At 39.7% G+C, this 235,295-nt stretch overlaps 4 protein-coding genes across 15 annotated transcripts; 2 read left to right on the top strand and 2 right to left on the bottom strand.

Moving 5' to 3' along the window:
• Positions 1–39,481: 39,481 nt before the first annotated feature.
• On the bottom strand, positions 39,482–166,597 carry rapgef2 (Rap guanine nucleotide exchange factor (GEF) 2). 12 transcript variants are annotated; one of them, XM_038300839.1, is made up of 31 exons: positions 165,860–166,597; positions 128,917–128,987; positions 125,005–125,061; positions 112,983–113,066; positions 98,609–98,684; positions 95,356–95,523; positions 87,817–87,834; positions 73,458–73,589; positions 70,006–70,183; positions 68,800–68,936; positions 67,269–67,427; positions 65,588–65,740; positions 65,340–65,504; positions 64,821–64,928; positions 64,511–64,714; positions 62,320–62,428; positions 61,952–62,228; positions 61,595–61,752; positions 60,086–60,100; positions 59,574–59,814; positions 58,886–59,269; positions 58,510–58,721; positions 51,508–51,631; positions 51,038–51,061; positions 49,034–49,257; positions 47,836–48,003; positions 47,329–47,478; positions 45,937–46,138; positions 45,359–45,855; positions 43,505–43,904; positions 39,482–41,829 (listed from the first exon to the last, which is right to left on the bottom strand). In XM_038300839.1, the coding sequence occupies exons 1-30, from the start codon at positions 165,926–165,928 to the stop codon at positions 43,546–43,548; spliced, it is 4,923 nt and encodes a 1,640-aa protein (XP_038156767.1). In that variant the 5' UTR covers positions 165,929–166,597; the 3' UTR covers positions 39,482–41,829; positions 43,505–43,545. The 12 variants fall into 12 exon arrangements, with proteins under 12 accessions (XP_038156767.1, XP_038156775.1, XP_038156770.1 ...); XM_038300847.1 differs by having other exon boundaries at positions 43,623–43,904; positions 165,860–165,928; XM_038300842.1 differs by having other exon boundaries at positions 45,374–45,855; positions 165,860–165,928.
• A 1,927-nt stretch (positions 166,598–168,524) lies between these two features.
• LOC119793633 (uncharacterized protein C4orf45) lies at positions 168,525–173,658 on the top strand. The gene is made up of 3 exons (XM_038300852.1): positions 168,525–168,666; positions 172,693–172,922; positions 173,161–173,658. Exons 1-3 carry the CDS (start codon positions 168,603–168,605, stop codon positions 173,221–173,223), a joined length of 357 nt encoding a protein of 118 aa, XP_038156780.1. The 5' UTR covers positions 168,525–168,602; the 3' UTR covers positions 173,224–173,658.
• Positions 173,659–182,011: 8,353 nt separating this feature from the next.
• On the top strand, positions 182,012–195,967 carry ppid (peptidylprolyl isomerase D). The gene is made up of 10 exons (XM_038300836.1): positions 182,012–182,181; positions 184,344–184,484; positions 187,414–187,520; positions 187,682–187,870; positions 188,102–188,224; positions 188,882–188,988; positions 190,476–190,620; positions 191,846–191,932; positions 195,166–195,208; positions 195,611–195,967. Exons 1-10 carry the CDS (start codon positions 182,097–182,099, stop codon positions 195,697–195,699), a joined length of 1,116 nt encoding a protein of 371 aa, XP_038156764.1. The 5' UTR covers positions 182,012–182,096; the 3' UTR covers positions 195,700–195,967.
• Positions 195,898–221,949, bottom strand: etfdh (electron transfer flavoprotein dehydrogenase). Its single transcript, XM_038300835.1, has 13 exons — positions 221,727–221,949; positions 220,977–221,135; positions 210,005–210,234; positions 208,785–208,866; positions 206,797–206,915; positions 204,604–204,681; positions 203,035–203,181; positions 202,609–202,749; positions 202,118–202,261; positions 200,588–200,756; positions 199,223–199,405; positions 197,667–197,888; positions 195,898–196,505 (listed from the first exon to the last, which is right to left on the bottom strand). The coding sequence occupies exons 1-13, from the start codon at positions 221,755–221,757 to the stop codon at positions 196,342–196,344; spliced, it is 1,869 nt and encodes a 622-aa protein (XP_038156763.1). The 5' UTR covers positions 221,758–221,949; the 3' UTR covers positions 195,898–196,341.
• Between the last annotated feature and the right edge of the window lie 13,346 nt (positions 221,950–235,295).

Here is a 235,295-nt window from a genome sequence, read left to right as displayed (position 1 = left end):
TGTATCGCTGGTATGTGGGGGTCTGAGCGCCTCCGACAGAAATAGATAATCTGGATGAACTGACTGCAATTATGAAGTTTTCAGGTGGACTTTCTCACTTAAAAACATATTAAAACTACTTTATTCCCACTGATCACAGCAAATATAGCTGCAAGATTTAGATTATTTAGATGAAATACACCTGCCAGTCGCCGCGGTGAAGAGGAGGAGACCCGCCCAGAGGCTGCTGTTGAATTAAGTTTTCAGGTAGAAAAATAGAGCGGGAGCAAAACTGAGTATGTTTGTGCTTTATTCATGTATTTATTACAAAGTATTAATCAAACCCATCAAAGTCATCATCCTCTGTTTCTGAATTAAACAGCTGCGCTGAATCAGAAATGCCAATTTCCCCTTCTTCGCTGTCAGAGTCACTTTCCGTGCAGCGCGGCTCCTCAGAAATAATGCCGGCTTTTGCGAAAGCTTGAACAACAGTGCTAGAGATGTCCCGATCCAGGTTTTTGCACTTCCGATCCGATACCGATATTGTTTTTGGACTTCCGATCCGATACCGATACTGGCCGATACCAGCCTATCCGAGCATGTATTTAAGTTTAAGTTAAAGTATTTAGCCTTAGTTGTAAGACTCATGTTGAAAAGGGTTTTAGTACTCTTGATAACATCTAGCCAGCTAAATTAGGTGAGATTGAATAAAACACAATGCTTGGTAACAACAAACGTATCTGTTTATTAAGAGATAAACACAAACTGGACAAAATTATGAATAGCAATCTGAAATTGCACAGTGAACAGTAAAACCGTAAACAGTTAAAGGTGCAAGTATTACTGTAAGTTTTAATAAAAATGCAAAACAGGGGAACACTGGCACAAAATAGTGGAATGGATCGTTTGAATCGGCGAAACTGGAAAATACGGACCAGATTTTTTTTTAAAACTGGATCCGCAGTGTGGATCGGCATTTTACATGCTTTGCCGATACGCATTTTTTTGCCAATATCGGCGTCCCGATCCGATCCACGTATCGGATCGGGACAAGCCTAAACAGTGCCAGCAGACACGTTAGTCCAATCATCAACAATCCATCCGCAAACGGTGGCGTAATTTGCCCGGCGCTGACTTCCACTTATCGTGAAACTGTGGTCTCCGTCGGTCATCCATCGCTCCCACGCCGCTCGCAGCCTTACTTTGAACGGCCGGTGTATACCGATGTTGAGCGGTTGAAGTTCCTTTGTCAGACCCCCAAGATAACGGCGAGCACAGCGTTTATTTTTTTTCACCATGTTTTTCACATCAGCTGTGAGATGGGCACGCATGGAGTCACATAATAAAAGCGATGGTGATGCGTGGAAAAAACCACCTGGTCTCCTCACATACACCTGCCTCAGCCACGCTTTCATCATCTCCTCATCCATCCAGCCCTTTCATTTGCTTTAATATCATATGTCATCAGAGCGATGTGTCTGTCTCGCTGTCAGCTCCCAGATCAGCTTCTCTGATTCGTTGATGCGGCGCTTCCAGCAGCAAAACTTCAATTTTTCCATCTCGAGCAGCAGCAGCGCGTTGGCGGCGCGCTCCCGACGCGCTGCGCCTGCTGCTCAAAACGAGTCCTTTTGCTGCGTCTATACGCTCGTCAACCGTTGACTTTGCATGTAAACTCGCTGCTTCTGCTGCACCTGCTGGGTCCGGTTCACAGCGAGCACAGCATTAATTTGTTTCACCATGTTTTTCACATCAGCTGTGAGATGGGCACGCATGGAGTCAGATTAACAGCGATGGTGTGGTGATGAGTGGAAAAAAACCCACCTGGTCTCCTTACATTCATCTCCCTCAGCCACTCTTTCATCATCTCCTCAATGAGGTGGTCTCAAAAGTCGCAGTTGCAACACCCATAGGGCGCACTGCACCAAAGGGCGCACCGCACATTTTGAGGGAAAAAGAAGACGTTTATGTGCGCCTTATAGTCATGAAAATACGGTAATAAAAACAGGATTAGATTATTTCACCTAAATAACCCATTAAGTGACAATGGTATTAATTGTAAAATATAACATTAAAAAAGAGGTGCAAAGGCAGTTCTAGCTAGTTCCACCAAGTAAGAAAAAAATTCAAGGAAAAGAACAAACAGCAGGGGAGGAGCTAGGTGGGGGGCCAGGGGTGGCCATGGTCACCCTTAGCCAATCATTGGCCACCTCTGTGGCCACTGCTACCATTTTATTCCCTCTAATACAGTAGGCAGCAGTAATACTCTCAAGTGGAATATTCAAAACATTTCAATTTTTTCTGTTTTTATTATGCACATCAATATACTAACATTAAAGATAAGTACAGAAATCTTGTTCTTTTCAGAACTACATTTTGTGTTATATGGGGTAAAAAAATGAATGATGTCTCTGTAAGTAATTTAGGAGTTTTCAGTTAAATCATAGATACATAACTATAATGAACATATGTAGGTATAAGTACTTGTAAATATCAATTTTATGCAGAATGATTATAGATAAAAGTAGGTAAGAAATGACAATGGAAAAGATGTTTCCCCCTAAAATCTAACCTGAAAGAATTGTGTCCAATATACCTTTTATCTAGAACGCATGGATATATGTCTCTATTTGTTAGCAAAAGCTGCAGGAAAGTATAGTTTGTCTCTATTTTGAAAATACTGATTTTTTTGCTCATTAGTACTCTGTTGGAGTAGTGTAGATTGACCGTGAGGTTCTGTTGCCTATCCACTTTCCTCCACCCCCCAGTGTACATTGGTTACCGCCTGGGCACCCTTATAAAAATGTTCTGGCTGCGCCTCTGACAAACGTCCCAGGGATATGGTAAAAAGTCAGATGTCAGATGTAAAAACGGGAACAAAACATAAAATATTCCATTTTCTTTCTACTATGCAGCTTAAATAATTCTGAAGGCATTTCTTTGTTGTTGTTTTTTTTTTTTTTTTATTCTCCATCCAAACTCAGTGGGATTATGACAGAAGGGAAGTTAAGGGAAAAGGAACTCAATCATATTTGTATGTTTGTTATTCTGAGGGTAGGTTGCAGGATTATGAACTTCCTTATAAACATCTAACTTAAAGAAGTAGTATGAATCTGAATGCTTTAACTTTATTCTGAATGTACGGAAAACACTTTGTAGGTTGAGCTGCAGGGAACCAACCAACCCCGCTTACAGTAGCTGTGGTTGCATGACCATTATTCTCCCTTCACAGCATCCTGCTCACTATGTCCAGAGTTTATTAGTGTGTTCAAATGATTTCTTATCTATTAGATACACAAGCTGCTGTGTTGACATGAGAAGCTTGCTCCTGCATTGAGTTACTGTTGTGTATCCGTTCTGTTTCCCATAAATAAACAAGTGAAGTCGTTTGCTTTACTGAAAAGCATATATAACATTGCACAGCTTGTGTCTTTGGTGTCTCATCCTCAGGGTCGTCCAGTTTGGTTGGAAAAATAGAGTTCCTTAGTTTATTAAGATGTTGTTGTTGTTTTTTTTTTGTTTTTTTTTGGGGGGGGGGGGGGGGGGGTATTTTACAAACCCTTCGAACACATACAGGTTACAGTAATACTGTGGAATCTTTTCTTCTACTTTCTGATGGAGGAGCTTTTGTTTTTAACAGATATATTGCTGAATTTATAAGGGCCCTGTTGGATTATCTGCTATTGACTTTTAAGCTGTGTCTGTATGGGTATGTGTAGTTTAAAGTAAAAATTCAAGCTGAGTTCTTTTTTTTCCCCTTTTTTTCAGTGTTTGGCCCTGCAAGGCTGGTTGTTTTCTCTCAGTGCCTTTCCTTCTGAGAACTCATGCAACCAACCATGTTCTTTCCATTAAACTCTTAAAATGTATTGACTTATCTGAAACTGTGTGTGTGTCAACACTGCACCCCAGTATACTTAGAAACTCAGATTTTTAGACCGCCTATAACGTCCAAACACACTGCATATCAAGCAGATGGTTTTGCAAAGCATGGTACTAATTTTAACCAATGATGTGCCTGACAGATCTGTCATAGGCCCATTGCTGATTGACTTGTATTTCAGCAATGTTAACATGAACATAAGTTATACAAATTTTCATTTTCATATTAACACAACTAGAATAGCAAAATAATACCCGAAAGCTCCTAGACTTCTGTTAGTCCATTTGTGCAAACAAACAAGCAGCTATGCTTCAACTGTGATTATAATGTGCTTTTATTTCTTCAGTGCATTTAACACGGTTCGGCCTGACTTCCTTTGTGAGAAACTTCAGAAGACTCAGGTGGAGGCATCAACAATCGCCTGGATCAAAGACTAATTCACAAACAGACAAAAATTTGTTAGACTGAAAGGTCAAACGTCTTATCAAGCAGTCAGGAGCATCACGGGGAACGGTACCCTCACCAATCTTTTTTAATCTGTACATTTCTGACTTCTAGGAACTGACAGTCTCCTGTTAACTGCAGAAATACTCAGATGACTGCAGTCATTCGGTGTAAAAAAATTGACAAGAAAGAGAGCTGGTGAAGCACTTTGTGGAATAATGTGGAAGTGATCATCTGATCCTGAAAGTAAACAAAACAAGGGAGATTATTTTTGTTTTATTTAGAAACTGGAAAAAGTAGAATCTTGTTAATATTAAGCTTAGGTGATGGAGGAGAATTAAAACATCTGTGTTCATCGGGACTACGGGAGTGACTGGAAACTCAACTTTGAATTCCTCTGTAGAGCAGACTGTACTTCCTAATGAAACTCCTTCGATGTTTTCAACAAGATGCAGCATATTTTCTACCAGTCTGTTGTGGAGATTGCGATCTCTTCTGCTATCATCTGATTGGGTAGCACCATCAGAGAAAATGACTAAAAAAGTTTAAAAAGCTGACAAAGAAGGCTGTTTCTGGTCTAGGACCTCCTCTCGATGCTCTGAAGAATATTAGTTTAAAAGAAAATTTCTTCATAAAACAAAGAGCTTTATGGACAACTTTGAGCATCATCTTCATCAGTGTCCAACAAAAACAGAGTTAATCGCTGTAAGACGGATCACAAGACAGGATCCTTCCTGCTTACAGCTAACAACATCAACAACTCGATCGACAAACTGATAAGTTATGATATAATTTAATCTTGCTTTGGACTATTCTTTTGTGAAGAACAAATTGCAAAAAAAAGCTAACGTGATCCTCTCTTCATCAGAACATGTTCAAAAAAATTAATGATCTTTTTTGCCTTCAGGACACCTCTATGTAATGCCTCACTGTAAAACATATCACTATGCTAATTATTTTACACCAACAGCCATTCAGCAAGAAGGTTCTGGGTTTGCATGCGTGGGTTCTCTCCGGGTACTCCAGCTTCCTCCCACAGTCCAAAAACATGTTAGGTTGGCTTCTCTAAAGTCCCCTTAAGTGTGAGTGTGTGCATGAATAGTTGTGTGTCACTGTGTTGCCATGCGATGGACTGGCGACCTGTCCAGGGTGTACAGGGGTACCATACCTCTCGCCCGTAGACAGCAGGAGAGAGGTCCCTCTTGGGATTAAAGGAGAAGTTCGGTTTTTAACACTTTTAGCCCATTTTCTGTAGTGTCCAGGATGAAATTGAATGATCGACACCAAAATTTTGACAATTGGTCCTGTCTCTGCTTTTTGGCTCATGCAGAATCACCCCCTGGCTGCTTCAGAATGGCTTTCATAGTGCATGTCCGATAATGTCCTTAAAACAACCTTAAACGTTCTTTTTTTTAAATATGCTACTCACCAGGTCGTCAGCGCTGTTCAATGACGTTCCAAAAAAAGTTTCGTAAAGAAAAAACGTTCCTGTAGTGTTTTATTTAGCATTTTGTAAATCCCATTGAGTTCTGTAGGAATAGTCAATATTCCGCTGCCACCGGAAACGGAAATGGGGCCTGTTTACACAGTTGTAGTCTTTTCGCTTCACTCTGTGTACTCCGACGTCGAGAATCAAGAATCCACCTTTCGTATTCCATTTTCAGAGTTTTTTAAAGTGTTTAACAGAGACGTTAGCCTCAGTCGATTTTCCTACGGTCCCTGAACTGATCACTCAGTCGATTTTCCTACGGTCCCTGAACTGATCACTGTGACATCTCCGTCAGACTTTCCGGTTCCAGCTCCTACTTCTGTGTTTCATCAACATTCAATAAACCTGTTAAACTTTTTCCCTTGGTCTCTGAGTGGTTCTCTGCATGCGGGTCAGATCGCTTAAACCAATTATGACATCCAGCAGTCTGTCACTGCCCACTGCCCAGCATTGGTGCTTTCTGCGTGGGTAGATTTACAAAGAAGTTCTGCCGAATCTGACTGTCATTCAGATGAAGCTATAGATGAACCAAATTGGGCTCTTCTTTCAGTGATTCCTGGGCTTTTCCAGAAATTGATGGTAGGCTTACTCCCAAGCCAATTCAAAAGTTGTGCACAGAATACAATTTAGCAGCAGTCTGTGATGTTAAGTTTCGCCTGTCAATCATTTCACCCATTAAATAAGGTAAACAGGCCCCTGTCATATTCAATACCCGCACAGGAATGACATGTTATGTCATGCAATAACTTTATATACTGAAACAGCAGCACTATTGTCTTCTAGGATAGGAACGTCATGGGCCAAAATTATAAATGATTCTAAAATTCAAATTGTATTGTAACTCAGTTTTTCACGTGGGTGAGTTTTCAGCTTAACGCACCTAAGCTCCTCCAATTTGATGACTGTTCATCTGAAATGCAAAGCAGTGAACTCCCCTGTAGTGATGACGGAAATCCCTGTCGACACTGCGTTTGGTCTGAATGCAGCTTTAGAGATATGTCAAATGGGCTTGCAGCTGTAGACGCTGGAGAAATTGTATTCCACAAAGCACTGACCCTGGAAGGTTGAATGGAAATTGTAGACATGTCATCTTTTTTCTTCCTCTTTAGAATAAAATCAATACTTTTATTGGTTTCTTGTAATACCAATAAAGCATATACAGGTAGAAGTTTATGGAGAAGTGAGGAAATGTGAAAAGTTTTAAAAGATTAAACACTTTAGCGTGCCACTGTAAGCAAAATAATTGTAAGATCAGCCTTCAGAGGTTCAGAACTGAAATTACAAACCTAAAAAAAAGGTTTGAGCCAAAACAAAGTGGGCAAAGAGAAAAAGGTCTAATTATGAAGGATTTAACTAGTCGCACAATAAGAGACTCAACCAGAGCTTTATTATTCAACTGAAATCTATACAGCAGAATATACCAAGAACAAGGGAACACGACCTTCCGAACCTGCTCTTTAAATTTACAGAATGACATACTTGAATTGAACTGAGAGCCTCTATATTCTCTATTATATAATAAAAATGTATTCTAGATTTAAATAAAAGGTTTTCATTATTAGCGAAACAGGGCACAGAATAAGGACCCTGCTGCTTGGTAGTTTGAAAATGCAGGCTGCTTTAGGGTTTAATTACTGCGGCATGCTGCTTGCCTGACTAATGGCTTTTAGGTGGCAGGAAGTGGAATCGTCATTTCAAAACTTTGAGTATTGACACAAAGAGATATTCACACTGTGCAATGAAAGAGAATTTTATGATACAGCCAAGGAGTTCTGCACTTCAAATACTTAATGCTTTAATGAATTGCAGCTAGCTCTCAAACTGCACACAGTATCTTTTTGAATGGTGGGGGGGTCTTCATAAAGGGTAAAATTAATACACTCAATAGAAGCAAAAATGTATTTATTTCATAGGATGTTATCTGTGCATTTTTTTTATTGTCAATTTATTTAAGTTGAGTAATATTAGGTCAATCATCTGAATTTAAACATTAAATACCGTGGATCAGTGAGTAAAGCTTGAGCTTCCTGCATTCTGAAGGTCTGAAGATGTAAAGAGAAAGTAGAATGGGAAAAAAGAAGAATAAATTTTCTTTCTGATGCATTTCCATGACCCTTTTGCAGCTCCTTTTCACTAAATAAAAGCTGCACCTTTAAAATGTCAGCTCCGTAATTATATGGCCTTTATATATATTCAGCTGGTTTATAATTAAAGACCAGCAGAACAAGGGGTTGTCTTTTTTATAACAAGAATGCAGTATTCTATATTTGGAAAAGAAGGATGACGACCAGAAAGTCTTTAACTGAGCATCATCAGTAAGTTTGCAGCAAAACTCGCAATTAAATATAGGACACCAGGTTTTGTGGTTATTAATGGTGCAATATATTTAGGCTTTGGGTAATTCATTTAGAAAATAATGGCATTTGTTATAGTTATATTTCTCTCTGTTTTCCATTACATATACTGAAATTGTATTTCCATACAAATGACAACCTGCAGAATGGTCACAGTTCAGACAGGTCTTATGAGCCTCCAGTGTACATCTGATTACTCCAATGTCTTGCAATGTTTTCTACAGTATTTCATAAGATGTATGTTAACAGAGATGCAGGAGAGTTATAACCCAAAGCGGAATTTGATTCTCATCCTCTGAACTTCATCTCTGTGGATCTGAACTGCCTGAGCAGATTATGTTGAGATGAAGCCTCTTATGTCCAAATCAGACTAAGTCGCACTGAGTTTGATTTAGCAAGCTGAAAGGTGAAGAAGATGTGACTAAAATGCAATCATTATTTCTGGTATTGTTTACTGTTTCATAATTAAGTGCCCAATGTGAGGTATTAGAACTAAAAAGCTTCAGCAGCTATGGGAGTAAGCAATAAACATTAGAAAGTGGAACTTTGCTGTTTTCTTTAAGATTTAAGGAAAGTAATAATAACTCATTGATTGCATAATTACTTGAAATGTATAACATTATTTTTTTCCAGTTTATTATAGGTGAAAACCATGCTTTTTTAAAGTAAAATCATAACCCTTTGTTTCTTTTACAATCCAGCTGTCTTCTTAAAAGATGTTCAAACATGTATAAAATCTGCCTTCGACAGACTTTGTCTTGGCAGATATCTGTCTAATGAAAGTTCACAAATACACAAGACTGCCAACATTTTTCTTTCTTTACTCTGAGGAATTATCAGCTAACTCAGGGTCATTTGTTTGATATATTAGTGATTTAGAAACATGATCAGCGTTCATTTCAGGCAGTAGATCCGTAAACATGTATTGCCATGTGCAATAATGTTTTCCTCAGAATGCTCAGAGCTGCAAGTCTTTTTACTTATATTTAATTTTGAAAATTCTCCACCAGAGGACAGTGGAAGAAGTCTCACTGCAGAATTACCTTTTATTGGTTTTGATGAACTCAGCACTATGTGCTCCATACTGTATTTTGCCAGAGGGATGTACAGTACTCTAAAGAAAGATTCTTTCTCCTCTACTATAGCAAGCATTTAGATGTTGTTGGTTTTTTTTTTATAAATGAGCAGTATAGAATCAAAATCGTAGTGGCTGCCTCCAGACAAAGATTTTTTCATATCAAATTAGAAATAAATGAAAAACTGATATACGTGTCATTTTTTCTTAATGTGGTTTAATGTGTAAATTAGCTGGAAATTTGTTACAAAATTGAAAAACTGTGAAACATTTATGCTGACTCTGAAATTTGATGGATACAACATGGAAAAACAAAGGCGACAGACAGGATCCACAAGGGTATTTTTCAACGGAAGGTTTCGAAGAATGGTGACATTTCTTTATGTCAAAACTGCAATTTACTGATCAGATTTACTTCTACAGGTCAAAATAAAAATGCATCTACTACATGATGAACTGAACCTGATGAAGGAAAAGGTATATTCTTTTAAATGTTTGATTTCTAACATTTTTTTGTATCCGTTTGGGGCAGGAAGTTGAACCAATTAGGCAAACAGTGTCATAATTGAAGGTGACTCTGGACGAGAGCAACTACAGAGGCAGGAGAAGGTTTAAGAGGTTTTATTGAAAAAAACAAGATAGTGGACATGAACTGGAAGCAGTTTGGTCTGGTCAGGTTCTTCTGGGCTTCTGCAGAGAAGATGAGACTGCTGAATGAGAGGAAACTGTGCTGGAGGATTTAGGTGGGGCTGTCACTCACAGTAGAGAGGCTGTGGTCCGGTCTTGGGGGGGGAAGTGTCCCCGGTGGTCCGTGTGCTGACCAGTACTCTCTCCCTGGTTGGAGGTTCGAGGGTGGACAGGCAGGTGATCGCAGGTAGGAGGGCTGAACGGTGGTTAACCCGAGATCCTTCTCAGGTTCCTGGTTGTTTCTCAGGCGGAGGGTCCAAGGTCTACGGTTCACGGCTGTGTCCTCGGGTCAGAAACAAGGGTTCTGCAGAAAAAGGATCAGAACTGGATTTAGACTAGGGTTTTACTTTCACTAGGACTAGGCTAGGGTTTGGTCTGTTACCAACGCTGTGGCGTTAACGAACTGACGCCCTCCTCCTGGTTCCAGCTCCTTAAGAAGGGTGGTGATCACCTCAGATGTAGTGCACCTGCCCGTCCATCCCTGCAGAGGAGAGAGAGAGAAAACCTGGCCTGCACCGGATAGAACCCGGAGTGTGACAAACAGGGTCCACCCAAAGTTTAACGGGGCCTCGAGTCATAGTTGATTTGTGGCCCCTCTTCAGGCTAAAAACATTACCAACACTAAGAACATAATAATTGGCATGGCTGTTGATTAACACCAGTTGGTTTCTCCTGGTTCCTGCAGCTATTTATGTTGTTTGCCTGCCAACCATCAGCGGCAGAGTGTTCAAGCTCTTTCTGTGAGAAAGTGTTTGAGATTCTGATTCTGACCTGCTTTCTGCCTCTGGATATTCTTGTTTTTGCCTTGTCCCTGTCTGTTCTGTCAGTTTGGTTTTTGCACTGACTTCCTTTATTCTCCTGGTTACCGATCTTGGACTTTGTTACTGACCTCGGCTTGGATTCTCCTTCTGTACCTCTTCGGCTCTCTGATCTCCTGGTTTGTCAACCTGGTTTGGATTGCACTTTGGCTGGTGATAATCCCTCATGGACACTGTTGCCTCCTCAGTGTCGGCTGGCGCCAGCTCCTCATCACCCTAAGCTCTGAAGCGGTTTCGGCCGCAAGCAGTGCGGAGTCCTCCTCTCCCTCAACCAGGTCAGTCACTTTTGCTCCTAGTCGTGATCAGCTCGACGTTATAGTCACTGACCTGAGTTTTTTGTCTCTGCAGAGAATCTGGTTATCCACCCTGCTTACATCCAGCCACTCGCTTAAGTAATAAATAAAGCTTTTCTGGAAACCATACCAATCTGTCTGCTTGAATATTGGGTCCAAGGTTCTGAGGTCATTACATTAAAAGCAACCGCATATAGTTGGTTATTTATCAAAAACAAACAGAGCTGAAAGCACAAAGAAAATATACCGTTCAAAAAGAAAGGGAACACGCAAAAAACACCATATAACTTTAATCTAATCAAACAGTGAACTCAAACTGTCCACTTAGGAAGCAACAGTAATTGCCAATCAATTTCACAAGCTGTTGTGCAAATAGGATAAACAACAGCTGAAAATCCTTGGCAATTAGAATGACACACTTAATAAAGGAGTGGTTCTGCAGGTGGGGACCACAGACCACTTCTCAGTACAAATTGTTACTGGCTGATATTTTGGTCACTTTTGAATGTTGGTGGTGCTTTCACACTCATGGTAGCATGAGACGGACTCTACAACCCGTACACGTGGCTCAGGTAGTGTAGCTCATCCAGGATGGCACATCAATGCAAGCTGTTGCAAGAAGGTTTACTGTGTCTATCAGTGTAGTGTCCAGAGGCTATTGCATTAATGCATTATTGTACCATGAGACAGGGCTGTTTACCAGGAGACATGGAGGAGGCCGTAGGAGGGCAACAACCCAGCAGCAGGACCGCTATATCCAAATTTGTGCAAGGAGGAACAGGAGAATTAATGCCAGAGCCCTACAAAATGACCTCCAGCAGGGCACAAATATGCATGTTTTTGCACAAATGACTATAAACCAACTTCATGAGGATGGTATGCGGGCCCGACATCTACAGATGGGGGTTGTGCTCACAGCCCAACATCATGCAGGACGCTTAGCATTAGCTTAGAAAATTCACCACTGGCTCCCTGTGCTCTTCACAGATGACAGCAGGTTCAGACTGAGCTTAAGTGACTAACAGACGTGAAAGAGCTTGGAGACACTGTGGAGAGCGATCTGTTGCCTGCAACATCCTTCAGCCTGACCAGTTTGGCAATGGGTCAGTAATGATGTGGAGTGGCATTCCTTTGGAGGGACGTACTGCCCTCCATGTGCTTGCAAGAGGTTGCATAACTGTCATTAGCTACCAAGATGAGATCCTCAGACCCCTTCTGAGACCATGAGACAATATGTTGGTGCAGTGGGCCCTGGGTTCCTTCTAATGCGGGGCAATGCTATACCTGATGTGGCTGGAGTGTGTCTGCAGGTCTTGCAAGATCAAGGCATTGAAGCAAGGGACTGGCCCGCCCATTACCCAAAGCGGAATCTGATTGAGTCACTCTGGAACATCCTATCTCAATCCATCCACTGAAGTCTCATTGCATCATATACTGTCCAGGAGTAGGTGGATGCTTATTTTCAGGTCTGGGAGTAAACCCCTCAGGAGACCATCAGCAGCATGCCCAGTCATTGTAGGGAGGTCATACAGGCACTTGGAGGCCACATCCAATACTAAGCCTCATTTTGACCTGTTTTAAGGACATTACATCAAAGTTGGATCAGACTGTAGTGTGTTTTTTCCACTTTGTATGTGACACAAAGTCCAGTCCTCCATTGGTTAATAAATTTGATTTCCGTTGATGATCTTTGTGTGATTTGTGTTGTCAGGACATTCAACTTTGTACAGAATAAAGTATTCAATAAGCTCATTTCCTTCATTCAGATCTAGGATGTGTTATTTAAGTGTTCGCTTTTTTAGCATTGTACATAACTTGTACTAAAAGATTCATGTAACATTTTTTCTCATTTGCTCATAACATTTTGATAACCAAATTATGACCAGAAGTAATTTAATGTGAATCCTCATGCCCGCTAGCAACTAGTTTAATTAAAGGTTATTGGTTTCTTATTAAGCAAATCGTTTAATGAAACATTATTTGTAAAAAATAATGTTTTATTCACCTTATGGCTTTACATTTTGAAATTGTTTGAAAATATTCCAATCGCTCGAGATGAATTAAAAGCTAATTTGATCACAATTCATATTCTTCAAGATGAACTTTGGTTCGCAAACACAAAATCCATGCTAAACTGTGATATCACTGCATCATCAGTTCATTATTTTTAACTATGGTTTCCTTCTTTGTATACATATTAGTTAATTCAGTTTCACTGGCTTAGTGAAAAGATTTTAACTGAAAGATGTTTCACTTGGAGCGAAATTATTATTTAACAGTTTGAACGGGAGTTGTGGTGAATTTATTCCATATAGTATGTGTAGAATTATCTGTTTGACCATTATTTGAGCTCGATTCACACTTTAATTTGTTGTTCTAACACACAGTCAGTAGGGCTGGTGTTCATGAACAATATATGACAGTCCGTATAATATCTGATTATATAACATACTTAATACCACCCTTATCAGGGAGCGCAATAAATTCTGTATAATAAAGTTGCACAACATACATTTATTTTTTCAAAATTAATAATTTATGGATCTGAATACTATACACATAAAATGGGTGGAATCGTTGTTCTTTACAACTTTCCCTTCTCCCCTTAATATACAAAAACAGCTTTACATTTTCTTTACATTTTCTTTAATATTTGTACATTGATCTAAATAATTCATTTTATTTTCCCTGTTATAGTTAATATATTAGCAATTAAAAGGTTAAATTAGTTAGGAAATTCCACTTGAGAGCATCACTACTGCCATGCTCTGGTTTGGCTGAAGGGCTAGCCAATGATTGGTGCCTGACCATCCCTTATCTCCGTTCAATAAAACAACTATTGTAAGCACAGAGGCACAAAGGCTTGGTTGAACACTGTTACATTGTAATTTGATATACAAAAATATATAAATAAATAATAAAAAAAATAGGATATGATGCCTTTGCTGAAGCTCCCCAATGTGCAGTGGGGCTTTTCGCTCCATCAGGTCAAGAATCCTGATGCACAGCAGGGAAGTTCATATTGGAGCATTTAATCTACTCCAAGATGCCACCGACCCCATACTGTACCGCCTAATCACGAGGACAGTCAACAGCACCTACACATTGCAAAATCTAACAATAAAAATTGAAAACTTGCCTGTAATTACATGGCAATAAAAAAAGATTTAAAACATGACGTATACACAGAATTTCTTTTTCATGCCATTTTTTTTGTCGTTTATTGCATTATGTTTCCATTTCTTATTGCATTACTCTTCTTTTCTGTTGCAGATTTTACACACCTGTTCCATCCATTCCCTTTCAGTTTGCCTATTTGACTTTTGTTAAAATTATCCTTTGTCTGTAATTGTAATAGTAGAATTTAAAAAAAGGACATGGCATAAAGGTTGTTGACAGACGGGGTGAAAATGTTTCCCATTTTAAACAAGATTTTCCTCCTGTGATGGTGCTTTTATATACCCAGGTGTAAAATGCACTGTAATGTTGGCGTCTTCAGCGCTTCCTAATGAGAATGCGAATGAAACTGGCTGACTTATGGAAAATATGTAGCACAAAGCTGATTCTGTACATATCAGCAAGACTCGACTGGCAAGGCCTTCTAAAATTCTCCTGCAGCAAGGAATTAGTGACACTTCATTGTGTGCAGGAATTGAGAAACTGGCAGAACATGGACAAACAACAGAGAGAATTTTTTTAATTTAAGCATGTGTCTGATTTAAGAATTTACTTTAAATTTCATCCTCCTTCATGAGATTTGGTCCAAAGAATGGTTTATAAAAAGAACAACAAAAGGAATAGCTTCATTTCTGAAAGATATAACTAAAAAATGAATGACTCTAATTAAGATTGAACCATAACGAGGCCTTTTTATGTTACATATTTTCACAAAAAGCCATTTTAATGTGTTTTTCCTTCTTTGTTAAAATGAAAACAACACATCTAAATAAAAAGAATCGTACAAAGAACCACATATAGTCTGCATATACAGAAGATTTACCTCTAAGCCCTACAATTCTATAAACTATTCTCTCAGTGAGAGGTCTTTGGTTCGATTGTAAAGGCAGATAGTTCTGACAGCATACTCTGATCAAAGAGAATGGCTCAAAGTTTCATCAGACTGGGAGGAAATATGCAGGCTCACCGGGAAGCAAGGAACAGTAGAGATTACCAACAAGACAGCACTGAATGGAACTAAAGTAGCCAAGTTAAAATTAGAGAAACTTTGCTGCATGGAACATTTTGGGGTCAAATATACCCTATAGTCTGGTTTCTGATTTTTTATTTTGGAAGTATGTATGGAAAAGGGTGTTGTGTTGATTGGCTGGAAGTGTTATGTTCATCCTCTGACATGGGAGCTGGCTTGGAGCTGGTTGGCTGTGTGTTTGGAGCTGGGTTGATAGATGTTGGAGATCTGCCTCTTTTTCAGTGTAGTCCTGTTTCTATGACTGTGACTGGCTGGATGTACTCTCTGACATGGGAGCTGGCTCAGAGCTCGTCTGCCTGGCTGTGTGTTTCCTGGACGGGGCCGCCTTTTACAGCTGCCTTTTGTATCCCTGCTTCTTTCTGTATGCCTGCTTCTGTCTCCTTGAACCCCAGTCGGCCTCAGCAGATGGCCGCTCACACTGAGCCTGGTTCTGCTGGAGGTTTCTTCCTGTTCAAAGGGAGTTTTTCTTCTCTACTGTTGCTACAAGCATGCTTGGTGTGAGGGATTGCCTTGAGTCAATGAGTCAATGCCAGCAAGTGGTTTTCTTTGGATAGAAAACTATGAATCAATTTGACTGTATGATCTGGTTGAATTGTCTCTGTAAAGTGCATTGAGATGACATGGGATGTGAATTGCTGCTGTATAAATAAACTGAATTTAATTTAATTTAATTTCAGCTGTCTGGACTGTTTGACACTCCTGGCTAGAGTCAGGAACTTAGCAGATTTTGCACATTAATAACTTCATAGATCAGTTTGAAAAAGTTTTGTCCTGTAAAATTTGGAAAATGTTGGACATTTGAGGACTAGAGTAACTTAGTAGATATCCAACTTTTATATCTTTTATATCTCAACTTTTGTTGAAATACAATTCAGCTATTTAAACAAAACAAAAAAAGGATTATATTAAAGCTGCACATCCTACACAACCAACAAAAATAGCAGCTTAACCTACTGCAGCCTAGAACAATAACAATTGTTTCTAGCAGTCCTGTAAGCAAGAAACACAACACCCCACATAATTATTGAACTTTTTCCAGGAAAATAATACAAAAAAAAGAAAGAAAGAAAGAAAGAAAGAAAGAAAGAAAGAAAGAAAGAAAGAAAGAAAGAAAGAAAGAAAGAAAGAAAGAAAGAAAGAAAGAAAGAAAGAAAGAAAGAAAGAAAGAAAGAAAGAAAGAAAGAAAGAAAGAAAGAAAGAACACAGCTCACGTAAATTTTGCACAAGATTACAGAAAGATATTCAACACAATATGGTAGATTATGTTTCTAAGCAAAAAAGCTGTGAGGAATTATCATCATTTTTCTATTTCAGATTTAATTAAGATATGCAGAATGGTACAGCAAGTTGTCATATTGCTGGTATTCTAACTGTAATATAAGCTGGGTAGTGAAAATATGAACATGAACACCAATGCTGTGCATGACAGAGGGCAGCAAGGGATTTCAAGAAATGTAATATCTCAAAAGTAACAAATGCTAATGCTTTTTCTTTGTGCAGGAGCGAATGCATGTTTACATCCAATATATGCCAATATACAGCACAATAATAACCTGAGAGAGATCTAAACTTAGAATGAAACCAATCCAACAAACTGGTTGCTTTAATTTCAGAGAAGATTGCAAAGGCAGAAATACTCATAGCCCTTTTATTCCTGTTTCTTCTCCCATAAGCAAAAAGAGCCTTAGGATATACCTGAAAAACACGAATAGGCAGTCTCAATGTATATCCATACATAATAAATGCTGATATCAAAACAAAAAAATCAGCAGCACCCAAACAGAATTCAGTCCAGAAGACAAACAGCATCTCTGTAACAATCAGCAAAATGACAGCAGGGTACTAACAAATATAAAAATTAACTTTTAAATGAAAGATTATCTGGCTTTTCAGAGGGAAGACTGTGTCTCTGGATGGAGGTTGGTGCAGACTGAAGAGCAGATTCTGTGTGTTTTGGAAAGGTGAGCTGGTCAGACCCTGCAGCTCCAGGTGCTGCTTATTAAAATCAGCAAAAAGGAACAAAATCTTCCATAAAGTAGCCAAGAATTGGCTTAAGGTGGAATTTGAAAAACGTTTTTAGGATGATCTTCAAGAAAATGTGTCATTATTAGCTTAAAATAAAAAAAATATGTAAAAAATCTACAAAGTAATATTTGCCAACATAAAAAACCTGAGGTAATAGTTTACATGAAAATGTATTACTATTTTCTGCTTCAGTTCATGTCACTAAAAGCTGCACACTACTTGGATTTTACATGATACACAACAAATGCAAATGTATTCATGTTTGAGTGAGTTTCCACACTCTGGTTTTCTCAAAAAAATGAATTTGCTCCTTTTCTTAATGAGCTCTACAACAAAGACTCAGAATAAACTTAGAGGCTTTGTTTTGGGTTTGGTTTTCTATTGTAATATGATATGTTGATGAAGACAAAAAGTAGTGCTTATTTTATTCATCTTAACATCCAGTCATTATCCATACATTTGTCAGGAATAGTTATAATAAAAACATATACATATTTGCATTCTAGTGTAAAAACCAGGTTTTAGTGTTAAAGAGGTACACTGATGATTGGCTCCAGAGACACTGTGGCAGCAAACAATCAAGCTGAGGTGTTTTATTTTGGGGGAGACTAAAGGTCTTTCATTTTTCTTCTTTATTTTTTCCTCTGATTTTGATTTGATTCTATTACTGCATGTTTGACTAAATCTACACATATTTTATTTTTTATTCGAGTCTACATTAGCTCCCATGAGTGGTTGCCAGTCTTCCCGGGGTCCATGAAAAGACTAGCATCTTTATTTTCCTTGTTTTGTTGATCATAATACATTTGCTTGTTGTTTTGTTTGTTCACATGCTGAGTTTAGAATTTTGGTATGAATGTCCTCTGGTGATATAGCAGCTATAACAAATTGAGCATATATAGCTTTTTGGGTTCTCATGAAGCTTTTCCTTTCTTCAGGCAGTGCATAAAAGGCAAGGTGCACCTCTGGACAGTCTGCCACACCCAAAGCCAAATTTAGAATCTCCAATTAAAATCCCGGCCAGAATCTTTTCTGTTTAGTGATTGCACTCTCCACATGTAACCATGCCATGTTCGATAAACCTTGTTGGGCTGAGAGTGTGGGTAAAAGGCGGTTGAGTGTTGGCATGGTGATAAACCTGCAGTCTGTCTGTCCCACTGCTGCTTATCATCTGTCAACAAAGCTCTGGATCAAAAAGGAGATGTAAAACATTGTGGCTCAAAAGAGAATGAGTTCAGCGTTACACAACGTGAACTCCAGCCCGCTGCCCTGTGATGCTGCAGCAGAGGCTGCAGATGGTCTGCAGCTCTCAGCCCACCACAGAGGAGGTGGGACATGTTGCCTAAGATGTCTATTCCTCATCCTCCTTTCTGTTAATGCCTCCAGGCCGTCCAGAGCTTGTTGTTGATCAATCCTACCACCCCCGCTGCGCTGCTGCCTCCCCAGCACAGCGCTGTACACAACAGCGGCTGATCCTTTACTTGCAAAGCAGCGGTTGAGAACACCAATCAAGATAAATGCTTTTCCCTGCAATTTTTTTTTATGGAAAACATCCACATACATTCAAATAGCTAAGAAAAAAAAGGCTTTTGTTGGAATCTGAGTCAGTAGAATTTGATTACAGCAAAGATCTGAGTATCGATGAACTGAAGCTCAGGTTATTGACTTGTTAAGCTGCCAGTAGAAAGAGTGAGATGCTCAGCAAACCGCACTCTCAGATTTACAGGTATATTACTTCATTTACAGTCTCACAGCTTTTGGCTCACAGAGTGTGTCAAAACACCCGCACACCTCTGACCTTTTGTTCGTCCAAAGCACAATGAGTCATCACCTTCCCTTCGCTTTATAGAAATGTAAAACCTGTCTGATATTCAGAGTGCTCTGTCAGCACTTTGCTGGAAATGATGAAATATTGAACTTCAATAAAAGAGCCTTCTGAAGTATGAAATCTTTGAATAATGACAATTAGGTCTGAGGAATAAGGTCTCCTTATCACCTAATGGTTCTTGTTGAGTATTGATTATGCAAAGTCTTTAAAATGACGTATGTGATTAAATCAACTTTGCAAGAAAATTAAAATTTAACCTTGGCTCCGTTCCGCTTCAGTCACTGACAGAGAGATCATCTGCAGAGAAGAGCTAAGGGGAGGACAGTGGTTTCCATGAGTCAGATGTGTTTAGGAAGCAGAATTTTCTACGGCTAGTTTATTTTCAGCATGCAAAGGGATTCATAATTTTACTCATTAGTTAGAACATCTGTTTGTCCCCAGACCACTACTTTCCTCCTCAAAGGACCACTCAGTTAATAAGCCTGTAATTAAACCTGGCTGCAGTCATTTTTGGTTTTCATGGAAGGAAACAGAAACAGTAGCAGAACTAATGCTTTATGTTGTGCAGAATGAGCCTTGGATTAATGCGGTCGGTCTTGCTAAGAAGCAGCGACAGCCGAGCTTCTGTGACGTCCCTAAGCGCGGACCGAACTTCTCTTCTCAGCAGGCGAAGACATAAAAGAGCCGTCTGATGTTCTGACCTGCGAGTTTACCTTCTGCTCAGTCTGAACCAAGTGCTCGTGTGCATCAAGTCCCACATTTTAGACACAGGCTTTCAGTGAATTGGACCATGAAAACACTGGTGTACTCCACCTCCATCAGCACCCATCTTGTGTTTGATTTTCTCCAGCTTTGATGCATCTCTGACCTTTACTCACTGTGAAGCAGGGAGAAAAGAAAACTTGTTTAGAGTGAATTTGACTTGACAGCAACGGTATCTAACTAATATCGCCACGGACCCACAGCAAACACAGTGCATTGGAACAAACACTCATACCTCATCCCCTTTTCGCTTTAAGCTGAAACAAAAAAAAACTTTTTTCTTCTTCATGGCCACAAACATCACAGTTTGATGTTGAATTCCCATGTGATAGATTGAGACAAATTATAAAATGGATTGCTGAATGGATTGCTGAAATTAAATTATAAACATGGATTGCTCATGCAGCAATGGGACCTCTGAGAACCCAGGATTCAGCCAGATAGAGCTCATTTTAAAGGTTTATTGAAAACAGTTTGTAATGAATGTTCATGAATGCAGCTAGGCAGACTGGCAGCAAGCTTAGAATGGCAGACACTGACTGAACCAGTTGGTGAGAGGAAGAACAGACAGGTAACAGATTTTAGGAAGCAGATAAAGGCAGGACTAGCTGGTGACAGGCTGAAATGGCTGATTACAGACATAAGAAAAGGGACAATAACCAAACAGACTGGATGCAGGTGGATGCAGCGTCAGAAACCTTTGGTCAGTCCAGGCCAAGCACAGGAAGGCTTTCAGTGCACACCAACACTGGGGTGATCATCAACAAGCAAGGAGGAGACATTCTGGTAGGGAATAACTGAGAGATGCATATATAAATAGATAGAATAACAGCTGTGAGGAATAAAGGTGATTAGGAGAGAGGCAGGTGTATCTGCTCACTCTGATTAACAGAGCAGGTAGAGGCAAACAGCCAGCCAGCCCAAAAACAAACAAAACTTCGGGAAGGCTTTTAATGTCCTGCAGCGCAGCACCACTACAGCACTTTTAATTGTATCTCTATGTTTTATATGTGTTATGTATTGTTTTATGGCTTTGTTGTAAAGCACTTTGGGTACCATTTGGCTATTGTAAAGGGCTATACAAATAAATTTGATTTGATTTGATTTGATAAAACAAACAAAAGTCATGATAGCATGAAGAGCTTTGGAAGAAACTAAATGGAGGAAACGTATCAAATATAGAACAACAATGACCTGAAACCCTGAATAAGTCAAGATCAAAAAGACAAAGTAGATCCAAAGTGACAATTAAAACTCCAGAGCAGCGGGATCGTGACAGCTGAGTGTGGCTGTCCTCCAGGAAGGTGGACCTCTGTTGACTATTGAGCAGCAGTACTCTCATCAGTCTCTGCACAAGTCTTTTGCAGCCTCCAGGAGGTTTTCGTCCTGGACTTTTCTGTTTTTATACCCATACATCTTGCTATGTACTTTCACTAAAACCCTTTAAGCTTTGCATCCCTACAGCACGTCTTCTTCTAAAGCCGTTTGATCTCTGATGTTCTTTCTCAAACCTCTGAGACCATGATAGAAAACCCGCATTTATGCTACTATTAAATAAATTTATTATTGGGTGGTTTATGAATACAAGTCATTGGACTTCATTTTATTTTAAGATTTTCAGAAAGAGGGATGAACACATTAACCCAACTATTATAAGATTACTCTGCATGAAAGCTTTCAGAACACAATTATTTTCAACTTTTTCATGTTGGACCATCAGTTTTCTAAAAGAATAAGTTTAAGCTTGTGTTTTTAAGTCTGATTTGTGGTGAAATTTTAAAAACTTTAAGGGGAAAGAAGCTTTAGCTAAGCTATATTGTTAAATTGCTAGTGGAAGTATTATTGTTAATGTTTTTATAATAAGAGCCCAACATCAAAGGAAAAGAATCATTATCTTCATTTATTCTGACGCTGAGCACATTAAGCTCCCCACCTGGAGAGGTTTAGCTTGAAAATACACAGAACAACAACAAAAAAAGCATTAGACAATTTGTTTGTTTTTCTTACATTTTTTGTTGTCAGGTAAGCAATGAATCAAAGAGATCATACAGCGGCAGATACACAGAAAAAGGTAAACACACCCAGGATTTGACAGGTTTTCCCCACTTACCATCCAATTATTCCTCAGCATGAGTGAAGCAGCCAGGGAGTGTGACGAAGAGCAGAGCTATCTGAGGTCGGCTGGGATGTGATAGGATGAACCCTCGGCGGCCCTTCAAACCCTGTTAGGCCTAATGGCCAATTAGAGAGGGGAATGTCAGCTCATTGTCTCCAGCATTGTCACAGCATCTGGAAAATACAGCACCTTTACAATAAGTAGAAATTTGGATTTCCTGGATAGGCGTCCACTGGTGTCCTGGATGTTTTGATGAAGCAAACCCTTCTAGGTATTGATTTTTAATGGATTATAATTAACTTTTTTAAGGAAAGTATTGTTATTACAGGAGAGAGGGAAATAATGATCCTAATTGAATTAATGTTATAAAGGCCATAGAAGTCTTTTTAAAGTTCTGATTTTATTCATGTTGAACCAGCTTCTGATTTTATTGCATGGTTTTATCCCATAAGTTTAATTCCCTGTCTTTTTATAATAGACTTTTATTAGAAACTTTGGTTTCACATGGCAAAATGTTGCCTTTTGTATGTAATGTAATAATTATACGTTTTATGTTACTTTTGATTTAAAACAATTCACAGACAAAGCCCTGGAAAAATCACTATGTTGCTAAGTAATATGTATTTATGCTGATTAAATCTCAGTATAAAGGCTTCTTTTCCAGGAAGGCTTCAAATGTTAATAGAGAAAATCTGAGGACAGTCAGTAAAGGGCAAGGAGAGCTTTAAAAAGATGCAGTGTATGTTAACCTTGGAGGAGCTCCAGAGCTGCATCTCTGGTAGGATATTCTGTCTTTATCATTCCTTGTTTGCTGTTTGCATTGATGTTTTGATTTCATGCTGGCCTTACAGGGAAATTTGGGTGTCCATAAAGATATGGTTTTTGTTTGTGATATTTTTTTATCTGGGGGAAATTGCTCAGAAGTATTAAAGAGGCTAATGTCATCAGAGCTCCACAGCTGCACGCAATGCAACCAAAGGGAAAAATTTAACTTTTTTTGGTTTTGATACTCTTCGTGGGCTTGTATGAACAGAGGTGTTACTGCCTTAAAACACTTGAGCTGCAGGTTTCACTGCTTCTATTTTTTTTTACCAACTAGGATTTATTGAACTTGTCAAAAAACACAAAAAGCTGGATATTTGTTGATGCATCATACATTTTTTATTTTTCCTTTTTATCAGGTCAGTAATACATTCATATTCCCACTCTATTGCACATCTTATTCTGGCAGAATTATATCAAAAAGAATTAAACTTTAGAAATAAATACATTTTTTTTTTTTTTGCTGTCACTCAGATTAAAAAAACTTTTCCCACTAACAGACGCACTTCTGCAGAGCAGCAGAGCGGCTTATTTCAGTGCAGTTAAGTCCTCTTCATTTCCTCCTCCAACCTTTCCTTGACCTTGTGACATTTCACATTTAGGGCAAGAAAACAGCTCATCAAAGGACAGGGCAGGAAATTCTTCAGACTGGGTAAACAGAAGAGGCAGTAATCTTGTGGAGGTACATTGACTTTGGTGACATGTCATTTTGAGAGGATCTGTGAGTTAAAGGCATGTCTGCAGAGATTTTTCAGGGAGTTCAACACCGTGGATGACTTTTGAGCCGCTTCCACCAGAACAGAATGTTTTTTTTTTAAATGAGCACCTTGAATCCTAGTCTGAATGTGTTGTTGGAGCCTCGAGCGAAGACCTGACACCAATTATACACCTGATCCTACAGAGCTGTAGGACTGGGAGTACGATTGGTGAGATACTGTTTCTTATACTGCTGCTGAGAATATCTGACCAATCATTCAGCTCTGAGCCACAGTGACCCTATAGATTTCATTTCATTCATATTTGTCTGTTCCCATAGATACTAAGAGATGATCAATAATTTAGGATGTCATAGAAAAACTGTTTTAGCTCAGAAGCTCAAAAACATCTCCTCACATTACTGTTACTGACTTAGACCATTTATTTCTGCTCATTTAAGCTCACTCTTAAGAGAACCCCAAAGCTTCTTTTTTTTTTCAGGGAATATTCTTAATGCTTAATGACAAGAATGCCCATCTGTACAGTAGTACAAAATATGGAATAAATAACTTTTTAGGCCCACCTCCCTACATGGATTAGCCTGTGGTGTTCGGTGTTCAAGGAACCCTAATTGCTTTCCTTGCTGCATTCAGCTCTCCACCATTGTTAGATCTAGTCTGTCTTGTTCCCCCTTTAAATATCAGACTTGATTGATTGAGTGATTTATTTATCTTTTTCCAGAGTTTTAGGTCAGGGTTTTAGGCCCTAAGTCTTTTCACCATTCTAGTTTTGGCAGTATGGACCAGAACTAAGTCCTTCTGGAAAATGAAATCAGCATCTCCATTGAAGGAAGAATGAAACAGCTAAAGTTTCTGATAAAACACAGTGGAGCAACACCAGCTGATGACATGGAAAATAATAACCGATTATGGAAATTTTATTCCGGACCTCAAACAACTTTTATTCTGTGTGTCTCCACTTCTTCTCCTGAAAGTTTTGTTATTTATTTAATTAAAAAATAGGCTTTTTGGAACAATGAGCTACATCCCAGCCCCTTTCTGCCAAATAGGACTCTGCATGTTTTTTTTCTTACAACCTTTTAATTGAGCTTTGTTTGTTTTTTTCCGTCAAAACTGCTAATTCTGTTGGTTTTGTACACTTTCTGCCCAACTTTTTCCTTCCTCTAAACTTTGCAATGATATTCTTAGGCAATGTGGATAACCACTTTTTAAACAGCCATGCCTAATATTTTAGTATTCCATTCCTTTTTGCCTTTTTTATATTTTGTGGATATGGAAAGAGACACATTTAATCATCATAATCAACGGAAATAAAGGCTTTCAATGTTTCCCTCCATGTGTATCCAGGCTACGAGTTTCACTTTTTTTTATTTAATAACTAAAATACCATATCATTTCCATGCTATTCTGAGACACTTATATCAACTTGTAATCTTGAATTATTAAACAAACACTTTAACACAGTGTTTATTTTGCATTTTTCTTTCAGTTTGACATTACACTGAATCGTTCTGAAACGCTCCCTCAGCTAAATTAAACAGGAACGAATTCGACATGACATTTTTTCAGCTCTTCAGAAGATTATCATGAGGTTAAATCAGCTCAAAATTCTGCTAACTTTTCTCTCTCTGCCACCATCTGTAAGACAGGCGCCTAGCTGTAAATGTCACGCCGGATTATCTTTCAGGTTATTAATAAATTACGAATCTTTGCTTACGCTGCAGCAACATCGAAAGGGAAGATTAATGGGAGTTTAATGATCCCTATGGAGAAATTGGATATCCCGGCATTAACAGTTTCACTTTTGACATTTTCAGCAACAGTCCCTGGACGGCACTGTATTATTCATACAAAACACATTTAAAATTCCAATAAATCAGCAGGCTGCGTGTGCGGTCGTAAATCAAGGCGTGTCACCTGTTAATGGGCCTATTACACTATATTTCTGTTGTTAAAAAATGCCCTCTCTGTGGGCTGAAACCTTTTAATAAAACTCAGCCTATTCAGAACATTGAAATGGAGGGCCAGCCACCTCGCTCTGCATGCCAACGAGCTGATTGTAGGTCAGGGTTTGTAAGTGAATCCATGGGTGGTTGTTCCTCTAAAAGAGCCATTTGAATTCAGAGCATCTCAAAGCGTGGCCCTCAGCTATATTTACAGCTTGGATAGCAATCAAACGGTTCCTTTGGGGTTGATGAAAACAAGGGGAATGCAGCGAGTGAGAACACATAAGGAAGCAAGACACTTATTGACTTTCATGCATCCTACACATGGTCCATTACAGAGAATGTAATGAAATGTGTTTACAGGTAAAAAGTCTTTAAGCAGGGTGTAAGGCTTTATGCTGATATGGGAAATGTTTACTGACTGCAGAACCACTTGGTGATTCGGGAAGGAAATAGATGAAGGTTAACTGATAAGAAATGCATCATGTGGTTCTGATCCCCATGTTCTTCATTTTTAGATCAAATCCAGTCACTCACACTGAGGCTTTCTTCACCACCCAACCACACAGGGAGCCACATTTCCTTCCTGTATGCAAATCTTTCAGCTGCAGGTGAGGCAGTTTTAGGCGCTCTCATTATCTCATCAATGTAACCATAATATTGAGGTTTTAAAAACATTTTAAGTGTTTTCCGATTAGAGTTAACTGATCATGCAACTTCAGTTATTTTAAACAAATCTTTGGGGAACACTTTTGAATATTATGTGGATTTTCTCTGATCAACCCAGAATCAAAACTCTACTTCCACCTTCCTTTGAATGCCCCTGACCAAAGGGCCAGGGAAACCATATGTTTTGATAGCAATCAAAGAGATTCTAGGATTGATTTCTGATTTATATTTAAAACTTAACTTATCGAGCTCATTTCAAACCAGTTGGTCTCCAAGTCTTTAAATATTGTGCATTCTTTTCCAAATGGCTGTGAGTAGAAACCATTCCGGGAGCCTGATGTCAGTGATATCAGAAACTTTGATTGGACGTACATTTTGGATGACTGTCCATTTAAAACACCACCTTGAGCCCAATTTTTTAACATCTACATGGCAATTTGAGGTGGAGTTGCAGTTTAGGAGGATGTCTATTATTATTCTATCCAGACAGTTTAATATATAAATATCACCAGGAAAACAAACCCCCACTGTGATTACCTTCACCACTTTTACATTTTTAAAGTCATCCAAGGTTTGAATGTCATACCAAATAGTTCTCATCATAGTGGCAAAGAACCTCAGTCTCAATCTTTATGAGAATTATATGAGTTGTTTATACAGACCAGTGTAAAACTAAAACTTAGAAACAAATGGGTGCTGTACAAAGAAAATTATTTTGAATACAAACCAAAAAAAATTATTTTTATTTTATAAGGCAAAATATCCCTTTGAAATAAAAATCCCTTTCAAAAAATCCCCTCTGAAAGCTACAAATGAAGCACTGAAAATTGAGCCGCTTCACCTAAAAGGCAAATTTGTACAAAACTTTTTTTTTTTAATAGACTATCAGCAATGCCGTTATGTGTCTAAGAAAATAAAAAGCAATTTATTGGTTGCAAAAAAAAAAAACAGTTTTATTTAATATTTTGAGCCTTTAAGTTTATTTCTACACTGTTTGAATAGGAAAAAAAATTACAATAGAACAACATTTGTGCACCCAGTTCTTATCTTCTAAATTACATTGCAGTGGTTTGTTTTGCGATATTTCCATCCTTGAAAAAAAAATAAATATATATTGACATTACAGACATTAATCCCTTTTCAGCAGCACAGCAGGTTTATCATAACATGCATTTCATTTTTAGTTTACTTTAATTTTAATAACTACTACATTCTCAGATAGCCTCTCCCTCATGTGTTTCACAATTTGCATTTTTTGAAGCAAGCAGAATATCCACATTAGCTGCATTTCAATTACAAATGTGCGCAAAACTACTGCTAATTTCGAAAATGCACATTTTGGGAATAGCAGAATTTCCATTAAACAAGAAATACAGCTGGGAGGCTAGAAAGTCAGTAATGAGAGGTAAAATAATCTCATTCTCATCACATAAGAAGAATGTTAATCACTAGAGGAAACAATTAACTCATTAAGAGCCCCTCTGGAAGAAGAAGCAATAAGTAAAATTTCTAAAATAAAAGTAGAATTAAGTATTAAAAAAAACATTAAAAAACTTAATATTGAAAACTTTGCTCTGAGCAATAAACCAGGAAGCTTTTTACCTAACCAGCTTAAATAAAGAACGAGAAAATAATATTGGTCGTGGCTTGGCTCAGGATTCTGGCTCTACAGCCTTTTTCCCCAAAAACAGCCTCATAGGCTTAAACATTTTGTTAAAAAAAAAATAAAGTTTTCTTTAGCACTTTTTCAATTTAGCAAATTGATTTCTGTAATTACAATTTGCACGAGTTGACGGTTAATGAAAACTCTTCTATCTGTTACCCCTGTTTAAACATTTTCTTCTTCAATCAGAGATTTTGGTAATTAGCAGAAAAAAATCGCCCATGTTCTCTTCTAAACAAGTTTCCATTCCTGACTTTGTTCTTATGAATCCTTTGCGTTGTTTCTCAGTGATGCCTGTAAGTACTTTATCTTTATTTTAATCGTGCTGCTCTGCTATGGTTTTAGCATATTGGTCCACAAACCTACCCCCTGACAAGATGTTTAGGATAGAATAAAACTCTAACAGGGATTAAGGGACAAACTGGGATTATGTAACCAATTTAGAAATTATGTCGGAAAAAAGTAAAAGTACTGAGGGGTGTTTAGGTATTGTTTTGAGCAAAACATGAACACATTGACCTCCAGTTTCTCTTTTTTCAAAAAGCTCAATACATCTACTGGCAACATCCCATACTTATTGAAATAAACCCATCTGAGTCAGCGGCAGTTTTCATAGTTAATGAATGTGTACATTCTTTGGATGCATTCCACAAAACAAGCTGAGGAGAACATGAACAACATAACAAGGTAAAAGCTGAGCAAATACTGTTAATGGTCATTTAGATCTCAGTAGGTAAGAGGCGCTCAAATTGCTGTTTTCTTCTGTTGATAAACTTATGCAATCTTAATTGAGTGCATAAGGGTCAGGCCATCTGCATGTCATATTGTTCGATATTTCTTAAAAGTTTATAAGATTATGTGAACATAACTGTTGTACAGTTCTAAAAAAGCACAGAATTCCAGAAACTGCCCCCCCCCCCCCAAAAAAATAAAAAAAAATTAAAAAGTAACATAAGAAACCATAGGCCTGTACCATGAAGCGAATTCAAAAGATTACTTCCAGCCTATCTAGTTTAACCAATCCACAACAATGGCAATCAGGATCAGCTGTACCACGAAGCTGGTTATCAACTCTCTGGCTGAATCCCAAACCACCTTCTATCCATTACCCCTTGACTATCAAGTGTCACTCCCAATGAAGTCACACTCACAGCTGCGGAGGGTGCCTTGATTGAAGGTGGGATGGGATAGTATAAACAAGAATGGGATGGCCTCTTCCCTCCGAAGGAAAAGCAGTAGTTTCTATGACAACACCGTGACGCCCCATGTGCATGGCTGTAGCTCTGTGGCGCAGGTTGACATGACAGCAAACATTTGCTCCTTTCTTTTAAAAAAAGTGCCTACATTTAAATAAAGCTACTTCAAAGAGGACCTTCCCTTTTGGAATTAATGATACGTTTTATCTTATATCTAACTTGTGATTTTCTGTCAGTGTGACGAAGATACAGCAAGCCAGCAGAACATACATTTGGATGCACGTATTTCCTCCGCCATTACACCATTTCCTTCGTTGTTACACCAGCTGCCCAATTCCAGCGAGCCTGTACTGATGCAGACTCTAGCCGTCTCTCAATAGGTTTTCATATACTCATGAAACGTCATCAGCCTCAGCCCCAGTACTGTTCCAGTTCACAAGAACAAAATGTCAAGAACGGACAACATCCCTGGATGTTGTTCTTGCCCCTCCCTCTTTACTGAGCATGCATCAGAGCAGACTTCTGTGTTCTTCAGACGGACAGCTGCCCCAGCATGCACTGCAGCAGCAGCAGCTTCCTGTGGCGCACTAACAGAGCTCTTGTTAAGTATTAAGTTCACTTTTCAGTTCCAGTCGTTTTACAAAGATACGTTTTAAGATGATTTGAGGCGAGAATATTATACCTTTTAAGCTTCACTATATGGCCCATAGTGCGTCATTAAAAAAAAGTTCCGATGTTGAGAGTTTGTGACAACCAGTGGAGCTCCGAGGCTAATCTCAGCCAGGGCTAAGATTAACCCGTCTGCAGCAACGCTCTCTCAGCATAGGTTTGTGTGAAGTCCCGCTGGCTCTGATGGATTTTGTAAAATTTGGCAAAACATTTCTTTGACTTGTGTTTATCTGATGGTGTTAATCATCATTCCTCCACTAAATGAAAAAAGTTATATATTATTATCTAAAGACTACTAATAACAGGAGGTAAAATGCAGGTCTAGACAAGCCGTCCTTAATGGCGCAGCCTTACCTGGAATGCGAAACCAAAGAGTTACTGCTTAGGGTTAGTGTTTAGGGGTTGCTTTTTGCTTTAGCCGCTAACTCAATTGAGTGTAAACTGATCATGAATCTGTGAACATGCATGTTCATGGTAGCAGACAAATCACAATCATGTGTGTAGAAGGGAGAGTGATATATTTATCCAGTGCCAGTGAGGAAGAACATGTCATTTTACAGAAATAGTCTCAATGAAAAGTCAAACTCTGTAGCAGCAGGAAAGAGATGCCAGATGACGTGGCAAAGGATTGCTGACTTTGCAATGAGCAGTTTACACAAAAAGGGACATGTTACACACATATGCATCCATGCATCGCTGTACTGTATCTTAATTGTGTGCTCCTCGGGAGGGAGGAGGACTTTGGAGCACATAAAAATAAAACACAAAGAAAATTATTTCTTCTGGTTAGTTGGGATTTTTAATTCAATAATGTTTGTGCTGCAATACAGCTGGAAGCCGATGCAATGATTGAATCATATTAATACAAGAAATGATCAGTCTGAGTGAAATCATCCTGAATTCTGAGGTGTGTCAGAACTCAGCAGGACACACTGCTCTGCTTTGAAAATGAACTGAACTGAACTGAATTGAAAATGTCTTCAAATGCAGCCCTACATGCACAGAAATACCTTAATGTATTTTCTACTTAAATTAAACTTCGTAGCATTTCTGTTTCAGTTTCAAAAACCCCTTTCCCACTGGCCGAAAAATCCGCATTAAAATTGCCTTGGCTCTGATTTACATGCTCTGGGAACACCAAACCCGGGTTGAACCACTATTTTACATGGTGCCATACATACGGACGTTAACACACCGCACCATCCACATCTGATCTAACAAGCCAAAACAACTCGACTGCATTTATATTCGATAAACATGGCACAGTGCGGGTGAGAGGGATTCGAACTGATAAAAGAGCGAAACAATAAAGCACACTTATTACACCCTGGCTTCCTTCCATGTTGCTCTCCATTGCCAATTGTTAGCAGGTTGGCCCAATTTTGAATAACAAGTGTTAATTTTGTGTTTTCAGTGGGAAGCCGCTATAGAGACTCTCTCCTTTACATGATCAATGGTCCATTTCACAGTAACATTACACTGTTCATCTTAGTTTTTATTTTTTTTACCTGCCGTCACCATTAACCCCCAATCACTGCAGCTTCAGTTTTGCCTTCACATTTATATATATATATATATATATATACCAACTTATAATTTCACAGAAGTCCAGGTACTTACTCTTCAGTACGGTGTACAGCCAAGTGGACTCCTGCATGTTGCGCAGCCAACATACTGTTCTAGGAACTGGCATATATGCCAGTCTGGCCCACTGGCTGCTGGGTGGAGCGTTTTCCAGGATTCTGAGCAATTCTGAAAGCTAACCTGCCCTGGAGCAGATTAGTGATTTAGAATATGTCACCATGGTGACTAGCCTCGCTAAGAATGAATCGCTCTTTGTGGTCTCATGAAGTCTGGGTTGAACCTTAAATTGTCTCGCTAATCCACTATCCTGCTTTGTGGTGAAGGACTTAGCAGTAAACAGGGAAAACCTGGGGAGCTTATATACAGAGGAGATGTGGTCAATGAGATGGAAACCAGGTGAACCTAATCAGGGGAATGAATGCTGGACAGCTGTGAGTACAGAGGAAATAAGACTGATGAAGAGGAAACTTCACAAAAAAAGATCAACAGTAAATACTGTCTTAAGAGAAAACACTGAATGTACAAACAAAACATTAAAAATCAATGAGAGGCCACACACTGAGGAATATACTAAAATAATAGGACCTAAACAAAAGATGAAGACAGAAATGAAGTGCATCTGGAAAGCCCTAAACAATAAATAAAAATAAAAGGTGTTAAAAAGGAAAAACAACTAAGGTAGTGCCACTGGTAAAGATGTGTAAGAAGCTGTTAATTACATTACCTGTTTATTGTAGTAGTGTGACCACAGCTGGAGGAATTTAGAGAAGACAAAGCTTTTTTTGTGATTGGAAAATGTTTTGCAACCTTAAATTGTGATTGGCACTCATAAGTTAAACTTGCTTTTACATTTCATATTTGTGCTCATAATCTTTATTTTGTAGTTTAAACTGTTATTTGTCGTAATAAATTTATGATTTGTCCTAGTTTATTTGTGAAACATGTGCAGGATGGGACTGTTTGTATCACCACTGCCTTTCAGCAAGAAGTTCTGGGTTTGATTCCTGGGTTGGAGTCTTTCTGCTTTGAGTTTCATGCTCTCCCCATGCACATACTGTATGGGTTCTCTCTGGGTACTCTGGCTTCCTTCAATAGTTAATTGATTAATTGGCATCTCTAAATTGTCCTGCGATAGACTGACTACCTGTCCCGGGTTTACCCCGCTTCCCGCCCATATAATGCTATATAATGATAGGCACCCACAGTGACCCTGATGGAATAAGTGGGAGAGGATGGATGGATTTATTTGTATTGTTGTCAAGCTGTAACTTTATAACTTGTATTAATAACTTGTAAACATATATTGCCAGATGAAACATCTGTTGTCACATGGGTTGACAACAACGAAAGAATATATATTTAAAATATATACAAGTTAATTGACTTACATTAACAGACCTGAACACACAAGCATGTTTTATTGACACTTATCTCATACCCTAACTAATATATTTTCCTTCAGTCTGGGGACGGTGAACGTCATAGACAGAGGTTACATTTAATTATGTTCTAATTAGGCCAAATGTTTTGGATCATTTTTTTTCCAAATGAGTCTAAATGTAAACCTTTGTTTTTGTTTACAAGTAAAAGCCAAAAGACTTAAATATATATGTGTATATATATATATATATATATATATATATATATATATATATATATATATATATATATATATATATATATATATATATATATATATATATATATATATATAATGGGTATTTGAAAGATACAAGTTAAATTTGGAAGAAAAACAACTCACTGCCGCACAGATCTTCCACCATACTTAAAATTGGACATAGGGTGTATTTAACGTCAGACCCATGGAGCCCCATTGACCCTAATACACGACTCTTGTTGGCAGTTCTTTTGCAGAGAGCCGTTGTTACTGTGTTCCTCGTTGTCTGGGTTGACAACATAAGTATGGATCACTGTTCATCCAAATGGCAGATCTCAGGGTCTCATTACCTCAGGGAAACAAAAGTCATGGAGTACTAATACAATGTTTCTAAAAACTGATCCATTTGAATGCAAATTACTATAAAAAATGCTTAAGTTACACATAAAATGAATGGTATAGTTTGACTTATTAATAACTGAGCCAATGTGGATTAAAAGAAAACTTTCTTTCACACAGTTTAAAACAGTGACAAAGTCTCAAAATGTTTCATTGCTCGTCTTCAACTCTGTGCAAAGTCGGTGTTGCTGAACATTCAAGCCTCGGTTGTGAGCGCTCTCCTCTGTAATTCCAGACCTTTATTCCATTCCACGGCACATAGTGAGAGGATGTTTTCCTCTCCAGTGGTTTTCTTCTGCAAGCACCATGAATGATAAGAGAAACAGTTCTGCATGGGGGGACAGGTACCACTGAATCGTTTAGAGGGAACACGGAGAGTGAACATAGATATTCATTCAAAAGTATAGATAGATAGATAGATAGATAGATAGATAGATAGATAGTTAGTCACCTCCCTGTTTGTAGGATCCTCCCTCTTGCAGCTGCTCTGTTGGAAGCAGATCTCACTATCTTCTCATCTACCATAAAAGGGGGATTCAACAAGCAAAGATGCAGAACTGATGAAATGTAACTGAACTTTGATAAGAAAACACTCACCAGCTTTGCACCTGATTATCTGAAAATACTATTTAGGCTCTAGGTTTTTGTTTCTCCATTATGTAATGCAAATGCAAATAGCGCAAATTGGTGTGAAGTTGAAGGCCGCACTTTTCATGTTGCTGGAAAATTTATCCGCATAGAGAGCTTTGGACTAACAGCATGTTTCTATATAATCTGAAATTAAAAATCAGAGTAAACACCTAAGGTAATTAGAGCTACTTCACGCTGATATTAAATAACACTCTCTGTAGCCGTGAGGTTGAGAATGATAAAAACAGCATGGATACCTGTATGAACCAAGTGAAACGTGAACATTATTTTAATCTGAATAACATTTTAAAAAGAGCGAATGTGTTTTTTCCTCCTCATTGCCTCCCATTAAGTCTTCCTCGGGATTTTATTACAATGAATCGCTCAGGAAAGTATCTAGGCAGAGGACCACATGCTGCTTTTATTAATCTTCCTTTTTCTCAGTTGTTTGACTCTGACAGCCTTAAACTGAATTGTCTTGTAGGTTCTGTGCAGGCCTGCTGAGTCCAGACATAGCTCAGTGAAAGCTGTGACATCTCCACTCCCCTCGGCCTCGCTGCAACTGCCTTCATCCAATTTACCATGAAAGGAGTCCAGACAACCTCATAATATGACCCGCAGCCGCTTCGATTGAACATGGTCGACAACTCTGGGACCAGGCTTTACACAAATAACCAGCTGGCTATCTACAGAGGCCATTTGGCTGCCTGCTACCCATTGATAACATCCAGTGCCCAAGGAAAGAGTGGACAGTTCCCCCTGGCAGCATTTTGTAGTAAACAGTGCCCCCTGGTGCCATTAAGAACAAAGCACACTTCTTGGGTCAAAGGAATGATAAACATCTGAGCTCTGACTTCAGTCAGGCTGTGGCTGAAGTGTTGGACACAGATTGCAGCAATGCTTCCTTTTAAATCTCACGTATTTTCTGTTGTTGTGGTTCCACATGGAGTCTCACGTCAGTCACAGTTATCTTTCTACCACAGCTGTGGTGAGTGTATTTTTTCCCCCCCTTCTGATACTTTATCAGAGCGAAAGCATGGCTTGTTAAAGCCGTGGATGTGTTTGTTTGGAGAAAGAAAGGAAAGAAATTAAGCTATTTATTGTTTGGGATCCGTAATTTTTTAAGCTTCTCAGGCGTTCCTTGTCTTTCTAGGAAAACACAATTCAGATGTAAAAACATCAATTTTTTTATACTTAAAGACTGGAAATGACCAACCTGTAAGTGGGCTTAGAAGGAGGGGGGAAAAAATTACAAAAAATACTTTAGAACATTTTAAATCCATCTTTTCTATGAGATCTATTTAATGGGATTGTTTCATTTAATTTGATAGAAAAACCAGACTAAGTCCTAATAGTGAAATTCATGGAACACACATAAATATCATCATGGGCTGCACAGTGATGCAGTGGGTACTTGCACTGCTGATTTACAGCAGGAAGGTTCTGGGTTTGACTCCCAGCCCGGGGTCTTTCTGCATGGAGTTTGCATGTTCTTCCTGTGCATGTGTGGCTTCCCTCTGGGTACTCTGGCTTCCTCCCACAGTCCAAAAACATGACTGGTAGGTTATCTGACTTCACTAAATGCTCCTGTGTGTGTCAAGGGTTGTTTGTCCTGTTTGTCACTGTGTTGCCGATGGACTGGCGATCTGTCCCGGTTGCACCCTGCCTCTCGCCCATTTCCTTGGAGATAGGCACCAACAACCCCTCAGACCCCAGCAGGGATAAGTGTGACTGAATATGGATGGATGAAACACACATGGTTTAATATATAAATTAGCATTTAAGAGGGTGCATCATACATTTCCCCCCTTCGAGAGTTAAACTTTGTGCTTGAACACCAGCAGATACATTTTTAAGGGTTATGACTCCTGGTTTTCCTTTGAGCTGGACCTCAGTCTGATTGTCTTAAATGTGTCTGTGGATTTCAGTTTTAATACGTTGCCATAGATCCCAGATTTTCCAAATACCTGAGTTTTGATAGAGACACTTTAACACATGAACATGCTGTGATCTATTACATTCAGCCGAACCTGCAGTTTCTCCAGGATTTAGATCCATTCATCTTCCCATTAGCTTCGATCAGCTTCCTCCTCAGGTTACTCAGACATCGATTGCTTTTTATGTTTGCAGTTCTGATGTAGTGTTTCCTTTGCTTGGATGACAGATTGAACGAAGCCTTGTGAGATGCTAATGGTATACATGTTGTTCATAACCCAACCCCTAAAGAAAAAACGTAAGGTCCTCAGAGATCAGGTGGATTATAAAAAATGATATTACTCACAGGGGGAGTCTATACAAGTGATTTCTGAAGCCCAGGAGATGTCTGAATACATATGCAGCGCTTTGTTTAACTGGCTCTAGAAAGCAGATTAAAACTCTAAATAGTGCATATCTGTAAAATATTAATTGAAATTTTGCCCTGAAATATTCAGTTAAGTTGATATTTTACCCTTATTTAAAAGGTTGAGCTATTTTTTTCATATTTCACAGCTGGGATGTGTTCTACTTTATTCATTTATTTATTCTTTTTTTGGAGAGTGTGACAAATTGGGGCCCTAGGCTCAGTGTTACCAGGAAGCGACATGGTGTTGCATTATTCGTGAGGACTGGAAATGTCGAGCCGTGATGCGTCGTCGACCAGCTGCAGTCAGAATGTCAAACCGTTGGAGAGCAGGACATCTCCCTCATCTAAGCCTGCACCTGTGAACAACAGGCTGAGGCACCATGTCTACAGCAGAGGTGATGTCAACAGTGCTGATAGGGGGGCTGCTTCTGGGAGATGCACATTTTCCAAGAATAAAATGAAGGGCTCATGAGGATTACCATCAGATGTATCCATGCAACTGAATTAATCAAATATTGTGCACACCTTGCACATTTTGGAATAAAATATGAAATACGAGTAAACGGAGACCTCTGGTGGTCAAACCAGCAATACAGATAGTTTAAATTGAAAAAAAAATATATCTGAATAAAGGAAAGCCATGTTTGCTTTGCTCAATTTTAGAAGCTATAAGACAATGTTTCTATGATTTAAAAACTATTTTGGAGTAGCACTAATCTCTGTTTAAGGGTTTTGTTTGGTTTAAAATGTACTGGAACAAAAAAAAAGACCCTTAAACAGAGAGTAGTGCATCCAAAGATAAAACCCTCAGACAAAATAAGGGTGGAGTGGTATATGTAGTTTAATGCAGTGAGGAATGCTCTGATCTTTGCATCAGAGAAACCAAATAACCTCTCCACAGACGCATGGCCCAACACAGAAGAGAGACCTCCTCAGGACAAGACTCTTCAGTACATCTACACCTTATGGGCAAAGGACATTTCTTTTGAGGACCTAAATGTTCACATTTTGGACAAAGAAGATATGTGGTATGAGGAGTGTGAAGGAAGCCATCTATGTTTGAAAAAAACAACAACCTTAAACAGAGGTTGATGATCTCAGGTTACGGCTTTCAAATACCTACAATTCAGCGATAGAGTTAGCCCCTTCCAGTTATCATCGCAACCCCCACCCCCACAAAGGGGACCAATATCTCGCCATCTTCAGCCAGGCCAATATTTCCCCTAATGACCCCCCTTTCAGAGATATAGTCCACTATCGGGTATTGCAGGCAAACAAAGAACCCAAACGAATCCCCATTTCCAAGGGGCGTGCCCGATCGGCCGGTTTAACTTGCATGTTTTTTAAGGTTTTTAAGTCCACTCTATAAAAGCTCGAACTCAACGCTATTTCTGACATTTTGAATTGAAAAAGCTTCCTGGATGGGAAGCGAAACGTCTTCAAACTTGGAAACAAAGTCCAGTGGATTTTTTTTTAAACCATTTTGGAATGACTATGACTTGGATGATTGAAAATCTTCACCAGCAACCCAATTAATAAAATTAACCTGAAATGTCTCTGACTTTTATTAATTTCTCTGATTTTAGAGAATTTCTTAAAATTCTCTAAAATCTTTTGGCGAATCAAAACTATTTTCTTCATATTAACCAAACTAAAATAAGTATTTTTTTCATCTAGGAAAGTTTGAAAAACAGAATGCGTCTTTTTATCCAATATAGACAAAATCAACTACTTAACTTTTCTTTTAAAGGAAGGTAACAAGGAGCTTTAAAGCAGTTTTTATCAGGTCGATCTTTAAGTTGTAAACCTTAAAAGAGCTATAAACAAAATTCCACCACTTGGAGGGGATGTTAAGCTTTTGCAGACCAAAACAAGATGTGTAACAAGCGATGTCTATCAACACCCTTTTTCTTAACCGTTTCCTTGTTTACTGATATTTGCAAAAGATAAAAACACAAGAAAACCATCACCTATCAAAGGAGAAAAGGTAAGTTACTCATAACTTGATAATGCTGAAAGCAACAATCCTCCATTTTGGCAAAGGATCATCTTCTGGTGAACATTTCAGTTCACTCCCCACCATTCAGCTCCTACACTATGCTGCCCTCTATGGGCCGGGAGGCGCTAAGCCATAAATGGAAGATATTCACAGATATGTATATCTTATGCATGCACACACAACCGCATATCTCTATTTATTGGATTGCTGATAGGCTGTTGGTAGTACACATTACTGTGAAGTCACAAACTGCCATATTGGTACTCCCTAGTTAGACCGGTAAGAATGTAAACAATATGTGCGCTACAGCATCAGACAACAATGATTTTCTCATTTTCAGGACTTCAGAGTTTTAAAACAAAGATAAAGTCATCACTTTGACTAACACTTGCTGTTTCATAGCATCTGTAGATTACTCTAACTTATGGTAAAAACTTCGCACATCACATTGCTTATTCATACTGAATAAGCAATGTGATAAGTGTTTAAAGGGAGAACAATAATACTATACTTGGATATTAAGAATATAACACGTGCAAACACACACACCATCTACTGATTAGGCAAAAAATGCTAAATTGATGATGTATATGTAATATACATTGTTATGGTAATTACATTACAGGCATTTTTATTGCACCACTCCATGAGAGTGGGGAGTACCAAGATGGCGACAGGTGACTTCAGTTTTTTTGGCCTATCAGCAATAAAGTGAATAAATAGAGATCCGTGCACACACCCAGTTCAGCTAGTTAACATAAGCTTAGAGAACAACACAGAGATGGTGCGTGGCGACACACCGTATTCCATCTAAAAGGACACCTTTAGTTCCACACACTGATTTTTAGTTCTGTATAGAAATTTTTTTTATTGCTCCTTTAAAAGAAAAATACATCTAAGGCAATGGTTAAAATAAAGGGCTAAACAAGTGAAGGATTCTAGTATCAGGAGAAATAATAAATGACATGGATGTCTAAAAAGCTGCCCGGAAGTAATGAGTGTAGTGCTGCAATGGTTCCACGCTACTCAGTTTTATTTAATAAAGAAAATAGAGGGTGGCAATTAAAAATTCTAAACTAAAAAAAATGTGATTTGCGGCTCATAAAATCCAAGAAGACAAAACAATGCCTAAGTAAATGAAAGCAGAAGAACCCATTCTATTAAATCTGGCACAGTTTGGACAGAGAGAAAATTAGGAGCATCAAATTTCATCAGAGGAAAAACCTTTTTTTTCCCCAAAGTGTAAAAAGAAAAGAACAGGTGATTTTAAACCTGGGTCTTTATGCAGTATTTATTGATTCCCAGCTTCATATAAACTGGATGTTGAGGCATAAACATTTTACATTTGAACAAAAATATAACCAATATTTACAATTATTGTATTAAAAATACAAAAAACAACCGATACATACTCCACCAATTGTCTTTTTAAAAGACATACAGGTTAAAGTAGTACAAGAAAGAATGAAGAAACGAAGGTCGTCACCAGCTAAATGTACACATCTCACTGACATCACACACCGAACGCAGTAGCAGTTCTACCTACTACACATCTTTACGCTTGTACATTTTTGTGCAACTTTTTGTTTTTCAATTTTACGACTCCACCTGCTAATATGCACATTATCTTCAGAGTTGAATGAAAGTAAATGATGCATGTCACAACGGTATCACAATTATTAACAATCTATCTGCAGCCATTACAAAAAGAAACGACAAAAGAAAAACGGTTTAGTGTGTAGTCACAGAACACAGTGAAAAACACTGCAGTCATTCATCTTTTTTACTCAGTCTGTAAGCTTCCAGGGCTGATCAATGTGATCAGTGTGATGCTGTGATAGAAGGAAACACAACGTTATTTTTCTTTTCACAATAAGATCTTTTGAAGTTAGATGATTGGCAGCTTAGAAAGACAAAATTATAATTCTACTTCATTTTTCACCTTCCTCACCGGAGTCAAAGATAAAGCAAACAAACCAAAAAATAAAAAATCCATATGTTCAGTCATTTCCACAGATACAGAGAAAAATGTTGATATACCCAGATGATGTTTGTAACAGACAAGAAATGTTTCTGAGAATCAATCAAGCAAGCACAACAGCAAAGATGGAAACAGGGTGTCCGTGTGGACATCATCTACTACACCTTAACACACCGTCGGCTGCAGCCAAATGCTGATTTCTGAAGCCACAAACCAACTAGAAATAAAAAAATAAAGAAAAAAATACAGAAAAAAAAAAAAATAAACCTTGACTTTTTCAGTCTGGTTGTATCCTTTAAAAAAAGGAGCCTGTGAAAGCATCATAAATAAGGCATTTCATCTCAGAACAGTTTGATTTGCATTGTGAATGACCGTGTAAAGACATGTTTGCAACCATGGCATCGTAAGGCGCTCGGACATTCACAGGAAGATGTTCAGCTCAAATACAAATTACTGGATGCTTTTACTATGAAGGAAATAAATACGCTCAAATGGAGTAGAAATTTAAGCAATGATGCCTTCTGAAATGTGCACCAATACCCTTGATCTTCTGTGACCTTTCATTAATTTAAAAAAAAAAACAAGCAAAAGAAAGCTGAATGTGTTTGCGGTCGTCACTTTGAACGATGAGACAAAGTCCAGGCTTTGCTTTCATTTTGGGAGACGATTGACGGAATCGTACATGGTTTCATCGAGTGTGCTTTTCACGATCTCCCAAAGGTCCAAACGTGTTGGAGCATAGAGGAGCTCAGACATAAACTATATTCTCATACCCTGGTATTCAAGCCAAACATCAAGGATTGTGCTCAAAGTGCTAGAATGAAACTTGATCAACGTTTGTACTGATAGATAAAACTTGTTTTGTTGTGTTTGTCAGTATACTGCATGATGATTCAAACGTTTTCCCTCCAAGCTTCTTGTAAATTCAAACAGAAAAGTGATAAGCATTCACGAGTGAACATGAGATAATACTGGATTCAAAGTTCAAACACTCAACAACGGGCGGGTTGTTTCAGTCCAGACTCAGAAATGTTGGGCTGACCTGGTTTCGGTTTATTCAGCCTCTAGAGTGCAATAATTTCAATAAAACTAAAGAAAATGACAAGAAAGAAAAACATAAACGGGAAGAAATCTAAAGGGAGATTAACGATGATGAAGTCAACTGCTTTTACCTTTAATAATAGTCTTATTGTTCTGAATTGTTCAGGTTTTCCTTTTTGAAAGAAGAAAACGGGAAAGTGCAGATGGAGCTGATTCTGCTGCGTTAACAGGAGGGTTTGGGGGCGTTGTCTCCCAGTTTATGCTTCTGTAGTGTTTTTTTTTTTTCTTCTTTGAAATCTGTCCAAAGTGCCAGGCATTTCGTCATTGTCTTTGACTTTCTCTCCATCTCTTCTTCACAGTATTTTTTGCATGCAGGGTCATCAAACCCCCCATGATGCTTTAAGGCAGGGGAGGGAGACGAGGAGCGAGGAGTCCACCGGTTGAGAGGGGGAGCCGACTGGAGGAGGCAGGCTACGTAACTGTTGACCAGTCTGTAGGTCTGCCTCTTTAATTCAGTCGAAGGTGGAGGGGGAGGTGGGCGGGGGGCTTCCTAGGAAACCATCCACTGCTGCTCCTCAGACTGCTGACACCTGCTCATCTGCAGAGAGGAAGACACAGAGAGGCACAGGCGGTAAATTAAAAGCAGAAGGATTTGAAAACAGGAAACAAGGTTCTGCATCAGTTGGGCTAAATTCTGCTCTGTGTTTAATCCCCTCAAAATATAGACATATAAGCATTCTACAAGGAAGGAGACACTAATATTCCCATATTTGTCAGGCTAACAGTTTTACATACAACTATTTTGTGCTTTAAAAAAAACATAATTTATATAATACTATAGCCTACACGGGGTAGGCTAATAAATAGAAGAATCAAATAGAAAAAATTGGTCTGCAGATATAAATCTATCTATTTAAATCAGCTTTTCTAAAACTGAATTTTGCATTTCTTTATATATTTGAAGGGTTTATCAGTGGTATGAAGTTCTATCATCTTTGTCCTCAAATCTCAACATTCTCTGATTTAATATCAGTTGCCTCTTTAGCAAAAAAGGTCAAAATAAAGTTAAGGATAAAGTATCACCTGCATACTGCTAAGGGTCAAGCAACATCAGAAAGCCTAAGGCTCTCACAGTGTACCCAAGTCTAAGGTTACACTTCTTTATTATTAGTATTGCACACATTTATATAATAAATAAATCCAGAGATTAAAACCAGGAACAAACACTGCTCTATAGGACGGATCGTTCTGTTTTATCTATGCAGGTTCCAGGTAGAACTTGATCTAAAAAACTTTACTTTATCGATCCTAATATGTTTAAACTGCATTTTAAAGAAAAATACTTTTTGTTTTTGTAGTTTTGATCTAATTCCTGGCTGCTCTTTCATCAAGTTACCTGTTTTTGATTCTGTATATTTCACTTTATGAATATTTAATCACTTTTACTTTAAATGTGAAAATTCTGCCTAATATATACCAGTGCGCATTTTGAATTGCCTTATGTAATATTTTCAATCCTGTTATCATGAAGACGGCCTCCTGGGCTCTCTAAGTTATTCATATTTTTTATGACCTGACCAGTTGTTTTCTGAACGATTTCCTAAGTATGTAAAGATTTGTCTTTGTGTTTTTGTTAAATCGAAAGCTTTAACAGTTATTCCATTTTTACATTAAAAACTTATAAATCTGTTAATTTTTTCCTATGGAATGAAAAATGTTAAAGTGATAAAGCTTCGTTAAGAAGCCTGGTTCTCTAACAGTTTCAGATCTGCAGGGTCAACATCGGCTTTTTAAGCCAACCGCCTGCAGCTTAACACAAGAAAAAAGGAGGCTGTTGTTTTAGTGCCACCAAGTGGAAGCAGGAAGGTACAACAGGTACCTTTTAATAAAATTTTTACTGCATAAACTCACAGCCTCTCTGTAACGTTTAACCAAATGACACATATTTTGAAATATACATAAAAAATGAAAACAAACTTTGTTAACGCTGGGACAAGAGAGAGGAGGTGAAGGTTTCTGCAGTTGTTTGAAAGGTGTAAAGAACTGACTGCTATCAAACTGTTGTTGGAGTGAGAAGAGAGTGAGAAGAGGAGGGAGCTGCTGCAGGGAAGCAGTGAGGAACCAGGCGGTCAGCAGGAATCATGCAGGAAGTCGTGTTGTGACGTTTAGATCTTGCAGTGGGACGAGGAGGGAGGGGGTCACTGTGTGGTCAGTTTCAGTCCTGGTGTTTGTATTTGTTCACATGCAGGTTTCACTGAGGATAAAGTTGTTACCTGCCTGGTGGGGGGTGGGGGCCTGTTAACCCCACACACTCTCACCGTCTGGGAGGCTCAGGTGTATGCTGTGCCAATGGTTTCCTCAGAGCCACTAGTTTTGGAGACAAGGACTCACCCTCCTCTTCATCCTCTGGCTCCTGCTCGTCCGCTGAGGAGCGGGTGCGGCGGAGGCTTCCCCCCCGACGCTTTGCGGCCTGATGGGCCTGATGAGAGTCAGGCGACTGGGTGACCATGCGTGAGCGCTGCAGCGCCGTGGTGTAGTCTGGTGGTCGGCGGCTCGCTGCGGACGTGGGGGCAGGCGGCGCCGGGTGCTGGCCCTCGGCCAGGTCAGAAATGGTGAGAGCGGTGTAGCCAGGAGGAGTCGGCGGAGGCTCGCGGTAACGGCCCTCCTTTCGAGCTGCACACAAGAGAGCATTGATACCTGTTAGTACGAGCTGTAGATGTATACTTTTAGAGTATTAGTGAGTATCACATAAATCACACATAGATCTACAGACAGACTTATTTTGGATTTCTCTATATTTAAATGCCTAGTGAGTGGTTTGACAGGTGCAGCCCAGTCTATGAGTTTATTATTTATTCCAGCCAATTAGATACCAACACACAGAGGTTCATTGCAGACACAGCAAAAAGCAGCAGCCTTTTCAGTTAAAGGCAGATCCCCCGGGAGACGGAGCTCCTCCCTGCCTACAGCTCTCAACATCTACAACCAGTTAAAAAAAAAACAAAAAGAAAAAAAACCCTTTACTTCCCTTTGGGATAATTTTTTTTTTTTATGAATTGCTGCATTTATTTATGCTCATTTGAACAATTACTGTAAAACATCACATCGTTATGAAGGTAGGTGTTAGAACTGTAGTTGTATTTGACATGCAGATTTAACCTGGACCTACTAATTCCATCCACACAAAGGATAAGCCGCTAAAGATCATTGTTAAAAAAGTGGCACATTAACAGAAAGTTTGATGAAAGGAAAAAAACATGTGGTAAACTTTGGCTATGCAAACTGGGATAATGAGTCTTGAAGCGATTTTTATGTGAAGAAAACTTTGTATCAATTTGACGGTATGATCTGGTTGAACTGTAAAGTACCTTGAGATGACATGTGTTGTGAATTTGGCGCTATATAAATTAACTGAATTGAATTGAATAGATGGCTGCTGTTCTTTCTCCTTTCTTTGTACGCTGTGGAAAGGAAGCTTCAGGGATGGTTTTAACTGAGTACAACTGAACCCAGGCTTTATTTTGGTTTGCTGGATTCCAGCTGTATTATTATACAGTTCTGCTGTATTTTCAGGGGTGCAGGGCCAAGCACCACTACATTTGTACATCCCACTACGATACATTTTGTCCCTTATACTGACATTATGATCTCTTTTTATTTTTGAATGCTAGTAAATGTACGGACCTATTCTGAGAGGATCTATAAATAAAAGCATGCAGGCTGTGGAGGTGGGAGAAGAATTGGCTGGCTTTCCCGGCATCCTATTTGTTAAAGATCAGCTTAGCAGTCAAACAGCGACTAACAAATATAAACACATCCTACACTCTTTACCTCCACAGTTCTTGTTGTGATCTTAAACTCAGGACTAAATAGTTTTGAATTCAACTTTGGTTTATTTTTCTCTACACTTGCTTGATTTCTCTCACTTTTAATTCTTTATAGTTCTCTCATCAATCAATGGATGTGTTTTGCTATGTTCCCCTGTCTGTTTCCTTGATTTGATGTGTGTCCCAGGTGGCTAAATGTGTTTTGTGTTGTTTTTATGCTCTGGAAGCATTTGTTACCTGACTGTATAAAAAGTTCTCTACAAACAAAGTTTGACAGACAGGACAAGAAACAACACTCACAAATAAAGCCTTTACCCCCTGTTGGGATGGGTGATGGAGACGGCCGGCCGAGCTGCTTGGCCTCCTCTGACCCGGTGGATGTGATGCTACTTGTCTCTGGGTCAGCATTTACATCCTTTCCTCCTCTCCTCTTAATCGTTCCGGTGTCTCCCTCTGATTCTTCCCCCCAGTATGCGGCCGAGGATGAAGAGGAGCTGGCTGATGCCCAGCTTCCCCTGGTCTGCGCTGCCCACAGAGCAGCAGGACCCCCTAATAAGGCCTCTGATGCTGAAGACAGCCCTCCAATGCCAATCTCCCAGCTACGTCCCTGCTGCATGTTCTGAATGTTGTCATGGGAACCAGAGGAACAGGAAGTCCAGGAGCCTCGCCCGCTGTCTGCAGCATCCAGGGACACGCGATCTCCCTGATCCTGAGTCAGTTCCTCGGAGCTGGGCGAGGAGAGTACGGTGGTGCAGCCGCCATAAATACCTCGACAGTCTTGCATCGAGGAATACGACCTGTGATAAAAACGAAAAGAGACATTTTAAAAACTATACATTTAAGAACTTTGCTTATATTTCTAGGTTTCTCTATCCTACCCCAGACTGTACTGGTCAGGGTCGGTTGTAGCCCTTCTTTCCAGCCGAGCCCCACCTATGTGGGATTCACCAACTCCTCCAGAGTGACGCAGTCTCCTCTCCTCCTGGGCCATGTCGAAAGACGAGTTACTGACGAGACTGGAGCGAGACGAGATCTCGCTGTGACCAGAGTCTGAGTAGGCGTCGCCCATCCTACCGTAACCTGGAAGAAGGACACAGACAGGCTAAAATTTGGCTCATTTGAATCTTTACTTTTACAGACAGATCTCTAAACCTGTGTGACTATCAGCTTAGATAGATTAGCTATATCTTATGTTTTAGATGTGAAATATCCAATGAGAATATTCTAATACATTGTAAGGAAAGTGTATTTGTGAACCAAAACACATTTTTTCTATCTTTTAATGGAGGACTGAAGCAAACCTAAAGTTTTTAGGCAGAGTTGGGGTGCAGTACTGTTAAATGTAATAGTTATTTAGTGTGGTATGATGCTAAAAAATGTAGGTCTGCCTTTATCTGATAACATGGAGGATTTTCTGTGATAGGGGAGATAGAGCTGTAATATGTTCTGATTTTGAGAAATATTTGTTCTACTGTAGTACATATTTTATTCCAAAGAAGTTTTGGTTAATTTATCCTCAGCATCTGATCCTCAGCATCTGATCGATGCTGCTGCTGCTGTAGAAGCACATCAACTAAGACACGTGTCTCTGATGTAGTAAAAATGATCCAGTTTATTCCTTCAGTGTCACAAACATTTTAGTTTAAGTAACTTTGCAGGAAGACATCTTAACATAAAAGACACTGTAAGAAAACAGTGTGGCTCCACAGCCAATGTAACATCCATCTCCAGTCAACGGACACCTGGTTATCCTTTCATCTGTGTTAAATATTAAACTCAACCGACACATATGAAACTAAAATGTCCAAGATAAATAATTATTTACTTTCTAATATAATAAGAATCAAGACAAAGACACATTTTAAGATAGTGCAAAACATGAAAATAAATACTGAATGACTTTGCCTTATACAGGTGCGTCTCTAATTAAACAACGAAAAAGGTTTTATGATCCAAGCTATTCTTAAGCCAAAAGCTTAAGAATAGCTTTACGTTTTTCTATCTGTATTATCTGAAATATTGGCATATGACATTTTAAAAGACTAACTGACTAAAGGAAAACTGTCTAAACTTAAAAAGGATATATGTGAAGAAATTAAGTTGAGTTGTTTTTATTTTTTAAAACCTTTTTTGTTAAATTTCTGGTAAACCAAAATAAAGGGATCAGAAATAACTACCGCTATAAATCATTACAGTTGGTGGCCACCAGGTGGCATAAGCAGCACTCAGTGACAGAGAAAGAGCTCTAAGCGGGAGGATTACTGGCTTACCCTTCTTGGGTGAGCTCTGAGGGGAAGTGGGAGGAGAGGAGAGGTGGGAGGAGGCGTTGGACATGGTGTCCTCTGGCTGCCTCCGGTGCCTTTCGTTCCCCTCCTCAGACAGAGACAGGATCTTCTTCAGAGACTGGGGCGAACTGGTGCCTGTAGACATTTCCAGCAAAACAAGCATAATTAGCTCGAGGAACGCTACAGTCTCCCATGTGGGGGGTGGATGCCAGGCTGCATTGTCTGGATGTTCTACTTTTTCTTTATTTGGCTGCAGCCTCTAGGTGGCAGCATTGCTACAGAGAAGAAACTGCTCCTTGAAGTTTGTAAACAGCTCAAGGAAGAAAAACAAAACAATGCAGAAGTAGCTTAAAGAGACTGAAAGGAAATAAGCACTTAAAAAAATAATAACTTCCTAATAAATAAAATTGATTTTTTTTCCATACTGCAGCTACATTTCTATTAACATATCCTACAACCAAACTGAGAGATTTTTATCCATAAGTTTCTAACCAAAAGGTGGCAGATCCTTGACCGGCACCCTCTTCCGGGACGGGTAGAGGGCCACACTGGGGACTTGCAGGGCTTGGTTTCCTTTGGCCAATTGGCCCCGTTGCTGACTGGCTGCTCTGGATACGACTGGAGAAGTGTCTGGTCGTTTCCCACCAGCAGTCTTGGGTACTACGAAAAATGTACAAACAGGAGTTAATAAAAAAAAAAAAAAAATCTGAATTGGGCAAAAGTTTAAGAAAACAACTATTGATGACAACCAGAGTCATTTTATCCCGGCATCAACAGCAACAAAAGTAAACTGAGCAAATTAACTAATAGTGTTAATTTCTGGGTCAGCCTTTGTGATGTAAATTGTCTAGATAGGTCTAAGTTTTTCATTGCTATTGCTATGTTTGAGCTCTAAAATCTATAAAACTTGAACATAATTTCATCATAATCTGCCTTCCTTTACCTGAATACATTAACCTACAAATGTTCACATTTCACAAAAAAATCATAAGGTCCTGCAAAAAGAAGAATTTAGCAAACATAAAAATTCTACAAAATGCTTAAATTACAAGAAAATCGAGAGCAACAATGTGGAAACATGATGCAAATAAAAAAGAAAAACATAAAACACACCTAAACAGAGGCATGCTGGAAATAAGAACAACAGCAATTTAAGAAAAGCTGCAATAACAGAGTTCTTCCAGACCACTAGGGGGAAACAATCATCAGCTCATATGGGACCAGATCATAGACATTACCATAAATAATCATCTATGGTGCAGACCCTTGGCAAAAACATAACTTCATAACTTGAAGGCCATGCTGAGGACATTTGCAGCAGGTTTTCACTTTGCTGCTCTGTATTTTTTTGTAACTGCAGCTTTTTTTCGTTGCTCCAGGACCTTTTCAGGACCTTTATGCTGTGATGTTGTGAAATCATATAAATATGGCCATCATCATCATCTGATCTTTCAAAAATTCGGGTCATACTCTCAGCAGCCATTGAGTCACTTCTCTAAATTTATTTTTAATTTTAACATATTTCATACTTTAAAAAAATATATGTACAACGATCTACAAGCCAGATCAGAACTGAAATCCAAAAAGTAGTAAATGCAACTGTATAAGGGTTTAAATTTACAATAATAGCTAAACATGCCTGAGCATAGAGAAAGTTTTGATGCCATATTTAGAGAGTAGCTGCACTCACATGTGCTGATTGAGGGTTCACACTGTAGTGAGAACGTTTGAAGGCTCTCCTCGTTCGTCTCAAGGCTCAGGTTGGAAAGGTACTGCTTGACCTTTCTGGCCATCTGGGCGTCCTCATAGAGCTTTTTGGCGTTCAGGAAGGAGCTACGTCGAACCCGCTTCTTGTGCCCGCCTGTCTGGCTTACGTCGAGCACGGCTGCATTGGCGCTGCCCTGACTCAAAGACCTGGTCAGGTACGCATAAGTGTAAACACAACAAAAATCAGAAAGGGAAAGTGAATTCAGGCTATAGATAGAAATCTACAGAAATGACCAATAAAATTCCTTAAAATAGCCGATTAGACTGTTAAAGTCTAGGGGGTTATACAGGGAGCATGGTGTTTAAACTGAAACATGCAGAAAGCAGCTTTAGGTTTTTTTCTCTACTTGAAAACATTCCAGTCATTCCAGGAAGAGTGGGGGAGGTGAGAGCTGACAGCTGGAGTTAAACAACGCTGGAACAGAGAGGGCGACTACTGTAGCAAAGTCATAGTTTACATTTCTGTGGTTTGAGTCAGAGCTCGTAGTAAATCGTAGTAAGAGCTTTTGCTTGTGGTCTCTGACAAAAAAACTCCTGACAACTGCTTGTGGTCTTAACCTAAAGCCACATTTGGTCCTGTTAGCGGACAAAAAATGAAACAAGTTGCACTCAAACATTTTAAATCAACTATTTGCTTTCTCTAAAATTCCTTTTTCTTTTCAGAGGATTTTATCATTGGAAAAAAAATGCTTATAATTAACATATAAAAAGTGTCTTTTACAAAACATGGATGACTAAATGTGCTGCAATATGTTACAGATTACTTGTTCTGTAATGCACCTGTCACACCTTGATGATTTAGACTAGCATATGCCTGATGTATGGAAAATCTTGCAAAAACGCTAGCATACGTTGGATAAGTGCGTATGTTTTGTATAAGTTCTAAGCACGCTGAAACACGCTGGCATACATCGACATACGACATACTCGGCGTACATCAACGTGTGGTATAAGCTACAGGTAAGTTGTGACCGTTAACATACGTAAATGTAAGTTACTCATAAGTCATGGTGTCTAGCTTATCCAAAACCTATGCGTAACTTATCAAGAAACCGTCAGTACTCCTCCAGACTTCATTCCATCATAGGGTGAGCCTGAAGGTGAGTGTGATGGATCCTACCTGCGTTCACGCCCACGACCAACAAACTTCCTAGCAGACATGACAATGAATCTGCTGCGACTGCAAACCTTGTTTCTTTTTCTTTATTTCTTCTCTTTTTTTTTTGGCGGGCGGTACAGAGCAGCTAGGTTAATACTGTGATCAAAGAAATCTTTTTATGTAGGCTGGGCATATCGCAGCCCCCTTCAGGACACTGGCTTGTGCATCATTTCATGGGCATTATGCTGCTGTGCGTTAAGCATAAGTTAGGCTGTCGTTGGACATATGCTCTGGAATCGTTATAATCTATGTATACGCCCAAAATAAAATAAAAAATACATAGAAAGTTCAGCGTATGCCAGTGTTTTAGAAGATTCTGGGACGTCAGGCATACGCTGGCTAAATCAGCAAGGTGTGACAGGGCCCTAAGTACTAAAATGTGTGATTTGACCACAAGAATGCAAAGAATTAAAACAATATATGAATACATATCTATACTGAAAATTCGTTAAGGGCAATTCTGATAGATGAAAAAAAAAATTCCAAAACTGGGACTGCATGCAGTTTGTTGAAAACAACATAAAACTGAAGGTGACATTTGCTAATGAAAGCCCAGCAGTGACCAGAGTGACCTTTACTTGGCAAATGTGGCCTTTGTTACAGTCAGTACATTCAGTATCCTGAGGTTAGTGTCAAGCAGATTTAGTGAGAGGAACTCAAGGTGGTTAGAAAAGGAAGGTTTAAGAAAAGAGGCAAAGCAGAACAAACGTTGGCAGATAGACATGGCCACAGTGCAGAGAGGGATAAAGATTTGGTCGCCAAACTTACCCTAAACTTCTCCATTTCTTCTTCCTAGAGGACGGGGTGCCACAAACAAGAGAAGCATGGATGGGGAGGGGGGGCAAAGGGTATATGAGCAAAGAGAAAGACAGGAGACAAAGCTTAGGACAGGAAAGACCACCAAGATCACCAAAGAGAAGCGATTACACCACACCCACATGAAAGTCAGCAGACAGGATATCGAGTGGCAACGCTTTAGAGGACATCATTAAACAAAGGCTTGGTTTCACTGAGCAATTTTTAACGCCAACAGTGTGTTTAAAGAAACAGTTGCTTGAAAAAAACAATTGCCAAAAAAGAACAGCTGCTGGAGAAGCGTGATGCAGAAACTTGACTGAATCTAAATGGACTGGCTGACCCCACAGAACAGGTTAGTCAGTGGAGTGCTGGCTGCCCCTAAAGGGGAGGGGAGGGCTTCTGGATTATTCCTACATCGGATCTTCTATATGTATCCTTACCTGGTTCGAAACATGAGGGCTGGATCCATATTGACGGAAGCCATGCGTCCAACGTGTCGGATTTCTTTGGCAATCATCCTAAGCTTCTCGAAGTTCACCAGGCCGTCCACTTTGGAGTCATTGCCTGTAAATTTAGAGCATTAAATGTATTTCAACTCTTAAAGAATAAAAAGTGAAACATTCCTCTAGAGAGAAAGAAACTAAAGCTAAGGTTAGCAACTGCTGTTAGCTTAAAAAAAATAAGTTTCCTTTTTTTATTTTAGTTTTGTAAATGTAAACTCATTTCTAATTCAACTGTACTACAGTAGAAGTTAACTGCTTAATAAGAAAAACGAAACAAGAAAATATTAAGTTTAATATAAATTTTATTAAAATTTGAGTTAAATTAGAGATGAATGTATTTTCTTATGCTGTTTTGAAAAGATAAAAATGACAAAGTTGTGTTTCATTTTAACAGAAAATCTGTCTTTATAATTATATTTAAAATGTCTTTAAAATTATATAATTATAAAATAGATAATAAAAATTGTATTTAAAACGAAAGTTACGTATGTAACTACGGTTCTATGAATCCCGGATGACCGCCAGAGGGCGGTGCTGAAAGCACTGAATGTTCCCTTCGGGCATGCGCAGTTCGAGTAATTATACCAACAGAGTCACACCTGTGACACCGGATGACCACTCAGAAGCTATATAGCCTGGTGTCATCCTTTGCTCTGCTCCTACAGAATCTTCTCGCAAAAGCAAGGATTCTGAGTGACAGAGAAGCTCTGGCGGTCATCCGGGATTCATAGAACCGTAGTTACATACGTAACTTTCGTTCTATTTCATCCCTACTGACCGCCAGAGGGCGGTGCTGAAAGCACTGAATGACTAATGCCAACAATGTCACAAGGAATCCTGAGCACATACCTCACAGAGGAGGCCCAGCAGAACCTTGTAAAAGGACCTGACCCAGGGGATGAGGGGCAGCCACATTGACACTGTAGAACCTGGTGAAGGTGGTTGGGGAAGCCCATGAAGCAGCAGCACATATAGCTTCCAGCGGAACCCCTCTCAAAGCAGCCCAGGAAGCGGTGACGCTCCTGGTGGAATGTGCTCTCACACCGACTGGCAGGGAGCAGTGACCTGCAGCGTAGGCGTGGCAGATGACACTCACAATCCAATGGGACAGACGCTGTTTAGAAAGAGGACAGCCTAACCTTGGACCCCCATAGCATAGGAAAAGCTGGTCCGAGCGTCTCAGATTGGCGGTGGCTGCAATGTATGCCTCCAACGCTCTTACTGGGCACAACAACTCAGACTCATTCTCAGTTGTACCAGATTGAGGCTGAAACCGAGCGAGCCGCAATGGCTGGTTACGGTGAAAAGGAGACAACACCTTAGGCACAAACGCAGTATTAGGCCACAGGGTAACACCAGAGCCATCTGGATTCCACCTGATACACCTAGGGCTGACAGAAAGAGCATGTAGCTCGCTGACCCTCTTAGCTGAGACGATAGCCATCAGGAAAGCAGTCTTGCAGGAAAGCCACTTGAGTTCTGCTTGTGCCAAAGGCTCGAATGGAGGGTGGCACAGAGCTGTGAGAACCAATGGCAGATCCCAATCTGGGGCTCGTGGGGCTGGCCGCTGGCACAACCTACGAGCACCACGCAGAAAAAGTGAAACCAGTTCATGGCGCCCCACTGTACGGTTGTCAACAGTTCGGTGAAGACATGAAATTGCTGCAACATACACTTTAAGGGTCGAAGGAGAGCGGCCCTTATCAAGGAGAGACTGGAGGAACTCCAAAATAGTGGGCACCGAGCAGGAAAGCGGGTTCTCATTGTGGGCAGAGCACCACTGAGAAAAGAGGCGCCATCTGTTAGCATACTGCAGCCGAGTGGAGGAAGCCCTAGCACTCAATACGGTGTGTCTCACGGTGTCTGAACACCCAGTCAGCCTCCCAGGGGCCATGCCCACAGCTGGAGACGTTGAGGGTTGGGGTGCCATATCTGTCCCCCCAACTGAGACAGCAGATCCCTCCTTGCTGGAAGACGCCATGGAGTACCGTGACACAGACTCCAAAGCAGCGGGAACCACGGCCGCGCTGGCCAGAACGGAGCTACCAGCAACACTCTGTGGCCCTGCTCGAGAACCCTCCGTAGAGTCGGCCAAACCAGTGAGAGGGGTGGAAAGGCATACAGGAGAACCTGCGGCCATGGATGAGCCAGTGCATCCTGGCCCAGTGCGCCCGCCATCCCGGTTAGGGAATACCATAGGGGGCAATGGGTCGACTCCTCTGTGGCGAACAGATCTACCTCTGCCTGCCCAAAGAGGTTCCAGATTATGCGCACTACGTCGGGGTGAAGAGACCACTCTCCCGGAGCAGGTGCCTGGCGGGATAGAGAGTCCGCAACCTGGTTCTGCCGTCCTGGCAGATACGCTGCGCGCAGGGTACACAGACGGGGATACGCCCATTCCAGGAGATCCCTCGACACCTTCAAGAGACGTGCTGACCTGGTGCCACCTTGGTGGTTTATATGATAAACAACAGAGGTGTTGTCTGTCCGAATCAGCACGTTCCTTCCCTCTAGGTGGGGCAGAAGGCACCTGAGGGCCATGTGCACAGCCCGCAGCTCCAGCACATTTATGTGTTCGGTGCGCTCCCTTGGGTCCCAGAGACCCCAAACAGCTCTGTGTTGCCACACGGCACCCCAGCCCATGAGGCTGGCATCCGTGGTGACCACCTCCCTTCGACACACTACTAGCCCCATTGGAACACCACTGGACAAAAGGGTCCCGTCTCGCCAAGGAGCTAAGGCATGGAGGCAGCTCCTGGTCACCATTAGCCTGCGATGCCTGTGCAGCCTGGCGTCTAGGCGAAAGCTGTTGAGCCATCGCTGCAAAGGACGCAGAAGGAGCAGCCCTAAGGGCACGACACGAGTGACTGATGTCAGTTTGCCCAGCATTCGCAGGAAGGTGATGTAGGGAAACTCCCTGCCCAGTCTGAATCGACGGACAAGCTGGAGTATGTCGTCCACCCTGTGAACAGATGGACGGGCCATCATGGTAGCAGAGTCCAGATGCATCCCAAGAAAGGTGGTTGTCTGAGATGGAACCAGACAACTCTTTGCCAAGTTGACTTTGAGGCCTAACATTGACACATGAAGTAGAAGCTGGGACGTATCCCGAGAGGCAGCTACCTGAGAGGGAGCACAAAGAAGCCAATCGTCCAGGTATGGCAGAATCCTGACTCCGGAGGCCTGTAGAGGAGAGAGGGCTGCTTTCACGCATCGAGTAAACACCCTCGGGGAAAGGGAGAGCCCGAATGGGAGCACCCGGAATTGCCAATGGCGCCCCCGATAGGCGAACCTGAGAAAACGGCGATGTTCTGCCGCAATAGGCACGTGAAAGTAGGCGTCTGTCAGATCTACTGATGTAAACCAATCTCCCGCCACAATGGTCTGAAGGACCTCTGTAATGGTGAGCATGTGGAAGGGAAGGACCTTCAGGTACCGATTCAGTCCCCTTAGATCTAAAATGGGGCGAAAACCGCCGGTCTTCTTGGCCACAAGGAAGTATGTGGAGTAGTAGCCTCTGGGTTGCTGCAGAGGATCTACAGACTCGATTGCCCCCTTGCCCAGGAGGGCGGAAAGCTCCTGGTCTAGCGCCTGAGATTTCACCGGGTCTGTGAAGACAGTCATCTTGACCCGGTGTGAGAGGGGGGGCCGCCGTCGGAACTGGAGCCTGTAGCCATTGGTTAAGGTGGCAACCACCCATGGATCTACGGCATGAGCAGCCCAGAAATTCAGCTGCTGATGGGAAAAATGTCCGACGGCTGGCCCGGTGGCATCATCTTCTATCCCCACGGCCCCTGGGGGCTCTGGGGGGAGGGCGTCCAGGATTTGAGGCCCGGATCTGTCTAACAGGGCGGCAGACTGGCTCACGAAAGTCCCTTCTCGGTCTCTGCCGCACATCATGGGGATAGGAACCAACAGGTCTGCCACCGGTCTGAGGTCGTGGCTGAACGCTGGGGGTAGTGGCAGGGCGGCCCGAACGCTGGGGAAAGGCAGGTATGCTCCTGGGAAGGCCGGAAAGCTGCTGGCTAGTCTGACGTGCCTGAGCAGTCCGTTCCAGCGCCTCCAAGGCAGCGCCTCCAAGGCAGCTGATCCAAACAGCTCCCCTGGTACAACCGGGACACCCCTGAGGGTCCTACGGCATGCTTCAGTCAGAGGAGACTGTGCCAACCAGACCTGTCTACGAGCTTGGACAAGGAAAGACATGACCCGTCCAAGCTCTCTCATCATGTCATCAGCGCGAAGGCCTGCAGCGCTGCGTCACTATAACCAATCGCCGCACTTGCACCACCAGTGTCCTGAACAGATGCAGACAGGGCAAACATGAGGTGCGCCAGGGAATTGCCAAGGCGGCCAGCACGCGCTCCTGCATTGTACGCCTTACAGAGGAGGTCATCTGTAACCCGACATTGAGTCCGCGGGCACCGGACATCAGGACGCAGGGCTTCATCTGGTGACACAATCAGTGAAGCAACAGCTGGTTCAATTGCTGGCATACGGTCCAGGCCGGCCTTCACTGACTCATGCATGGCAGCTAATACACGACCATCCGAGGAGAGACGCGACAGCGCTCTCGGTTCCCGCCAACAGGCGTGTAACTCCTTCAGGTACTCCTCTGATGGAGGTACAGAAAAAGGAGTAGGAGCCCTTCCACGTCTGAAAAAAGCACTGCCAGAGCTGGGTGCCTCTCCTTGTGGGAGTTCCAGCTGCAGCTGCTTCAGGGCCATAGACATGACCTCCCGCATGGAACCGTCACCGGCCTCTCCAACCGCACTCTGAGATGAAAATGAACCAGCCTCAGAGGCTTGAGAGGACCCTGCCTCCTCCTCATCTCTAAAATGAGAAGCGGAAGCAGCCAGAGAGATAACGTCATCCTCTACAACCAGCTCGGGCATTGGTGGGGAAGAGAGCCCAACCACTGGGAGCGAGGGATCAGATTGCCGTGTCTGCAACAAGGACTTCATCTCTGCCAGCTCTGCTGACAACTGCTCCACCCTTGTGGACAGGCCCTGGTCAGGTTTGGCCCGCTTCCTCCGGGGGAGGGGCACAAATGCTGTGGTCCCACCACGGCGCTTAGAACGCTTGGGGGGAACCACCTGCCCAGAGGGCGGAAGGTCCGAGCCCTCCTGGGGGCACAACTGGGCCAACCGGGCCACCCTCACTGCATGGGGCATAAAGCTGCAGTTCATACAGGGGTTCTCAGACAGCGCCTCCAAAAGGTGCTCATGTCCAAGGCAGGTAGGGCACAGGTCGTGGCCATCCTCTGCCTGCAGGGCAGCCCCACAATCTATGCAGCTGTGAGAGCCATCCATGTCGAAGGCCGACAAGGCTTAAAGAACAGAAAGTTATCGAAAATCGGGAGAGGGGGCGCAAACGCAGCCGTCACCAATTACAGCAGAGAAACGAAAGAGGCTGCGAGCACAAGGCAGCCGATACTGGGAGAGGGGGCGAGAACCGCTACCGTCACCAGGTATAAAACCAATAAACCAAAAAAGCTAACAACGTTAGCTGTATGGAAACTTAAGTTGGAAGTAGGAGCGAACAACGCTGCCGTCACCAATTATAGCGGATAAAACAAGAGAGGCTGCGGACACAAGGCGGCCGATACCGGGAGAGGGGGCGAGAACCGCTACCGTCACCAGGTATAAAAGCAATAAACAAAAAAAGCTAACAACGTTAGCTGTATGGCAACTTAAGTAGGGAGTAGGAGCGATAAACGCTGCCGTCACCAATTAAGAGAGCAGACCAACGAAAAGGCTGCAAAAAAGGTTGATATTGGGAGAGGGGGCGAAAACGCTGCCGTCACCATTTATAATTAAGCAGACCGATGAAGAAGGCTGCAAACAAACCAAAAAAGGCTAACAACGTTAGCCGTCTCCAACTTCGGCAACGAAGTAGACCACACTTGGTTGGGAAAGGGGGCGAAAACCGCGGCCGTCAGTAATTATAGCAGCGCAGACCGGTGAAAAAAAGGATGCAAAAGTAGGGAATATACTGGGAGAGGGGGCGAAAACCGCTGCCGTCACCAGGTATAACACCAACAAACTAAAGAAGCTAACTACGTTAGCCGTATATAACTTCGGCAGTGAAGTTATTCACACTGGGAGTAGGGGCGAAAACGCTGCCGTCACCAGTTCGGAACAAAGCAGCACGAAGCTGTAGGTAAAAAGCTAAAGTCGTGAGCCGGCAGAGGGGGCGCGGACGCTACCATCACCAGCAAACAACTCACTTACCTTCCGTAATCTTCAGAATCGACCCGTTGCAGCCCTGGGAGGGCGGAGAATAACCGCAACTCCGGTCAAGAGACGGGCTTCAGACAACGGGGAAGTTAGCGAACCGCTTGCGAGAAGAAAAAAGGAGCAGAGCAAAGGATGACACCAGGCTATATAGCTTCTGAGTGGTCATCCGGTGTCACAGGTGTGACTCTGTTGGTATAATTACTCGAACTGCGCATGCCCGAAGGGAACATTCAGTGCTTTCAGCACCGCCCTCTGGCGGTCAGTAGGGATGAAATAGAACTAATTCTTCTTCTACTTCTACTGTCAAATGTAACACCATCTGCTTGTTTATTCCAACTTGGCAATATTTTGTTAATGATTAAAAAAAAATGTTGCTGCTTAAAATATATATCAAATATTTCTTGTTAATATAAACAAGAGTCAGTTCTTTATATCAAAACTTTTACAATTTTGGCATATTCTCCAAAAAAACAAAGATGTATGAAAGACTCAGTTTCACTGATAAATCAATAGATACCAATCTTGCAGATCTTTTACTTATTTTTTGATAATTAAATATTGAAATCAATAATTTAAAGTCCAACCAATTAATAAAGTCTAACTAATCTGTAGCTTATCAGCTATTGTCATGATGTGACTAACTTCATTACAGTTGATTGGCCTGAAGGAGGATTAAATCAAAAGCAGTGTTCCTGTCACATACCTTCATGTAGGAAGGTCAGGTCCTTCTTTATAACTGGGAACAGGGGGATGATAGGTGGCTGAAGGTTTTGATTGTTAAGAACATTTCTGTACTTGGCCATATTTCTAGAGGGGTCGAAGAGATCCTGCAAATCCCCGAAGAGTTTCTCATATTTGCTTGGTAGTTTTTCCCATGTTCCTCTTAGTCTGGAGACTGGAGCCAAGTTTAGACCACTGAGAAGAGAACCACAGGTAGATGAAAACAGATTTTTTTGTGTGCATGTGAATTGTGTTTTCTACCAGCATAGAATACTGTGTACTAAGAGAAAACGTAATACAGTAAAGAATACAATAAAGGTTTAAGTAGCAAGTAATTAATATATTGTGTTTTGTCTAACCTGATGATTGCAAACATGGAGTTGAAGTTCTTGCATTCTCGACAATGTAGAGCGATCTTGATGAAATGCTTAATGATCTTCATGCGCTTGAGCTGGTTGGCCTCCCGCACCACCTCCGTTGCCACCCAGAAGGTCTCCTGGTTGATTGACTCCTCGAAACGCTTGAGGCTGAGGGAGCCGGTCTTTGAGCGCCGCTTGAACAGATCGTCGATGTATTCGGTGGGTTCAATGGCACAGAAGAGTTCAAAGGCTCTCATGGAGAGCTGGGTTGCCACCTCCACGGTGCTGAGCTGTAGCAGAGAGATCTGGCCTTCTCGAAGGAGGTCCTGGGCATCTTCATCGGAACATAATGTTTCTGTCTCCATGTTGCTCTTCAGGTAATATCTAGTTGAATAAATTAGATAATTTAGACGTTTTTTTAATCAATTGAAGAAAACAAAATTGAAATGTTAAAGATTGCCAACTTAAGAAAACCTACATAAAGGAAAAAGTCTCTGAAATTTGGAAACAATTGCCTCTCAATTTACAGAAATGTATTAATAAAAGAAAGTATATATGCTTAGGTGCTCCTTGTTTAGCTAAAATATCCCTTTAGGAGTGTAAACATAACCTGGGCTAAAAATGTCAAAACATTAAAGAACAGGAAAGTTTTCTTGTGCGTTACTTTTTAGATTTTAAACATTCTTACCTGCCACTGAGCTGAATCCTGTCGGCTAGCTTGGAAAGCTGATCTGGTAACCTCCTCTGTTTAATGACGCCCTCAGGTGTGACAGACACTTCACATAGCGAATAAGCCTCGGGCGCAGCAGTCAGGGCAAACTCCCTAATAGCCTGGGCCACCACTTCTTTCGCTGTTGTATCCTTCCCAATCATAATATATCGAGACTGCTGGTCCGCTTTGAATACTCGTAACACTTGGTCCGACATATCTGGGGAGATACATTTAGATTTATAGGCAAAATTATATATAATTCTGACTTAAAATAAAGATAGAAATACAACAAAACACCTTTAAAAACCAAAAGCCACCACCGCCATCATGATAAAACCCAGACCTATGTACCCCCTAAAGAGCATTTCAACCATTTAACCCACAAATGTTGTGCAAGAGATTCTGCATGCCTGCTTGGTAAAATGGGAGATGCTTAAATGGGACAGAAAAAGAAGCAGAATTATGAAGGGGAGGGGGGGGATACTCACTCAGGATAACTTGAACTGAAAGGATAAAAAAAAAAGATGGAATGACTTTAATTTGTTCTCTACCAAATATTTTCCCCTGATCATTTATAAAACAGATTTTATTTCACTAAATACAGTTATTGAGACTACTGTCTCACTCTTTCATAATTGCACTATAGTGTAATGATTCATAAAGTGCAAACTAGCACTTTATGAATCATTTGATGGTGTAGTACCCTGATGAAAGCCAAAGCTGGATTAACAGAATCCATATAATGAAAAAACAGCATTAAAGGGATGTTTTAATCATTATGAAAAAGTATTTCCTTGTTTGGATACTTTGTATTTGGGTGTCTTAAAGCACTACAATTTAAAATGCGAAAATCTGTTAAAAAACGGTCTGCATAATATGTCACATGTATATCAGCATCAAATGATTGTTAGCATTTAGATTCCTAGAGTAATAAATGTAATAAATGCTAAGCATCCCTACAGAGTATAATGTTACATGTTGCTGCTTGATGCTGTTGCACACAAAATACCGTAAATTCTCTAATATAGGCCCGGGCCTTTATTTCACTCAAGTGCATCGCGGTCCAGGCCTTTATTGGATAGAGGCCAGAATTAGAGACAGACCTCTATTGCTATTTGAGCAAAACAGACTACCAGTGGAATGAATAAAAATGAGATTTTGTGTCTATTTGAACCTATAAAACACTAGGTTCATTTATTGAAAAAGTACAGTTACCATGTCTCGCTTGGTTTGAAGTAAAAAAAAAAAAAAAAAATCCTCCAATTCTGTTTAATTCTCCTCCTCAGTTTCCTCCTCCTCTTCATCTCTCCCTTTAATCTCCTCATCACTCGCGCTCCTCCTCATGTTGTGCTGCGTGTCTGTTCTCTTCCTCGCGCAGACGGGCAGCAGTCGGCCTGTCGTCCAGCTGCGCAGGGCTGTGGTACTTGTATGTTACTTACTACCACAAGTATAATGTTGAGGTATGCCCAGAAAAAACGTTTATAGCCCCGGCCTGTATTAGAGACCGGCCATTATTTACCTCCTCTGACAGCGAGACCGGCCATTATTAGAGACCCGGCCGCTATTGGAATACAGCCCAATATTAGAGAATTTACGGTATTATAGTTCTTCGAGTAGATATATTCGGTCAACAACTGAATTTTATTTTCCTTTTTTTTTTCTTATTTGCTGACAGCCAATCAGAACTGGTCAATAAAATTTGGCAGATTCGAGGTTCTGACAGATTTTTTGAGGGCATAATTTCAGTAAGAGATGGAATGAGGAAAATAGTGAACTACTGAAACTGTTTTCACTTCAACATTAAACAATACGGTACAGCCCCTGAAGAGAAAAATCAGATTTCTAGACTGCACCATTTAAATAAATCCCACCTCTCATCTTTATTCCCTCTCAAATTTACCTCAGAATCATGTTCTTCTTACTAAACCTTGGGAGTATCTTAAAGATAAATAAAACAAAATAAATCCACACTCCCCCAACAGTGTGTGAATACACACCAGGCTGGTTGTTGAAGTCCAGGATGCGGTGGTGTGACTGCAGGAGGTCTGGGTTCGACGAAGACAGGTTTCCACTGACCGGCAGAGCTGGTGGGATCTGTTTGGACGGCTTCATGCCCACTATGCTGTCATCCTGTGATTGCCCTACACAAACGTCGCTATGGAAACAAGAAGAACAGAAGGAAGTGGGTGGAAGAGCACTTCAGTCAACAAGCAGAGGGCGGCGGATGAAAACTGATGCTTTGTTTAATGTATTTAGAGTAAAAACATTCTTTGCTTGATCATTCTGACAATGTTGGCTGATCGCAAAGATCTGATCCAACTGTTGGCAGAGATCAGCTGAATCGATTTTCTTACTTGTATGGTTTGGGGGGCAGGATGCTGGTGAGAGTCTTGTCAAAGATCTTTTTCAGCTTGTTTCGCCCTCCGACCGTGTTGCTCTTGCCCTTTTTGCTGGCTTTCTCCAGGCCCATGACCTGCTCCACGTCCACAGCCAGGTCTGGTATGGAGTAACGACTCGCCTTTTTAATGTCCCCAATCTTTGGTAGGTGAGGAGCCCCGTTCTTCCTGTCGTGTTCCTCGTCCACATCCAGGTCGTGGTCATGTTCGGGTCGCGTTAGCAGCTCCTTAAAGACTGAACAGAAGAGAACAAGGTAAAAAGAAGAGCTCAGGTTTAAGTGGAAGAGCTAAAATTATAGCTATATATATAGATAAAACAAACTTACCTAAAAGATTTGTTTTCACAGTAATTGATAAGTGGGTGTTGTTCTTTAAAATCTCGTTGGCTTTACTGAACTGGACAGTCTCAAAATTCTGCCCATTTACCTCCAAGATCTGGAAAAAAATAAGAGAAAAAATCATTTTGAACCATTAAGGCATTCCAGTTACCATAAAATAAAGTTTTGGTTTTTATTGAGGTTAAAAACTTATTTTCCAATAGAGTACTGACAAAGATAGCCACAAAGTAAAAAGAGGCAAACAACTATGAAAAACATTAAAAGACAAAAGTAAAGAAAAACATGCAAATAAATCTAAATTAAATCTTTCTTAATCTAAGCCCGATCAGTTCCAACCAGTGAAAGAACTACTTAGATTTTAACTGAAATTGTGCACTTAAGAAGATGAGGCCAATATATTTTTTTCAGTAACCAACAGTCCTGGTGAATCAGGATAAAACCAAAGCACTCATATGTGATAAAGCTCTTCATGTCCATAGTTAAGTGCAAAGGGGAACCTGTGATGCTGTGGGCCGGTGTACTGTCAGATGAGCATACCCCGTCAGTCCAGCATACCCATAGTCAATATGCATGCGCAAGACGTTTGTTTATCCCCTAAATTTTTTACGAAAAATAGATTTTAAACTACCTTGATGGGCATGTATTCCTTTATTCATGTACAAACTTTAAAAACAACAAAAAGTGAATAATTAAGCAGTTTTTTTTTATACATGACTAAAGGGATACAAGCCCGTTGAAGTATTTTATAGTGTATTTTTTGTACAAAACTAAAGTGATAAACTAAAGCAATAAACGGGGATAAACTAAAGGGATAAACAGGTATTGACTATGGGTATGCTGGTCTGACCGGGTATGCTCGTCTGACAGAACATCGGCATTCTTTTAAAAACCTAAGTGACAAAATTCAACCATATTCAATGAACATCTCAGTTCCTACACTGAAAGCCTATAGTCAGTCAGGAGAGCTGAAAATAAGAAATAAGTTCTCTACAGAAGCTAATAAATTTAAAGGAGAGACATAATAAGCCTTTTATCGTATGTTTGTCTTTGTAGAAGATAAAATAAACAAAACAAATAAATGGGGTTTGGGTCCAAAACCATTCTTAAAATCAGATATGACCCCCCTTAAAAAATTGTAAATAAGCTCTTACAAACCTTTAGCCTGCATTCAAAAAACATGAACCCAACGCATTTCAGAACCACCTCCGCTGGTTATAAGTTTATGACCAGAGGAAGTGGTTGTGAAATGTATTATGAGTGCTTAACTTTTCTAACAACCTCTTAAAAGATTAACTAATATCACAGCTCTACAAAGTTAGAGATAATACAAACAGATATCTCTAATGTCTAATTTTAGCCAATGAAAGTAAGGACAAACGTTTTAAATGTTTTTTTTTTTGGTTGTGCTCACTGGAACCTTTGCGTTTCCTGCTGGATGGACCAGAAATGGTTAAACCTCTTCTAATTTAAAGATGTAGAAGAGAAGCTCAGACAGCACCAGGGAATCCGGCAGGTTCTGGGACATTGTGCAAAGAATAAAGAATAGGCAAAGGTTTCTGTCTCCATTTGCTACAATATGTCATTGTGGAGGTGTGCAAGTGAAAATCATTTAGCCAGCTGTAAGGTGCATGCAGCAGGTCAGGGGTCTAAATGAACCAACCTAAAGGTGCTAGATCCCTTACTTAGCAGCATCTCATGATCCTTAGCTTCCAAGAAGGTCAGCGTCTCTGCTTATTTTTGGGGGAAACAGCTGCAGAGGATGTTGGGTGTCAGGAGGGCTTAACTCCTGCCCAGACACTCGCAAGATGGTTTCAAGGATTAAGAGTGTTGGCTTAGAGCTCAGAGACTACTGAGTGTGAAACTGGTTGGGAGAAAGTCCATACAGGGCGCCTGCAGCTACCGGAAAGTTCAATTTTATACTCCTTAAAGTGAATCCTTTCAATGCTAGTTAGGTCATAATGCGAAACCAATTTCACAACAAAAATGAGTTTCAACAGGAAAAAAAAGACCCATTTGACTGTTTGTCTGTTGGTCTGACTTATTTCATTCTCTTTATTTTAAAGAGAATGAAATAATTTTTCTGTGGGGAATGACAGAGGGTTAAAGCCAGAAAAAATTCAAACCAAAACAGAACATCATGCTTCAACCCTTCCCCAATGTCTGTTTGCATCAAAGTTACCTGATCTCCACGCTTGAGTCCGGCCTCGGCTGCCTTGCTCCCGGGCTCCACGGCATCGATGAAGATGCAGAAACCTTTCTCTTGTCCTCCAAGGAGGGTGAACGCTAGAGGAGAGTCTCTAGATGGCTTGGTGAGCGTCACCAGCCGTGGCTTGGCTTTAGCAGCGCACGCTATATTTAACAGTCTGAGGTGCCCGCACATTTTCTGGAAAGAAAAAGAAAGATATATTTAAGATTGAATTGGTATCGAAATGATATTTCTCTTTTTGTTTTGTGTATTTGTCGAAGCACTGGTCTGATGAGGAACGTACTTCCTTCTCTAGATTGCTCTCAAACTCCTCCAAGAAGTGAGTCATGGCAGGGTCTCCCTCGAAGTCATTGAAATGATTGTTTACCCACAGCAAGACCACCCGTGTAACCTGAGAAAAACACATGATCAGCACATGTACGATAATATTACCTGACCTCAGAGACCAAACCGGAAACAACTTCAGGCACATTTTAATATCATCTGTTTTAAAAGTCTAAGTTCTAATAAAAGTTTTTTTTTTTTTTCTCCAAGTCACCATTCTGAGAGTAATGAATCTCTAACATATCTTTAACCTGTTAAATTAAAATATGAAAAGAAATGAACATTTCTATAATACTCTAATTTGTCAAAATGGTTTTGAACAGGTTTTTGACAAGTTTCATGAAATTCATTCCCCTGAATGCAGCATAAAGTCTGGTAATAATCAAATATTAAGAAAAAGATTTATAAATCCATCATCTCAATCAAGATTATCAGCCAATCCTGTAGCAGATTAGGACTCTTCTGCTCTGCTGCGTACCTTATCCCTGAGACTTGGGTCGTGAAACCACTCCAGGAGCTTTTTTCCCACGACCATGGGGCTGGACAGGAAAGTCCTGTAGGTCAACAGGAAGTCCTCAATGTAGGTAGGGTCCACTACTGAGTGCTCCTCCACCAGATGCATGGTGAGACGTTCAGGTGTGCCCTGATGATGGAGAAGAGAGACGTAAGTTTAGAAGTTGATCATGCAAAATTAGGATAAAAGCAAAGCACCTGTCGATGTGTTACCTTGATGACAATATGTCCTTTCCTGGTGCCTGTACGGTCCAGTTCCCGGTGTTCCTTCACCATAACGATCTCCCCTTCCTCCTCCACCTTCTGCATGTTCTTCTCAACCTGGTTGAGGATGCAGCAGTAGTCCTGCTGGGCTATACATACAAACTGGAAGAGATACAAAAACAATATTTCTCTTTAGGACACCTTCAAAATGCTACTTTGGGGAAAAGGGAACAAAAATGTAAATTTTTCAGAATGAGCTCAGCCAATGATTAAAAAAACCATGTAGGTGAAACACCATTCAGCTGAGTTGCACCAACTAGTCGACCTTAATAATCAAATGTTTGTTTTTCCATGTTGATTTTATATCTACTAGTCAGAATTACATGATTTAAAGCAAAAAAAACTGAATCTTCCAAAAGGACAAAAGGCAAGAAGCTGAGAGGAAGATGTCAAAAAGCTTGAAATGTGTCAATGATATCTAAAGCATTGTACTGAAGAGGTTCTGCAAACCTGGGTAAAGACCTTTAAACTAATGTATGGCCTGTTACATTCTGGCTCTCCATCTGACTGTCAACATGATCAGCATCACTCTGCGAGTTAAACAACCTGACAGTCAGAGAAGCAGCCTGCTGCCCATCAGGAGGAACAGGTGGGTGAGCTGCTGCTACTGCTGTAGGAACTTCTTACACTTTCTCAGTTATATTTCCGTAACTAAAAAATATATATACTTCTAGGAGTAACTTTAGAGCATTTAGCAGCCATGCCGTGAGCGAATACACTGCCGCTCCTTCCTTTTGCTATCCATTGCTAATTTTCTGTTCGTTTTTTTCTAACATTTAAACTTTTCTAACATCTGTTATCATTGTGTCAATTTTATTTTTATTATTATCATGTAAATCAAGGAAGAAAATGCAATAGTGGCTTAAAAAAAAATGAACAAATAAATAAAGAAATCATCGCCTCTAAAAAACGAGCAGCAGATATCTGGGATTGGCTAGATTAATGTCAATAAAACTTGCATCAGTCGAACAGACTTCATATTTTTACTCAAGGTTTGTGTAATTTTTACTCAACTGTTTCTTTCACCTGAAATTGTTATGATCTAACTATGTAACATATTTTTTATCTTATTTTATGAAATATTAGAACTTGCAACAAGTATAACTTCACATTCGTTGTAGCTTTGCATCATCTTTAAATGTTAAATCAGTTATGATCAGTTTTGTACCTATGTAGCCTTTTTTGTTGAGTAAATCCTTAAATGGCTACTTTACGCTTTTACTTTAGTAAAAACATGATGTAGTAGTGCTACTCTGACTATAGTAACCAGTCCCAGTCAACTCAACTTTTATTGTGTTGAACTTCCCATTAAAAAAAATATAAAGTCATGCGGCCCTTAGTTGGCTGCATTATCTCTCCTGACAGATGATGCAAATAGTGCGAAGCTGTGATTTGCAGGAGGCGGCTCATTCACCTGAAAATGCCTGTGCCTCACATATTAAAGGCTGCTACTGCCCTGGGCACCTTCCTCTGTGGTGAGTGCAAACATTTCAGCACAAGTGGGGCACAGTGGGATTTAATAATATAAGATGACAGGGCTCCTGCCAGGTTTTGCACACTGAAATGCAAAGGAAATGGACCTGTTCATGCTAGCGGAGTGTGACAGATCAAGTCAAATTAAGGTTCCAACCTGGCAGTCGTCCACCTTGGTCCTCATGACACCTTTCATAAATTCCTTCTCCATGGTTGGAGACACACCGAAACTGTTTCCCATGCACAGCATCTCTGTCCGGCCGTCAGGGTAGGTCACCTCCACAGAGCCGTTTAAGATCACCGACCATGAGTCCAGCTGCAGCAATAGAACGGCAACAGAGAATTTGTTAGTCAAAAGATTAAAACATTTAGTCAGATCTGGATTTCAGAATATGCATAAAATTGTTTCAGAACGTCGAGTTCTAATTTAAAAATACAAAAAGGTCAATGAAGGAATACATGTTCATTTACTGGACCTGGCATAACAAAAGGGTCTGAAGGGAGACTTTACCTTTCCAGAAAACTGCATGGAGACCATGCCCAGAACCAAAAGAAGAGGACATATCCATGCAGCTGTAGCTGCCCCCTTTACTGCATATCTATTATTCCTAAAACTTCCTTCTTATTCTCAAACACAAGGTTTTAAATGAATCTAGATTTAAATCTTCAACCACTGCAATCATCTACTGAAAAATTCCTTAAATTGTTGCCTGCCTATTACACACCAACTGTACAGGGTTAATAAAAGTATAAATTCAAGTCCTGCTTATTTTCTGATACTATTTTATTCTTTAGCACTGTGTGAAACAGCCTGAGGTACAGTTCATCCAAGAAGTGAAGCGCTGCTCTTCATCCACATTTAGTTATGCTACAGCCATATTTAAAACAGTATTAAATTAACTTAATTCCTTAAGATTCTACAAACATTACCCTGCTATGACAATGTGAAAATAAGTGTTGTTTTTTTTATTTTTGTAAAATTATAAGAAAATAAATGAAATAAAGAAATGCTCTGAATACTGTCTGGATGCAATGTATCTTCAGATAAATAGATATGTTGTATAAATGAGCTTATATTCAACATCAAGTGGTACATGCTTTGATATAAAACAGCTGGTGTCCCTTAATGAGTCAAAGCTATTCATCAAAAACAAAACAGACAAATGGATGCTTTCTTACTCCCCTCTGTGGGAAGAAAATGGTGAGAGGTCATCTTGATTAAGTGTTGTTGCAGCAGCAATCACGGGCAGGTTTTAAATCAACAAATATAGTTTTTATAGCAAAGTACAGCTTTTTGCAAAAAAATCCCCTCAAAATCTGACATCATGCAGGGTGACATAGAGGGATAAAATGCTTAATGAAGCTGGAGTGCATGAAAGCATCCATTTACCGCCGAGTCACAGCCTCTGAGACACATTCATCTTTCTTTTGTTCAAGGGAAAATAAGTAAAATGTCTTCTTTAAACTGACTGTGTCCTGAGAGTCTAGCTTTGGGTGCCTTTGGGCTCCTAGAATGACCCAGAGATAAGCTACTTTAGGCATTCAGGGTTAATAGAGCAGAAAAAACACATTCAGTTGAAGAACAAAGGTTTGCTGGTGTGTAGAGGTGAGACATCCCAGAGAAACAGGCACATATATATAAATAAAGAAAAGATAAGGCAAGGCATTACAAAAACATAAACACTGACCTCCTCTCCATCATTGAGGACGATGGTGCCAGCTCTCTCCACCACGGCGAACACCATGACAGCGCAGAGTTCCCTCCTCACCGACATGGTCATGTTGGCAAAAGCTGGCAGTTGATGCATGAACTCCAGTAATTGCTCTGGAAAGAGGTACAAAGAGAGAGACGATGCGGGCATTCAGTGAAACCCATCTAACACTGTAAGAGGGGGGCACTCCAACAGAGCAACCGTTCTGGGCAAAGCTCAGAGGAAAATATCAATTCTATTGATATCAACCTGTGAAGAAAGCCAGGAATACTGGCTGACGAAACACACTGTGACCTCTGAGAGTTAAAGGGGCTGTTGGACAAACTGAGGCCTTACTCATCATTCTGTCAAAGTGGATTAAAATCAGACCTCTTCAGAAGAACTGAACCAAAGTGATGTCTTAACGTTTGACCCAGCCATCCAACCATGCAAACAGGTGCAGAGCATTAGGATTGTTTTCAATACTTGTGAATAAAATCTAAGCGCAGCAATCTGGGTATAAATCTGTGCTCTAATTACTGGCGTTATGATAGCACGTCTGGGTTTTTCAAAGCATAATCCAGTGAAGTGATAGTCAATGAAGAGAGAGCCTCCAGAAAACATTCAGCCTTTGTCCTGAGCAGCTACAGTCTAGTGCACCGGATGACCTGGGTTTGGCATGGCAACAGCATCGTGTGTGAAGCTGCGAGATCTCTAAAAGTTTAATGCGCTGGGAGAGGTGAGGCGAGAGGATGTGCGGGAGTGACCTAGAAAAGCCTCCGGGCAGGGGGAGGGGGGGTCCTGAAGGGAGATCAGCGACTGGAGGGGGAAGGGCTGGCACTCGCTCATTCTCTCTCTGCATCCAATGCATCATCCTCACCCAAAGTCCACATCAGCTGCTAAGCCTCAGCTCTGTGTCCTTTTTTTTTATTTTTTTTAACACGCCTATCATCAGAGCTGGAGTTGAGTCATAGCTTTAAGGGATATGATATGAAAAGCCTGATGTGGCTTTGAGAATTACTCGAAAGCCAACATCACAGACATCAGCGCTGTGGATATTTACTGTGGCTCATTTGAATAACAGACGAATCAGAGGTTTTTATTACAAATGAGAAACAGAGCATAATCCTAAAACAGGAAACAATGCGTCTAACGTTTTTGAGGATATAACACATTTTTTAAAGCCCATCCCTGGCTGCTCACCAATGTCATCGTCCGTTCTGTCCATGGGATCCTTCTCCAGGCAGTCCCGGACGATGTCCCGGCTCATGAGTGGGTCGGAGGCTCGCTCGATGTCCTCCTCATCATCGTCCTCCTCAGAGTCCACCGCAGTCTCCGGCAGGCCGCTGAGGTCCATGTCTCCTGGCTCGTTTTCTGTGGCCTGATGGGAGCAAACACATCAGGGATGAGTGTCTGTGGGAGGAGGTCTGCGCTGAGGGACGCAACAACCCCATCCAGCATCCACAGCTCAAAGAAAACTTTCCTCCAAAGTGCTGAGGTAACCAGAGGACTCCTGCACCTCCTTCACTTTGTTGCTTGCCTTAGAAACACGATTCATGACTGGAAGCTTCACTGCATACATGCTGAAACCAACGCCCTCTACGATCATAGGCAACCAGCCCCTTTTTAACACCAAACAAACTCAAATTATACAGATTCAATCCATCTTGTGACATAAAGCATTAAATACAGAATGAAAACATGGATATCAAACAGGCTGCAAGCTCATTAAATCCCAACTTTCTTCTTCCCTCGCCTCTCGGCAGAACTCCACAGCCTGCGGTTCTTTGAAAGTGTTAGATAAAACAGGAGCTCAGCCAACTGAGATGAGAGGATAATGTAATACAGCTACTTGAGCTGCAATCAAAGTTCTTCTCCTCCAATCAACAGGACCACGCACACAACAGGAAACGTTCAGGCAGAACAGCACAAAAACAATAAAAAAAAAAAAATAGTTTTTTCATGCATCCAAAAGAGAAATATATTCTCACCACAAAATGTTGTCCAGCTTTTAGATTTTTGATAGAAAAAAGAGAACAGGTTTCTGGAGCAAACTGTCTGCAAAACCTCAGAGCCAGACGCATCCTCGCCTCCCAGACCGCCGCTCTGCTTTTCATTTTTTTATGTTCTGAGCCTCACTCAGATGCCCTGTGTCATATCTCCTCAAATGCCATGTGGAAAAGACTCATTAATGATTCAGCATCTGACTGGTGGGCGGATCTAAATCAGGGTTGTAATCAGGTGATGAGGGATGTGGGATCATAAAACAGCCTAAATAGCTGTAACGCCTCATAAGGTTTGCTAGTTTGAAAAAAACAGCCATTAAAATGCATTTGCCATATTTATAAAGACCATAATAGAATTGGGGAATCCTTTTTGATTTGTTTTCAGAGGCACATCAAGCGTTTATCAAAAACCTATAAACCTGGAGTGAGCCTTAGGAGTTAGTGGGCAAGTCAGATGTTGTGAATATTTCATGTAGGCTATTCTTGGATCAATGCTTTCAAAGGACCAATATCATGATTTATTAACACCCAAACAGTCCGCCATGCTGGCAGTGACGCACTGATGATGTTCCTCCTCCATCCAACTGAGGAGTCTGGATTTTACAGCAGCACAGAGGCCTTGTTAGAGCTCCTGTCGATAATATGTAGCAGTCTGCTCAGCAACTGTCATTGTTACCACAGCATCAGCAAAATGAGAAAACATGAATAAATAAAAGGATTTCTAAAATCTCTACGAAGACAACTAATGGGTTTATTATTTGAGAAAATCACCAAAATTACATTATACACCTGATGGTTGAAGAAATCTAAATCATGTTATAATAAGCATTACTGACTTAAATATGTAATGATGTGAAGAGAAGTATTCAGAGTTATGAAGAAACTTTATGTTTTAGGTAATCACAAAGCAAACTAATTTAAATAAATAAGAATTCTACACATTTTTCTTATCTAAACAGCATCAAGGCAGAAAAAAGTCTCTCCCAAGACTGGAACAAGCAGAGAGGGACCACCTGAGCACAGCGCTCATTCCCCTTCACTGCCCCTCCTCAATGCAGACTCCTCTATGATCCAGTCTGTTTGAACCTAATATACTAGTGTTTGTAATATAAAAGGTTTAAAAACAATAAAAGATAAATAAAGCCCAAAACATCAAACATGTTTCTACCATATTCCATTTTACTATTTTAATTTCTTGTGGGGAAGAAATAAAAATGGCACCTCAAAGTTTATAGCATTTACTTTTTTTCTAAATATTTTGAATTTAGTAAAAAAAATCTTGTAAAAAATATGTGTGATATTTTTTAGGATCCTAACGTTTAATTTAAGTTGTATAAATAAGAATATGTTTAAAACATCTAACTAGATGACAGTAGGTGTAGTCTCCCACTAAGTAATTTCTGACAATAAAGCAACTAATATAAGAGGAACTAATCAGTGGGGCTCCTAGAACATCCCATTGAACAGAGTTAATGACCAATGATCCTATTAGTGCTTGAACAAAACAGAGAGAAAGAATAAAAATTAAGGAAACTGAAGAACGGTGTTAGACAGACTGACAAAACGTTTTCAGCACAAATCTTTCATGGAGGAAGAAGGAAACCAACAACAGAACAGCGTTTGTGACTGTGAGAGACAAAATCCAGAAGCCATCACAAAGCTGTGAGCAGATGGCACTGAGACCCGGATCAGACCTGACAGTAAAGCCTGTTTAACCCACTGCAGACATCCACAACAAGGCCTGATATACACACACACACACACACACACACACACACACGGCACCATGTGATACTGTACAGACACACACAGTCATACAGCTGTATTCTTATAACTAGAACCAAAACAGGCAGATCCAAACCAGCAAGAGGTCTGGGCCAAACCAAGAGACTGGGACTGAGCACAGTCCCAAGAACACTGACAAACAAACAGGAACAGGAACACAGCAGGCGGCGGCTTTATGGTCCAATGGGGTGGCTGTGTGGCTTTAAGAGGATTAGTTACAGGTTTTGGGGTAAATCTATAGTCATGACATTTGGTGAATGTGTGTTTCTCTGAGCTGAATTATATTCCTATTTTACTTTAATTTATCTGGATTCATGTGACTCCCAAACATCAAAAGGGGATTTTTTTTTTTTTTAGGTTAGCAAGAGATTTTAGTCACAGATTAGCATAAAGTTATATCATAAAAGGTGCCATCTCTCCAGGACTCCTTTGCTTTTGCCTTCAAGTGATGAAAAGGCAGAGATGGAGGCAGGATGTGGCCTGGACCACCTGCTCGGCAGCATCCAGGCTTGCTGCTCCTCCCCTGCAGAGCAGTGACGGTCTACTGACTGTGTTCTGTAGCTTTTCCAGGAGCAAAACCTTTAAAGTATGGTGGAAAAATGCCCTGCTTAAATAGGTTATTTGGAATCCACACTGGAGCGGCTCCCCACAGGAAGGAGGTTTTCCAATTTGCTGGAAACCCGACTGATCCTTCTTCCTTTTATGATCATATTAAAGGTTTCTTTTATCTAATCCGGATCACTCACAATCAGGAATAAATAATAAATATAGTAAAGCATTATCCCAACCCAACGGCAAACTAGTGGACCAGCTTTACTATCCAGGCCTGGCTGGGGATCCAGAGCCGGCGAGTGGAGGCCTTACCTGATAAATGTCTGACAGGCTGCTGCTTCCAGAGTCACTGGTGATACTACATCCTGAGTGGCTGGAGGAGACGTGGGTCACCTGTGGGTGTAAGCCGTCGGCCAGGTGCAGTCTGCTGAAGTCTGCAGGGAGCTGCACACACACACATACATACACAACATACACACAGATGGTCAGTATCAGTCAGCCCAGCAGCCACCTCTGGTCACCCACTCTAACATGCTCGCTGACTGCCACACATTTGGACACACTTAGCATGGTTTTGTCTTTGGATGTGAAGGAACAGTAAAGAAAAATATAATAAAAATAAGGAAAATATTTTTTTGTCTAAATTTAAGGGAAAAGCTGAATTTTTACGAGGGAAGTTGCTTCTGACCGGCCGGTTGCTTTTTGCTAATCATGGGTCTGGTATTTTCGGCACAGTAGAAGTACATATTCAAATTTTGACTTTTGTTTTTTTTTATAAAGACCATAAATAAAACCCAGTTATTCTAGCATTTATTTGTCAAAAATAAAAGAAACACACTGCAGCAGAGCAAAATTTCTTTTAAAAAGCTCTAATTTACATTAAATATGCTATCATAACAGAAGAAGCACCAAAAAGAAACTAAATCTCGTCTTCTTCTTAGTTTAACAGCTTAAAAGAAGAAGATGATCTGTTTTGATATGCATAAAGATGTCAATGTAAAAGCTCACTAAACCTGCTATTATCTAGAGCTAAAGTGGGAGCAAATCTGACAAAATAAACTCTCCAGGGGCTCAAGTCTTTGAACAAAATACCCATCACAGTGTCAAAATGCAAACTGAAAGTAATCAGTATTTTGTTTAGTCATAAAACGATGTCTCAAGTGCAGGGAGAAAACAAACGTTCATGTGTAAAAAGGAAAATCCTGAATAAATGCCTCATAAGGACTAAAATAAACAAACTGGAGGCAGTAATTGGTGGGGTGGGGGCTCTGAGGAAATGATGCTGTACGAAGTAGTAGCTCTAATTAAAAATACTATAAATGGGCCAACCAAGTTCTCTATGGGGATAAGGCTGAAATTTTAACTATGACAGAATACCCCAACAGGAAACGCTACAGAAACAGAGGAACAGATCAAACATGTACATCTGCTTAATTTGGAATCTGCTCGGCTATGTTGATGTGTTTATAAGCCAACATCCAGATAGTTTAGTGATTTATTTAAGGATCTGATGCACATAAATATCCTCCAGCTCTAAATATAACTACATATCTTCAATTCAATTTGATAAATATATCAATTATTCACATACTGATGATTTTTTTTATGCCACTGATTCACCCCAACATTGCGTAAGGGACATACTGGTAAACTGGTTTCTATTCTGTCCTTGAAATATAAACTTTCATCAGTTAGAGGCGTTAACACCTCTTTGTTTTTATTTACAACATGTGTGCAGTGAATTAATCACATCTGATTAGAAAGTGGAAGGAATGGGTAAATACTTTAATCCAGCAGGAGAAACTGGTTCATGGTGTCTGTGCATGTGAATATTTTATACTCCATATGTTTTATTCACCATATATATCTATTTGATACTTGGAAGAGGGAAACATCTCCTTCGAGTCCCTTTTAGCTTCACTTTTGGCTGTGGAACATCATTAATATTAGATATTCATATCCAAAAAACTTAAATTGGTCCGATTTAATGAGCTAACTTTGGTTGTCAGGAAGCAGGAAAGTTTGAGCCAAAACTAAACATCTGGAAAACATGTGGTTTAGTGTTTTTTTTCTAAGCTGTTTGAGTTGAGAGGCTTTGAATTCTGTTTCCCTAGATATGAAAACAAGCCAATATTTCATACAAGCTGTTTAAAAAGGACCACGGCTGAGACTCAAATGAAAGAAACACTGTTCAGTTTCTGATTGCATACTTTAATTATGGCTTCGTTATAGGGTTTGGGCATGGAGGCAAAACAGAAGACTAGTTTTGCTAAAGGGTAGCTGAAGTCTGCCAACAAAGAGTCACAGAATAGCTAAAGACTATGAAAGAGTTGCTTTACCCAAATGAATCAGAAGGCAATTTATTCCTGAACTGTCTTGAGGGGAAAAGTGGGAAAAAAATTAGATGTATCAATTCACAAAGTGCCTTTCTGTGTCAGCGACAAGAGACTGGGAGCCAGACAGAGGAGCTCTTGCAGCACTGAGGTGTGATGTGATTACAGTGTGTCAAAGATTTCCATCACGTTTAATTATCTGGCTGGCTGCACTAACCAAAATGGTGGACCGGAGGACCCAATCAGACCCTAATACCCGGCGGGCTTCCTCTCCCATCACCGTGCCTGGTGGACGGCAATGCGAATGCCTCCAGCTGAATTCCACGTTATTTTCATTGGCTAGACAATATGAGTGGTGAACTTTTTGTAGTTTCACCATTACTTAGTGATAGTGTATGTTACACGCTGCAGTTCCTCAGAGCGCTTCAATCTAGAATTAGGTGTTGATGCACAAACATCAACTCAACAGGGATTTTGGTTTTTACACTGGAAACTGATATATTTGTATTACAAATTCATTTTAAGGGTTGTCGTAGGTCAAAGATGCTCCATTCTATATTGATCATACTTTTAACAAACCAAACTTTTTTTTCCCTACTTGCTTTGATTCTGTTTTATTTTCCTATATTTTAATCATGTAAAGCACTTTGCATTGTCTTTGTACTGAATTGTGCTATATAAATAAATTTTCTATTTAAGCCTTGCCTAAATAAAAACACATTGTTTTGACGATATTAAAATATTAGATTGTATATATACATATATTTTAAAGCTTTTAAAAGGCATGTGAGGGTTTTAGTTTTTTTAACATATAATTCTCTTAACAGGCATATAATCGGATCTTCAATGAGATTATATTAGCACTTCCTATAGAGTCCCTCAGAGATCTAGATCTACATAGATCTAGCCCAGCTTTACTGTTCCTAATTACATAGATTATCAAAAATATGCTGCTTCAGCTTAAGTTTTTGCTGCTTCCAGCATGACTTAACATAATGGGCAAATCAGTTTACTTCCATTAACGTAGGTGTAATTAAAGATGATCTTTTTGTTGTTTTTCTCCTTGTTTATGCCACTAAAAACACTGCTAGATAGACTTTGCAGCAACCTTTAACTTTACCCTATTTTGACACCAGTTAGAGAGGCGTGTGAGGAACAAAGTGAGGGCAGGGGAGACGGAGAAAGCATATGGATAATAAACAAGTAATCCTTTCTCTCCACTCATTTAGGTCATCCGTCTGTTGGTCAATAAGCCGATGTCCATTCACTCCATGAGAATGTTGACCTCTGTGGCCCAATGGAATGCAAGAGATTGGGTCAAACTGCATGCCAGTGAAACAAGGACAGGGTAATTAAGCTTGTCCAATGAGTGTAGAATGATCAGGCCAAACATCTACTCTGTGTTGTGAGCTTCAACTAATTTAAAAATCCATACTTTAATTCTCAAGTTAGGACACAATAAAGATACAATAAACATGAACTACATCATGAATTTCTAAAGCCTCTCTGGCATCTGATCTGTTTCTCTGGACTCTTCTGCTCCAAATTCAACACCCTCTTAAAAAACAAATGAGCTCTGCAGAACTGGGGGCTGAAAATACGTCCAATCAGCAGTCACGGGGGGATTATGCATTGCTCTAAGGCCCAAGCCACAACTCTCAGTTCTGCTTACATGTGAGCAGATGTGCTGCTCCTTAAATTACATTACAGACCTAATGACCTAGATTGCTGGGTGGAAGCACTGGCTTCCTCTCAATCTCTTCACTGTATGCAGCCAGTGAATCTGTCCTGTTAGACTCCATCACCATTCCTGAGGTGAATCCCTCTAACTAAGAGGAGGAAAAAAAATTCTCTAATTGAGATTTAGATGTCTAAGAAAAAAAAAATTATAATTTTATTTATGTAGCTGGGTTGAATCAAGGTCAATCACTGTTGTTTGAATTGCTTAAATCTACTATTCTGTTATTTAAATTGTAGACTAGCTAAGAAATGCCTTTCTGGCCCCTGTTCAGAGGTTAACTAAGAGCATACACATTCCCTAACTAAAGCGGCAGCTTCTCACTTTCTTGAGCCTTACAGATCAGGAGATTAAAATCCCTTTGGCAGGGTTTCTGATTAAATAGGTCTGATATGCTCTCTGGGCTTTCCTATCACCAGCTACATCTCCATTAGTCAGGCCTGCACGAGTCAAGTCGCACAGTTTGACGAAAGGAAATTACCTTTAACGAAGAAAAACATTAAACATGCAACAAGTTGTAAAATGTCTCTCAAATTCTTTGGCTTTGAATTTAGGAGCTTTAGTGCATGTGCCACAAATCAGTAAATATCGTAGATCGATTTAAAAAAATGTTTGGACATCGGAAAGGAAAAACTGAATGGATGAAACAGAAACAAAATAGTTCATCTTTACCAATCGTTCAATGTTCCAAACAATGACAACAGTCTTCGGTGTAGAAGATGTTACAAAAGGAAGGAGACTCAAATTGCTAAAGGACTTTCAGGCTAAAACAAGGGATGGTTGACGATCAGCAGATAACGGCTTACTGAAGTTATCTCAACACTTTCATTCTTCCATAGAGTCTGATTGTTTTTGCTAGGAATTATACCAACTTAGGAAAAAAAACTAAATTAATGGGAAATCTTGCAGTTAAAGTAAACTTATACCAACTATAAAGGTCCACTGTAAACAATACTCCATGTACAAATTTAATCAGTAACATAAATGCCGAGGAAAGGTTTGAATATCTAATCTGTAATCGATCTGTGTTTGTTTTGAAATAGGTGAAACAATAAAACTAAGGTTTCCTAAGGGAAGCTGCATAGTCTCAATAAATTAATTATTTGAATATCTAATGAATAAGAGCTCTGTTGTCCTATAGTTTAGGTTGGACAAAGATGTGATATATTTTGTTGTAAAAAAAAAAAAAAAAAAAAAAAAACAATCCAAAAAAAGGTGATCTACCTTTTCATTTGATTTATAAAGAAAAAGGGGACTTCTGAACAGACTACAGTTAGAATCAGGACTTTTTAAAGCTTTATGAAAAAGGTGTGCATTATTAGAATTTTTTTCTATTTACTCAATTTAAGCAGAATGAATAACTTGATATTTATAAAATCAATATAGTGATCTGTTTTTGCCCCATGGGCTCAGTTGCAAAAAAAACTACTGCACCAGAAACCAAAGATGTTTAAAGGAAAATCAGAAGAGGAAAGACATGAAACAAGTATCTCCTGGACCATGATGGTTTCCCCACCATCACAGGAAAACACAAGTGTCACTAAGCACAGATATCAACACAGTTAGGGCTGGGATAAGCGGGCATGGAATTGCTGTCATGGCAGCCAAAGCTGATGGGAATAATATTATGATGCCATTACTGTAATAGGATCCGTTAGCCCATCGGGGGTACCCCGCTGAGATAATTTGTTGTTTACACAAACCTTCATTTATATGCAAAAATCATATGAAAAAAAACAGTCAATAAAGATGCATGATGGTAAACAGAATCAGCCTATTGGGCAAAGGCATGAGTATAAATATATGAATATTGTATGGACATTTTAAAAAGACAAATCATCTCTTAGTGGTGTTATCTGTATGTGTTGGTGGGGGTTTAAAAGGATTTCAACAATTTTGGTTTTAAATTTGGTCTTGCATTTTACAGCGTCTAAAACAATTTACTAAAAAGAAAAGCAAGTCTCTGTGTATTCTATAATACAGAAACTTTATTTTTCAAAGATTTGTAAGCATTAGCTACCATTGTTCTTACAATTTCATAAGAAGCATTGAATCATGTGATGAATGTCAGAGACTTCAGTTCTCTGCAGTCCTCCCTGAGGGAAACAGCGCAAACCGTGAGGGAAGAGGATGAGATAACTCCTCAGCCATGACACTTTTACGACAATTACAGGAATATTAAGGTGATTTTCTTTCTGCACAGCACATGTGCTCTGTAACCCAGGCACCGTCCAACAAGAAGATGGACAGCCTGCTGTTTGCATGTGCTTGAGTCTGTGTCTGTGTGTGGTCTCAATGTGTGAGTGATGCCGGTGGCGCTGACAGCCGATCAATCCGTTTACTGTTCAAGTGCAGATCATGTCAGGCCTCCGAGTGTCTGCTGGAGCTGCAGGCTGCTTCCAGCACCATGGACAGCACCAGCAGCAACACACTGGTGGATCAAAACATTTCAGTGGGTACAAAAAAATTAAATAAAATACCAAAATTTTTTTAAATATGATGATCTATCAAATAATCCTCTTTTTCATAATGGAGACTCTATCCATGAACTGTAATTTTACATCCCTGCAAAAGCATTTTTGTGTTAAAGACCTACATCTAAGTACTGTCATCTTGGTTAGCCGTAAAACAAAATGAGGGCAGAGACATTGGAAACTCAACACTCAGAGGATGCATCTGTCTAACCAGATTAGGGCTATTTAAAGCACAAAATGAACACTGATGTCAAATATAATAATGACATTTTGAAAAAAATATTCATTATTTTGACAAAGCTTTAAATTATTGTGTGGAACTGGAGCATCTGTGCATGCGTTTGCACACGTCAGTGACGGTGAGCACATGGCGGCCGTTTCTAGTACAACACACTGACACACATCTGATGCTCGGCAGCGGCCAGCCTCTGATTGCGTCCTTGGTCTGCCCTGCCGTCATTCATCTCACACAGGCTCGATAGAAATCTGATGCACGTCCATTACAGGGCCGGTAATCATATCTACAGGGTCATAAACGTTGAGGAGAGGGAAAAAAATAAATAAAAGAGGATGCACGTCGATATGCTACTTACCGGGGTTTTATCTTGCTGGTTCGGGACTCCATTGCTGTCTGATGCTGCTAATGGTTTCATAATGAAAAAATGTTCACCGGGCTAACATCTAACATCCCGGACCTGCTTTACACTCATCTTCAACACCCCCCGCCCCTCCTCTCCCCTTCCCTCTCTTAGCTGCACCGTCTTCGTTTGACAGTTTTAGGAGTATCCGCTCTTCTTGGCCTGATCAGACTCTCCAAAGCAATGACACCTCATGCGCTTAGTCCAGTTGGATCATGAAAATGGGAAGCTGGGTAGCGGGGTGGAAAAAACAAACGAATAAAAAAAAAAAGAGAGATCCTTTTTTTATCCAGGAGAAAACAAACAGCCAGCTTCTTTTTTGACAGTCACATCTCCAGTCGGGGAGCAGCAGAAAGAAAAACGGATAAAAGATGAGAAAAATGGCTGACAACACTTTCACTCACGCTTGCTCTCTCCGCCTCGCCTCCCTCTCTCTCTCTCCCTCCTTCCCTCTGCCTCGTACGGAAAGTCAAGCAACACGCATGCATGCAAAAATGCCTTTTTGTGCACCATTAGATTATGTCAAGCTTGAAACGCATGCAGCCTCCACAGAGGTACCCAGCGCGATAAAGCCAGCAGTTTGTTTAGAGCCTCATGCATGGATGTGTGTCAGGGGTGGGGGAGGAGGGGGTAAGGACCTCCTCCCAGTCTGACAGCAATGGTGTTAGAGCGGCTGTGGACGCACTCCTCTGGCATAAACAGAGATGGAAAGAAGGCTGGATGATAGAGGGAGAGATGAAAGTAGGGCAAAATGATCTAAAGGTGGGGGAAATTATAATGTAGATAGATGGATGTTGGACTGATGGAAGTATAAAGGCATTGGGGGGGGCAGGAACTGAACAATGCAATCATTGCACTCCTTTTAGCACAAGACGGCAGCTGGATTTGGTTGGCATAGTAACGGACTGCAGGAAAGCCATTTCCTGGGCGGGGAAGTTGTAGCACTTCCTCCTCAGAGAAGGAGTGAAAAGGTTGATAGATTGCACAGAGAGCTTGATGGAGCGAAAAAAAAATAAAGGAGAAGGAGCTGAAACAGGAGTAAAAAGAGGAGATGAAGGTTCAGCTGCAGAGACTGGCAGCAGCGCTGTCACACCGTAGCTGCCACTCAGTGGAGATAGCCATGGCAACTAGGCGAGCGCGAGCACAAGCCCCCGCACCCACTGAGCCAAGCGAACGCACACACACCCTCCAGGGCCTTTAGTTGCTGTGGCGACGGAGGCAGCGAGACATGCTGAAATGGAGGGAGGGGGTTGGGGGGGCATAAAAGAGACAGAGAAAGTGGCAACAGACCGAGCCACTCCACCTTCACCCAGCTTTACTACGATAAGCTGCAGCGTCACCAGGAAAGGTCCAAATGATTGATGATGAGATGCTGACTTTTCTCTGCTTTGTGACACACAGTCGGAGATCTACATCCTAATTTTTTGCTACTGCTGGAGAAGGATGCGTAAAAAGTCTTGGAGAAAAAAAAAATCATATTTTTCCATTAAAGTCAAACTGGAAAATTTAGTAAAAATACATCCTTTAATTAGACGGTAAGATATAGGGGGTCCACTGACAACAACACACCATAGTCGCATGGATTTGTACCTGTGCTGATAATTAGCAGCACAAGCAACGAATAGAATATAAAAGACATATTTAAAAAAAAAATTATATTCCAAGTGTCAAACATGACAATGAATAAATGATGAAAGAGCTGCGGTTCTCATGACAAAACAAACCACAAACCAGGCTCTCAGTTGTCATAGAATGATTGGCTGTCATACTGTAGAGCCTATCTGCTCACGAGAGCAGAAAAAAAAGCAAAAAAATGGTTTACATGAGATGTCAAAGCGTGATGGACATACTTATTTCCCACCAGCACATAAACACCACTGGTTTAATCTTAAATCAACAGGGAGATCACAAAAATTAACTGGTAAACAGGGATATCAAAAAGACTAATCTTAAACAGCAAAAAACGAATCCACATTTAAGAGAACCGGAAATCTACTAAACAATAGTCCATCTGACTCATGTTTGCAGACAGTGGCTGGTCCTTTGAACAGAGACTGATGCTCAGCCTCAGCCTGTGCCTGAAAAGCAGTTTACTGGTTTTGGAGCAGCTCCAGTAAAAGCAGCGGGGGAGGCAAGTGGGAGGCGGACAGGGGTGAGAGAAGCCTGGAGACCCTGGATGACATCACCTCTCCTGCCATGAGCCATGATGTAATGTTTCAAAACAACAGAAGAAGAAAAAAAAGCTCAGGTGGTTTGTTGAGCAGCCTAGCCATTATCGTCTCCAACAAATGCCTCAGGGGGATAAAGGGGACAGGGGCATCATTACATCACCGCAGCAACGAGACGGTACCATGGGAATACCAAAACATCATGCCCTCACCACCCCCCCAAATTTCAAGCTTTCTAGCAACAAATAAACCAATTAATCATGTTTTTACTGACTAATCACAAACTAAATTTAAAGGGAAAGCAGGCAGCAGCCATTAGACCATTGATCTTCAAGGGCTGTGACAGCTACATAGAAAACACCCCCTCAGGATAATGTTAATGCACTCATGTTCAGTTGCAGGGTGTGCTAAATGCAAGGGGTGGTGGCCTCAGGCGTCATTTGTAAACAGACTGCAAAGTGGGTGTGATAAGTAAGGCCATGCTTGGCGCTTTGCTTGCTGATGCATCGCATTGGAGCAATAAAAACCTCATTACAGTCCAGCATATAAACACGGTAACACATGGAGACCAAAAAAAAAGGGATTGTTTTATAGTTTCTAGTAAGATCTGGATTTTTTTTCTTTAGCTAACCACTATTCTCCTGCAGCAAATCCATAGATGGGATATTACAAAATGACTTTCTGGAATCCAAGAGTAAACAAACCCCATACGGTTTAGTATTTTTATGTAAGAGGACTGAATAGAAATTTGTGGCTTTAATAAGCATACTTTTTTAACAAAACAATGTAGAAAACAGAAAACAGCCCCCATAATAGGCTCTCTAAATATCATTATACTCTTAGGAGCCGTTTCAGAATTTGTCATATTTAGGACAAAAAGGTCTCAGTTTTCATTTTGTTATCAAGATATAAATTAATATCTTATTGCAAAAAGTAGAGCGTGAATGTTAAATTTTAGGAAGAAAAACGCTTAAATTATTTTTACAAATAAACAACAGAAGTGTGTTTAGCATGCGTTCTAATTAATACGTTGTGGAACCACCTTTGCTGCAATTAGAGCAACTGACTAAAAATGATCTATTCATCTAAGAATAAACATTTACTATGATTGGACGAGAGCATCTATACGAAGAGAGTTTCAAGTCATGGCACAGATTTAGGTTTGGGCTTTGACCTGACCATTATAATATCTCTGGCTGGCTGTTGTCCTGCTGAAAGGGAAATTTTCTGTCTCATATTTTCAGCAGACTAAGAGGTTCTCTTCCATGACTGTCCTGATTGCAGCTCCTCTAGAAGCACCAAGGGACTCTTGATTGCTTCTCTGATCAACCAGACTGTCAGTTTTTGCAAGACGGCCATGTCTGTGTAGGTTTGCAGCTGTGCTTTATCCTCCTCCTGGTTTTTTTAAAGGATGGCCCGAACTGAGCTATGTGGGAAGTTTGAAGATTTCTCAACTACTCCCTTCTTCCTGTCTGTTGTGTTACTCAGGCTTCATGGTGTTGTTTGTTCTCTAATGTTTAAAGGTCCCATATTTTGCTACAACTAAAAATTAAAAATATTAACAATGAAGCCCCTAGAGCCTGTTTTTGTCCTTTGTGCAGGAAAATTCCTCTCAGATTAGGCAGACAGCCTGTGGCACCCTGACCTATGAAGGCCAACCAGTCAAAGTTCGTAAAGATGGTGGCTAGGAGGGGCTGTAGCCTGACCAATGGGCTGTACAGACCACTCTGGACAGATTTCCCCTGATGATATCGCAAGGGGAAAACTTTTCAAACATAACATTTTGAGCAGACAATTGTAAACCTCAAACACAGGCGTTAGGACACATACGACAGTTACAAAATATTTATAATGTAATTTTTGCATAATATAGGACTTCTGAAAAACATCTGAAGTCTGAACTTTTTCCACTAATGGAAAAACAAAGAAGGGGAAGTAAAAAAAAATATAAATTTCCTTTATAACTTCTTAAAAAATTAAAATGTCCATGTGGTATGAGGTGAAGACTCAAAGAAGTCGCAAAATCTGACCATGTGAACTTAATTTAAAGCAGGTGATAAAAAAAAAATATATATATATATATATATATAAATATAAAAATATTTCTGATCATACATTTTTTTGCTCAAAAATGCTAATCAGGAAACCTCTGAAAGACCCAGTGTCCATTAAAAGGTCAGAGTCTCAGGCTTTGATTTAGTGATCGGCTTCTAACCTTGTTAGAGAAATGAATAATATGAGAAAGCCACCGAAGGAAGGACATTCATCAATGACATCTGTCCCATTACTATGGCTCTAAGTGGCGTTGTGAGAGCGAGAACAATGATCTAATAAAGAGACTGCATTTTCAAAGCTGCTGCAACTCATGGGATTACTTCATTTTTCAAGCTTTTGTCACCTGCACGGTGCTCTGGAAATAATTTGATAGAAACGTGGGCCGCCAGACATGCCTAAAAAATTACACTTGTAGGTTCATTGAGGCAAAACATCTGTTGTACTCGTACACCTGCTAAAAGGTGCATAAATCAGACAGGAAATGAAGTAAGATCCTTTCAAAGATTGAGCTGAGGGAGAGAGAGTGAAGTTCATCAGTTACATGATGTTTCCGGATGAAGTTATAAAGTAACTGAAAGGTTAGGAACTGGAAGTCTTTTCTCCTGAATGGAGTTCATGGACATGTTTCTTTTTTTCTGTTTAAGATAATCTTTAACCATCATGGGCTGACATGGCATTCTGGTGATTCGGTAAAACATAAAAACACTCCAAAATCAAAAAATAAAATGTGAAGCATTGTCACATTTTTATTTAAAAAATGAACTGAAAGATAAATGGCTATTTGTATAACCACTGGGAGCGAGGTTCTTAGTTTTAATAATAATAATTGAACTTTATTGATCTTACATTGGAGAAATTAACCTCTTTATTTAACCAGTCTCCTTGGGGAGCAGTGGGCTGCTATCGTGGGGCGCCTGGCGAGCAGTGTGGGCTTAAGGGTCTTTCTCAGAGATCCAGAGTGGCAGTCTGTAGGAGTGGGGCTCAAACTCATAACCTCAGGATTGTAAGCTCTATGAACTAAACCACTAGGCCACCATTCCGCTCTCCCCTAAACAACAATCGTCTCGAATTGTATCACTTATGATTGGTTCCTGAAACACTTCAACAAGCAGTTCAACAAAGAGCTAGAACAGCTGGATGTTTAACATTAAAAAGGGTTTTAAAACATGGCAGATGATGTTGCTCCTCCTTAATTCGTTTCCACTGGAAACTGTGGGATGAGGAGATACTAGCTTAAACAGGCTGGCCAAAAAGATCCAGCCGTACTAGCATGAATGTCAACGTCTAACTTTCTTCCATTTTATATCATATTCCTTGAAGAGAAGTGACCTGAGAGTGTGATTCTCAACCACTGCTGCTGCCATCATGTCCTATTTACTGGGTTTTACAGCAGTGGCTCCCTGAAGCCTGACATAGTGTTCCTAAGATTTTGGCTGGAGGTTGATCTCCATGAGCTCACCCTCAGCTCCTAGAGGAGGAACTTCTTTACTCTGGCCCAACTCAAAGCCAGAGCATGTTGGCAACACAGAACTGGTGCTAATTATAACTAGTTCCAGTTTCGCACTGGAACTGGTTTGTGTAACAACCTCCTTAAGACATCTGTCATATAAAAGATAAATATCATACTGGGCAGCTGATACATCCGCCCATCTCTGATTGTTACACCTCTCAACCAGGATCTTAAAGTGGCTTAAAACATTCTGCATCCTACAGTCATTCACAGACATGCAAACCATGCTGCTATGATAAGAGCCTGATCAAACACATTAGATCAACAGCTAACTGATCAAATAATACCATTATTAGTTTGATGGAGTGATTTCCTTCTTGTTTCACTGGCTTAAAAAAGGTTGAAATGTGGGACTGCTGCCATGTGAGCTAATTACCATAAAAATAGATCATCCATCACGTTCAATGCCCTTAACCTTTAAAAGGGTCTCTTGAATTCTGGGGATAAAAGCTGCATCCAGGTTGTGAAATATAACCCAGTCAATAAATGAATAGTTCTTTTCTTACAAAAGCTTTAGTTTCAGTTGAATTATTGAGCCAAAAATATCTGCTCCACCGTACTTTGATGATAAACCAAAGGCTATTAATAACTACAAACAGGGCTGTTGCCTTTGTTGGCCATGCTGGGAAAGAGAGGCTTGGGTGTTTAAATCAAGGTAACAAAAGATACTTCAAAAGCAGACTGAGAGAAATCTGCATATTCTACTCACACACTGCAGACAATTACAGAATGATGAACTCTTTCTGCTATAAAAATCGATTATCTCTCCCCACTTTTATTTAATTTGAAAATCAAAGCTGAAACAGGTTAATGAGAATGAATTAGACACTGCATTAGCATTCAGTTACATTCACAAATTGAACAAAATCATGATTGTACTTAATGTTTGATACGATACAGCACGTGCTGGAACATCAACTATCATTTAGAAACCAAGATCCACAGACAGGGAATAGATGTACACTAAACTCATTCTGCCTTTCCTGCATGATTTCAATGTAAGAGTGAGCCTTCTGTAACTCTGCACAGCTGAGGCAGAGCAGGCTGCCACAAAGGACAGCTCTAAAAATAGGAGCACGGCTTTTCTGCAGCCGAGAGTGGCAGGTTTGTTCTCTCTGCATTTATCAGCAGGTACGACTGATCAGCCTTTTGAGCTCTGATCTTTTCCAACTCTCCCTCTTAATCCGTTTCCACCGGCAACACCCCAATGAAATACTAAAACACCTACAGATATATTGGTACCACATACTATAAGAAGCAAATGTGTTAACGGTGAAATCTTCCATCTGGCGCAGTTCAACAGGAAGAATGGGCCTCAATTATCGCAACTGTTACCATTATCACACATTACAGCGCTATAAGTGGTAGAAAACAGATGCTTATGATTCCCGTCATCACTAGATCATGGTTTGCTTTTAGCAAAAAATATGCTTTTTCATGAAAAAAAAAAAACAGGATAACACATATGAAAGCAGCAAAGGTGACACCATTAGTCCTGTTATTACAAATGCTATTTATATGATTGTTGACGTGATGGTATGAGAACTGGAGATAAAAGCAGGTTTACCTCGTCATCATCATCAGTGTTTATGTCTGCATATAAAAGGTGTTTATTAAGGAGGTCTGCTAGCAGCTACAGGGAGAACCAAAGAGGATTAGACCAAAGAAGAAGCCTACCAGCAACAGCACAAACATAGAGCTAGAAAACAAAAGAGGCACAATGACAAGAATAGACAGTGCTAATAGATACAGTACCTTAGGTTTATTGCAATCCTGGTGCCCAAGTTAGGGAGCGAGCCGTGAAAAAGGAAGCAGAAGAGGAGAGTTATTAAACATGGCAGAAATCAGCAGAGGAGGGGAATAACTGCAGGTAAAAAACTCACTGACATGATAAAATCATACACCAGATTTGATCTCTTCGCTGCAGAACATCTGCAGATTACCAAGCAAATGAACCGTGAAACGTGTGCAATGATAACGTCCAAGTTATGACAAAAGCAGTGAAAGAGGAGTTTCAATTAAATGCCGCACCTAACAGGCTTGATATACAGATTCAGAAACCCATTCGAAGAGGTTTTAATGGCCACTGCCACACATTTGGTATAAACACTGTAATAAAAAAATAAAAACAACAACAAAAAGCTGTAATATGACCCACCCGTGTGCCACAGAAAGGTAGAATCAGGGTCACTAATGAACTATAGACGCCTTAGCCCATTAGTATTTAGACCAATGATTGGTAATCACTCTGAAAATTCAGAGCAGGCATTTGGTCTAACATTTTTTTACAAAGTAAGAATATGGACATCTTTTGGTTGTCTGTATGAAAGACCAGACAACCAATCACAACCTTCCTCTGAGCTGGTAATCAACATTTAATACAACTTCCTCAGCCTTCAGAGCCCTCTAATCAGAGGGTCAAATCAAAATACAAGATACTGCTACAAGAAGAGCCAGCAAAGAATAAAAATTGGTTCAGAAAAAAAAAACAAAAAAAAAACAGGCCTTTGAGAGGCTTATCAGCCATGGTACACAGTTTGCCAGAACGATGGGGTGGACTAAAGAGGATAAGCTTTGATTGATCAATATTGTAGATATTGGATTGAGAGTTTTCTCGGCAGGGTAAATAGTTAAGTTTTTTTTTAGGGCTCAAAAAATAAAGGCAACACGTAAACAACACAATATAACTTAAATTAAATCGAACTTCTGTGAATTCAAACTTTCCACTTAGGAAGCAACACTGATTTAATCAATTTCACATGCTGTTGTGGAAGTGGAAGAGGCAACAGGTGGAAATGATTTGCAATTATCAAGACACTTCTCAGTAGCTATGCTCTCTGGCTGATGTTTTGGTCACTTTTGAATGTTGGTGGTGCTTTCACACTTGTGGTAACATGAGACCGACTCGGTAACCCACACAAGTGGCTCAAGTAAAGCAGCTCATCCAGGATGACACATCAATGCAAGCTGTGGCAAGAAGGCTGTCGGTGTAGTGTCCGAGGCTGGGGATTCTACTAGAGACAGAACTGTATACCGGGAGATGTTGACCAGGCCTTATGAGGACAGCAACGCAGCAGCAGGACCGCTACCTCTGCCTTGGTGCAATCAGGAACAGGAGGAGCACTGCCAGAGCCCTGCAAAATAACCTCCAGCTGGCCAAAAATGTGCATGTACAGTATATGCATGACAGCCCAGCGTCCCCAGATGGGGGTTGTCCTCACAGCCCAACACTGTGCAGGATGCTTGGCATTTGCGGGACAACACCAGGATTGGCTAATTCACCAATGGTACCCTGTGCTCTTCACAGATGAAAACAGGTTCACACAGAGCACATGTGGTAAATGTGACATAGTCTAGAGACTCCGTGGAGAGCGATCTGCTGCCTGGAACATCCTTCATCATGCCTGGTTTGGCCGTGGGTTAGTAATTGTGTGGGGTGGCATTTCTTTGGAGGGCTGCATAGCCCAAAGAAAACTCTGGTTCAAGTTCAATCAACTTTAAACTATCACATTAATCGATAACTGGTATCCGATTAATTACCCACTCAACCTGGTTCATAGGTGCTTGAACAAGAGAAGTGTATCCCCCTCATGAAACCTTTAACCAAAACCTGATGTAAAATCAAAGTGTTGGAAAGAAGTTAAAAGTCAACCACTGTTAAAGTTTCAGCTTTTGAGCTAAAACTGAAAGGAAATCAGGGATTTGACCGAATATTAGACAAACAGAAAAAAAGAGGATGGAGTCTACGAGAAGAATTTGTAAAACTCTTCAATGTTTACAGTAAATATGAAATTGGTCAGGTTTTGAGTGAGCAATGTCACCATAGAGGACTTTCTGTATCAGCAAATGAGTGCTGATGGGAACGTTAGATATTGAGGGGATATAAAAATTAAACCTCCCTGATTATGAGATGCCACCACTAACCAATAGGCTGCCAGTGGAGCAAAAGAAGAACAGTGTTTGAATGCCTCCTGCTGCGTGTGTAATTAGATAACATCTGTTTGATGGTTCTTCTGGTCACCACATATGAAAACGAACAACACTCCTCTGCCTGGAAAAATCTGGGAATGTCTTACTGGGATCTAGTATGGGCAAAAACAAAAAAACAAAAAAAAAGATGAAAGGAGAAAAATCACAAACTCAAAGATTGTGGAAGTGATTTACTATCGAACATTTAGTAAAAGAAGATCCATCAACAGCAGCACCATTGACAATTTATTCAAGACCAGACCACAGAATCTGCACAAGGCCTTAAGAGCGTGTCTGAGAGGGAGATCAGAGAGAAAAAATATCTGTGTGTGTGTGTTGGGTCGATGGCTCAAATGGATGATGATATTAGTGGAACAGATAGCGCATACGAGATAAGGTGTGAAATGGAGAGCGACAAAGAAATGGAGATAATCAGCCATTTCGAAGGGAAATATAAAAAGATCAAGCGTGTGTGCAGATGTCTGCATGGGCAGATGTGTGTGTATCCATATTAAACAAGGCACACAAGTGTCAACTCACAGTGTCGAGCACACAGGAGGCATGTGTTGAATCCTAAACACTGTCCTCTTTCACTGCCCTGATTTATCCATGGAAACAGAAATCTATTTTAAATATTTCTCTTAATCCTCATGAATCCCAGATTTGTCTGCTTTGTTTTCACTGATAGTTAAAAAGGGATCATTTTGCCTTATTTCAAAGGTGGGCTAAAGCAAATATGATCATATCCAATAGGAACTATGGGTTTAGCAACAAATCTGATCAAATATGTTTCAATCAAAACAGAAAATTTGAAACGCAACTAAACCCATCCATTGTTCCCCTGTAACAGCTCAGTATACGTGGGAGAAGTGAAAAAGGTAATGATGCACAAATCAATTTGCAAGTGAACTTACATATTCAACCCCTTATTTAAAACATCTGATTAGTTTTATATTTTTAAACAGTTATTTTCCTGCTCAATAAAACACACCAAAAACAGCAACAACAAGCAAGTGCTGAGATGCACTTCAGCTCATGATTGATTTCTGGCCACAGTCCAAGAATGGAGATATCAGGTTAATCAGTCTGTCTGAATTGCTCTTAGGAGTGAGTGTGTGTGGATAGAGTACAGTATTTTATTTCTTACGAATATTTTTACTTTAAATCCTTGTCATGTTGCTGCTGCTTCACCAAAATGTCCCCATTGCAAAAAGTCGTTTTCTATTCCATTTTATTTTATAGTTTATCCCAGGTGTCCCTGTGTCGCCCTGTGAAGGAGTGATGACCTGTTCCAGGCGGGCCTCACCTCTTACTAGCGACCCTGAAGGGATTGCTGTGTAGAGAAGCTGGAGGGATTGCACTTTTGGATTGTAGTGGAATATGAGATTTACATTAGGGACGCGTTGCTGACAAATTCACATCAACTGTGATGCCCTCATGTCAATATAGAGCACAATTTTTGAAGAATATTTCTCACACCTGACTGAATCTTTGTCGTCAAGACAGTTTTGAGTGCAACAGCTTCTAAAACAGTACTAACAAAGTGTACCCAATAAAGTCGGCCATGCACTTAAGATTTGATGCAAAATTGTGGGGATTTTTAGTCTGTAACAAAACTAGAAACCTACAGCACCTTCCCTCCGCTACATCTGTGTGACATTTCATAATTAAACTGCAATTAAGTTTACACAATTAAGTTCGCTCACTTTGAAATCTGACTTTGCAGTAATGGAGGACAAGTCAGAGTCCTTAGACTGAAAACGAACCAAACGAAGCAATCTGCCAATATGATTTGATTGAATTAAGTCTGTAAATCACCTTTAGCTCATGTGTTGAATTGATGCTATACAAATAAACTGAAATCACACTCACACCGAGAAGTCAACCCTTATATAAGGAAGTTCAAAGCAAAAATCTGAGCAGCTCAACATAAGGAAGCCTGAATCCCTTCGCTGCACAACTTCCTACAGCGTGCACACACACAAGACCCAAATGTAGGTCTAAAGTATTAACCAACTGCTGTGGCATGTTTTCATAGCTGCCTTTTATTGAGGAGTAAAATATAACTCAGATAGATGCTTCAGTATATTTGATCAACATGTAAAAACCACTGTAATTTTTACTGTTATTTTGCAAATAAACACAATAAATCACCAATGGGTGAAACATTATAGCTCCCTAGAAGCACAGAGGCTAAAAAAAACTAAACAGTTGGATTGATCTCCATTTTGGACCCTCTGATGGCTGTCCAGGAAGTTCAACAGGTACCGTTTGCTTTTATACAATATAGAAAATCCTTATTTCAGCCCCCTGCTTAATCTCAGAATAAGAAGTGATGCATTGAATTCTATAACATTCATTATTTAAGTGATCTTCATCAGCTAATGGATGTTAATATTAATCCCAGTGCAGTCCTCAGTACAGAGAAACGATCCAGGTCAGGTCAAACAGACAGAAATGAGCATACAGTAATGAGAGCAGACTTTGTTTGTGTTTGTTTAAAAATGATCCTGCAGTATATTTGAACATTGAGGCCAAATAAAGTTGACTTCATAGCAGCTTAGCTTCAGATTGTTTTTCTGTCTTTGTGAGTGCTCCCACTGGGAGTCTCTATCCAGGGTTAGTCTGACTTTGATTTTTCACCCATCGAACTGACTCTCTGCAGCAGCTTAGGACCTGGACTTGTTCAGAGCGATTGCTCGGGGACAGGAGATGTCTGTCTACAGACTATCTGTAACCTCAGAGTTATAAAACAATCTCTCCTTAATGACAAGAGACTGAAGCTTTTAGCAAAGTATTATTTGAAATGGGATCAAACAAACACACTGGCTGAAATTCTTAATGGACATTTGAACATGTTTAATCAGGCACTAAATCACAGCTCAGGGTATTTATAGGTGTACTTTGTGTTCCTCTGCAAACAGGATGTTGTGGCAGCATTTTATAATAAAGTCTGAGTAAAATTAGAATTGGATGAAGATTATTGATAAGTGACCTCGGATCTACCTTTCTAAACCTAAAATCCTTCTTTTAAGGCTTTTAAAGTAGAGATACTCTATAGAGAATTTACTTGGGCTCCAACGCATTTCTCCTTATAGACTTTCTGTCAATTCATTGGAAAATAGGAGCTTTTAAAAATACAAAGTGGACCTTTTATTTATAATAAATAGAAAAATATCTTCTCAATAATGAACTGAAGCTGCCCTAACCTTGTGGGGAACCATTTTCACAGGACCGACATCCTTAATCCTTAAACAAAATCCTTAAACCTCTACTACAGTCGGAGATGTAGGATCTTCCTTTGGTTTGACAGGATGCATATAAACAGATCTGCTATTATTGTGGTTCACTTCAAACCCATCCCAGCATCTGTTAGCACCAAGTAGATGACACCCTGACAGCCTCATATCAGCTTAACTCGATATTAAGAAATTACTTTAAAAGTTTCCAATCAGATATCAAATCCTGGTTAAACTTGTTTTTCTGCACAGTCGTCTAACGACAATACCCCCCATCACTCTCCAGGAACTTTGGGATGTCACTCATTAAAATCTACATCAGATGTGACTTCAAACCGGCTCTAAGTTACTCGATTAAAGAATGTGTTGTTGGAATTCAAAAAATTAATGGATAGGATTCTGAAATCGATCATCCTGATTAACATTTCATCCATGAACTCATCTAGGTTTGGGATGTTGCGTATATTTAAAAGGTGATGAAGTTTAGTTTTCAAAAACAGTGCCCCCCGTATTGTAAAATAAGGCCTAGCAGAGAAATCTCTGTGAGCCATTATACAAATCCTGGCACTGATGTATGCATCTTATAATGGCATTTAAAGTAACGAGGAAGTTAGGGTTTTTGTTTTTAGATTCTTTCCATGTTTTCATTCCAGTCTTCATATTTAGCCTAAAAGCAGTGACTGAGAGTTCTCACCTCCAAAATATGCTGCGTGGAAGAAGGAAGGAACATTTCAGTCGTGTCTTTTATCTAAACACTGCAGGTTAGCATGCTATCCTAGCTTAGCAGCCATCCAGATTCAGCATCTCTGTCACTCCACCCCCCCTCAGCTGCACCACTATGGTTCACAGCTCCTCTCCCTACTGTACTTCAAACCTGGGAATACTGGTTGCTATGGAACAGGCTCCATCCTTCCCCCAGGAGTCATTTTGGAGAACAGAGTGCAGAGTCTGAGCCATGAGAAAGTTCAATGCTATCCTCCACTTATTTAAAGGATCATGGTCGGGTGTAATAAAGGCTGGAATGAGATGACGTTTCTCCTTTTTAAAAGTAACCGATTCACAAAGGCAACATCAGACAACTACCCCATGAGCACCCTAGGGAAAACTGGGAACGCGAGGAATGCTGTGAAACAGTTAAGAACAGGAAACTGTGCAGAAGGGGCATGATGGGAAAGAAAACAGAAAGTGCAGAGAGTCTAAGCGGAGCATAAAGAGAAAAAGCGCTTTACATTTACCACTAATTACCGTTTGAATGGATGTAATAAACAGATATTATCTTGTTACTCCTTGAACTTCTGCGTCTGTTAAATAATCTGAAGCATTTCTTTTTTATTGTGTTTTATTATATGTTGAAAATCTTTTTTAACATTTGCAGGTCCGATCATGAAAATTGTAAATTATTATCTGAAAAAGTTAAGATTTTTTTTTTTTTTTTTACAAAATACAAAGCATAGAGCAGGGTTTCTCTCTTCCCCCCTGTGGCTGTGCACAGCCTTGCAGCATAAAAGGCTACTACACATTTTTCCGCACAAGAAAAATACATTCAACCGAACCACTACAGCTCTGAGAAAGAGCAAGAAAGGAGATTTCTTTCACATCTATTTTGCTTTGCAAGCTTGTTTATAGAGAGCACAGACATCTAAACCACAAACATGTAGACAAATGAAACTACTCTTACAACAAACAGGATTCCAAAGAGACGCTAAGAGAGGCTAAACAAACTACAAAAACATTCATTAAAGGCATAAAAGAACAACAAGCAGGAAGCAGAATTGCCTGGAGAGTCTCTACACATATAGGAAAGTGGAACAACTCTAATCCAAAAAGGAGCTGAAAGAGATCAGAAAAAAGCCTCAAAGTGCAGCAGGACAGGGCACAGCGGTCCTTCCAGCAATCTCTGACTGCAGGTCAGCAGAAAGCAGAGTGATGACACTAAGTTACTCTAAAAAGGCTTACATTTTCACATTTACACAGAAGCAGAAAAAGCACAGCAGATCTTAAAGGAGCGGCTCGACACACAACTGAGGCTGCCTCTGGAGCGCACAGCGAGGGTAAAAACTAAGCTATTACACGGGCTGCAACTCACCGTGTGGTATCCCCGGGCTACGGGCGGCTTTCCGCTGGGATACGGATCCACTGTGTCGATGATTGTCTGCCGCTCTCCTTTCTGGTTGATCTTCCGAAAGCGCCGCCGGGACTGTCTGTGCGAAGCTTGTCGCTGAAAGTATTCCTCATTTTCATCCATATAGTCCACCTGGAAGAGACGGAAGCAGATAGAAGGGGAGTGACTTTCATTCACACCCCTAATCCCTCCCTCATCCTTAGCAAAATAAATAAATACCCCCCCCAAATCATCCCGCCCCTCTGCTTGCGTAAAAATAGAAGTGTGTGTGTGTGGGCTGCATGGAGCACACCGACGTCAAAGGGTGCTCACATCACAAAACAAGAGAAGCAGACACACAGGGCTGGGTTTGGAATTCGGATGAGAGGAGTGAGCTGGAGGAGATGCGGAGTAAACAAATTGACAGGCTGACATGAGGAAAGATGAAGAAAAAAGGCTTCTAGCAACCTCACTTAATTAGAAGTTAAAATAAGATAAGATCCCCAGTCTCCATTCATAATGAATGAGCAGGAGTAAAAAGAAACATGTTGAAGTGGCAGAGGGGGGCTCTTATCCTACCAGGGGATCCTAAAATATGTGTCTGCAGGAAGCTTTGGGTCAGAGCGCAATGTTTCCTCCCATCTTTATATTTTGGGCCCGGTTCATCTCATCTCTTCTGCTATTTTTACATTTCTTGCAGCTCTGCCTTTGGGATTACGCTGCTAAAAATCTCACTTGGCTGTCATGACGACGGTGGAGTTGTGTGCTAGTGAGGGCATAAAATCCTGCTTGTGTGTCTAATTGCTCTCTCAGAGCTGTGTGCATACAGTAAGGGTGCTTCGGCGGCGTACGAATCTGCTACATTCATTTAGACTGCGGCTTCATAAAGCTGTGTGGGAACTTATAGCAGAGACGGTTATCTGTGTGCATTTCTATCCTGCACTGCAATTATGAAACGGTTTGGCTACTAAAAACAGCAAAATACAGCAAAGTGTCATCTGGTAGCAGGCAGGGTGGAGCTGTTAATAAGGGGGTCTCTGACAGAGCTTAGCAGGAGTTTTCTTCCCATCTGCACTCATGGAGACGGCAATTATGAGAAACTAAATGTGCAGTGATTGCAGCAGTGATGTAGAGGTCGACTGATAGAGGTTTTTTTAAGGCCGATGGTGTTGCCAATTATTTTAACATCGGTCTAAGGGATACCCAATATGAGCGGCTGATTTTTTAGAGTATATTTCTGAAGTCCAAGCAAATTTTTCTTCCTCCATTTTTAGCTCATTATAAAAGAAACATTTAGTGAATCAAACAAACATTATTAATTAATAGCAAATAGAGGGAGCAACAATGAATGTGTTTACCTTGATCTCAGTACATGGATGCTGAATGCTGCCCTGTCAGCCAGACTAACTTGAAACTGACTGGACTAATCACAGCAAGCTTATGCTTATGCAAGAATTAAAAAAAAAAAACTGCGAACCCACTTTTCCAATGTTTTAATAATGTCCTTCATTAGGTCTTGAACGAGCTGGATATATTGTTAAACACTTAACAGATATAGGAACTTTCTCCTTTATTATTCTTCGTTTTATGTTTTAAGATAAAACATAAAAAACGAGAGTGAAAGGAAGCCCTGTTGGCAAGTGCCCACAAGACATGCAGGGAACTCTGTAAAGCTGAACTGAAAGGCAATGCCTGGTGTAAAAATGACACTTCCTATCATCCTGAACACACCTTCCACATGGTGAGACATGGGGGTGGTAGAATCATGCCTAGAGGTGCTGGATACAAATTCACACCCAAAACTAAAAAAGGGAAGAATTGCAAGAAAGCTACATATAGCCGTCTGTGAGGTATGGCTGGATAAAGCTGGAAAAAAAAGCAGACGTATTCCAATTTTGAGCCCATCCTAATAAAATCAATATTGGTTTATTTGTACAAAAAATCTAATTTTGTTTTCTTTTCTTTCTTGTATTTGAGACACAAATTTCTATTTATTGGCCTTATTTAAAGACTAAAAAGAATAACAAACATTTATTTCCAGGAAATGTCTCCAAAGTAATGCCCTGTTTTAGGTATCAAACACATTAATACTTTTGACACACTGAAATATTTACTAAGATTATAAAATATGCTTTTGGCATCCTTATGTAACAGTTAGCCTAATCTCCTTAGGCTCTGGTCTGATCCAAGTAAGACTGAGAAGCAAACAGGGGAGTTTGCTTCACTAATAGTGGTTACTTTCAGCCTCTAAGGCTCAAAGTTCACCCAGAGGAAGGGATTGTCTCTAAAAAGCCAAAGGACTCTTTGGAAACATGTTATAAAACCTCCAACAGATTTTATTCAACTTTTGCAGGTTAAACTGTGGCAGGTTTGAGTCTGCAAGTTCAAAGGTCAACCTAGCGTATGCGGTCCATCAGGATATCATCAGACTTCAGCCTGCAGCTGTTTGAACATGTCTTCTGTCTTGGCAAAATCCTGAGCCTGACTGTGGAGCTTCTTTAGGCTTCAGTTAGCTTCTGTTCAGCAGATGACTGCCGCTGTTGCCAAACTGGCTGCTCTTCTCACCCCTGAGGGAATAAATCATTCTTCGCCATTTTTTCATTTAACAAATCTCCACTAAGATGGAGAAGAATCCAAATTTAATGAAAGGTTCAACAATAATCCTAAACCACAGTGATTAGAGCAACATTCTAGCAATAATTAAACTATATTAAAGAAAAAAATGAACTACTCCTTAAACTAGAGCCCAGTTTGTGTTAAAGGTTGAGTTATTTTAGGGCTAAGACGCACAGGGTGATGCAAGTTTGACACTGCAGGTGGTGGTTGGATTTATAACATTGTTTGAGAGTGATCCATTCGGACATGATGCAACACACAAGATTACTGGGGTCGCTGCTAATAGGTTGGGTTTTTTTCCAGTTTCAGTGGATCTTAACGTCAAAGTTGGCTTTAAACTGAAAGCAGACATTTCTTCACTAAGTAGGATTTATATAACGCACCTTCAAAAACCGGAATAGGTGGAACAGAGGAAACAATGGGAAGGATGGAAGTTAGAAGAAACAAGGAAAAAAGGAAAGGAGACAAGAAATGAAAGTAGGAAGGAAAGAAGTAACGGCACATGAAAAGGTGGGTGGATGAAGAAGAAAAGGACAGGGAAGGAAGGAAAAACATATTTTTTACAATCTTAACTGTAGACAAATAGAAGGCAGAGCGTCAAACGTCAGAGAAATGAACTCACCACAATCATTTCTGAGGGTTCAAGGACGATGCATTCACATCCACGTCGCAGGCTGCCTGCTGATCGCTTCCCAAAACTAAACAAAATGATAAAAAGAAAAGAAAACCAATAATGCACCTTAAAGCAACAAACCAGCACAAAATTATATATCAAAATATTTCATGTTAATCTTTAGCGAGCAAAAACAGTGGAGAATCCCACAGGGTTGTGTTCATATATTCATAAGCAAATATGGGGTGTGGAATTTCTGCATGTAAAAACAGACACAAGGCAGCTTTGATTGGACACCACCTCCTTTCAGTTTCAGAAGGAAACACCCGGCTCTGGAAAACTCCACTCTTATGACGTCAGTTTGGACAGTAAGCCTCACTCTTAATGAGCAGCCAAATATTAAAGATGGCAAAGACTCAAAATAAGGAGAAATAATTAAATAAAGGACTCTTAGCCTTGGAAATATTGAGCATGTGCAGATCCTAGATGTGGGTGTTGGGAAGAATGCTGCCTTTGTTCAAAACACGATCCCCTACAGAAACAAGAGCCCCCTTGTTTGTTATTTTTATCATGTTTTATTTCAGAATGTGACCCACATCTTTCTCAATGTTTGGTTAGATAAACTCTGGCAGCTCAACAAACACAGGTTCCTTTGAGTCAATTAGATCATCTCCGTACAGATTTCCATCACTTTGATATGGGAACTTAGGAAAGATGTTATATAGATGCCTTTTAACCTAAAGCATCCCACATTTTTTAAAGCCTGGAGGCTTTTTTCAATGAAAACCAGATCATTTCCAATTAAAGTCATTTCTGATGGCTCAACTTGACAACAATGAGACAGCTGACAGAAAAAAGGACAGGTTTAGTTGTACTTACGAAGAAGTAATAACACATTTAAAATCCTTTTAAACCCCTCTCAGTTTTCATCATTTAACCAGAGATAGAAGTAAAAAAAAACTTCAACACCACAACCTAAGTTCATGAATTTTACAAGGCCCGGTTCCAAGTAGTGAGACATGAGATAAGTTAAGGGGTAAAAAGGTGGTGATATGCAGAATAATGCGCTTTATAGAAGAAAATACAAACTGCACAGTAAAATGTATTCTTATCTAATAAACGTAACAATTTGCTTCATTAAAATAGAGAACCTAAGGTGTGTGATTACAGAGATGGTTATTAAATATGGGGCTTTTTTGGATTTGGAAATTTGTCTTAATTATTTGCCAAACACAAGATAAGTGCTCTGCCACTGCAGGAACCAGAAGTAAACCATAGTATCTGGTAGGGCAAAAATCTAACTTTTTTCACCCATTTTCACTTTTAATTTGATTAACAAAAAAACCATTCAGACATTTCACTCAAGAGTTTTTTTTAATTTATTTATTTATTTTTTAAACACTGAAAGCCTGCTTAGAGTCCATTGTCATTTGACTTCACGGCTGCAACCAAATCGATTAATCCGTTGATTATTTTTCAATTAATCAATTAATAATTGGATAGCCAAAGGAACCTTTGGCTATCTGATTATTAATCTATAAACTAAAGCTTTTGTAATTTGAGGAGTTCTGGACAGAGCATATTGACTGATGAAAAAGATTTTTATCTTAAATGCAAAAAAATCTTTTGTTTTTTATAATTTTCTCTTTTAAATAACTGCTCTAAGTGGATTGCTCTGTCAGCTAAATGCACATTTTAGAGTGTCTACAGTCCAGGTAACGATTAATCGATTACTTAATTAGTTGACAATTATTTTAATAATCATTTAATCTGATTCATTTTTCAACCCTACTTGACTTAGAAAAGCTTCTACTCTTCTACTCACATCTGTGCCCTACCTGCAGCTCTCTGTCCCCTGTACTGTGTTAACAAACCCACTTTAAGCATATTACCACCCCATAAAGAACTGGAGTAAGAAAGTCAGTGTCTGACTTAGTTAAATGTAATGTGACAGAAACTGATCCCCTCTCTGATTTATAAAATTGAAATCATATTACAATTGGATTTAATTTGCCAACGATTGTAGCTGGGCTGACATCAACCCCTGAAACCCAGTTTTAAAATGTTTATGTGCCCAGAGCGTATCCTTAGAGAAGTAACAGTGGTACAACCCAAGGTTGTAGTCCCAACCTGAATTCTGCTGTCTTCCAAAGAGGACAGCTGCTGCATCTTCACCAAAAGGCTAGATGTACTTCTACCAAACTTATCGAGCGTTGTTAGTGTTAGAGAAAGATAAGGGTTCTACTGAGGTTCACGTTCTACTTTAGGTTCTAAGAAACTAAATTTAAGACAGTAAAGTACTTATGGTAATAATAAACATGGTTATGTGGCCCATATGGATACATTTGCATAACTGACTGAATGGGTTTGGTTGGAGAATATTTAGTTATTGTCAAAATATCAAGCTTTTACTATCAGAGTAGTTGTACAGACTATTTCCTGTGTTTCTCTAAACTTAATTCTAATTTTTATTCAAAACAAAGTTGAAATATGTCACAATTACAGACTGCAGTCACATGGAGGAAGTATTTCACAACATCTACTTAGTGGCTGAAAAGCAGTGATATGCAATTAAATGCTGATTCTTTCACTCTGCTTTTATTAATTTATTTTGTTCTTATTTACTGTCAGTCATAATCAGATCAGCTTGTAAAGATGCTTTGAATCTAAATCTGCATTACTTATGCAAACTTTGAAAGCAGAGCTGAGGGAAGGTGGTCCCAGATGAAGTGAGCAGTGGTGTTGGGTACCTGGACTGAGGTTACAGAGGGGGCTGCTTCCATTAACCAATGAGAGCAGGCCGCAGAGCTACATGCTGTAGGTAGGACTTGGTCATGCAGGGAAATAACCAATCAACTGATGGCAAAAAGCAGGTAGAAATCCGTCACTATGGTAAAACGCACATTCGTGATTTCTTGGCTGCAATTTTTTTCTACAAGCAGATTTTCATAGTTTGTTTTTCTCGTTTCCTCATTTTCACTTCTGCCCCCCCAGTTGTCGATTAAATGATCTGCTTTTTAACAACCTTAACTCGATGATTTAACAAACTTAAAAAGCAAAATAGCATTCTTTGAATGATTGATATTTTTTAGAGAAGCTTGTAATGAATGAGAGAAGCTGAGCGGGTGTGAGAATAAAGGCTGCCTCTGAGTGAAGGCAACTGAAGGGTTAATGCTGATTGTTGCCGTTTGCTTTGGCTGAGCTTCTGTCTAATGTTGTTGTAACTCTGCTTGTATTCACTGACAAACACAAGCCTGAATTCCTCCATGGGACGAAACACAGCAACATGAAGAGCTTACTCAGTGTTTTACTGCAGTCCTTGCAGGGAGACAAATGCTGTTAATTCTTTGCAACTAGTTTCTAGCAGTGCTGATTTGTCAGTTAGAGGCAACGGCTGTACTGGGATGAAGGTGTTGGTTTGATATAAAGCCACACATCCTCTAAGCATCCCTTCTGCTGAATCTGCCCCAGGGGAAGAAGGGCTTGATCCGTGTGCATGCCACAAACACATCAGGCTACCGAGTGCAAACAGTAAAGCGACATGTTTAGTCATGCTCTTCTAATGCGTTCCTGACATTAGTAATCCAGTCCTTAATTTTACTGGGGAAATAAAACACACATCTGGCAATGTGATATATTAAAAAAGGGATTAAAGAGTGCAGAGTGGGGGAGGGATGCGCAAGTATCTTGTTTGGAGATTAAAGCATGCAGAGCAGCAGGACGAGCTATGAAAGTAAAACATACCACAAGAGCATAAATTATGTTCACTACAGATTTGAGCACCTGCGTTAAAATCAGCATTGTGATACGGTTAAATCCGATCTACTTTGATTTCCGTCAGCAGTGCGATAATGCTTAAGCCTGTGCACAGAATTCAGGTTAAGGTGATCTATGTGCTTTCTTTCCTGAGAACTACTGTGGAGGGAAGACTTTGTAAACCAGGGAGGAGAATTTAAAAACTATGAGATACGTAAGAGGGAAATGTAAAATCAGTGCTGGGTATTGATTCAAAATTAAGAATAGTTTCGATTCTTATTCTCTAGATTTAGAATTCATTCTTTTGAATCTGAACCAATCCCATATAAAACTGGATTTCTGGTATTTAAAGCTCTACCTGAATTACATCACTGTGTATTTGTGGAAGATATTGATAGTAGTAATACATTAATATTAAAGTAAATTTAATACTACCCTGAGGGAAATAAAGTATTTCTGAAATAAATTAAACAGCAAACTAATAAAGTAATGGTGTCTGCAAGAGTCTAAAGGGCTTTGCTTTTTAATCAATCTTTGATCATATTAATGGATCTTTAGCAAACAACATGACATTCAATTTAGAATTGGAAAATCTTTTTTTATTTTTTTTTAACATAGCCCCAGCCCAGATGAGTGATGTCATGATTTCAGCACAGTGCAGCATCTCAGCTGTGCAAAATGTATTTTTGTTGTTTAAACCAACTCTGTTAAGAACCCTCTTGATTCACTCCAACTCTTTAGCTGCTTGGCTCCAGACATATTTACAGAGTTCATAATAGGATAACATTGTTTACACCAACAGTGTGTTTAAAAGCTGTATCTCTTCCACGATATGGCAAACTATGGGCATGAAATTCTAGCCCAGGCACAGATCTACTCAGTCTATTTCTACAATAATGAAACTTAGGTCAAAAATCTATTGAACAGCAGTAAAGTTTACAACTTAATTTAGCAACAAATACATTCAATCTGAACCGTAGAGGTGCGCATTTGTTGTCAGGATAGAATTTGTTCTATTGACATGATTTACTGTTTTAACGACTTAAATTATTCTCAATTTGCCTTCAGGGTTATGCATATGTGCATTTATACATAACACACTATCTTGTGGAGATTAGTTTATAACAGCCTCTTAAAAATGGCACCCTAATATGATCATTTTTAAATCTGCAGACTTCCAAATTCAAGGTTCAGTGCACCCCTACTTTTGAACAGCTGCATATTGCTGCATAACTCTGCTACAACAAAGAAACTCAGCAAAGATTTAGTGTCTTACATTATTGCATTATAAATAAAGCAGCATATTTATAGGTATATCTTACATGTTTCATCAAAAGAAAATGCTGTTTTGTTTGGAGATCTGGAAGACAGATGCCTTAAAAAGAAATCTCCTGAGGAAAAAAGCCTTTATACAGCAGAAGTAACCAATCCAAAAACAGTTAAATGTAGACATAAACAATGTTTCAGGTCCAGCTCTTTTATTCCAAAGTTGAAAGCTATGAATTTTTAGCATCTAAATCCAATAGTGCACATTTTTAATTTATAACGCAATGATTTAAAACATTATAAAGGTTCTACTGTTTCTGGTCAGTCAGGGCACAAGTTGTAGGAATTTGACAGACATCTCCTCTGCCTTGGTGGCCCTTTGTATTGCTGTCTGTAACACAACAAACCCGCACGCCTGACATGTCATTCCACAGGGATCACAAACCCAACACTCTGCCTTCTCCACCATTGAAGCCTGTATGCTTAACCTGCATTCTGGATCTGATCTGGATGGATGGACCACTTCACTTTGCTGATGCATTAAACTCAGGTAGAGGTAGAAGAAGGATCCAGAATTTTAATGTATGTAAGACTTTGGGATGAGTTAAGGGAAAGAAATAGATGCTAGAGGTAAATAACGACTGGTTATAATTCATTAATTGATAAAAACTAGTTTGTATTTAAAGCACATCTATATAGACCTTTTATTTATCATGCATAGATGAACAACATTCTCTGGAACAACATCATGGTTGAATCACATGCATAGTCCAGTTACCACTGTCACTCCTTAAATAGAAGTTGACACAGAAGCCAAGATCATTGGAATGACTCATGACTTTGACTTCCAAAAACTACTCCACTGACACAGTGAAGACAAAGGGAAACAGGCAGTCAGTTCAGAAACACCCATTACAATATTAATTTCACTGTCTTCAATAAATTAGCCCTGCAGTAAAAGCAGTCTTTCAGTTTGGTTTCAAAGTTGCCACCTTCCAAACGTGAGGGGCACACACCCATTTCTGGTCTGACAAATCCAAAATAACATCAAAGCCATGCTTTACATTCCAGACGTGAGTGCTTTACAGCTACCAGCTCCCGGCGTGAAGACGGGCCACACTTTAAACTTACAACCCTGAACTCTGGAGCTCCTTGGCCAAGCCGTAGTGGGAGGTATAATCATGTGTTTAAGTTGAATTAGCTGGGAGAAGCTGCAGCTGTTGTAAGTCTGAGCACTCACCGCCGTCACTCCAATCCGCTCCCGGAGTGACACAGCCACCTGGGAAGACGACAAGATCTCCGCCTCAAAATATCCCCTCCTGATAGTCCACACAAAGTCCCACAAACCCGTTCCAAGTCCCGAGACTAATGTATGACTGCGGCATAACGTCCTGCACACACCCCACTGCTGCCGTCTGAGATTTGCGATTTGAGAAATGGGAGTGTGTGTGACTCTGAAAGTGTGTGTGTGGATCAGCTCATGTCCAATAGCCCGGCCCCCTTTTTCTTCAGCCCTCCCTCTCTCAGCATAATGTGGAGCGCCCACAACAGACAGCATTCCAGCCTACGACTCATTTCCTGCTACAGTTACAAATGCATGAGGGCAGACAGCCTGTCCTCAGTGTGGATGTGTACATGTTAGTTAAACGGAGACCTCATGTCCTCCCATTACAGCAGAACTGACTCACTTTATTAAGTCTTTCAGTTTCAAGTCAATGGAAATCTTCTACTCCCTGGATCAAATTTGTAGAGCAATTAATTTAATTAGGTTGACTGATTATTAGTATTGTTAACCGACTCAGACAAGTCTAAGGTTATGTTTTTTTTTACCTTGGTCCTTAAGGTACACAGCCCTGTATAGCCGCTTTTCCACTGAAAACCGGGGTTTTTCAAAACCGCGCTGACCTGCTATTAATTGGTTTTTGGCTCTAGTTGCATTTAACCCGAAAGCCGAGTCTGACGCACCGCTGGCTAGCTGCGTGGCCACTGTCCCCCAACAATGCGTGTCTAATGACAGCAAATGCTGGGTGAGCGTTGATGATGTCAACAGGGCGATGGAAATCAGGGAAGTAAATAATGGAGAGCAACATGTACAGGAGCCAGAGCGTAGTCATATTCTTTATTATTTTGCTCTTTCTATCTTTCTAAATCTCTCTCAACCAGTGCTGCACCATGTGTATCGAATGTAAGCAGAGTTGTTTCGACTTGTTAGATCAGAACCGACTGGCGCGATGTGTTGACGTCCGTACATTGCGTTCAATGGTTTCACGTAATTTAACAGGTCTGGTGTTTCCGCAGTATGCTGATCAGAGCCGAGGCGATTTTAATGCGGGTCGCTAGCTGAGTCGTTTGACCCGGGTAGACACGCGTCAGTGAGCTGCTTCCACTAATACTAAGAGACTATTGTTCCCAGGACTAAGCAGGTTTTTCGGCCAGTGGAAAACGGGTATATGGTTCCCTGCTCCAACACACCTGGTTTCAACTGATGGCTGATTAACAGGTTACTACTGAACTGCAGTCATCTGAATCAGGTGTGTTTAAGTAGGGAAATACTTAAAACAGTGCCAGTCTAAGGTGATGTCAGGGAAGAAGATGGAATAAGATCTAATTCTCGATTAAATGATGCAAACAACGAGTATTAAGTCTGTCTTGATTAATAACTTAAAAACTCTATTACCTTAATGCTAATCTGTGACCCTAATTTTGGGGAAGACAAAAGCGTTACCTAGAAGTAGATAATTGCTTCACTTGGATGGTTTATGGGGAGCAGAAAAACTGCAGCTGTTCCTAGCTTATCTTCTTTCAGCTTTCAAAGGATCAATGGTAAGAGCACTATAGTGGGTGGGCGAAGAAATGTTTTTGTTTGTAAATTGGCACATATCACACAGAGTACAGTGAAATATTTTTTTCTTTAGCACTGAAGGGAGCTGTGCCTATACATCCTGTCACAGAAAGGATTATGGGAATTCATATTGGTCCTCAATACTAGATAGTTACAATAACTGTCCTATCTGAGTCGCTTTACACGGCTGAACTTTGAACAAACTTTTTAAACTAAAAATTTTTTATATTGTATTATGAGCCAGATCCAGACTATTACAGAGGGATGATAAAGTCTTGGTGGCTGTTTTAACTCTAAGCTGCTGTTGCTTCAAATTACAATTTCTGCTGAACTGACCCGTTGTTCTGAGAAAGTGAGACAATTTAACACGTCGGCTTAATTTTTCACCACTAACTAGGCTGCTGATTCACCCAGAAGTTGCAGTTTAGGAAATGCTCATCAATATAAGAGTTTATCTTCAAGATAATTTCTATAACAACCTTCAGTTTGGATGGCTATCCAAACTGAAGTGGTCTGCTGATAAATCTAGAAGTGGTCTGCTGATAATGAACACACTGAACAACACAAAGAGAGGGCGGCAAAACCATAAAAGCCCTAATAAAGCACATTATACAGGGATGGTAAAGCTTTCCATGCATAGTGAAAAACTGTAATCTAAGAAGAAAATGTGTGGCAAATTTTCCAATTAAAATTTCTAATATATGTGTTAAGATATTATTGGTGGCCGGTTTAAACGATCACAGACAAAACTTGAAAAAAAAAAAAATGTTTTCTTAAATTTCATTCTTTAGAAGGGAAAAGTGTAAGAGATAAATTTGCAATGTTCACTGAGAGTTTAATCGGTTAAGCTGAAAAATTCGTCAACAGCGAATAGAACATTTAAACTGTTGAATTTAGTCAAATAAGACTCTTAAAGTGTTTATTTGTCTGCCTTTACACACATGAGCCTGAGTGAATTCCCATTCTTAAGCCAACGAGTTAAGTATATCTCTGTCCGTTTGTTTGCAGCCAAAAGAGCTTCAGTTCTAGAAGCAGTCTGCTTATTATAAACTGTTGAGCAACACAAAGGGAGGTTTGTTTGACCGCTACTGCAGGATTGCATTTCTGAGGTCAGACACTGATGTTGGACAAGAAGGCCTAGTTATTTTATACTTAATCGCCAATCCTATTGGTGTTCTGTGGCTTATTGGCCACTCTTTGTAAAAAGTCATGATGGAACCCCAAACTGTCCCAACAAAAGTTAGGCAAGTAAAATAAAAAATCATGGTAAGTTAAATCATTCAAAGCTATCATCAGTACTAAAAGGCTCAGCCTCACCCTTAAAAATCAGCTTTGCACATAATCATAACAAAGAGATATTATTACTTATCAACCCATGATGAGCGCAGAGGCAATGTGTTTTACAGAATATAAGACTGTAAAAATAAAAAAGCTCTAAATTCTATTCTGGTACCAAAAAAAAAAAAGCAGCAAAGTTTAAAAAAATAATGGCTATCTCCCATGAATTTAGAACAATTTTTCCCTATTAAAGTCATAGAGAAACGGCTGTTCCAACAGTTGCATTTCCGAATTCTCCCAATTGGTGCACAACTTTACACAAGTGAATAAAGTTCATGTAATTGGTTGTTTATCAAGAAAGCGGGATTGTTGTGGTTGAAGGTTTGCAAGCAAGTTTGATTGTGGCCGGTTTCTTGGAAGCATCTTGCTAACCAGTTAGCAACTTAGTGCTAGTAGGTGCCCAATGGGAAATTACATTGGGACCAAGTAGCACTTAGCAACAACACTGTCAAGGAACGCCATGGACAGAGGAAACATGCAAGAGGAGGAGAGTTTTCGGTCAGGTCGTGGATGAGTCTCCTCCGTCGTACATTTTTTATTTAGAGGAGGAAAGCGGGACGAAGTTGTTGTGGAAGAGGACGCCAGGGCGGCAGAAGCTTCATTTGATGTAGAAGGCTTACAGCTGTACATGTTTGAGCCCATACCTCGCATGGTAAAGTAAATTATTCTTATTCCAACCGTTGCGTATATTAGCTGTGAAATATAATTCATTTACAGTACATTTATATACATGTTTATGCCAGAATGATTTGACAGTTTAAAATGATTTCCTTACAACTTTATGTGGGGGTTTGAATTGACCAGAATTTAGTTACAATACATACCCCAATACATATGTCATGGTACAATTTATCTGGATACATTAACAGTGATAATAATTTGAGATTTTTATACTAATATAGGTTTGGAAAACCTCAAATGATCTAGTTGCCGATGCAGAGCTCCTGAATAGTGGGAGATTTGACAGTGACAACTAGCCAACTAGCGGCTGTTGTAGATTAAGAGTTTTTTAAGAAAAGTAAGGCAATTAAACTTACATTTCTGTATAAATACTTTTTACATTTAAGATACATTCAACAGTATTTTGAATCAATACAAATACTGTCTAATGAAATATAGCGAACCAGAGAAGGAATGTCAACACATTGGTCATTTTTTCATGGTGTGAAAAGGGTAAGAACATTTATAGGATACAATACTGATAAATATCAGTTATCAGGAATAACAGCAATACTAATAGTATTATCGGATATTGGCCAACATTTTAATATCAGTGTATTCATAGATCAAACCATCGTAAAATACAACATGCAATCTCTGGTAAAAAAAAAAATATTAGCTCTCTCCATCAGTTTCTGTGTAGACTGTATACGCAGGAGCAGAACTGTATACACGTTGGGATATGGAACTAACTGGCTCCATAGCATACCTCAGAGTATTAGCTATTCAGATGGAGGTAGTATTATTTCAAAGAATCTTTAATGATCATCATCCAGTGTGGATCATTTTAATCTAAATCAATAACCCTTGTCACTGCCAGTTGAAATAATATCCATTGTTTAGCTTTTACTAGGAAGTGAATATACTTTGAGCCATTGGCTTGTTCCTGAATTAATACTGTATCCAACAACCACAATATATATATATATATATATATATATATATATATATATATATATATATATATATATATATATATATATATATATATATATATATATAATCAGTTTTTAATAGAGAATTTTCCTAGCATTTTATACAAAATCAGACCCTTTATCTAGGTTTCCTCTGGTACTTTCTATCAACCACTACAAGTCCAAAACATCCATAGGGCTGGATGTGTGGCTGTGAATTGCCAAGCTATGTTATAGTGCACCATAAGTTGGAGGAAACTAGACAACATATCACCAAGTATCAATAATCTTTTTTCAACAACTGTGTAAGAAGTTATGAGAATTTATGCAAATATGTTTTCCTTTCATTTTGAAAACAAAGGACAAATGTACTGGCCCTTTAACTGCTGCTATACGTTCATTCATTCTGCCCTGTAGGTTGTCAAGATGGAAAAGTGAAGAATAAAATCTACATTTTCATAACCTGAAATGAAAAGCAGCTCTATGAGGATTTGGTTAGGTCCAATATTAAGACATAATGTCTCCTGAACAAGCCTCACACCTGTACTTGCTTTAAATCTGTCACCCACTCGTAAAGGCTAATTCATAAGAGCTGTATTTTATTTCGCACGGGGGTGAAATCAGGCCTAAAGAGCTCTAACTTCTTCGCTTAACAGCTAAGTCATTCATCTTTCCTAGATCAGATCTCACAGGAGCTGCTAGGGAGGAGAGCAGAGGCAGAGAGACAGGAGCACTGAGAGAAGAATGGAGCCGTATCAGGTTTTTAACCTTGCTGTCAGTCCAGATCCAAAGAGCCATTTCTGGGCACGGTCCGACTGAAACCCAATTCCAGCACATCTTTAAAAGCTTTAGGAAGTCCCTCTGGATTCAAGTCAGTTCCTCGTGTCACAACCAATTCCCCCTACGAGCCATTTTGTCCTCACCAGTGCACTTCTTCATAGACTAGATAAAGCCGGATATGTTTTCTATCTGGTGCTAATTTAGAAAAGCATTTAATGAGAAAAAAAAGTATGGAAACCTGACATTATTGTACATCTAACTGCTTATGAGACTGTGACTGAGCTGGTATACATGTTTTAATACTCAGGACCTTTAATATGGGGTGAGAGTTCCCAGGTATGGAACCAGAAATCTGCAGTCACCTTAAAATTGTTTTGAATCTTTCTCTCATTTTAAACTGAGCATGTTTTTTTTTTTTGTCCCTGATGTCCTTGAAGGTTAAGAATATAAAGTCATGAGTCATTCAAAGAGTATCCTGTCATTCATCAGAACTTGCTTTTTAGAGCAGAAATAAAGCAAAGCACGATAAATTTCTATTTATCCTCTGTCCAGCATTTCGAAGCAGCTATGAAGAAATGCTCAAAAATGTGATTCCAACTCCCATAATTGTTTGTGAAGCTGGAAAAAAGGTCTCAAGTGCACGAAAAATTAAGAACTTTGTCTTTTCAAACTTTGAGGGAAAAAAAGTATTTATTTGTGGCAAAGCTTCGTCCCTGATGATGTTTCGCAGGAAAACAGAGGTTGGTAAAACAATGAGGGAAACTGCTCCATATGCACCCAAAACAGAGGTTTCTGTAAGAAAAACATCCTTAAATTCAGAAAATGGATCAGTTTAAACTTTGTTGGCCAGGTTTGTGTACAAAAAACAACAAATGTTGACTTGAAATAACTGAGTTAAAAGTTTAAACTGCAAATCAAATAGTATGTAGAAACATTTTATACAGATAAACTAAGAACAAGGTGCAATATGTACAAATATGATGTTGTCTTTTTACTTATTATTTAGATTAGCATTTTATCCTTGCTATAAAATGAGGAAGGAAACTGTCTAGTGTCTGCTACTTTTTCTGTTTGAGTCAAAGATAAAAAGAATGGAAGGCTGTGATTATCCTCTCTGCCACTATCCATTATCATTGTAGTTTAGACCTGTTCTGTTTTCTAGAAGAGCCAGACCACAAAGAGATGCTGAGCACAAACAGGCAAACTGATGGCGGTGTGAAAGAAGACCAGTAACTCCTGTGAAAGGTTGTACAATCTGATTTGCAGCAGGAAGTACACTTTCTGCGTGGCCTTTTATCCTACAAAGTATATTATGAGGATCATCTCTGGTTACTACAGAGAGCGGTGGGTTTCTCCTTAAGTCCAGCCTCATCTTCACTGTTTTTTAGCACACAAGCCAGTCCACCTACTGTCTGTATGCAGAGTCATCATTACTGCCAACTTCAGGACGAATTCACCGAGACAGAGAATAGAGACTGGAGATTGTTCTTTCTTTCCTCAGTGTCAGAGCCAATGGAATGAGTGACAGAAGCAACTGATAATGTTTTATAATTCAACCCTTCCAGTTCCCCCCTGCCAAATCCCCCCCAACAAATTTTTGTAGTTTGTTGTTGTTAATTTTAAGCCCAAATGACATGTTGCGGTAGTAAAACTGAAGCTTGGTTTATACTTGACTTCACATTTTGTCCACCTTCCATTTTCAGTGAGGAGCTTCTCTCTTCACCCTCAATGATCGACTCTAAAACAACTCTTCAATCATTTAAAGCATCACATTTATATTAAACCAAAACCTAGAAACTTGAGGTCCGTGAAGAAACCGGTTAGCATTACAGCCAGCAATAAGCTTATTATTTAGGTAATACGTTCTTATGGAGCAAGCAGCTTTGCTTCACTGCAGCTAATGCTTAGTAAACACATATGGACTTTCTCAATGGTAACTGAAGTTGGACATTTATTTGAATCTGCAAAAATATGCTAATTCTTGCTGATGAAGGTTCTCAGTCATCCAGGTCATAGTCATTCCGTATTCAAATGTCATTTGAATTGAGAAAGCTTCCTGGAGAGGTGGCGAAACGTCTTCAAATCTTGAAAACCAAGTCCAGTGGATATTTTTTTAATTTTTACGGAATATGCTAATTCTTCTCCAGAATCGAACTCAAAGGTTGAGGGGTTTGTTTTAGACTTCTTCTAATCGACATTTCTGATCAAATTCATGTTGTTGTTTTTTTAATTAAATCTTAAATCAACCTAATAAATGAGAATGACCCCTTTAGACCCCAGCTATAGAGCCTGAGGAGTTCTGCTCCGCTGCCTAAAATGTTAGCTTCAGGCTCAGAGTGGCCGTAGGTGTGTTATGCAAGCCTGCAGGATAAAACCATCATTGTTTCCACATCGCCCACAGATACAGTTCACATATCACAGCTCCCATAGTGAAATCCCAACCCTTTAACATTTGGGTTTTTAAGTCAGAGGCTCAGAGGTAATACACTGCAGAGATTGTTGCAGATTTTTCTCTGCAATTTCCTTTTAATCAAATGTAGTGAAAACATCACAGCTATGAGCAAATAAAACAAAACCTTTAACATAATCGACCAATTTTTAGTTATGACCGGATTCAACAATAAAAAGCTGTGAGCAACAAGAACAGGATATAGTGTTCTCATACAACCAGGGTTTGAATTTTATTATTCAATTAAACATAAAAATGAAAGTAGACAGAGTATTGTGAGCATGTTGTTGGAGGATCAGGTGATGGTGGTGATCTTACCTGCTTCTGGGAAGAAACATGGACTCCTTGATGAAAACTGAGCCCGATAACAGGATGTACCAGCAGCTTCCAACATCATCTGGGCTGAGAGACACAAGAAGAAAATCTAATTAATACCAAGACAGGGAGAAGGGTTTACTGTTATAATTCACGAATATGGTGAAACAGTAAAACACAAAGGTGAATAGGAGGTTTCAACACATTATTCTGCTCATTTCAGTTGCTTAGCCAGATTTCCTATTCAAAGAAAATATATGTTCTGTGTTTTTCAGTTCCAATTGTCACCCAAAGCAGGCAGCAAATAACCTTTCAAAACGTATTGCGTTAAATGCAGTCAGGTACTGGTTACTAACTGTGTTGCCAAGAATACCTTAATCTCTGAAACTGCAAATATATTCAACTCCTTGCAAAAAAACATCCATACTTTTCAAACCTCTTTACAACTTTTTTATACCTTTAAAGTTTGAAGTCCAATGTACTTTAATGAGATTTGATGAAAGACTAATACAGACGAGTGCATAACTGGAAAGGGAAAGATAAAGGAAACCAGGTTTTCCAAAATCTTAAAGAAATCTGATAAGTGGAGGGAAAAAAAGCTGCATATAAGTCTGGACTTTGATTAGGAACTTGTTTCATTATTTAAAAAAAAAAAACAACTGAAGCTATGTGGAAATGATTTAGAGCAGTGGTTCCCAAAGTGTGGGGCGCGCCCCCTAGGGGGGGCGCAATGCCATTGCAGGGGGGGGCGCGGGAAGCGGTATGGATGAATGAAGGGAAAAAAAAAAAAAAAAAAAACAGCGCTTGATCTACAGCAAAAAGCAGGCTCACTACAGCCACTGAAAAGATGGGAGGATTAAAGTACAAAGAAAAAACTCTCAGGGAGCTGTTCAATGTTTTCACTCCATTTTGCACAGAGGCTTTTTTAATGTATAGATTATAGCAAAGTTAAATATTGTTACAAATAAAAAAAAATAAATATGTTTAAAATAACACAGACAAAGAATCCTCTTCTATCTGGTTGAACGATGTGTGTGACCCGTTGATTCTTTTTTTTTTTTTTGGGGGGGGGGGGGGGGGGGGGGGGGGGGGTGGCGTGGAAATTCTCTTGTAATCCAAAGGGGGGCCCAGAAGAAAATCTTTGGGAACCACTGATTTAGAGTAACTGTACCCAAGGAAGCTAAACCTTCACCACAGTCAAGTCAAAGTCATCCCCACATAATGATGCTGCCACCACCCTGGCTCAATATGCAAAGGATATGTTTGGGGAGGTGTGCAGCGTTAGTGAGTTACATCCCTTAAATATACGCCTCCATAAATACAGTGACTAAAAGGGAGGCAGGAAACAAAAAAGAAAACCTTGGAGACAGGCAGAGTTTTATAAAGAATAAATACCTCCTACACCCATGGGCCTGCTGGAAGATGCAGACAGTCAAACAGGGTGCTACAGGCATAAACTCACCCTGACCCTTGGATGATGCAGCAGGCTAAGCCTTACAAGAGGAAAAAATGAACAAATCCTCAGCATATATGCTAAAAAAATGTTTTGTGATTAATATCTTTTGGCTATGTATAAAAAAAATGCTATGTATTACTTTTTTCAAAATAATCTGGTCATTATTTATCTGACTTAAGGAAATGATGGAGCAACATCAAAATGTTATTGTGGAAAAAATTCTCATAGAGAACAGATAATGTAGAATTATTTTGGTTTGGTTGGTATTGTTTGGTTTTAACATTTGATATACATTGATCGCCTGTTAGTTAATGGCCATCTATCAGCTTTGGCACCAATCAGGCAGGAGTTACTGGAAATACTGTAGCTGAGCTGCAACTGGGCCGTTCATTGTCGACTTTTTTTCTTCCGATCTGGACGGCAGCAGAGGTGAACAGTTTAAAGCAGGATGATAAAGCGGCCTTCTGTTTCAGAGCAGCTTTTTAGACAGCAAGTGAAGCAGAAATTTAGAGAAGAAAGCTTTAAAATTATGTGAAAAATATGTTTTATTCTGGCAAAAGGACATGAATGCAAAAACATGACAAGACACAGTCTTTGGATTTTCTGTTTCAAAATCGAATAAAAGAAAGCAAACTACTGGTTATTGTTTGCTGTTTTTTTTTTTCTTTTTATAAAATAATTTTAAATAATCCAAACATGAAATTATAAAATATACATTTTATAAGAAATGAAATTATAATAATAAATATAATGTAATGTTCTGGACTTAGAGCCCTGGAAATTATGATCCATTGTGTTTTCAGTCAGCACTAACATTGCAAATGTTCATGGTTGACATGTTTGTCTTATTTGGAGGATTTTGTAACCAACAGTATACAAAATGCACCTAGACTATCTCAACTGAACAGATTCACTGCTATAAGGTCAGTGCGCTCCCTGATTTCCAGCTGTTGTTACCCCGGAAACCACTTAGCCTTTCCTGGCTTCACTTTGGTGACCAGATTTCAAAGTAAAAGCGAACATGCCACATTGTAAATATGGCGGATTGTATCTTTGTAAGTTTTGCACACCGAGAAACCTTCATAACAGTATTTAACCTCTGAAAACCCTTTTTTTGGTCTTAAATAAAAACGTAAATCTCTACTAAACTGATGATTTTAGAAAAGGGCTGAATTTCTAGAACAATAGCGCTACTACAGTTTAAAACAAAAGCCGTATCATTTTGTTTTTCATTTACAAAGCTTAAAGAAACATTTTATTTTATTATTTCAATAACAAATGTTTGGATTAAGGTTTGAAATACAGAAAACTGTTATTTTCTTTTGTGCAGTTTTGTTCTAAAATATAAAGAACAGAAGAATGAAATGTACACAGCTTTTCCTTGATCTTTGCTTACAGTAAGCGTAAAAGATGGGTGCACCTATTATGCTCCTGCTCCCACACAGGAGCATCATTTCACATCCAACACCTCTGCACTGCTGACTTGTTCTTTTTAATCAGGTCTGCCTTCTTCATCCACTTTCTTCTTTCCACACTTTCTCACAGAGCTCCTGACAAGAGTGTAAAATCTCATTTATTTCAAAAGCGAGCCGTTTTTTCCACTTTCCACCGCCTCTTTCCGCTCTCCCACATACTCACTCCGCACTTTCAGGATCCCACTCTGCATTGGGATAAGCACGAACAAAACCTTCAATTATTAATAACCAGCAAACACTAAATGAAGGCAGCGCCCAACAATAGGAGGAGGAGAGCGGAGCAAAACAAAAAAAGACAAAGAAAGAAGACTCTACTATTCTCTGGGACAGATTGACTGATTTGGGTCAGCAACAGTCAAACGCTAACATTGTAAAACCCCACAGAAAGGCCTACAATAGGAGGGAGGCAGATTATATGTGTGGAATGGAGCAGGTGGGGAGGTGAGAAGATGAAGAACTCCAGAAAATGAGGATCGACTCAACAATGAAAGCAGGGATGAAATTTCCCTTGAGAACGTTTGATAATAATTTATTGGTATTATGGAAGTTCAAAATCCTGCATTCCTAAAATTCTATCATAATATAACCACTTCCCCTTCTGAAGGCGAACAACTGGCTGCTTCTGGTTTCAGCTCTGACTAACATCAGCTGAAATCGGCCTTTTTCCGTCAACGAATTGCTCAATCAGAGCACGGGAACTTGAAAGCTTCTTTACGCAACCATACTTAATCACACTCCAGGTCACAAGCTTTATTTAGTCGCAAGAAAAGGGCACAATTAATGGCCTTTTGTTTTTTTTAAACAGAAAATGAGAGCTGCTTCGAGACTACCATACAATGAACATATAAAAGCAAAAACTGGAGCTTCTATAGATAGATTTAAAAAAACAAAATTCTAACATAAAATAATATTTAAAGTTTATTAGATAAGGATGGGTGATTTTAAAGTAAATAATGCAACAAATATTAAAGTATCTGTCTGATATCAGCCAAAATACGAGTATCTGATTATATCAGTGTATAGATTATTACATTAATATTACTGAAAATGTATCTTAAAATACTGTCAAATTGTTATATTTGATTATCTATTTCAGTCACATACCCTCACCTGACTCACATTTGACTGAGGCATGTGACTGAAACCATTTTGAGGAGGGAGTTAACGACCCATCAGATCCCCCTAACGACCATTAACAGCCCCCAGGTCCAGTAGGAGGGATCAGAGCTACCTTTTGTTCACTCTAATTCTTTAATAAACCTACAGTATATTAATCTCAGTGCTCCCCAGCCCTAGTTAGAACTGAACAGTGGTGGGCTGTCACAGCCTCTCAGAAACACTAACCTAAATAAAAAAAAAACAACTAAACTTTAATTTTCTTCTTTTTAACTTTAGTTAAATTCCAAACAATCTGTTCTCCTAATTTTGTAGCTTATGTCTTGGCTGTGCTGCTTCAGTTACATTTATGGTGGTTGCTATATTTTTTGTTCAATCAGATTTCAGCTTTAGTTCATTGCTATCAAATCTGCCCAGGGCCTTCAGAATCAGCAGTGCTGGCTGATCTTACCTTTACAATTTTAGTGAGGACAACCAATCAGATCTCAGAATTGCCCCACTGGGCCAGCAAGCGGCCCACCCCTACCTCATTGTTTTCTCTCCTCTGATTGGACAGTTAGAACAACCTTTTTAAAGCCAAGTTAAGCTAGAGACAATCTGCATTTTAGTTTTGCTCTTGTTAAAAAAAAAAATTCTGGCCTCAATGGCTGATATTACATGGAGATATCAAGACTTTCTGCACAAAGACAGAAGGATGGATTTTGTTTATAAATAATCAGCTTATCTGGTGAGTGTGATATATTTTATTTTCATGCTTTATGTGCTTTTTTATCTGGTAATTAGATGCATATTGAAACCGAACCGCTACTGATATAAATGTTGCGGGGCTGCTTTTATAGAGTGGATGATTGCCACTGTGTTAACTGGGCTTCTTGCTTAATTGATCTCTAAACTTATCCTCACACTAATCTTCCTCTCAGTTATACTGGCGCTTGTTACATTTAATTTTTGAATACTATCAGTGGTTTCTTTTATTAAAAAGTAAATGTAAAAATTATAATATCAACCTCTGGAAACTCATCATTGCAAATATGCAACAAACCAAGATGGTATATGCATTCCCTATATATATATATATATATATATATATATATATATATATATATATATATATATATATATATATATATATATATATATATATATAGGAACTGACGAAGCCTCTTGGATGAGAGGAGAAACGTCTTCTAGAAAATTTCATGCCAGTTGTCTAAACTTAACATTTCAAACCCATGCCAAGCAGTTCATACCACATTGGATAAACAAAGATATATAATATGCTCAACAACAACACAATGAATGAATTTCAACACTACAGTGGCTTTTCCAAACTGAAAATAAATCACCAGCGGTAACCATTAAGATGTTATTGTCAGACTGCTTTAACCATGAATCCTCCAGAGACTCAGAGCCACAATATGTGGGTAATGTTATGAAATAAAGCACACACACTTTTTTGGTTGTTGTTTTTCTTTTCTTTTTTCTCTTTGGTTTTTACTAAACCAAACCATTAAGTAGGTGAGATAAAGTGGTGGGTAACACTAGGACCTGAGTGGTGAAATTCAAAAGTTAACTTTTTGGGAATTGAAAGAAAAGCAGCAAATATTTAATTTTTAAACTGAATAAAAACCCAAACCTGCTCCATCTGAATGTGCTGAACTGTTCAAAGTTGGTTAGTTATCAGAATGGGATGAGATTTTCATAAGATTAATTTTCTCCCACTCTTGCATCTATTGCCAAGCAGCCTCAGGGAGCCACTGTCTGTGAGGCTCAGAAAAGGTAGAAAAAGATCATTATGTTTTACTACAGAGTATTCCTTCCTCTAAAGGTACACTTTGCTTTAGTGTTATTGTCCAAGTTAGATTTCTCAGGTCATAAAACACATAACAAAAAGAAAAAAAAGAGTATATAAAAAATGTATTTTTAATGATGAAAAAAGCAAACCAAACTGAGTCGGCATGTGTCAAACTGTCACACCATTACCTAAAGACGGAGAAATCATGGAACCATCCAAAGAATGGCTGTCCTTAAAAAAATACTCTAAGAGGGTACTGACATCTCAACCAGGACATTAACGATCCAGGTCTAAACATTCCTGCATCTCACTTTGTCAACAGATGCCTTATAATTAGTCTTGATATACTTAATATTATATTGCTGTCTAATTTTATTGAACACGGCAGAGACAGCAGAACAAGAATGCACATAAACGCCTGCATCAAAACCAGCAACCATTCCACTGAGGATAAATTACCTGGACAAAGAGCCTTGACAAGCAAGCTGAGTAAAACAAAAAGTTGAATCACTATTAAGGTGGGGAGCCAAATTCAGGGTCCCATCTAGCAATAAACCAAGCGTTCATCAAGCTAGCAATATCAAAGCTTCTGTCTAATTAAGGCTAATTACAAAGTTCATTAACACTTTTACCTTGTGTCCATTCTTGTTATTTCAGGCACCATTAACAATAGGTATTGTTGCATCTGCTAAAATTTGTTAAGGAGCATTGCTTTAGTGCTATAGCATGGTAATAACAAACGTTTGCCACTATTAAACCAAAGCTAAGTGATGGGATGATTAAAGCAGATAGAACAGCTGTAATATGTGATTAATTGCTGACATTAATGCGCAGTCTCAAGGAAACATACCCTTGTTTCCAAATATGAACGGCAGCATTACTGTCTGAACCCTTATTATTATTTTATTTAATTATTATTATATATATTTTTTTTGCATGCTTATGTGGATGCCGGCTGCAGCTGGCACATCAGCCCACCCAACACTTCCTGCAAAAAGATTAGGTTTCATCTGTAGTCTCCTGGTGTTGCTGAAATGTCCGTCCAGCATCTCTGTATTTTTGTTTTTGTTGTCCTCCTCATGCTGCTATGCAATGAAGTGGTTTTCTATTCTAGAGTCAAAAAGGTTTGTGCAAAGTGGGGAAAATGTTAACGAGTCTGTGGATGGTATTACCTGAATTAGGAAGTTCTCTCAAGGAGCATAACTGCAACAACAGTGATTTGGCAGAGTTGAGAGCAACTTTGTAGGATCATTGGGTTCAACTTGGAATCTAAAGACAGTGATCCGAGTGCTACCAGCACTTCTAAAGACAACAACATGCAGAACCCCACTGCTGAGCTTTGCTTTATACCCTTTGCCTCCGGCTATGGGCTCAGTGTGTAGCGCCTCAGGATCCACAAGCATTCATGGTTTCTTTTCTTAAAGGTAAAAATGGGAGGGTTTTACTCTTTCAAAGAGGGAAAAGATCCATTCATTAATTTCTTTTAAAACAATATTAAAACTATGCTGATTGTCCATCATTATTACTTATTGCTTTTGAATAATATTTTACCATACAGTGCTAGCAATTTATATTTGTGTTGAAAAACTCAGTTTTTTTGTTTTGTTTGTTTTTTTAAGTGTTTTGTATGTTTTGGGCGAGTGTTTAGGTGAAGGGTTCAAACTAATGTTTTATTAACAGCAAACCTATTTTTAACAGAGTTATTTTTCTTTAAGAGAAACCTGCTAACTAGAAAGAACCTCCCCAAAGAGAAAAATGTGCTCCTTCATTTGAATTTGATTAGAATAAAAAAGACAAAGAGCATGAAATAAAAAGAAAGTTTGAATATGTACATTTGTTACGGTAATTTGGTATTAAAAAATGTAATTCCATTAGCAAAAACATAAATATTTAATCAAATAAATCTTAAATTACATAAGCTAATTCATTTTTGATAAATTAACGATAAAAAATAAATGAACCCTTTTTTAGGTTTTATTTAACAGGACATCTGTTTATTTAGCAGGTAATATTTTATACCTGTATTTATTTAAATAAAGGTTAAGACCACAACTTTTTCATCAAAATGCAATTCAAAGAAAGAAAAAAAATTATCCAAACAACTTCTAGAGCGTTGCAGAAAAAGAATATTAAACTTACTGAAGAAAAACAAAAATATAGTAAGTGAATAATTGTGTAAATGTTGTCTGGTCCAAAGTATAAATATATTGTCTACAATATTCTGGTAACATTGACAATAAAGACACAAAATGATTTCTCAGATTTAGGCTCAAAACTAAAAAGAAGCAACGCGAGGGTAAAAGTCTGCCTACATTTGATCATTAATGCAGTGAGTGGACCACTCAATGGGCAGGAGGAGTTACAACTTTTAGCTTTTGCCTTTTATTATGAATGAAACAGCTCTCCACAGTTATCACACAGGTTTTTGATAAAGCTGAACTTACAGTGTTTAACTGTGTAAAAAAACAGTAGAAGCCCTTAACATTTAACAGATTCCTTTTCCATTCTCCACAGGAAGGTGGTTCAGTCACTATAACGTTACGACAGTAAAGCCTGAGAGCTTCGGCTTTTCACAAGATGTCATGTTTTCAGAGGATAATAAACGAGACTATTCATATCTATGTATACATATAGTGTCGGCGCTGCAGGCAGGAAATATGAGCACTGTTTCTATGACTGCTGCCTTTATCTTCCCATCATTACTCCAGGACTGCAGACAGTCGAGATGAGCTTATAAGTGAGCCCCTCATTAAACGACTTCTGTTATCCAGCTATGTGATTCTCTGGAGAGACGAAAAAAGACTTGGAGCCAGGATTTAGTCCTATGTAAAATGGATCTCCATTGGATGAGGATTTTTTTAATTGTTAAATGGAAGAGAAATTCACCCCCTTTTTTAAACAGTAACCACTAAAACTCCTACAACCAGTAATATGCATAACAATCTCCCCTGCATTTAATTGATTTGAGGATCATGCTCTGGATTTCTAGGAATTTTAAAGGCATGTATATCATTTAAACCCTTTTCCCTCATCTTCTATTTTCCGTCAAATACACATTTTTGGTAAGCAATACAATCCCTCTCTCCCTTGATGATTACAGCTCTTTTTCCACAGCCCCTTATTGCTACATTTTCTAATACATAAAGGCATAAAATGGGCAGTTAAAGGTTTGTTTTATTCAGTGGAGGGGTCAGATTAAGTTCCTCCACACACCAAAACTCAATCTAGTACCCTGCTGTTTATTAACCCTGCTTCTATCATGGAGTGCACTGGACGGTTTTTATAGCTTCATAACTGCAGACATGTAAAATAAACAGCTAGGTTAAAGCAGTTGGAGAGAAAGTGGTTTGAGCAGGCAGGCTCTAGAACATGTAATGAGGAAGAGATAGGGCTGCTGTCTCACTGCTTCTTCACCCTTTCTATAAGAAATCAGCTAGAAGGCAGCTGTTAAATTAAGACCTTTACATTCCAAACTACTTGCACCAAACACCGCAACTATCAGAACCACCTGCAGGGAGTTTGTACCTGCCTGTATGTGATTGCTGTTTTCAATTTGCATCAAAGTATGTATCTCCCTTAAGGCCAGAACACACCCAATGCGATTTTGTATCTAATCCAACAGAAAATCGTGTCGGACGAGGTCCAAAGTCAATGGGGATGATCACACCAGCCACGCAGAATCTGACTGGGGTAAATAGAGTAAGACCCCGGGTCTATTTTAGTCGGACTATGCATCAATTTAGCGGCGAATTTAGGGGTGTCAGGAGGAGAGATGCGTTGACAAAGTAAAACACATCTGCTTTGGGGGGAAATAACAAATAAAATCTGTTAATCGCACAGGGAAATAGTCCGTTTTGGGGTCCCACATTGGGTATATAGTAAGCTTGACAGACTGCTGCAAAAACAATGAATGAAACATTAAAAAAATAAAACTTTACCCATGATAGGATTTCAGGAGAATTCAGTCAGCACATAAACTGTCCCAAAGCGTTTATTGCTGTTTTCCTTTTCTTCTGATGTAGATCTCATTATGTTTTTAATATAGGGACATTCTCTATAGGTTCTGGTGTGAGATGCTGCACAGACTTGTTATGTGGGGAGCTGTCCCGGTGTTTTTTTTTTTTTTTTACATTTTTTATAACTTTTAATAATCCAATGCAAATGTGGGAAATTGCTTTAATTTTTCTGGCAAAGAGACAGCAGTATTTTTTTTTTTACTGCCCATAATCTGTGCAGATTTGGCCACCCTGCCTAGTTGGAGCCTCTCTTTGCAGTCAGTGTGACATTGTAAAAAATCCAAGCACTATAAAAACTTTTCCCAAAAACAAAAGTATCCAACCATCCATTCTTTACTGTGTATTTTCTTCTTCAGGTGGAAGGAGATAGTCTTTGGAATGAGATAGTTCCATGGCATTAATTTTAGTTCATTTTCCTTCTATGTGCTGTGTAGGGCTGGGTATTGTTAAAAAATTTTCGGTTCCGGTACCAATACCGATACCTTCACTTCGATACCGGTTCCTGAACAATACTTTTTTCGATACCAGTTTTATAATATCAATTCGAAGAAAAAGAGAATTACACAACATAAAAAAGTACAAATCTTGAGTTTTATTTTAAGCTCTGATTTTTCCATTTACATTTTTCCTCTTACATAAAAAAAAAAAATCAGTGTCTAATATTCACTGTTACATTGTGAGGACCTTTTTACTTAGCAGTTTTCCTTTAGAAAAATTACCATGTCTGACAAACAAGCCCGTTGAATGGGATCCTACTGACAGCGCACCGCTGGTATGTGGGGGTCTGAGCGGCTCCCACAGAAAGAATATTGGAAGGCAGGATGAACTGACTGCACTGATTAAGTTTTCAGGTGGATTTTCCCACTTAAAAACATAATAAAACTACTTTATTCCCACTGATCACAGCAAATATAGCTGCAAGGCAAATAAAGGATAGAGTAGCTCCGCCCAACGCGCGTTAGAGCCACTTTGCGACCGCGCAGCCAGAGCAGCAAAGCTTCTTCAGCCACGCGTCAGAAGCCGGAACATGCAGCAAAAAAGGAAGCAGCAGACGTGATTTTGCTGCTCCTGCTGCAGCATGATTCACTCCGCTCTGGCTTTGCGCTGCCCACAGGCTGCTGAGAGGAGGATGGTCGCGCTGGCTGCGGTCCGCTCTTCTTGCAGTCAAACACCGAGCAACTTTCTGCTCTTAAATTTTTTCCGTACACGATGTATTGCATTGCACACTATTAGCATCAGTCTTAATAAAGTGAAGCCGCACTTTTGACCTGGGGGGCATTTTAAAGGGGTTCCACGATGCTGCAACCAGTTCACAACAGATACACATGAACCCTGGCTATAGGCGTGACCACCTGTGTATTTTTCCTGGATGACGCAATCACGTTAACTGTTACAGCCAATCACCGAAACTTGGTACCGAAAGACGAGGCATGTTTTGATACTCTGTAGAACCGAAGCATTTCAGTCGGTACCATAAAAGAAAGAAGTTCGGTACCCAGCCCTAGTGCTGTGATCGATGTGTGGCAACATCATTAAACCAATATCTAATCTGTTAACGTTCTGTCAGCCCTGCAGCTAAACCATGTGGGGGACTTTTAAGGTGTCAGGTCTTCTTCCAGAAAGAAGGAGAAATAACGGCCTCTGAACTCTTTCTAGCCTGTTGAAAAGCTCATAGATTTAATTAACAGCTTTAATTCTCACTGTGGGTGTTAAAAAGACGTCATCATGTGACAGCAGTCAAACTCTTTGCCTTTTTTCTGCTCCTCACAGAAGCAGCAGAATGAAAACTGATCTAACACAACAAGAACCCATCAATTTACCCCCAATTAAATGAAGCTAGACGTTATACGTTAAAGAATGAAATTAGTAACTTTTAAGTTAACCAACATTGTTTACACACTAATTTTCATCAGTAGATCTCCTTAAATCCTTCTGCTCTTCAGACACATTTGTTTTCATTTACCTGCGACATTTAATTTGATCTGTTCCAGATCATCAGCAATGATTATTGCCCTGGTTTTCATCACAAAGGACAGAAATGCTTTTTACCACTTACTGGATCTGCAACCTGCTGAATTTATACAACTCAACAGTAAATCATAGACATTGAGGTCATCGATCCTAAAATGATGAATTTCCATTGAAGTCCACATCCTATAGAACTTACTAGTAAAGCACTTCATTGGCCTCGTGTCTCTCGTAGCGCACCGTCTCACACATTATTCTGTGGAAACAGAGCAAGAAGAATGTCAGTCATCAGCAGCAGAAATAACTCATTTATTACGCCTAGTAAAACCAAACCAGAATAAAAAGCTTCAGTAAATATTGATTTTATGTTACATAAACAACATTCCGAACATTTCTACGAGTTATTTTCCACCACAGTCAATGATGTGCAGCAACCACATTGTTAAATGTTTAGATAAACCAACAGGCTGAGACTCTGAGCTGCATTTAATGAAGCTGCAGGTGGAAGGGAAGTCTGATCCTCTGGTGTAACATTCTCTAAGATTTCAATACGACTGCATGTTATTTAAATACAAGACTTAGCTGCAATCAGAGCTGCACAATGTCTTTAAAAGCATCATCCAACATTAAAACAGCTAAGAACTGCTTGAATTTAATAATTGGGGGCTTTACCAGTTTGGCTGCAATGCATTTTAACTATCTTTTGCTACAATTAGCGATGCACCGATGCCCCTTTTTTCAATCCAATCTGATAACTGGACTGAGCGTATCGTCTGATATCCGGTACGATCTATTACAACTGTTAAATGAATGAACCGCCTATCTTGCCATGTGAGTGAAGCCTTTAGCCTTGACAAAAAACATTGTTCAAAAAGCTAACAAATTAACACACAATAAAAATCTACTTTACTTCATTTATTTACAAATAAGCAACAAAAAGAAAGACGTAATATTTTCATGTTAAGTGCACTTGATGGGTTCTATAATATCCGATAAATCACAAATATCCAATCGAGCTAATTAGTCAATATTGAAGCCGATATCCCATCCAGGTATTGTACTGGTGCATTTCCAGTTACAATATATTTATTATTTTTGCTGGATGGATTTTCAGCTTCCTTATGCACCCTCTGGATCTCAATATTTTAGTCCAAGTGGACATCCTCACAGTAGGAGCAATGAACATCAGTGTGTACAGTGTTAAAATCACAAAGAATTGTTGTTCATTCAAAAATGTTATTTATCTTCTATCTGCTTGTTTCGCTACAACGCCTTCAGGTCACAGGCTGATGTCTGAAAGGGCTTCATTGGGATAATGTTGTTAATTACAGTCATTGGGGTCACGGCAACCAAAAAAACAGGCTTGAATTGGCAGCCAACCAGCCTGTCGCTTTGTTTTTTTATGGCGTTTCAACACCTTACCAGGAGAACACCAGAGCTCTGGTTTGAGCCAAAAGAAATGTCAAAGACTCCTGGATAGGTGGAAAAAGAAATCTTCAAGAAACTGAATGAATCTCCGATTGCCTTCCAATGTAAGCCTACATATATTAAGTGTGTAATTCAACAATATCACAGATTGTTGGGAGATGGAAAAAAGCAGAGGAGAGCAGGAATTAAACTGCATGTTAGCTTGCCGTCAACAAAAAAGTTCTCCTCTCTTGTTTTTTTTAGATTATGAAGCCCAATAAAAATACTTTAAAGAAACACCTAAAAAATAAAAAAAAAACGAGCACCTTCCTATAATTATTAGGATCTCCAGCTGCAGAATATATCTTTAAAAAAAATTCCTTTTCATGGTTATGTACAAAATGCAGTTATAAAAGACGGTTTGGACTCAATATTTGCTAGACTGAAATAAATCAGGGAGCCTGCAGTGACACTCGAAATATATCCAGCCAATGCAAATGGACTTAAACTGGCCAAAGATGGACATATTTTAATCATAGAAAGGCCCAGACTTATGGATATTTTAGTAAAAATAATGATAATTGGAAATACAAAAAGAGCATGAAAATGTTACCTCATCCCCATGGCAACATTCATCTTTAACCTCCAAATTAGGTGAGTAAAAATGGGTTGTAAATGTGATTTATGATGTCCATTGTAGGAGAGAGCAAAATGTGCAGTCTAGTTTACTCCACTGGTTCTAAAAGGCTACAGATAAAGCTAGATTTTCTCCATGTTCCAAACTGAAAAGAGAATAACAAGCAGCCCTTGTTCAGCGAACCTCATAACTAAGCTATTTATTAAGCTTTGCCTTCTAAGTATGTAATCGATTGATAGTGTGGTTTTTATTCATGCTAACCAGTTTTGCCAGCAAACAATCTGCCCTTTATCCTTTCTGCCATTAACCACCTGCACTGTCGCAGCGTGAGCCTCAGAGCCTTTGTTAAAGAGAGGCGAAACAACAATAAAAGGTTTACGTTTGGATTAGAGGAGTTTACCTTGCAGCTTAAAGCCTAGATTCATCACTGAGTTCTCTTGAAAAAAAGCTGACCTTTATCTAATAAATCCTAAAGAGATTAGACGGACCAAGGACGCATAATTTGCTTTCTTTCAATACTGAAAGATAACTCTGCTTCAAGTGATGCAAGGATGTTTCAGTTTACTGAACCAAGTATGAAATTTATACCAAATTTTATGAAATTCTGTCATTTTTTCCTAACTAAACTCTAGAATATAACACTCTTATCTATTTGCTTTTATACAGACAAACAGAAGGGATCTTAGACTGTTTAGCTAGTATAAAATATTTAGGAAGCCATAGAGAAAAGGTCTGTTTTTTCCCCAGATGTCTAGAAATGTCAAGAGGCTTGATGGAAAAAATTCACTTTAACTGGACATCAGTGTGCACAATATTCAAAACAAACTAAAAAAAAAAAGCCCTCAAAAAACGTAGAACAACAACACATTCCTTATGTGGGAAAATTATGAGAGAAAAAAAGGATTTTACATAATCTCATAGTTAGAGGCATGTCTGGCTGCCTGGAAGTTGGTAGGAATGGTGGGCTGGTCTGTGGGATTGCGAGGACATTCTTCAGGATCCAAATGGGCAGAACTGAGCAGGGTTACTGCTGGGCGGGAGGCCTCTGAAGGGTCAGGCCGTGGAATGTTCTAGCTCACGGGTCGTGCGCGGAAACATTGTTCCTGGGTCAATATAATCCCTGTGTACGCACACAAGCCAGGCTGGGAACAGACTTCTAACACGCTCTGTTTGGAGAGCAGAGGCTAGGTGGTGGGGGGGGGGGGGGGGGGCATAGAGGCCAAAGAGCAAAACCATCTCAATACACATTAATTTTTGCATCTAAATTTAACAGATTCAATCTAATATCTTTACATTTTCAGAAATTTATAAGCATGTCAAAAACAGAACCAGTTCATTTTACGAGGTTTGACTGTCATCTCATTATATGTTAGCATCCACTTATATTTTATTATATGAATCTTAGTCACAACAAGATTTACTGCTATAAACTAATATTACTCTTTACATTTCATATACATAATTCACTTTTTTCACTCTTTTACTAGAGATTTGCCTCTGAGTAAATGCTATTTAAAAACAATACAGACTACAGTTTCACCACTAGGAAAATATGATGTCTCCTTATTTCCACCATCCCATACCCATCACTTTGTCATGGTCACTTATTTATAATTGAGAGAGTGAAGTCATAGCATGCTACCAAATAGTATGTCCAAACACCTGTAATATAGAGCAAACTAACAATGCAATAGAAAATGTTTCCACAAACTGCGTAGCTTTACTTAAACTTAAGGCGGATGCAACAGTTAAAAGCAAATCCTCTAAACAATCTGGAAAAAGGAAGAAGTGTTATATGCTTTATGTGCAAACATTAAAGAATTGTCCAAAATAATTAGCATGTCGCCAAGAAACACTGTTGATTTGACAGCAATATTAAATTTGCTTGATTTTTTTTCTTTAACGAGTTTCATCTGATTAATTCTGCCTATCTAGTCCTTTGACCCAGGCTTAGACTACTTTTATTGTCACTTCGAGGTCTGGTGTGCACGAAAACATCATATCCTCTGATATATTTAACCCACTATGAGATGCAGGCAGATGAAGCATGTTTCAGTTTGAGCCTACCTGAGCTGGTGTTCCCGCAGGTTGGACAGAGCTTCCATCCCATGGAGATAGGAGTAGACGATCTCCAGGTCCTGAGGAAGAGGAGCAGAAGGTCAGTCTTAGGTTATAGAATCAAGTAAATCTGGACACAAAGATGCTGTCAGTTAAAATGTTAATTTCTTAGATGAAGTTCTTTTTCTATGTTCTGTGTTAAATGTTCTTTTCTTTCTTCAAATATTTGTTTAAAAAAGAAACTCTGATCAAATAATGAGCAGTTTGACAAATAATTGAAATAAAAAAAAATTCATTTTTTTCCTGTAATGACTTGTAATGACTGCTAAAATTGTTTCATCTGAATTAATGTTAATGTAGAACCTAATTTGTAAGCGTTAAATAAGTGTAGCGACATTTTGGTGCATTCATTATCTTTATGCATTTGATCAAGCGTTCAAAATGCTGCTAATTCACTCTATTCCCGATAATCTGACCAGCGGATAACAGCAAACTATCAACAGGCTGGAATAGATGGAATAGATGGGAATAAGGCTGCTCCCAGAGCCACCACTATAAACTTGATTCAATTACTTTATAAAATGACCCAGTGAGTAACTCTCCGATTGCCTGGCCTGTGTCCAAGTCTGAGTTGAAACAAAGTGGCCCTCTCCTAGAGCTGGCAGACAGCACAGCTACCCCACTGTCTGCTGGGGCACACTGGCCCACAGACCTCACGTCCCTGTGTTTGCGTTTGTGCTGCAGGACTAGTGGAAGCTACTGGGAAGCCTTTGTTGGCGGAAAACTGGAGGTAGATGTGGCGACGGCAGAGTGGAGGGACAACAGAGAGCTTGTCCTGAGACGCCGCCAGCAGGCACATGGAGCCACACAGGGCTGAGTGTCTGAGAGCAACAATCCTACGATTATAGAAACATTTAATGACAGTTCATGCTGATTTGGTTCTGAGGACCCTCAGAGTTACAGTCCTTCATGTGGGCCAGTTCATAAAAGCAGACCTGAGGATGATCCCTTCCTAGAAATACTAAACCACAAAAAAAAAAAAAACTTCAGCCCTAAAGCGCTGCAGACAGCATAACACGTCACCAAAATGCGTTTGATTATCCATGGGGTTCTCTATCATCAGATCTAAAAATATAAACAAGAATTAAGGGTAAAGTTAGTCTGATTAGTCTGTATGAGTCATCATCATGGGCTGGTGCTTGAATTAAAAAGCGCCAATGTTAAAAGCTGGTACAGTTTAAAACCATTCAAACGTCTCATCATACTGGCACCCGAAGAACAGAATACATTACTTCCTTTTTTTGTGACTGAACTGGGTGCTTTCCATGTTTAGCGTTCATTAGAAAAGGTTTTTGTTTGTTGGGTTGGAAAGGAAGGAGTTTATCTTTCGGTCAGCAGGCCCTGTATTACAGAGGCCTGCATGGAAAGCATGCCATTTGGACATTCTTGGTAAATTTTTACGGTTTGGATTAAACTCTCAAAATCAAATCAAACATGTTTTAATAGTTTAATAAATTTAATACATTTTTCCCCCCAAAAGACCAATTTTTAGTTTTTCCTTAAAAAATAACTAAAATAAGATGTTTTCTGACATCTTCTGAGATTTTAAATCTAATATTTCTGATAAAAATGCCAGAAGTGCTTTTAAGTTTAAGAAATCCATTTATGAAAACCGCTTCTGGATTTAAGGCAAGGCAAGTTTATTAAGTTTTTTAAGTCTGTTTTTCCTGTGTGGGAACAGCTTCTGCCAGGTGTAGACCTACAATGAACATTACCCAAGGTGCTAATCTATCAGGACTAGTAGGAACAAAGATGACTCCTAACTAACAATAATAATTAAAGCACAGAAAGAGCTACCTGATGCAGACATGTTAAGCTTCTTCCTAAGTGTTAGTTAGGCGGACCCTCATCTGAGGGGTTCATGGAACGTCTGCACCCAGGAGAAGGACCCGCATGTAACCACTTATAGTTTGGGAAGTAACCAGAAGCACGGCTCAGAAATGTATCACTTTAAACTTAAGGAACTTTTTGACGTTTTATCAGAAATTGAGTTTTTCCTCATAATTGTAAGCTGTTGCTTTTTTGGACAAATTTCCTTTTTTTCTTGCAAATTTACGATTTGATGTTTAGAAACTTAGTTAAGATGTTGAAAAAGAAGTTTCCTGTAATATTAAACATATTTAAGCTTTTTTTTTCGCATTTCTTTAGTTTTTATTTGTAAATTTGTGAAATTAATCTTATATTTTCTGAGGGGTCTTTTTCGGCAGAAACTTGATAGAACTTCCCTCTAATGCTGTCAAATACAGCAAAATCAAACATGTTAGATTTCCAGTGTTGTTGCTACTGAAGTACAGTGTTAATTCAATATTTGTTTAGTCTATTTCAACCACGCAAAAGCTAGTTTCTCCATAAGTTAATGTTGATGCTGGGAATGAAATTCGAGCAACTCTGTTTAGTGTTATTTTAAAATTAACCCTTAACAGAGGTTCACCCAGAACTACCGCCTATCTGAAATGTTTAAAGAGAGCAGCGGCTTAGAGCGGCACAGAAGCAGACAAAGTGTTGATGGGACATTGTTGGCTTGACACAGCAAACTGCTAAGCTATAGAGTAGAGAGCCAGGGTTGGGCCCTAGACTGAAGCTCCCGGTCCCCCCAGGGACAGCTGCCAAAAGTCAGACTACCTCTGTGAATGGTACCTGATATAACAGATGCATACAATTTTTTAAATGCCATTTTTTCAGATACTAATCAACACAATATTGATACTGACTAACATTTAGAGGTGGCAAAGTCATCAGAGTCAATGTCTTCTGTGGTATATTGTTCTGTTCTGTTAGCCTAATGAGCGACATAAACAAAACATCCCTCCATCAAAGATACTAGTCATAGTGATGAAGGTTAAGTTAGGAACAAAAAAAGGGAGAAAAGAAAAGGAAAAGACTATAGGTGAAAAGTATAAATACCGTTACAATAGAAAGTTTAAAAACAGACATAATGTGAAAAGATATTAGAGCAAAACAAGAAACTCATAGAAAAAAACTATATTAAATGTAAGCCTGCGGTTCCAGCTGAACATCCCAAAATATTTCAGCTCAAATTTTCACTTAAAGCAAGAAGCCCTGAAATGTGAATCCTGGAGAAACCAGTAAGCAGCACCAGTAAGTAACGTGTTGTCTACAGATAACAGTGAATTAACATAATGCATAACTACATTGCACCTAAGCAATGCTACATGAAGGTGCAGCATTACAAGCATTTCTTGTAATTTTCTATTAGATAGATCATGATAATCATTTTACTTTTGATGGTTCACATAAATCCAGCTTATTTTGTTTCATTTATATAAAGTTAGTAGTGAGAATCTCACATTCTAACTTTCATTTTAAAGCACACAGCTCAGGGTTGGTCTCTTTAAAAAACAAGCCTGATCTGCAGTAGCTGTTGCTCAGGTTATGGTGCTTCAGTCTTCCCACCTGATGAACAGTAATTTGCATTTTAAAGAATCCTTCAATGACATATTATCTCATACTCCCAACAATAACACTCAAAGTATTCTGAGAAATACAAATATTGTTATATTATATTAAAACAGATCTCACTAAAGATTTACAAAAAAATAAATAAATAAAAATACATAGGAAATATCCCAGATAGAGACTTTTCCGGTAAGCTGACACAGTGATATGATCCTCAGTCCTCACTGGGTCTGAAGTTCACCATGGATCTGCAGCTGATTATAAGACAACTACTGCCACCTACTGGATGACAGGATAACTAAGGTTGAAATTGTAAATTGGATTTAAAAGTGGCACAGCTTTAACCTGGCTATAGCATCTAACAACATTCACTATTGGCAAATATTCAGAAAGGAATTCAAGCAGAAGTGACATGGATCTATTTATCCCCAGCAAATAAACCTGTTTTAATATGCATCCTGGCCTGGGTGCATGATTGTATATGTGCAGCTCTCAGATTACAACATTTATTTAAAGACAAACGTTTTGCAGGTTAAAGCCAGAGCTTTAAATTGCCACTGTATTATCTTTATCTTTTATTGTTTTTGCAGCCAATAAACAAAACATGTCAATGATTTGTTAGAACACATACACACATACAGTATATATTGGTCAAAAGAAAAAACCCCATAACTGCAGTAGAGCCTGATCTTATTCTTCATGACTGCAAACTACAAAAACAATCATCCGGGAATTGTTGAATCTGCTTTCACTCTTAGTAAACTTTCATACTCAAGCAAAACACATTTAGAAAACTAGCAAGTGTCTAGATCTACACACAAAAAGGAGGGATTTAGTTTAACTTCTTAAGCAATATCAGCAAACACCTGTAGGTGGCAGTGTTGCAAGTCTATTTTCCCCTTCAAAGATTGACATAACACTGAATAAAGCAGCACCACTGAGGCGCAGCCTCACACAGAGAAATATGCAGAACCATCATTTGTGGCTTCGCTTTCAAATAGTTTCGACTGACTCTGGAAAGAACGTAAAGGACCCCACTTTTTCCACTCCCCTGACTTTACATTTTTATGCTTCTCTTTAATAACAGCCTCTTTCACACAAAACACATTCAAAATCCAAATGGGGGAAAGAAAAAAAGATGAAAGCTGGAGAAAAACAACACTGACCTCATCTTCATTTTTTTAATTAACTTTCTGAGCATTATATTTGAGCGAATTACTTATTTGGCAGTTTGTTCGAAGAAAAGAAGCAGAAGCTGTTTTAAAATCTGGTTTTCTATTAGTTTTAGAGGAAATTGTGTTTGATTCATGTTTTATGTTTTTGAGTGAGATGACAAATGTTAAAGAACATAGGAAGGAACAAGCGCTGGGATTTAGAAACTACAACAGGAAGGTAAAATCTGCTTTTAGCCAAAGCGCTGCTTGGTTATGAAACAAAAAAAGGCAAGTAACGGGCTCTGATCTAATCCATCTCTATGACGAACTAATCCTGGGAACACAGGTGGCCCCCACAGGAGGAGAAACAAACCCAGACACTGGTCTAGAAACAACAAAAGGGATTTTCCTTAAAGCTGGGTTCATTCCTTTAACAGTTTTGACATACTGGCAGTAATCGGACCTCGGTATAAAGTCATTTCCTCGAAGTGACTCAATGTATCAAAGCTTTACACCTTTCTTTGTAAGACAGATGACAAGAAGCGCAATGCAGCCAGACAAGTAAAGGCATTTCCTTCTCAGGACGCAAATTAAACAATGGCAGGCTTTGTCTTCCCTGTTTGGCGCCCGCAAACACGGGGAGCAGGCCAGCCTCCATTTCCCACCCCTTATGTTCGGCCCCAGGGGGGAGAGGGTGCAGTGTGGGACTTGCTGCCAGACAATTGGGTGGCAAAGCTTTCAGGGCAGAACGGGAGCTCAAGGAAGTGTTTATATTTTAGGCTCCTATGGTTTTTGCTGCAAGGAGCAATAAAAAAAAAACAACAGGATTTTAACAGTGAGTCCGAAACAATATCATTCATTTATACTATTAAACATATGACAGCTGAGGCCAGATGTCTGTGTAAACCAACATGGATGGACAGGATCAAACAAAGGGGAATCAGACATGTGGAAGTCCACCAGGAAACAGAGAGTCAGAGGTATCAAAGACGAGCCTCCGTTAACCTTCCAGTTTGATCAGAATCTTAGTAATCCATGACATCACTATTTGGGTTTTCTCATTTAAAATAAAGTAGCAATGAGGGCATATAATTATTTTGACAAAAATGACTTTGTGAAGAACTAAAGGAATCTTTACAGACAGACTATAGTAAAACGTCACCCAACATCTGTCTGTCAGTTTAATATCAGATAGTGGGGGAATTGCTGGAATTGCTTCTCTGCGCCCCCCAAAAAAACCCCACAAACATCAACTATATGGAAATGAACACAGCAATTATGATTGATACCTATTAAGGCCGATATCTGCATCCCTATCAGATATTGACAAAAATAACCTTGCTTCGGTTAATACAGTTTATTAAAGATGGACTGTTGCAAATCTCATAAAATTTTATTTAAATAATATTTCAAATGTTTCCTTCCATTTATAGTTAGTCCAATATAGTCATACGTTAGCAAAGGTTAGGGCTCCTGATTAAACCAAAAGTTTTAAATTGATCAATAAAGCTCAAAAGAAAGTTGTAACTATACATCCTGAAGTAGACGGACCCATTTCCAACCCAAAAAGATGGAACATATAAGAGCAAATCACCAAGAAGGTATGTAGATAAGAAAAAAACGGTTACCTTTTTAGCGCTACTATCAAATTTAAAGTTGTAGGGAAGCGGCTGTTGCAACGGTTGAAGTTCCGAATTCTCCCGAGTGGTGCCCGACTTTACACGAGTGAATAAAGTGAATGTGATTGGTCGATTATCAAGGGGGCAGGAATGTTGTGGTGGAAGCTTTGCAAGCAAGTTTGGTTGTAGTCCGTGTCTCAGAAGCATCTTGCTAGCAACTAGCAACTTAGTGCAAGTAGGTTCCCAATGGAAAATTACATTGGGACCACGTAGCACTTAGAAACGACACTGTCAAGGATTGCTATGGACAAGATGCTATGACAGAAAAAAATTAATTGACAGATGATGATATATGATTGGTAAAATTTAGGTGTACAAGCTGATGTATAACTGACTGGCCTGCATAAGACAATGGGGAAAAACAGATTTTAAGACAAATTTTCTAACTTGGGACAATATGGTCTGATAAAGAGTACATTTATATACATGTTTAAGCCAGAATGATTTGAAATTTAAATATGACTTCCCTACGACTTTAAAGAAAAGAAAGGTTATTCAAACACTGCAGCATTCAATGTCGTGTCACAATTTGTATTCATTAATTCAACAGCTGGGGATTGTCCTCAACAACAACTTCAGCTTTTCCTTATCTCCTAACCCCACGGTGTCTGTTTGCCAGATAGTCGGCTTCTCTCAGGTCGGCCCTGTTTCACTGCAGCACAAATGGTCAATGCATTTATTCATTTGGCTCCTGGCTGAGAGCAGATAGCAGACCTCTGTGTCCATCCATCAGCGGTTTCAGACAAGCATCAAAGGAAGGGGGCAGAAACAATGGGACACTGTAGGAAGAGATTACAGGGACCAAGGTAGGGCAGTAAAGGACGGCTTGGATGGTATCTGATGGATGTGCAGGAAAAGGAAAACAACATTTCTATGTTGAATCTAAAGCAAAGCCTGGTTTTTGTTTTGTTTTTTAGTTAAATTTTAAGACAAATAGTAAACCTATTGGTGTGTAGTAAGTTTAAATTCACTTATGTATTGTTAGAACAGTACTGAAATCTGTTGTTGCATGAACCAGGAAATTACATGTAGAGATTAAGTGTTAGCAATTTACAATCACGTTTGCATGACAAATTCATGGCAGACCAATATATTTCAGATATGATTGGTGGCTTAGCAAAGACCTGGGTGTAAAAAACCAAGCAGAGTAAATCAATGACCATGTCTCCTTTGCTGATATTAACATCCAGCTGGTTGCCAGCCAAAACCTGTTACCTTCACCTGAAATGTCCAATTTCAGGAGATTGTGTTTATTAGAGATTAAGGCCAAATTCCCTGGTAGCACATTTCTGTCATCTTTTCCCTCTGGTCTGCTTGTCTGGCTAAGGGCAGCATGCTTTCTAGGCAGACGCAGCTATTTTCTGGGACTAGTGTTAGCTCTATTATTGATTTTTTTTTTCTTCCAATTTTCTGCTGCAGTAGAAACTGTAGATTTCTGGGATTACTTTTTTGTGATACAAAACATGGTGAGCAATTGCCCAGAAGGGTAGAATCCCCAAGGAGAAAAAAAAAATTGCTGAGGAAATCAGAAGCAAACACATTTATCTTTTTCTTTCGAAAAAATAGATTTCAAAAGGGAAGGCAGACTGGAAATTCACTGAAAATGTCAGAAACACCTTAAGTAAAAAACAACAAAATAAAAGAAATCCATCATTAAGACTGTTTATAAATATAATGGCTAATGGAATACGTAAAGAGCATTTAAAGGGGCAAGTGTAAGGCAAAAAACAAAGAGAAGGAAGTAAAAACTTTATAAAGGACTTAGACAACTTTTATTGTGATTTTTTTATACAGTGTATACAAAACTAAATTTTGTTTTCTACAGCTTTCAAACAGTAACTGAGCAGCAGCTTAGCAGTAAAACAGAAATTCTTGTAAATTCAATAATTATCTGGTTTAGTCTAAACGGATGGTTATTAAATGCTTCTCATTACCAAGGTATCACAAGGGTAGCACAAAGGGACAAAAACTCTCAGCAGCTTCACATCCTTATCACAGCATACCAATGGCACTGGATATCATGAATATTTCTTAACTCTGAAATATTTCTAAAGAGGGCAAGGGAACATCATCTCAACATAAACCAGCCAGAAAAGCATTTTCAAGTTTAAGTTTTGCTGAGGAAAACCTGGGAAAACTTGTCTCGCTTGAGATGAGATCAAAACTTCGCTGATATTGTTTACACGTCCGTGGATCAGGTGGCCGAGGCTTTCCTCTCCGACTGCTTCCCAATCCGTCCAACAGGGCTGCCCTCTGTCGCCGCTCCTGTTTATAACCTGTAAGGACAGGATTACCAACAAAGGGCCGGAAGAGGTTTGGTTTGGGGACCCTGCTTTTTGTAGGTGACGTAGTTCTGTTGGCTCCCTCCTGCCAAGACCTACAGCATACATTGGGGCGGTTCACAGCCGAGTGTGAAGCAACCAGGATGAGAGTCCGAGTCCATAGTTCTAAATCTAGAAACAGTTGGCTTGTCCCCTTCGGGTTGAATAAAGGCTGATTTATTCTTCAAAACTAGGTCGTCTGTGTAGGTGTTGCAGTGAACAAAAAGACATCCCCGCCCCCTCAGCAGACACTCTGCTGCACCTCTCACAAATTGTAGGTGACCGCAGACAGTGCTGCAGACAGGAGGCCGGCTTGTTTTGTTTTTAAGACCACAATTGCGGAAAACAACTTGGGAAGTTCGACCAGCTAGAAGAGCGAGGTGCGCGAGAACGCTGGGAGCCTTTTTCCACCTGGATCCCCGCTCTTTTTCGCCCTCATGTCCCTCCGTTGTCCCTCCACTTCCTTCCTCACCACCTCTGCCATATCTCGACCTACAGCGTATAGCGCAGACCACGTTCAAAATTGAGTATAAATCAAAAATGTCTGCGTCAAGCTGACCGCGACATACTGCTGCGGGAGTATAACCAGCCCTTAAGAGTTCCTGCCTCAAGCAGAGGAGTTAAACTATTCTGGGGTCCTGAGTGAGGGGAGGATGGAGCAGGAGATCAACACTGCACTGGTCTGTTCTGGTGACTAGAGAGCTGAGCAGGCAGTCTGCATTCCTACCCTCACCTCCGGTCCTGGAATCTTGATGATGACCAAAATGATGATCCTGGGGACAAGCAGTTTGGCTGGACACTCCCTCAAAGACAAGGGGAGGATCTCGGTCATCCAGAGAGGCTCGGAGTGGAGCCGCTTCTCTTCAACATCAACAGGAGTCAGCTGAGGTGATATGGACATTCTCTTGGCTGGCCTTGGAGCGCCTCAGGGTTCCTGGAGGAGGTGTCTGGTAAGAGGGAAGTCTGGGAATCTTTTCTGAGACCGCCGGCCCCGAATACAGGTCCCGAATAAAGGGGAACATGATAACAATGTTATTGTACATAATGCATCAAGCATTGTGTACAATAACGGGAACATCAAGGTGGGAAACATCAAGGTGTGGGGCTTTTTATTTCATGGTATAAGTAAAGAGATTTCTTTTCATTGAAGGATTATTGGAGACTTTGAAGATGAAAGTGGAATAAAGAAAATAAAGCCACTAGAAGGATTCAGTCCATCACGCAAAATAATCTAACTGAAGTAAGAACTGAAGATCAATCGACTAGGGCATAGGAATTTGTGGAGAACAATGGATCAAAACCCCATAAATGTTTTTCCTTCATCTGAACACATTGAAACATTCATTCACAACAAGATACTTAAGTTTTCCTGCTTTATAATAGCATTAATTACAGCTGATAAAGCAACAGAGGGAAAAACGGATCCACCACATTAATAACTCAAAAACCACCCAGTAAATCGTAGAACAGTGTGGAAGGATTTTTCCCTGAAAGCACTTAGCACAAATTTGACAAGCATGAAACCGGTTTCCCTTTATTTATAAAAGTGTAAAAATGCAGAACTGAAGCTAAAATAAAATGACAGAAAGCATTGCTCAGTGACGGACTTTATGTAACTCTGGATTTAACTGGGATCATTGGAGTGCACGACTTAAAATGCACAGCAAGCCAAAACTAAACAGCATTTTCCTTCAAGCTGGCTCATTAAAAACTAAGTTTTTCTATAAAGTGTACAAACTCCATCCCCAGGAGTCAAAGCAGGAATGGCAATTCCAATCTCATTTTAGGAGAGAGGATTTCTTGTTCATGTGTAGTAAAGAGCTGCAGAAGCTACAAATTAATCTGCCTCCACTAAGGAGCAATAACGACCCAGTTTTATAACAATTGCTCATTTGTCACTGCTGGGTCGGCTTTTAACGCCATGCCTTTAATCTGGAAACTGTACTGTGGGCCAACTCTAGGTCACAACCAAAGAACCGACAATGGGGGCTCACTTTTTAACAATACAGAGACAGAGAAAAACACAAACAATTTTTTGTTTAGATTTGAAAATGCACAGATAGAAATTGGTGAATATTAACAAATTATAAAAAGATGACCCACAGCATATTAGGTCTAACAGACTCTTCTATTCTTTTATACTCTTTTTATTCTGACCCCCTTCGTTGATGAGAGATCCACCAGCATTCCTGGATCCGTGGCATCTCATCCATCTCATGCATCCAGAGTGAGGCTTGCATTCCTGATATGGTAAAATACCTCCATATTCACACAGACCAGGTCTGCAGTCTCAGCTCCTGCTGTTTGCTGACCTATAAGAGTTAATATCTCTGACCCATACAGAAGTCATCTCAGTCGACCAATACGGCAATAAAGCTGAACTACAACATTTTATAGCGCCACTGTTGAAGTTAGTCACTGTTTACTCTTTCTGCTTAGTAATAATTGGGCTACCTAATGTCAAAATAAACCTATCTACTTTAAATTAATTCTTAGTTCTTTATTTAAATACATTTTTATTCTTCTGTTTTTTTTTTTGTTTTTAAAATCTTTATCATACTCCAAGTCAGTTGGCTGACATTGAAACACAATGTCACTCCTGTGCAACTTTATTAAACTCCTAAAGAAATAACAGGATTATCTTGGGGAAACAAGCGCAGGTCTCTTAAGTCTTCACCTTTAGCTTAATGCAGTCTTGTATAAAATCAAATGTCAGCCTCATCTGTGTCTCCAATCCAAAGAACAAGCCTTGTTCTTATTCTGAGCAAAAATTTGTGGTAAATGTTGGTAAAAGATTAGGTGGACAGAGCAGCAGTGAGAGGAGACAAACAGCCTGGAGCGATTTAACAAGGTAAATGGACATCTGGGAGTCAGACAAGTGTTGAAGGTTGGAGGGTCATGTTGTCTATGATGCAGTATCTACTAATGGCAATATATTGCATTATAGTGTCTACTCAGCTAAAACAACACCCCATGTCTGTGTGCCAATTGGGACTGAGGAGGACCACCTCCTCCACCCCTTACAGCTGCCAAAACCGCAGCGATGGCATTTTTTTTCCAAAATGTGCAGAGCATCCATCATGCACCTCAGGGAGGCAGTGTGATGCTCCGCCGGGTCCCGCTATGAGCAGTTTAGTCTCTGTGTTCAGAGTGTGCATGTGTGCCTTCTCTGGCCTTTGTTTGTACATTCCCGTGTGTTAACAGGGTGGCCGGCAGCTGTCCTTGACTCTATATTGACAGAGAGTGTGGGATCTGCACTGTATTTTTATCCATTAGCCTGAGTTAGACAGCAGGTGGATGCTAAAACAAGGTCAAATGGTGACGCCGGCCGCCATCTGCAGCCGTGTTGACCACATAAATGAAGTGTGAATCCCTGAGCTGAAGTTTATTAATTACTTTCAGACTCATTCCAGAACTACTTGAAAATAATCTACAATGGCTCACCTACATAAAACTAGAGATCGACAGATACAGGTTTTTTAATGAGGCCAATATCTATACCGAGCTGGGCTACACTACGGCTTTCCTCCCTTTAGTTACTGTACGTCTGCTATGTTATCTATTTTTGCTTTTTTATTTTATTTTCTCTCATTTCATGCACTCTTTACTGTCTCTCTCATCTTAGTTTGTATCTCATTGTTCTTTCTCACCTCCCTTTCCGTCTCTGCGTCTGTTGTATATGATTTTACTCCCTAAGTAATTTTCAATAACGTTTAATATACAACTACCATTATGGCAACAGTCATAATGGTTTGCTTGCAAACACAAATCTGTTGGGCTATAATCTAGCTCTCAGACATCTATAATGGCAAAATGGCACACAAAAAATATATAAATAAATAAAAGGTTGTGATTTACTAAAATGTCATAATATCTTCCAGCTCTAAACGACTTACTTAGCTTTATTCAGGGCAAAATGGCTCTTTGGATATGAAAGTTTGCAAAGCCCTGTTCTAAACAATCCCCAGCATGAACTTTTTTCTTCCTCCGCTTATATGAATAAAAAATGACATGATGATAAATGTCACACTTGTCAATTCATACAAAAACAAATCATTATTCATCAATTTATTAATTAAAATAAAAAAAAAGTGAAGATATGCAAAAAGGCTGGTTAAAAGCCCTACAAATATTATTTTATTCATATGAAAAATTGAAGCAAACATACTTTTTCCATAAGATAAGATTCACTTATTTAAAAGTAAATTAATTTTATTAAGCATTTTGGCTCTAATGTGTCATTTTTAGTCTTTGGTGGCAAAAGCAGTGGGAATCCAAGCAAGCTTGTAAGAAGACAGAAAATAAGACCGATCAGGTGTGCTTTCTAAATATAGAATACTTTTTAAACTTCCCTTTGTGTTTCATGACAGTTTAAAGCTAAATTAAATAGTCAGGAATAACTCCAAGCTAATTATTGCTCTTACTAATCACCAGGTGTCAACAGGTTAAGACGGCTGGCAGAGCACGTGGATGTCCCCGTTGTCCTTCTGATTCCAGCGACTGCACGCTTACATGCCTCTGCCACCTGTTCAAAAACAAGGGGCTCTCCTTCTGTTTAAGACAGCGTCCACTCCAGCTTGATAGAGATCATGCCCCTTATAACAGAGATGTGGAGGTCACTGAACAACTGCGCCGCTACAGACAGAAGCTAGAAGCTGCTGCTCAAGCAGCCGGTGGACATGGCGACTGGTTGGAGCAAAGGAATCAGGGAGGCATGTGAATGAGCTTAGCGGTGCCCACTTGAGCTGCTTGCCAGGATAAAACCCTCAAGAACTATAATGAACTCAGTTTGCAGTGGGATGCAAATGAGATGAATGCTGCAGAACAGAGGAGGCCAGGAAAGGAGTGAATGTTTGGAAGACATTACTTAAAAATAATGGCTGGGTGTTTTTTGGGTTTTTTTTGAAGGCTAACAAACCTGTGTTGGCAGGAAGCATAACTAACAGACCAAAGGCTAAGAGCGCTTCCTAATCTATGTGGTTTGATCTGTGCTGCAACCAATATATAATCAGGTGGTGATGGAAATGGATAAATGGGATTTTAAAGTGCAGAAAATCAAAGACTGAAAAGGTTATCTACTGAACTCCTTGAATATACAGCAAGAAGTACTGATTTTTACAGTGAAGTGGAAGATAAAGCATCCATGTCCCTCAAATATTTTAATAATTGTTTTGAACTATTGCATGTATGTATTTAAACTATTTGATTGTGTTACATTTACCCTTTAGAAAGCAACTACATTTTAAAGAGTTCCCCTGTTTATAATTCAATTGAAATTCTTTGGCCGATTTCAATTTTCCCTGCTTTCCCACCCAAGTTTTAAAGTAGTAGGGGTCCATACTGTTATTACAGAGTTGGAGGGGCAAAGAAAACAGTTTGTAGCCCTTAAAAAGAGAGTTTCTACAGAGGCAAACTTACAACCAAAGCAGCAGCAGCTGGAGTTCTCTAAGAAAACAAACATGTTCTTATTTAACATATTTCAATCAGAAAACTACCAAAGAATGTACTGAAATGTTCTTATATCCCATCTTCGGTTACATTAAAATTTTTTAATATCTATCAATAATAATAATAATTTTGCCAGTTGAAAAAAATAAGTAATTATTGTAGGCCCATATTGTCTATCAAACAAGCATAAAAACAATCAATAGATGAGATTCAGCTTCAATCCAGCTGCTCTCTGTAGGCCTACGGTTCATCCTGAAGAGAAAGGAGCACAGTAGAAAGGTCAGAGGTGAAGTTAGTCACACAGATCAGTTCAATTCACTGAAAACAAAAGAGACTGATGGAAGATTGTGCTTTTACTGTGACAAGTTATAAAAAAAAGTGATGAGTACTTTTACAAGAAACCGTGTCGTAAAGTTCAAGAACAATATGCAGCTTTGAGTCTAGATCTGGCTCTGCCAGGCTACAATCTTGAGCTACGAGACCAAGCTGCTTGTGTTTAGAGTATATAGATCCAGAACATGTAGAGCATGAGAATATTCTATTGATAAACAGACAGATCGTTTTTAATAAAAACAGAACAGTACGAGAGCTTCAATATTGATTACATATTCAAAAGCCGTAGCAGAAGCTGTGAGGACAAAATGTTGCACTCCTGACCTTGAGGGTAACAAGATGAGTTGTACAAAATAAGGACAAACTTTACTGCCTCCATCTGAGAGGGTGCTACCATTATCCCTGCAGTACGAGCCACCCTGGCTCAGGGATCTACAGCTATCCATTTAACACTGCTGACTCAGACAGGGCTGATAAATGACTGCCAGTTTGTTTAAAAAAAACCTACAAGGCCGTGCAACATCCATTTCTTAAGAGAAATGCACAAACCACCCATAAACACCTCGATTTTTAATGCCTCATGGAACAAGATGAGAAATCTTAGCTGGTGTCCTGCTGGTTCTTGTAGAGGCTCACTGGAGTCACTAATGCAGACATCTAACTCTGAACACATCCTGGAAGCTACCTGCCAGTGTACTGAGCACAGCTTCTTTCAGTCAGCCACTGTGCAGAACCAACTGTAAGCACCACAACAAGCCAATCGGTGTCCACCATGTAGAAAATGGGTGCACAGAACAGTACTGGCAGCAACAGTTGACTGTAATCATCATATTATCAAGAGGCTGTAAGGCTGAGATAATTATTATTATATAAACTTAATATTTTTCAGCAATCATAAGAGCTTTAGATCAGTGTGTGAGAGCTGCAGGCTGCAGCGGCCATGTTTGTCTTTGCATACAGCGTTTTGTCAGTCATGTTCAGGGCCGGTTGCTGGATGGCTCTGTGAGACCAGTTTCAAAACAAACATGGAGACAAAGCATTGCATTCACCATCAAATAGACTTCTGATAAATATTTTTTCAGGACCTCAGAAATGTTTCGTTTCATTGTTGAATATCAGGACCTGAGGCAAAAAGGAGCTGCTTTAGTTATCAAGGCGCTTATAATAATCAATAAAACATCATTGCAACTAATTGTCTCTTTGTAATTAGGGTGAATTATGTCAATTATAATCTTGTCTTATTTTAGTATCTCTAACCACAACAACAGTTAAGTGAGGATTGAAGTCTGAGTCTGCAGCAATGCTGGACACAAAGGGATCCTCTTTGCTCCGTCCCTGAACCTCAACCTAGCGGCTCCTATTCCCGGGAAAAGAGCCAAATATCCGGCCAAATGAAACTCGCCCCATCTTGTTCAGACAAAGCCCTCAAAGAGGTGCGCCGCCATAATCGCTAAGTTACGCAACGTCATATAGAAAGATCAATTCATGAAGGCTCAAAGGAAACACCAGAAGAAAGGGTGGGATGGAGATGTGCTTTAATCTGCCTCCTCGCTCGGTGGCCAAAATGATCCCAAAACGCTTCACCTCCCTCCCTCCGCTGCTGTCCAATTAACTTGACACAAAAAGAAACCAAAGCCTGGAGTTGCTAATGAAATCCCAAAGAGTTACACAAAAGGAGAAAAGCACACAGGTTCCTCACTGCTTCGGTTCAATTCTTTCTGGTTGAAGCATCAATTAGTTTTGTTTCCTAAAGTGCAGAGGCATTAATCCCCAGACTCCCACTGGGGAATCTGACATATTTATTGAATCCGATAATCAATCTTTTAACATCTCTGCTGCTTTGTCCTGCTGTATGAAATAATTGCAGAATTACAATGCCACTCCAGCAGCTGGTTGCTAAGGAACAGCTGGAGAAAGCTTTCTGTCCTGCTTGAAGAGTTTTTATTTCAAACCAAGAAGGCCACAAACACTCCCCGCTCCCTGGAGGGACTCTGGAGCTTGCTTGTGAGTGGCTCTGGTTTTGTTCACACAGAAATATGACTATTTTAGATCATGGAGGGGGAAAAAACGCACACCCAACTTTGTAAACACACTGGTGAAAGACTTAAAGAGAACACAATGACACATTTTACACAAATAAAGCTGTTGACCGTTAAAACTATGTGGTTCTGAGATAGGATTGAATAAGAAACATGATTGTGTTTAGAAAATACTTGAATAGAAACAAAAAATTGACTTTGAAATCAAATGTTGACAATTAGAATACTGTATTTTGGAGTAATAACTTGATTTATAGATTATAGATGCAACCTTGTCTGTGTTTTAAAGTTTTCTGAAGGCGAAAGTGGTTGCAAGATGAACAGAACAGAAAAGAGGATGTTCTCTCTGCACCGGGAGAAAGCCAGTAGTTCTGAGTCTTTGTTAGGAAGTTAATAAAACAGTCTATGCTCTCAGTATTCATTATTACGGTAGAGAGAAGTCGGCCTCTTTCAGCTATGACACCAGGATGTTTTACTTTCATTCACAAGGTTGGCTTTTTCACCTTCCACTGCATCAATGAGTTTTTTTTGTTGCCTGAAGAGAAATCTTTTCAGCTGAGTTAATGTGTATCTGAAGAAGTACCAGCTAAGGTCACCATGGGGTCATAGACATTGTGGTGCTAACAGAAGCTCTTTAAAACACAGAGCCTTCCACCATCCCAACCATAAATCGTAATCAACTAGTCAAGTAGAGCATGATTGTCAAGCAGAAGAGTATTTGTCGTAGGTTTTTTTTTTTTTTATAAATAAAAATCTGATGTGTGTTCATTGTTTTCATCACCACCATGAAGCCTGGGTCACGGCTGTGCCACTTCCCAATCTGTGAGGGCTGTATCACATTTTTTATTTCTGTATCCCACTAAAAAAAAACATTCACCATTTGACAGGGTCAAATTATAAAAAATTAAATAACAGTAAATTAAATAACAGGTGCTTTTTCTGAATGTGACGAAAGCAGAGCTGCACTGGTTGTCTATCAAAATAAAACACTGCACTCCACATCATGACCGCCGATGCTCTTTAAATAGAACTGATCGAGGATTTTAATGTGTACAAAATAAAAGGGGAACATGTAAAGAAATAAAGATATGACAGACAGTGGAACAGTTTATATCCTGGAGATGCCATTGGATGTTGATTTCTCAGAAAGCTTTTTGGAAAGTTTGCCAAAGTCAGTTTTTCCTTTCATAAAGAGCAGAGCATGATAAGCTGCACGTGTCCCGCACTGTCCCTCATAAGCATCCTTGATGTTCCATTTGTTTTTGTTTTACTTACTAAAGGATCTGTATTTCACTTTTATCTGTTTTCTGTTGTCCTAAGCTCCAACAATGAGTAAAGTACACAGTTTATTGAAATGTTTCATTGATTGTGTTTGTCCCAGTCTGCACTGCTTGCACTTATCCAACTGTGTGTTTCCAGATGGGCAACCCTGGCGATTCGGAGATTTGACTTTGCGGCGATTACCTTGCAATACGGAGATTTGACTTTGTATTTTCTCCAGAGTGGATGCGTTTCACTTTGCAACCGTGTCGCTTCCTGATTACTCATGGCATTGCTGCCTAATAGCTGTGTAAGTCCGACCAAAATAGATCAGGGGTTTACATCAGTCAGTGCTACGCAAGCAAAGTTGCAGAGAACCGTTTGCGGTCTGACCAGCACTACGCATTTTCTGTGAGATCTCATACCCCACATCATACAATCGATTTTCCCTTCAATCAGACACTGAATCCTGTCAAATGTGTCCAGGCCAAAGTGTTACATCTCAATGGTTCTCCTGTAGCACAGGTTCTACGTTTAGGATCCCTGTACTTCTTAAAGGTGAAAGTCTGACCCAACCTCAAAACTTTTGCAGCATCAAAAAGGCTTTTTCAAGGTTCTTCCTGAATGTAGCTCTATACATCCATTCATTAGCTTCTAATCCAACTCCTCTGCAGCTAAAGAAAGCATCACCACCACAAGATGCTGCCACCACCGTGTTTCACTGTAAGGATAATGTGTTGATGTTTGTTTCCCGTCACACATCGGATTAGGTGTGGAGGTCTATGTTCAATATGTCCTTTACCGAGTAGATCACCTTCTTCCAAATGTTTGACAAATTATAATCAGGTTCTCATGGTTTCCCATAGATTATGACTATCTACAATGTCAGATATCTGGGTGCTTTTTTTTGCTCTCTCTCAGTTTTGGTTGAAATGTTTTAGGGAATTTGATGTTGAGCAATATTTGTTCCAGTATCGGATCACAGATTGAACAGTGACCCTGAGATTGTTTTATTGCTTTATAGCCTAAGACTGCTTTTAAACCTTTACATAACCCTCCCCTTTGCATGGCTACTCCGTCACTTGGTCTTCATGAGGCAGTTTGTTCACCAATGTTTCTCTGAGTCTAAAATTAGGTTACAAACAATTAGTCTGTATTTGGCATTTAGATTACTTGTGATGGGTAATTGGTTGTTCATGATTTTATAGAGGGTGTATCAGATTCAAGCAATATGAATAAGTAGCTAACTTTTCAGATTTGAATTTGTAAAAGAAAATCTGTTTACTTCCTGCTTCATAGTTATGCCCTACCTTGGGAAAGTAGTTGGGAAAGTCCCAATAAAATACTTTGACATTTGTTGCAATGTCTGAAGTGAAATCAAAAAGATTATGGACACTTCTAAAAGGCATTGTATGAGACTAGCAATCTTTCCTTTGTGGTGTGCATGTGTAATAGCTAAATGTAAACTACAATAAAGGGCTAAGCTCTTGAAACCTTGCTCATTTTCAGTGTTTTGCAACTCCGAAAACAGAGCGTAGCCTTCTTGTTTACCCTGCAGTATGTACTGTAGCACTGAGTTACACCAAGCTGATTAGGGCTTGAATGGAAGTTTCCTGTTTACAAAGGCCTCATGATCCCACCCAAAGCCTTTCACTTCACCTAGACTAAAATAGGCCTCCGCTCCAGACGGATGGGGACTTCAGGCTATATCCTGAGGATGTTTCACTAACGAACCCTGGTGAGCCCTTGCTCAACCCTTGCTTTTCCCTTTCCTTAGTTTCACTGGGAGATCTCCTTTGAACTGACTTAGCATTGAAAATACACTATATTGCCAAAAGTATTTGCTCACCTGCCTTGACTCACATATGAGCTTAAGTGACATCCCGTTCCTAATCCATAGGGTTCAATATGACGTCGGTCCACCCTTTGCAGCTAGAACAGCTTCAACTCTTCTGGGAAGGCTGTCCACAAGGTTTAGGAGTGTGTTTATGGGAATTTTTGACCATTCTTCCAGAAGCGCATTTGTGAGGTCGCACACTGATGTTGGACGAGAAGGCCTGGCTCTCAGTCTCCGCTCTAATTCATCCCAAAGGTGTTCTATCGGGTTGAGGTCAGGACTCTGTGCAGGCCAGTCAAGTTCATCCACACCAGACTCTGTCATCCATGTCTTTATGGACCTTGCTTTGTGCACTGGTGCACAGTCATGTTGGAAGAGGAAGGGGCCAGCTCCAAACTGTTCCCACAAAGTTGGGAGCATGGAATTGTCCAAAATGTCTTGGTATGCTGAAGCATTCAGAGTTCCTTTCACTGGAACTAAGGGGCCAAGCCCAGCTCCTGAAAAACAACCCCACACCATAATCCCCCCTCCACCAAACTTTACACTTGGCACAATGCAGTCAGACAAGTACCGTTCTCCTGGCAACCGCCAAACCCAGACCCGTCCATCAGATTGCCAGATGGAGAAGCGCGATTCGTCACTCCAGAGAACGCGTCTCCACTGCTCTAGAGTCCAGTGGCGGCGTGCTTTACACCACCGCATCCGACGCTTTGCATTGCACTTGGTGATGTATGGCTTGGATGCAGCTGCTCGACCATGGAAACCCATTCCATGAAGCTCTCTGCGCACTGTTCTTGAGCTAATCTGAAGGCCACATGAAGTTTGGAGGTCTGTAGTGATTGACTCTGCAGAAAGTTGGCGACCTCTTCGCACTATGCGCGTCAGCATCCGCTGACCCCGCTCCGTCAGTTTACGTGGCCTACCACTTCGTGGCTGAGTTGCTGTCGTTCCCAAACACTTCCATTTTCTTATAATACAGCTGACAGTTGACTGTGGAATATTTAGGAGCGAGGAAATTTCACGACTGGATTTGTTGCACAGGTGGCATCCTATCACAGTTCCACGCTGGAATTCACTGAGCTCCTGAGAGCGACCCATTCTTTCACAAATGTTTGTAAAAACAGTCTGCATGCCTAGGTGCTTGAATTTATACACCTGTGGCCATGGAAGTGATTGGAACACCTGATTCCAATAATTTGGATGGGTGAGCAAATACTTTTGGCAATATAGTGTATATAGCTTGGTTTGTGTACAAATTTGTTGCGCTGGTATCAATGGAACTGCTTTATTTTTTTTTGCTGCAGTGTAAAATCGCAAGTATTGATAATTGCTCCTTAATAATACGAACTGCATTCTCTGATTTGAAGATAAATTAGCTGGAAACCTTCCCTGCATTTGTTTTTCATAATGTTCTTTAAGACAAGAACAAAATTGCTTGAGTTGTGTTCTACAGCTAGAAATACTATCGATTAAGGCTTTAATTGATGCTTTTTATTAGAATGAATGCTTTCTGGAGCAACAGGGTCAAAGCATTTATTAGAAAAAGATCTGCATGCACACCAAGAATAGGAAATCAGGCTTTAACTGTATTTCATATTCAAACTCGTTGGTCATAATAGTTTGAACAGGTCTGAATTTCTGTCAAGTAAAAAATATGAATGGTTTTTGTTGTTTCCACCAAGAGAGAGAAGAAAAATGCATGTCAATAAGTTTTAATATATTTTATCCAATTTTAATTAAATCATATTAATGGATAGTTTTGGTCTTTTTCCATCTACATTTTTATGGTTAAAAAAAAGAGTGTTTGATGTGTTTTGTTCAGTCCTTGAGTTAATGACGGAGACAGATTTCTACGCTTTACTCAGTCTCCATCATGTTTTTTGAAGAGTTTTTAAAAAAAGAACTCAGCCCGTTTCTACCACTCTGGTAGAGTAACTACCAACTCAAGTTTGCAACACTGCTAAATATCTCCTAGTGTGTGAACTCTGTGGGAACGGTTGGATAAATGTTCACACATATGACTGGAAAATAGCTTTAATGATTCACTCCATCTACCATTTTCAAATCAGAGGGGTGGTGGTGTGTGTGATATAGCAGTGGACAAGCAGCTCTAATTGAGCCCTTTTTCTAAACAGCGCAAAACGCTTTAATAAGCACTTAAAACTGTTAAATTTAGCTGACATCTAATCTATATCCTTGGTAACATTAGAAAATTAAATAGTCTTTCTACTATATGATCTATATGTTGTACTATTTTAGCAGCAGTAGGCATAATTGTGCTTTTTCTATTACAAAGAAAAACAATCTGTAGTTTCACTGAGGGGATATTATAGATGTTTTTATTGTGTAACCACTTTATCATAGTAAGAATCTCTCACCCGATTAAATACAAAAATAAAGCAGATTATCAAACTAAAAACAGAATAGCGATTTAAATAGAACAATCTATTCACAAGTTCCCCTATCAGCCTTTTTTTCCGTCATGTCCTCTAGTTTCTGAGTCACAGTCCTGTTGAGTACTACAACCATTCCTTTGCACCTCATCATCTGATTAGCAATACCTGTGATGCAACTGTGTAAACTCCCCACCTCCTGCAGGATGTTTTTTCCTTTCTCCTCTTTTTTTAGCCCACACACTTGTAGAAACATGACTTTGCGATTCTGATTTGAGCTGATAGCGTACTATTGTACCTCTCAGTCTATTTTCTGTTCTCTAAACAGCATGGTTCTTTCAGGGTTATGCTGGCTGGTCTTTTCCATTGCAGTTCTGTTAATCAAATTACTCAATCGCAAACAAACGAATTCCAGTTTAAGAAGGTTGTATAAGCATCAGCTCTGCAGAGGGCTAAAGCTGAATTATGTAACCCCATTTCTGACAATAGGTCTGTCCTGCATCAAGGCAGCCTGATACACAAAGACATCTCTATTAAGCATGGCAAGATGATGTAAAGCCTTATAGGAAAATGTCTGCATTCACTGAGGTCAACCAAGGCAAGGATCAGTCAACCAGGAGAAGGCCCGAGGCACTGAGGAGATAATACTGTCTCATACACTTTGCTAACATTGCATCACTGAAAGAAAAACTACAGCTGGAATGGTACAAGAAGTGCATACCACACTGTCACCAGGATGAAATCAATGTTTTCTCGGCTGCTAATGTTGCATCTTTCCAGTAAGTGAAGGATCCAGAACTGATTCTTAAGGTTTTGAGCACAGACAGACTTTCTGGGTCAAGGCTCGCAAAGATTTCTACATAACTTGATTCACAACCGTTTGGAAGATAAGTGACGTCGCCATTGGTATAATTATAGCCTTTCTTCCCCATAGCAGGAAGTGGCAAGAAGCTGTCAAAAATTCCAACATGAATCAGATTAGGTTGAGGTCCTGGAAGTGAATGGACATTTTCCCTAGTGGGTAACAGAGTGTTGTGGAGTGGGAAACGTGACCAGCCATAGGTCATACCAACCCTCCGGGACCAATTATAAAGATAAGATTTCAAGGAGACAGATACGGTACACAGATTTGCTCCACTGCGTACAGGAAGTGGAGCAACACCGATCACTGATTTATAAATGAGGAAAGTGAACATCTAGCACTCCATCTCTTCCTGCAGGCCAAACTCAACAGCTGCTGGTGCAGCTTTCCCTTCTCAGAGCAGAATCTATCAGCACAGACAGCTGTTGCTGCTGCTGCTGCTGCTGGTAAAAGAAATGAACCAGCTCACAGGGTTCTCATGACTAGTAAAAACCTGTCTATGACCAACGCTGTTCCCCATTAAGCAGAGAATTAATGGTCCAATAGGCAAACTGTGCTTGTAGACATTTATCGTTAAAATCTCATGGACTGTTGCAAAGGAAAAAGTTGTTGCAAATCTTTGTTATATTCTCTCTTTCATTCTGTCATTTCCCCAAGCTATCATCTCTCAAACATCCTTTTGTTTCTCTACACGTGCTTTTGTTTACACTGTGTGGACATCAGCTGATAAGGGAGATTTTACAGCTTCAATCGGTCGTAGACTTTCTTGTGTAGCAGTGTATCAGCAGATTACGGAAAAATAACCATTAGTGATTCGGTAAAGCCTGTTTACCTTCTTCAAAACATCATATTGTTGGTGAAAATATGGGATTAACCTGTAATTCTCCATCCATACATTCCAGTTCTCCAATTATGAGCTAGAATTTAGTGAAATATTTTTTCCTTTACTTTAAATGAAAAAATATGCTTAAAGAGCCTCCTCATTAGCCCTATTCTTACAGATGAATTATTTGTTCTATTATTAATAAAAGTAGCAATTTACGTCAAAAATTTTCCTTTCCTTTGCTGTAGTCTCACAGCAATCCAAAAGGGAGCATCACTCTACCTACGTAATTGGAGCCTCAATGGTATTTTAAAGAGCTGCTGCCAAAGCGGAGCTATGCTGGAGAAGAAACGTGAATCGTTTTAGAGTTCAGTCCAGGATCATTTAGATTTTTTAATTGTGAAAAAGATGCAGAATACACTTTATTCTGTTTGTAAATATAAATACTCAATAAACTCCTGAAGTTATCACCTAAATAGCACCCTTTTAGTCGAGCTGCGCGACAGAGCAACGTAACTTCTCTCTTGTGTTTGGAAAGCGAGGAAATGATGATGGAAACACTTGTAAAATGTTGGAAAAAGACATGCTAACAATTAGCACTGTATATGGAGAAGGCTTTTGTTATTTAATGCACTTCATGGAGTCAAGTTTGAACATTCCACAGATCAACCAGAACAACCTGTTCAAAAGCCCTAGAAAAAGGACAAAGTATCTCCCACCAGAGTGTTGGATTAAACTAAAAACAGAGCTATATCACAGTTACCATCCACTGCACTGAAATGAAGGGGCAAATAGTCTGACAGCATTTTAGAACAACATTGTATTACTTTTAGTGATCATTTGAAAACATCTGTACATTAAAAAAAATAATAAGTGTTTTGCATATTTGCATACTTCTCGCTTTCATTCATTAATATTACCGGTATGCCTTCTTGTTTTGTAATGTCTTATAAATACGTTTAACGATGTGTATGAAAACTTGTTTATTCAGTCAGTATTTAATACAGCTGTGACAATTAATAGTTAAAATATAACAATGTACTTATTTCAGAATATTGTAAAACAATATTTAGCCCTGAATGTTATGGAAAGACCCTCTGGATACATGAGAAGACTCAATTCTTTTAAGAAGATTGCCAATTATTGAATATCAATCAACTTAAAATTATTCCATTAATCAATGTCTTGCATTTCTAGTAAGTTGTTTGATTAGTGTTTGATTTATTTGAGCTATAGTAAATTATTTTTAGAACAATATTTTGCTCTTGGTGAGTGTGAGGGTTCACTAAATTGGGTGTGTGACCCAAAAGCTTTACAGCAGTGCGAGTTCTCTTTGAACGCATTAGCTAGCCTTACGTGCATTTACTATTCCCCTATATATATTGTCCATCATGACTAAAAGGGACGTTTTCTGTTGCACTATAGATATAACATGTTGTTCTATGTTCTCTGTTAGATCAGCGTTGATCTATGTCACACTTTATTTTGTCTTTCTTAAAATGAAAAAACAAAACAAGCCTGCTTAAAACTCAGCTCCCTACAGTTGTCAGGGCTGCTCCAGGGGTAGTTAAGGCTTGGAAAATAAGTTTGAAAAATTACTGCTTTGTTTTGTGTTATGTTTCCACCTTTCACACACAGAAAGCTGTGCTCTGTTTAGAGAAAACCTGCAGCTCAGCAGAGAGACGCAGACAGAGGGAGCTGTAGCAGTGCAGAAATGCATCCGTCATACCCTCACTCCTAATTTGATTACATTTAATCTGTGCCAAGCACTTGGATTGTTATTAAAAACCCAGAAGGGATGCACTATATTGTTAGTTTTGTTTGTTCTTTAAAAGGCTTTTAATCAAGAAACCTGTTAATAAAACTCCCTTTAAATCTTCAGTAAAATAAAAAAGGAAAGAGTTTTCATAGTACATATACTGCTATCTAACAAAAATAACTGCAGTTTGTAATTTTCTACTCAAACACCCTCATCAAAAACACCGCCCTGATTTTGACCCCTTCATGCCAAAACAAATACTATTATTGCCATTGTTCCCGGCAGTGTAAACAAGTATTAGCTGCATGTGGAAGCTGCGTAAAGGGATTTGAGAGATCTATAATCAGACAAATTAATCAGCTCTCCATCTGATCCATGTCACGTCTGAGCAGTCCACCGCGAAGCAGGATTACACAGTGGATTACACAGCAAAGTGAGTCGGTTCTGTCTGAGACCAAAACTAAACAGCAAACGCTCTTTACGAAAGCGCTGCTGATCAAGGAACAGCTCAGGAAGAGTATTTAGAGTTCTGCTTTGGATTCAGTGGATTAAATACTAGATAGTAAATACTAATGCAGCATAAAAAAATAATAATTGAGTTAGTATTATTTTTTTTTTTTTTAAGTTAAGGCCAAGTCTTCTAGTTGTTGATTTAACCTATAAATCCAGTAGTTCATATATATAAAAAAAAAAAATATTCACATTAATATAAATGTGCAAAAATATCCCAATGTTTAAATCACATGAGAAGGGTTATACAAAGACTTTGGTCCCTCATTGGCATGGGGCCGTATCCTTCTGGTGAGAATGCCAGAGGAATTCGTAGAAACTCCAGATATGTTTGGCTTTATGTGAAAAAAACCCAAAGGAATGTTAGCATGGGAACCTAAAACATGACTCTCTCTGCAGAGTGTGTGATTCAGCCTGTTCAAATGTGCACAGTGACCCTGAAGTTACAGCCGAAGCTTATCTGGCAGATAAAAAAAAAAAAAAAAAACACGGGAACGAGGCGACCACTGGAGGATCATGGAGGAATCGTGTCGAGCTTCAGAAAACGAATACAAGCTGTGAGCTGAGACAGAGAAGTGCAGCCCGGCTGATCAAAGCTGCGGTATGAAACGCATAACCCAGAGAGAAGCCCTCATTACACGCAAACTGCGGAGCAGAAAGAAAGCAGCAACAGCAGAGGCGGCGGTGCAGAGGGCAGACAGCATGGGGAAACTGGATTCTGGCTTACATTAGCTTTCTCCAGCCCGCTATTGTTCAATAAGAAACATGATGGAGCTGAAGGAAATCAGACTCTTCTGCAGCATAAACACTTCTCTCCACATGCACCTCCTCAGGAAGGATCTGCCTTAAACATGTTTTATCTGACTTTAAACTGAGTAGAGCAAAAAAAAAAAAGCCAGGAAATGTAAACACAACTATATAATAAAAAGACTGGAAAAATAAACGTAAGGGAGTAATATTTAGTGAAACAGGAATGTTATTGACTGAAGACTGCATCAGTGTAGAAATCCTTTGTTATATGAAGGGATTCTAATGTTAAAAACCAAAACAATATCCAAATGAGCAAACATTTTATCATGACACTGCTCCTCAGTGCAACACATCGCAGTCCTGATCACATCTGTGAGGCTCTGCTTTCAACCAACCATCAGAAAGCACCTTCTCTCTTATTTACTTCAGATGGAGAGAAATCCAGAGCCTCACAACCTAAAGCAGAAAATAGAACGACGCACCAAGAAACGGGCTGGAGTTCTGGAACATCCGATTCTAGGATGAACCAGCTCCCATCAGCAACAGGCAGGTCTGATTCTAAATATCGTACTTTTCTTATCGATCATATCCAACCCCTCTGCATACAGGTTACAGTGAGAATAACACCCTTTAGAGGGGAGGTTGTAATTGAGTGAAGAACAATGATCATCAAAGAGTTGCGTGAAAACAGCGAGAACGACAGAAGTTAAAGACATTTTGAGAAAAACATATTATTTGCTCGCTTAGAAAAATAAAGGAAGTTAAACATATAAAACCCACATGTGGCCAATGCTGTAGGATATGCATTACAAAATATTATTGGTGTTAACTGGTTGGCCAATCACAACGCAGAGATGTGTTTTGAATTTTGGATGCAAAGCGGGCGGGGTTTTGAAAGCGTGACGACAAAACTGCGTGGCGCCGGAGAAAGCACAACAAGGAAGATGGCAGCAACTATTGAACACTTCTCGTTTGACTCAGCTTTGGATTCAGTTTTGGAAGGATTAGACTTGGGGTTTTCGTTGAAACATGAGCAGGAAGAGGCTCTACGCTCATTCATTTTTAAAAAAAGGACGTATTCGCAGTTTTACCGACAGACTGTATGTTTACACTCCCCCACCTGCTTTCTGTCCATCTTACTACGTCACAGTCAGTTGCGCTCATTGGTCAGAGCATTAGCCAATAGGCACAGACATGGTTTGAAAGACAACGGGTTGTTCTCATCAACAATCTTCCGATGTCTTATTCATCAGGGGCCAGACTAAATTACACATTTAATTTCTTATTTAGTCTGGTTTACCAGGCTACTCAATTTACAGTAAAACTAATAAACTGAGTTGTACAAGGCTGGTATTTATTTAGAATGGGGGGAAAAAATAGTATATTGAAATATTTTGAGGTTTTCAATAAAGGAAGGAGGGTAAAATGTGCCTTTAAAAAGAAGTAAATGATATATTGTGATAAAATTTTAGGATTTATTTTATTTGTACTTAACTGTGTCCCATAACCTTAATTACCTGATTTTTATTGCATCATCAGTGAAGCAGCCATGAGACCTGTCATCGACTTAATGGTCGTTTTAAGATAGTTAAACATTTTTCTTTACACATTTCAATGACAGGCATTCTTATATAACTTAAAATATTTTTTATGAAAAACTGGTTTAGAGTCGGTCACGCAGCATTTTCCAAACTCAGTTAACCTAAATAACTCAGAAAGCCTCTGATCTGTTCAGTGGTAGCTTTAAAACAATTCATATAATCAGGATTGTCAACTGCTAAATATTAAATATGATAAAGAAAATCACACATTTTCAGAGTAAACAAAACCAAAAACACTGAGTTTTTACCTTAAACTGGAGATCATTTCTGCACAAGATTTGTAAGATAGCCTATATACAAATCTATATAAATAAATATATACTATATATTGTATGTTTTATGTTGTATATAACTATAGACCCTGTATTCTAATATGTATGTATATTTTGTGGACATTTAACACCAAGTAAAATTACTTTTAAGTGCAAACCTAGCTGGCAATGAACTTGATTCTGATTCTAAAGAGCCGTTTAGGTGAAACTGCAGTGTGTTTAACTTAGATCTCAGAGGTCTATTTGCAGTGCAGCTTTAACTGATCTACATTTTCCTAATTCAATCTAGGAGCCCAGCTTACCTCCAGCTCCGCATAAACATTCCTTTGTGTTTCAGAAAAGGAAAACATTTATGGATTGGACGATTCTTGCTTTTAGGTCAACTGGGACAGACTATTATCTGACTGAAAAGAGAATAATTGTCATCTTAAAATAACCGTTTGATTCAAGATCAAACTCATTCATTATATGCTCCCTGAAGAGTCAATCCACTGAGCAGCATCCAGTTCCTCTGTAATTTTAATATAAATATTGATTCAAACCAGCTCTCCTCTTCCTCTGTTTGGGCATCCCTGATGACTAATGCTGTTTGTTTTTTGCCTTCCTGAACCCCCCCCATATTTAGGCCTGGAGGAGTACGTCACTGAGGCTCCGCTGTGTGTAACTACTTTAGTCGGCACGCAGTCTCAACTTTCCATTTTAAAATAAAATGTGACATCAGTTCACCTCTGCAGACGCCAAGGCAAGTGGCAGCTAAATATACAGGTTGGGTTGGACTTTTGAAGAATTAAAATCCCTTTGTGTGCCAGGAAAAATTGATTCCCTTGTTTTTCTTCCTTTTTTTAAAGAGCCCAGCCCAAGACACTCAGTCTGGAAGGTTTTCAAACAGATGTTCAGATGGTTATGACGAAAATAGGAAGCAACTCAGAAGGTTAATAAATAAATAAAAGAAACACTCCTTTGGAGCGAAAGGGGTGAAGACAGTCTTCCTGTGAAGGTTCGCAAGACATCCTGGCGCTTTTCCTCTTCCTGACTGTATGGAGCAGGATGCCGAGTCTGTCATCAATCATTTCAGAACCTGTGAGAACTCTTCCTTCATGTAAGGAAGGATCTTCAGCTGGTTTTGGTCAGTAAGGGCTGATACAGATCAACATCAGCTCTTCTGAGAATTAGGGACATGTTTTTGCTGAACAACAAAAAGTTTTAAGAATAAACTTGGTAAAATCTGAATTTGACTCCCAAATGCCTTCTCTCCATTTTTTTGTCAGCTAGAATATATGGAAACAATGTAAAGTAGGTTGCTTGTCCCTCCAGCTATGTGGCAGGGAACCAGGGTCACCGCAGCGGAGGTCGCTTTGTTGTTTGTGGCCTTTAGCTTCACCACCTGGCTGAAGAAGAGCAGAGAAGTCCAGCTATGTGCTCGCTGAAAATAAACTGCTGCAGCAAACATGCACTGTCTGCCCCTGCTGAGGCAAATGTTTGCTGCCTTTTCCCCCTTGGACACTATAATACTCAAATACTTTTTTTTTATCATATAATTTGCACATACTTCTGATAACGCTATTTACAATGATCCATACAATAAACCCAGCTATTAGCCTTTGGACACATTGTGCGTCAAGCAGTCAGTCAGAAAGCGTATTTTCTCAATCAATTTTAAAGGCCTTTAAAGTCGTAGGGAAGCTGCTTTACCGACGGTTGCATTTCCGAATTTTCCAGAGTGGTCACTTTACAAGAGTGAATAAAGTGAATGTGATTGGTCTTTTATCAAGGGGGCGGGATTGTTGTGGCAGAAGGTTTGCTGGCCTTTTGGTTGTTGGCGGATTCTCGGAAGCATCTTGCTAACCAGTTAGCAACTTAGTGCTAGTAGGTTCCCAATGGGAAATTCCATTGGGACGAAGTAGCACTAAATTGGTGAAGAGGAGGAGAGTTTTGTGTCGGAGGTCTTGGATGAGTCTCCTCCATCGTACATTTTATATTTAGAGGAGGAAAGTGGGGACAAAGTTGTCGTGGAAGAGGACGCCAGGGCGGCAGAAGCTTCGTCAGGTGTAGAAGGCTTATAGCCGTACATGTTTGAGCCCTTGCCTTGCAATGCTGCCAGTTCTGTTAGCTCTATGCCTCATGATTCTTATTTCAACCGTTGCGTATATTAGCTGCGACATACGAATCAAGATGCTATGACCAAAAAAATTTGATTGACAGATGTCTGTTAATATACGTTTGGCCAAATTTAGGCCGTTTTTTTTTTGTTTTTTTTTACTTATGGGACAATATGGTCTGATAAAGAATACATTTATATACATGTTTAAGCCAGAATGATTTGACATTTAAATATGACTTCCCTACGAATTTAAAAACTTTTCAACAGATTGGGCATGACTTTACCAAGAATGGTAGCTTAATCAGCCCCATCTTGAGACTGAGCAATCAGAACTCAATAATCCAAACACACCAAATTAAGGGGAATCAGGTTACGGTGGAGTGAAGATTACTGCAGGTATAATCACTTCAAAATGAAGCCAGGGGAAGGACAGAGGTATAAGATGTTGTGTAAAAAGAAGCTCTTGTTTCTATGCTCTCATTCAAACTGCAGGGAGAGGAGGGAGAGATTTGCCGGAGGATAACAGGCATTCTGATCAAAGTCCAGCAGGTGTGTTCTGAGTGGACCTTTGTGGATAATAACCTCTGTCTGCCAATGAGCAAACCAGTGACGTCTGGGTCAGGAGAGGTAGAGCCTCAGCTGTCATCATGACGACTAAACTCTAGTTTAATCCATCTTTTTACTTGACTATTCAATAAAAGTTCTTTCTGTATGAATTTAGGATATTCTTTAAAATTCGATCAATCAATTTATGCATTTAAAACTCGTTCAAATACAGTCTGACAAATAGAAGGTTACTTCTCAGATGTGAAGGATTTTTCTAGGCAGCTCTTTTAGTCATAAAAGGCGGTTTTAGGGAGAGAAAGATCAAATGCAGAGCCTAAAGATCTACACCTGCTCTTTTCAACCTTAGTTATGCATGTGAACTTCACTGATACGGAGGTGAGGACCTAAAGCTTTAAAAGACTTGATTAATGAGACTTTATAAAGATACGATCATACAGGATTTCCAGTTTTAACTGAAAAAAAACTAGCAATCCAAAAAACAATAATAATCATCATAATAAAATGTAACCATTTATAAAAAAATCTTGGTTCTCTTATTATGTTGACAGATATTGTGACAATTGTAGCAAAGTAAAAATGTGTTTTTATTTTGTGCCTCTCACTCTGGAGGACTTTGCAGAACACGTTACTGGAGCATGCTCAATTTGGAAACCGTTTGGAAAGGTACAGATCTTTGTTCTCTAAAGCAGGGGGCTGATGTAGGTCTTTGATAGCTCATATCCTGCAGCTTTTTGCTGCATCCATTAGCCAACACACCTGGATCAAATGAGTGGTTTGTTACCAGCCTGTGAAGAGCTGGAGGACTGAATGCCAATGAGGGGAGTCAGCCATTGTATTCATGTTCATTAGAGGATGGATGCATCTCAACCTGCAGGAAAGTAACTGTCCAAGAAGCCTGTCTCTCTTCTTTAAATATGGCTTGTGGTTCACTCTGCAACACTTAACTTAGTCCCCCCTGCACTATAGGATCCACAGAGGAGTGGTGTTTTGGTGCTGCTAGATAGCATAAGATGCTACTTTAGAAGGTAAGTTTGCTAACCACTGCTTCTTTTTATTATAAGAATAGTCTTTGCCCAACAGTGAGGTCACATCTGCTCCCAGTAGACATTAAATGACGCCTCTGAACAAGAAGCTAAGACAATAATATTCCAACATCTCTCTTGTACATTTTTTATATCAAATTTCCATCCACCCATCCATTTTCTTCCACTTTCCTCCGGGTTGCAGCGCAGCAGTCTCAGCAGAGATGCCCAGACTTCCCGATCCACACACACCTCCTCCAGCTGCTAAGGGGGGACCCCGAGGCGACACCAGGCTAGCTCAGAGACATAGTCCCTCCAGGGACTGGCGGAGACCAACATGCACCGGGAACAGGTCTGACTTACTGCCGGTAGTGCAAACCAAGCTACTACAAGATACTGCAGAGATGTCTCAGCCAAGACAGTCCTACAACATCCATAGACCGAAGGTACTCGGGACGAATCTCATCCACCCCGGGGGCCCTGACCCAAGTAGCTTTCCAACTACCTTGGTGACTTCAGCCTGGCTTAAAGAGAAATTGGAATCTGCAAAAAACAACCTCAGTTGGCCAAAACTTCATTAAAAAAAAATCTGTCCACAAGTCTGAGGGGTGACTCTAGTTCTTTTAAAAACTGCGAATCTTTCAGGCTTCCATTAAATCGCTCACGTTCCGTGGTTCAGTGGCAACACAGACCTATATTTGGACAGAAGCCATGAAACCTAAAATCCTGTTTCTTCATTTGCATTACAACTGACAGCGGTGCTCTGCAGAAAAGTGGCATCACCCCCCTCTTTCTGTTCTTTCCTCTTCCTCATTCATCTCCAGCCAAAATATTTCACACACCCTTCCAAAAAAAAAAAAACAACTAAAAACAACTAAAAAAGGAAAGAGATAAAGCCAGCGTGAACACAAACTGTCAAGTGGTGGGTTATTTAGCCTGCCATGTGACAACAGTGTGAGGCGTGGGGTCAAGCCTCGCTGCGGTGAGTCTTCAGAGATAAAGACAGATCCCTGCATCAGTTAGCTAATCCTGACAGAGAGGTCCTGCCAACACCATTAGGATAAGCCTGTTTGAGTCTCTCCATACATGAATAGTAGACTGAGAAATCTACTGAAACATACTGAAAGCACATACAGTGTCAAGATGGCGGAGTACAGCTTTAAATAAGGTGGCTTCATGGAGAAGAACCACGGCATTTTGGGTTGGCTTGATGGGCTTTTATTGCAGTGGATTTTACGGATCATAAATGTAAAATGACAAGCATGCAGAAGGCTCTCCTGCATGTTTGTTTTTCTTTCATTTTTTACCTAAGAGTCACAAAAATATTCTCTATATTGTTGCACAATGTGGGTGGAAAACAGTTTTATGTTGTGACAAAAAAGGCATCCGTGACATTTTAGAGAGATAATACACATTTTAATTAGGCCTGAAATTCAATATAAAATAGCTATCCTGCAAATACAAAATAAATAAATATCCTGCAGATAGAAAGATACATCAGAAGGCCAAAATTTTTGAACAATAGAGGATTTTTTTACATGCATCGCTGATTTACTCCTGCATCCAAGCAGCCGTGCCTTAGCATCACATGAAAAGCATGCACTGCCGCTCCCTTCATTTGCAAACCTTTGGAAATGTTTGGTGTTGTTATTTAAAAAGCGTTTCTTTTGTTTAAATTGAGACTTGTTTAACATTTGTTTTTTATTGTGTTATTTTTATCAAGTGAAAGGAGGTAGAAGCAATACTGGTTTAAAAAAATAAATCAGCAGCACATATTAGGGATTAGTTAAAGTTCTGTCAAAATAATCGGGATTGGGCTCTAAAAGAACTATATCGGTAGATCTCTAATCTGTAGCATAGGTAGCATGTCTTCAGATGGGTTAGGCTTTAAATAAATATCAGTAAAAGCCTTTTTATCTGACAAATGGTGAGGTAAACGCTATGAGCTCTGTTGCCTGATGAAAGTAAACTCTTAAACAATCCCCTGGGGCAGCTGATTCTCAAATACTACTGCTCCCTTTTTTTTTTTAACAAGCAAGTTGAACACAAAGATTATTAATCTATTAGAAATGTAAAAATATTTTCAGCAGCAGCCTCCTCATGAAATACTAATGATGCCAATTTCCTTTCCGTCCACCCCCCATGCTGGCATCCGTCATCCCCTCCATTTATAGCCTGCAGGAAAGCTTTAAGTACCCCAGACCTGGGCCAGTTAACAAGCCGAAACCAAACCATTGACACCATAACGGAGCAGAGGGGAGGGTCAGTCTTTATCTGTGACCACAGTTTTAAGTGTAATCACGCTGATTGCCCATTATGTGCAAAGTTGGTGCCAACACAGCTTCCTCCGGCAGCACTACCGGCGATCAGATGGACGAACTGAATCGTTTTGCAGCCAGAAGTGATTTTTTTCCAACTATAAAAAAATAACATTATAAGAAACTGAATATTAAAGTGAGCCTCTGTGAGTGCCTGTGTAAATCAAATTTAATACCCATAAAATCTGAAAGTTCAGGAGAGAAGTCATAAACCTCAGAACGAAGCCTCAGTTTATTCTGGATCAGCACATGGATGTTAGAAAACGCTGATAATCAGATTTGTAAACATTGCACTATGTGTCTATTTCCTTCTTTATTCTCCTTCTCATCTCTTCTTCCATCACTCTGAACCTAATAATCTGTCTTCAAAACAGAGATCAACCAGGTTTTAAGGCCAATACTGATACCAATTATTTTGATTATCAGGCTAAACGGTAACCGATATGTGTTGCTTTTTTTGGGGGGGGTGGCCATATTGCTTCTTCTTCCTCTAGTTACAAAGAAAACAAATGTTTGTGTAGTGACTTTATGGAATAGATTGAGCAAAGAGACATAAAGCACAGTGCAAAATGAAATATTTCTGAAAAATCATCATAAAACATCATAAAAGCATACTTTTTAATACTTACAGAGAGATATGAAAATGGATTTGGATATTTCTATATATATAATTTCATTATGCATGTGCATGTATGAGTATAAATGGGTTATCTATGCTATTTTAGCTGACTACAATAAATGTCTATGTGACAGGATAAAATGGACTGAGATTATAAAGGGGCATGAGTTAAAAAAATAAAACCTTTTCTCATCTCCTTTTTTTAACTTGCATCTTAATGATTTCAGTTATGTTATACATGGATTACAATTTACGTATTCTTTAAATTCTACATGCATACTTTTTATTTGAATGAGATAAATTTCTCTCTTCTTCTCTTTCAAATTAACTTAAGTTCAAAGTATTTTTGTTTTACAGCATGGGTGCAGTTCTGTTAAATAACACAATTATGACAGAAGGCATGTTGGTGATAAAGGGATGAGGAGATGAGGAATATTGTTCACTAAATCACTAGACTCATTAAAAAGTATAAAGAGAATGAAAATAAGCAAAACATTACCAATGAATAAAACATGCAACGAGATCACAAGGAGCCAATTAATTAGTGTAAAAAATAAATAAATAAATGCTAATATCTGTCCAAAATATCAGCCACCCATGTATCAGTCAACCCTTACTTCAGCCTGAACATCTGCTGCAGAGATTGAGCCAACCTGGGTAGATAGATGAGTGATATACTCCACAGCACATCACAATACCTATGAGAGCAAAAATTAATAGAATAGAAAATCCCTTTATTGTTCCTAAATGGGGACATTCTGGTGTTTACAGCAGCAAAAAGATTACAGGAAAAGATGGTCACACAATGGGGACCTTAGAAAAATGTATAAAAATAACATAATATTGAAGACTTGAAAAACAAACAAATAAAATGCTGTCCTATAAAGTGTTTTAACTATATAAATAGTGTGCACCTGGAAAATAAATATCCAATATAAGCCATGAACATTTTAACAGTAATAGATATTTGAAAATAGCAGCAACATTAGGAGATGTGCAAAATGACAGCAGTATGTTATTAACCTGACTAAGGTAGAAACTGTGCAAAATCAGCATGAATGTAAAAACTTATTGAGATTGTTGGGAACAGCAATAGTTATAGTCTTGCAGCTGCTGGGAGGAAGAATCTCTGATAATGCTCCCTGAGGCCTTTAGGGTGCAGCAGTCTGTCACTCAATGAGCTCTGCAATTGCAAATAATTGCATTGGATGCAATGTCTTACAGTCAATATAATAGACCTGTTATTGCAAATAGTATATGTGAACAGACTTTGCAGTGTTCATCCATTTTAAAGATTGCTGTTATGTGATGAGAGAAAAGCTTAGGATTATTTCTGTGCATGACAACTGATAAGATGCTGTTCTGGAAAGTGCACTAAAATGTTTAACCCAGTTGTTAAACTTCAAAATAACTAATTTCTGCATGCAAAATACATCGGTCCCTGCTGTTTTTTTAACATTTCCCTGTTTCCCTGCACCTGATTTATTATTAGGCTTGTGCAAAAACCTGATGTCAGACCACAGATGTATTAGGAGTGCATTTAATGGAGTAAAGGCTTGCACGCAACAGTGAAAAACCACGATCCGAACACACGCGGGTTAGATTCCCACGATCGTAGCAGCTCCTCTTGAATGTTAACTATAGGTGATTATCTCAGCTGATAAAGGGGATGTAAGCGTACTTAACCAAAAAATAAATAACAGTTGGACCCACTGCTGAAGTGTTGCAGATCAGGTCGTGATGTTGTAACAGAAATAAGAACCACTGCTTCCTTTTGTAGCAGAATGAAGAAAACCGCCCCACTGACCTGTTGCGTCCGTTCAGCCGGATTCATCATCACAGCCTGCCGAAAGCGGTTATCCACATAAGACGCCATTGTCTTGGAAGGCGGCGTGTAGCTCAGTTTTTTTTTTTTTTTTTTTTTTTTTTGTATATCCTTAAAACTGCTTCACTTGAGTTCAAATGCGATACGCACAATTGTGGTCCTCTCCTTGTTTTAGTTTATCCTTGGTAAATGAGCTCCGAAGCTGGGAGTGCCCGAAGCCAGGCCACGACTGGAGCCAGACAGCCGAGAGCTCTCCTCGGGGTATCGGTCCCTCTCCGCTGCCCAACCCGAAACCCGGCTGCGAACTGCAGTCCCCGCCGCCGCTAATTATTTAAAAACTTCTCTTAAAAAAAAAACGGGTCAAACGGTTCCTCTGGGTTATTTTCTAGCTGTCAAACCTAAAGTCCCACCGTTAAAGCCGGTGTTAAGGGAAGATATTCCTCGTCTCCTCAGCATTTCTGCTAACGACGTGAAGAAATTCCATAAAGGATCCGGTAAACAAAAGGAAAGCTAACGGCTACGAGCTAACCTTTCTGCAACAACATGGCACCCATCACGAAAGGTCAAAACTCTTCCTATTCACTGAAGAAAAGAAAAAAACATTTTTCTTTCTGCATTAGGAGGCAGCTAAAAGTGGGAATTGGTCCACCGCAGTTTGCTGTGTTCTGTTGTATGCCACCACCATGGTGATTGAAAGACACACTGGAATCAAGTCAGGAGGATTTAGAGACTGTACTTCCTGTTGTTTATTTCAAAATAAAAGTCTGCAAACCAACTTTTTTTTTTTTTATTTGTGAACCCTATTAGTTTTTTATTTATTTAGTTTTTACTGGTTGAAAATACAATCGATCTTAGATTATCAGACATCACAGTAAAAGGGATTAATTAACTTTATTAAAAAAAACACACACCACAAACTATAATACTAGGGAGGTGTGATTTATGGACATAGTGATGTTACCTCTACAATCAGAATCAGAAATACTTTAATAATCCCAGAGGGAAATTGCTTTTGTTACACGCTCCAGATACAGTTTCATATATATATATATATATATATATATATATATATATATATATATATATATATATATATATATATGTATGTATGTACGTAGTGATGTGCAAAAATTCTGCAAGGAATGAATAATTGTCAATTACAGAGGGGGGGTGTCTGAACCACTTGAGGGAGGCATTGTAGAGATTGATGACCACCGGCAGGAAATTGGAATGATTTCAGTTGTTGGGCACACTCGGGTGGAGGCTCAAGGACCTACAGTTACACTTTCATTAGTATAATTTTCCATGAATGAGCTCAAACATATATTTATTAAATGCTTTCTTATTTTTGAGAACACAAGACCACACACTAATATTTATATTGATAGATGTTAGAGAGATACCTTTTGGTGCATTACAAATATAGGGCCTAAAAAACATCAATGCATGAAAAAAATCATTAATAAGAGCTGATTCCAATGCCAGAATTGATATATCATGCATCCCTAGAAGTACACTTTCAATAAATCCAGAAATTGGATATGCTGCATTTTAAGTATAGAATAGCATATTTTCTTCTAGTAAACTTTGTGGTAAACTTGGAGATATATGTTATTGCATGTTGAATATAACTACTATACAATTTGATCACAGTAAATGTGGGTAGCTGTACTGTGACGGAACTGATTTATAGTAGTTGTAAAATAAATTAAGGGGATTTTTCTTGCTGCTTATTTTCATTCAAGATCCACTGGGAGTTTGTGTATTATTGTGGATATGAATTTTGGAGTTATTTGTTTTTAATGAATCAAATTGAATGAAAGAAAATGAAAAATAACGATTATGTTTCGATCTGTTCTTAATTGTTTGTTAAGTTTTCTGGGAGCCTGGTAGTATTTGAATATAATTGTAATTTTTTTTTCTAAATCTTATTTTGGCATTGGGATAATTCTATTTCCCCTCCCACAGATTTTCATGTCTATTTGACTTGAAAGGGATTTAGTAACATGAAGGAGGCTTATTATGGGCGAGTCCATTCAACAAAGGATGGAGAGAGGAATGAAATGTAGGAAAGGTAATACTTTGGCGCCACCAAGCGACCTGGTCAGGAACTGTATGTTTAAGTGCATAGGCACAACTATTATGTATGCCATTGAAAAACAATAGCAAACATACCCTTTCGAATTTCTAAAAAACATCTGCATATGTTTATTCTATGATACAGAACTGTGTAAAAGCAATTACATGTTACTGCAAATTAAAAACAATATGTTAAACGTTTTACAGATCAGCTTTAATTTTTTATTAAAATAAAACATATTGTTTAGAAGTTATTACAACCAATTAAGATTCCACAGTTTCAAAGTAGCCTTTTTCTTCCTCACAAGAGCTTTTGGAATTTCAGCAGATGATTCTTTTTGAAAACTATTTCTGATTAGTGCACCATAAACAAGCAAGCACTAAACAAATAATCTATGTTGTGCTGTATTTGTCTCCATGTTTATTTGACTGAATAATCTTACTGGTATTTAGATATAGCCTTCCTGGTTTCCTGGCTCTTGAATGTAATTAGGCCTCAGCAAATAGCACCATGACAACCGTTGATGGTATTACAAGCAACCATGACCCCCCCTGTAGGCAGAGCAGAGTGCTAGGCTCATGTTTTCAGTCCAACAGGGGCATTAGAAGGCAATTTCTTAGCAGCAGATTTTAAAAAAAGGTATAAATGATGCAGAAGAGTAGAGAAGCCTCAGGCGAGCCACAGTATGGGCAGCGGATCATTTTTACAGGTAGGAAAATTTAGTGAATATTTGCCTAACTTGTTTTTCCCTTTGCTGGGGATACTTCTTGGAGGAAAATTGGAAAATAAAATAATGTAGAGCAATTTTTATAATATTAAAAAGATTTCTTGGACTGACAGAAAGTGTGCAGTATGCATTAAAACAAAATCTGACAGGTGCCAAAATATGGGCACCTCTGCAAAATAAAGAGACATTAATATTTAGTAGACCCTCCTTGTGCAAAAACAGCAGCCATTAAAAGCTACAGTTGCTTCCTGTAGCTTTTAATGACTTCCTGAATGAAGGGAGTTTTGACCATTCGTCTTTGCAAAACATTTCCAGTTCAGTTAAGTTTGATGGTCGCCGAACATGGACAGCCTGCTTCAAATCATCCCACAGATGTTCAATGATATTCAGGTGTGGGGATTGGGATGGCCATTCTATAACATTGTAATTTATCCTCTACATGAATCCCTGAGTAGATTTGGAGCGGGGTTTTGGATCATTGTCTGGCTGAAATATCCATCCCCCGCCGTAACTTCAACTTCTTAAAAGATCCTTGAACATTATTCTCAAGAATCTCCTGATACTGAGAGGAATCCATGCGACCCTCAACTTTAAAAAGATTCCCAGTGCCAGCATTGGCAATGCAGCCCCAAGCATGATGGAACCTCCACCTAAATTTACAGTGGGTCACAAGTGTTTTTCTTGGAACGCTGTGTTTTGTTGCTGCTATGCAATCTTTGTTTGATCAGTCCACAGGACGGTATTCCAAAATGAAGCTAGCTGGTCCAGATGTGCTTTTGCATATCTCAAGCGATTCTGTTTGAGGCTTGCTTATAGAAAAAGCTTCTGTGGCATCATTCTCCCATACAGCTTCTCCTGGTGCAAAGTTGAACGATGCACAGTGACATCACCTGCAGCAAGATTATGCTGCAGGTCTTTGGAGGTGGTCTGTGGGTTTTCCTTGACCATTCTCACCATTCTTCTTCTCTGTCTCTCTCTGATATTTCTTGGCCTGCCACGTCTGGGCTTAACAAAATCTTTCTCTGTGATCTTCCATTTCCTTACTATATTCCTCACAGTGGAAACTGATACTTTGAATCTGCGAGACAACTTTTTGTATCCTTCCCCTGAATGACTATGTTGAATAATCTTTGTTTTCAGATCATTTGAGAGATGTTTTAGAGGTGCCCATGATGAATCTTCAGAGGAGATTCAAACAGGAGAACAACTTCCAACTGACCACCTCATGATTGGATACACCTGGCTATGAAGTTCAAATCTTAATGAAGTTACCAAACCAATTTTATGTTTCAATAAGTTAGTGAAAAGTAGTTAAGGAAGTTATTTTTGGTCAGCCACACTTATTTCATAAATCTAAAGAGGGGGACATTATATTTCCTCAAAAAGGTTTGGATATTTTCTTTCTTTACTTTAGTAAATTAAATCATCATTTGAATTTAACAGCTTGTCTTCCTGGGTTGCCTCACTCAGCTGAATGATTGATAACTATAAATAAATCACAAGGGGAGATATTCAAATCAATCAATCATAAAATGATTAGGGTACCCAAATTTTTGCATCTGTGAAGTTTTGTTTTAATGCATATTGCACATTTTCTGTTAGTCCAATAAACCTATATTCAATACTGAAATATTACTGTGTCCATCAGTTATTAGATATATCAAACTGAAATAGCTGTTGCAAACACCCAACTATTTAGAAATAAAAATAATTACGGTTAATAGGGGTGCCCTGTTTTAAGAATTCTAAGAGAGTAGAGACCACTTTTCCTGGGGTCCATTTTCAACACAAATCATCACAATCAGTACATACAACTAATGACATGGTTACTTTGGGAACATCAAAAATAATAAATAGGAAATGATTTATTATCATTGCAGCTGATTGATTTGAATACTGTAAGCTTTATGTGTTATTATCTATTTCCTTTCGTCAAACAACAGTTCAGTGAAACAGTATTGCATGGGATACATTTAGTACATTCATCCATGTGGTTAATATTTTCCATTTGTTAGAGAGTACCACGCCTCTTGTACGTACACAGCTAAAGATAGGCACCAGCACCCCTCACGACCCCAGCTGGGATAAACGTGACAGGAAATGGATGGATGGATGGATGGATGGATGGATGGATGGATGGATGGATGGATGGATGGATGGATGGATGGATGGATGGATGGATGGATGGATGGATGGATGGATGGATGGATGGATGGATGGATGGATGGATGGAAAATGTAACTAGAATCAATCAATGACATAACTTCCAAGGCTGTGAAAACATATTTACATTTTTTTTTCTCATTTCAGATGATCAAATACATTTGAATATAAAAGATAACCTTTTAGATAATGTATTCTTTGTTTCATTTGATAAAGAAATACATTTGGAAAAAAAATGATTCTCAGTGAGGTTTTGTTTGAAACACCCATTGCTTTAGTTTTTTTTTATCTTTTAAGAGGCAGACCTCAGGTTCCTGTTCTGCATAAATCAAGTATGCCTGAGCTTTAAATCATGATTGAATGGTCGGACATTCTCCTTCAGGATTTTCCTGCAATATGTGTTAGCATCCTTATCCTTACACAGCAAAGTACCCCCTGACCATCATGTTTAGCTGTTGTGACATCATATTTTTTTCTGACAAATGTTACATACATAGTTAAAATCTTATTGGGAAAACCTAATAGGTCTTTGTGTTCTTTTGGGTCAGTCATAGTTCAGATCTTGGACCTCTCCCATTCAGCCCATTTTGTTTGGTTTGGTCTCTATTATTGTGTAATCATGAACCTTTATCTTTACTGTGGCAAGGGATGCCTGCAGAGTTTTAATTTCTAAGGGGAGGAATCAGCAGCACATATCCCTCACATTGGACCCTTTTTAATAACCTTATAAAGACCAAAAATACAGAATATATTTGGTTATTTTATTATCTTATCAGGATTCAGAGTTTGTTCCTTCTAGTATAGGTTCTATGCATATTGAACTAAAAATACAAAGATTTGGTACAAAATTGAAACAGAATGGTAGTCCTTTCATAAAACCATAAACAACTTCTTTTTTATAGTGGAGTTTTATGAATAAAAAAAAATTAAAATAATCTTTTTTCAAAGGGTGAAAAAAGGTTTTTTCTGGTGTGGGTAGAGCAGCCAAAAAATTCACTCAAGAGTAGCTCGACCTCATCATCATTTTACTCAAGTAAAAGTAAAAATTATTCTTAGAAGAAATTCCTCAACAAAGAGTAAGAAAGCATTTGAAAGAAAGGCCAAAGAAGTACTTCGAAAAATCTGATACACTGTTTAAAATTGTGTAATAAGACAATTGTGGTAAATGAAGACTTAAAGAAAAATAATTAATACAAATGATGATGTATAAAAAATCTAAAAAATAAAAAAACTGTCAAATTAATGATTCCCCCCCCCCCCCCAAAAAAAAAACTGTAAATGTGTGTCTACAGTATCTTTGGCTAAAGCAAACTTCTCTATTCAGTTAACTCACTCAAACTAGACAGAGTAGCTAAAAATAATACATACTTCATGATGACATTATTCAAGTAAAAGAAAGACAACCAGAACAGTAAAGCGACTAAAAGTTTTTTTTCTGTAAAAAAGTGGCTAAAGTAAATGTAACCGGTTTCTACCCAGTTTTTCTCCTGTTCAGACAAACAGGCTTTTAGCAGGACTTTAAAATGCTGCTGTTGTTCAGCCTGGGTCAGGGGTCCTTTGTGGCCCCCTGGGTGGGTTTTGGAGGCCTTCTTGGAGTGATTTTGGTAGCCCTGGGTTTAAAATAAACTGGACAACTAAAACTTTGTTCAGCCACACTTATTTCAATTATGTTTCCTCAAAAAGCTGAATAGGTTTGGATATTTTCTTCCTTTACTTTAATAAATTAAATCATCAATTTGAATTCAACAGCTTCTCTTCCTGTGTTGCCTCATTCAGCTGAATGATTGATAGCAAATCACAATTGAAGAAGGATTCTGTTTCCTTCCTCCCAACTTCTCTCACCAGGTCCAAATGGAATTGGAGACTACAGGCCCAGATCGAATTATGAGCCCCTGTACGTTGGTGTGGGTGGCGTTTCTCCTGAGGCCACATCTGATCTGGGATATTTATGGCGAGCTGCTCCTCACGCGGCCCCTCCCGCACCCAGACAGAGCAGTGTGGGTGAGGTGGGCTGGGGATGGCAGTATAACCAGCTGTTGAATGGAGACAGGCTCCTCAGCAACATGCAAATTAAGGTATAAACAGCAGATTCTAATGAGCATGTTTGGGGATAAACTTTTTTTTTTTTATTGTGAGAAAACAGATGCAGAAAAAAAAAAAGTATTAATTAAAAAATTTAAAACCTACTGTGTTGGATTCCTACAGGAATTATTTATGAAACCTGGTTCCTCAATAGATTTTTTTTTTTTTTATAGTGAACTGATAAAAAAAAACAATTTAAACTTAACTGAGTTTTCCTCTATTTTCTTATAGAAATCTGAGCTGAGGCTAACACTGGAAGAAAGAGTCTCTCAGAGGTTTCAGATGAACCAGTAGGCCACCATTCTAATACATATACATATATACATCCATATAAATAAGTGAGAGTATCTCAGGTTTCTATTGCACACTGTTGAGCAAGCTGTACGGTAGGCTGTCTGCCTGCCCATCCATAATGCAACACTTCCACTTTAACGAGAACGCAGCACCTCAAGCCATGGACACTAAATCAGGCCGGATGAACTTGGACACATGACACCAAACCGTCTGGAAGTTGCTTTTTTTTCTGTCTCACATTTTCGTAACAGGAATAATAAAATAAAAAAATAATCATGCACTACAATTGCATGTTTTTCCTGTATGTTATAACACATGATTTTCATTAACTCTATACTAATGTATTTAATAATGTTTTTCAAGGCTGCACTTTAAAAAATGAAATTGTCTTTTTGTTTTACATTCGTGTATACAAAATGACTAAATAAATCTGTCTAAGTCTAACCATGTCTGAATAATACAGGCGAACTGCAATAAATTGCAATATCATTACATTTTTATTATATATAGGCTCAGCAACAAAAAGCCCTTAATAAACAGTGATTGATATATTTCATCTGTTTATAATGAAAATTAAATATGTTCTCATAACTCATAAATTGACAGATGTCCATCAGACACTTATTGACAGCCCCAAAAGAAAAGAAAGTTTCTAAAGTCCTGTCTAAAGAAAGTGGCTGTTTAAAGAGTGCTGTAAATGTTAAGGAAAAGTTAAGTGGAAGGAAAAAATGAGGGGTTAGTGGATTCAAGTGTCCCCAAGAGTTTAAAGCTTTATGGAAATGATGTTTTCATTGTCTTTCAAGACTTGGTACATGCTCAGACAGAAGAACCAATACCTTCATCAGTTACCATGGTATCAAAGGGTTTAAATGAACGACGGCCTTAAGACGGCTATCAAGGGAAACTGGGCTTCCTGAACGCCTCAGCAATGTTATGGTCCCATTTGATTGATCTGTTTGATGGAGTTATTTATACAAAAAAACCCAAACAAGTATACAGTTCAGGTTTTTTTTTTAAAGAAGATCAAAATTTCTAAGTGAAAAATTACTTTTTCTACGTAGCATTCTATTTTTCTGAAAAGGTGAGGGTTTTTTTGTTTTTACTTATCTTCTAAATTAACAAAAATAAAACATATATAGCTCTCTTCTAAAAGAATGTAGATCCTTTGAGTAATACAAATAATATTCCAATATTTCAGTTTACAGCTCATATAGTGGATTTCCTGCAGGCGTATAAGAAAATGAATAAAATGAGCAAAGAAATCAGTTGCAATAATGTGGTCTTAGTCATCAAATCTATTATTTCTGAGAATAGAAAAGCATTAACACCAGTTCATCTGTGGAGGAATCTAAAAGGTGACTCGACTCATATTTACTGTCATGATACGTGGTTGGTTTGCTAGCCCAAGGATGCAGAACTCCACAGACACTGAGGCAGGATTAAAGTCCAATATTTATTAGTGACACACAAGGTTCTGCCCTGGAAGGCAGAGAAGACAGAGCACAGGTTAACTCAGGGACAGATAAAAAAAGCTCAAACTCACTGGTTCGCTGGTTCAGACAGACTGGGTTTAACAGGCACCGATAAGCAGATTCAGGCAGGCATGGCAATGGCATGGAAGAGCATGGCAAGGCAGCTCATGGCAGAGCATGGGAGAACATGGCAAGGCTTGGAAACCCATGGCTACGATCCGGCTCAGAGGGAAGCTGTAACACAGCTTATATGGTGAGCGGTTAATCAGCAGAGCTGATAGGAATCAGCTGTGTGCTGAGAACCAGCTCCCAGAAGGATCCACAGCGCCCTCTGGTGGGCACCCTCTGGATCCCAACAGAAAAGAAGCTCACAGGACGGGAACCAAACAGAAAACAGAAGCTACAGAATGGGATCCACACCGCCCCCTGGAGGGCAAACCTTGGATCCCAACAGTACCCCCCCCTCAAGGGCGGATACCAGACGCCCAAAAACAAAAAACAAGAAACAAAAACAACCCACCTAGGGCGAACAGAGGAGGTAACAGGCACGGAGGGCCAAGCACAAAAAACAACAGGGACCAGAACTCAAAACAACCCACCTAGGGTGGGCGAGGACAGAGAAAGTCTCAGGTGACCGGCCGAGAGGCCGGTTAGCAAGGCTTAGTCTCAGGTGACCGGCCGAGAGGCCGGTTAGCAAGGCTTAGTCTCAGGTGACCGGCCGAGAGGCCGGTTAGCAAGGCTTAGTCTCTGGTGGCCGGCCGTGGGGCCGGCGGAAAGGCAGAGTCTCTGGTGACCGGCCGAGGGACCGGCAGCAGGACAGAGTCTCAGGTGGCCGGCCGTGTGACCGGCAGCAGGACAGAGTCTCAGGTGGGCGGCCGTGTGACCGGCAGCAGGACAGAGTCTCAGGTGGCCGACCGTATGGCCGGCGTCTCAAAAGCTGCAGGGGCCATGGAGGAGGGCGCCGACTCAGCTGCTGCGGGAAGCGCCGAGGAGGACGCCGTCTCTGCTGCTGCGGGGAGCGCCGAGGAGGACGCCGTCTCTGCTGCTGCGGGGAGCGCCGAGGAGGACGCCGTCTCTGCTGCTGCGGGGAGCGCCGAGGAGGACGCCGTCTCTGCTGCTGCGGGGAGCGCCGAGGAGGACGCCGTCTCTGCTGCTGCGGGGAGCGCCGAGGAGGACGCCGTCTCTGCTGCTGCGGGGAGCGCCGAGGAGGACGCCGTCTCTGCTGCTGCGGGAAGCTCCGAGTAGGACGCCGTCTCAGCTTCAGCGACACAGCGACAGGTTCAGCAGCTACCGACGACTGTGGCTCAGGGGAAGGCTCAGAGGAAAGCGTCGACTGCAGCTCAGGAGGAGGCTCAGAGGAAAGCGTCGACTGCAGCTCAGGAGGAGGCTCAGAGGAAGCCGCCGACTGCAGCTCCACCCCTGGAGCAGGGGAGACCACCGACTGTGGCTCCACAGGAACCCAGGTGGCTGCAGATTGCGGCTCCAGATCAGGAACAGAAGAGGCCACCCATTGCGGCTTCACATCAGGAACAGAGGAGCCCGCTGGTTGCGGACCCAGATCAGGAACAGAGGAGCCTGCTGATTGCGGCTCCCGGTCAGGAACAGGGGAAACCACCGGCTGCGGTTCCGAATCTGGGACTGAGGAGGCCGCCCATTGCGGCTTCGAATCAGGAGCAGGGATCCTTAGACGCCCCCTGGTCTCCTGCACTTGACGATCCGACTCCTCGACAATTCGATTCAGCTCCATTTCGAACTCTCGAACATCCCACCAAAACCTCCGGTGCATCCCCTCCCTTAAGTTCCACTCAGGGGTCTCAGGAGGGCACGAAGCAGGCTCAGGGTCCAAGGCGGCCGCTATCTTATAATAGAGTAGCAGCAGCTCCTCCAATTCGGGAGGCAGCTGACGGCGCAGAGCGGGCCTCACCAGGAGAGCGTGCTGGGAGTCTGCTGGGCTAGTCTGATGGCCGGATCGTTCTGTCATGATACGTGGTTGGTTTGCTAGACCAAGGATGCAGAACTCCACAGACACTGAGGCAGGATTAAAGTCCAATATTTATTAGTGACACACAAGGTTCTGCCCTGGAAGGCAGAGAAGACAGAGCACAGGTTAACTCAGGGACAGATAAACAAGCTCAAACTTACTGGTTCGCTGGTTCAGACAGACTGGGTTTAACAGGCACCGATAAGCAGATTCAGGCAGGCATGGCAATGGCATGGAAGAGCATGGCAAGGCAGCTCATGGCAGAGCATGGCAAGGCAGCTCATGGCAGAGCATGGGAGAACATGGCAAGGCTTGGAAACCCATGGCTACGATCCGGCTCAGAGGGAAGCTGTAACACAGCTTATATGGTGAGCGGTTAATCAGCAGAGCTGATAGGAATCAGCTGAGTGCTGAGAACCAGCTCCCAGAAGGATCCACAGCGCCCTCTGGTGGGCACCCTCTGGATCCCAACAGAAAAGAAGCTCACAGGACGGGAACCAAACAGAAAACAGAAGCTACAGAATGGGATCCACACCGCCCCCTGGAGGGCAAACCTTGGATCCCAACATTTACTATATTTCAGCAGACCTCCAGCTGACAGAACATCTGCACCATGATGACTGACAGAAGGCCTTGTGCGTCTCAAGTCGTTATTTTAGCAGAGCGGATGCTAAAAGGCTTGTTCTGCTGGGTATTTGATGGATTTCCTTTCTAGAATTTGCCACCCCTGTGTGAGCAAGTATTCCCCCATCTTTCATTTTTAATCTTTGTGTGAAGCAGTAAAGCACAACAATGAAACCATAAAAGCAGAAAAAGACATTTTGTGTAAGACTGATGTAGAAAAACAATGGGATACATCATTAACTATCAGGGAAAAAAAACACAGATGTCAGACATAATGATTGATGGGACACAAACTAAACTTCAAATAATTTACAGGAGAAAAGAAAAACTCTTGATTTGTTTAGTTTGTTTACTGATGATGAAGTTACTAATTTTAACGTGACAGGAAATGGATGTTAAATTGTTTCACAAATGATCAAAAAAAGAAATAGCATCACTATAAGGAGGTGAACATCATTTTAGGTGACAGAATTCAGAACAAAGGGAAAACTAGCTGGAAATTATCCTTTATAATGTCTTATAATCCATTTCTTCATAGATTTTGTTAATAATGAAAGTTGGATGAATCATTATTTAGGCTTTGAATTGACCATAAAAGTAAAAAATCTCTAAAAGATTTAGTAAAACAAAAGCTGTTTTAAGCAAATATTTCAACCAAACACTGTAACTATTAATGACCAACCATCCAAAAGGAAACTTTTGTTGTGACAAATATACACCATGTTACTTATGAGCTTTTAAGCTTTAGATTTAGATGTACTATAACTACAAAAAGCTTTCATTTTTCATATATAACTTTCTCTAGATTTTCTTAGGTTTTCTTCATCCTTTTTAAGGGACTTGAAATCTTTGTCTTTTTTTAATCTCCTATATTGTGCCTTATTAAACCTTAAAAAGTTACTTATGGACAAATATATGATTGATTGATTGATTGATTGATTGATTGATTGATTGATTGATTGATTGATTGACTGACTTTATGATCTCAAAGTGGCTTAAATAATCAAAAAGAAGAAGACAGTGCCAAAGGAAGAAAAGGTGCATAGTGATATATACGGTGTATACAGTGCATCCATATATATATATATGTATACATATATATGTATATATACGTATAAACATGTATATATATATATATATATATATATATATATATATATATAAAAATATATATATATATATATATATATATATATATATATATACATACATATTTATATTTACACACACATATATATATATATATACACACACACTATTCATTCAAGCACTCTTCATCAATCAGCATTGTCTTTTGTTCGTTTACACCAAACATACTTTTCTAAATGCACTTTCTTTGTCTGTGTGTGTCTCTTCAAGTTGAAATGAGTATAGTAGTTTTTTTTTTCCAAACAGGAGTAAAAAAAAAAAACCACTTCGCTTTCCTGGCTCTGGGTCGTGGTCCTGTCCATTTTACAATTTCCCTGCCTCACACCACTTCTGTGTGCAGAAAAAAGTCTCAGACCTCTCAAGGCCAAAAACTTAATTTTCGTGACATATAGCTACTTTTTCTTAAAATGAACAGCTGTGCAGATTCGCTGCTTTAAGATCCACTTTTGTCACTTTGAGCCGTAATCATCGGGCTCCGCTTCCGATCACCCCTCCCTGATGCTGAAAGCGGCCATTTGTCTACACTGTGGGCGCACCATGTCAAAGTAGGTGCTTCCTAGGTGCTGCTGCTCAGAGAGAATTACTTAGACATGCATAAATCAGGTCAAATACCGCACTGTATATGAATTTATTTGAAGCTTGATTTTGCATGATATAGGTCCTCTAAAGAGATTTCTTATCTGACTGGAACAGCACTTTATTCCCCCAGTTGTATGCTACAGTCATTATTAGCCTCTCAGAGTAGACACAGTGAAAAATGAAATCACCCATCATACATTAATAACAGCTCCCCAGGCTGGGATAAATGAAATCCAAAGAATTCACTTATCGGCCCTGAAAAATATCCACAACAGAGAATGTGTTTTGTTTTTTTCAATATCAACAGTTGATTAAAAAAAATTAATAAAAACACGGATTCTGCAGGATGCCTCATCCTTCATTCAATGCACCAACCGTAAAAGTTTTAACTTCAAACTAGATCTGTGTTGTTTGTAATTTAATCAAAACCCTGCAGATTTTCACAGAAGTTGCAAAAACTTCAAGATTCAGAGCCCTGATGTGGTTTGCTCATAGTGACTAGTGATGCCACCTTCTGACTACACCCACCAGAGAAATGCTCCGGGGAAAGGTTATCGTTCCGAACAGCAAGCTTGACTTTATCAACAGTTGTGTAGAAAAAAAACACCTCACTGCAGTCATCATGGCTGCTGATAACAATAATGAGGTTCACTGCTTAACAGCTGAGTCTGATGGTAGAAGTGCAGAAACCTCATATGTAACAGAATCAGACTGGAGTTTTGGAATATCCTTCAGCAAATTTAACACCTGTGGTTGTAGCCAAGTGATGGGAAGGATAAGAAAGCTGTAGGAAATCAACTCTGCTCAGTTTGAAGAGGGATGTGTAAGACCATGGTTTCCTTGATGCTGAAATTTTAGAAATTTTCTACAATCTAGAGATGTTTAGATCTTGGAAAACCTCCTTATTTTGTAAATAATGTCCATTGGCCCCCCCTTTTTTTACTCACGAGAATTTGACTTGTGTGTATGCGTGTTCATGTAGATGTAGCTTTAGCAAGCTGTTGTCGGAAAATTTTTATCTTTCTTCTATTATATATTAATATTCATATTTACTCACTATAAAAGTTTTCACTCAGTCTGTTCCTCCCTCAAGGTCACACATTTCTCTCCAGGCTGGTGTTTGTAGACCAGACATAGTTTTTTACCCATAACAAATCAGGTTCTTTCTCAAGGTTTATTTGTTATGACTCTGACTGCATTCCATTGTTGTAAGTAGGGGGCGACGAAACCCTGCCCAGACTAGAACAGAGCAGAATGTTGTGCCATAAAGGCTTCATGATGACTGTTCTCTCTTTGCAAAGATATTAATAAATGTGCCGACTGAGTGAAATCCATCGATCTCCGTTTATTTAACTAGGATGAATAGTTGAATACTTTTTTCCTACGACACAAGCTCAGCAATTTTTCATGGTTTAGTTTACCATCATTTACCGCTCTCCTACACAAACAATAAGGACTTAAACAAGCAGCAACAATCACCGACTGGACTACAGGTGAGTCACTGATAGTTGAAATCAGCTATTTTTCCATTCACAGGCTTGATGCAATCTTCTCCTGCTATGATTCTGAATTACTGAAACATTTGGGTGCAAAATTCAGGCACAAGCATAAAGAGTTGTTGAAAGAGTTTTGGCAACAAATGCCAGCACTATATAAATAAACTAAATTGAATTGAATTGAATGGGTTGACTCAATGTATCACTGACTACATGACCTACAGTGTGGAGAGCATTGTACCTTCTCAGCAGTTACAGTGCTTTCCCAACAACTCCCCTGGGTGACCCCCTAGCTTAACATCATCCTACTTCTTGCGCAAATTGAAGAAGGCAGTTAATTCAAAAAGATTTGTAATCATGCACTGTATAGAGTCTGACGGAATAAGTCTCTGTTGATTTATAGTTTGCTACTTTGTAACACAGATAATCCCCAACCTTTAAAAGCATAGAAAAAAATCTGAAATGTAGTTTAAACTCTTTATTTTTAATTTTTAAATATTTATTCTGGGTTTAAATCTTTTTTGAAAGACAGCCTGGGAATTTTTCATCTGAAAACAATGAAAAAATGAAAAAATTTGCTCCTCTTTCATTCTAAGAAACAGTGTAATTTGAATTTACATCACACATACTCATAGAATCATCCATATTCCATGAAAAAAACACCAGACTAGAGAACTGGTTTTACAAATCATTAAACTCTGTGATCAAGTATGTTTTGTTTTTTGTTTTTTTATTTCCAATAAAAAGTGGTCTTTGTCCTATTTGACTCCTTTTACTACCCATCCTATATTACCCTCTGATATGTTATATTATTAAGATGTATGCACAAATAAGTTTATATATTCTAAAAAATTTAGCACATTAATACTTTAATATTTAACTATATTTTATTGACTACTCTCTCTAGTTTATTTTAGTTACTGCATTGCCTAAAAACAAATCTTGTTATATTTAATTTATCCCATGCATGTTATGGAATATCTTAAATTTCTTTTTTTTTTTTTTTTTTAAAGGAACAAAATTATGATTTTCTAATGTGCTGAAGCAAAATAAATAAATAAATCCCTTTTCAGATTTCAGACTAAGTTTAGTTTTAAACAGGATTGTTAGTTGACACATATGAACCCTTTTGAAATCTTTTTTTCTTACATTTTTTTAAATTAATAATTTACTTATTTTATTTTCCGTTTCAAAGAAAAATAAATAGGTGCAAATTTAGTTCCATGGTACAATAACATGTTTTTTGTTTTTTTTTTTACTAATTTGCCAGCCACTGGTTTATCAAGAAGCTTCACCAAAACATGTGATGAACAAAAATGGCGACAGTTAGAGGCTATAAACCACAGATTAGATGAAAACTGACACGCAAAAAATAAAATAAACCACAAAATCCAAACACTACCAATAACCAGCCCTTTATTCATCATAAAATGGACATCTTCAGTCACCGGAGTAGGCTTTTATTTTGAAACGTCAAATCGGAAGTTGCGTACGGCTTTCAGTTGTACAGCGGAAACGGCTCTAGTGCACCGGCTGAGGTTTAACTAGAATAAGCTAACCTTCCTACCTAAAATGTCCCACTCAGCTCCTTCAGAAAAACCTTCCAACCCTCAGAATCCTCGTGTTTTCTTTGATGTAGACGTTGACGGAGAAAGAGGTGAGTTCTGCTTTGATCGAACTTCTGGGACTGTTGGTTTTGGTTCTGCTAGCTTGTTAGCCACATGCGCTCCACTGACTTCTAGAAGCTCATTCATTTTTTCTGAATGATGGAGAGGAAAGGTTTAAGGTTGTTGTCATGCTAGGTACACTGTGGGAGACCTAAAAAAAATCACATTGGATGATTTGTTAAAAACTATTTATTTGTATGATGCAGTTGCAAGTAAGTATTTGAACACCCGATAAAAACAATGTTAATATTTGGTGGACAAGTATATTTATGAAGCTAATGACCTCAAACAGCATTATTGCTTAATAAATGGAGTAGAGGTGAACAGACTAACAGGTCTTTGAGGGTCAGAATTGTAGCTGATAGACAGGTGTTCAAATGCTTATTTTATGCAGCCGTAGCATACAAATAAAGAGTTGTAAAATCATATTTTGTGATTTCTGAATATTTTTGTTTTTTGTTTAGATTTGTCCACCAAATATTAACATTGCTTTTCTCAAGTGTTCAAATACTTATTTGCAGCTGCATCATACAAATAAATAGTTTTAAAACATATAATTGTGATTTCTGTATATATTTTTTTAGATTATGTCTCCCACATTGGACACACCTTGGATGATAATTTCAGCCCCCTCCATGATTTCTTAAGTGGGAGAACTTGCAATATAGCTGGGTTTTCAAATACTTATTTTCCTCAATGTAAACACATGTACATATCCATACATGTATATCAATATAATCTCTTTTTCCCCCCCAAAATAATAAATGGCTGTCCAAATGGGCAGGTATGATAAACCTGTTTAAACCTGAGAACAATTGACTTTTAATGGTATTGGGAAAAGTCCACTGACCTGAGGAGAGCAGCTTTCCAGTAGGGAATCAGATCAGGCTCAAACATTTAATCAGATTAATCGATTATTGAAATAATCATCAAAATATGTAGTAATCGATTAATCGTCAACTGTAGTATAGAGACTCTAAAACCGGGGCCTCAAACTGGTTCCAGAAAGGGCCGTGAGGCTGCAGGTTTTCTTTCCAACAAAGCAATAGCACACCAGACTCCAGTCATCTCATCAAGTCATCATGTTAAGACTGGACTCACTTGATGAGATGACTGGAGTCTGGTGTGCTATTGCTTGGTTGGAAAGAACACCTGCAGCCTCACAGCCCTTTCTGGAACCAGTTTGAGACCCCTGCTCTAAAACATGCCTTTAGCTGACAGAGCAACCCACCTTGAGCAGCAATTATACCAGAATTGTGCTCTATCTAGAAGTCCTCAAGTGGAAAAGCTTTATTTTCACTTGGTTAATTCTTGCAAAAAGTCTTCTTTAAGGAACCTTTTATTTATTGATTAATCTGGAAAAATGACTGACGGATTAATCAATTTGCAAAATAACTGTTGGTTGCAGCCCTAGGTCTGACCCGGGTTCTTTTGCCAATTGGAAGAGAGCATAACAGCGTTTGTTGGCGGGTTTGAAAAACCTGCGTTAACCCGCTGGGTTTATTCGGAAACAGGTTTCTGAAAAAACAGCCTGTGCATTCTTCTTCACCGTCAAAGTTGTCCCACATCAGACAATTTATTTATTCATATTCATCTGAAAAAAATGGCTCCTCTTTCATTCTATAAAAACTGTGAAATTTGAATTTTCACACATGATCCTGTTGCAGATAAACATCTTCACACATACTCATACAATCATCCATTTTACATGAAAGACACCAGACTAGAGAACTGGTTTTACAAATGAATTCATTCTGTGATCAAGTATGTTTTTATTTTTTTTAATTTCCAATAAAAAGTGGTCTTTGTCCTATTTGACTAATTTTACTAGTCATATTTTATTGACTGTTCTCCCTAGTTTATTTTACTTACTGCATTGCCTAAAAACAATTGAATCTTGTTATATTTAATTTCTCCCATGTATGTTATGGAGTATCTATAATTTTTTTTTATTTTTATTTTTTTAAAGGAACAAAATAATGATTTTCTAATGTGCTTAAGCATAAAAAAAAACAAAAACAAAAAAAAAACACTCCCTTCTTCACAGGTTTAAGCCTCAAAGTTATAAACAGAATTGTTAGTTGACACATATGAACTGCATCTAAGTTTTCCCCACACTGCCCCGGGGCTTTCATTGCTTCTCTATCCTCAGTTGGCCGAATAGTTCTGGAACTGTTTGCCGACATCACCCCAAAGACTGCTGAAAACTTCCTGGCACTCTGCACCGGGGAGAAAGGCGTGGGACAATCCACCGGGAAGCCGCTGCACTTCAAAGGATGCCCGTTCCACAGAAGTAAGCAGCCTTCATCCTCCCATTTGATGTCATGTTTGAGGTGGTCAAGTAGGGAGGAAACCTTGAAGTAGAAAAGCTTTGAGTGGCGGATGAACGAGGCGTCAAGTGAAGTAAGGGAAGCTGTTTGCAATTAAAGGGATACTTGTGTTGCTGTTTTTTTTTTTTTTTTTTTTTTTTTTTTTTTTTTTTTTTTTACTGTAAATAAAAAGGGAATGATGTCATTGCAACTCAACAAAATTTCTTCTCTATATTTCCATGGGGAGCAGTGAGCTGCAGGGAGGATTGTTGGGTGAAATGATCTCGCCATCTCTCCAGAATGCAAACGCTCTGCTTTTAAACTGCACAAACTTTGTCTATATCTGCTTCTACATGCGGAGTGGTGGGGGGAACGGATGCTGGAGCCTTTTCAGCTGAGGAGTTCCCCCTTGAGAGCTTGCCAGGCATGTAAGCTGTGTCCAAATTCAGCAGCAGTGTCTTTAACAACCCATTTTGTTGGCCAGTTATGTCACTTAGTGGTGGAAACGACGGTCCAAGTATAAAGGCTTCTCCACATCTGTCTAGATTTGGAGGATGGGGTTGGAGTAGGGACCACCTAACCCCATAATTAATCCAGGGTTGAATAGGATTCTTCAAGCAAAGTGGTGAAATCTGAGGTTAAAGTTTGACATTTGATACATTGTTGCTGTCCATCTCTTATGGCGGACTCTACTTTCAGATGAGGGGTATATCTAAGACTTTACACAACCTGCAGATCTGCTATACCGCGGTGACGGGGGGAGGGGTCAATATACTGCAGCAGCGCACAACCCGATGAGCTGCTAGGCAACAGTAGTTATGGTGAGGATTAGGGGTGTAAATCACATCCATCATGGCGATTCGATTCAGTATCGATTTCCTGACCCAACGATTCGATTATTTTCGATACTTAAGAATACACCACGATTCGATTCGATTAATCGATTAATCGGTTAATTTTTTTTTATTATTATTATTATTTTTTTTTTACACCTTACAGGCTAAACAAAGTTTCAAGTTTGAAATAAATCAATGAAAGCTGTAATATCGTTATGCATTTTCTTTAGAAACAACAGCAAATAACAGAAGTAGAAAAGTTGCATCAAAAAATACTGTAAAAATACTGCACAATATCAGTGTAATGAGTTCAATGCAATACCTCGGCTCCAAAGAAACTGTCCAACATATTTTTTTAGAATTTAATAAATATACTCAGGAAAGAGAGATGTTGTGTAGAGAGTTAGACAGGAATAAAAGTAAACTAGATATAAGGGAATTGTTTCAAAGGTCATCTGGGGATGTAGTTTTTGGTAGTATTTTTAATTTTCTAAGAAGAACGGGTATTTTAGGGAGAATATAATAGTTTGTCTGGTCCATACTCCATTCTGGAAGGTGGCGGTAATGCACCTATAAGTTGTTTGCCAACCGCCATTAAAAAAAAGAAGAAGAAGAAGAAGGCTCCAGAGTGTTGACGTCACCGACCCCTTGAGAGACGCTCCGCTGCTCCTCTTCCAGATTGTAGCTGACCGCAAACAGTGCACCAGACAGGAGGGCGGCTTGTTTTGTTTTTATGACCGAAATTGCGGAAAACAACTCGTGAAGTTTGACCCGCTAGAAGAGCGAGGTGCGCGAGAACGCTGGGAGCCTTTTTCCAGCTGAATCTCCGCTCTTTTTGCCCCATTGTCCCTCCGTCGTCGGACTAAACTCGCCCCCACTTCCTCGCCGCCTCGGCCGTATCTAGACCCACAGCGTGTAGCTCAGACCACGCTGCAATATTGAGCATAATTTAAAAATGTCTGTGTGAAGCTTGCTGCAACAAACTGCTGTAAGAGTATAACCAGGAAGCGCGGTAGGAGGGCAAAATAAGTTTAGCGGCACCGCAGGGAGGGAGGAGAGTTACGCCCAGGAGCAAATGGATAAAAATAGACCGGAGGGAAAAAAAAAAAACATTAATCGATTATCTTGCGGACGTGTCGATGCATCGGATCGTCGGCTTTTGGATCGATGCATCGATACAAAACGATTATTATTTACACCCCTAGTGAGGATTGGGCAGCAACCGTCCATTTATTCTGCATCCTTCCTGGTACCTGGCCCAATTAGAGTAGCTCTTTAGATGATGCTGCTCCTGAATTTGGACACAGCCATCTCCAAGGTTAAGGCTTTATCAACCTTTTAGAAGGCCTTTGTGTCTGGGATGTTTATAGGAGAAGATATTTGTCATGTGTTAAAAAAAGTAGCATTTTTGTAAGTGCTTTCTAGCAATACGGCTAAAAAAAGCGTGACGATTTGGATGCTTTAAGTAAAGAGAGATCTGTGATGGTTCTGGGCATATATTTGATTCCAAAATATGAATTCTACTTTGATATTCATAGTTTATTTGGTCAAAATAGACAGTTTGGTTTGTTGAAATCCACCTTAGAAAATGTTCTTGAGCTTTAACCCACTGAGCCCACCCATAGTTTTCTCATCTACATTTTAAAACAGATTTTACTTCCTTTCTTATTACCTAATATGTCAAATTACTCTTTAAGTCATCTAGTGGACAAATAAAGTAATTCAGGTGGCAAGCTTCATTTTAAAACACATTAAATTAGAATGAAAAATTAGTTTCTGTTTTGATTGGTTCAATATATAAATGCAAAATTGCATGAATGATATTATTTATGCTCAGACTTTTTTAACAGCCTTTAATAACCAGTTCAGGTTTTAAGATATTTGATTATCCGAGTCGCCCTGTGATAGACTGGAGACCTGTCCAGGGTTTACTCCGCTTCTTACCCATTTACAGCTGGAGATACCAGCACCCTGCGTGACCCCAGTAGGGATGAAGCGTTACAGAAGATGGAGGGAGGGATGTTTATCTGAGTATTGTGTCTTATCCAGCTTTGGATGTGTATTTTTCTTTTGCCAGTCATCAAGAAGTTCATGATCCAGGGAGGTGACTTTTCAAACCACAATGGCACTGGAGGCGAGAGCATCTATGGGGAGAAGTTTGAGGATGAAAACTTCCACTACAAGGTTGGCGTACTGGAGTAGTTAAGATAAGAGGTCCAAGATGTCGAAGAAGGGTTCATGTTTAAAGAAAATAGAAATGTTTTCAACTTTTACATGTCATTTTTACTAGAATCTAGAATATAAAAGCTATACTTGTCTAAAGGTTGGTTCTTCTTCCTCTTCAGCATGACAGAATGGGTCTTCTAAGCATGGCTAATGCCGGGCCGAACACCAACGGCTCCCAGTTCTTCATCACCACTGTCCCCACGCCGCACCTGGATGGGAAGCATGTGGTCTTTGGACAGGTGTTAAAAGGGATCGGAGTTGTAAAAATGCTGGAATCCATTGAAACTGATGGGGACACTCCTGTAAAGGTACATTTTTTTTTTTCTTTACCTTAATAAGAGTTTAACTTCAGTATACATGAGCTCAGCCTTAGCTGTAGTCTAGACAGCTGTAATATCTTTCATTTTCTTACTCTCACTGGCACACTCAAACTATTCTCTACATTTCATTCCTGTCAGGCATGAGTTGCAGTCAGCATAAAGGTTTCTTACATTTCTTTAAATAAATTTCCATTTCTCTACATTTTTTCTCTCTTTCAGCCTTGTATCATATCTGACTGCGGTGAACATCAGGATGGGGACAGCTGGGGCACGGCCCCAAATGACGGAACAGGAGATGTCCACCCAGACTTCCCTGAGGACTCCGACATGGACTTTAAAGATGTAAGTACCGTGGAGGTGTTTGATCTTCAAGGGCATGGGGTGTTTCTGGCAGATAGCATCAGACGGCTCCACCAGGGCTTACACACCACTCTTGGACACATGCTTGTTTGCTGCCCTTTGCAGATTCAGCCAAGAGAAATGATACCAATTTTATCATGAGGTTTGCTTAGTGTGATAGAGACTGGAGGCTGAAGAATCCATTTGGAATTGTGTTTAGGAACGTGTCCCTGAAAAGTGCGCATAAAGGGCTTCGGCCAGCCTGGTCTTTCTCACACTCCACTACAGCAGGTGCTCAATAAATCAGAATCGCATCAAAAAGGGGTTTCAGAAACTCAATTCAAACACTGAAACTTCTGTTTTAAGTATAGTTAAAGTTCCACTGCAGATGATTTTTAAGGGGAAAATTTACAGATTTGCAGCTGTTTACAAGAAACAAGTCAATCTGTTTCTTGCAAAGACCTGAGAATCTGTATATAACACATGCTTTCTACTATTGATCATATTACTCTTCATATAAACAGTCGAGTTTTAATTCACCCATAATGCAGCTTGATGGACAGAGGGAGTTATCAGTGTTCGCTAGTTGCAAAAGAGCAGATTTACTAGTAAAAAACAAATCTAGACAAGGAACGTATAACATTTGTTTTAATCTTTCAGGTTGACAAAGTTTTGTCGGCTGCTGAAGATGTAAAGAATATTGGGAATGTCCTTTTTAAGAACCAGAACTGGAAAGCTGCTGATATTAAATACAAGAAAGCCCTCAGGTAAGATGGCATCACTGGCAAAAGATTATCTGACTGATTTTAATACACGTATTATATAGTATATTTCAAATATTATACAGTATGTGAAGCTGTCCTGGAGCCAGTTTAGAATGGCTGAGTAGGAATTCATGGGCTACACTGGAAAAAAATCTAAATCTAGATAAGTCATTTTTTTTTTCTTAAAATAAGTGCATTTGTTTTCGGATTGAGGCGGTACAAGAGACATTTTGCCAGTGGAACAAGACAATTTAAACGTGAAAGAAGAAAAAAAAATCACATTGTCTTATTTCAAGTTCATATCATCTAATTCTCTTATTGTAAGAGTAAAAATACTCATTCCATTGGCAAACTATGTCATTTACCTGCTCAAATTAAGAAGAAATTTGTTACTTATTTCTAGATCGTTGTTCCAGTGTACCCCTTATTTTCTAAGCTGCATATTGAAGAAATCTTAAAACTAAAACTCCACAAAAATGACCTGGAATTAACATGTTTTCAGCTTCATTGGTCCTACTTTCAATCAACCTGTTAGAAATGCACCATACAGAGTTTTATTAAGTCAAGGTGACAACAGTTTTAGCTGGAAAAGCTTTTTTGAAGTAAATCTATTTTCTGAATCAATGAGATGTTTAAAAGGGAAGTCTGAACTACAGAGATTTAAGATGCTATTCAAGGAAGGAAACTTTTCTATGAAATGACTTCAGTTCATTTGGCTACTAGAGGTCGGGGCTGAAGTGGATGAAGTAAAGCTGAATAGACTTACTGTAACGTTTCCTCCTTGGTGCTTTCATTCTACGTCAGAATAAGATGGATCTGGAAAGACTGCAAGCGTTTATAGAAGTTTGAAAATAAAGACGAGGATCAATGGGCCAGAAAACCTCTTGAGCAAATATAAAAAAAAAAGGTGTTAATGTATTCCAGGATGCTTTCTAGGCGTCTATTTTAACGGTTCTTTAGGCACGTCCCACCCTGAAGCAACCTTGTAGTTTATCCCAGTAGATCATTTTACCTAAAAGGCATTCTTACATATAACAATAGAAAGATGTTGATTTCATTTTGAAAAGTTCTTTAGTTTAACACAGATTTCTTTAATGTGTCCCAGTAAGATCAACACCGCTGACAGCTGGAGGCGGGGCTTAAAGTCACCGTTTCATGGAAACTTATGCTGTTCTGTGCAGAGCTGCATTTGTCAATGGAAGAAGTGTTTTTATGTATAATTGAATGTGATCTCTGTAATAATTTAGCCTGTAATTAGAGAAAATACATTTCATATTTACACGCAAACTTATAAAAACAGTTTAATATCATCAGCTCTGACATATTAGGAGGTGATGTCCTCATTTTATGAATAATTGACAGCTAAGAGCCGAGGGCTTAGAAAATTTCTTTTTGTCCTCTTTGCAGATTAAGTGCAATCTGCATCACTGATTCAAAGCTGTAATCAGTGCATCCTCTAAACTATTATTACCTGTCTTGTTTGTGAGCAGGTACCTGGAGACGAGTGGAAATCAGCTGGAGGGGGAGGAGGAGCAGAAGAAGCTGGAGCCCACAGCTGTCAGCTGCTACCTCAACACAGCAGCCTGTAAACTGAAGCTGCAGCTCTGGCAGGAAGCGCTGGAGAGCTGTGATGAGGTGATGTGATCTAATCTTTGCTGTTTGGATGGTTCTCTAGACCAGTGCTTCTCAACTGTTTTGAGTCGTTACCTTGTCCCAATGCCCGATCAATACTTGTGCATCATATTTACAGACAAGCACTTATGAACCCACTTCAGCTGTTAGTCTCTTTTCAAACACACTGGGATTTTTTTTTTTGAAAAATATAAAGCAGCATTAAGAGGTTAATTTTCCCAAACAGACCGACAATACCCACCACATCCCATTGTTTTGCGTTTACGATGTAAACCAATAAAGCTAACTTTTATTTTCTTTTTAATGAAATAAAATGATAAGTGTGCTAAACTTAACAGAACAAACCAGAGAACAGGCCATGATTAATTTTAAATGGTGCTAAAACATGAAAAATATCATCCTGCTCAAAAGCAGAGTTGTTTTACTGCAGCTGTTTAACGTGACGGCTGGGCCTGCTTGTTTGAACAGAGCAGCTTCTTGGCTTTATGTTAGAAACTGTCAAGCAGAGATCAGGATTTGTTTTTTCCATGTATTTCAGCACAGAGAAGGTTTTTGTTTTTGCACAGATACATGGATTCACATGGAAACGATACATCAGTTTCAGCTTTTGACAGTACTGTGTACATCTTACCACCAACAACCAGAAATCTGCAGAGATGTCCGATCCAAGGAGATGGAGTAAGGCATCCTGCAGCTCTGATGACAGATGAAAGGCTGGCGTATCCAGTTGTACTTTTCCAGCCTGTTTTAATTTGGGGAATACTTATTCAGCTGTTCAAGCAGGCAGATAGGCAATAATTCGTTTAATAGTTTGAATGGTAATGTCATAACTCTCCGGGACGCTTTAACATTTCCCTCCCATCTGCTTGCACCACTCCAGCTTTCTCTTAAATGCTGTGATTAACTGGTTTTGAGTAATAAAAATCCCGTTTTAGACCAACCACATTGCATCCTTCTAATGTCCTGTCAGAAGCTACATTAATTTTGTAGATTTATATTTTTCCAAAATAATTTGGCGACCCCCAGAAATCTTCTCACGACTTCCAGGTTGAGAATGGCTGCTCTAGACTCTTAACTGTCTAAAAACGTACCGCCCTTCGCTACTGCATATTTTTTAAAGTGGGGTGGATTATTTGAACCAGGCTCCAAATCGCAGTTAGGATGGTAATTTCAACTTTAGAGGCATTAATTAATACAAGGTCCAGTAAAGATGACATTTCTGTTTCAGGCTCTTAAAATAAATCAAGAAAACACGAAGGCGCTGTTCCGGAGGGCCCAGGCCTGGCAGGGGCTAAAGGAATATAACAAAGCCTTGGTAAGTTCCTTTAAACATTTCTTCTCTTTGATGGTTCCTAAGAAAGTCTGCTATTAAAACAGGCTTCAGTAATAGATTTTTTAAATCTGAGTTACACTTATAAATGTTAATCTGCTATTGTGCTTAGCAGAATAACTGAAACCATCAGTGTATGTAGAGTAATGAATTAAAAAGGATGCTTAAAGGGGTCAGAATGATTCTATAGGGTATTTGTTACTGGTCCTTAAGGTCTCTGAATAGGGTGTGTAACATTGGTTGGACTGAAAATGGCATATTTGTTGTTTTATGCACCCTAATGCAACCCTGGTTAAAAGCCTTAGAATGAAACGACAGGTTTTCTTCCTTTTATGGTATGATCATGAATATTTAGATGAGCTGCGTGCTGATTGGTTGGTTTACAACAAGCAAAGACTCGTCATAGCAACAAGCACTCACTCACTGAAAGATCAAATTGTTGATATGGTAGGTTCATACCTAAAAAAATGTCCGAGCGGAATTTCAAAATCGTCCGGGATTTTGGCCGACTGCAGTGCAGCAGAACCGAGCCGTCAGCTATGGGGACAAAGCGACCACACCATATCTGTTGATTGAAGCCTGGACACCGCCTGCCCGGGAAGGCAAGCGGGGGGGAAGCATACCGTCACCGGGTATCAACAGCTTAGCGACAGAATCATACTTACAGCTTGTGGTTGTGATGGCCTTACGGTCGGAACAGCCCCCCATTTCAGTTAAAGAAATTCAGCAAATCCTGCTTTGAACTGACTAAGATTTTGAAAGCTGTCTTCAGTAAAATGCTTAGAGCAAATGAACAGCGGAGCATCAAACTTTGCAGGGATCTTCTGATAGACAAAAATAATCTATGGCTGTGGAGTCTTCGGATCCATTTTCAATAGAGAAACTGCCTGCATTGTAATTCTTGTAGAATTAAACCCAACTGTAAGCTAAACAGTTAAACTGGTGTCTTACATCTACCTCTATTTATGTTCTTGGGCCGTGAACCAGTAGGCTGGTCTGTATGTCACTTAGGGCTTGGTGATCTGTCACTTTTCTTTGTTTTAAGGGACCTCTGAATTAAAGTCTTGTTCCAAATGTCACCAAGGGAAATTTAACAAACACCTGTAGATAAACATGGAAAGTAACATACCGGCATACCTAAAAGTATAATTAGAATACAATGGAGACCATCTTTATTGAAATGTTTAATCTTTTAAGTCTTAATTATTAAAAACAATCTCACTATGTCACCCTTATGTGATAAGGAAGCATCTACCGTATTTTCACGACCATAAGGCGCACCGTACTAAAAGGCGCACTCTCAGTTATGTGTCCCATTTCTGTATTTAACACACACATAAGGCGCACCGGACTATAGGGCGCGTTTTTTATATACAGGTACATGTCCTCTACTACCTTTAAATACCTCTACTGCGTATTTAAAAATACAGCGGGGGCAAAACTGAGTATGACTGTGCTTTATTCATGTATTTATTACAAAGTATTAATCAAACCTGGCAGCTGGCCGTGAGACAGACACATCGCAGATGACACAGCGCTGTGATCACTCCTAAATTAACTTAAAATCCTGAAACCTGCCGACGGAATTTGTTCGCTTTTATTGCCGGTATCCTGGTGCCTGCAGTTTAAATTATTTAGATGAAAAAAACCTGCCAGCCACCGCGGTGAAACCGGACGCTGCCGAGCCTAGAGGCTGCTGATGAAGGGATTTTTACTGTCGGTGTACCGCTGGTATGTGGGGGTCTGAGCGCCTCCGACAGAAATAGATAATCTGGATGAACTGACTGCAATTATTAAGTTTTCAGGTGGACTTTCTCACTTAAAAACATATTAAAACTACTTTATTCCCACTGATCACAGCAAATATAGCTGCAAGATTTAGATTATTTAGATGAAAAAACACCTGCCAGCCACCGCGCTGAAGAGGAGACCCGCCCAGAGGCTGCTGTTGAATTAAGTTTTCAGGTAGAAAAATAGAGCGGGAGCAAACCTGAGTATGATTGTGCTTTATTCAAGTATTTATTACAAAGTATTAATCAAACCCATCAAAGTCATCATCCTCTGTTTCTGAATTTAACAGCTGCGCTAAATCAGACATGCCAGTTTCCCCTTCTTCGCTGTCAGAGTCACTTTCCGTGCAGCGCGGCTCCTCGGAAATGATGCCGGCTTTTGCGAAAGCTCGAACAACAGAGCCAGCAGACACGTTATTCCAAGCATCTGCAATCCATCCGCAAACTGTGGCGTTAATTGCCCTGCGCTGCCTTCCACTTTTCGTGAAACTGTGGTCTCCGTCTGTCATCCATCGCTCCCACGCCGCTCGCAGCCTTACTTTGAACGGCCGGTTCACACCGATGTCGAGCGGCTGAAGTTCCTTTGTCAGACCCCCCGGGATAACAGCAAGCACATAGTTTGATTCACCATGTTTTTCATATCGGCTGTGAGATGGGCACGCATGGAGTCAGATTTAGCGATGGTGATGCGTGGAAAAAAACCCACCTGGTCTCCTCACATACACCTGCCTCAGCCGCGCTTTCATCATCTCCTCATCCATCCAGCCTTTTTCATTTGCCTTAATATCATGTCATCAGAGCGCTGTGTCTGTCTCGCTGTCAGCTCCCAGATCAGCTTCTCTGATTGGTTGATGCGGCGCGTCCAGCAGCAAAACTTCAATTTTATCTCGAGCTGCAGCAGCGCGTTGGTGGCGCGTCAGATAAACGCTTCCCGACGTGCTGCACCTGCTGCTCAAAACGCGCTGCGGGAACTTTTGCTGCACCTATACGCGCGTCAACCATTGACTTTGCATGTTGCATGTCTGCTGCACCTGCTGCGTCCGGTTCACACCGATGTTGAGCGGTTGAATAACGGTGAGCGCAGTGTTAATTTGTTTCACCATGTTTTTCACATCAGCTGTGAGATGGGCACGCATGGAGTCAGAATAACGGCAATAGTGATGAGTGGAAAAAAACCCACCTGGTCTCCTTACATTCACCTCCCTCAGCCACTCTTTCATCATCTCCTCAATGAGGTGGTCTCAAAAGTCGCAGTTACAACACACATAGGGCGCACCGCACATTTTGAGGGGAAAAAAAGACGTTTATGTGCGCCTTATAGTCGTGAAAATACTAAACTAACCTACCAGTAGAATGGGATGGAAGGGTTGATTATGTATTAATATACCATATATGGATTTCTAATTGAGTATTATTTTTTTGCTTCAGGGGGATCTAAAGAAAGCTCAGGAAACTGCTCCAGAAGATAAAGGTAAGTACTCTGCTTTATTCTTTATAATCATTTAAATATTCCATGCAATTTGCAATTTCCTGTAAATTTAAACTGAGTTTGGAAACCACAAAGAAGTAGTAATTGTGGAAAGGATGAAAGGTCAATCAAATGTCATACTTAATCACAACATTAACTCTCTAATTACTCCAGAATAACAGGAAACAAAATGTAATCAGTTTATATATGAATGAATTATGGGAGTAAAATACACCCTGTTTAACGCTTCTGTGAACAGGAGGTATTTGGAAACTATTTCCACCCACAGTGTGCTCATTTCGCAACACATGAAGTGCTCCATACAGTGTGTTAGAAAACTGACACTATAACTAAAAATGTTCAAAATAAACAAAAACCCTAACCTTTTGAACCTTCTTTTCACAGCCATCATTAATGAAATGAAGAAAGTCCAACTGAAAATCCAAGAAGAGAAGGAGAAAGAAAAGAAAATCTATGCCAAAATGTTTGCCTAAACACTTGATAAACTTTAAGCTGCAACACGTTAGAATTTGTTCATGTTTGGAGTTTTCCTCCTCAGTACAAACTAACAGTATTTTGCCTTGATTTGGACCTGGTTTCATATCCTTTATCTGCACTGAACTGCAGTCCATAGCATGGCCTGGTTACAGCTCATAAACTGAGCAAACAGGATATCATGTTAGGAATCAATGTAAAGTTTTTGAAACATCATTTTGTTTTATTTATGTTTTTATTGGTCAATAAAAACCAAGGATAACCAAGTGTTCTGTTATTGTCTGTGAAATTATACAGTATTTGTTAGAAATACTAACAGAAATTCTTACATTTACAGCTTATTTAATATCTTTTACAAAACAGAAACCTCACAGCTTCTCTGGATCGAGTACTTCCTCTTCAAATGCTAAAAACTTGTCCGGAATTAAAATGCCCTCTGAGCTCATGCAGAACCCATCAGCTGGTCTTTACTTTCACAAGGTCCTGTTCCTTAAACACCTCATGCTTAATAATAACACCCATTATAATTTAAAGTTTTCCTTGTACCCTCAGACAGCTACATTAGTTAACGGCTTATACTCAGGCACATACCAACGACGTCGTACTCCTTGATAACAAATGCGTTTCATTCAGAACAAAGTTCACATTCCATTGTATGCAGGTCCGCCGCCTCCCTCTGGAACCACCCAGTTGATGTTCTGGCTGGGATCCTTAATGTCGCAGGTCTTACAGTGGACGCAGTTCTGGGCATTGATCTGTAATCTCATCCCATCTCCAGTTTCCATGGGAACATACTCATACACACCTATGAGGGAGGGATAAACGAGGAACAATGACAGTAAATGAGTCCTGCCATGGATCTAGATCTGGATTCTTTGAATTAAATCTGTCTGCATGTTCAGGATTGTCCTGCTGCTGTTCCTAGCTTTTAACTGATACAACTTTTGGTATAAGCTTTTATTTAGCAAAATTCATTATATGATTAAACATTACTTTTTAAAATACTATTAAGTTTGAGCATTTTTTATATTGCAAATAGCCATAATTTCTTCTACAAACTGATTTTTATAAAGCAACATTTAAACGGCATCCTTTTCTCTAGGATCAATTTTATCATTTTATTGAAAAGGTTCCACCTCAGCATAAATCTTAGCCGTCTGATTTAGGTTTTTCTGCAGTGCTACACAACAGGCCACTGACTGTAGAATTAAAGAGATTATTCCTCTGGGACTTGTTGACGCTGCTCTGCCCATTAACCAACAGATGCTCTATGAGAGAATCTAGGCCAGTCATGATGAGGACCTCAGAAGTGCTGCTTCCTTTCAGAATGTATTTGGATGCATTTCTTTAATGCAACCGCACTGTGATAAATAAGCAAAAAAATAAATAATCTAAACCACCTTCAGCTGGAACAGCCCCACATTTACACCGTGACATTATGCTGTAACGAATGATAAAAATTATCCAAAGTTTCCATAAACTACTTGATTTATTACTGCTTGATTCAACATCTTTTCGCTTTTTTTCTCTTGTTCAAAGGATAAAACCGATTGCAGTTAACTTCCCAGGCTGTCATAATGAAGTTTCACACTTTCCAGCCATTTCAAACACAACCCATCTTTGAGGAAATGAGTTGTGCTGCTTTCAAAATGAGATAAACAGCTGGCAATCTGTCTGCCTAGTATGCAAACGCACTTTCCTCAACAACAGTATCTCTTGAAAAGTTAGTCACATACAGAACCTAAGATGTCTGACTTTATAATCAATAAATCCTAATTATGTGGAAATAGCAGACCAAAGGCAGAAAAAGGTGTTTTTGTTTGATGAGAAGCATTGTGTTTTTTGTGTTAACTGTGAGGTTCTGGTGTTTTTTTCCACACAGCAAATTAATTGATTAGTGAAGGATAATAATTAGATTAAAACTGTAAACATGACTTGGCAGATCTAAAGTAAATCAGGTATTTACCTGCAGGGCAGAAGCGCTGCTCAGGTCCGTCATAAATGGCAAGGTTCCTCGCCACAGGGATGCTGTCATCCTTTAAGGTCAGGTGCGGAGGCTGGTCCCCCTCATGATTGGTGCCGCTCAGGGCCACAGAGGACAGGAGGTCAAAGCTAATCTTGCCGTCGGGCTTTGGATACTCGATGGGTTTACAATCTTTCGCTGGTTTCAGCTGGTTTGCATCGATACCTGCCGTAGAAAGAGTGCTGCTGGTTAAGAAATGTTGACTTTCTGATGTGATATGATGTAGTACCATTCAAACACCGGCGTCTGCAGGACAAGACTGGTCCCAGTCAGAACAGATAACATGTTCAACCACAATGACTTGGAATATAAGGTTTTACAGCAGCATCTCAATCAGTTTCAAATGGTAGCTTAAATTATTAAACAATACTAATAACTTTTCAATACAGAAATATGGACCTTTGTTCTCTTGACCTCTTTGCCTTAAATCCCTGATTAAATGCAGTGCAGCTGACATCAGGTTCAGGTTGTTAAATTCATCTAACTTCTCAAACACAGGTCCAATATCATTGTTCCCTAAATCAAAGTGCAGCCTTGAAAACAGTAATATAAACATATGACTGTATATTTACAGTTCTAACCTTTTTTTTTTTTTCAAACAATATAATAAAATACAATAAAATAACATATTTTACAAGACATTCAGCAGTCTAAATAATCAGGTTGTCCTTGAAAAAGGTACATCCTGTCCGTCTGCTCTCTTCCTATAAAGACTGATTTTACTAGGTTAATCCAGTCAACTTATATCTGAAAGTATTTTTAAAGAGTTATTTAACCCTAAATCAACCTTCTTTGCTAATAAATTGAATTAAAAAAAAAATGATTTCAATAACCAATGAAACAAGAAAATTTACACTTCAAATAAGGAAAGACAATAGCATAGTCTTATTTTCAGGTAAAAATACTCAATACATTGGCAAACTATCTCATTTACCTACTCAAATTAAGGTTAAATACACTTAAAATAAGAAAATTTTACTTATTTCTAGATGGTTTTTCCAGTGTGGCCGTTAGGTTACGTGGATTCTGGCGTCCTTTATTAGCTGCACCTGTGTGTCTTTCATTGGTTGCCATGATGCTAATGCTACAGTGTGGGTTTTGGGACATTATGTAATGAAAGTGTGCTTATAAAATGACATCTCAATATTAAACATGACTGCTAAACCTTTGTTCAAAACAATGCAGCCCTTTTTATTTCCCTGTAGAGAAGCAAGATGAAACACTTGAAATATATCACTCTTCCTGTAGAAAAATCTATATAACCTTCCCTTCATAAATGAAATAACAGCATCATATTCACTGAGGAGTACTTGTATAAGAGTGAGAGCCTTTGCATTGGCCTATAGTCTGAAAAGTCCACAAAAGAGAAAACATTTCTATAGTTTCATTTAAAGCTTCTTTAATTTCCCTGTTTTCCTTCATGCAATTGACTTAACATAAATGTTGCTGCTCTAAATAATGTTGCAGTAATAAGTCAGAAACAAAGGGATCATCCTCACCTTTGTGTTTGAGCGTCCAAGGCTCTTTTCCTCTTAACATCCAGTAGAAGATGCCGGTGTAAACCATCCCACCATAAAGACCAAAGTAGTTGTGGAAGGACGGCCTGATGTTCCTGACTGCATACAGCTCTTTCCACACAGAGGAACTCTTCAAGCTCTCGCTGTACTCTGGTACATGAAGCCCTAGGACAGAATGAGGACAGATTAACATCTGTTAGTTTTCTCTCCTTTTTTTTGCCAGTTGTTAAAGAACGAAACCAGCTGATATTTCTAATCTAAATGTTCATTTATGGCAGAGGATTCATGACACTACTAAGCAGCGTCTTGTGTGCAGAAAGCTGCCAGAGCCCGCGTCATCCTGGGACATCTTAGGTCAGTTATTATCAAGCTTTAGGTGTTTTAATTTATCTGTGTTTAAGTTGCTTAAAAAGCAGGGTTTTGGATCTAGAAATTAAATCACATCCAAGCTAAGAATTGGGAACCGGAATGAGACTGGTAGAAATATAAGCAAATAAAAAGGTATTTTTCTCTTTATATGTTAAGTCAACGAACACAGTCAGAAATAGTTCTATTTTAGTCAAACTTCTAATAAAAACCTTCAAATGAAGAGCAGCTATGTCTAAATGGGAGCAGTTTCATTTGGAATTCAAATTTATAATAGTTATTTTACATTTCATAGATTTAATCTGTTTTATCTGTTATATTTTGTAACAATGCCAATAAGAAATAATACATAGAATTTCTGCCATAGAAGTGACTGTATGACCAATTCTACCTTTAAATAATAGGCTGTGCATCACTGACATATTTTTCATGTTGACAATGCTTTTCTAGGGAATTTCAATCAAAAAATGTGCTGAAAGCGCCAGATATCCTTCAAAGTCTTTGCCCAGACATTTTTATTGATATTTCAGTCTTTGATTGATGCTCCTATAGGTCGAGTACAGAGTTTTGTGCCCGTTTGAATGCTGCTGTCTTGTTACACTTTTGTTACCTTTCAGTCAACATTTCAAACTTATCAAAGTCCTCGCCATGGTAAATGATACACTTTATAGATCTGCAATCTTAGAATTAAAGATGGAATATATGAGACTCAATTATTAAAGATTATACAGCTGATCCAAAATGTATAAAAAATTTAATAAAAAGAAAAGATCCATCAGAGTAAACTTGCAGGATTATGTTTGGTATTCTAATTTGAGTGAAAAAGTTCAAATAAACTAAATGGTGTAATACTCCGATAACTTATTTATGGGTTTTCATTAACAGTTTACCATTTCCTCACTCTGTGTTGAAGTAATTAGAGATTAAAACCAAAACAGCCGACAGTGAATCTGAATCCTTAAAGGAGTAATAATTCCCTACCTGCAGTCTCTGAGTCCAGGCTCTCTGCTGTGACTTTAGGGAAGATGGCTTCAGCAGCCAGCATGCCGCTCTTCATAGCTGTATGGGTGCCTTTGATCTTTGGGACGTTCATGAAACCAGGGCTGCAGCCGATCAGCAGTCCTCCAGGAAACGTCAGCTTAGGGATAGACTAGAGAGGAATATAAAACAAAGTGGGTTTTATTCAGCTGTGTCTAAAAGGTGCGACTTGCTACTTAATTTAGGCCACCAAATAAAGACATTAATGCATATTTAGTTTACCGTTAATGACTGTGATGGCCGTATGTGCAACCACACAACAAATGGTCTGGTAATTCTTTCATTAAATCTTATATTTTACTGTACTGTATTTAATGTTTTTTTTTTTGCATTGATTTGGCATTAGCTGACTATTTTGGTGCACACATTTGGTTGACTCATTTTCTAATTTCTTGCATGGTTTTCTGTAGATTAATATATTTGTCATTTGAGTTGCCAGTTCCTGGGAGGCTGTCATGCGTGAAGCCAGTAAAGGAAAGGAGGCCCCAGCTGCAAAGGATCGCCTCATTGACATGGAGGCCTAGTTGGACTCTTCCACCTACTTTTAGAAGGGGTGTTGGAAGGGTTTAAGTTTCTGTATTTGGTTTTGTTTTCTATAATTAAATTTGGAAAGTTTAATACTTAAGTCCTCTTCCTCATAGGTTGCTGATTTAGTATGGTGCTGATCAGTTTTGTCTTTTGTTGTTGTTTTGTTTAGGAAAATGTATTTTACGTTTCCCTCTTGTTTTAAAATGGTCTGATCAACCAGTGTATATAAATATATATGTTTCCCTTGTGTGTCAGTTAGGTAGGTCTTTTCCTGTGTCAGGTTTGGATTATGCTGATTTTTGTCATTTGTTTTCCTTGATGGGCCCAGTCTTGTTAAAAGTTAGAACTTTATTTTTGCTAAATAAATTTGTAACCATTTTTTCATTAATGACTTCCCTGTGCTTCTCTGATTTTTTTGGCTCTGTCCCTCACAATGAAAAACATGTTAAACTATTTTCCTTTTCTATAAAGTAACAAAAATAGCTGTACATTTTGAGTAGTAGGGTTTGGATGCTAAAATGTAAAACCATGTTTTTTTTTCTAGACCAACTATGAACAGATGTGACTCAGAAGCATCCGTGGATCAAATTTAATGATCATCCTGCAATGAAACAAACTCTAAAGTTTCAGTAAACAATCTGTTCCGGCTCCTCATTAGAAAATAACAGAACCAGGAAACCAAAACCAACAAACTTAAAAGGTTGCCTAAAACTTTTCAAGCCAAACTTGATTGACACTAACACAATATAAAAGAGGTAAGTTTGTTATAGTTAAAATCATGCAGCAAGTGTTTTTATCTTAAAGAAAATTGAACTACTTTGTTAATATTATTAATGTTCTAGAGGATTATGTTAGCACAGCTGGTTGCATCTCGAAATTATAACATAACGGCAACAATGAGTGGCTTTTCTTCCCGATTAAATCAAGGGCAAAGGTCAACCTTACCTGGTATCCTCCCTCGTTTAAGGCTCTGGCTCCATAAGCTATCCTCTGACCTCCCTCCAGTGTGGAGGCTATGAAAGGGTGATGTTTCCAGCGTTGGAACTCCCTGAAAGGGCTTAAATAAGGATTGGAATAATCTAAACCAATCTGGAAGAAAAACAGAAGAGTTCATCAATAGTAGAAATGAAACCTTGCAAGCATATACCTTTGCCAATCAATCAAGTCCCAGTTTTCATTACTTTTTCAAGTGTTTTATCTCATTGAATATCATAAAGAAAGAACATTTTTCAAAGTTGCACCGGATGCTGTGTTATAAACAAATGTTCAGTGAGTTTATCCTGCAAAGCAAATGAGCATCTGCAACAATCTCCCCCTAAGGTATGAGTGAAATATTGCACTCATGAGGAATAGATGATTATCCTGACAGTTTGTTTTTGTCAACACCATGAGGCTCAGTTGTCAATTACATGCAGATGGAGTATGAAAACACTCACCACAAAGCCTAAGGCAACTAGAGGTTCTCCTTCATTTAGGTGATACAGGAAGGATCCGCCATATGTGTGTCTGTCCAGGGGCCAACCGACCGAATGCTCTGTCCTGCCGGGTCTCCACTTCTTCTCATCAATCATCCACAGCTAAAGATTAGATTGGAGGGTTTAAAGAAAAAAAGTTATGAAGGTTGACTCTTGCTAGCTTTTTTAAACAAAACTTTGAAGACTGTGAGAAATCTCTGGAGCATGAGTGTTATCAGCTTCACCTCTACAGCTGCTAAACTGCAGTGACATTTGGGTTCACATTCACTTTACGTTTAGTATTTTAATTATTTCAATTTTGTCAGAATTAACCAGTTAAAGAAGAACCATTATCGTTAGTTTTTTTTCAAACAGAGTGATGTGTTTTTACCAGTTAAAGTTAGTTACCTCTTTCAGACCAATAGCGTAAGTCTGGGGTTCACAGTTCTCCCGCAGGTTGAACTGCTTATAAAGCTGCTTAGCTAAATGGCCGTGGCAGCCTTCTCCAAACAAGGTCACCTTAGCATGTAGCTCCATTCCTCGCTCAAAAACATCCTGAAAAATTGATTTAAAGTAAAACATATTGAGTTGTATCAGAGATTTAAACAGCAAAATGTTGTGAAAAATTTAAAAAATAACCACTAACATAAGGCCTCCATGTGGTTAACCAGTAAAATAAAACCAATTAATGCAATCAGGAGAAGAGCGATACATAATTTTTCAAATTAAAATCTAAAGTGGTACCCATTTTTTGGTTCCCTTTATTAAAATTAATAATAAAAAAAGAAATCCAGTAAAAAGAAATGCTAATATTAGTCTAATAATGAGAGCTACTGATCTTATTTTCCCTCCCAACATGCAAATGCCATGTTTTGTAGAAAAATACCAAAGGGGAAGGCGACATGACGCTAAAAACATACTGGGGGGGAAATATAAAAACTTTTGAAGGCTGCAGGTGAGTCCAGCTGAACTGTGATGAAAACAATAATTAAAGACTAGAGCAGGATGGAGAAATCTATGAGAGAATGATTAAAGAAAAAACAAACTATGTAACATAAAGCCCTGGATACAGCGTTAATAATGGTTTGTACAAAAGGGAGATTTGTTTTATAATTTGGGAACCTTCAGTCTGTATTTATTTTTGTATTTAATTTTTTTTTTACTAATTTATTATAGTGATTTGTGAAAATAGTCTTTCTGGCTTTGGTGTGTTTTCCTTCTTCAACTTATTACAGTTAATCACAAGGAGTAAAGGAGGCTTTGACTGAGAAACTGAAAGAGGCAAGGGAGAGATAATCTGGATTTCATTCAGTGAATTTGTTCCACCAAAAACATAGGTTTAGAGTTTGTTTTTTCTTTTTTTTTTCTTTTTTTAAAAAAAAAAGGTTATTTCATAGGAGTTTGATAGACTTGGCAAAACACCGTTCAGAGGTTTTTACAGTATTATGCTTTGGGCTTAGTTGGGAGTTTTATTGAGGTTTTCATCTTGTTTATTTAGACATCAGAATTATACTATATCAACCTAATATGATACAAGTCTGGGCCATAACACCCAGCTGCAATTTACCAGACAGCGAAAATGTTTAACATTTGAGTTTTTATTGAAGGGGGGAGATTTCTGCTTTTACATTGGTCCTGCTCTGCTTAACCAAACAGCTGAAAAATTAACCTTCTGTCATCACAGTTAAGAAACCAAATGATGTCTTGCAGATAAGAGATTTATTTAAAAGTAAGAAAACAGGTCAGGGATAGACTGATCCTAAGGTGTAAAAAAAGAAGAAAAAAAAAAAGCAGTAAGTATTCAGACAGTTCACAGTGATTTAAACAAGACACAACTGGCCTCAGCTTCTAAGAAATGTAGAGAGACTCAAACAACAGAAAAGTAAGAGTTGCCATCTATCCCTAGTATATTAATCCTCCATTTCCAATAACATAAAAAGAGACTAGATCAAATTTGTTTTCTTTACGGTACATTACCTTCGGTGAGCCATCCTTGGCAATGCCTACATCATTAGTGGCAATACCTTTAACACTTCCGTCCTCGTGAAACAGGACCTGAAATTATAACGCAGGTGATGGAGAGGATGGATGTGTCTATATAATGATGAAGACACACACTGTTAACCAGCTGTTCCAAAAGATCAGGTGTGTATATGCAGTTCAGATGAGACATTATTTTAGATCCACACAAAAATCCTATTCAGGGTAAATTTATATATGATGAACCCAAGTTATTTTTTAAATGAGAAACAGCAGAAGATTGAGTGTTATAGTTTATAAAGTCAAATGTAAAAGCGGCAAAATGCACACAAAGAAGAAAGAACATTTCTTCGACTACACAAAATAATTTGTACGCTTATCGTCTAAAATCTTTATTTAGATGTCACCATTAACTGATTTCCTGTTTCGGCCAGGCTTGTGTTTGTGGGTCTTCCTCCATCTTTACTGTTTTCTTGCACAACTAAAATGCTACTCTGTCAACGAGCACCCCGTCAGCGCAGAGCATCCCTCCTCTTTGCCATGATAATCTCCTGGGCTGCTCTCACAGCATGCTTTAAAACAGATGTCCGTCTGAGCAGTGGGATGTCCTTCAATCAGCTCTGCTGTATTTGGCCCACTGACAGCGGGTCCCTCCAGAATTCAACCCACTGCTTCTGTCAGATGATCAAATACCACAAGTGACTGAGAGCCATCTGGAAGCCGTCCGGATCCGCGCCATCCAACGGCATCCATGTTAAGGTCGGTCAATTCAAGCTTCGCTATACTTTCATCATTCGGCCATTTAAAGACAATATGATCTTAGTTTCATCTAAACAAACAAAAGAAAATGAAAACTCTCTCTGATATGTCATTGCTTCAAGTTTTAAAATCGGAATCAACTTAAAAGTTCATTATATTGAAACTTAGTGGTGATCAGGAAGTTGCAATTTCAAGTTTCAAGCAAATTAAATATGCTGTCTGTGCAGATAGGGTGAGAGGGGCATGGAGAGCAGCAGTACCAATAGCGTTAGCATGTGGTTTAAAAAAAAAAAAAAAAAATATCGAAGTCAAGAACCTGTCAAAATTCAGAAGTTTATATTCAATCATCAGTATATAACGGCATAATAATCAGTCTTTAATTGTGTAAGCTGCATTTTATTTTTTCTAAGGGTGAAATAATTATCCAACACACTGTGAAACTTCTTTAGCCTGCACAGATTAGAATAAAAATGAACAAACAAGTTTGTTAGAGAGAATTGGTTGGATAAAAAAGCAAACATATACATTAATAAATAAGATTTAGGACATTGTAAAAGAAAACAAGTAAAGTGAGTCATGAACTACAGTTTAAATCCCATTTATTGGAGCGTTTATTCATGCATATATGTTATATTTGAAAGCAGAAAATAATGCAAGTTAAGGTTCTACTACTGGTTTCCATTTCTCCTCCATCTAGTTAAGATACTCGAATAAAAATCCTTCTCTGATATATTAAATTACAAAATATGTTTATCATCCTTATTGACCAATTATTTCACCCACTAGTGTTAACTAATTGATAAAATAAAATGACTGAAATCTATACATAAATCTCCAGTGATATTTCATACTGTAAAGTGTGTTTTTATCACCAAAAAGATTTAGGTTGGTGATCTATTAAATACATTTTATATCTCAATAACTAGACATACTTCTGATCAGAGCCAGATTCATTTATTTTACTTGATTTCTTTCTAATGAGAGTTATAGTCCTATAAAATTCTGGTTTTGACTCCATAAAGGCAGACATGTCCTGGAATATTTCAAAACATATTTCAGCAAATAACCATAATAAAAAAGATACAAGTTTACAGGCAAATTAAATTTTAGAAAAATGAAAAACAATGCAGGAAGAAAATTGATAAAAAGCAAGAATGCATCAATAGAAAGTTTGTGTTCATACTGAGATATTATTTTTTGCTGTTTTGTATGCTAAACTGTATTATTTAAACATCCATAGTGTGAAAAAAAATGATCATGCCCATCATATTCCCTGTCATTGTCATATGACCATACAAAAATGACATATCCAGTCCCCTCCCATTCACAAAAAAACCCTTAAAAGGCAAAAAGTATGCATTCATAGTAAAACGCTTTGAATGGTTTAACGAATGTACATGAATTTTGATTAAAGGAATTGAAGGATCTCACCTCAGCTGCAGCATAACCAGGGTACAGCTCCACTCCAAGCTCCTCAGCCTGCTCCCCCAGCCAACGCACAAGGTTTCCCAGCCTCACAATGTAGTTACCATGGTTCTGCATGGGCAGCCCTACAAACATTTAGATTAATCACACAAATATAGTCCTTCTGAATGTAGCACTGCTTTATTAACTGGCTCCAGAGATGCCATATAAAAAGGAGACTCTCTGCTAAGGAAAACATATCCGAGTGAATCAAAAATAACAAATCCAGAATGTTTAGTCAAATATATATTTAGAACGCACACCACTCAAGTATATCTCATCTTTAGTATATCCATAATATTAACAAGATGCACATGGATTGCAGTAGAGGCGGAAACATCATGCAGGCTGGTTTAAATTGCTCCACTTATTTAAAATGCTTGGAGCCCTTTTATCCATGCTAAAGCAGAAACAGGAATTCATTCAGAATCCTGTTCATGATTATTTACATTGTTTAAAGGCAGAAAAAATGCAGACTACACCTTTTTGTTTGTAAATATAAACACTCTGTAAACTCATTAACTAAATAGCTCCCATTTAGCTATGCTGTATGACAGAGCAGCTTATTTTCTCTGCTGTGTCCGGAAAGTGAAGATGTGATGTCACAAAAGTGGGTGGCATTACGCAGAAATGGGTAACATGAAAGACGTTGACGTGGTGGCAGCAAGCACAGTAGAATGGGAGGGTTTTTGTGATTTAATGCCTTTCATTGAGTCTAACTGTAAGATTAAAACCAGCCAGAACAACTTGTTTAAAAGCCCTAGTATAAGGACATGGTCTCTACCACCAGATTGTTGGATTACACTAAAAACAGAGCTATATCACAGCTACCATCCACTCCATTAAATGAAGGGGAAAATATTCTGACAGCATGTTAGAGCAACACACCCTGTCATTTATTGATCATTTTAAATCTCTGTATACTGAAAATAACCAGTGTTCAACATATTTCAATCAGTAACCCAATAGGTTCCTGTTTTGTTATACCTTAAAAATACTGTATTTTCCGGACTTTGGCCGCTACTTTTGAACCATGCGGCTTATAAGAAAGTGCGGCTTTTCTGTGGATTTTTCCTAACCGCCAGAGGGGGAAGTCAAAGTTGGAAATCAAAGAATAAGGGGCTAATTTTCATTTAGCACAAGAACATGCTAGCAGCAGGCAAGATGGAGAACAATTTCCCAAATTTACACATTTTGACATTTGCTGCATTAAAGCTGCCGAACCAATGAAGAGACTGGGCTGAACTCCTGCAGAGCTGAAATTAGGGGCCGACGAAGCCCCATCATTCAGTAGAAGCTCTTACTGCTGCAAGCTAACAAGCTAACGGGAGCTAGCATTCTTCTCTGTCCCGATTCTATAGCTCCCCCTACAGGTTTGGTGGGAGACAGTTCAGTAGATATAAGTGGCTTATAGCCCAGTGCGGCTTATATATGTACATTTCCGTTTTTTTTTTGGAAGTGGGCGCGGCTTTAGTAAGGTGCTCTCTATAGTCCGGAAAATACGGTATATTTATTAATTTGCAAGAATACATTTCTGTAGAGTCAATATCCAATATAGTTGGTATTCTAAATTATTAAAATATAATTTTCTGAACTCATCATATAAAAATATTTAGCCCTTCATGTATTGGAAAGATCCTCTTGATACAAAAGAAAACTCAGGTTTTTAAGAAAACGGCCACTTAATGAATCGTTAATCGATCGATGAGATTGATCAACTTTAGAATAATCAATTAACTGAACTTGCATCCCTTCCCGATACAAGGGCTATATATCTTAAGTGATATTACTCAAAGAACAACCGCCAACAAAACAGTATGAATACAACTGAACCATTGATTTTTAACCTATGTTTAACAGAAACTTCAAATAGAAGTGGTGTCTTTTTATCAGCTTTTATAATTCAGAGATATCAGATGCAGACAGACAGACAGAGGGCCAAAGGAGGCGTGTACCTGGTAATATGGGGACAGGGATTCTGTGTTTCTCTGTAAAAATGCTGAACACGTCTTCTGTCACTGGAGTGTTCAGAGGTGCCTGAGAGACAGAGCAAACACATCCTACTTTATTTATACATTTAATTACGGTTTAATATGCCTATCAGTATTAGCACAAAAAAAACAGATCTTAGAATACAGCATTTGAGTAGGGAGGATGGGTTCATATGCTGAGGAATTCATTACAATATGTAAATCGCTCTAATACAAGATTTAACACAGCGCAAATCTGTGAATGGGGAATTATCGATAGGAGAAAAATTATTGAAGAGATGCAGAGAGAATTGATCTGGTGAGCAGAAATACACCACTTTGCTTTAAAATTCTGATTGATGTTTGGACACTGAGACCTTTTATGATGAGTAAAGGTTTCATTTGCTAAAGTAGGAGCTAACCTGTGGATTACTGAGCATTAACTTCATGCTCCAAATGTCCCCTGAGGAGTAAATAGATCCTTGTTACAATTGTGAGATTTCCAAAAGGCAAACAGCATTCCATAGTCCAACACGTCTGTAACAGATAAGAGATGCTGTTCTGTAGTGTGTTGAGTTTCATGGTCATTGCCTAAAAACTAAAACATTATGTTTAAATTCTAGTTCTTTGTTTTGAAATAATACTGCTGCAGAGATGCACTGTTCTCCCTATTTCTTGCATACATGGAGAGAACTGACCCTGTCCATATAGAAAAAATAAATTCCTAATCAGAGTAAATAAATGATAAATAAATAAATTGAACCTTATTGATCTCACATTAGAGAAATTTATCTGTGCATTTAACCCCTTCCCATTGGGAGCAGTGGGCTGCCATTGTGAGGCGCCCAGTGAGCAGTGTGGGGTTCAGGGTCTTGCTCAGGGACCCAGAGTGGCAGTCTGGGGGAGTGGGGGATTGAACTCCCAATCTCAGGATTCAAAGCCCTATGCCCTAACCACTAGACCACCACTCCCCTTAATAAGACGGGGTTTTAAGACAGAGCTGCACCCTAGCCTGGAAGGTTCTGATCTCAATTGCAGATTTTCAGCATCAGAGTTAAATGACTTTTAGGAACGATTGACATCAAAGGTCATATGATGTGTTTGGTTAAAACCCTCACTAACAATGTTCCCCAAGTGTCAATAATAAGAACGAGCGGACTTGTATCTTGATGCTTAAGGGTCATAACATATATTGAGATACTTGCCCCTCGTTCTTTCCAGTCAGGAAAGAGCTCAAAGAGGGCGCTTGGCTCCAAACAGGCTCCTGACAGCGTGTGTGCGCCGATCTGAGGGGCCTTCTCCACAAGGCACACTCGCAGCTCCTTCTCTTGTTCATTTGCAAGCTGCTTGAGGCGAATGGCTGCAGATAGACCAGCAGGACCACCGCCTACTATCACAACATCTGCCTCGTCTGCAAACCTTTCCATTTCGATACCTATGAGAGAAAAACAGGGAAGCATGTTTGTGTGTGAGCAATGCAACAAGTACAACCACGTGTGGAGGATTAAGATAACTCACGATAATAAGAAATAATAAGAATCATAAAACACAAATAGGTAAAATCCAAATAAACTAATACCGTATTTTCACGACTGTAAGGCGCACTTAAACGTCTTTTTTTTCCCTCAAAATGTGCGGTGCGCCCTTTGGTGCGGTGCGCCCTATGTGTGTTGTAACTGCGACTTTTGAGACCACCTCATTGAGGAGATGATGAAAGAGTGGCTGAATGTAAGGAGACCAGGTGTTTTTTTTCCACTCATCACCATCGCTGATAATATGTAACTCCATGCGTGCCCATCTCACAGCTGATGTGAAAAACATGGGGAAACAAATTAACGCTGTGCTCGCTGTTCAACCACTCGACATCGGTGTGAACCGGGCGCAGCAGGTGCAGCAGAAGCAGCGAGTTTACATGCAAAGTCAATGGTTGACGCGCGTATAGGTGCAGCAAAAGGTCCCGCAGCGCGTTTTGAGCAGAAGGCGCTGCGGGTTGGGAGCGTTTAAGCATCTGACGCACCGCCAACGCGCTGCTGCTGCTCGAGATGGAAAAATTGAAGTTTTGCTGCTGGACGCGCCACATCAACCAATCAGAGAAGCTGATCTGAGAGCTGACAGCGAGACAGACACAGCGCTCTGATGACATATTATATTAAGGCAAATGAAAAAGGCTGGATGGATGAGGAGATGAAAGCGTGGCTGAGGCAGGTGTATGTGAGGAGACCAGGTGTTTTTTTCCACGCATCACCATCGCTGCGTGCCCATCTCACAGCCGATGTGAAAAAAAGGTTGAATCAAATAAACGCTGTGCTCGCCGTTATCCCAGGAGGTCTGACAAAGGAACTTCAACCGCTCGACATCGGTGTGAAGTTTCCGTTCAAAGTAAGGCTGCGAGCGGCGTGGGAGCGATGGACGACAGACGGAGACCACAGTTTCAGGATAAGTGGAAGGCAGCGCCGGGCAAGTTACGCCACCGTTAGCGGATGGATTGTTGATGCTTGGACTAACGTGTCTGCTGGCTCTGTTGTTCAAGCTTTCGCAAAAGCCGGCATTATTTCTGAGGAGCCGCGCTGCACGGAAAGTGACTCTGACAGCGAAGAAGGGGAAATTGGCATGTCTGATTTAGCGCAGCTGTTTAATTCAGAAACAGAGGATGATGACTTTGATGGGTTTGATTAATACTTTGTAATAAATACATGAAAAAAGCACAAATATACTCAGTTCTTTTTCATAATATTCACTCAGTGTCTCGCTATGGGATGCAGCCTCCTGCAGCCCTGATAGAAGCATCTATCTCAATCTGCCAATCCTGATTGGCCGGTGGAAGTGCCCGTCATACGCCACGCCCCGTAGCTCCGACTACTAAAGCGTGTGCGGATCACGGCACTCCAATTCAAAACCTCTTCTGACCTGAGAGCTTATCTCACGTCGGAGCCTTCGCTAGCTTAACTGCCCACAGACGGACCTTGCTAGTTTCCGTCGCCGGACGCTAGCACTGTGCTCTGGCTTCTGCCCTGTCCGCTCACTCCAGACCGGACCGGTAACCTTTTGTCTCTCTTCCCGGCGGAATCCCTCTCGGCTCCTCTCCACGGACGCTCGAGTCGGACGAGCATTTGGCACACCAGCTACTTCCTCGACCCCGCCACGCTAGCACGCCAGCTAGCTACGGTTCATTTCCCTACCAGCACTCCAGCTCGTCGGGAAATGGCGGCCGTCCAAAACCCCCACGCCAGGGGAGACTACCGTCTTTGTGGCTGCGGGAATAAAATTTCAGGGAAAGACACCCACCCGGTGTGCAGTACCTGTCTAGGAGTCGACCACGCCAAGTTGGCCCTAGAAATTCCCGGCTCCTGTGGACACTGCAAAGTGTTCACGGTCAAGAGCCTCAGACGCAGGCTAGCCCGCCAGGTTAGCATCTCGGACCGTGATCCACTCCTCCCCACCGCCGCACAAGGTGCAGCCGCGGAGGAGGACGTGGACACAGCTGGGGAAGCCCCGGAGACTGACTACGACTGGGGTGCCCAGTGCGAGCAGCTCCATGCCCCCCCGTTTCCCGAGGAAGACGTGCTGGAAGTCAGCCCCATGGAGGAGGATGACGACACCTCGTTCCTCATATCAGAGGACGAGGAAGAGGATGACACCTTCATGGCCCCAGCACAGCCTGAGAGGCCTAAACCACCGTGCCCTTCCGCCATGGAAGACAGGGGAGCGAGCTCACCAGCTCCCTCCCTCCATGTGGACCTGCTCGACGTGTGCAAACGCGCGGCAGAGAAGCTGGAGATTCCCTGGCCGGTCGCAATAGCGGAGCCCACCCGGTCCCGCTACGAAGGCAAACGGCTTCCCCTGGCACGAAATGCGGTGAAGCAGCTTCTCCCTGTCTTCCCCGAGTTGCTGACGGAGCTCTCCAAAACATGGACTAGCTGCCCATACAGCAACAGGAGCCCTATTTCGGGCGCAGCATCCCTCGACTGCGAGGCGATGGACGCCCACGGCCTCCTCTCCATGCCTCCGGTGGAAGTCCCGGTAGCTGCGCACCTCTGCCCAGGCAGCGTGAGCCAGCTGTCTGCAGCTTCCCCCAGACGCCCGACGCTGCCAGCTAAGCCCGAACGGTTCCAGTCTGCGCTGACCGAAAAGGCATACAAAGCAGCAGCCCTCTCGGCCAGAGCCCTCAGCGCCCTCTCCATCCTCATCGCCCACCAAGCGGAGTTGTTTGGCGCGTCTGCTGAGGAGCAAGACCCGGATGCGTGGGAGGAGATGGCGGTCATCGCGGACCTGTCTCTCCGTATCCAACGTGTCGCGGTCCAGGCCACAGGGAAGGTGATGGCAACCCTCGTCGTCCAGGAGCGAGCGCGATGGCTCAGTCTCGCTAACCTGACCGACAGGGAGCGGGATGACATCCTAGATATGCCGATCGTCCCTGAAGGCATCTTCGGCTCTGCATTGGCCACAATGCAGCAAAGATGTGAGGCAAAGAAAAAGGACAACGAGGCCCTCAAACTTTGTCTCCCTTGGAAAGCCCCTGCGCCTTCACCTCCGGTGCAACCCAAAACCTTTGCGCATGCAGCCTCCCAGCCGCCGCGTTTCAAGATACCAAGACGGCCACCACCGCCAGGTCCGCCCCCTACAATGAAGAAGGAGCGCGGAGCCGGCTGGCAGGGGAAACCTGCCTCCACGACCGCTACGCCGCCGCCGCCCACAGCCGCCGCGAGCTCGGTCCCACAGGCGAGGAAGAAAAAGAGGGCGGCCTGACAGCCGCCAGTTCCTCAGTTGGTGCAGCCTGCTGTTCCCCGTTGCGCAGGCCCACCGTTTTGGCTTGTTTGTGCGCACCCCACACCACCGTTGCCCATCCCAGAGCCGGTCCGCGAGGAGAAGGACATCGCCCCGGAGGTCTGCGCGGTTGCGCCCCGAGCGGAATGTCCAAAAGCACAGTCACACACCCTTGTTCAAAGAAAGAATGGTGTCAAAATAAAAATAAATCTGTCACAGCCAGGCCACGAGCCGAGGGTGCAGATAATAAAAAAGCCAAAACAGACGATGCTCTCTCTATAAGCAGGGTGGCCGCTCAGCCCCCTGCAGCTCTGCTCCCGGGACGGGCACCGCCGTCCCCGCGGAGCAGAGCAGAGCGCTCCACCGTGCCTCCGGTGGTGCCCGAGAATCATTCCTCGGTTCCACCACAGGGGGGCGCGGGGCAGGAGCCGCAATATGTTCCCCCGCTCTCTCTCAGATGGGAAAGCTGGAGAGCAGCAGCAGCTCCACCGTGGGTGTTGCGCACAATTTCCCGGGGATACAGGCTTCAATTCGCCACTGTCCCTCCCCGCTTCTCCGGTGTAATACACTCACATGCACAGGGAGAATCAGCTCGAGTTTTACGGGAGGAAATTCTCTCTCTGATAGACAAACGAGCAGTTTCTGTCGTATCTCCCGAACAGAGTCTGTCAGGGTTTTATTCCAGATACTTCCTCGTCCCCAAACGGGGGGGGGGGAGAGGAATCCGGCCTATTCTGGACTTAAGAGCCCTGAACAAATTCCTGCGGAAATACAAGTTCAGGATGCTGACACATGCAGCTCTGTTGCGTCTAGTAAGACCGAACGACTGGTTTTCGTCCGTGGATCTGAAAGACGCGTATTTCCACATTCCCATTTATCCCCCTCACAGACAATATCTCCGGTTTGCCTTTCAAGGGGTGTGTTACGAATACCGTGTTCTACCATTCGGTCTGTCTCTCAGTCCGAGGGTTTTCATACGGTGCACAGAGGCCGCGGTAGCCCCGCTCAGACGCCGGGGGATACGTCTGGCCACGTATTTAGACGACTGGCTCCTGTTAGCGCAGTCAGAACAGGAAGCCAGGGTTCACACACACGTTGTCACAAAACACCTGATGGATTTAGGTTTTGTGATAAATATGGAAAAAAGCCACCTATCTCCAACGCAGGAGATATGCTTTCTGGGATTATCCCTGCGCTCTGTTCCGTTCACAGCCCGCCTGTCAGAGGAAAGAGTGACGGTTTTCAGAACGTGCCTTGCACAATTCCGTCTGCACAGGTCTGTCCAGTTCAGACTGTGCCTTCGGTTGCTGGGTCTGATGGCCTCAGCCATCCTCGTGATTCGCCTCGGCCGCCTTCACATGCGGGACTTTCAGCGCTGGGTCGCTTCGCTCCGAATGGACCCCGTGCGTCATGGCGCACGGCGGATAACGGTCACAGCGGACTGTATAACAGCTCTGCGCTGTTGGCGAGCCCCGTCCTTCCTGACCCAAGGGGTGCCTATGGGCACCGTCTCGTCCAGGAAAGTGGTAACCACGGATGCCAGCCTATCAGGCTGGGGCGGCATTCACGAGGGCAGGTCTGTGAGGGGTCGCTGGAGCCAGGCCCTCCAGCGCCTTCACATAAACTTTCTCGAACTTTCGGCGGTGTTTCTTTCTCTGAGACACTTCCTCCCATTCCTCTCGGGTCACCATGTCCTGGTGAGGACGGACAACACGACAACAGTGGCGTATATCAACCGCCAAGGGGGCCTGCGCTCCCGCATGTTGCACAATCTGGCGCGCGACCTGATTCTCTGGAGCAGTGCCCACTTTCTCTCCCTGAGAGCGACGCACGTCCCGGGAGACTTGAACACGGGTGCGGACCTGCTGTCCAGAGGCGCGCCGGTGTACGGGGAATGGACGCTGCACCCACAGGTCGTGGAGCAGATATGGGCGCGCTACGGGCGCGCTCAGATAGATCTGTTCGCGTCCAGGGAAAACGCTCGATGCGAGCTGTTCTTCTCTCTGAGCACTCTGAATGCCCCTCTGGGCGTAGACGCACTAGCGCACGCCTGGCCGCACGAGCTGCTATACGCGTTTCCACCGCTGGCCCTGATACCCCCCACTCTCGCCAGAGTGAGGGCATTCAATCACAGACTGATCCTAATAGCTCCGCACTGGCCAGCGCAACACTGGCTGGCGGAGATATTCCAGTTGCTTGCTGTGCGCCCAGCCTTGGGAGCTGCCGCTTCGCAGGGACCTGCTCTCGCAGGGTGCGGGGACAGTGTTCCACCCACACCCGGAGCGACTGCAGCTGTGGGCCTGGCCCGTGAGTGGCTTAATTTAACCACTGCCGGGCTCCCTCAGAGTGTAATTAATACTATCCAAAACGCCAGGGCTCCCTCCACTAGGAACCTACACTATATTGCCAAAAGTATTTGCTCACCTGCCTTGACTCACATATGAGCTTAAGTGACATCCCGTTCCTAATCCATAGGGTTCAATATGACGTCGGTCCACCCTTTGCAGCTAGAACAGCTTCAACTCTTCTGGGAAGGCTGTCCACAAGGTTTAGGAGTGTGTTTATGGGAATTTTTGACCATTCTTCCAGAAGCGCATTTGTGAGGTCGCACACTGATGTTGGACGAGAAGGCCTGGCTCTCAGTCTCCGCTCTAATTCATCCCAAAGGTGTTCTATCGGGTTGAGGTCAGGACTCTGTGCAGGCCAGTCAAGTTCATCCACACCAGACTCTGTCATCCATGTCTTTATGGACCTTGCTTTGTGCACTGGTGCACAGTCATGTTGGAAGAGGAAGGGGCCAGCTCCAAACTGTTCCCACAAAGTTGGGAGCATGGAATTGTCCAAAATGTCTTGGTATGCTGAAGCATTCAGAGTTCCTTTCACTGGAACTAAGGGGCCAAGCCCAGCTCCTGAAAAACAACCCCACACCATAATCCCCCCTCCACCAAACTTTACACTTGGCACAATGCAGTCAGACAAGTACCGTTCTCCTGGCAACCGCCAAACCCAGACCCGTCCATCAGATTGCCAGATGGAGAAGCGCGATTCGTCACTCCAGAGAACGCGTCTCCACTGCTCTAGAGTCCAGTGGCGGCGTGCTTTACACCACCGCATCCGACGCTTTGCATTGCACTTGGTGATGTATGGCTTGGATGCAGCTGCTCGCCCATGGAAACCCATTCCATGAAGCTCTCTGCGCACTGTTCTTGAGCTACATGAAGTTTGGAGGTCTGTAGTGATTGACTCTGCAGAAAGTTGGCGACCTCTTCGCACTATGCGCGTCAGCATCCACTGACCCCGCTCCGTCAGTTTACGTGGCCTACCACTTCGTGGCTGAGTTGCTGTCTTTCCCAAACACTTCCATTTTCTTATAATACAGCTGACAGTTGACTGTGGAATATTTAGGAGCGAGGAAATTTCACGACTGGATTTGTTGCACAGGTGGCATCCTATCACAGTTCCACGCTGGAATTCACTGAGCTCCTGAGAGCGACCCATTCTTTCACAAATGTTTGTAAAAACAGTCTGCATGCCTAGGTGCTTGAATTTATACACCTGTGGCCATGGAAGTGATTGGAACACCTGATTCCAATAATTTGGATGGGTGAGCAAATACTTTTGGCAATATAGTGTATATGGCTCCAAGTGGGGACTGTTTGAGCGGTGGTGTCTTGAACGGGACTACGTTCCTTTTCAGTGTTCTGTACCAGCGATTCTGTCGTTTTTACAGGAACTGATTGATAAAGGAAAAGCTTTTTCCACGGTTAAGGTTTATCTGGCAGCTATAGCAGCATGCCATATAGGATTTGGAGACAAAACGGCGAGCCAACACCCTTTGGTTTGTCGGTTTATGAAGGGCGCCCGCAGGCTCCTCCCCGTCTCCAGACCTTTGCTGCCTCCGTGGGATTTGTCGGTGGTTCTGGAGGGGCTTAAGGGACCCCCATTTGAACCGTTGTTGGGGTCCAGTCTTAAACATCTGTCTCTCAAGACAGTGCTGTTACTGGCCCTGGCCTCTGCAAAACGAGTCAGCGACATTCATGCGCTCTCTGTGAACCCCGCATGTACCCGGTTCGACCCGGAATACACGCGTATGGTTCTGAAGCCCAACCCGGCCTTTGTTCCTAAAGTGGTTGGTTCTTGTTCACCGATCGAGCTAGCGGCGTTCGCCGCCCCCCCAGGTGAACGGCGAGCGCACACGTTGTGCCCTGTTCGAGCCGTGCGCTCTTATATGGACAGGACGCAGAGCTTCAGGATGAGTGATCAGCTCTTTGTCTCCTGGGCGGAGCCCCGTAAGGGGCAGCCGATCACAAAGCAACGCCTCGCCCACTGGGTGGTGGAGGCTATAGCTTTGGCGTATGGAAGCAGGGGTCTGCAGCCCCCGGCGGGTCTGCGTGCACTCTACCCGCGGGATGGCTGCGTCCTGGGCTTTATTTCGGGGAGTGTCCGTTCAGGACATTTGTTCAGCGGCGAATTGGTCTTCGCCTCTGACTTTTGTCCGGTTCTACATGCTTGACGTGTCTGGACCGTGCGTGACCAGTGCGGTCCTAGAGTCATAACTGACCTTGTGGACCTTCCCCATCGGCCGGTTCTTGTTCGATAAGCTGTCTGGCAATACGGGAGCTACCATATCCCATAGCGAGACACCGAGTGAATATTATGAAAAAGAACGTTTGGTTATCTAACATAACCCCAGTTCTTAGAATAATATGAGCGAGGTGTCTCGCCAGACGACCCTTCTTGCAGGGCGGCGAGAAGAGGTTTGCTTGTTGAATTGGAGTGCCGTGATCCGCACACGCTTTAGTAGTCGGAGCTACGGGGCGTGGCGTATGACGGGCACTTCCACCGGCCAATCAGGATTGGCAGATTGAGATAGATGCTTCTATCAGGGCTGCAGGAGGCTGCATCCCATAGCGAGACACCTCGCTCATATTATTCTAAGAACTGGGGTTATGTTAGATAACTAAACGTTTTGCTCCCGCTCTATTTTTCTACCTGAAAACTTAATTCAACAGCAGCCTCTGGGCCGGGTCTCCTCCGCGTATACCGCGGTGGCTGGCAGGTGTTTTTTCATCTAAATAATCTAAATCTTGCAGCTATATTTGCTGTGATCAGTGGGAATAAAGTAGTTTTAATATGTTTTTAAGTGAGAAAGGCCACCTGAAAACTTCATAATTGCAGCCAGATTATTATCCTGCCTATACTATTTCTGTCGGAGCCGCTCAGACCCCCACATACCAGCGGTGCGCCGACAGTAGAAATCCCTTCATAAGCAGCCTCTAGGCTGGGCAGCCTCCGGGTTCACGCGGTGGCTGGCAGGTGTTTTTCATCTTAATAATTTAAACTGCAGGCACCAGGATACCGGCAATAAAAGCGAACATATTCCGTCTGCAGGTTTCAGGATTTTAAGTTAATTTAGGAGTGATCACAGCGCTGTGTCATCTGCGATGTGTCTGTCTCACGGCCAGCTCCCAGGTTTGATTAATACTTTGTAATAAATACATGAATAAAGCACAGTCATACTCAGTTTTGCCCCCGCTGTATTTTTAAATACGCAGTAGAGGTATTTAAAGGTAGTAGAGGACATGTACCTGTATATAAAAAATGCGCCCCATAGTCCGGTGCGCCTTATGTGTGTGTTAAATACAGAAATGGGACACATAACTGAGAGTGCGCCTTTTAGTACGGTGCGCCTTATGTTCGTGAAAATACGGTATATGAAAACATGCAGAATTAAGACAAAGCTGGGAGAATATTTCAGATTTTTCAACCCATTTTACTAATGATTCAAGATAAGGGCCAGTGTGCAGTAGTTGGAGACAATTGGTACCAAATTCTGCTTATGAAAAGAGTCTGCAGGTATTTAAGAGGGACACACATGGCCTTAGAGACAAAAAAAATAAGTCTTTGAATTTATAGTGCAAAAACAGGACCCCTTATTGTGTTCTGTTCAAGATTAAAAAGATCATGAATTGCTTTTTAATTGTTTATGGAGTTAAAGTTATCTATAATAAATAAAAAATAATTGGTTTTTACAACCGATTTCACTTTTAAATAGCATATGAGTAAAAAGTATCAGTGGCCACAAGGTTTCTAATAGAATAGAGAATAGAATGTGCAAAAAATTAAAAGCCATTTTAACAATAACACTTTCTAAAAACAGACATGTTTACAGGAAACATGAGATAGTTTTGATTCATATGCCTGTACAGCTGTAATTCTATTGACATATATTGGACAATGCATCTTACAAGACCTTTTTTTCAGTTTTACAGGTTCTGACTGATAAAAACAGCTTAAAAGGAAAACACAAAATAAACGACAACAAAAAATAACACATGCCAAAGGATAGATAAGATTTGGCATGTGTTATAAAGATCCTTTCCCTTTACCTTAATCTGAGTACATACACGAAGGGAGTGTATCAAAGACCGCACTGGAGTCCAAAAGAACAAAGATATTTCCCCCCCTGTGTTATCAGCCACCATAAGGTATGAAAAAGTTTTGAGAAAGAGGCTAAAGTTATAAACCACAGCTGCACACAGTTTTACTCCAATACTATGAACCATGACAGGTGAAAGGAAACGACACACGGTAGAGACTGGGACATTTGTTGTTTTGGAACCAGAATAACATGTTTGTTATGAATTGGAAGAGAGTGACAAGGACAGAAGGGAGGAAGTATTAGGATATTAATTTCATGTCGTCCTTACAAGAGCTGAATTTGGGAGAATCATTGATTTCTGCATTGATCAAACCCTACAAAACAAAAAAAAGACACTACGCGACTTAGATCTAGCTATTAAGGCCTATCCAAGTATTGTCTAATATGTATTGATTGTTATAAGCTTCTCAAGGTCAAGATTGAGAAGCTGATGTTTGCATTGAATCAGTCGAGCTCTCAGATTGAATCGGCTTGTCATTTACAAACAGATCAATTAAATCAGCAGTACTCTAAGGGGAGCGTTTATATTCCATATCCAAGCAGTTTATTTTCTTTTAAAGGAAGGAAAATACTGGCAGTATGTAGAATAGTGAGTATAATACTCTGCACATACTACTTTGGTTACTCTGGCACTATAATATAAAAACTGGGTTTAACCACAGGAATAGTAAAATGGAAAAAAATACATTTTACACCTTGGTAACATATTGCCAAACATTTCTAAATGTGTTTTAAACTATAATAACTAGCAGCCGTTTCTGTCTACTTAGGGTGTGTTGCAGAAAAGGAAATAAAAAAGTTCACATTGATATCTTTAAGACAATCAGGTTGGATCATTAATATACCAAGATCTCATGACGGGTATAAAAACATGAGCGACCTTTATGCAAGAGGTGGATACCTGGCTCTCTTATATAAAAGAACTTCAGGAAGTTACTCTAGCTATAAATACAGGGCGTTGAAGGTCTCACCTTCCCATCTTGAGTCTTTATCTCGGGGATGAATGGTGTAGTGTGTGGTGATGCGGGGTGCTGACACTGAAGAGCAGGTCCTCCTGTGTATACTGCTGTAGAGTTGAGGGGCTGCAGGGTCTGTCTGCAGTGTTGTGAATGCCCTGATACATCTGTGTGCTGCAAGAAAGATCCCAGATCAGACCAGTTAGAACAGGTGGCTGGGAACCACTTTTAACTGGTTCAGATTGGTAAAACTGTATCCTCTGAAGAAAGATTTAAATCAGTTCCATTAGGCAAAAAAACAACAACAACAACAAGTTTCAGCTTTATTAGGCTAAGAAGTTTAACTAAAACCATTACTACAACAAGATGATGTGCTTAGAAAACAGCTGTCAAACAGATAAAAACACATCAAGTTTTGAGTCTTTTTCTGAAAAATAATACTGTTATTTATTTTCAACAATAACTCATAAGAACAGTCTGAAATATCTTAATATTCAGCAGATATTTGTTTCACCCATTTCATGTGACCCAAATAACCGATTCAACTTTCACCCAGATTAGCATTATGCTAGCAAAAATGAGCATGCTAATGCGATTTAACATTTTTTTTTATTCCCCCATTATATACGTAAAAAATAAAGAAATAAGGAGAAACATCGACTTATGTTAATAGCTGAGCATGAATTCACAACAGAGTTTAACTTTGTAAGTTTAAATGAAAACCAAACCAAAGTGCAGCCTGTTAGGCTAAATTAGCTTCCCTACCTTTGCATGTGTATCTGCTGACTGGAAACATCCTCTGTCCGTTAGCGCTAAGCCACCAGAAGACCAGAGCTCCCCTTTCAAAGTCGGGCAGAGAGAGGTGGCTCCGTGTTTCCTCCGAACCCGGTCCAAAGTTTATGAAACCCGGTCGCCCAGCAAGTGACCGCAGAAACTGCCTTACAAAACACGTCTCATAACACAGACGGTGGGTGGGGAGCGTCAAAAGCTGCGCTGCTGCGCTTGCCTAACAGATCTGTAACTGCGCATGTGTAGATCTATATACTTCAAAACATCCGGATGGAAATTTAAAACACAGCGCATAAGGTATAGAGATCTGGAATAATATAGAAGAGGGTCCAAACGGTTTACTGTTTCATTTGCTAATGCTTGATGCTAACCATCAATAGAAGAAAAGTTGTTTACTTTAATTTTAATCCTTTATAGGACAAGTTACAGTTTGGAGTCCCCCCACCCCATCCCTCAGTGAGTTTTTGAAGCACAACATCTATATCCAGCCATTCAGCAAAGATGCTGCTACATGGCTGTACATCTTATTTTGGCATTTGACAAATTAGATGAACCCTTGAATTATATATTACCTACTGTAAATTAAGTTGGGGGAAAAAAGAAAAAAGTTAACTAGTCAAAAAAAAAAAAAAGGTAAATAGCTAATTGAAATTTATAAACTACAAAATGTAAGTTCCAGTATCAGCATTAGTGCCTCTAAAGTTATTTTATACCAAAAACATTTTTTGTGAGTGTAAAAGCACTTTTCTTATTTGTCTTAATATATTCTGGAAAATTTACGTAAGAGGATTAGGGCCACTGAAAAAAAAAAATGAAAAAAAAGTTAACTGACTTTTACATTTTATTTCAGTTTAATATGGGATTTTTTTTCTCAGAATTCTGACAGCTAACAAACATGTTAGCATCAAGCTGTAGCCATGTCTGTTTTGGAGACTAAACTAGCTCTCTTGCTTTAACCACCCTCTGCTCTCCATTAATGAAATAGCATCACCGGGGACCCCTTGGGCACGTAAAAAGTTGCCTAATTCCGTAATTTTCCACCATTGTGTCACTTGCCCTCCCAAACAACTCACATCTTTGTCAGTGAAGCTGAGTGCTCCCACATCTCTTCCTTCATGGTGCCCATCCACATTAAGATCCACAATTCTGAGATTAAAGTCAGAATTCTGAGATTAAAGTCAGAATTCTGAGAAAAAAGTCAGAATTCTGAGATTAAAGTAAGAATTCTGAGAAACAAGTCAGAGTTCTGAGATTAAAGTAAGAATTCTGAGAAAAAAGTCAGAGTTCTGAGATTAAAGTAAGAATTCTGAGAAAAAAGTCAAAATTCTGAGAAAAAATTCAGAATTCTGACTTTTTCTCCCATATTAAACTGAAATAATATTTAAAAATCATTTCAACTTTTTTTTTTTTTTCAGTGGCCCTAATCCTCTTCCGTACACGTTGGTGTTTCTTGTTATTACATTGACATTCATTTTTGCCATCAAAATATCCATATCTTTTGAATGTTCCAAAGATAAGGTCTTCTCCTGGATTTCAGTAACACTATTGGCTTGAGATTTTGATTTTCAAAGTATTTCACTGAGTGCCCTATAAAGGGTTAAGCAGAATTTGAAAGAGCTGTAATATTAAATTACTAAATATTTTTAAAATAAAATAGCACTAGATTTAAATTTTTTGATCAAGCAAAAGAAGTAGGTAAAAAAAATAGATAAAATAAAAGAAGAGTTAAAAATTAGAAGGAAAGGCTAAAGTACTGCGTAACTGAAAATAACAATTGACTTTATAATTAAGACGATTAAATAAGACAAAAACAGTCAGGTGCGAATTATGACACTTTGAAAAAAGAGAAAAGCAATAAATTTACATACTTGCAAAAAATGAGTTCAGGTAGAGGAAACCTTTCTCTCAAACAAGTTTCAACATAAACCTTATTAAACACAGTCTTATAGTAGGTACTACATATCTAATAAGAACATAGGAAATGACATCAGTGACAATATCATCTGTATAGTGCATATTTACCTGCCCTACAATGGTTAAACTGATAGAAAATAACATTAATTTAAGAAAAAGCAAACAAGAAGTGTCTATTTTAACATAGTCTTTGTATGTATGTATTTATTTATGTATGTATTGTGTTTTTGGCTAAAACCCAGTTGTTCTTTATACACCTAATACAATTAAGTGTCTTAGAGGATGGCTTGGCAATAACCTTTCTAAATGTAGAAGTACTTTATAAGATGCTTAGTTAAGGAAAAGCAAAAAGTAGTGTCCAGTAAAACTAACCCTTAAAGGAGAAAGAGGCTCTTTCCAACCATTTATCTTTCCAGCTCTAATCATTAGTTATATCAACTGGATTAAGGAAAATTAGGAATGGTTTTAGTTTTTGGAGCTGGATTTTCCACCTCTACTTTAATGTATTTTTTGATTTATTTATTTTTTTTAAAGGAATTGTGTTAAATGAATAAAACATAACTAGTCACCACCCACTTGTGATTTCACTGTTAAATTAGAAAAAGATGGTGTCTTTCTTGGTTTGATGAAATAATTTTATATAATTTACAGCAAACCCATTGAGTAAACATCAAATACATTTTTCATCTTATGAAATAAAATCGTATTTTGGTAATAAAAACTGTTGCAATTCATGGAAAACCTATAAACTGTCTATTAAATTACTTTTCTTGAGTATTTTGAAATTAAAGTTACTTTCCAGACGACCCGAAAACTAGCCATAACTGTAAAGATTTCTATCTAGCTATGCAGCACCTGTTTCTATCTTAGTGCTGACATTAAGTAAGTGTGCATGTTTTATTCAAGGTATATAATTACAGATCCAGATAATAATTTGGAGGGAGAAGACTGTTGGTGATTTGGACCAATGTGAGTACTGTATCATTACAAAATACTTCTAAAACCATTTCATATTAAGTATTATTTGAGATTAAATTAAATTGATATGTTTTCTGTGTAAAGGGAAGCATTTAACCACTTAAACTTCACAGCCACATTGTAACATCATTCCTATATGATGAAGAATACCGCCATAAAAAGGGTGTATAAACCAAATGTAAAGGTATTGGATATAAAAACTGATAATATCACTGCAGTTTTAATGAAATATAATCTTTTATCTACTATTTAGCCAGAGGTGGATAGTCCAGGTCCAGAGAGTAAAACCCTGCCTCGTTTTCTTACATACCTTTCATCTAACCAGGTGTTTAGCCCCTCAGGTGATTTCTCTTTGTTTTGGAGCTGGAAATACAAATAATTGAAACTGATCTCTGTATAGGCTTTTTTACTTTCTGGACCTGGATTATCTACCCCTGCTGTAACAGCTTCAGCTCCTCTGGCTAGCATTCCATGAGTATTGTAAGCATTTTTATGAAAATGTTTGACCTTCCTCCAGAGGATTAGTTGTGAGATCGGATGGTGGTGTTTGAAGTAGAGGGCCACACTCACAGTCCCCGTTCCAATTTACCCTAATGTCTTTTGTTAGGTAACAGTCAGGACTCAATGCTGTCTAATCTGTGATTGGAGATTTCTTTATGTTGCTCCCAGTCTCTTCATCATTAGGCCTATAATATCTTTAACAGTAATTTCACACAAATTCTTTACTTTTCCAACACAGTATTGCTGTTTTACACTTTATGACAATTTGCTGCAGTGTCTGCTGGAAAGTTATTTCCAAGTTCAAATAGTTAGAAATCAGGTGTAATTTAAAAACACTGAATCGGCAGCAGGTAATAGAAGGTTAAGCGATGTGGGAATGTTTAGAACTCTCCATTCTTTAAACATCAGACTCAAATTAGTTATAAAAGCATACTTAGTATGTCTCACATTTGTGTTTGTTAGATTTGTATTTCGGGGGGTTTAACAGTTTTACTTTGTAAACACAACCTAATGTTTTAATAATATAGGTCATTTGAGAGAAAAATAATTTGTAAAACGTAATAAAGGTTCATTCTATGCATTCAACTTTTGAATTCTATAGTTTTTTTAATGTAATTTATAGTATTCAATATGCATACATTTACAATATGAAATTGAGCCTAGGCGGAAGTTCAACTGAAGAAACGGATTTCTATCTTACATCCACCCGCGACACAGCCAATCAGCTTTGAACCACACCTCCACGAAAGCCGATTGGCATCCAAAGTTTATCTTAAAGGGCCTCCCATACGCACCTGTCTGCTGCTATGCACAGGCGGTGGATGCGCTTTGACTTGATTCAGATGACACTGTTTCAACCCACCTCCAGCCCCTCCTTTACCTTTGTAGCTAAAGATTCATCAGAGTGTCATTCCTCCCAGACTCTTACAGGGTTCCCTGTCTCATCTCCTGCAGAAGACCGCCATGTTGAGCCTGGTTCTGCCAAAGGTTTCCTAAACCTGTGTTATCCAAACTGGACTTCCATCTTCCAGGTCCCTGAGTAAAGCTCTAGTATCAGCTCACGCAGTCCACTGGATCTCCGCATAAAGTTTAGCATACTGTCTCGCTAACCTACAGTCCACAGACTAACCAACTTCATCTATCTCCACTCCACTGGTTTTAGGCCTGGGGGGAAACAGCCCTATTATTTACTCCTGTTCATGCATATCAATCAAAATTCAGTGCCAAAATTCCTGCCGAGGTCTGAGCGCCAAAGACAAGGTAATTGTATCAATACATTTCTCCTAATTGTCTTTTCTCTTTGTGTGTTTTTCAGATTGAAATTGTATTTAACTAATAAAGAATTGTGAATTATTGTAACCCCTATGCAACCCCTTGTAATCTATTGAAATGCAGGAATGTACTTTTACAAAATCCTGTTATTATTTTATGTTTGATTCCTACAATTGTCCTCCAATGTGGTGTTTGTATCTCCTGCCATGTAAAACCGGCTCTTCTGTTTTTGAATACTTAAAAGAGCCCCCATCCATCCATCCATCCATCCATCCATCCATCCATCCATCCATCCATCCATCCATCCATCCTTTACGGGGTCACGGGGGGTAGTGGAGCCCATCCCTGTAAATGGGCTTAAAATAATTGATTGACACAAAAGGAATTTTTAATTTTCTCTCTTATTTTTCACAATCAGTACTGATTTATATCAAGATATAAAAATACATTTTTAGGGTCAACTCTATATTAGGACATAAGCCATGTGGGGCTTCCCAGCATCTGTGTTCTAATATGAAATTCCCCTAATAATAAAGTTACATAATCTACTCAAAACTGCAATGGGAGAATGCTATAAACATTTGGGATTTTCCCCATCAGTAATATACACAGTAAAAAGTCCTGAAAATATGCACTCAGACATACATGCAGCATAATTATCTTGTCTTGGGGAGAACTGCTTCTAAATTCTGATTGGAGCATGACTAGTAAACACTCTGTAGCCCCTTTATCATTGCTTTCATGCTGAACATTCAATTTCTTTTGTTGCACTTTATGTAAAACACAGTTAATTTTTTTCCTTTAGTTTAAATCTTTATTTTCCCTTTTTCACATGTAGAGAGAGGAGATGAAACATCTGGCAGACAAGTTTTAAACTCATACTGATCCGGGAATATTTTAAGAGAGATTATAGTGGACTTTAGGAAGAATCAGCCCAAAATCACTCTTCTCATAATCAACTCTGCCTCCTCATCCAAAGCAATTCTGGAGCCTCTTTACAAGGGTAGCAGAGCAATTCCACATGTGTCTATAAGCATCCTCAGAAATGTTTTAACTTTTTGCCCGTTTTCTACTACACTGCCATGTTTCAGCTGAGGAGATCATTAGGAATACCCTTCCTCACCCCCAGAACATTGCAAACAAATCCTGTCTGAACCTGACCTTAACATAACCTCCGGGAATGAACTGAGATTTCGGAATCCACAAAGCAGAACCACAAGGATCAACAACAGTTTGTTTTCAAATACCACAAAACTGCTAAAGACAATATTTCTCCTCCTCATTCACACCTCTTTCAGAATGTTTCACTAAGGAATAAATGCTATACTGCTTTTTATACTTTATTACATAATTGTGAATCATAATCAAGTTTTTAAAATGGTAACTGTTGTTACGAACAATATATTTTTAAATAGTTATTTCCATATTTTTTTAGTATCCTCTCTACCTTTATGCTATGAGTCGTTGCATCAAATTTGTTTTTTTCTTTTTGTTATCCCATCAATAAATGCGAAAACTGCAAAAAAAAGCATATCCTTAGGTGTCTGAATTCTCAAATGCAAGTCTGGTGATGTTAATACTTTAAGGTTTGTAATTGTTACATGTTGTCAACTCATACAAAAAGGTGATATCAGATGTTTCATCTGAGAGAATACGTTAAAAATGGTCAACTTTACAGCAATACAAGTACAAATCTTTTATGAGTACAAATAAAAATGATACAAGCACTAATTATGGCTATGAATCTACATCCCCTGATGAATCTGTTACACTTATTTCCAGTTGGTGGCGGTAATGGACCTAAAGGTTGTTGTAAGAAACAACAATTGATTGAACATTATTCTTCTGATTCAAACATTGGTGTGAACTTGGTTCATGGTTATGTTTTCTCTTGCTTCTTCCTTTTCTCGTTTCAAGGTGGTTGCTAGAAACTTTCAGATGCGCTACCAACACCAGCGGGGGCTGTAGATTTGTATTTTTAAATTTGTGATTTGTGGTTTCACTTGTGTAGAATGCCAGAGGAAGGACCCAAACCTCAGCTAGACACAACAGGGAGTGATTGATATATTGACTCACAGAATTCAGCAGACCCTGCTGGGAACCTCTGAGAGGGACTAATCAGGTTTGTGGCTCGATTGATTCCCAAACTGAACAATTCAACTGCAGAAAATCCTCTAACCTTCCCAGGATCCGTGAGGAGGATGTCGGTGGTCCGCTGCAGATCTCTGAGCAGCCCCGATGTCACTGCAGGCTTGGCTGACTCTTAGAATGGGTTTAATGATGCTCAAATAAGACAGGTGAACAGTGTAATGCAGGCGCTTCCTCTAAAGTATATTCTCCATTTGGGTGTTCCAGTAGAGGAACAAAGCTCACTGATCCAGGGACAAAAAGAGGACCAGAGCCGATGGAACAGAGCTAGGCAGAGGGATCTGAGGGGAAGAAGAGAATCCAGAATATTGGCAGACAAACAGGGTCAAATTCATGGGCGTGGAATTAGGGTTAGATCATAGGACTAGGGATAGATCATAGGACTAGGCAAGAGATGGTGGTTAGCAGGCAGAAATATGTTGATGTCCTGATATTAGAAACTCTGTGAGGTCTAACAGGGGTGAGGAAGTAATGGGGCAGAAACAAAATCAGAAACAGGAGATCGAGCAGAGAAAGAACGCTGGACATCTACTTATCCAAGGTTTTCAATAATCTGGCCCAGTCAACTAGTTTACTGGGAGGAATGAATGCTGAGGAGTCTGAGCATTACAGGTATGCTGAATGAGAAATCACAGCTGGAGGCAGATAGTAATGGGAATTACAACTAGTTGACAAGCCACAATCATTACAAGTTGACTACAAAGAAAAACTACAACTCTTAAAATGTATTCACATTTATTGAGTTACATTTACAAATTAAAACACTTAAGCATATGGTTTTAGTGACTTTAATCCCAAATTAATATAAAAATTAATGGTGTCTAATTTTAAGGAAAGTTTTATTGCTTACACTATTTAATTGCTCTTTATTTCCTAATGCAAACCAGCTTATTCATCTTTAAAAACAAGAGAAGCTGTCATAAAAACAAAAAACAAACCCAAAATGTTGCAGAGTTTGCCCTTGTGATCTATAACGGTGATGGTTTTAATATGTCTAAATCTGTCAAAAAAGGTTAAGGAATTCACTTTTATTCTTTTAATTTTTTTACATCACTTAATTTGCTTCAGAAACAAAATTGAAAGTGAAGGTACCTTTTAGCAGCCAAATGTAATTTGTTTGGCCACCAGGTACATTTGTCTGTAGCAAAAGCCTCAGAAATCTAAATAAAGGGAATTTGCTGAAAAACGAAAGAAGGAATTCACTGATAAGTTCACAACTGTATTTTATTGTTCAGTACAGATTAGTTTACAAATGTTCATATGGTACTTCACAGTGTAAAAAAATGTCTTGTGATATACGGACTGGTAAAATGAGGCAGACGTAAGAGTTCCATAGCCCTCAGACCAGCTGGGGATTTTCTGAACAGAATGTTTAAAATGCCTCCTGTGTTACAATAACAATCACAAAAGCATTTATTTTATTTCTGTCCAAAATAAATACATTCTTCATTGAATATACAGAGACTTACTGGTATATTACATTCAGGAAAATACCTCCAGTAATTGATGATTTAATGGGAGAAACAAAACTTTTAGCAGACAGAACACATAAAATAAAAATGGCTGCATTGTATCATGATCTGAAGACTTGGAAAATAAACCTTGATATGCAAGTTTTTCTTATTATTTGACTCAATTGAACAGAAAAACATCATGATGAGCCAGTTTATTCTGAAAAGGACACTTAATAGAGTGATTCACCCTTTTCAGTAGATTAAAAGTACTTCTCAGTGGCTGATTGTACAAGAACCTATTTGTGAAACTGATTAGAATTTTTAGAAAGCCCACACAGCACCAAACACTGGCAGAAACTAAAATCACACAACAGGTTATGTACATATATACACTATGAAATGTGTTTAACACATCTTAAAATATACAACCAATCAATGCATATTGAATAATTTCCATTGATGAAATGGGTTTTTCTTTGCATTTAAAGGACAAACACAGCAGCAATCAGACACAATCACAAAACTCGTCAATACAGACAGAAAATATTCAAAGACAATTTTGTTTTTATAAAATAATGCGATAAACATTTTCAGAATGCACAACATAAAGGAACATGCAGTAAAATTTTCCTATCATCTTCCAGCATGTGTCTGTCTGACCCGGCTTCAAGGGTAAAACTGAACAGTAGCATAAACATACCAACTGTTGTGGTTTCTGTTTTATTTATAGCATTCAACCCAGTTGCAGAATAGAAGGGTAATGGGATTCTTATTCTCAACCTAGCAGAGGTGTGTTGTTAGTACCATTTGTTGGAGGGGTTGCTGACATAAATACAGCATGCACTGTCAACGTGGTTAGATGTAGTTTTCTATTAACCGGTAGGTCAATTCCAAAAAACAATCACAGTATATCAATGATGCAGCTGTGATTAGACAACCCCAGTGTCCATGTGTGTAGATTAGAAACAGAGGAGCTGCAAATCATTTCTTGAAAGGGCTCAAGTAATGTGAGTTATTGTTCAGATATCTAATATAAAAAAACAATTGACCTCTAAAGTAAGATCAATATACCTAACTCTGAAATAGTGGATTATCTGGATAAGATATATCGCAGGCCTACCTAACAAGCTCAGGGCCTTGCAGGGTAAGTATATCGATCTAATACAAAACAAAGTGGGTGTTTTTTTTTAAGTCAAGGAGATTTCTTTTCAGTTTTCTCAGGAAAATAGCAAATATTTAGGACAGTAGGGAGGATATTTAATACTGTAAGCTTCACTACAGGGAAAACAGCAGAACAAAATGATTAACAACAATGATCAGGATGAGAACTAATGCAGAAACGCTGGCAATAATAGACCAGAGAGCAGTAACCCATGGACCAGAGAAAAGGTTAAGTCATAGCTATCTAGAACTTTAAATGATAGCTTTGGAACTATAAAGCAGTGTCTGCTTTAAATGTAGATTAAGAGGGTTACTTGCTTAAACCTTGTTTTTATTTGTTCTGCAGTAGATTTGTCCAGAGATTATGCTTATACTGATCACTGGTACACTGGTTGTGTGCAGGGTGTCACAATGAAGTAATTTAAAAATGCACAAAAGTTTGGAATAGGGATTATATTACAGAGGTACTTAACTGGAAACGAAAAAAAAACGTCTTTTAAAATTAAAAGAAATATATGTCTTGGGAGCCCTGTGATGGACTGGCGACCTGTCCAGGGTGTAACCCGCCTCTCGCCCATAGAAAGCTGGAAATAGGCACCAGCATCCCTCGCAACCCCACTTGGGATAAGCGTGTTAAAAAAAGGATGGATGGATGGATGGATGGATATGTCTTGGGAATCTTAAAGGTAGCAAAAATCCCTTCAAAATACGCAAAATGTTATAATCTAACAAGGCCGATGTTGCTTCTATATAAGATACAGATTTAAAGGGAGGGAGAGGTATTAGAATTCACAATGGGATGGGTCAAGCATGCATTTTGTAGTTTGATCCCCAGCTTATGTAACCAGGCAGTGATGTTATTGAATAAGGAGACACGTTTCTCATTGCAAAAAGAAATTAGGGATACAGAGGTTTGAATGATATGCCTGCAATACAATGTCTACACCCCATTAAAGAGGAAATGTTTCTACGGAGTGAATAAAGTGCTGAGGGATGTTGGTGGTAAATGTTGATAATATTGGCAGGGGATTTCAGTAAGGTGTTCAGTCACCCCACACTGGACAAAAAGGTTTAGAGGCCCACTAATAATAAATGATAGGAAGGCAATCCACATGTTAAAGGAGGATATATTTGGAGAGTCACTGATCCATGTGAAAGGGAATTTATTCATTTCTCCCCCACTGCCATAAATCACGTGCAAGAATTGACAAAGTGATTAGTTGCAATATTAAAGCCATTGCCATCGCAGACCTTACAGCAGTTGTGATATGTATAGGATCTGACCTAGATACTGAGAGCAGGTCTAGCTGGAGGATAAATATGTCAGCACTACCTGACAAAAACATTGTTAGGGGAGGATCTAATTTCATTCTTTGAAATAAACATTGGCAGCTCCAGAAACCTATCAGTCTGGGTGGCCTCCAAAGCATAAGTAAGAGGAAAATTTATAGCACACTCTGCAAAAAAAAACCCAAAAAAAAAAAAAAAAAAAAAGAGCATTACTAGTATTAAAGCATGAGAAAATGAAAATCAAATAAAGGAGACGGAGATGACAGAAAAGTTATCCGAAATACAATATCAACAACTCTGTAAACTGAAGTTTTAGTTGGATAAAGCAGCATTTGTAATGAATAATAGAAAGTCTCCAGGATATGATGGGCTACCTGCAGAATACTACAAAAAGGATATAGATAATCTGGTTCCTGTGTTATAAGTCTTTGAGAAAGGCCATCTACATCAAATGTTTATTTAAAGCCTTAATCTCCCCAAAACCCATGAAAGACAGACATAAGATATCCTTCTTATTTAAGACCCAATAGCATGCTGATTGTCGATAACAAAATATTCATTAAAATATTGGCACTACCACAAATTTTACATGCTGTAATATATAAGGACCTAGTAGGCTAATGCCAGTGTTGGGCACGTTACTTTGAAAAAGTAATTAGTTATAGTTACTAGTTACTTCTCCCAAAAAGTAACTGAGTTACTAACTGAGTTACTCCACAATAAAAGTAACTAGTTACTAGTAAAAGTAACTATTGCGTTACTTTTGCGTTTCTCGCCCCCCGTAAACCTCACCACCCGGCCCCCACCTTCTCGCCGTGTGTTTCCAAAGCCAGCTGAATAGAGCGGACGACAAAGACAAGAACCTGCAGACAGTTTAGCATTTATTGCAACTCAACGTAAATGACATCAGGGGGAACGCGATGTGAAGTTTTATAACAGGACATTCAGATCCGGTGAGTATATGAAATTAATAACTGGGGATGTCTAATTCTGAAATCCTGTGTGTTTGGGTTGTTATAGATACTGCAACATCCATCTATCCATCTATCTATCTAGATGTATACTCTGTGTGTGACATAAAATATGGATCTCCATCCCTGCCACAAAGGCCATCAAATAATGTTTAAAATAAAAAATACAGTAGGTTGAGAAGGCAGAGTATCCATCCATCCATCCATCCATCCATCCATCCATCCATCCATCCATCCATCCATCCATCCATCCATCCATCCATCCATCCATCCATCCATCCATCCATCCATCCATCCATCCATCCAGATTTCTCCCTTTCTCCATATAGGCTATCATTTCTGGCTGTTGTCAGGTTCATTTGATCGTTCACGCTCTCCATAGTTCTCCTGTGGCGCGAGCACAGAGCGACTGTTGCGCGCCTTTAGCGAGCATGCGCGTTTCCTGTCGCTTGCGCGGTGACTCTTGCCGCCTGTGCTGTATGGAGATGCAGAGGAAACCGTTATGTGATGGGGAAACGCAGCTCTACGTAACACCGGTATTTCCATGTGGAAAACGCTGTTTTGCTGCTGGAGTCATCCTCACTCTCCATCTCTCTGTGTGTGCTGTACGTTAACACCCACCAGCAGAAACACCCACCTATTCAACTGACAGACGGAATCTCATCCTCCCCTCTCTCATGACAAGGCGCGCACCTCTGGATGACCTAAAAAAATAATCTTTAATATCTCTTAAACAAAAGTAGCACAAACAATATTTTTTTCTGCACAAATCTGCACTAACGTTGCACTAACCATTCAGTCTATTTGCAGAGTTTTTTGACGTGGGTGGGGTGTCAGCTTCACGCAGCTGCGCACGAGTTCTATCATGAAAAAAGGTTCATTGTGCGACCTGAGTAACGCGCAGTAACGGGGTGCCTGCAATGGTAACTGCGTTATAGTTACAGTCAAAGTAATTAGTTAGATTACTCGTTACTAAAACAAGGTAACGGCGTTAGTAACGCCGTTAGTTTCAACGCCGTTAGTCCCATCACTGGCTAATGCCGAGAAAGCTTTTGACAGGACTAAGCCGGGTTTTAATTTCTGTGCCCTGTTATATTTCAGACTTTGTCCAGGGTTCTCTAATTAATAATATTATAGAGCCTGGGGCAGCAGTAGTAACTGATAGGGTTATACTAATCTTCTTCAATCTCTATTGAAGGACTAATTAGTAATGCTCTCTGTTACTCTACCCGGGTCAAGCGTCTCAGCAAGTGACCCGCGTTAAATTCGGCTTGGATCTGATGGACATGCTGTGGGGACACCGGAAGCAGGTTGACCTGCTAATTTACGTGACACCATTGAGCTCAACACACCACGCCAGCCACGTCTGATCTAACAAGCCGAAACACTCTGGGGCTGTGTCAGTATGTCCGCCCTTATTACTATATAGTGGCTACGCCATTTTAAATGTGTCAGAATGTTTAGTGGATGAAAAAGTAGTGGACTCGAAATTTCACGAAAACCTTGAAATGGAGTGATCATCCATGGTCACTAGATGAGCAGATATCTCACGGAATACATCATGGGGTTTGTTGTCACAGCAGCCCCTACTGTCGCCTACGGCTACCCGATAGCGGCGACAAATATTAAGGATGACACAGGTACCGTGCAGGGAGGCGGAGTCAAATGACCAACGGGGGGAGAAAAGTAGTATCATCTGTCCGCACAGTAAGTTAACTGAGGTCACTATAAAGTCCACTATATAGTCCCCTCTCTATCTAGTGATTGAGGGATTTAGGGGTTTGGGCGGACGTTCAGACACAGCCTTTGTTTATATCCGATAAACATGGCGCAGCACTTGTAAGAGGGATTCAGAC

The sequence above is a fragment of the Cyprinodon tularosa genome, unplaced genomic scaffold (genome assembly GCF_016077235.1).
Source record: "Cyprinodon tularosa strain WSP-4 unplaced genomic scaffold, ASM1607723v1 ctg458, whole genome shotgun sequence".
Classification (NCBI taxonomy): domain Eukaryota; kingdom Metazoa; phylum Chordata; class Actinopteri; order Cyprinodontiformes; family Cyprinodontidae; genus Cyprinodon; species Cyprinodon tularosa.
The sequence above is the reverse complement of the archived record's forward strand: the minus strand, read 5'-3'. Positions and strand labels throughout refer to the sequence as shown.

What these genes read in the sequence shown, in the direction of transcription:
- rapgef2 (XM_038300839.1), bottom strand. Translation starts at nt 165,928, where the DNA reads ATGGCGTCTTATGTGGATAACCGCTTTCGGCAGGCTGTGATGATGAAT. An exon ending in CCAAGGTGGACGACTGCCAG is followed by an intron (nt 65,741 to 67,268) that starts GTTGGAACCTTA and finishes TATCTCTTCCAG; the next exon opens with TTTGTATGTATAGCCCAGCA. An exon ending in ACCCAAGTCTCAGGGATAAG is followed by an intron (nt 64,929 to 65,339) that starts GTACGCAGCAGA and finishes TGTTTTTCTCAG; the next exon opens with GTTACACGGGTGGTCTTGCT.
- LOC119793633 (XM_038300852.1), top strand. Translation starts at nt 168,603, where the DNA reads ATGATGCAGAAGAGTAGAGAAGCCTCAGGCGAGCCACAGTATGGGCAG. An exon ending in GCAGCGGATCATTTTTACAG is followed by an intron (nt 168,667 to 172,692) that starts GTAGGAAAATTT and finishes TTCTCTCACCAG; the next exon opens with GTCCAAATGGAATTGGAGAC. An exon ending in TCAGCAACATGCAAATTAAG is followed by an intron (nt 172,923 to 173,160) that starts GTATAAACAGCA and finishes ATTTTCTTATAG; the next exon opens with AAATCTGAGCTGAGGCTAAC.
- etfdh (XM_038300835.1), bottom strand. Translation starts at nt 221,757, where the DNA reads ATGTTTCCAGTCAGCAGATACACATGCAAAG. An exon ending in CAGCAGATACACATGCAAAG is followed by an intron (nt 221,136 to 221,726) that starts GTAGGGAAGCTA and finishes TCTTTCTTGCAG; the next exon opens with CACACAGATGTATCAGGGCA. An exon ending in CCCTGTCCCCATATTACCAG is followed by an intron (nt 206,916 to 208,784) that starts GTACACGCCTCC and finishes AAATGTTTGTAG; the next exon opens with GGCTGCCCATGCAGAACCAT.
- ppid (XM_038300836.1), top strand. Translation starts at nt 182,097, where the DNA reads ATGTCCCACTCAGCTCCTTCAGAAAAACCTTCCAACCCTCAGAATCCT. An exon ending in ATGGGGACACTCCTGTAAAG is followed by an intron (nt 187,871 to 188,101) that starts GTACATTTTTTT and finishes TCTCTCTTTCAG; the next exon opens with CCTTGTATCATATCTGACTG. An exon ending in CGCTGGAGAGCTGTGATGAG is followed by an intron (nt 190,621 to 191,845) that starts GTGATGTGATCT and finishes TTTCTGTTTCAG; the next exon opens with GCTCTTAAAATAAATCAAGA.